Raw genomic sequence first — 274,695 nt, forward strand, 5'->3', positions numbered from 1 at the left:
GTTTGATGTAAGTCACACAGGGAATGATCTCATCAATCTACCTATTTGAACAGACTTGATATTGCACCCAGTTGAAATGCCTTGTTTGAATAAAAATGCCCACTTTGGGGGGCTGTGATCCCAGGGAATCACATAACCCTATTTGCCTGAGTTTCCTTATCTACAAGGAAGTGGCAAATTCCAAAACAAAGAGTCAGACAAAACTAAAACAAATGAACAATATAGCTGAGGAGGGTTTGAACTAAAATGGTATACGTGTGAGTGGGAAAAAGGGATGGATGTGAGCCATGTTGTAGATACAGAAGGGACAAGTCCCTATGAAGACAGATATGGAAAGTGAAAGAAAATTCAAGTTGTGAGCCTGGAGTGGGGAGTGGTGCCCTGAAGAATAATTGGGTGGACAATTTGGAGATAAGTTATAATTAAGTGGAAAGGTTATGAATTCTGTTTTGTACCTATGAAGTTTGAGATATTATTATCATTCCCACTTGATAGTTGAGGAAACTGAGACAAATAGAGGTTATTTGTCCAGAACATCTAGCGGCTGTATTGATGAGGTAACATGATGCGGTAACAGGGAACACAATTAATTGAGGTCTAGTGGCAGGATTGGGGTACAGGGAGTCACATGGAGCTCCCCTTTAACCCCTTAGGATTCGGAGCTAGGATACAAAGTTAAATCAGGTCTAGTGGTGGAGAGAGTTCCCTGTAAATGAATATACAGGCCCCAAAACCTAGATGGGTAAAAAGATGTTTATTGCCAGGTTTGGAAGCAAGGTTAAGGTCTGGTTAGTAAAAGGCATTAGATAGAGGTAGATACACACCAACAGCAGTGGCAGGGACAGAGAATCTCTGATGCAAAGCAACTTGGCTGGCATCTTTCAACTCTCTAACCAAAGATGATTCCACCTTGGCTCTTTTATCTGCTTCAAGAAGCCTATGGGCTGATTCCTGGAAGGCCAGATTTTTGGCGGTCTTTTCAGATAGTTGGGGGATGGGTTATCCAAGCCAGCTTAGATCCGGTGGGGGGGCTGGGTACAAGCCCAAACTCAATCAGATTCTGATCTCTCCCCTTGGGGTTTTGACCAGATCTTGTAAATCAAAGATACAAGGAATCTTAAAGGGGGCTAAGCCCACATCAGTATGAGGCTGAATTTGAATCCAGCACAAAGGAAGACAGGAAGTCTATGCAGCAAATGAAAAGATACATGGCAAGTAGGGGGTAAGGGAGGGGCAGCTGTAAAGACACAGACGGGAAATGGACTATCTTGTGTGAGCAGCGAGACAGCTAATATGATTGGACTATAGTGTGTGGGAAGGAGGCTAGGATATAATGAGGTTGAAAATACTGATTGGGTCCAAATTATTAAGGGCTTCAAAAACCAAGGAGAGCAGCTTATGGGAGCTGCAGGAGTTTATTGAGCAGAGAGTGACATGGTCAGGAAAATCACTTTGGTAGCAATGTGAAGGATAGCATGGAGAAGGATATGAGGCAGGAGATGAATTAAGAGGCCTCTGCAATAACTTCTTGCTTAATTGTTTCAGAGGTGTCCAACTTTTCATGACCTCAATTGGAGATGTTTTTTTTCAAAGATAGTTAAGTGACTTGCCATTCCCTTCAATTCACTGAGGCAAACAGGGCAAAGTGACTTGCCCAGTGTCACACAACAAGTGTCTGAGGCTGGATTTGAACTCATGAACATGAGGTTTCTTGATTTCATGTCCTGTGCTAGTCTATCCATAATGTCATATTGTTGCCTACTTCAATAACTAATGGGGTAGTTACTGAACTATAAGATGGTATTTGTGTGAATAAAGAGAAGGCATCTGATGAGAGAAACACAATGGAGGTAGAAACAGCAAAATTTCAATTTATTGAATATGGGCATCAATTAAAGAAACAAGTTTATGGTGTAATTAGAATCAATGGCTGGCCTTGTTTGAAGGGGTACATTAACATATACATTGAAATGAAGATAGAGGTTGGAGAAGATGGGAAAGTTTATCTTATATATCAGGGCTTCTTAACCCTTTTCACTCGACCACTTTTCACCAGAGAAATTTTTATGTGAATCCAGGTAAATAGGTATTTATTAATTATTTATTTAATCTATTTAATCTAATAAGTATACAAATCAAACATTTACTGAAAATAAATCATAAAGAAATTCATTTTAAAACAATTCTTTGCTGTGCATATAATTTTAGCATTTATTAAAGACAAAAGCAAATTTGCATACTAAGATATGGATATGCTTGTTTAATTTTACATAAAGAATTAAATCTTGGTGGAATATACCTTTTACTGTTGTCAAATTTTTTGCCACCCCCACATTCACTTGTACATGACCATATATGGTGGTCTTGGTCTATAATTTAAGCAGTTTTTTTATATATGATATGAAGACTATGTGGTGAACTTCCTAAGAAAGGATAAAGCTTCCAAAGAGAAACTGTTGAGTAATGACTGTGGAGTGAATTTTTGGAAGGGACAGCTAAATGGTGAGGTGGTTAGAGAGCTGGGCCTAGAATCTTCCTGGATTCAGATGGCCTCAGACTGTCTGTGTGGCCCTGGGCAAGTCACTTAACCCTGTTTACCTTAGTTTCCTCATATGTAAAATGAGCTGATAAGGAAATGGCAAACCACCCTAATAATATCTTTGCCAAGAAAACCCCAACAAAGTTATGAAGGGTCAGACATGACAAAAAGTGACTGAATGACAAATATAAATCTGTGAGATTCCTGTTTGTCCTTAGCCCAGTGTGTGTATGTGAAAAGTGAGGGACAATCTAGTTCTAGAGAAGGTGCCTTCAGCGCTACAACGTGACAATTGGAGGGTTGGGGAGGGACACAGCCTTCTGTGGGAAATTTGTTAGAGACAAACCAGGTACAGAGGGTGGAAGAGAAGGGTCAGGCCTTGCCCTGTGACCTTGGTCAAGTTAGTCTTTGGATCTCACTTAGCTTCCAGATATTTGAAGAACTCTTCTGTGGGAGAACTAGAATTACTAAATAGAATTTTGAAACCAAATTTGAGAAATGTATGGCCTCCATCTAGTGGCATAACCTGGTCATTGCATCAATTCAGTTTTCCATTTAGTGAATACTTTAAAAACTGCAACTATTGAAGGAATAATTTTTTTTTAAAGACAAGCAATAGTTAGTAACAACTATCCAAAATCATGTATTGATATTTGCATAGACTTTCCCTGCAATAATTCTGTGAGGTAGATCAGTCATTCTCTTGCGGCAAGTTCACTTGGCCTTAAGGTCCAAAAGATTTTAGTTCAAATTTTGCCTTAAACACCTCAGAGCTTTGTGATGATTTACAGGTCATGGAATTTCTCTGAGCCTTAGTTTCTTCCTATGCAAGTTATGGATAATAAAATAGTACTGACTTTATGGTATTACTGTGAAGAACAAAGTGAAATAAGGTATATAATTTGCAGCCTCCATAAAGTATATGTAAATAATGATTAATTTTTAAAGTGAATATTCATGTCTTTTTATATCATTAAAATTTCCATAAGTCCCTGAATCCTTTTCCCAAAGAATCACCCTATATAACAAATAATATTTAAAAGACGAAAAAGGAGAAAAAATCAGGAAATATGATCAATAAATCAAGTTTGAAATTATGTTCAATGTGCCTCGGACTTAATACTTTTGCAAAGAAAGGGGAGAGTGTTATGTCTGATGTCTTTTTTTTTTTTGAAGACATGCATCTGCTTTGTAATTTTGCCATTCAAATTTTTAAAAATATGGCTTACTTTAACATTCATTTTTTAAAGTTTTGAATTCCAAATTCTCTTCTTCCTGTCCCTTCCCCAACTGAGAAGGCAAGAAATCTCTCAATTATGTAGGTGGAATTATTTTTAAAATATATTTCCATTATTAGCCATTCTATGGCTATTTTTTGATATGTCTTTTTATTATTATAGCCATCAAATATATTATTTTCTTGGCCCTGTTTACTCCATTCTATATCAGTTCATATAGTTGCTCTTTCCATGCCTCTCTATATCATACTCATCATTTCTAATAGCACAGTAGTATTCCGTTATATTCATGTAGCATGATTTTACTTAGTCTTTCTTTAGTTTAGTTTTTTTATTTAGTTCTTAGCTCTACTTTGTTTTCCATTATTTACTCTCAGAAAAAGTGCTGCTACAAATATTTTGGGATCTATGGTGACACTCTTTATCAATTATCTTCTTGGGGTACAGATTAGGTAATGGATTTTCTGGGTCAATGAATATGGGAATTTAATAAGCTTTGTTTGCAAATAAATATGAGCTATTATTTATTTTCAGAATATTTTGTCAAAGAACTTAAACACTTAAGCTTCTACATAATTCAGCTACTCTAGCCCACAAAGAATGAATTTGTTTTCAGAAAATGAAGAATTTTCTGTACCTAAAATATAAATTGACTGCTGGAAACTTAGTGGGTAGAGCACTGAGCTCTGAAATGAATTCAAGGTAGCGTCATATCACAGACTTAAAACTGGAAGAAACTTTATCAGGTATTTCTCCTAACCCATTTTACAGAGCTTCAAAGTGCCTTAGTGATGGATTCCAGGAATCGAACCTACGCTTTTAGATCCCAAATTATCCCTTATCTGTAAAATGGTAATGGATAAATAGTCAGGAGGTACCTTGGAGATCATTTAATTCTAAAACTTCATTTTACTGATGAGAAAACTGATCAAGTGATTTTCCCAGGGATCACATAGCTAGCAAATATCCAAGTCCTTTCACTCTAAATCCACTGCTCTTCCTCCTAAGTTACTAAGCTATATGCAATGCATATAAATACTTATTGCAGGTGGAAAGGGTTTTTATACTTTCATATTTATTGTTCAGTGCCTCTATTTGGGGTTTTCTTGGCTAAGATACTGGAGCCCATTTGCTGTGTCCTTCTCTGTCAGAGTTAAGTAACTTGCCCAGAATCATAGAACTAGGAAGTATTTGAGGCTGAATTTAAACTCTGCACTTTGAAGTTCTGTAAAATGGAAGGATTAGGAGAGATCACTGATAAAGTTTCTTCCAATTTTAAGTATGTGATATAACACTATGGTGAGGCATGGAGGTTGAATGACTTAGCAAGATCACACAATTAGAAGTAATGATAGTAGGCCTTGAATTCATATCAGAGCCAATTAATAATTAGATAGAATAGACTTCTACAATCAGGTTGGTTTTGTCTGTTTGTTTGTTTCTTTTGGGGGGAGGTTAATACCCTGTAGTTTCATCTCTGTAGAGAGCTTGCAGTGAGGAAACTCATTTTCCTAAATCAGATTTCCAGTTTCTTCACAACTGGAGTTGCCTAAGGACACCAAAAGGTTAATCATAAGTGTCCCAGGCTGACTTAAGCTAGGGTGGATTTTAGTGCTCCATTTTTCTTTTAATTTTTTTTGAGTTAGAATTTTTCTTCAGACATTTTTAAAATTAATTTTATAATTATAACTTTTTTTGACAGTATATATGCATAGGTAATTTTTTTTACAACATTATCCCTTCTACTCCCTTCTGTTCCAAATTTTTCCCCTCCTTTCCTCTACCCGCTGCCCTAGATGGCAGGCATTCCCATACATATTAAATATCTTATAGTATATCCTAGATACAATATATATGTGCAGAACCGAATGTTGTTGTTGTTGTTGTTGCAAAGGAAGAATTGGATTCGGAAGGTAAAAATAACCTGGGGAGAAAAACAAAAAATGCTAACAGTTTACACTCATTTCCCAGTGTTGCTTCTCTGGGTGTAGATGATTCTGTCCATCATTGATCAATTGCAATTGGATTAGCTCTTCTCTATGTTGAAGATATCCACTTCCATCAGAATACATCTTCATATAGTATTGTTGTTGAATTGTATAATGATCTCCTAGTTCTGCTCATTTCACTCAGCATCAGTTGATGTAAGTCTCTCCAAGCCTCTCTGTATTCATCCTGTTGGTCATTTCTTACAGAAAAATAATGTTCCATAGCATTCATATACTATAATTTACTCAACCATTCTCCAATTGATGGGCATCCGTTCATTTTCCAGTTTCTAGCCACTACAAAAAGGGCTGCCACAAACATTTTGGCACATACAGGTCCCTTTCCCTTCTTTAGTATTTCCTTGGGATATAAGCCCAGTAGTAGTATGGCTGGGTCAAAGGGTATGCACATTTTGATAACTTGGGCATAATTTTGGGCATAATTCCAGATTGCTCTCCAGAATTGTTGGATTCTTTCACAACTCCACCAACAATGCATCAGTGTCCCAGTTTTCCCACAGCCCCTCCAACATTCATCGTTATTTGTTCCTGTCATCTTAGCCAATCTGACAGGTGTGTAGTGGTATCTCAGAGTTGTCTTAATTTGCATTTCTCTGATCAATAGTGATTTGGAACACTCTTTCATATGAGTGGAAATAGTTTTAATTTCATCATCTGAAAATTTTCTGTTCATATCCTTTGACCATTTATCGATTGGAGAATGGCTTGATTTCTTATAAATTAAAGTCAATTCTCTGCATATTTTGGAAATGAGGCCTTTATCAGAACCTTTAACTATAAAAATGTTTTCCCAATTTGTTACTTCCCTTCTAATCTTGTTTGCATTAGTTTTGTTGTGCAGAAACTTTTTAATTTGATATAATCAAAATTTTCTATTTTGTGATCAATAATGGTCTCTACTTCTCCCTTGGACACAAACTCCCTCCTCCTCCACAAGTCCGAGAGGTAAACCATCCCATGTTCCTCCAATTTATTTATGATCTCGTTCTTTATGCCTAAATCTTGGACCCATTTTGATCTTATCTTAGTATGTGGTGTTAAATGTGGGTCCATGCCTAGTTTCTGCCATACTAATTTCCAGTTTTCCCAGCAGTTTTTGTCAAATAATGAATTCTTATCTCAAAAGTTGGGATCTTTGGGTTTGTCAAACACTAGATTGCTATTTTTATTCACTATCTTGCCCTGTGAACCTAACCTATGCCACTGATCAAATAGTTTATTTCTTAGCCAATACCATATGGTTTTGGTGACTTTTGCTTTATAATATAGTTCTAGATCAGGTACAGCTAGACCACCTTCATTTAATTTTTTTTTCATTACTTCCCTGGAAATTCTTGACCTTTTGTTGTTCCATATGAATGCTGTTATTTTTTCTAGGTCATTAAAATAGTTTCTTGGGAGTCTGATGGGTATAGAACTAAATAAATAGATTAGTTTAAGGAGTATTGTCATCTTAATTATATTCGCTTGGCCTATCCAAGAGCACTGAATGTCTTTCCAATTATTTAAATCTGACTTTATTTTTGTGGCAAGTGTTTTGTAATTTTGCTCATATAATTCTTGACTTTCCTTTGGTAGATATATTCCCAGATATTTTATAATATCGACAATTATTTTGAATGAAATTTCTCTTTGTATCTCTTGCTGTTGGATATGTATAAAAATGCTGAGGATTTATGTGGATTTATTTTGTATCCTGCAACTTTGCTGAAGTTCTGAATTATTTCTAATAGCTTTTTAGCAGTCTCTTTAGGGTTCTCTAAGTATACCATCATGTCATCTGCTAAGAGTGATAGTTTGATTTCCTCATTACCTACTCTAGTTCCTCGAATCTCTTTCTCGGCTCTTATTACCAAGGCTAGCGTTTCTAGTAATGGTGATAGTGGGGAACCTTGTTTCAGTCCTGATCTTACAGAGAAAGGTTCCAGTTTATCGCCATTACATATGATGTTTACAGAGGGTTTTAAATATATGTTCCTTATTATTTTAAGAAATAGTCCATTTATTCCTGTACTCTCAAGTGTTTTTAGTAGGAATGGATGTTGGATTTTATCAAATGCTTTTTCTGCATCTATTGAGATGATTATGTGGTTTTTGTTAATTTGGTTATTGAAATGGTTGATTATGCTAATAGTTTTCCTAATTTTCAACCAGCCCTACATTCCTGATATAAATTCCACTTGGTCATAGTGTATTATCCTGGGGATGATTTTCTGTAGTCTTTTTGCTAATATTTTATTTAAGATTTTAGCATCAATATTCATTAGCGAGATTTGTCTACAATTTTCTTTCTCTGTTTGCAGCCTACGTGGTTTAGGTATCAGTACCATATCTGTGTCATAAAAGGAATTTGGTAGGACTCCTTCAATCCCTATTTTTTCAAATAGTTTATATAGCATTGGAGTTAGTTGTTCTTTAAATGTTTGGTAGAATTCACATGTAAATCCATCTGGTCCTGGGGATTTTTTCTTAGGGAGTTAGTTAATAGCTTGTTCTATTTCTTCTTCTGAAATGGGACTATTTAGACTATTTACTTTTTCCTCTGTTAATCTGGGCAAGCTATATTTTTGAAGGTCTTCTTCCATTTCATTTATGTTATCAAATTTATTGGCATAAAGTTGGGCAAAGTAACTCCTAACTCTTGTTCTAATTTCCTCTTCATTAGTGTTGAGTTCTCCCTTTTCATTTTCAAGACTATCAATTTGCTTTTCCTCTTTCCTTTTTTTAATCAGATTTATTAAGGGTTTGTCCATTTTGTTAGTTTTTTCATAGAACCAACTCTTAGTTTTTTTTAATTCAATAGTTGTTTTACCTTCAATTTTATTAATTTCACTTTTATTTTTAGAATTTCAAGTTTTGTGTTTGTCTGGGGGTTTTTAATTTGTTCCTTTTCTAGCAATTTTAGTTGTAAGCCCAATTCGTTGACCTTCTCTTTCCCTATTTTATGCAAGAATGCCTCTAGAGATATAAAACTTCCCCTTATTACTGCTTTGGCTGTATCCCACACATTTTGGTATGATGTCTCATTATTGTCATTTTCTTGGGTGAGTTTATCAATTATGTCTATGATTTGCTGTTTCATTCAATCATTCTTTAGTATAAGATAATTTAGTTTCCAATTATTTTTTGTTCTATTTTCCCCTGGCTTTTTATTAAATGTAATTTTGATTGCATTGTGGTCTGAAAAGGATGCATTTACTATTTCTGCCTTACTGCATTTGAATTTTTAGGTTTTTATGTCCTAGTATATGGTCAATTTTTGTATAGGTTCCATGAATTACTGGGAAGAAAGTGTACTCCTTTCTTTCTCTATTTAGCTTTCGCCAAAGATCTACCATATCAAACTTTTCTATTGTTCTATTTACCTCTTTGACTTCTTTCTTATTTATTTTGTGGTTTGATTTATCTAATTCTGAGAGTGCAAGGTTGAGATCTCCCACTATTAGTTTTGCTGTCTATTTCTTCTTGCAGCTCTCTTAATTTCTCTTTTAAGAATTTAGTTGCTGCACCACTTGGTGTGTATATGTTTAATATTGATACTGCTTCATTATCTATGCTACCCTTTAGCAAGATATAATGCCCTTCCTTATCTCTTTTAATTAGATCAATTTTTGTTTTTGCTTGATCTGAGATGAGGATGGCTACCCCTGCTTTTTTGGCTTCACCTGAAGCATAGTAGATTCTGCTCCACCCTTTTACTTTTATTCTGAATGTATTACCCTGTTTCAGGTGTGTTTCCTGTAAACAACATATTGTAGGATTCTGGCTTTGAATCCAGTCTGCTAATTGCTTCCTCTTTATGGGGGAGTTTACCCCATTCACATTTATGGTTAGAATGACTAATTCTATATTGTTTGCCATCCTGTTAACCCCTACTTATGCTTTTCTCCTTTCCTTCCCTCTTACCCCCCTCCCCAGTATTAAACTTGTGAGCACCACTTGCTTTTCACAGCCCTCCCTTTTTAGTATTGCTCCCTCACCTTAAAGTTCCTTCCCCTATTTTACCCTTTTTCCTCACAATTTCTGTATTCCCTTCCCCTTAGCTTATTCCTTCCCACCCACTTTTCAATGAAGTGGAAGAAGTTTCACCATAAATCGAATATGTCAATTGATACACACTGTTCGTCCCCCTCCTTTCTTTCTCTCAGATATAATAGGTTACTTTTGCCTCTTTATGAGATGTAGTATCACCACTTAACCTTTTTTATGATATAATTTCCTATCCACCTCTGATTTCTAGGGCAAATTATACATTGTTCTAGGGCAAATTATATATGTGTTCTTTACATATCTTTATGGCAGAAATATAGTTCTCAAGATTTCTTTTTACCTTTTTAGAAATCTCTTGAGTTCTGTATTTGAAGATCAAACATTTTGTGTAGATCTGGTTTTTTCATCGAGAATAGATGGAATTCATTTATTTCGTTAAATGTCCATCTTCTTCCCTGGAAAAGGATGCTCATTTTTGCTGGGTAAGGTATTCTTGGCTGCATATCAAGTTCCTTAACCTTTTGGAATATCATATTCCAGGCCCTTCGTTCCTTTAATGTGGACACTGCTAGATCTTGGGTTATCCTTATTGTGGCTCCTCCATATCTGAATTGCTTTTTTCTAGCAGCTTTCAATATTTTTTCCCTTTGTCTGATGGTTCTTGAACTTGGCCACTATATTTCTTGGCGTTTTGATTTTAGGGTCCCTTTCAGTAGGTGATTAATGAATTTTTTCAATGTCTATTTTACCCTCTGTTTCCAAAACGTGTGGGCAGTTCCCTTTAATAATTTCCTGGAAAATAGTTTCCATGCTATTTTTTTCCTCACATTTTTCAGGGTGTCCAGTTATTCTCAAATTGTCTCTCCTGGATCTGTTTTCTAGGTCAGTTGCCTTTCCAATAAGGTACTTGACATTCTTTTCAGTTGTTTTGTTTTTCTGGTTTTGCTTGACTACTTCTTGGTTTCTCTTGAGTCATTCATTTCTAAGTGTTCAATTCTAATTTTCAATGATGTATTTTCTTGACTCACTTTTTTATATCTTTTTGTAATTGTCCAATTGAGTTTTTATCTTCTATGGAATTTTTTTTCCATTTTATCCATTTTATTTTTTAGATAGCTGTTTTATTTTTCCACCTCACTAATTTTATTTCTCAATGATTTGATCTCTTCATCCTCTTTGGATGACTTTTCCACACTCTCTTGTCAAGCTTCCCTTTCCTTTTCCCATTTCTCTTCTATCTCTCTTGTGAGAGCCTTTTTGACTTCCTCTATGAGAGTTTTGTGTATTGAGGAGCAGATCATATCTTCCTTAGGGGATTCTTCTGGAGACAGTCTGCTTTTAGTCCCCTCAGGGTTTGAAATCTGCTCTCTATCCATACAGAAGCTGTCAATGGTTAGAGCCCTTTTATATTTTTTGTTCATTTTGTCAGAGCAGGAATCAAAGAAAACAAATTGACAAGAGAAACAATTAGTCTGTTTTTTTTTTTTTTTGGGGGGGGGCTGGATGGTGTTACCAGGCTTCCTCTGGAGACTGCAGGAGACAGCAGCGAGGCACTAACAGGATAGTGATGGCTGTGCTGGGTCTGCACTCTGAGGCTCTTAGAATGCGCTGAGTCACTCTGGGTGGGTGTGGGGGTAGCCAGCTCCAGAGAAAGGCTAGCTTTCCAGGGTTTTATTCTTTCTTTTTTTTTTTTTTAAAAAAATTAATTAATTAATTTGTTTTTTTCCCTAAGGCTAAGGTTAAGTTACTTGCCCAGGGTCACACAGCTAGGAAGTGTTAAGTGTCTGAGACCAAATTTGAACTCAGGTCCTCCTGAATTCAAGGCTGGTTCTCTATTCACTGTGCCACCTGGCTGCCCCCCAGGGTTTTATTCTTTACCTCTAGTGTTTACACCTTCTCTGCTGTTCCTGGCTTGCTGCCAAGATGGAATATTCACACTGGGTTAAAGGTCATTTCACAAAAAAAACAAACAAACAAACAAAAAAAACAACGGAAGAGATCGCACCCCTCCTCCCTCAGGTCTGAGCAGTGTGAGCTGCCTGCCTTGCTCTCCCTCCTGTCCTCCTGCCTTGCCCTCGCTCTTGTCCTCATCCTGCGCCCAGTCTGTTCGTCCCCTCCCCCGAGCAAACACAGACCTTCTCTGGCGAATTTCAAGGATGTCTTCTGTTGGTGATTATTTGTGGGGTTTTTTTCTGGTCAAGCATTAATTCCAAGGCTTGTCATGAAGTAAGTTCTGAGAGAAAACACGGAGCTCAAGCAGCTGTGTGCCTCCTCACCACCATCTTGGCCCAGAACGTGCTCCATTTTTCTATCTCATTTCACAAATGTACCTTAAGTTATGAGAGTGAATAGTCCTTTTAGATAACAGGAGAAACTGGGGATAAGATTAGGTTTCTGTGGGAAAGGGGCAAATACAAGCCAAGAAAATTAATAATTTTAATGGGGTTAAACTATGAACTATATAGAAATATTGAGGCACTTAGGGGGAAACTGGACTCCGTGCATGTTGCATTAGTAGTTAGCAAAAAATGAGCCCTACATGGCCAGTTCAGCCTTGAATATCCCATCTGGCAGTATGCACAGATATAGCCCTCTGATTAATCTTGAGTCATCACCTCTATGTAAGCAACTGCTCCTCTGAGCAAAGCATTTATTTTTTACTACTTTATGGCAGTCCTTTTTCCAGATCATATCTGTGACCATGATTAAAGGCAGATACAATGGTCCCTTGGTCTAGCTTACGTATATTTGTACTGAACTAGAGGGCCTTTTTACAAAGTCTCAAGTTTCAAATGGAACTGCCATCTTGTCAGTTTGGGATTTCTCTGCATCTATGAGGACTGCGATTCATCCATGCTGGGCCGTCTGGTGTCACTCACTGACTTTTGTCTCTGTTCTCCACAGGTATTCATTCACTGTTTGAGAGACTTTACTTGCTTTGTTATCACAAGAATCCCATCAAAACACTTTGCTTTCTTTCCGTCATTCCTCATTCCATCCATCATCCCAACTTTTTTTTTCCTGTCCAACAACGTCTTTATTATACCCTTTACTCATATTATTCTTTAGTGTCTTGTTAATTGCAGCCCATTGGTAGCCAGGTACTATTATTATATAGCAACATCAGTAAAGCCTGAATTCAAGTTCTGCCCCATACTTCCTTAATTGTATAATACTGGACAAGTCACTTAGCTTTTCTCAGACTGAGTATCCTCATCTGTAAAATAAGGAAAATAATAGTACCCACTTCACAGGATTGCTAGGACAATTAAATGAGATAGATATGTAAAATGTTTTAGAAACCACAAAATACAATATAAATGCTAATTATTTTTATAATGCCATATGTAAACATGAGTATCTGGGAGACTTCACCATCTACAAGGATTTACTTGTTCATCATCTTGAATTGGTGATGAACTGCGTCTCCTCTTTTACATTGATGATTACCTTTAACTAGCCTATTACTCTGTGCTCCTGGAATTATGGCCAGAAATTTTTGTGGTTAATTTTAATTAGTATTCACTAAGAACAGTTCCAGGGGAAAAAAAATCTCTACATAATCTAAAGCTAATACATTGTGCAATTTTTAGAATAGATGTCAAAGGTAAATTTGAATTTAATCTTAGATCTTAAATTTTTATCTAGCATAAGACCTCAAATTCAGAGGCTATCACCATTCCTTTCCATGGAGATGTAAAATATAATTTAGATATTGACTGAGACTTGAGAAAGAGGAGTAAATGGGTTAAGTTTTCTCTGTAAGATTAAGCTAATTTTTCAATGACTATACTTTTCCTGCTGTTTTGGGGGATTATATTTTATCTTATTTACTTTACTTAAGGATTTTTGAAAGTCATCTAAGTCTCATTTGTAACATTTTCTTTCAGTAGGTATCTATATTTTTGTATTTTGTCTGTAACAGACTTTTGGGGTACAAGTTCATTTCTGGAACTTTGACCACAAAGCAAATAATTTTCTTGTTGACTGCTATTATAATTGTAGGGACATACTTCTATATTTCCTGCTGTTCTTCCTTCTGTTGATTTCAGTTTAAGGCACGGAGATGGGAAAAGCAGAAATACTTATTAGCATTGTCAAATTTTCTTGAATGGGACTGAAGTCAGGCATATGATGATCCTATTTTTATTCATTAATTTATTATTTTATTAAAGTTTTTTTTATTTACAAAACATATGCATGGGTCATTTTTCAATATTGACCTTTGCAAAACCTTCTGTTCCAAATTTCCCCCTCCTCCTTTCTTCCCCCAGATGACAGCTAGTCCAATACATGTTAAATGTTTTAAATATATGTTAAATCCAATACATAGTTACACAGTTATCTTGCTGCATAAGAAAAATAGGATCAAGAAGGAAAAAAAAAACTGATAAAGAAAACTAAATGCAAGCAAATAACAACAAGAAAGAATGAAATGCTGTTGAGTTCCACACTCAGTTCCCATGGTCCTCTCTGGGTGTAGATGACTTTTTTCATCACTGAACAATTGGAACTGATTTGAATCATCTCATTGTAGAAAAGAGCCACATCCATCAGAATTGATCATCGTAGAGTCTTTTTGAAGAAGCTAGGTTGTTTTTTTTTTTTTAATGATACTGGGCAAAAAGCAAATGAAACAGGAGTTTGCAGCAATGAATGCCCATCACAGGCTGACAGTTTCTCCTGAATTCTTAGAAGCTGCTCTTGTGCTGGCAACCTCTCATTAATAGGGGATTTTGAGAATGTGAATTAATTTTATTCTCTACTTTTCTATTTCTTTTATGACATGAATTTCAAGTAAATGAACCACTATAAATTGAGGCACACATATATTCTATATGTGTCTTTTTTTAATAGTATGTATATGTCTTAATGATCTGCACATATTTGTCATCATGATTCCATACTGGAAGAGAATGGAAAAAAAGTGTCAGTACTATTCTGTTCAACAAGTGTTCACTGAGTGTTTACTATATTTTTAGAATGTTGCAGATGTAACAGAAAAGTAGAATTCATTCCTTGCCTTCAAGGAATTAATACGTCATTGGAAAGACAAATCTAAAACCCATGAAACAAATTATTCAAGAACAATATATGTTTGAAATGTAGGAATGTTATTCTGACAAAGCACAAGTCTAACTATGGCACTTCATTACATAGAAAACTCCATATTGCTTTTAGGATGGATAATGAAATTCTTTGTTTAGCAATTAAAGCCCTTTAAAATCTGGCCTCTACAAGCACACTGCCATCTAGCTACACCGGTTACTTGTTCAAGGCATTCTTTTTCTTGAGTCTTTTTCATTGACTATTGCTCATGCCTAAAATACTTTTTTCTCGCCTCATTTCCAGCTATTTATTTCATTTTCTTCAAAACTAAGCTTATATTCCACTTTCTGGAGGAAATCTTTCCTAGTCCCATAATACCACTGACCAAGTTCTTTTCCTCTGAGATTACCTTCCTTCCATTTACTTTATATACATATTCAGAAATTCTTTTTCTGGAATGGTGTGCATGAAATATAAAAAGTATAGAGGAAGACCTCTGGTAGTTTTGATAACATGAGAAAACATGGACAAGAATATTGAAGGATGAGAAAGTACAGTAGCAGTTGGACTTGTATTAGTGGAGGGAGTGCTCACAGCAGTGAACTTCAAAATGTCAGAAGAACGGAGGTCCTTGTGGTGGGAATAATTTCTATAGCTAGCATAGAAAGGGAAGAAATTACAAATGGTAATGATTACAGGGAGATGACATCATAAATGACATGAAACAAAGTTCTCTTAAATCTTAAAGAGTTACAGATAACCCCATGAAGAAGCTACCATGGTCTGTTAGTAACAACTTATGAAGAGTTTAGTGCTGTAATCAAATTAAACTTATTTTGACACATTTGTAATAACATTTAATCATTATTATGCTGCATGAAAATTATACATAACAGATAAAAGAAATGACTCAAAGGCAGCTTTCCTCTACTTCAGAATTTGTTATGGTGCCTAGTCAAGATGGGGTTAAGGCAACACATGGCTTTGCCATAATTCCATTTAGTCTCCATTTGGGGCAATAGTCTGAAAAGCAGAGATCTATTTAAGAACCTGAGTCTTACTGGATGATAAATGGGAGGGGTCTCTATGAAGAATGATATCTTTGGGAGGTAATTCAAGCACATTAGAACTTCTGGAACTACATCAAATAATAAGGAATGAGATAGCATCCTTACTTTATTCTCAAATTTACTGCGAAACCTTCTAGTATTTCCTTTGCACATAATGCTAGCTGCTGATTTTAGATATATATTTTAAAATCATACTTTAAAGTTTCTTCTATGCTTATGCTTTTTTTGCATAAGTATCATATTTTACCAATTTTTTTTCTGAATCTGCTGACATGATCATGTGATTTTCAATCCCCAAACCATTTTCCAAGATATTTTTTACTTTCCTCCATCTTCACATTGATGTCAATATTGCAATGTTTGTATTTCAATGTTTATTATATTGTATTTAAGACATTTTAAGGAATGTTATATTCTTCGTCGCATTTCTTTACTTAACCCTGCACAACAGACTTTGACACAAACCGTCGGGTCGCTTCTGCTGAGTCCTTGGGAAGACTTTCTTGTAGCTTTGGGGCAGACAGCGACATCAGCGCTGCCGCTGCTCTTACGCAAGGAGAGCTTGTGAGCTGCCCCGTTTAGTGGCGGCGACTCTGCCTTCTGGCTTCCTTTGGTGCGGTTGCCCTTTGCCTTTCATTTTGAAGAGCTCCAATGTCCTCGCAGGCTTACGTCTTGATTCGTGCGTGAATGGGAGAGGCAAGGTTGCAGTCATCGGCCTCCCTCTCGGGTCTGGAGTCCCTGAAGTCCAGGGGAAGACAAAAATCCCGGGGACCGCCAGTGGCCTGCAATACAGTGGATCATCTCAAGTCTGTGATGTTGAGCAGGCTCAGTGCTCCCAATAGCCGCTTCAGCCACCTTTATGACCATTGGAATAAATCCTTCTCATCTGCCTGTTCCACTGGGGGGGCTCTTCACATCCCCGAACTCACCTATAGGTTTGAAGCCCAACAGTTATCTGCAGAAGCCTATAGCTGAGAGTGTTTACCAGGGTGTGGCTGCTAAGTATATTACAGGTTCTTGGAGCCACAAGGGGCTCCAAGGTGGGCCAGAACAGGGCCCAGCATGGCTTCACCCGAGAGGTACCAATCATCACTGATCACCCCATAATGTCAGTGTGGATGTAGTTCAACTAATCTAGTTGTCTATCAGCTTGCTGACAATCAGAAATGTTTACATTATTAAAATCCCCAGTTAAAATAATGCTTGTAGGTAGTTCTAACAATTGTGTCATCTTAGCAACCTTTTCCTGACACTTTTAATATCACACATAAGAAAAGGGATACATGCTATGGAGGACAGTTTCTCCTCCATTCTTTGGTTTACTATGGCTAAAATACTCCTTCACTTCACTTCAACCTTTTGTGACTTTACGCATAAGCTATTTTGTCATATAGCAGACATTCTGTCCGTGGGCTTTAGATTTAATACTTTCTCTGAGTGATTATACTTGTTAGAACTTTTCCTAGCATCAGCCATAAAATCTTTAGCTAAGTTAAACTTCTCACCAAGAAGAGTTATTAAGAGTAACTTTTGTTGGGGTCACAATAATTGTTGCCATGAAAATCTAGGGAAGGGGATGAATGACAGATAATTTCAAAGTGTTAAGCACTTCAAGGGAGGGGAAACTGAAACTTTTGAGGATCAGAGAAAAATACAAGGGCACTAGGATATCAGGATATAGAAGAGGGCTAGAGTTGCCATGTTTATTGGATTGAAATTGAAAGTGTTCCTTTAATCAATCAATGAACCAGTATACATTTAGTGTCTGCTATGTTTCAGGAACAAACCTAGCAGCTGCTCCTTAGTGCCAGATGCAACTTAGGATAGTAAAGGAAGTGAGAGAACACTATAATTATTTTTTTAAGATAATAAATTCGGATAGTGCAGTAATAGTTAAAACTGTCATTTGAATAGACATATTAGGGAAAAGATAAGGAGTATTTTCTTTATACTCTTAGGATAGTCACATAATCCAATAGGAACAGGTTATAGAAATGAATAATTATATACTTTAACATTACATAGTTTTTCGAACTTCCATAGGAAGTTAGATTTGTGATACAATTGTTATAGGGAACTCACAATGAGGAAGACAACTAATATGAATAAACATTGTTCTGAAAAATAAAAGTCTTAGAGGGGTGCCTGGAAAGACTTGCCCACAATTCTTTAAAGTAAAGTCCATATTAAAAAAATCATGCTAAATCAAATCTACAAAAATTTATTTGATGCTTATTATGCACCAAGCACATTGCTATGATGTGGGGATATAGAGAAAGGCAAAAATAAATCACAGTCCCATGAATTATTGTTGTCACAGACTACTTATGTAACAAATAAACTAACTTAAATTTGTACAATGTATTACATGCTATATTGGGCATCATTATTCAGGAGAGGTTGCAATTTAAAAAATATTGTTTTTACACAGTTCCTGCTCTAAAGGAAGTAAAAAAATTAATTTTCATTTCAAACTGTCTCGGAAGTACAAATGTCCAGTATTTCACTTAAACCAATATTAAAACTCTGTTGAAAACTCATTCATCTCATGAGAAGTCACTCTGACAACAGTAATGATTTGTATAATCATGCTTCAATGGTATAAATAAGCAAATATTAAAAACCAACACTCTCTTTCTACTCTCCTTCCTCCCCAAAAAAGGACTAACAAGGTAATTTTATTTTAGAGCAGCATATTTTTAAAGGATTTAAAAAAAAAAAACCTGAAATATGATTCTCTCCTGAGTTCTTTACTCATGCTTCCTGTCCCTCACCCCCTGCAATGTAGCCAGTTCAAAACATGCTAGAAAGACTATTGACATCAAGATGTATGAATATATAAAAAAATAGCTATGAAATTTATATAGCCTATCACTTGAATTAAGAAAACTTTCTCTTTGCAAATCACAATGCAATAATGATTTATCAAAGGTTTAGTTCAATGCAAATATTTGGCTTTCCACCAAAATGACCATAATGTTACTGTCAAATCAGTTAAATTTCTGTTCCCAGCAGCAAGGATTGGCCATCTGCTATGGCTGGCAAAGAGATGTACGTATTTCAAGATGTTAACAAACTGCAGGATCATACTATAAAACTGGTAAAAAAAATGATTTTTCAGAACTAGATTCTCTTGATGTAAAGCAATGATCTCAAACACAGAATGTGATTTAGAGCTAATTAGAAATTGCTCTCAGCTAATACCTAGCAACTATAAAAAAGCAAAAACTATTAGCAAATTCCTTTATTTGTTTAAAATAAATTTCTATTGTAAGGGATAATTTATTAAGTAAGACCCTGGGAAATCCTCAATCTATATATAAATAATACATTGCTTAAGGATGGACCCCAACCTAGAGAATATGCAATAAATTACAAGGCCTTAGTTTAAACATATATTTTAGAGTGAAGGGAATTGCTAAGGAAAATATTCAAGCTCAATTTTGTCATGCCATTAAACAGTTTGATAAAACAGTTAACCTCTTAGAGAAAAAGTAAATATGATCCAAATATATACACACACACTCGTGTGTGTGTGGTAAAAGAAATGAGAACTATGGAAAAGTGGAAAAAAGGGATTAGTAGTTTAACAGAAGAGTTATAAAATCTTACTCTAGCAACAAACTCTAAAAGTCAGTATGGAATAGAAATTAACTCAGAAGACAGCCTCCTCACCTCCACCACACCCTCTCCCCAAAAGTCAAAGGAATGGAGTAAAATGAAAATAAAACTGACCTGGAAAACAGATGTAGAAATAACTTAAGAATCATAGAATCAGAACCTAGATATCATAGTTCAAGAAATCATTAGAGAAAACTGCCAGTCATAAAAAAGAGCAATGTGAAAATAGAATCTACTGATCATAAAAGAAACTCCCAATTAAAAATTCCCAGAGTACCACTGAAAAGACTGTTTGCAAAAACTGTTAGAAAAATTTGCCGATAGTATAAAATTAATTACATTTAGGCCAACACTCCTTAAATTAAGAAAAGATAAGCTCTGCATGAGTATGAAACCAAAATGTAAAAGGCTATATCATAAACAAATTAGAGAAACATGGCAAAAGTACCAAGCAGATCTATGGATAGGAGAAAAGTTCATGACCAAACAAGTAAGAGAGAGAATAAAATGTATTGTTTTAACTACATAAAATTAACACATTTTTCACAAATCGAATAAAGCAAATTAAAGCAAACAATTGGGAAAAATTGTTGCAAGTTTTTCTGATAAAGGTTTCATTTTTTAAAGATATGTGAGAAATGTATTCAAATTTTAAAAAAAGCATTCCCCAATTGATTAATAATCTATGGATAAAAGTCAGCAAGAAAAGCTATAGAAAAGAAGAAATTATCAATTAAGCACTTACTAAGTGCAATGTTAATTTCATTTAAACCTCACAACCACCTTGGGAATGGGCTGCATAGTCCTCCTATTTTAAAATGCTCCCCAAAATACTACTAAGTAGAGAAATTGAAAACTTTCTAGAGATTTCATCTCATACTCATCAAAATGGCAACATAAAAAGGAAAATGATAAATAAGGTGGGGGAAAAGTCACATTGATAAATTACTCCTGTACTTGTGAATGGGTACAACCCTTTTGAAAGCAATTTGGGATTATCCTGAAAAAGTTACTTAACAGTGTGTGCTCTTTGATCTACTTATACTACTGTTGGATTTCTAGCAAAAAATAGATCAAAGAAAGGAAATAAAAAACTTTATGTAAAAAAGAAACTTAAAACAGCTATTTGTGGTGGCAAAATCCTGAAAACTAAAAATTGTCCATTAATTGTGGAATGGCTGAATACATTCTAGTAAATGAATGAAATAACATGTCATTGTACTGTATACATTGAATGAAACATATATTTTTGTATTACTGTCATCAAAAGAATTTATTGTGCTTGACTATTGCAAATTTGTTTTGTTAAAAAAAAAAAAAACAACTTCCCACTGAGTGGAGAGTGGGAGAGAAATTCGGTTTCTGTGTTGTTTTTTTGTTTTGTTTTTTAAATATAGGTGAAAAAGTGCTACAGATACAAAATACTGCCTGCATTATCAAATGAAATCAGTGGGGAAGCATAGTAACTCCAGTCACTGATAGCCTTCTTTCTTTCTCTCTCTCTTTTTTGGCTGAGGAATTGGGGTTAAGTGACTTGCCCAGGGTCACAGGAAATTTTAAGTATCTGAGACCAGACACTTAACAGGTCCTCCTGACTTCAGAGCTGGTCTTCTATCCATTGAGTCACCTAGCTGCCCCACTGATACTCTTCTTGAAGATAAATATAGATTTCTTCTGCACATAGCTGTTTAGCTAGCTCTTCAGCCAAAATCTTTTAAAAAATATATTTCAATTAACAAGAATTTTTTTCCTCTCCCACTTATTTCTCTCCCTTAAAAAACTGTAACAAATATGATCAGGCAAAAACAAATTCATATTTTAGCAATATAGAAAAATATATGTCTAATTCTCCATCTTCATGTCAAGAATGGGCAGCATAGCACATTGCACTGATCAGAGTTAAGTCTTTCCAACTTGTTTATTTTTATAATGTAGATATTATACAAATTATTGTGATTCTGTTCATTTCATTCTATAAGCTTCATACTATTTTTTGAGAGGTAGCATTTGAAGACTTAATTTATTTAAATTCTCTAAGAATTCATCTCTTATTATATTATTCATATCTAAGCATATCAGTAACTTCCATTGCTGGATTCCTAATCTGTAAAATGAAGAGGGCTGACTCTTCTAGTTTCAGCATTTCTTGTTCCTTGGTTCTCTTAGCAATACTTACTATTCCTTTTTAGTTTTAAGATCACTTTCCTTCACAGAGAAATTTAAAGTGAGGGCCAATGAGAATCAATAAAGAAAAATAAATCATACTGACTTTTGTCATCTGATGGTAAAAAATTGGAAATTGAGGGGGAGCATGGACGATTCAGAAAAACTGGAGAGACTTACATGAATTGATGCAAGTGAAGTGAGGAGAAACAGATTATTGTATACAAAAGTACTACACAATGGAGAACAGCAAATGACATTCTCAGCATAACGATCCAAGACAATCCCAAAGTACTTATGAATATGGACTTTCTTTTTTTTTGGTTGCAATATTCTTACATAAAAAGAGTAACAGGGAAATGTTTTGCATAAAAACAGTAAAAAGGTGGACATCAGATATCTGGTTACCTGTTATTTTAAAATCTGTTGCTGCGTCTGTGGGGAAAATCAGATTTTACCTAAAAGTGCTTTTCCCCAGGATTCTAATTTACACAAAACACAAAGTCTACCTGTTGAAGTTGCTTAGATATCAAATATCCATATAGAATTTTACAAAGTGAATTAGTTAGATTTCCCTATTGGCAACTAATTTGAGGTAAGGCATATGTCAGTGCTCAATACAATTTGAGGAGTACAAATTTTTCAGCAAAGGCAAAAAGAATAGGTGAATTAGGGTATAATAGATAATTTTTAAAAAAAGATCATAGATTTAGAATTAGAAGTGAATTCAATGGTCATCTAGTCTGGCCTCCTTGTGTTAAAGAGGAAATTGAATCAAAGAAGGTGTTGAAAAGGTTAAATGCTAGAATTGAATTTAAAAAAAGGATTTACATGTGTGTGCATACACACACACACACACACACACACACACACACACTAATGGACAACCTGTAAATAACTTTCAAAATCCAATTATCTTAATATAAAATGTTTTTATTGTTTTTGAAAACATTTAAAAAACAATTCTTGAGCACTTTCAATAAAAAAAGAGAACTGAAATGCTACTGCAATAGTCAACTACTGTCGTTTCAGCAGGTACAACAGACAACAAAACACTGGGGGAATCTGACTTTTTGCACTAAATGAAAATGTGGAATAGGGATTATTTTTTTCCTTATGGTGCAGTAAAGCACAGTATAGTACAAGACTATTATATGAACCTCAGATGCACTGCACAAAAACACTTTCCTTCTTTTCAGTTCAAAAGTCAGTGCTTATTGCAATTATATGCAAAATTATTTACTTCATGAAGTAGTATCATGATAAGATGATGCAAAATGTTTTAAACACGAGAACAATGAAAATAATCTGAGAAAAGAACATATTCAACAATAACTAAGAAGAATTAGCCAACATAAAAGAGGAAATAACTTGTGAATAACTATGCTTACCTGGTTAACACTGAACCAGTTTCAATATAGCAAAAAAAAAAAAAAAAAAAAAAAAAAAAAAGTGGTTACAGGAATATACCTAGTACTGTACAAGATAAGTCAATAACACTCATGCACGCTTTGTGATCATGTATTAACATGGTGAAGCAAACTAAACTTAATTTTTTCCTGCTGTAATATTCTCATGTAAGAGAATAAGAAATAGAAATATCTCATTGAGATCAATGCACATTGCTACATAAGACAATTTTATCTGTCACTTGGATGACATTTGTCTTTTCATAATGAAACACATTTAAAAAGTTATCTGTGGACTGTATTGGTTGCATTTATCCTAAGAGATGTGCCTACCACAGGTTCAACAGAAATTTAGTGCAATATATGAACCCCAGAAAAGTTTGCTGGACTAATCAACCAAATTTAAAGTGTTTGCTGCAATACTATACATGGGGGTAAAAATTCACTAGTCTTAATATTTTATCAAAAAATGTTTTCATTATTTTTTTTTGTTAGTAGGAAGCTAATAATGTAAACAAGGGATCAGAATGGCCTCGAATTCTCCTTCTCCGAGTTTCTTACATAGAAAGGCTGCCATCATTTATTAGAGAAATCACATAGTTTTCCTTTGGGTATCGCATACTTTGGTGTGCAGTAGTGCTGTGTCTTAATGTACAGTAAAGAAATAACTAACTTTAAGAACAGGTATCTAACCAATTTTTAAATCATAACAGCAAACACACACAAATTCCAATAAATAGTATAATAAACAAGCTCTGAACCAACCCTAGCACCATTTATTGAAATGTATTGATCCCCCTACTTTGCAGTTTTACTGAACAATGAACCCTTATTAAATTAAACCCTTCATCACATTTCTTAAATATTCATTGATTGATTGTAATATTCTGACTGGCTTGCTAATTAAGTTAAAGGAAAACTTAGTTTTTTAAAACATAGCATTTGTATTTAAAATGGTTTTAATGTCACTTTAAAAACTTAATAGTAATGTCTTAATCAATTTTGCAGTAAACTTGAAAAGTTCACTTAAAAAAACCTGAACTCTCAAATGGATAGCAGATTGCATATATTGATGTGAAATTTATATATTCATTAAACAAAATAGGCATGCAGAAAAAAAGCAACTTTAAAATAAATCCTGAGTGTTTCTCTTGCAGTTTTGGTTATTATAATAAATAAGCAAGCAAGTAATAAGTTTCTTCTTTTGTTAAGTATTATATATATATGTACATATATATATTATATTAACACTTTTACAATAGAATTAATTAAGGATTTGTGAAGTCAGGCCTTAGTAATTTTAAGTTTAGTTTTTTGTATTTCTCTTGCTTGCTTGTATGTTTTTCAGAAGATTCTCATGATCAAACTGCATTTTTGTATTCAGGAGGATCAAAAAGTATTGGTTGACTAAATTGAGAGAAAGGGGAAAAATCCTTCCTGATTACTAGATTACTGATTATTAGAACATAGGGTTTAAAAATAAATCTCAAATAATAACATTGTAATATTTTCCATGTAGCCATTCTATTTAAAAACAAGGATTTTTATTTCTATTTCCCTATCCTAAATTATCAATAAAACATGAAACGTGTAACATGCTTAAAAGTTTCAGTGCCCAGAATTATTTGTTTCATGTTTTTAAAAAAATCAACATTTTAAAAATGATACTTAAAAGACTAAACATGAGGTCACAAATATAAATGGCTAACAAACACTAGGTTTATTTCTCAAAAAATTTAGTGCAGCTTACTTTCTTTAAACTAGTATTAAATTTTTCATCATTTTCTCCTATTTAAGCCCTTCATTTTAGTTGTAAATGCTACTGAAGCTAGAGAAAGCCCTGCAGAGACTTCATACTATACCATAGCTCTGTGCTTCAAAACTACACACTTGTAATTTATTACCTGAATGCTATCTTTAGTTCCCCAGCTTTCTCTATAGTTCATCATAGCTGTGATTTCTTCTCTAAAAGTGCCAAAAGGAAAACAAACAAACAAACAAAAAAACCTTATGCCAAAAGCCAATGGGATTCTGTGCATATCAACTAATGGAATAAAACTCATTTTTTAAAATAGTCATCTGGATCACTGTTGTGAAAGCTGGTTAACTGCTGACTAACAAAAAAAAAAAAAAAAAAAGCGATTAAATGGGCAACATCATAAAATTTAAATCCTAATACTGGTTTGTGGACAGACCCATTGTCTTCAGAAACTTATTTAGAATAGAAGCAATTCTCATCTATTCCCTAGTGAAGAATGAACCACTTAATGCAGCAAACCCTATTAAAATGTCACAATTAATAGCAAGTGTTTCTGCTGCGGGAGGCACTTCCATTAAGACAAATACAATACATCTGTCATTAGATACAGTGTGCTACATATTATAAAACACAATTTAACCCAACATTTCAACAGTAGGATGGTCCTTGCTTTCCATCCACTCAAAACCTGATGAAGTCATAGCATTCATGGATTCATTGCAGATTTGCTGAAATAATGGATCATTCTTTAATTCCTCCAGTGTAGCATCATCATCTTGTCCCTGCTGGCGACCTGGATCAAACAGTAGATTTGTGTCTAAAGTGTTCAAATCATTGATGCTGCCTGAGAGTTCAGAAGACAATCTGATATCACTAGAGAAATCAGATGTAACACTACTAAGATCTGATGCTACCTGACCCACCAGCTGCTGGTTGGCTTGCAGGTTATCCCCACCCAACAAGTCTTTAACAGTGCTACTGAAATCTAACTGCTGCTCTCCAATTTCTGATTGTGCTTGGTTATCTCCAGGAGAAAAATTAATCTGATCCGTGCTGTTGTTTTTTGTGAGGTAAGTTGGTGTCTGGAATTCATAAACCGAAGTGCTAGAATTGATCATACTCTGTGAATTGGCACTAGGAAAAGCTGTAGAAGTTTCCAATATCTGAGTGAGATTCATTCTTGCTGTGTAATTGGAGGGCAGGTTGTTTATTCCCAAACCTCTTACTGCATCGTCATTGTCAGAATCAAGTTTATTCAACAAAACATTGGTTATTTTTTTACTGTTTGCTTGTTTCTGAAGAGTGGGGAAGGCTGTCTGCATCATAACAGTCAATGGGACTGACTGACTTCTCTGAGCTATGTTGTTGGCACTGGTATCTGTCTGTGCATTTGTGAAAACATTATGGACTTCTGGAGTTATTGGGCTTCCAAAAGGTGTCAAATTCGATCGTGGTATATTAGAAACTGGATAGAGGGTACTTCCGCTAAGGTTACGTTGGCGATGAACTGCAGGGCTCACACTCCGGCATCTCAGGCTGTTGTTGAGGGAAGAATTATTCCCCTTATTATCAAGAGGAGCAGGGACTGCAAATCCTTCTTGTTTGTTCGCATTATTTACAGTGGCACCCTGATGCTGCACAGGTGAGACTGGAGTCAACCGACCAAAATGAGTCTCATGGTGCCTAGATTGAGACTGATAGGACTGGCCAGGCACAGCAAAAGCATGAGGCTTCCTGAAGCGGTCCTCCACTAGTTCTTGGTAGCTCGGGAGAATGCCGTGGCTTGCAACTGACGAATTACTGACTCCACTATACCCATTGTTCATCCACTCCAGTTTAGTTTTGTCAGGGTGAGTAGCCATAGGTCTCTGCATCGGTTTCACAGGACTACTTGAGACAATGCTTGCGTCATGGTAGGCCATGCTGGAGCTTATTGGTGTAAATGCAAAAGGGTTTCTGCATTCAACAGGACTAGGAGGGACACTGCTACTACAGTTCGAGTGTGGAGTACCAATGGGTGTGTGCCTACTACTTCCTAAAGCACTGTCTACTGGTGTAGTCTGGGCTAATCGAGAACAGGGGCTCTCTCTTGATAAACTCTGAGAACCAGCAATCATCTCAGAAGTTGGAGTGGGGGTGGGGGTGGGAGTGGGGGTGGGGGTTGGAGTTGGCGTAGGTGTATGAATTGGAGTGCCATTGCTATGGATTGAATGGTAAAAGTGAGCATTGTTGGGGTGAGATGACATTGGAGTTCCTGCAGCTACTGCTTGACTCTGAAGTGTCATTCCTAAACAGCCACCATAAGAATGTGAATTGTTCATTGACATTTGTTGTTCCATGAGTACTAGCTCTTCCACAATACTGTCCTGAGTAAGTTCATCATCAAATGGAAAATAATTTTCATTTGTCTGAGAAACAGTAGGCTCAAATTCCTTCAGGTCAGACTGCAGAGGTAACTGATTTGAAGACTGTGCTTGTATTTGATTGAGAGAAGATTCTTGCATCTGGCTGTGTAGCTGCTGGCTATATGATTCCTGTGGCATTCCTTCTAAATGCAATGGTTCCCAAACAGACTTCTCTAAGTCATTAATGTCAGAGTGACCAGTAATATTCATAACACTGATATGCTGTGATTCACAGCTGGCAGATGAAAATTCAGAATCCTGAGTGATCTGCTGCTGCCAGGCATTGGAATTAAAGCTGCTATCTGCTTTTGAGTCATTTTCTAAAAGAAACACATTTTCTTCTAATTTAACTTTTATATCTGGAGATGATGATGTTAATGGCTGTTCTAAAGCTGAATCACTGGCATTTACAACATTAGAATTTAGGGACTGATTTGCCACAACATGTGGATTTACATTTACTGTTACCTTGATAGGAACCTGAGCACCTACTGCTGAGCTCTCTGTTTTTGCTGCAGAGAGAACTTTCTGATCTTTTTTAGCACTACCACCTCCCTTCTGAGCTTCCATGTTACCTGCAGAGAGCTGTTCCACCAGGGGTTTCTTTACAGGAGGCATCTGAGACTCTTGCAATGTAGAAGAGAGTCTCTTCCTTGGACTTTTTGTGCATAACTTTGTGTCTTTATTAGCAGGGTCACCATTAGATGGTGAATTGGTGCTGGTGAAGGGTAAGTTTTGAGTGGCAACTGAGAGATTGAGAGTGCTGTGATTATTGCCCGAAGAAACTGGTGGCATTTCATTGTAGCGACTTTTAAATTTGGTCCTCTGGTCACAGGTCTTAGTTGCTTTTGTTTCCATTACACCTTCATTTGAGAGTTTTAGCCCTGAACCCTCTGAATTACTTCTCTGTCCCAATGTTCCACGATGGGTCACTTTAGCAGCTTTAGACACATCAGAGTTCTCTTGGCACTGGATAGAATTTTCATCTAATAATATCTCTGGTTCCATTTTTATTTCCACAGAGGAAGTTCCCACAGTACTAGTCTTGGATCCAGGAGACTGAAGTGAAACCACAGAACCATTTTTGATATGGGGAACAGCTCTTGATTCTTCTATTATTCCAGTCCCACTGTTCACAGAGGGAGAATGTTTAAGAGAAGCACTGCTGTTGCTGGGCGTGAGTGATATTGCTGTCATTTTCACCACATTTAGAGAACTCATATGTGGAGCTGGTACAACAGTTTTGATGGGACTGCTTGTAAAGAGGACAGTAGTTGGGGAGCGGATGGTGAGGGCACTGGTGTTAGCTGGCTTGGGCAAAATCTGAGGGTACCGGTGCCGAGAAGAGCGATCACCACCAGGACTGGCTGGGACGTTTTGAGGGGTCTTTGGTGCCTGTTTCACAGACTGCATGTGTTGGGTGACCACCTGTACATTGAGGGGAAGGACCTTGCCATCTGAAGAACCTATTGGACTTGGAGAAGTCACCAACTGCCTGGTTCTTGGTACCTATTGGAAAGTGGAAAACAAAATCAGATTTAAAGCGTTAAGGATAGAAAAAGTAATTCACAAATATAGAGCATTATTAAGGGATTTACTGGGTTTGGAAAGTTCCATATAATTAATGCAACACTGTTCTTGCCAATTAAGAACATTCAGGTAAGTAGTAAAATTTCATAAACTACACAAATTAAATTTTGGTTATGATTCTCAGTTATTGCCTTGATATTCCTGCCACATTGCAGTATGAAGATGAAATGTTGGTAGGGCAAATTAAGCAGGAAATGCTTCAAAAATATTAGATTCTATGAAAATGGATTCTATAGAAAAAAAAAAAAAGCCTCCTTACCAGACTGGCCATATTAACACAAACTCTTTTGGCCAAAACAACATAAAACCATTTACTAAGACATGGAGGAATTGTATTTTGCTTTAGGCATATGCTAAAATCACAGATCTTTTTTAAATACTGAAGGAAATAGAACAGGTAAAATGCCATATACTTAAAACAGTGTAATGCATCACATGATGTTTCTGTTTAACTGATACTGGATATTAATAATTAATTCTTTAGGTGGTTTGTATATTAAGCATTATCTGTTTTACATTTAGCTTATTTCTGACTTTCACAAGTTGACCACAAGTTCACAAGATGACCATGTTTTGGCAAATATTCTACACCAATTTTGTGTAGAGTACTGTTAGCCACTTGGTTGGGGATAAGAAAACAGAAAAGCTTTATAAAAGAAGAATCCAGTGGAGTTCTATATACATGTAAGAAGATTTTTTTTAAAAATTTTTGCTGAATAATTTAAAGAAGATTACAAGAAGGGAAGACATTATCTTTTAGATTCTCAATCAAAATGTGGATGTAAGATATACTGAAGTTCATTTCCAACAGGTTTTTGCTGTTATGAGGTCAGGAGAAGAGGGAATGTCATATGAAATTACAAGTTAGATGGGTCTGCCTTTCAGGTAAATCTTTCTGGAATTTATTTATCTTAATATCAAGTACTCACATAACACTTTAGTATTCAAAGTGCTTTTGGAAAAATATTTCAAAATAGGAAATACTCCTTTCAGAAAAAAAAAAAAGAAAATTAGACTTCAGAAAGCTTAAGTGACTTGTCCAAATTACATGTAACTAGAACTTATTCATTGTATGTCACTTTGAGTCTAAGTATGTTTAACAAATAGTTTAGTTCTAATACAAAATAAAAGAAATTATATCCATGTTAGGATGGAATGTCTTCCAGAAACTTCTTATTTAAGATATATGACTTCAGCTCCTACTTCTTACCTGTATGATCTTAAGCAAGAAATTTACCTTCTCTGGGCTCATTTCTTCATCTATAAATTAAGAGGTATTGAACTAGATGATCTCTAAGATTCCTTCCTATAATTTCAATTTCTATAATTTTATAATCATCTATATATGAATATAACTTATGTTGTTTCTGTTCTTTATATAGATATGTTAGTACTGTTTTTACCTTCCTATTATAAATATGAAGATAAGATTTTCATTTTTATTTTTCGTAAGATTACAAAATATTCTTGACATTAAGAACAGGACAGGCAGGTCTAAGTGCATGTTGTCATATGTTAGAGGGATTATATTAGTTTTGCTTTACTCTGAGGTTAGAAATGAGGAAAAAAAAAAGGTGGAAAATATTAAGAAGGAGACTAAGAGTTTATATAAAGGGAAACTTCTTAACAGGTATTGAAAAGTGGAATGGTGATGAGTTTAATTTGAATTTTTTAAGCAGAGCCTGGATAGGTTTTCCTTGGGGAGGATATCTAAGAGATTCTTGGTCAGATACAGTTTGAACTTGAGAGATCTTTCAACAATGAGATTCTACTGCAAAATATAAAAGTATTAATTAAGACTTCAAAATGGTTGCTTACTTTAAATGAGTTCATATGAAGTTATCCAAATAGGTTTCTGAAGTGAATATGTATAGCTGAAAAGTTAATAATTTTCCAAAACTTGCTATGTCTGCTTTCTGGGTAATCACCCCAGTTAAGTGTGGAAAAGTTCATTACCAATGGGCTGGGCTACTTAGTAATGAATTACTTGACTATTGTCATACATGAAACAATTGGAAAAAAACCTCCAAAAACCATGATTGTAGGTCCAATGAGTTTCTCTTTCTACAGTATAGGTAAAAAAAAAGTGGAGAGAAGAGCAGAAAGCACTAAAATTAGTATTTAAGGCTATAAACATTAATTTAGCTGTTGGTATTCTTAATGTAAGATTTTTTCTAATGATCAAAAAAAAAAAAAAAAAAAAAAAAGGAGCATTGTAGAGTAGTAAGAGATCTTAGCAATCTTGATTTCCCCTATGAACAAAACCAGAAGACAAAAGGAAGTTAAAGTTAAGTTATATGCTTCTTGGAGAGGTAAACAAGTTGGGAAAAAAAGTTTTTCATATGTGTTCAAAGGGAATATCATTTGATAGCATATTTGCCTCTTCTTATTTGACGGATGAATAACTTCAAGACAACCACTGAAAGTGATTATAGTTTATATAACATGAGCAAAGAAGAGAATTCAACAAAGTTCTCAGTTAAGATTCTCCAAATTAAATCAATAAATATTTTGTTGTTCAGTGACCTTACCACAAAAGTGGAAGAAAATCAAGACTTAAAATATGTTGGAGGACATAGTTCAAGCCTAATGAAATAGTAATGAAAGATGCCAAAGGCTTGTAGATTAAGACTACTTATATATCACATGCCTGTCATAAGTATTTTCATTAAGAAATAATTGGAAAATAATAAATACGGTGAGCACCAAAAACATCTCTGAATCAGAAACTTATATTTTAATACAGTAAATATTTCATTATTCATAAGTTATTCCATAATTATATGTGCACATATGAAATACTCAGATGTTTCTAAAGGAAGTTGAAATGACATTTAAGAAAACATGGATAAGAAAAGCATGTGGACAAGACCAGGTATACTGAAAGGAAACTAGTGCTAAAAGGCAGTGAGAAATCAATTCTCAAGGGATCTAAATGAGAAGAGACCAAAGACCAAAAGACATGGAAAAAAAAATCTTGAACTTTCTTAGCACTGTCCCCCAAAAAAAGAAAACTAAAAAAAATCAGAAATTGCTACAGCACCCACTTACTTTCCATCTGTACTAAAAACACACAGACATACACTCTCTCTCTTACACCTAGTCAAGATATTTTTCATTGTTATGGAGAAATTTCTACATATAATACAATTTGAAGAAGGATTCTTTAGAGATGATGAGCTCCACTAAATGGTCCTGTCTACATACAACAAATGTTTGTATTGATGGCACCAAACCATAGAATATTCAAAGCCTCCTAGATAATACCTATAATCACTTGAGAGAGGTTGTCCCAACTATCCACACAGGAAAAAGCAAGTGTATAAAGAACGTCTATTGTCTAGACTATAATTTTCAGTCTTCTCTATCAATGATTATATATTAACAGATATTATAAATGGACAATTAATCAGGTCTAGAATTGAATGTATGTACATTCAAATATATTGATATATTTCCTTTGTATAAGATGACATTACATCTCGCTCTCAGAAGGACAAGAACTTTGATGAATGGTAATTGGTTAATCACAGAAATATAATAACAGCTGACATTTCTATAACAATTTTTCATATACAAGGCACTTTAAATAATTATTCTATCTGAACCTCACAACATGTCTGTGAGATAGGTACTACCTTAAGTGACCTGACTAAGGTCACACAGCTTTATAATAAATATCAGTAGCAGATTTGGAACTTTAATATTCTAACCATTACATTATACAATTTTATTATTTTGAGAGCTATATTGTCTCACCTATTCTTCTTCTACCAATATACATTTCCCCCTAACAAATAAGCATAGTCAAAATGTATAAAAAATGCACACATGTTGTTGTAAGGTCTTACATTTTTGGCTTTGAAAGGGTTTTTTTCCCCCCTATGTAAAAAACTGTGGCCTTCAGGAATATCAAATTTTTTACCTTGGCCAATCCCTAGCCAAAAATAACTATTGTTAAATAAGCTACTAAATGAAAGGACTATTTAATAGGATATCCCACTGGAAAATTTAACATTTATTCTCTTACAAATTATATTTTTACAAAAAAAAAATACAGATTTTGTACTGAATAATGTGGTAATAAGAAATAGCCTGGCAGACTAGACAGAGAATGTATCACAGAGTCAGGAAGGTCTGTTTTAAAGTCTAAACTTTTATGCTTACTGGCAATGTGATGATGGGCAAGCCACTTAGCCTCTAAATGCTAAGACTTTGTAAGACTTAATGTAGAGAGAGTGATGAAAAAAGTTTGTCATAGGGAGGAAACGGAGGAAGAATCCAGAGATTAACTATATTATATGTCATTATAATGTATTAACAGTTGACAAAATAATTACAATATTGAATAATTAAAATGAAAAAAACTATTCAAGACAATATTACTGACATACTATACCATGTCAATTATAGGAAATATGATTATGTGTTATTTATTTAGATTTTGTAATTTCCTGAGATATCTTACTAAAAAAAGACTTGAAAAGTGGCTTAATAATATTACCGGAATAGGACTGGGAACAGCTGCCACCACAATACCAATAGGCTGTGGAGAAAGGATTGGAGGATTTCCATTAGAAATACTTGTTACTCCATTGGTTGTAGTTCCTTCTAGTTTCTTTCCTGGAGACTCTCCTGGTAAAGGAGATTGTAGCTTCTGTTCCTGTTGTTTCTTTTGGATTTTTCTTTGCAACTGCTGTTTAGCATCAATAGGAGATGGCAGAGTCTTTACTTGAGGCTGAAAGGAATTACTTTCAGCAGTTGGTATAAAAGCAGAGGGCTGGGTCATTCCTTTAATTCCTGAAAATTAAAAAAAAATAGAAATTAAGTGAAAACTCTTTTATTCTGAAAACAGTTGCAGCTGATAAATCTATAAATTGTATCTTAATACAAGGTAAATAAAGCAATTCAACAAATAAACTGCCTAATGTATTCAGAGAATTATTAATACAACCAAAGTATCACATGTAGAAATTATTCCAACTTAAAAGTACATATAGGAGCTATATCAAAGTTTAGTATCTATTAAAATAATGAGATATTAGTCTCTTAAGTAAAATTTTCTCTAAAGCAAATGGTAGCTTTTCATGGAAGACCAATTATATTCTCTATCAAATATATTTTACAAGCTCATCAGCATCTGAGAGAGGTCAATGATCTTTAATAATCATTGTAACAGCTCATCTTTCTATTGGCTTTTAGATTTTGCAAAGTGCTTTCTTCAAAGTAAGCAAGTACAGGAAGTGATAAAAATGTTTTACAGTAGAAAATTCAATGCATCCCTCCAATAAACATATGTAACATAAGAAAAATAAAATTCTTGATAACAATCCTCTTCTTAAAGCAATTTTATGTTAAACATGACTGCACATGTGTAACTAATATCATATTGCTTGCTTGTCTTGGGAAGAGAGGATAGTGGGTCAGAAAGAGGGAAAAAATTGGAACTAAAAAGTCTTATACAAATAAATACTGAAAACTATCTTTACATACATGTAATTGGAAAAAATAAAATACTATTTACCAAAAATACAGCAATTTTATGAAATATGCCTTTTGGTCTATGGTACATATGTCACATATCCCTTAAAATTATTGCTAGGCTTGCTGTTGCTAACTGTTGCCGAGCAGACTCTGTATATGAATGGAGAATAGACTGAATGAAACAAGAAGCAAAGCAGAATCTCTACACGAAAGATCACAGATCATCATATACTAAAGCACATTTAAAAAGTGTTAGTAGATGAGCAAAGGTCTTTTTCATTCAGCAATAATAAGAATAGTATTGAAAAGAAGAGGTTAGAATGAAGACAGAAAAAGTTCATTATAAACTACATTAATTAAAAAATTTTGAAAATATAGTCTTAAATGTTAATTTAAAATTTGGAATATGACTATAGTACTTGCAAAAAAACTTGAACTCATTTGGTTGCAAGAAAAACTAAAAGTCAGAGGTAATGGAGGAGTAGGTGTTAATAAATTATTTGAATTCATACCCGTTTGAATAAGAGTACCATTCTGAGAAACATATATACCTTAGACATTTATCTGTATATATTTGAACACAAAAAGGAAATTCCTTGATTAAAATGTCACATGTAAAAGATACTTTGACATGTAGGGCTGAGAATGAAATATGGTTTAGAAATAGGAAGTATGGCCACAAAATTTCAATAAATTTCACCTAGCGAAATTATTCATTTATTCAAACAATATTTGCAACTTCTACTCTGTGGCTTGAGAACCACCTGAAAACCAGTTTGATACCATTTTAATCACTTCTGATTTTGAACCAAAACATTTTATTACCTTATTTACCAGAAATGTGGCTGCTTTTTAGTTACAGGTTCCTAATTTAAGTATGTCTAAATTATTTAAGTTCCTTACATATAAGGAATTTCAGAGATATCCTTTCTCTACAAACTGTTCCTCATACTACTAATTTTATCAGGCCCCAATTCTAAGCATAACCCACCATCCCCTCCCCAAAGACAACTATGTTAAAGGAAAAAATAAAAGGCCCCCTTTGTGCTACAACTCTTGCTTTGCAAACTGCACATCCCTTTTATCTCCATTTCTTGCTGCCTTTGTATCAACTCTTTATTTCCCCTCCCTCCAGAGATTCTATTTAACTCTTCATTCCTTTAAAATTTGAAACTTTTGACCCTATTCTCATTAATACCCACTTATTTGTTACTCCTGTCTTGAGCCACAGGAAATACTATTAGAGGTTTGGAACTCAGGAAAGTCCTATTCACAATAACTGGCAAGTTGAAGAGGGATTAAAAAAAAAAAAAGTAGAAATGCATTTCTGTTTTCCCAGGATATAGTGCTGAATGCATTTTCTCATAAAATGGTGATTAGGGTTTATATTATAACTACTGATGCCATATTTAGATAAAAAATATTAAATAGACTTTTGTGGGAGGGTATGACAATTTAACTTCCATGTACAATACTGTTTCCATGAGGAAAATTGTAGTCTAAGTTTTAAATGACCAATATAGACTCACAAATGGTAAGAATTAAAATAAATTTTATGGATCCTCTTGTTCATTTAGAGATGAGGAAACTGGCCTAGAGTTTAAGTCAGTTGCCCCAATCAAATAAAAGGCAGTGGAAAATTTGCTCAAATCAAATACACACTCCAATAACAAAGACAATAGATATAAATTATAATTTTCCTGTTTTATGTTTCATTGAGCCCATGATTTCATCAGTAGAGGGATTCCTGGTTTGGAAGGTCTTCTAACAATATAGAGCAGCCTCTTTTCTGCTATTCAATCTAAGAAATACCAGAGGAGATGGGGAAGTGAAAGGATGTGCTCTGAGTCATGTGACCAACAGATGTCAGAGTGAGACCTGAACACAGATTTTCCTGACTCTGAAACTAGCTGGCTCTCTAATCACTCAATCACTGTCTTTTAATTATATTTGCTAGGGGGAAAAACACTCTATAATTATTAATGTAATCACATCTTCTGTGTGTATAATGTGGATATGTATGTATATGTACATGTTAGTTTATCTTATCTATCTCTCACATATATACAGTTATTAGCCAATTCTTAAAATCAAACTGCTTTCAGTAACTACAATGAAGAGCCTTCAAAATTGAGTCCTTTAAATCATTTATTTTGCATGTGTGTAAGATGTAATTCAGATTCAGGCTATTTGGTTCAAATCCAGACAAAGGATTCAAATTACAAACACAGAGTATCTTGCCAAAATATGGGTCCTAAAATAATCTTAAAATAAAAGCAATAAAAACAAAACAGAGACACTTAACATTTTTGATAGCTGTATTTTAACAGAGAAAGTGATTCCGAATTCTTAAGAAACCAGATAAGCCACCAGAAATGTATGAGTTGTTTCATAAGACTAGTCATATCAGTATAAGGTATGATATCACAATAATATGCTATAGAATTATGATGGACTTAGCTTTTACACAAATAAATTTTTCATGTAAACTGTATTTCTCAATTTTTTATTTCCAACAATAAATTGACTAATAATTGACCTACCTCTCCATAAGTAGGGCAAGATATAAACTATAAAGTAATGACTTAAATACATAAGAATTTAGATATATATAAATGGATGCTGTCCATTCAAAATAATGACATTGGCAGGCTAAATAACCATTCTAGTGATGACACCATTGTTCATGACATAACTGCCTTTATGTTCATCACATATTCTTCTGATTATCTTCAAAAGTAGTGAATCTTCATCTGCTAAGGGTGCAAATTTTTAAACTAGCTAAAACTCAGAGACAAGTCTAATATATAGGGTGAATGCTCAAATTGACTAATACACTTTCTGGATTAAAACAAGGTGCTGTCACAAAATAATTAGGCTATTTTTATCATATGGCTTGCAAAATAACTACGAAGGCAATTCTAAAAGAATTCCAAAAATATTTTGTATTTTTAGATATTTTTGTATTTTATTTTGCATTTTAGAGTATAGCCTCACAGATTCACTTAAAAGTGAAAATTAATGATTGCACCAGTTCTTGTACTAATAGGTTTAAAAATCTGTCTCATCATAGTTATCACATCATATATGCATTCTACTAAAAATAATAATCGCCTCAAGGAAAGTCAAAGATAATCATAATTAAAAACAATACTTTCTTAGGGAAAAATTTATTTGGAAAAAAAAATCCAAACTCCAACATTCTTTGAATCCTGAAACAGCAACACTAACAGGAATTAATAAAATTCTATCAAGTTTATCTTAAAAATTTTCCTAAAGCAGCACAGCAGCACACATACACAAGAGATAATTTTACATACTAAAAGCTACATTTTATCCGATTATCCATTTTTAAGGCTCACCAACTTCTTGAATACATTGGTTATTCATGATAAGAGAGATCTCAACAAATTATCTTAACATTAAGGAGATGAGCCAGCTCCTTCTGGCTAAAATCTTCTTTATATGAAGTCTAAACATAACAGCTATTTTTGAATAGTTGAGACCCTGGGTTAGTTTTAACTTTCTAATAGTAGTTAATTTAGTACCTGCTGGTGCTGCTGCCATTACAGTTAGAGCTGCCATCGATTTGGTGCCTATGTAGTGACTTTTTACAAGGAAGCGAGCTAATTCCAAGACTGAATCAAATGGCTGGCTTAATACTTTCTGGGCCCACTCACACACAAGGCGGCAGGCAGCAGAGATAACTTCCTCATCAACAGTTTGGAGTTGCCCGGAAGGTTCGGCTCCTTCCAACTAATCAAAGGAAAAAGGAAAAGTTAACTTTTAGAAAGCTCAAAGAAAAATTCTATTCAAGTACATTTAGAGAACATGCATCCTCAATATACAAGCAATAAATCAAAACCTAGGATTGTCATATAAAAAGAATGAAATTAGCTTAATACTATAACTATGAAAATCCTAAATACATGCTCACAGGCATCAGAAATATTATGACTGAGGCTACAAGCTATAAAAAGGGGTTTGTAAAAACATTTATATGGTGTACTAATATTGCCTAAAAACCATCAAAATGATTATATTTTGTTTTATTGTTAATTACAAATAAGTTGTTTTAATCTGTTTTGTCCCTGGTTTTTATGGAATGTTATTTTAGTTTCTTAAAGGCACAATTTTTGATGTTTGTCTTATTTAAATATAACTATGCTACATGAGTTTCAATGCTGATGTTAAATTGTCCATTTCTAGTAAAAAGTTAAAAAGAAAACAAAATGGATGTCTTACCCCATCTCCACTTTTATGAAAGTCAAGGTTGGGCAGTGTTGGCATATGAACAAAAGCTTTTTTCCTTAGTCCACTGTAGCAATATGTAATAAATAGTTAAGTGCTAAAATACTCTTCAATAAAAATGGATTACTTTCAATATTTTCCAGGTAATCATGTAGAAATCAAAACATTATCAGTACAAAGTAACGTCTACCTTACTAAGATCCTTAACATCAAACTTTCAATATAATGTTAATTTCTTAAATTGAAATGGACATGGCAAAAATTTTAGTCATCTGAAATGAAACTAAACAACTGTCACAAGCTATAAATTTGTGGATAAACTGCCCCAGTAAAAAGTGCTAATTTAGAGAAACAGAGAAATAACCAAATGGAAATCTGGCACAAAGAAAGGAAAACTCTCACTGAGGCAGTTGGCCAAAATCTCCCTTAAAGAGTGTTACAAGGCCTCTAACCTTTTCTCCCCTGATGCTTCTGCTACTAGAACACATAAAAAATTTAAGATAATAAAGATTCATCTGGGCACACTTGATTATGATGTTCAAGAGCCCAGGAGGTAAAATCCTTAATAGATACAGAAAACAATAAATGGTTAAGAAAATACTCAATTGGTTTTTAAAAACAGCACATAAGCAATCTCACCTTTCCTTCCTTTCCCTTTGTTCCATGACATTTTTTTTGCTATTATATTAAAGACAGCTATATATTTTTCAAGTGATGTTAAGACCTCTTTTTTTTACACTGTCCTTCATAAACCTTATCATATACTTTTAATGTTTCTCCAAGTTTTACTTATATTTGTTTTCCCTATATTTCCATATTTTGCTCCCAATTACAAAGTGAGGTTTTACTTTCTATTGATACTTTTTTTTTTTAAAAACTACCAGGCTGAACACTTTTTGATGCCAATCTTTAAGTTAGTACATTTTGCTACAAGTCACATTTTATGTTTATGTTTTAGTAGCAAGATGCTTTGTTTCTAAAACTATGAAAGAACAAAAGAGGATGGGAGTATAAAGACTAGCATTTCTCTTTAGTTTGTTAATATGCTAGATTATTTATATGTCTAACAATGATATCAGACCACTAAGTAATATAAATACTGTGTTAAGAAGTCAGGTAAAAAGTATCTTACTATCTTGATACATAGATGGACAAGTCTTTTTAAAAAACTGTTCTTCTTGAAATTTGATTATAGCTAGAAAACAAAATTTACTAACTTTTTAACTTGTTTGCATTTGTTGATTTAATTTTGTTTCTAAATTTAGTTAGTGGCTTAATTATAATAGATATTCTGTAAGCAAGTGTTGGAAGATATTATATTAACTGTTCTAATAAAGGATATTTTGATTTGCCTCTTGTGCCCAGGCGGCGTGCCTTCATGTTTGGAAAGACGTTTTTCATGATCTTTCCAAAATCAGCAGCACTTAATGGATGGTAACCAAGATTGTCGCAATAGCTTCTGCAAAAGAGGGAGGGATGGTTTAGATAACACCATAACTTAGTACTATATAGCATGGAGTTGCCTTGAATACCATTCTTATCCTTTTTTCTTTCTTTAAAGGGCTAAAGTGATTAGCAAAAGCCAATTATCTCTAATTTTAACTGACTTAGATTTTATTTATTATTACTATCTACAATAGGATAGGCAGCTGATCATCTCTACAGAGTTAAAATATGGTTTTCAAACAGTATTCATGGAACCTACAGAATTTAGTGAAAAGCAGTATTGTTACAGTTTTCCTTTCTTACTCCAATAAATCCTCTTCTCTAATAAATATGTAGAAAATATGACTTTATGATTTAAACACCGTTCTTTACCATGCTGACCAAAGCAATTATATCAAATCTCTACAAATTCACTTGTCAGTGTTATTACTAATCTTTATGGTTTAAACAACCCAAAAGAAAATATGAGCAAACTAATCAAAAAGAAAAAGGGAATTTAGTACATAAGAACCATGCCAAAAAAATTCAGAACCAAATGTAAATAAAACTAAACTAGATTTTAAAGAAACAAATACAAGATAAAAGTTACCCAAGCTAAGGAAAACAAAACAAAAACAACAAAATGAGGCTTCCAAGAAATCAAGGCAAAAGAAACAAGTATTAGACAATTATCCCAAATGAGAAGTTTAATATAGTTGTCTCTCTTCTTTTTATTCTCTGGATTTTGGTAAGACTCTCTGTGGTAACATGTCAAATATAATTTTCTTCAGGCAAAGAATTTCTAGTATATTTATATATACTTTTGGTATAGTTATATAGGAAGCAAAAGGAAGAAAGTTAGCGTGAGTGAGGTGAATGCAAATTTTGTTAGTAAGGTAGAATTTATGAAGCCTAGTGATTTTGAACAACTATAGCTCGACATGGTGGCAAATGCCTATAATCCTACCTACTAGAAAGTTTAATAGATTTCTTGAGCTTACAAGTTAGAAAATGCAGCAGGCTAAATTGATCAGATGTCTACACTAAGTTTGGCATTAATGTGATGAATTTCTAGAAGTAAGGAGGTCACTAGACTATCTGAGGGGAAAGCTAGTACAGGGCAGAAACAGGTCAAAGTTCTCATGCTGATTAAAGATAGATGATGCCCAGGAATAGCCCTTGCACTTTCAGGCTAGATGAAATATGGAGATCCAGTCTCAAAAAAAAAAAAAAATTCATTATAAAGAGCAGAATTCTGTCATTTTTTTTTAACTTTGACTCCTTACTACTAGAAAACTAAGTTAAAATCCAACATTATTTTGTTAAAGAAATGATTTTAAATTCTGAAGGAAAGCATCTTCTAGAAAGTAGGTGTTATATGTCATTTTGCAGGTATGTAAATATAAATTAAATAATGAAGATAAATCAAACAGTAGGGGCATAGTGCATTGAGTATCAGGCTTATTCAAGAAAACTTATCTTCTTGAGTTCAAATTGTGTCTCACTCACTCTTTGTGTGATCTTGAGCAAGTCATTTAACCCTGTTTGCCTCCGTTTCCTCATCTGTAAGATGAACTAGAGAAGGAAATGGCAAACTACCGCAATATCTCTGCCAAGAAAATCTCAAATGAGATCACAAAGAGTCAGAAATGACCAAAGAGAACTGGAAAAACAAGGTCAAATAGTACGCAATGTCAAGATGAAAACATCAATTATTACTCAAAATCCTATACTAATAAGTAAAACATACATCATTTTATATATATCCAGTATAAACAAACTGGGTAAAGAGATAACCACAGGGGCTTGATTTTTTAAAAATCAAAAAGATTTTCACTTCCTCTGCTAATCTCATGATTTTTACAGAATCTTAAAGGCTGAAAGTAGTCTTTAAGATGTTCTAAGTTCCCATCCAATAAAACAGTCTTTTCTATAAAGCCCACTAAATCTCTCTGGGCCTCAAGATCTTAAGTTTGGCATTAACATGATGAGTTCCCAGGAGTAAGAAGGTCATTAGACTGTCCAAGGTGAGAACTGGTACAGGGCAAAAGAGAACAAGTAAAAAGGTCCCATGCTGATCAAATAGAGATGATAAGTTTAAATTCTAACTGCGCCCCTAGTTACATGTGTGGCCACAAATTAGTCTGCTAACACCCCCTGGACTTCAGTATTGCTCATTTGTAAAATGAAGAGTTTGGAACACAAAATCTATAAGGTTCCTTTCAGCTTTAACAGTCTATGATCTCTGAGGTCTCTTTCAGCTTTAAAATTTCAAATATATGGTAGCTTTGGCTTGAATTATTTGCAAGGTCAATTTAAGAAGCATTCTTCTCTATTATTGAACCAAAATCTGTTCCACAGAAACTTTTTCCACTGGGTCCTCACTTCATATTTTGAAAAATTTAAGTCTAATTCAGCTAACTCAAAATGTCACTTATTATCATTTTCAAAGCAGTACTATAAAAGCACAGGGTCATTTCAGGATATCTAGAGATCTTTTATTTTCCTGTTTTACAACTTAGATTGCATGTTGATTGGACAAGAAATGGTGTCATAACACCTAACTCAGTGTTAACATATTTATGCAGTATATGTAGAGTGAGAAACAATATGTTCACAATATAACATACTGTTAATTCTTAAAATTAGATTGTTTGCTTTTTCAAAGATTACATTTCATGACCTAATTTTTAGACTAAGCCTAACAATTTCTTAACCTGGCTCATTTCACCCTATTAAAAATAATTTAATAAGTAATGTCCATTTCTACATATTTGAAGAGCCCAGTAACCAAAGTTACATTTTACAGATTATTTAAGGCAAAAAAAGAAGTGACAGAAAGTAAGAAGGACAATGTGATTGTGGGCTCCAGTGAGAATAAAGAATATGGTTAACAACTATAGAATAGAGCATCACATAATTGATAAGGAGACTATGAGTAGAGAGAGGAAGCACTAAGTCTGCTATCTCAGGATTGCTATGGTCTTAAGTGATCATTAAGACCACAGTATTGCCATGATAATCTGAAATAAGTAATCAAATTCATTATAGTGAAGAAGGAACTGTGGAAGGAGTGGACTATGAGTCCAATAAGTTGGATAGACCAACATAAGTTTGTAAAGATATAGGTGGAAAGAAAAACTTGAAGACAGGAATATATATATATATATATATATATATATATATATATATATATATACACATATATATAACAGGTATGTCCTGAATGATACGGAGAAGTAGTAAAATGGGAAATGAAGGAAACATATTCACTGTATCTGCTGGTATTTCACAGGAATGACCATGATATGTGAATGATACCTGGTTCTCTCAGATATCTTACAAGATTGGTAAAAATAAAATAAAAAATAAAAAAATAAAAAATAAAAAATAAAAAATAAAAAAATAAAAATAAAAAAAAAATAAAAATTAGACCACTGAAATGAGGAATTTACGCTGAGGAAGTAGATGCACAATAATTACTCATGATTTAACCATAAACAGACATTTGAAAGGAAGATGTGGGATGCGTGGACATATTTACATATTACATCTTATGGCACAATGAAAAAAAATATTGGACAAGGAATCAAGAAATCTGGGCTGTAGTCCTAACTGGAAGAGAACTTAGTTATTCAAACTGCTAGATCTGTTTCCTCATCTATAAAAAGGAAAAGGATGGACCATATTATCTCTAAGGACCCTTCAGCTCTCAAATTCCATTAAGTTACTCTTTTCCTCTAAGACAACCAAAGATGGATACAGAAAAATATGTGTAGAGAAAGAAGGTTAAAAAAAAAAAAACTCTCCTTCCTAACTCAGATCACATCTGCTATAGAATACTAGGTTATATTCATTTCTGAAGAATCACCAAAGTTGAAATCTTTACATAAAATAGAGGGAAAAAAGTAGATTCATTTCTAGTTTGGCAGGGAACAGGGGGGGGGGGGGAGAAAAAAAAGTTACTATAAGAAACTTTTCTTCCTCTAGGCGGCAGGAAGAAACTAGGAGACATATATCATAAGAGAATGTGACTAAAATGTTCCACCAGAGAATCACATCCTAGTCCACCTGGTAAAATATCATTGAATCTTTAGCTTCTGAGCAAAAAGGGATAAAAGGAAACACGTCATACATCAACATCTGCAGCATGATACTGTGCAAAGAATAGTATTTGGAGCAAAGGACCTGAACTTAAATCTGTACCCTACTTTTCACTGTCTTTGTGAGGAAGACTTTTAATTTCTAAGAGCCTTAGTTTCCTCATCTGTAAAGTGAAGGGTTGGATTTCTTCATACACTAAATCTATGATCTTATGATCTCTCTCATTCTACTTTTTGAGAATGTACAGTAGTGTTTAGGTAACAATAGAAAGAAAATATTTTTATCGTATAAATATAATATATATATAATATTTATAATATATATAATAATATTTATAATATAAATATCAATTTTCATATTAAAAGAAATAATTCTTAGGTCTATATATATTGCAATTACACCTAAAAGTCACAGTAAATACTTATACCTATCATTTGTGAACAAAAATTGATTTTTGATTGTATATTTCTAATTAAAGAAACTAAGTAATTTTTTAAATTATAGAAACTAAATTATTTCTTAAAATTGAAGTAAAAAAAATCTTGCAGATGCTCATACATTTTAAACATTCTATTTCTAGATATAGCAGTTTTGGGAAATAAATATTTGACACCATTCTGATATTTATATAAGTCTAAGCAACATTTACCTATTAATCACTCACTATATATTTGATATATTAATATTCCTAAGTAAAGAAGAGTACATTATTGGGATTAATTATATCATTAAACTTCTCAGGATTTATTTTACCTTGATAAATATACAGCTACTTGACTTGTGTGGTAAGTGAGGATAAGGTTGTTAATGAAAGTTACATGCACACATGAAAAAAATTCAAAGATTTCTTATTTCTTTGAGCAATTAAGAAATGATCAACAAATAAAATGATTATATTAAAAGGAATATATGAGTGTCATGTAGTAAAATATAGTTAAATTCCTAATAAGTAAATATAAGTTTTCAACTAAGCATTTGTAATTTTCTAGACTTCAGTAAAACTGATTTTTGAGTAACTAAATCAAGAAAAATGTTTTTAACAAGAAATTCATTTTTACAAATCATTTTTACATTTCTTATGTGATAACAAGAAAAAAAATTATTGATGCTCTTTTTTTATTGAGTATTTAGACACATCAGATATTTTGCATTGATTTATTCTACCAGCTTTCCCTATTTATTCATATTTGAAGATGACAAATAATCTTTAGTAAACATTAGAAATATAATCACAGATACTTAAAAATCACTACATTACAAATAAAAAGCATGTATTTAATGTCTACTAATGCGAGATACTAATGAAGTATAGGACATACAGGCAAAAAAAATAATAATAAAATAGGAAAATAGTGTCTATCCTTACAGAGTTTACTTTACACATGGAAACAAGTAACCAAACCAAGTAAATACAAGATTGGTTTGAGGAAGATTAAGTTGACAATAAGTATACGGCAAGAGGATAGAGGATAGCTGGAGGATATAGCAATTTTTTGCAATTAATTTATAAACTTAAAAAATATAGTTAAAACCAAATATCTTAATTATATACTGCATCTAGTAAAACAAATGTTTTAAGATTAAACTGATTAAGGATAATAAAATAGTCAAAGACAATATTAAAGGGTTAGCCAAAATAAAAAGTTAATGACAGAAGTTGTTCTATTATTTTTCAAAGGGAAATCAGTAGATTAACTTGACAGCTCTTATCGATCTGCAATGATGAACTGCCTACTAATGTCAGGTACCATATTAGATGCTAGAACTAGAGATACAAAGAATGAAACAATCCCCACTCTCAAAGAGTTTCTACAGTCTAACAACATGAACAGCTTCTATAAGGATATATTATAAAGGATACTAACAAAAAATTGCTTCTACTCAGTGAATTGCAGAAATGCTGATTTTGGGCTTCTGAATTTCTAATCTTATTTTAATAGGAGAAAGCCTGCTTTTTATTGAAATCTTTATTAATCTTATATAAACTTTAACTTAAAAAATAACTTTAGAAACCATCTTATATAAAAACCTAAACCTCCATAAGGAATAAACCTTATTGTCAAGAAGTTTTTTGCACATTTAATGTTCTTGCTGCATTTAAACCTCCTGATATTTTCTAAGAGTAATCCGAAAACCTTGTCGCCATACTATCCCACTTACAGACATGAAAATTTTTTTTTCCTTATCAGGTAGTTCCGTTGGTTTATTTTCTTTTTTTTTCCCCCTGAGGCTGAGGTTAAGTGACTTGCCCAGGGTCACACAGCTAGGAAGTGTTAAGTGTCTGAGACCAGATTTTAACTCGGATCCTCCTGAATTCAAGGCTGGTGCTCTATCCACTGCACCACCTAGCTGCCCCTGGTTTATTTTCTAACCCTTTAATTTATGTGTTGCTAGCTACCCAACTTAATCTCCCAAAACTTTCACATTTATTAAGCTAGATAGGTTTAAATATACAAAAAAGCTACAATTTCACTGATGGGGAATTCCCTCCATTTATAAAAACTGAAAATATGCCTTGCTACACTACTTTTCTGAGTTATGGCGATAGTAGAAATGCTTCATTTGGCAGCAAACCTTGGTGCTGGGCATCTCCAAAATGGTATGCTGATCCCAAATGAGATATTGGTTGTCAAAACCTTTCTGTACGGGGTGGGACCAAACAAAACTTGTATTCCATTGGCATAGCTTATTAAAAACCTTAGGGTTATCTCTACAATACAGTACTTGACTAGAGATTTAGCAGCCACATTCCCCTATCAGCAATTAAATAGCACATTTCTTACAATAAGAGTTACACCTTGCTTAATAAATGTCCTACTTTAGTCCACTAGGATTCACACATTTTAATATCTCATAGATCACTTAGCTTATATTTAGACAGTTTGATTTTCTACACTAAATGCACTATTACTTCATTAGTGCATATTGGACTTTGTTTTCAACCATTTCTCTGATTCATCTCTATTTTATGAGGATGTAAGCTATGCCATAAGCTATGCCATTCAAGTTTTATGTCAAACATTTTTAACAAAGATCCATTTTCATTTAAATCTCTAATAAAATGCAAAAATTAATGCTTTTCATGATATTTTTTAAAAATCAAGGTACTTTTGCAGAAACCCCTAAAATCCCTTGAAAGGTAATTTAGGACAAAGTATTTGGGATTAAATAAGGAGACCAGGTTCTAATTCTGGCTCTGATACTACCAGTGTGACAAAGTTCAGGTTCTCTGTAAGCCTCAGTTTCCTTTTCTGCAATATAAATTGGATAAATTAATCTTGAAAGGCCTTCCCATCACAAAATGCTATGATTCTGTTACAAACTACACCTATGTGTTAAATAAGTTTTCTTGGTCCCTTGTTCCTTTAAATGACATTGGAATAACTAGGTTATATATCTGACAAGGTATATATATATATATATATATATATATGTATGTATATGTATGTATGTATGTATGTATATGCAAGATAACAGACACAGCAGTGACTTGAATTAACTGAATCAATTTGCATTGCAACAGGCATTTAATTAAAATTTGCTAATTATTTATGGAACTATATAACTATTTTCCCTAAACCACAGCAATCCCACAGGCATTGGTTTTCTCTTTTCTTAGTTTCCACCAGCCACCTCATTTATTACTATCATGTTTCTTTGACTTGTTTCTTTTTAAAAATGTTTTTTTCTATTTATTTTTCCTGTGATCATATCTGCTACCTTCCTGTTTAGTAATACTTCCACTTTTTTGAATAAGACTTATGAAGATTTGTGTGTTCCTAAATAAGTTTGTGAACTTAAAAATCCCAAGAGTCATTACCTTTAGTGCTTATTACAGGTTGGTGCACAATGAAGAAATTCAATATAAAGTGTTATAAAAGGTCCAATATATGATTATGGGGAACAGCACAAAAGGATGTGATATAGGAAAGCAGAGTATTTCTCTGAAACATTACCTCCAGAACATTAGGGATGCACCTCCACACACATCAAAAACAAACATCCCCAAAAAAACTCAAACCCAACTGGTTTTGCTTCAGAATCTATTACAAATCTGTCATTTATTACTTTATTCAAACCTTTTTTGAAGTTTTTTTTTTCCAGTAACTAGATTCCTCAAGTTTACTACCTGCTGGGTACTTCCAATTTTTTGTCCCAAATTTCTCTCTTTAAAGCTTCAAAGGGTGCCCTCAAATTCTGGGAATTGCTGAATAAGTCCATGTTCATCCATACCATTCATGATTTTAAAGACTTCAGCTTGGTATTCACTGATAATGAAGCAGATAACAGTATGTGAGAACTGTATAATACTCAAATCCCTTTATGTACCAGTAGACCTGATACCTGTACATTGTACTTACTTATATTCATCATAGACTTCCTGCTTAGGTAGTGAAGTCTCAGGATGTTCTTCCAATGTATTTCGAATCCAGGAAAAGGCATGCATTTGCTGGGCACGACTTGATGACATGGAACTCTGATCACTGGTCACAAACAAATATACATTTTAGGTGAAATAGTGCCTTACTTTGTTATAAATCTAAACTTCCTATTATAGAACAGTATGAAAATAAGAAGTAAACACATCAAACTTATAACTGGTTAATTCGTGAAAACATGTAACAAGGAAAAATTCTTCAATTAAAGTAACAGTACTTCACCTCTCTTTGCTCCTTCTAGTAGTCACAGACAAATCTACAAAAATTTGGGGGTTTTTTCAATTAAAAATTCATATCAATGCTCCCCTAAATTGGTCAAGAAATTTAGAACAGACAGTATATACATATGATTTAGTAAAAATAACCAACTGGAAGCTTTAATGACAATTTGTTTTGCATGAATTTGCTGGACTATCAAATTTCTAATAAGCTGACACAAAAGCCAATTAGTTTTAGTTTATAAGCAATGGGAAAATACACAACATATAGAGAAACTGTACTAGAAATCTAGCTAAAACAGAATATATAATATGGAACAAAATTCAACATTAAGCAAATCTTTGCTATACAATAATTTCTTTAAAAGGTTATGAAATGGACAGTAGCAATAATTGTAAGAGACTTCAAAAATAATCTAGTTCAACCCTATACCTGAAGCATGAATTCCCTCTATAATTCTTAGCAAATGCTCATCTGGCAAAAGATTTTTTCTAAGTTATCTGCTTTTTTTTCCTAAAGATTTTGTAGAGCTGATGAATTCATTGCTTCTTTGAGATAGTGAGCAAATTTTAATTATCAGTAAATTTCTCATTTTGCTTAGAAATTTGCCATTATTATTTCTACCAATATATAATCTCAATGTCTTCTAGAACTAAAGAAAGTATAATCTTTCTTTTACATGATCAACCTCAAAATATCTGAAGACAGTAATTGTCATGTACTCCTCTTAAGTTTTCTTCCCACCCCTCCTACTAAAAGTCCTTTACCATCCCTATCATCTTTCTCTGTATAAATTTCCAATTGATAAATGTTTTAGGATTTTCTAATCCCAATTTCATATAATAGGCCAGAACTTCAACTGAGAAAGCCATAATGCCCGAAATCAATAATATCATTGTACTGAAATTCGGATAGATAAGAAAACTAACCAGTCAAGTAAACTACACCTTGCAAAGCAACCTATTTTAGTGCTAGGCAGTTATAGTTGTTATAATATTCTTTATATTAAAGCCTGCTCATATTTTTACTCACTGAAATGACATAAAACCACTTTAATTCTCTGAAATGACATATAACCACTTTAATTTTTTTTAATCACAAAACAGTCATTTAAATATCTGAAGGCTGTTATATCTCTCCTTAGTTGATTCTTATAGGCTAAACATTTCTTTTAATTTTTATCTATCTGACATTATTTTCAGTTTCCACATTTGCGTCACCATATACTGGACCCACTTTGAATTATATATACCTCTTAAAATATAGTGCGTGGCATTGAACAAAATATTCCAGAATGATTTGTGATAAATAGAGTTACAAAATGAAGACATTATTGTACTTCTTCCTAATGTAGCTCAACATTGTTAGCTTTTTAAAAGGACACAACTGACTCACATAGATACTATTTTAATAAATCAACTTCACAGGGACAAAACTGGGGTGGGGAGAGTGCAGTTTATGTGAAAAAAAAATCTGAAGGTTTTGGTCAACTTCGAGTTCAATATGTGCTAGGACAGCCAGCATCCAGAGAAATAATCTTTATAGAAGACACCTGGAAACTACTTCTAAGGTTGCTATAATTCTTCTTGCATCTTCAATAGCTATAGCTACTTGACTCAAAAAACAAACTTCTTGCCACCAAATTCCATGGCACTGTCAAAGTGTTCAACAATTGATATGATCTTATCAGTAGAAAATGACATTAAGGAAAATGAATTGCTACTCTATCCCCATAGAGTAAGAAACCATGTTCTGTCTCCCCCATGAAAATATAAGCTCCTTAAATCTCAGGACAGTCAAACTATCAATATCACCAACAATTAGAACAGAACTTTGCACAAAGTAAGCATTTATTAATAATTCTCATTCATTCATTTAATAAAGTTCATATTAGTATGAGCTGAGACACGTAGTTCCAAAGCAGTTTTTTGGTTCTCTTCACAGTGAGATAACAAGAGTAATGTGCTCTGTTTTGGACACCACATTTTAGAAAGGACTGATAAATTGGAGTACCCAGAGAAAAGCAACCAGAATGATGAAAGCACTCAAATTCATCTCCTCTACTGGAGGCAGGAAATAGGAATGTTTAACCAAGAGAAGTCTTAGGGGATTTAATAGATGTCTTCAAATTTCTTTGAAAAGCTGTCTTAAAAGAAATATTAGGTCTTTTCTGGTAAACTCCAATGGACAGATTTAGGCTTGATAAAGAGATAAACTGCTTAATAGTGGAAATGCTGCCTTTAAAATGAAAGATGGATTCCCCCTCACTAGAAGTCTTCCTATGAATGTTGGATGTCTTCTTCACTATGCTGCTGAGGAGTTCTTGCTCAAGTATGAATTGGACTAGACAATAATTCAGATTCTCTTCCAATTCTGAAATTATGAAATTTTGTAATTCAAAGATGAAGCCAGAACAGTAAGGTTCAAGTCAGATAAACACCAAGTCCAGCACAAAAATATTGAGTTCTGTTTTATTTGGCCAGAGATAATTTTGAGTAGAAATAAAACTAAGTCCTTCACCTATGTTATTATTGTGCATTGAAAGGTCAGACATGAGGGCATAAAATTTCATATTTGACAAGCTTAATGTTCTTTTTCACCTGATAATTACTAGAACCATTTGTGCTATGCTGTTTTTTTCATATATGTTGATCTTCATATTTACATTTGTTGTCTGATCTGGGCTTTTGTTTCTCTCACATCAAAAATTAAATTTAAAGCCCTCTGGCTCAGGCAGAAAATTTACCAAATGCATTCTTTCTAAGCTACCAAGTCCCTTCCAGAATCTCATCATTATAGGATTATAGAACATAAGGCGGACAATTAAGTCCTTCTCTTTGACATCAACTTCTTATATCTTCTCTTTCAAAGTTACCATCATCAATGGAAAGACATGAACTCCTAGTTCTTCAAACTCTTCAGATGCATTTCTTACATCTAACTAAATAATTGATACCCACAGAAGTCAGGAGAAAATGGTGATTTTTTTGACTCTCAGTAGGCTATTATAACTAAACTATATACTCCTAAAAGATAGCATAACTCCCAATTTACCCCAACAGCTCTGATATAGTCACCTTAATTCCTATAAAACACAGTCATCAACTATCCTGACTGACTGAAGTCTATGAATTCTTCTAAAGGTCTGTGGAACCCAGGATGGTATTGCTTCTTCAGAATTACTTCTCACAATAAACATATGATTCCAATGGTGAAGAGGAAGTTCATTATTTTGAGACAAAGCTTTTTTATAAAAGACCCCGTGGGGGTGGTGTATGAAGTAGCTGGATAAAGTGTTTTCTGAGAACTGAAAGAAGTGTAAGGGCATGGAGAGGTAGGTAGGGTGCTGAAAATATCATTTGAAATTATCTGAAAGTAGTAGAAGATCTATTGATTATGATGAGCCAACAGTCTAGATAGGTGAAAACAATGCAGAACATGATTTTTTTTTTGGGGGGGGGCTGAGGTAATTGTGGTTCAGTGACTTGCTTAGGATAACACAGATAGGAAGTGTTAAGTGTCTGAGACCAGATTTGAACTTAGATCCTCCTGACTTCAGAGTTGGTAATCCATCCATTTTGCCATCTAGCTGCCCCCAGAATATGATTTTTAAAAAAAAGACCATAACAATTAAGAGAATTTCATAAAAGCCTTAGTCTGACAAGGAAAGATCTATAGGAAGTGTTAGCTTTCTGTTCTGAAAAATATTATGTTATGTTTGCATGTATAGCTTTGTATTTTTTAAAAGCACTTTTTCATCATCATTTTAATTAGTTCACATACTCCTGTGATAATCAGTTGAGTAGATAGCAACATTTTTCTTTTATAGATGAGGAAATTAAGGCACAGAGACTAAAGTCACTCACTCAAGATTACACAGTTATTTAGCTTAGGAATAAGTACTGGAATACTGATCTCCTTGCTCATTATTTTACAACCTTTATTCCAAATGACACTTCCTCTAGAAGTCTGAAATGTAATATAATATAGATGCCTAGAGCTATAGGAATAAAATATGTAACTCTTCAGGAATCTTACAAATCAACCTCCTTTCTTCATTAGAAATTAGGTCTAATATGGCTCTCTTCAACAATGAGATGATTCAGGCCAATTCCAATAGATATGGAATGGAAAGAGCCATCTACAAACAGAGCACTGTGGGGACTGAGTGTGGATCACAGCATAGCATTTTCACTCTTTTTGTTATCATTTGCTTGCATTTTGTTTTCTTTCTTGTTTTTTTTTTCCTTTTTAATCTGATTTTCTTGTGTAGCATGATTATTGTGGAAATATATATAGAAGAACTGTACATGTTTAACATATATTGAATTACTTGTAGTCTCAGGGAGGGATAGTAGAAAGGGAGAAAAAATTTGGAACACAAGATGTTGCAAAGGTGAATGTTGAAAACTATCTATATCTATGTTTTGAAAATAAAAAGCAAAAAAAAAAGAAAGAAATTAGGTCTAAAATAAAATATCATTTTTTCAAATGTTTTCCTTTATACTTTAGGATATTTAGATTTTTAAAAGATCTGTCTGCCCTTATTCCTAGAGAGCTACAAATATTAATAGAAGCAAAAAACTAAGTCTCTTCAAATATAGGGTCTATGCTGGCTAGACATTTTGTTGACTTTGAAGAGATTTGGAATTTGAGTGATTAGAGGCATTACATTCCCAGGCCCCTTTGCTCACAGCTGCCTATTTCCAGTAATACAAGTTGAAGGGATATTTAGTTTCTCTTGAAAGACAACCCTTTCCAAAAGAACAATTGTAAGGTCAAACATTTGACCAGAGTGGCACTTTGAGGATCTGTACTCTAAAGATCTGTAATTCTATTGCTGTGGATATTTCATTTACCAATATATGTTGAAATTAAAATTCAGTGGAGATCTTTAAAGAGTGTGGTGGCAAAAATATCATAATTTTCCACCTAAACTGGAATACTCCTACAACTTAGCTAGGCTGCTGCTCAAATAAAAGACAGAAAGTGTTTTATTAATTCTATTCTCAAAAACTTTCTAACCTGGGAATATAGTCACCTACACATCAAAGTAAAGCATGAGAGAAGAACCTGAATAGAAAAGCACAGAAACAATTAGCTCCTTTTTGTCCTTTATGTTCTCAATTCCTTTGATCAATAAGTATCTTTTATAAAAGCAAATATCTATTTTTGGTCTAAGTATCCCGGTATAAGTCTATACTTAGGTGAAAACTGAATGTCATACAGCAATGGTATCAAATTTTAAAAAACACAAATTTTAACTTTATTTGCATTGTATTGTATTTTTATTTATTTATTTGAATATTTTCCAATTATATTTTAATCTGATTTAGTCCCACTTTTGTGGGCTATGCAAAACTCAACTTTGTCACCTTTGTCATAGTATCTATGTGTTTTAGCTACTAAAATCACATGGGCTCACAGCTCAAGTTCCCCACTCCTACCCTTTCTCCTTTTATTCATAGTAGTATCTTTAAGAGCCTTTTGCCTCAATTTCTGGGTTTCTGCAATAAGCACAAAATATTCTACCTAGTGCCTTTGGCAGCCATCTCTGTCTACTTAAAAAAAAAAAAAAAAGAATAGTCTAGCTAGATTGCACAATCAGATTAAGAAAAAAGCAAGGATTTTAGCAATGGTACTATGTTTATGAGGCTAGTCTAATGAACAGTAGTTGCTATAGGATTATATGAAGACAGTCTTGATCTAAAAGAAGCAGATTGAGGGTGGCTACAACTAAGATTCTTAACCCAAACATAAGGGATAGAAAATCCTTTTAATTTCTGATCCTTAGAATTTTTTTTGGCAAACTAAGGAACCACACAGAAGTTGCTAGCACACTCCCTCCAAAATTTTCTGGCCAAAACTTTGAAAGATAAAATAAAACAATATTTTAACATGCTATGTTAGGGGAGAATGAATGAGAGTTACCCAGCACTCTGAAGACATAGATGATCTAGCTAGCTGAAGGACATCAGCAAGACCTTAAGCCATTAAAGTATTTAAGGGAGTAGCTTCCAAACAGAAAATAAAAAAGAATCTGGAATTTATCACAAATCTATGGCAGTATTTATATTCTGTATCTTCTCATTTCAATGAGCAATCAAAACAAATGAACAAACTCCACTTCCAATATTTCATTTCTTATCATAGTAATCTGCTTATTTGTGGTTTCCAATTTTCAAAAATGATCAAATGTACAACATTCTATCCTTAGAATAAAGTCAAAGTAAACATTCACCTTTACCCATGTATACCATCATTTGGTAGAGAGAACTAAGTTCTTACTAAAGGAAAAAATGTATATATACTAAAAAAAGATCTTTTTTCCCCAAGTATTTTCTGAGACAGTTTTCAGAAATATATTGTAACAAAATTAGAGGACTATCTGTATGCTTTTTCACTAATGTCAGAGACCAAGAAAATATATATACCTTTTCTCTCCATTGCTGAGACCAGAAGGCAGCTGAAGGTAGAGGTAGAGTTTCTCTAGGTCTGTAAACTTCTCAACTTCTTGCTAGTTACAAAGGATTAAAGAGGAAAATATTTTTAAAAAAATACATTTCTAAACAAGCTAACCAATTCCCTAAAACAATTAGCAATCAAAATTACTCCAAACAAAAAATGCCTTGGAGTTTTTGTTTTTTTTTTTAATTCTTTAGCTAGTTCAATAGCAAAACTAATTTGCTTCACTGAGTAATTACAGAAAAGGTCATGTAAAGTAAAAACTATGTTATTACTGTTTATGTAGTTACCAGAATAAATACTACGACAGATCAAAGCTTTAGACACATTATTTCCTATAATTTATTGTTCACTGCATTCAAAAAGAGGCTCTACATATGACATAGTGGGGAAAAACCACTAGATTAGACTAAAGAGAATGAGATTGTAGTCCTGATTCTACCACTAAGTAATTATGTGAACCTGGACACATTTTATATGTAAAATGAGGTGAATTGAAGTAAATGTTTTATACTAACATCCCTTCTCACTTTAAAATTCCATAAGATAATTTACCATTTTCACAACAGTATAATACCTGTAATAGCTGAAAAGCTTTAAGAGAGACCAATAATTCTTTTGACTATGAACATTTAAAGATTGTTCTTCATTTCATAGTTGTAATGACTATTTATAGTGTCTGCTTGAGACTTGCAGTTGGCCTTAGAGCTATCCTATGCATGGCAATCTGATAGGCTGTTTGCTATTGCTTCCCAACAGCCTCCAGCTACACTTGAATGAAAATGAATTTGATAGCATTCTTCTAAGACACTTATTTTGTCCTCATTATTTAGACTTTGACTAGTTTATAATGTTAACAAAGCATCAATTACAATTCAATTTCTAATTAATAAACACCACACATAAGAATAATCATATATTAAAAATATGGTAACCCATTCCCAGCAATATTGAATATAACAGAACAATACAATTAACTAGTTTGAATAATTTATTGAAGTTCACAGATGTAATATTTTTTGTTGTTGTTAGGGAATGGAGAGCGCACAAAACTGTTTTTTATCAATGTGAGGAACTTCTAGAGAGGAAACTCCTTTCCCTGATGCTTTCCCAGATAATTAGTCACTCACCTGTAGCTTATAATATTAGCAATCAAGTGGAAATATGCACTGAAAGGTTAAACAATTTGCCTATGATAATACAGATAGTGTGTCAAAAGCGGAATTTGAATTCAGGTCTTCCTGATACCAAGACCAGTTCACTTATTCTCTAAGTAATACCACTTCTTATGCTTCCATAAAAAAGGACATCCTATAATGAGATATTCCCAATAGAGGAAAGTATCAAAGACTGAACTAATTCTCCTGAAGAGTATGCCCACCCAGGAGATTTTAAAATACTGTGGCTTTTGATTCTCAAAACATTTCCATTCTTTACTACTAATCTTTTTCCAGTCCTACACATTTAGTTATCCATGGGAAATTACAAAGGTTCTTATTGGTTCCTTGGTCTGACTTACTATATTCCAGTAATCCTTCTCCATTCAACATTCTTGTCAGATCATCCAGCTTCTCTTAAACACTCTGAGCAATAGAAAATTAGCTATCTCACACAACGGCCCATTCTAATTTCAGTTTATTGTAAGTATTCAGAATAATCTTTGATATTTGGCTAAAATCTGCTTCCATATAATTTCTACCTTTTAATCTTGCTTTGCATTCTAAAGATATATGAGATAAGTCTAAATTTCTTCCACATGACAGCCATCAAAACAAAGGTGGCTATATTGTATTGCCTCTCTATCTCTTCTACTATTTTAACTCTTTAACTATTTTTCACATGACATAGTTTAACTAAATCTTCCTATTAACCTGATCATTTTTTTTCTGGACATGCTCCAGTTAACAAATACTCATCTAAAAATATGGTACACATTGTTGGGCACATTTCAGGTGTGGTCTGATCAGCCCGTAAGACCACTAACAGTTCTAGTTCTAGACACATTAATTTAACCACTCAATTAAAATCTAAATTGAATTTGCTTTGGCAGTTGCCTCTCATTATTAACTAACATTAAGTTAAATTAAGTTGTAGTCAATTAAAACCTTATCCCTCTGCCCCCAATAAATACTGTAACAATATCTGATACTTGCTTGGTGATACCTAAACCTAAGCCTAATTTTAACTTTAAAATCTATCTCTATAGGATGGCTATTGGATGAATTTTCTGGATCCTGATCCTGTTGGGATAATTTCCAGCACTGTGGCATCTGCACATCTGATTAAATTATGGTTTCTATCATTCAAATTAATGATAAAAACTGTTGAATAGCATAGGGTCACAATAAGAAGCTTCTTTTCAGCTCCACAAGGAATTGTTAATTAAAAATCTTCAGTCCTCAGGAACATACATTTAGACCTGGAAATAATCTTAAGAGATCATCTAATTCAACTTCCTCCCTCTGCCCACCCCATTTTCAAGGTGTAGAAAATAAGAAATAATTTACCAGTGACAGAGATAGTCCTCTAGTTCCAAATCCAGTGCTACTTCCACTGCAATTCTTATTAATTAACCAGATTATGAGCGCCTTCCCCAATTATACTCTTATCCAACATACACCTTTCTACCATTTCTCTAATTATAGAAGAGACTGCCTAGTAACTTGCGAAACCCAGATAAGAGATTATTGTTCTACCTCAATCAATAAATTTAAAAAACATTTATTAAGTGCCTATTATATGCCAGCCATTGGACTAAGCATTAGGTATAGAAAAAGAAGCAAAGGACAGTTCCTGCCTTCAAGGAGCTTAAAATCAGTTTGCAATCTAAATGATCAATTATAACACTAAGAGAAAAGGGGGAAAATGTTATTTTTCCAAAAAAAATTATATCCTAGTAATTACAATTTTACTTTCTAGATGTTCACAAATGATCTAGTTAATAACTTATTTTGAAATTTTGCCAACCATCTTACTGGTCTATAGTTTCTAGTCAATCTTTAACTCCTTGGCACTCCCATAATTCACAATTCCTTAAAGAATGCTGACAGTTTTAGAGACTCTTCCCCATGTTCTGTCAGCAGTTTGGAATATAATTCCTTGGCCCAAAAGACTATGACTCATATAAAGAAATTAAGTGTTTTCTTACTAGCTCTGCATCTTTAAGACCTTCTTGATGAGTGTTTGTTTTACCCTCTCTGGTTCATATATTTTTTTCTCTGACAAACTATGGAAATAAAATAGAGAAAAAGTCAAGTTTTGAATGAATAACAGAGCATTGATGAAGCACTTATTACATGCTAACCACTAGGAATACACATACAAAAAACCAAGTGGTTCAGAAGTTAATATTTTAAGGAATGCTGGAGAGGAGGAGAAACATATTCCTAGAGGAAAAGTGGCTCAGAAAGGGCTTCTTGGTCAGGAAAATCACAGAGATGGTAAGTAGAACAAAAGAGTAGTACTGAATTCATTACAGTTATTATAATAAAGAAAATAGGTAGAAAGTAGTAGGCAGATGGGAGATCATCAGGCTTATTCCTTCTTCTCTTTCTCCAAAGTTTAATAAGGCCTTTTAAATTATCTGTAGTATTTTCCAAAAGCCTTAGTTCTTTTTTTTTTAAGCTATGATGATTTTGCAATTAAATCAAATTGTTTGCCTTTGTTTGTATATGATCTTCTTTCTATCTTTTAAACATATTCTTTTAAAATCTAATCTCAGTGGAGAAAACCTGGGGGCAGCTCCACTGATTTCCAGATACTCTACACATTTCTTTATCACTGGAATAATCTGTACTTGTTTTTTGTAAGCTGTAATTTCCTTTTTTAGAGTCCCTCAGATCCATAGTCTTCTCTTCTAGAGTTTCTAGTCAAGAGGAATATAGTTTGACGTCTAAAATACTTTTTAAACTATGTCCCATTTCTCACAGATTGCCATTTCAATGTTATATCAATATTTCAAAGTTAACAGATTGAAACCATATTGTTTGCATCTCCTTTCAAAAATTAAAAAGTAATTATCCCTTCCCAATTCTCTCATTATAATACAAGCACAGATAATAGCTAGAATTTACACACTATTTTAAGATTAGCAAAGCACTTGATAAATATTATCTCATTTTATATTCAAAACAACCCTGGAAGCAGGTACTATTATTATCTCCACTCTACAGATAAGGAAATTGAGATTTACAGAAAAATGTCTTGCCCAGAGTCACAGAACTAGCAAACACCTGAGGCTGGATTTGAATTTAGGTCTTCCTGATTCCAGAACCAGTAAGCTATTTATTTAGACAATTAGCTGTACATATGTCCTAAACAAGTCCTTTCCTTTTCTTGTCGTCCTTTCGAAAATACATTACCAAATCACAATGACACTTTTCCTGTTTTGTCTATTGGATGTTTCTCTTCCTCAACAAGAGCATTTATAGTTCTTACTTTTGATAGTTATGCCAGGATAGTTCTTTGGAAAAGTGAGTCAAATGCCAGATCAACATCAATCAACATTGTGCCACAAAAACCTAAATAGCCTAATGGACTTTTTAAGGCTACATAACAAGAAGGTGGTAAGTCTACTGTACTGTACTCCACCCTGGATATACAATATCAGGAATATCAAGTATAATTCTGAGGAGTACATTTTAGGAAAACCACTTAAAAGTTGAAGAGGATCTCTAGGGTTACCGGGATAATGAAAGTCCTCAATAATAATAAAATCAATAACTTATTTATGTATTTTGAGAATTGCAAAGTACATTATGTAATGTTCTGATTGTCCCTCAATTATAATCCTTCTCTGGGAATTGTAGTGTCCTGTCGTCGCTCAGTTGTAATTCTTCTCTGGGAGGAGGTTTCTTTTCTGTATAATCTTTTCCTCTGTGAGCAGATTTCTTGGGAGGCTTCTGGAGCCTCCAGCCAGAGCGAAGGTAAAATCTCAAATCCTTTTCTTCTTCCTGAATCCTGGCTCTGAATCTCCTCCAGCTCTTGTCCTTACCCCAATCCCAACTGACTCCTTCTCGACCGTCCTCCTCTTTTATCCTCCCAGAGAATGGGCTTGTGGGTATTCCAAAGGTGTAAACTCCTTTAAAGGTATAAACTCCTTTCAGAAGACTAAAGGTGTAAACTCCTTTTAAAGATGTGAACTAAAGGTGTGAATTCTGAGCTAGAGAATTGCCAAGTACCAACTTACCACCTAGTAAGAATCTAACATTACATTACATATATTATCCTTATTTGAGCCTCATAACAGTCTAGTAAAACTAAGTACAAGTGAGGAAGGTTAGGTTAGATGCATTTAATTCATCTTAGCAAGCACATTTAGGAATTCTGGTAGAAGTTGAAAAGAGACAGATACATGTCTAATATAAGGAAAAATTACTTAGCAATGAGAGTGGCAATATGGGACAATGAACAGAAGAGTGGATTGAAAATTAGAAGATCTTAATTATAATCATAGGGCTGCCACTTACTATTCACATAACCTTGGGCAAATCACTTAACCACTCTAGGTCCCAGTTTCTCTCTCTGTAAAATTAGAAGTTATATTAGATGGAAGGAAACTTCTTGTCTTAATTTTAGGATTCTAAATGTTTGATCCCAGCAATTCAGCACTTAATGTAATTAACACAATAACAAAAAGTTTAATGTGTAAGCTTGGGATGCAGTGGGGTCCTCTTCAATAGAGAAAAGCTACAGAATGGATTCTTGTTCATGCATGGTTTGGACTGTGTGGCCTTTAAAATCCTTTTCTACTCTAATTCTGTGAAAGTATCTAGAAGTATCAGGCTAGCTCACCTTTTCAAAATTTTCAATCTGTTCACATGGCTAGTATAAGAATATTTTTTCAAATCTAAGCTCTCATTAAGAAACAGTCAGTGGCTTCTAGTGTCTACTGTAGAAATTCCAAACTCCCAGAATGCAAGATCAGAGATTAGATTCCATTTTTCCCTTTTATTCCCAGAGCCTAGCATATTGACTAGCATACAGTAGTCATTTAAAAACTGTTCTGGTGAACCAAACTGCTATTTAGCATTCAAGATCTTCTACTTGAATATGTCTTGTGTATCCTCTTGATTTCTGCACTCTGACCAAATTAACATTTTTGTGGTTCTTACCTCCCTGAGAAGTCAGGGATGGCGTGACCACTTGTGTTCTAAAACAAAAGAAAGCAGGAGATGTAAAGGGCTGAAACTCTGAGCAAATGCACTTGGACAACTGAGCACTGTTTGGAGGATGATCCTGCTCAACTATTCTGTGCTGGCTTGATCTGTGGGTGTGGACAGAAAAGGGTGAGAGAGATCAGAGGGTAGAATAGGACAAGCAGGATCATTCTTTGGCAGTGGAGAGAGCGAAAGGAGGTGTGGCAATTCCTATATCTAATCCCCTGAAGGTGACCCCAAAAGACCAAGAATAAAGACTTTTGCTTATCCTGACTCCGGCTGATTCTAAGGTATCCAGGGTACTAATGCACATTTTAATGAATTTTACACAATTTTCTCAATTCTTACTTTGAGTTTCTACTTAATATAGAATATTGTCCTTTAAAAAAAATTCCCTCCCCCTCCCACTATTCTTATCAGCATTATTTACTTTTTTCAAAGACAACTCAAATCTCAAGCCCAGAAAATATACCATCATTCATATAATTCTGTTTTCTCTTTATGAGTAGCCTTTGATAAGGACGAAAATGAGGCTCTAAGGCAGAGATGGGTCAGTCCTTCTTGGCTGTCTGATTACCTCTGTCCCTCTGTCCCTCCTCCTTCCCAAAGTACCAAGGCCTGGTTTATGAATGAATTTGCTATTCAATGCTGTGTTAAAACAAAATTTTTATTGGTTAGGAAAAGAATAGACAGGCAATTGGCCTCCAGAGAGAAAAGCCAAACTGCCTGAAAGGGATGCCACACCAAAGATGGCGGGCACAAGGCAGAGAAAAGCCTAGTGCAAGGAATAGAATTTTGGAAGTTCATTTTATACACGAATAGGATCATAAAACAAAGTTTGTATTTGAAAAGGACTTTTCTGCTTCCTTCAGATATAGAGATGTTTGTATAACAAAGAGGTTCCTGAGAGACTTGTAAATAAAACAGGAATTTCTCTATTAATCATTTGTGTCTTAGGGTATCTCTTTTGACCTCTTCATCCTTTACCTCCAACTAGTTTCTAAAAATATTTTATATAAATTTGTATTTATTCCATCTATACTTATGCTATATATGTTTACACATGTATCTGGCTTCTCTGACAAAACAGGGCTTCTCAAACTTTTTCCACTTGTGACTCTTTTTTCACTCAAGAAATTCTTCATGGTATTTATGTATATACAGTAGGTATACAAATCAAACATTTACTGATAATAAATCATAATGCTCCCACATTGTTATGAGATTCCACCTAAGATTGTGACTCACACAGTTTAAGAAGTTTTGCAATAGAACATAAACCCCCTTTGTTGAGCAAAGACTATTTCATTTTTTGTGCTTGGAACTTCATGACAATGCCTGGAATACAATAGATGTTCAATAAATATTTGGTAACTTAGATACTGAGTTTGCAACTGTATTCTTCAGTTGTTTCACATCTAGTGAATATAGCTTTCTGGACTAAACTGTAAGCTCCTTATGGAAAGGCTATAAATTACATTTCATTTGTATAGTGGCTAGAATAGTCATGTGCATGCAGCAGGCTTGTGAATATTCTTCATTGAATACAACTTTTTAGTAACATTTTATTACTCATTACTTTTGCAATAGCACCCATCTCTAAAATATCAACAAAATTAAATTTCAGCAATTGATGCTCAAAAGGAAATGTTTATGATTACAGTTAAACTTCTTTCAGTACGAAGGAAACTCTAATTACTTGACAGTTGTTTTTTTTTCTTTACAAAGTATTAATCCTATTAGTGATATTAAAGATTCTTACGCTGCTCATACTATTGAAAGGCTATCTGTTCTCTATCCTGATTGTCTCGAGTGATATGATCTTTTGGATCATATGCCTACTATATTAAGAATGCTCCTCTAAGACCTTTCTGGTTTTGTGTTTGTTTTTTTTTTTTTTTCAGTTCCACCCTTGGAGACAGGAAAATAAAATCTCAAGATCACAAGACACAAAGCTAAAGGGAGTCTTAGAGAACATTTAATCCATCTCTTTATTTTATATCTGAGACTTGAGGCCCAGAGAGGTCAAGTTGACAAGATGGTAAGCAGAAGAGCCTAGATTCAAAGTGAAGTCTTGTGTAATAACATATGTAGAATGCTTAAAATACCACATACACGCCTGGGTATTATTTACTAGTATTTTTATAATAATAATTAGCTACTTCAAAAATCAATAATAAAATAATAACAAAAATATTATTTTATCATCCAAGTCTAATCTACTCTAGAAGAGATTCTAGGTTTTACAAGTGTGGAACAACTTATAATAGCTACCAGAAACAATATATTCTCTAGAGAAACAATATTTAACGTTAAATAACTTGGGTTAAAAAAGATTGCCACTATTGGCTGTTATGATAAGTGGTCAATTAGGAAAAGTAAACTAAAAAAAAGGCATTTTAAGGCCAACATGATAGTAACTCTTAGGAGGCTATCTCTTGTATAGAGGACCAAGTACATGGAATGCATAATCCACACTGAGCAGGTTCTTAAAAACTAAATCTTATAATGGGATAATTTTAAGAATTAGAAAGTACTTCAAAGATTATACCACTTGGAACTATAATGGATCATCATTGAATTCCAGAAATGTCAAATAATTTATCCCATTTAAGACCCTGAACAGATGGAAGGTCCAGTTAGGACTCTACTCTCTTGTTATTTATACTAAATAATTGTTGTCTTTTCCTGAATGATTATAAAATTTTAAGATTAATAGCAGCCCCAATTATCATAACTCAGATATCTTCTGCCAGTATCTCCTTTTTCACCTGTTTTATGTGAAGAGGCCTTTTCCTTACAATAAATCATTACCCATGCACATGTGATCCCATTCCATTCTATCTTCTCAAGGTTAACTCCTCTATCATCCAAGTCTTCTCATTTATCTTCAGTCTCTGCTTGTCTAATGTTTGCTTTCTATTTGCCCCTTTCTCTCTCCTCTGATACTGCCAGAACCCTAGTCCATATTCTCATATTCCTCACATTTGGATTCTGGCAATAGTCTTCTCTTTGGTCTCTCTGCCTCAAATCTCTCTTCACTCCAGTTCATTTTCCAATCAGCTGTCAATTTGTTCTTCCTAAAGCACAGATCTGACCATGTCACATATCTAAACTCCAGTGGTTCCTTTTTCCTCCACAATCATACATGAAGTCCTTTGTTTAGTATTCAAAGTCTCTCACAACTTCACCCCCTCCTATTTTCTGGAGATAACAGGGGGTGTCTCTTAGGACCTTACTCTTTGCTACTTCCTTGGCAGATCAGTGATACTTTATCAATCTTCACACTCCAAGCATTTTCACTTACTTCCTGTCTCCAAAACTTATCATGCTTCCTCCACTACTTGCTAAATACTTAAGACTTCTAGTAGGCACCTCACATGCAAGTTAAAGAAAACAGAACTTTCTTTTCCTACTAGATTTACTTCTCCCCTCCAATCTTCCCTATTAGGCTCTGTTAAGGGCACCAGTCACCTAGGTTCATAACTTTGGAGTCATCTTTGACTCTTCCTTCTCCTCTCACAAATGCAATAAGGTGCCTGGTATCATGAATTTTATTCCTTTCGTTATGATTATATAGTCCTTGCTACAGTTCAGGCCTTTATCTACGTGTTGGAATTTAATAGCTTCCTTCCAGCTGCTAATCTTTTCTTCCAATTCATACTCCATATAGCTGCCCAAATACTTAGTGAGGTCTGTCCAGTTTAGTCCTGTGCTCAGAATTTAGGGTCCCCCACAAATTGACTCCCACCTACATTTTCTTTGTGAATTCTCTACATAAATAAATCTAACTAGCATACTAGCTGTTCCTTGAACACAATATTCTATCTTTGGCTTCCATGAATTTGTACAAGCCAATTTCTATACTACTTTCTTTTTACCTCTCAAAAAATCTTGTCTCCTTTTAAGTTTCAATTCAAGTGCTTCTTATTCCTTCTGGTTTTCTCTTTCTTCTCTCACCTATAGCCTCTCAGTTGTAACAACTTTTCTCTACCTTAATTTTCCTTTAACTAAAGTATTTGCAAACCACTCTTTTAATTTGAAGTTGTATCTCTAGCATTTAGCATGATGCCATTTAAATAGTAGGAATTTTATTTTCTTATTCATTACCTCTCTTCTCTCCTTTCCCACTAATTAATGACCTTGCTTCATCACTGCTCTTCTGGAAGTATGTCCTGATCAGAATTCTTAAGTCTTTTAAAGTTTGTCTTTACAATATCATCTTTGCATCAATTCATACAAATCTCCCAAGATTTCTCTGAAACTCTTCCTCTAATTATTTCTTACAGTACAATATACATTATTTGTTTTTATTTTAATAGTTTTTATTTACCAGATATATGCATGGGTAATTTTACAATATTGACAATTGCCAAACCTTTTGTTCTAATTTTTCCCTCCTTCCCCCCCCATGGCAGGTTGATCAATACATGCTAAATATGTTAAAGTATAAATTAAATACAGTATATGTATACATGTCCAAACAGTTGTTGTGTTGTACAAAAAGAATCGGACTTTGAAATAGTGTACAATTAGCCTGTGAAGGAAATCCATAATGTAGGTGGACATAAATAGAGGGATTGGGAATTCTATGTAGTGGTTCATAGTCATCTCCCAAAGTTCTTTCTCTGGGTGTAGCTGGTTCAGTTCATTACTGCTCTATAATATACATTATAATTCAAATACCATAATTTGTTGTCATTCCTCAATTGACAAGCACCTCCCAATATAGCTTCTAGTTCTTTGCTACTACAAAAGTAAGTGCTGTAAATACTTTTGAACCTGTAAGTTTTACTTCCTTTTTTGATTTTTTTGTGACATAAGCTGATAGGGATACTACCACAAAGGGTAAGCATAACTGAACAACTTTTGGGGCACTGTTCCAAAATCTTTTTCAGAATGGCTGGACCAATTCATAGCTCTATCAACAGTGCCTACTACATGCCACACACTTTGTTAGACACCTTTAAGGATACAAAGAAATTTATATTCTATCAAGGGAAATGTGTATGTATAAAAAGTAGATGTCAAACTTGCAAATGGTTTAAAAAACTGTGTTCAACTATGCCCAAAGGGCTGTCAAACTGTGCATACCCTTTGATCCAGCAGTGTTTTTACTGGGCTTTATCCTAAAGAAATCTTAAAGGAAAGAAAGGGACCCATATGTGCCAAAATGTTTGTGGCAGCCCTTTTTGAAGTGGCTACAAACTGGAAACTGAGTGGATGTCCATCAATTGAGAATGGCTGAATAAGTTACGGTATATGAATGTCATGGAATATTATTATTCTATAAGAAATGAACAGGAGGATGATTTTAGAGAGGCCTGGAGAGACGTACATGAATTGATGCTAAGTGAAGTGAGCAGAGCCAGAAGATCATTATACATGAGAACAGCAAGATTATACGATGATCAATTCTGATGGATATGGCTCTTTTCAACAATGACATGATACAGATCAGTTCCAATGATCTTGTGATGAAGAGAGACATCTGCACCCAGAGAGAGGACTGTGAGAACTAAGTGTGGATCACCACAGCATTTTCACTCTTTTTGTTATTGTTTGCTTATGTTTTGTTTCCTTTCTCATTTTTTAATGTAATTTTTCTTGTGTAGCATGATAATTGTAGAAATATGTATAGAAGAATTGTACATGTTTAACATATGGATTACTTGCTGTCTAGGGAAGGGGGTGAGGGAAGGAAGGGAGAAGAAAATTTAGAATACAAGGTTTTATAAGGGTGAATGTTGAAAACTACCCATGTATATATATTTTGAAAATAAAAAGCTTTAATAAAAAAAATTGTATTCAAATTTTTTCCCCTATGCTTTGCCTGTGATACATTTTCTGATGCAATTTGTAAAGAAACAAGAGCTATTCAAAGGGTTAAAAATGGCCAGAATGTGGAAAAGAAGTTCTTGAAATGTAGTTTTGTCTTCTTTATTTTGATATTTGATGCATCTCATGACTATTCTCCAAAGACCTGGATAGAGAAGGAAGAGAAGACAGTAAAGCTCTGAGAGACTATTTTTCTGTGGGGGTTGCCTGGTACTGTGATTCTAATACCTCGAGATAATAAGCCTGTAAGTAATAGTATGAAGCACTGGAAGCATAAAGAATCACATCCTTGAATTAAGTGTATGTTGTGAATGTTCTTAAAAAAAAAAAAAAAAAAAAAAAAAAAAAAAAAAAGTAGTGTTATATTACCTGCTGGAAATCAGTAAGGATAAAATTATCTAACACTTTTGGAGGGGAATTCTTTAGAGGGTTGTTATGATTATCATGAAATCTCAGCTTTTTACTTCTTTTATAAATTGATGAGTAAGACATACAGAAACCTATGTAAATCTTCCTTTAAAATAGGTAAAGGATAAAATAAGCGTCTTTGCAACATTAAAAAAAAAAAAGTTGGTAGGGATGTTATAAGTTAATTTAAGTTAAATTATTACAGAATCAATAGCAACTCCTTAGAAAACAATGAGATAGAAGACAAGTCTATAAAAACTGAAGGAATCAAATGTAATGTAGAAGATTTTTAAGCATCTTAGTTAAAAGTCATAATCACATTTCTCATTATTCTCTCTTTTGAAGGAGGAGAGCCTAAAATCTGAAAGAAGAGAATGTAAGAAAGCTACAAAACTGTTGACTAAGAAACTCTATCATAAGAACAGAGAAGAGTCTTACTAATGAAGACATAATCATAGCCAATGGAGATACATAAACTTTGAAATGCTAAAAAGCTAAGTACACACAAGCCTGGGAGGATTTTGACTCCAAATTAAGAAGACTGAGATACAAAAATTAGTGTTTCTAATTATAAACTTTGTATATCATTAGCACTGGAATAAGTTGCTAAATGAATGGTAGGAGAGCACAAAGAAAGGTACCTTACACAATGGATACTTCACAAGTAAAATGATTACACTCTTGAAGTAAGTGTATAATATTTGCTTTAGTTGTTTAAAAAAGACAGTATTGTAGAGATAATTTTTATAGTATAACAAATAGAAAAAAAGTGAAAATTAACAAATGTATGGAAGGCTTGGACAAAGAGTTTAATAAAATTTAGGAAAGACACTATCTTTACAATTTACAAACTTGATGCTCAAACTTTATCTATAATTACTATCGCTTATAAATCTATACTTTATTGACAAGTTGTGTTTCATTGGGGTGTTTGGTGGAAATGGGGGAGGCAGGATTAATTAAGGAGGAACAAAAATATGAATTAAAAGTCATGACATGACTGTATAATGTACATTTCTTGTTGTTATTGTTGTCATTTTTTGTCATGTCCCAACTCTCTTTGACCCATTAAGGTTTTTCTTGGCAAAAATACTGAAGTGGTTTATAATGTCCTTCTTCAGCTCATTTTACAGATGAGGAACCTGAGACAAATAGGATTACATGACTTGTCCAACAACTTCACTCAACTCATAAATGACTGAGGTCTGATTTGAGTTCAGGAAGATCAATCTTTCTGTCCAGTATTCTATTTATTATGCCACCTAGATGACTTCAATATATATATAGATGAATCCTAATAGCCAAATTACTTACCTTTAAATATAATGACTTATACATTGGGATCATTTTTTAAAGAATCCAGAAGGGCTCAGACTGAGGGGGTAAACCAGTACCTACAAGCAAGAAGACTTGAAAAAAGCTACAAATAGTAGGGTCATAAGAAACAGGAAACCACTTGGGGCTGACAAAGCTGAGTTAGTGATTGCTTAAGACCGACTCTATACATTTAACTATTAGTTCTTCTACCAAAGGTAATAGAGAAGTTACTGTCATCAAGATTGCAGGTGCAGTTGCATGTCATGATTTCAGAAGTGCACAAATCAAAAACAAAAACTACACTTTGCTTTCTCCAATTTTTATAAGTATTTGAAAAAGGAAAGAAGATTGTACTTAAGAAAATTCTCCTCATCTATATGAAAACTGAACTAGAATAAATCAATTGAAAATATTCTTTGCAGCAAATGAGGGAATTTATGTATCTTGAATTGGTTTGCAGATTGCTTAAGATATATGACAGGCCAGGTTCCAGTGACAAAGTTAGAGTTAAAAAAAAATTAGTTTGACATCAGAAATTATCAAGAATTTAATCATGGGAGCATGTCATCTGTAGGAGCAGCAGATTTCACTTTCAAGGGAGGAATAAAAAGGAAAGAAGAATAAAGCATGCTCTTTATTATGGTAAGTCTCTGTGCAACTCCTCAGATTTGTATACTACTTGTATTATTTACTTTATGAATATGAATTATGAATAGAAGTCAAACAAAATATGTACTTGCTCTCAAAAAACTATAAATTTGATGAGCTTTTTCTTAAATATTAAACAAAATAGACCTGGCTAGAAGATGCCATATAAAATATAGGAACCACTACCCAAGATCTAGAAAATGGGTAAGGACGTCTTCTAACCTCCTTAAACTTACCTGCATACCCTGATTATGCTAGATAATTTTTTTCTAACCTTCCTTTCCCTTTTGGTAATTACTCTATTGCCATTCAACTCCTAGGATCATCAAAACATGACAGAACCATTCCTAGACATCATTTAAATAGATTCCCTTTATTCCCATTGATGATGTTAGTACTCAGAAGGTAACATGCATCATATGTCACTATATGCAAACAGTTTATTGTTGATTAGTGATTTACGACTGTTTACTCAAGTTTACCTTTTGTTTCCTCTTAATTCCTATGATTAAACTGTAAAATTTCTACATAGGATTAATCTTTTTTACCAATTCTGAAAGTCCCCTATTTTATTAGAGATCGATTTTCCACTTCTAATTATACTTATTTATGATAGTCAGTTTTACTGGTTAATTTTGGCTGCAAGCCTCTGTTGTTTGACTTCTGGAATTGCGTATTCCAAAATTTCTGTTCCATTAGGGTAACAGCTGTTGATCATATATAATTCTATGGCTTTTTGGTACTTGAATTCATTCTGGTTGCTTGAAGTATCCATGTAATTTGGAAGTTCTTAAATTTGATTATGATGACTAATGGATTCTTTTTATTTCTACTTTGCCTTCTGGTTCTATGTGATCTGGGCAAGTTTTTTTTTAAAGCTTTGAAATATGATGTGCAATAGGCTCTTGTTTCAATCGTAGCACTTGAGTAGTGGATGAATTAAATTTTTGGTGAGTCAGTTGTTTTTGCTATAAAATAAAATCTTTCTCTTTTCATTCTTTTGAGTTTGTTTCAATATTTCTTGTTATTTCATAGAATCACTAGCTTCTTATTAGTCTATTCTAGTGTTCAGAATGTCAACCCAGACCTGCAAAATGGATCTCCTCTTGTGAGAGGATGATACAAGGAGACTGAGAGAAGATCCAATAGGCAGGTCAAACAACGCAACAGCCTCTGTCTCCTTATATCATCCTCTCATAAGAAGAGATCCATTCTGGGTTGGATGTCCAGTAGCCACTGTCAGGTAGCTCCTGTGTATTCCAAAACTTTTCCATTTTTTTTTCTTGAGCTCTCTCATTTCATTAATAAAAAGTATTTTAAACTTTTAAAAATCTCTTTATTACCCATGCATATGTACTGTCAAAAAATTATAATTATAAAATTAATAAATTAAAATTTAAAAAATATCTTTATTCATTTCTTCCAGGAATTCCATTTGAATATTTGCTCAAGAGGTGTGTGTGTGTGTGTGTGTTTAAGGCTTGACTTGTAAAAGTTCAGAGTTATTCTCTTCTTCTGGGTTTGTGCTTTGAATATCAATGTTATCATGATAAAGTTTTTTGTGGTAAAATTCTTTTGTTTAGTCACTTTTCCAGCTTTCTTCCTGACTTTTCACAATGTTAGAACCAGGCTATGTGAAATTCTGAACAGACGGTATGAGCTGGTCCTGTTGCTGGTTGGGGGTGGGGGGAGGAGGTAATTAAGTTGTGTTATTCCAGGGCGTGTGCAGGGAAGACTAGCTCCTCTGGTTGAGGGCTGCCAAACTCTTTTTTAGAGCTGCTTTCTATCTTTGGTATACACCTGTTCCACCTAAATTTTCACCTGTGAGTCCAAGAAGCTGTTATATGCACAGCAGTCAGCTGTTTCAGCAGATGGTCCAAACTAGTTTGAGGGTAACTGAGGGGTTTCAAATCTGTTAGTGAATTGGGGGGGAAGGAAGGGTGTGACCCCAAGCATATGAAGATTTCCCTTGGTAGAATGAGAATAACTTGTTCCAACAACTATCAAGGTAGTTGTGGAATGCTTGAAGCTTGGTTGAACATTAAAAATGCCAAGGTCATCCACTGCATCTTGAGCCATCACCAGTAGTCTTGATTTGGTCCTGACACTGGATTATGATGACTTTGGAAGAAAGAGTAGGCTAATGACTTTGTAGAACTCTACCTCACTTAAATCCAGTTTACACATGAGTCAAAAAACATCTGCACCATTTCACCATTTTTTACTCATCTCAAAGTCCTGTGGAGACAGTCAAGTGACAAAAGGTACACTGGGAGCTGTAGTCATAGCCTTGCACACAGGGGCCCAGGTCATAGAGTCATCTTCTTCTTGGAAGCAGCAGTGAGATTCAACAGACCCCTGGGTGTCTGAGCAGCCTTTTAAAGTTTCCACTGTTCACACATCATGGGGTGAGGAAAGGACTTGAAAAGGTGCCCTTTCAAAATTGCTTACCCAACCATAACCTGATCACTGAGGCAGATGGGGATGCCATTCAGCAGTTGAAACCCAAAACATGTACAAAGTCTTCTGCAAAGATGATTCCACTCTCCACTGTTATATGGAATGTGCATATACTCATAGACAATACAAAATCCAGCAGACCCGAAAGACAAAAAGTTCTTGTGAGAAAACACAGCAGGTATCACATACAAATAGCAGCCATGAGTGAAACAAGTCTGACAAATGAAGGTCAGCTTAATGAAGTGAGAGCTGAAGACACATTTTTCTAAAGTAACTTCAACAAAGGGGAGTACTAGAAAAGCAGTGCGGATCTTGCAATCAAAACTAATTTAGTGAACAAGCTTGTATGCCTATCAAAAGGAGTAAATGACAGGCTCATGACAATGTGTTTGCTACTTGAAAGAAAATATCGCCACCATCATCAGTGCTCATTCTCTCCACCAGGACAAACCCTAATGAGAAAAATCTCATGAAGACCCTTATTGCCGATGTGCCAGAAGAGGACAAAATTATACTTCTGAATAACTACAATACCAGAATAGGCTCAAGATATCAGACAAAGGCAGGAAATCCTTGGGAGGAATAGAATGACATCAATGATCATTTACTATGACCTTCTAATGAACAACACTGTCTTCTATTTACTGAAATGCAATAAAACTTCATAGATGCATCCTCATAACAAACACTGATATTTAACAATGTGATGAGAAGAAGAGACAGACAGTATGTGAGAGTGGCAAAAGCAATGTGTATCAGAATGCTGGACTGATCATACTTATTCTTTCCAATGTGAAATATTTACGTTCAATAAAAGCAGCAGCCCAAGGCAAAATTACTACCAGAAAAATTAATATCAACAGAATAGAGTGCTTCTCTGAAAGGGAACTGTTTGTTGTTGACTTGGAGGAAAAGTTGAGCCAACACAAAATTGGCAACAAAGAAAAAAAAAAAAGAGTGGGGAGTTTTCAGAGATTTAGTGCACACCACTATACTTGGCTCAACTGGGTGAGAATACTCACAAACAGCAAGACTGGCTTGATGAAAGTTATGAGGAAATTCAGAAACTACAAAGTGAAAAAACAAGAACTCTACAGGGTTTACCAATGGGATAGTTCCTCCATCTCTAAGACGACACCATATAATTCCATCAAAATAAAGTACAAGTGAAGCACAGAGAGTTGCAGGATTCTTGACTGATGAAATTCAGATTCAGACTGATAGTTAACAACCCAAAGTGCTTTTATGATGTCTTGATGGCTATTTATGGGCCAAAGACTTGTGGTGAGTCTCAACTACTCAGTGCTGATGAAACCACATTAGTAAAAGGAGATAATCCTAGAGAAACATTTCCATAATGTTCTCAACAGACGTTCATAGATCAATGCTGAAGCTACTGACCATTTACCTCAAATTGAAGTCAATCCTTCCCTAGCTGAAAAAGTTTTAAATAGGTTCTTTTTGAATGACAAAACATCTAATACTAATTCTATTCCAGCTGAGATCTACAAGGTGGGAGGGTTCAGCTGACTGAATTTTTCTAGGTTATATGGCAAGAGGTGACTACCCCCAGTAGTTCAAGGATGCCTCTATTGTCCATCTCTATAAAGTTAAAGGGAATAGACTGTCCTATAACAATCACAGGGGGGTCTCTCTCTTAATGCTGGTAAAATTCTTGCCAGAATTCTCTTTAATAGGCTGACTCTTCACTTGGAAGATGGTTATCTACCTGAGAGCCAGTATAGCTTGATATAGTATTTACTGCAGGACAACACCAGAAAAAATGCCAGAAAGAGAGCAGAAATCTATCCACATTTACAGATCTGACCAATGACTCTGATACTATTGGTCATGAGGGCTTATAGAAAATTATGACAAAATTTGGTTACCCAGGGAAATTCATCAGTATTTTACGTCTATTTTATAGTATCACGTTTGCCAGGTTCTAGATAATGGAGGATGCTTTTTCACTTTTTCTGTCAGCAATAGATTGAAGAAGCATGGCTGTGTGCTCCTCTCATCTTTTTAGCATGATGTTATTAGCAATGCTGTTAAAAGGTTTCAATAAGGAAGAACACAGCATCAAAATCAATTACCCCCCTGATAGTATTCTTCAATTTGAAAAGGTTACAAGCAGGACTAAAATGCATGAGTTTTTGTTTGCAGATTGTGTACTTAATGCAACCTCTGAACCTGCAATATAACAAAGTTTGAATCCATTCTCTGCTGTTTATGCTAATTTTGGCCCAATAATTAACACCAAGAAAACACAGGTGGTTCCATCAGCCAATACCAAACCTTCCATATGTGGAACATCAGTTATAACAAAGGAAGAAGTTTTGAATGAATACTGTGGATAAGTTCACTTACCTTGGCAGTATACTTTCTAGGAATGAATACACTGATAATGAGGCTGAAGCAATGCCAGAGCTAGCTTAGGCTCCAAAGAAAAGTGTGAGAGAAAAGAAGTATTAGAGTGATTACCAAACTGAAGATCTACAGAGCTGCTGTGCTGATCTCATTGTTGTACATCTGTGATACCTGGACAGTATGCCAGCACTATGCTAGGAAACTGAATCACTTCCATTTGAATTGTCTTAGGGAGATTCTGAAGATCACCTGGCAGAATTAGATACCAGACACTAAGACCTTTCTCAAACTAAACTGCCAAGCATTCCAACTCTGCTGCACTGAGTACAACTTTGATGGACTGGCAATATATCATTTGAATGCCAAACATATCCTTGCCATAAAGACTATTTTATGGAAAATTCATTCAGAAAAAGCACTCTTATGGTGATTAGAAAAAAAGCAATACAAAAACATCCTCAAGGTCTCTCTTAAGAACTCTGAATTGATTGTATGACATGGAGGGCACCAGCACAGGATTATCCAAATGGCATGCCCTCATCAGAGAAAGTGCTCTGCTTTATGAGCACAGCAGAATTGATACAGTGCAAAAGAAATACAAGATGCACAAAGTTAGAGAATTCACCCAAAGGTTCACAAAGACTATTTGTGCTTGACCAGCCTCATTATTTTGCCTTATTATGCCAATAAAATATTGATTTTATTTTCCTTTGCCTTATTTATTCATAGATATCTGGATTCATTTAGTTGATCTGTAAATTGTTACATTTTGGCTTGTAAGAATTTCCCTAAGCTCTTTAACTGAGTTTTTTCTTCCTACTAAGACCTTTGCTAATTTCATCCTTTTTCTTTTTTATATTCTTCTATTGCTTACTTCATGACTTTCACTTTTTATAACTTTCCTTGAGGTTTATACTTCATAGCTATCTCAGCCTTCTCTCAGGCTGAGGACTTCACATATCTTGCTCTCTACCTCAAACGCCTTCTGGAAGAAATTGACCTCACTTGGACGCCATTCCCCTTTGTTTCAGGCTTAGTGGATCCACATATATGGTAGCATCCTGCTCTAGTTCCTTTTGTTGTTCAGTTCTCTGGCTGAGTATTGTTTGCTTATTTTTTCTCCTCAATTGCATTTTATTTTTCCAAGTACATGTAAAGATAGTTTTCAACATTAATTTTTTAATATTTTGTGTTCAAATTTTTCCTCCCTCCCTTACCTTGCCCTTCCTCAAGACAGCAAGCAAAGTTATAAATATACAATTCTTTTAAATATATTTCCATATTGGTCATGTAGTGCAAGAAAAGTCAGACTAAAAGGGAAAAAAACTACAAGAAACAAAAAGCAAACAAACAAAAAGGTGAAAATACTATGCTTCAATCCATATACAGTCTCCAAAGCGCGCGCGCTCTCCCTCTCTCTCTCTCTCTCTCTCTCTCTCTCTCTCTCTCTCTCTCTCTCTCTCTCTCTCTCTCTCTCTCTCTCTCTGGATGTGAATGGCATTTTCCATCCCAAGTCTATTGGAATTATCTTGGATCACTGTATTGCTGAAAAGAGCAAAGTCTATCATAATTGATCATCACATAATCTTATTGTTACTATATACAATGTTCTCCTGTATCTTCTCACTTTATTCAGCATAAATTCATTTTTAAGTCTTTCCAGGCTTTTCTGAAATCATCTTGCTAAGCATTTCTTATATTTCATTACATTCATATACCATAACTTATTCAACATTCCCTAATTGATGAGCATCCATTCAATTTCCAATTTCTTGCCACAAAAAAACAAAACAAAACAAAACAAAAAAAAGAGCTTACAACTGGTCATTTTAAGAAAAAAGTTATGTTTTTCTTTAATCCCTTCTAAACAAAAAGTATTACATACAAAATATATTTTTGTTTGGGGAATGATAATTGATAATTTATTGATATGATTTGCCTGTAATAATCTATATCTTGCTATATCTGTCCTATAAAAGTAGAATAAGCCTTATCTTTCTCTAGGTCATGACAAGAATAAAAAATTCCCTACCCCACCAACTCAACAATCATTAAGTTATTTTCTTTCGTTAAACTGCCAGTTTACATATGTCTTGCAACAAATGGGAGTTGGGGAACTGAAACAAGTTAGTTTTTCTGATTCTTTTGAGTCTATAGGGTAATAATGACCCTTTATTCTCTTCTTTCCCACTTTAAACACCGTTTAAACTACATCCAATAATCTTACCTGTCAAACAAACAAAAAAAAAAATCTCCATTGGATCTCTATCATTCACTAAAGCATCCTTAATAAATAAATCTCCAGAAAGGCAAAAGAACAAAAGTATGTTTGGGGAAATAGAAACCAAGGAGGGAAATAAGTTTTTAATTTTCTCCCACTGGGAAGCCCATAAGAATTTAATATACATAAGCAATAACTGAAATCTTTTCACTTCCTAATTTTCCCGATAATAGGGATTGATTTTTATCTTTATTATGCTTATTCTTCCATGCTATTAACTAGGCATTTTCAAGATAACTGACCAGTTAGGATAACTTCAGTAAAATTTAAATAATTCAGTTTAAAAATGTATTAAGCTGCTGCTCTGCGAAAAGCCCATTGCAAAGGAAAGCTACCTGTTTTAAATAGCAAATCAGAACTGTTCTAACCATTTAAAGCAACTGTCTGTCCTCATTTCAGTCAATTTTAGCTCCCAACCTATAAAAATAAATTTTTATACAAAATGGTCTACCTTTCTCAAATCTGCCATCCAGTCTATTAATTGATCAATAAGCATTTATTAATTTACTATATGTTAAGCACTGTGGAAGTCATTGAAACAACCCAGAGAATAGGAAAATATATGAAAATTCAGGACACCTAAAAAGTAAAAAAAGAACCTTACATGAACTGATGCTAAGTGAAATGGACAAAGCCAAGAGAGCATTGTACAAGGCAACAATTATATGGTGATCAATTCTGATAGATGTGGCTCTTTTTAACAATGAGATAACAGATGCCAGTTACAATGACCTTATGAAGAAGAGAGGCATCTGTACCCAGAGAGAGGACTGGGGGAATTTGGTGTGGATCACAATATAGCATTTTCCCTCTTTTTATTGTTTGCTTGCATTTTGTTTTCTTTCTCATTTTTTCCCTTTTTGATCTTATTTTTTTTTGAGCAGCACCATAATTGTATAAATATGTATACATATATTAGATTTAATACATATTTTAACATATTTAGCATGTATTGGATTACTTGCCATCTAGAGCCTGGGGGGAAGAGGGGGAAAAATTTGGAACGCAAGGTTTTGCAAGGGTCAATATTGGAAAATCATCCATGCATATTAGTGCTGGCAAAATAAAAAAAAAGCTTTAATAAAAAAGAACATATCAGATAAAATGTATATAGCATGTTGCTTTTTATAAATTAGATATTTTACAACCAGAACCAGTTATCTGAATATGGTCCTTAGTCAAAGAGGCTTAAAAAAAAAAAAAAAAAAAAAAAAAAAAAGGTAAATTCTGTACACACACAGATTTTTATTCTTGAGAGACTATGTAGCCCTTTTCCCACTACCACCAAACCAAACTGAAGAAAAGGAAAACAGTTAGATTTTTATGTTTGTTACATAGTCAAGTCAGCTGAGTGTCTACCCAATTTTAAAAGGTATCACATTATTGTAAGATCATTGACTTAGAACTCGAAGGCCCTTAGGGGTTATCTAATCCAAACCCTTTTATGGTCTTCTCACAATGAGTGTTTTTGAAGACACAACTCATTTTAATTGGCTGTCTCCTGGGAAAAAATTGTCTGTTAACAAGATGACCCTCTGCCATCACTTGGGATTCTCAGCGGAAACATTCAGAGTGAATAATCTCAGTTCAATTCCTAGAAAGGAGGAATCTTTTCTGTAAGTTGTGTATACAAACTCTTCTTTCTTTCTGACACATAGAAAATCTTCTTTTTCTTTGATTCAAAAATTCCTAGCCTGTGAGCTCAGTTCACCAGCAACTACAGGAATACAGAAACACAGGATCTAAGAGTTGCAAGTTACCTCTAAGGACATAGGGTTTAATCCAAATATTATTTTTCTATAATGTTCTTAACAAGTGGTTGCCCCAAATGTGGCTTAGATGCTCTAGAAAGAATTCACTGCTTGCTGATACACCTTCCAATCTATTATGGAAAATTCTTATTGTTAGGAAGATTTCCTCACGTTAAGCATAAATCTGGCAGTTTGCAAAATCCTAGATCTATGTTCTACTGCAAAGTGGGAAAAAGTATATATTAATCATTTTTAATGTGTAGTCCTTCAAATACTCGAAGACTATTATTATGGCTCCTGGTAAATCCATCTTCAATTCTCTCAATTATATGGTATGTTTACAAGTGCTCTCATCACTTTATTTTAACTGCTACCGCTTGTTTTTTGTTGCTCAAATCTATCACTGGCTTTTAAGGTCAAACAAAAGTCATGTGCCTGAATGGGTAATTGCCAATAAAGTATAAAAATATATTAAGTATGGGTAGAGAATAGACCTGTAATTTCATCGATAGAGGGAAGCTTTCTTCTCTCTCTCTCTCTCTTTTTTTTTTCCTGAGGCAATTGGGGTTAAGTGACTTGCCCAGGGTCACACAGCTAGGTGTTAAGTATCTGAGGCCATGTTTGAACTCAGGTCCTCCTGACTTCAAGGTTGGTGCTCTATTCACTGTACCACCTAGCTGCCTCGGGAAGCTTCCTTAACCAACACAATTTATAGTTTAAAGAGATGCCTAGAACATTAAGTAAATTTGCCCTCAGATAACTTATCCTTTATAACATGCTGTCTTCTCACAGATATTAATATAATCTAAAAGATGTATCCACTAGTTAATTCCATTATGATCTTTTAAATTAAAAACTAATTTATTTTATTGTTAAAATTTAGATCTACAAATAAGATACAATAGCATCTACAAATAAAGCTCATTATTTTTCTAAGAACAAATTTTTCCTTTGCTTAAAAATATTTATTTTATGGAATAATGTTACCCATAAAAGACTTCAGAGCATATTTCCTATCCTGGAATCTATCTATTTATCTCTCCTTCCCTTCTTTCCTTCCTTCCCTGCTGAGGCAATTAGGATTAAGGAACTTGCCCAGGGTCACACATCGAGGAAGTTTTGTGTCTGAGGCCACATTTGAACTCATGTCCTCCTGACTTCAGGGCTGCTACTCCATCCACTGTGCCATCTAGCCGCCCCTATCCTGGAATTTTCAATCTTGGTCATAGAAGTAATTCTATAAGGAAGGAAACCATTATATTTCATGTCAAGGATTGTTATTATTACAAAAGTAAATGGATAGCTCTCTGCCTAGCCTCTCTAAATTTCTTACATTGTAACAAAGAATTGTGATGAAGGTGGGGGAATTTAAAAACAAACCGACAAATCTAGCATGACTTTAGTCATGCTTTTTACATAGCTTTTCAATGTCTCTGAGAAAATAAGCTACTATTTCTTTACTGAACTGGCATTGAATTCACTTGCCATTGAATTGCCAAAGACTTTTTTTAAAGACTCCCCAAGCTTAACAGTTGAGATCCAAACATTTAATCTTGCAATACTTACTAGCCTAAAATAGGTTTTTAAATTTACTAAGAATGAAAAATGTAGCTTTTTTTTTTTAACCCAGGTAAACAATAATTGAGCTAATTTCACCACCACCATCTCCCAAAAAATACAAGCATTAGGAGACTACTGTAGTCCAATATTTTTAACCACTACTATAGTACAGCATGTTAGGTTTGGAGCAAAACCCAAAAATAATATATAGTCCCTATCTTCTTGAAGCTTATCAATCAGCATTCATCATTATAGTCCATGTCACATTTTTGAAGTATTTTCACCTGACCCACAAAAATCTTATGAAACAGCAAAGGCATTACAATCTCCATTTAACAGATGAAGAAACTTTAATTCAGAAAGATTAAGTGAGATGACCACAGTTGCAGAACAGGGAAGAATTCCATATTCTGCCATTTTTCTCTATTGCCTCTCTCAAGTTAAAAAGTGAAGGTCATTCTGCTCACTTTCTTCAGTTTTAAAAGGCTTATTAAAAGACAGCCATTCTCAATAGCTCACAGTACAAATCACCCAAGAGACATAAGCCACAATTGTACAATAGCTGAAAGAATAAAAAGTGATGTAATAAAAAGAATCATTACAAATAGAAAACCCTTCCCCAATACTCACACCTACCCTTCTCTCCAATCTTTTCCTCCTCACCAGACAAGTGTAACCTCTTACAATTGCTTATTTTTTTCTCCCACAGGCAACATATTTTTTTGTTATCCTGCCCCAGCTCCAACTACAGGGATTATATATGGACTTGATTCCACAAATCACTAATAGCACAGGAGCTTCAACCTCAGCAAGTTTAAACTATCCCCAACCCCCTACACTTAGAGAACTTGAAGCCTCCTGTTTCTGGAAGATCACCAAACTGCTGAACTTATTGCAAACACCCAATCCCTGACCCTAAGCCTAACCCTAAATGTGCAGCTCAAAATTCCTTAGCTGAAGAGACGAGTCAACCTCTCTGACTAGTTTATATAGATGTATGCCACCGCATCTAGAAACATATTAATTGTTAAAACAAAGTAATTCCTCTATCTTATCTCTAAGAGATAGCCATTATTATTACTATCTCATTTGTGTATCTTTTATTTTAGGATTCAGATAGTAATCTTATATATTTAATGTTTTTGGAATGTTAAACAGCTTCTAAAAATGTTTTTATTAATTGGATAAGAATACTAAGATTTAAAGTCACATCACAACAAAATCGAAATGAAAATATCTTCAGGACATATCTAATAGCAGATAGATTGACAGTGGTAATACATACCTTGTCGTATTCCTACATCATTTTAATTGTTTCTGCTCAGTTTCTGATTTTGAAAAGCTTTTCTTCTAGTAGGTTTCTACATTTAAAATGTTTAATGTTGTTTGGAGGAGCATTTTGTTGAGAAATATGTACTTAACCATTCTTAAATTTTTATGAATGTTATATAACAATCAATAAATATTTAAATATTTATTAAGGAGTTGCTATGTGTCAGGCACAGTGAAAACAAAAGGCATAGACTGTCTGTTATGTCTCCCTTTAAGGAGCTCATAGTCTAATGCGGAGACAAAAATTATATACACACAAGCCATATACAGGATAAACAGGATGTAATTAACCAAGAGAAAGCCCCAGAACTAGGAATTGTCAGGAAAAACGTACTATAGAAGGTGGGATTTTAGATGGAACAAAAAGAAAGCTGAAGAAGAAATGAAGAAAAGAATTCCAAGGGTATGGGACAACCAATAGAGAGTGCGTAGAGCTAAGGACTGTGCCTCGGGATCAAAGAGAACACGGCCAGGAAGATGTTGTTGGGGGAATACAATCACCAAGGAAGATGAAGTGTAAAAAGACGTTGGACAACTGAAACCCTTCAGAAGGACTGATTCTTCTATATGATCCTGGAGACGACTGGGTGCTACTAGAACTTAATGAGGAGAGCAAAAGGGGGCTGATCTGGTCAGATTTAAGCTTTAGGAAAACTACCAAGTGACTGAATGGAGGATGACTGAATAACAAAAGACTGGAGGCAAGCCAATCCACTATCAGTCCCAGCGTTCCTTGATGTGGGCCTGCCCAGAGTAGTGTTGGTATCAGAGAATACAGCAAAGAAGACAGGATGTGGGAGGTGAGAGAGTTAGAGAGAAGTTAAGGATGACTCCTAGCTTGTAAGCCCAAGTATTGTCATTGACAATAAAGGGAAGGGGGGCAGGGAATCGTTTGGGGAGCAGATGAGTTTGTGAGAATAATATAAAAAAATTATGTTCTTATAGCAGAGAAAAACCAGGCATCTGGAACTGGAAGTAGTCCAGAGGTGGGGACCAGGGGAGTGGTAAACTCTGTGGTAAAACTGGACAGAACTAATAGTAAAAACAACATCAACAAAAGTCATACCTTAACTAGAGTATGTATGGTTAATTGCTTCATAAATATTAATTTTTCTTCAGGAGAAGATAAGACTCATTTTAGTGGTCATAAAATATATATAGTGGGAGGTGGAACATATTAAAGGGTGTAAGTTGTAGGAAGATAGGGAAAGAAAGTTAACTTCATCACCTCAACCATTGGGGAGATATGGGAGGGACTTTGAGGTTGGGAGAAGAGATAAAAGGCTATATTCCCGCTTCTGAAAAGTGTGTGAGCTCATTCTGAGTCTCATACCCATTTCCTGCAGGAATGTATTAAAAGTTTAAGCTGTTTTAATCATCCTGAATTTTTTTCATTTACGGTGCCTTTATCTGGGGTTCAGATATTTATTTCTAACAAGTTCCATTTTGGACATGTTGAATTTAGGATGTCTATTAGATACCCAGTTCAAGATGTAAGACAGTATGAGATGGGAGACTGGAGGTCAGGAAAGAGATTAGGACAAAATAGGCAAATTCAGATTAGTCATCATCGTACTATGAACTATTGATTAGATAAACAAAATAACTACTACTTTTTGTAGTTAAATAAGAAGTATTAAAATGTAAACCAATCTGATCATATCCTTTGTATAGCTTCAGTAGCAGTACTTCATCCCAATCCCATACGATTTTGATCTCCATTATCCTTCTTTATTTTCATTCATGGAACTTGGAATTTGGAAATTATGAAAGTTTTGGATGGTGACATCTATTTAAAAATGTCATTTTAAGCAGCTAGGGGGAGCAGTGGATACAGCCCTAGCCCTGAAATCAGGAGGACCTGAGTTCAAATTTGACCTCAGACACTTAACAAGACCAAACTGTGTGACCCTGGGCAAGTCACTTAAACCCAATTGCTTCAGCCCCCCCCCCCAAAAAAAAAGTCACTTAAGTTTTTATGAATTAACATTACTGCTGGGTGACTATGGGCAAAAATTTGGTTGGTGATAATGGTCTGGTTCCAGTAAAGTTTACTGGCCAAGTTCTCTAGAATATTTCATTAATTGTAGCATCTACATGTCATCTATTAGTTGTAAATTCTAGTTACTAAACTATTTTTCTTTGTATTTATATTTCTTTGTATTTCTATCATAAGTCCTTAGCACAGTGTCTGGCAGACATGCATTAAATAAAAATGTTAAATGAGTATTTATTTGACTATTGGATGGCTTCTGACATCTCTTCCAACTCTGTATCTATGACCCTATGATCTGGCACCCATTTTCTTCTTACAATTCACATGGCTACCATCTTCGTTCAAAACTTTATCACTTCCACAAAGACAACAATCTCCAACTTGGTCTCTATTTCTCAAGTTTTCCCTCTTTAATCTTTCTCCTATATAACTGTCAGAATGATTTTCCTTAAGTGCCAGTCTATGCCACTCTTCTAGTCAACAAACTCCAATGCCTTCCTATTCCCTCTAGGATAAAATATAAACTCCTCTGTTTAACCTCTCAAGTCCTCTACAACCTAGCCTCACTCAACAGTTTCAATTTCATTATACACTACTTTTTGTATTTTACTGTCCAGTCGAACTGAACTGTTTACTGTAACTCCATGTCTTTATAGCCTTTGCAATGGCTTTTCTTCAGCTATGGAAAACTATTCCTCTTCATCTATACTACAAGTTTCCTTCAAAACATCCTTTTAAATGAAGCTTTTCTTGACCCCCCCAGTTGTTAATGCTCTCCAATTATTTTGAACTAATGTTGCATTCTATTTATACATATACATACTACCTTCTCTAAGAGAATGTAAATTCCTTGAAAGCAAAATCTCTTTGATTTGTTTATCCATAATGCTAACACAGTGACTGGCACTAAGTAAACACAATTAATTGTTGTTGATTTATATATAAATATATAATAGCTAACATTTATATAAATTATAATAACAGCAGTAAGCTAACATTTATACAGTGCTTCTGAGATGCCAGGTACTGTGCTAAGCACTTTACAAATATTAGTTCTTTTAATCGTCATAACAACCCTTATAGGTAGATGCTACTATAATCTCCATTTTACAGTAAAGAAATGGAGGCAAATAGATTAAGTGACTTGCTCAAGGTTACACAGCTAGCAAGTGTTTGAGGATCCATATGAACACAAATCTTCTAGGCCCAGCACTCTATTCCCTGACAACACCACCTAACTGTCCACACACCCTCTGGAAAGTGATCTATTCTAGACATTTTAAAATACGTTATGGAGTTGGTTTAAAATAGTGTTTACAGATATTCCTATAGATAAAATAAAAAATAAAAAAGGCTGAATATGCAGCTTTTGTTAAGAAATATAATTTCCTACAATACCACTCTTTCAGAGAAACAATCAGATCTAATTTATATAGTTCAATGGACAATAACTAGTAAAGGCTGTCTGTGTACTATCATTTTTAGGTATAGGTAGACAGGGATTAGAGGTAAAAGAAGTATACATTTCTGTCCTATAAAGCCAATCCACACAGAAAGCAAAGTCAGAAAGGGAAGTGTTGATTAGGTGGTGCTTTATGTTACATGATCATAAGCTCTCAAATAAGAAGAGAAAAAAGAAATCAATAACTCTCTTATTCTCATTTTACATTTAAGGAAATTGGGGCCCCACGAAGTTAAGTGTCTATTTTGACTGGGCATTATGTCCAACTACACAACAGAATAGGAAACACAAAGCAATTGAACTGAGGAGGTTAGAAAAAGGAATTTGAAAAGCTTTCACATTTTCCTAAATGCAAACTTCAAAATAGGATTTCAATATTTTGAAGTAACAGAAATTTAAAAAGAAAAATTAAATTGTTTTGGAATTACCTCCAGTTTATTATTTTGTGGCTATTAACACAAAAATGCTACTAAAAATGTTACTTTAAAAGTTTATAGTTAGAAAGAGTAAGAATTTTTTTGGGGGGGCTTTTATTGATAATCACACTTTCAAAAAATTATGACATATGGTTAAATGTACCACATTGGTATGAGCAGTTCCCTTGTGTTTCTCAAACAATATATTTCTTCTCTTCATTATTCTTATTTGCCAAAGTCAGGTCAACAAACATTTATTAAGTTATTTTTAAGTTCCTATTATATGCCAGGAACTGTATTAACAACTAAAAATAAAAATAGAAAACAAATAAATAATGACAACAAAAACCCAGTCATGATCCTCAACAAATTTATTACAATCTAATGAGAGAGACACAACATGCAAACAACATATAAGATCTATACAAGAGAAACTAGAGGAAACACTGAAGGGTACCAGGAAAAAGCCTCTTGCAGACAATGGGATCTAAGCTGAGACATAGAAGAAGTCAGAAAGCAAGGATGGGGACTGGCAGGATTCTAAGTATGAGACAACCAGTGAAAAAGCTGGTTGTTTTTTGTTTGTCCTTTATTCTGTAAGAAGACCATGACATCAGGGAGGTGATACCACGACATGAAAATTAACTGGATTTAAGTGAGGAAGGACTCACTCTCTCCTTCAAAGCCATTGGGGTCCAATGACAAGATAGATCAGGATGACTGAAGATGGTCCTGGATTGGAGACTTTTTAAATGAGTCAAAGTGATATTATACCCAGACAGTGATTAAGACTAGTGTAAGAAAGGAGGCGGAGAATGGGCTTTTACCCAGTCTAAAAAAAGTGTGTGTGCGTGTGCGCGTGCGCACACGCACATACATATATACACACATAAATATACATACAATATATATTGAAAGATACACACACAAGTATGTGTACACACACAAATATACATACAATATATATCGAAAGAGATGCACACACACACACCCCTGGGAGAGGAAGATCCTCAGGATTTCTGGACAAAACAAAAATGATTTCTATTTACTTTCACTCTGAACCAATCAGTGCTTAAACTATAAGAATGCCTTGAGTAAAGAATAGCCAGAGAGGCTAATATCCCTTGGATTACAGAATATATGAAGAGAAGTGATATATAGAAGAAAACTAGAAAAATAGGTGAGGGTTGAGTTATAAGAGCTTTAATAAAACCAAGGACTGTATAAATATGTGATTCTAGAAGGAATGTGGAAATCTTAGCAAAACTATACTATGGCAGGCAAGTAGACTATATACTAGAGTAGGGAGAGACTTAAGGCTGGAAAACTAACTTGTAAGCTACACAATTTGTAAGGTAATAAGGGTCTGCATTAAGATGGTGGCTATATAAGAGCAGAGAAAGGAAAGTATCCAAAGAATATTAGAGACCAATTTAAATAAAACTCAATGATTAGATATGAGGGGTTGAGTGATCAATTGAAGAGAACACGCAGGTTGTAACTCTGAGTAACTGGGAAGATAGTGGTATGCCCAATAATAACAGGAAAATTTAGAAAAGGGCAGGATTTAAAGGAGAAAATAATTCCATTTTAGATATGTTTAGTTTATGATGCTGACAAGTTTTAGATATATTTAGTTTATGATGCTCACTTTTTATCTCTGCAAATTGAAAGGGGAATAAAAAGCAAAAACAAAAACAAATTCATGTAAAAAGTATATACAATCAAGCAAAATAAATTCCCACAATTGGGTATTTCCAAAAATGTATGTTTCAGTCTTAAAATTGAGTCTGTAGGAAATGTGTTGGAAGTATTGCTTCTGGGGGGAAGAGGGAACACACACATAACAACCTACTTGTAAATGCTTATGTGACAGAGAACATGCAACTGATTATGACCAAATAAGATGAATGTGAATAACTAATGGGAATTAGGTGTAAGCATTTACATGGGGGAATGAGATGCTCCGGATAAGGCTGTAAGCTCTGCAGTATCTAGCCAGTGGGGCATCAGGGGTATAGGACAGGGTACCAAAAGTAATGGCTTTGGCACTTTAATTAATGTCTATCTGGAATGCCCATTCTTGCAAAATCATGAATAAAAATCTTTTCCTGGCTTCATCAGACTTTGCAAAGTTCTTGGCAAGACATTTGTCTTTTACAAATTGGGGTCTCATCCGACATCCAGACGTCCTGAGTGAGGGGCAACCACTGCCAAAGGATGGGAAGACAGATCCTGCTGATTGGCTATGGGAGTCACTTTTCATGGATCACTTGTGATCCCAGAATCATGTTAGTGATTAAAACTACTGTGAATCCAGGAAATTTGAAAGGAAAGAAAAGGTACTATGGGTGACCAGGCAATTCTGTACACAGACCAAGGGTGAGAAAAAAAAGGCTATTGAGTAATTTCATTGGTGATTAGCATCTTACAAGAGTATGAGATGAAGCTTGTGTGCAGTAGTACAAAAAGCCGTACTCAAGTAAGAAAGATAGGGAATAGGAATTCAAAGGCATTGGAGAAACTACCGGCAAATTGGGAAACTCCTGTGGACATTCTTCCATATAGTCCTGAAGGGAGGATGTTGAAAAAAAAGGGGAGGTACAATCTGTGTTAGAAAGATAAAAACCGGGGCAAGATGGCACAGTGTATAGAGCCCCAGCCCTGAAGTCAGGAGAACCTGAGTTCAAATCTGATTTCAAACACCTAATACTTCCTAGCTGTGTGACCCTGGGCAAGGTCACTTAACCCCAATTGCCCCAGGGAGAAAAATTTAAAAAAATTAAATGCATACTTTTTTTCTCTCAATTTTTTTTTTATCTTATCTCTTCTTTGTGCCCCTTTGTGCCTTGTCAGTTAGATTACAGGTGAGAGGGTTTGGCTCTCCATGCTTCAAGCTAATCTGCATTTTCTTTAAAGTTAAGTTTTCCAGAAATAGATAAAAACTTAAGTCTCCAGTCTACTGGCTTGAAAAGGGTAACATGCTATCTTGAATAAGCATCTCCCCTTTCTGATCCAGCCATCATCCCTGGTTCTCAGCACCCCAATATCTTAGAACCCTCATTTCTGGCATCTCTCTGATAAAGAGTAGACTAACCCCTACTACAGCACTTTCTTGGAAGCCCCAATCAGTCCCGCCCCCCAACTAATGCCCTGGCATCAGCATGGTTTTCTCACTCTGATTCTGGGCACCAATATCCAAAATCCTCAGACACTACAACCCTGGAAAGCCCAAGGTCCTGAAGTCTGCCGTATTCCCAAGCCCAGATTCTGGGTTCCTGCACCAACCCACAATTTCTCTCTAGATGAGAATTCCCTGTGTCCTCTATCCCCTAGGGTCCTAAAATCTTCCTCATGAGACTCTGTGAATGTAGAAAGGTTCTTTCCCCTCTCTTACCCAGGGGCTGACCTCCACATTGCTTGGGGAGATCTAGGTGGCTGACTAAGCAGGAGCAGCCATTTTAAGAACTTTTATTGTTTTCCTTTTCCCTCCATCCCAAACTACAGGAGGGGTGAACTGATGGTGGAACAGAGAAAAGAGAAACTTAAATTAAAAACAGATTCTTGGGGAGATCCAAGTGGCTGCCATTTTGCCCCAGTTCACAAGGCTGTCTCTCTCAGCTTTCAAGTGCCATCTCTTATCTCAAATAGTTTACTGCCACCTTAAAAATTTGGGGGAACGGGCTTGAATGTCAAAGTTTCAAGGGGTGAAGACTTGTACCTTTTGAACTAAAACTGGCATATTTAATATTTCTTCTGACTCACAAAAGAGAAAAATTTTCTCCCAAAAATGTAACTTCAAATTTGTGTACATTTAAATTAGAGATCTGATTCTAAACTGTATGAGACTAGAATCACTTTTAATTGGTGTATGCTAAAAGTGTGAACTTGATTGTTAATCTGGGCATAAGATTTTAGAAATATGTATAGATTAATCTTTAATATTTAAATATTACTACTGGAAATTTAAAACTGTGTTTAAACAAAGTTCACTTCTAGTAACATATGAGGGTCCTCATAAGTTTGTATCTCCTTTTAACAAGATGTAATTTATTTAAGGTATTATTTTGCTTTCTAAATTAAAATTGTAAAATTTGTAAAATAAAAATGAACGCATGCTATAAGGAAATTTTGTAAAGTGTCATGTAAATCACTTAGCTATTGCCAATGTTCTAAATTTTAAAGTTTGTCTTGCTTTCTTCCTTAAACAAAGAAATTTGCTGAAAGAGATAGAAGGGAAAAATCTGACTCTTCCTGTAGATCCAGCATTGGCCATATTGGGTCTACAGAAATAAATCATAAAGTTGTGAAACTGCTAAAAATATTTTAGCAGATTATTGAGGTTTTAATCATTAAGAAGTTTGGAAATTAGTCTAAGGTACCATTATGTAGAATTTATTCTAAAGAAAAACGACTGACAAAGGTTCTGATAAAGGCCTCATTTCCAAAATATATAGAGAATTGATTCTAATTTATAAGAAATCAAGCCATTCTCCAATTGATAAATGGTCAAAAGATAGGAACAGACAATTCTCAGATGAAGAAATTGAAACTATTTCTAGCCATATGAAATGATGTTCCAAATCATTATTAATTAGACAAATGCAAATTAAAACAACTCTGAAATACCACTACACACCTGTCAGATTGGCTAGAATGACAGGGAAAGATAATGCAGAATGTTGGAGGGGATGTGGGAAAACAGGGACACTGATACATTATTGGTGGAATTGTGAATACATCCAGCCATTCTGGAGAATGATTTGGAACTATGCTCAAAAAGTTATCAAACTGTGCATACCCTTTGATCTAGAAGTATTAGTACTGGGCTTATATCCCAAAGAGATCTTAAAGAAGGGAAAGGGACCTATATGTGCAAGAATGTTTGTGGCAGCCCTCTCTATAGTGGCCAAAAACTGGAAACTGAGTGGATGCCCATCAATTGGAGAATGGCTGAATAAATTATGGTATATGAATATTGTGGAATATGATTGTTCTGTAAGAAATGAAGAGCAGGATGAATACAGAGAAACTTGGAGAGACTTATATGAACTGATGCTAAGTGAAATGAGCAGAACTAGGAGATCAATATATATTTCAACAACAATACTATATGAAGATGTATTCTGATGGAAGAGGATATCTTCAACAAAGAGAGGATCTAATTCAGTTCCAATTGATCAATGATAGACAGAATCAGCTACATCCAGAGAAGGAACACAGGGAAATGAGTGTAAACTGTTTGCATTTTTGTTTTTCTTCCCAGGTTATTTTTACCTTTTCAATCCAATTCTTCCTGTGCAACAAGAAATTCGGCTCTGCACACATATATTTTATCTAGGATATACTATAACATATTTAACATGTATGGGACTGCCTGCCATCTAGAGGAGAGAGTGGAGGGAAGAAGGGGAAAATTTGGAACAGAAGTGAGTGCAAGGGATAATGTTGTAAAAAATTACCCATGCATATGTAACTGTCAAAAAAAGTTATAATTATAAAATTAATAAAAATAAATTAAAAAAAAAAAAGAAATTACCAACAGGATGATTTCAGAAAGGCCTGGAGAGACTTACATGAACTGATGCTGAGTGAAATGAGCAGGACCAGGACCATTATATACTTCAACAACAATACTATATGATGATCAATTCTGATGGATGTGACTCTCTTCAACAATGAGATGAACCAAATCAGTTCCAATAGAGCAGTAATGAACTGAACCAGTTAAACTCAGCGAAAGAACTCTGGGAGATGACTATGAACCACTACACAGAATTCCCTATTTTTGTCCACCTGCATTTTTTATTTCCTTCACAGGCTAATTGTACACTATTTCAAAGTCTGATTCTTTTTGTACAGCAAAATAACTGTTTGGACATGTATACATATATTGTATTTAATTTATACTCTAACATATGTAGCATGTATTGGTCAACTGACCATCTGGGGAAAGGGGTGGGGGAAAGAGTGGAAAAATTGGAAAAAAAGCTTTTGCACAATTGTCAATGCTATAAAATTACTCATGCATATATCTTGTAAATAAAAAAAACTATAATTAAAAAAAGAAAAAAGAAAAAGAAAAAGAACTGAATCTTATAAAAAGTTTAAAAAGGTTTTAAAAGCAACTCAAAAAGGAAACTTATTTAAGGGGCAGGAATTCTTAAGAATGTCTGGAATTGCAATAGCTTAGAAAAAGAATATCCTATCAGTTTTATCTCTGAAATCCAGTAAAAAGTAATTGATAATGGGTTCTTTCTGAAATTGAGAACTAAAATTTGGTTTGTCATCTAGTAACCTGAATATAAACTGAATAACTAAAAGCTTATAGGAAATATACTTAAAAACCAGTTGTTTTGTGAAAGAATCCAGCCATTCTGGAGAGCAATTTGGAACTATGCCCAAAAAGTTATCAAACTGTGCATACCCTTTGACTCAGCCGTACTACTACTGGGCTTATATCCCAAAGAAATACTAAAGAGCGGAAAGGGACCTGTATGTGCCAAAATGTTTGTGGCAGCTCTTTTTGTTGTAGCTAGAAACTGGAAGATGAATGGATGTCCATCAGTTGGAGAATGGTTGGGTAAATTATGGTATATGAAGGTTATGGAATATTATTGCTCTGTAAGAAATGACCAGCAGGAGGAATACAGAGAGGCTTGTAGAGACTTACATCAACTGATGCTGAGTGAAATGAGCAGAACCAGAAGATCACTATACACTTCAACAACAATACTGTATGAGGATGTATTCTGATGGAAGTGGAAATCTTCAACATAAAGAAGATCCAACTCACTTCCAGTTGATCAATGATGGACAGAGGTAGCTACACCCAGAGAAGGAACACTGGGAAGTGAATGTAAATTGTTAGCACTAATGTCTGTCTGCCCAGGTTACATGTACCTTCGGAATCTAATGCTTATTGTGCAACAAGAAAATGGTATTTACACACATGTATTGTATCTAGGTTATATTGTAACACATGTAAAATGTATGGGATTGCCTGTCATCGGGGGGAGGTGGTGGAGGGAGGGGGGGATAATTTGGAAAAATGAATACAAGGGATAATATTATAAAAAAAACAAAACCAGTTGTTTCATACAATGTTTTATAACTGTCTTTTAGAAAACAGAATATTTCTATTCTTGTAAGTTGAGAAGTTATACCTAAAAAAATTTGGTTATCACTTAGAAAATATGTAAGACAATTACTAACATGTGGAAAGATGGGAATGAGGTGAAAACCTTATCTGAATTGGTTTTTCATGTTACAGCTGTTCTTCTAGAGATCTGAGGGTATGCAGCTCCCTTCCTTTCTTCACAGAATGTGGTATGAAGTGTCTATGGCAGAGTCCATAAGGATAGCTGCGAGAACAGGCAGGAACAGTGAGCTCACCTCCTTTCTCCTTCCTATAGACTTCTCTTAATTTATAAACTTTACAAGTTTCTTAAAACCATCTTGTGAGAAAGTCCATCAGCCCTGGGATAAGAGCTTGTTTGGATTATATAGTTCTCAAACAAGGAATAAGTTTACTGGGAATCTGTTAGGTTCTTACTAAGTGCTAAGTGGGTACTTAACAATTCTCTAGTTCACACCTTTGGTTCCCACCTTTAAGGGGAGTTTACCCCTTTGAACTTCTGAGGAGGAGTTTACATATGAAAAGGAGTTTACACAACCTTTAAAAAGCAAGTTCATTGGCTGAAGTAATTTTCCTATAAGCCCTTGAGTTCTCACACGCCCCTTCTCTGGGAGGATAAAAGAGACAACATTGGGCTGGGACAAGGGAGTCTACTCTACATCAGAGTTGGGAAGGAAGAAGAGTCTGGCCGGGAGATTGAGTTGAGACAGCAGATCTCCTCCCAGAGAGGGATCAGCAGTTTCTGGAGAGGACAGAACATTACAGGAATCTGTCACATAGTAATGATTTCTAATCATTGGTTTTTACACCAAGACAGGTTTAAACTCAAGAAGGAGAAGAAAACAAAACAATCAAAAGATGTTAAGTGAAATTTCTTATTTCTGTTAAACTTTGTTATTGTGATAAGGCTAATTTAAATTGATTGTATTAAAGTCACCTAAAAGAACATACATGTTTTACTATAGACAATGTTTCTAACATTTGTTATATTTCTACATCTTACGTTTTTGGTTGTTGGTTATTGATAATCTTAAAGCAAGGTCATTCTTGCAATGTACTTAAAACCATTTCCTTAGATATCAAGTTAAGTTGTGAATTTTCTTTGATGAATCTCTTATAATAACCAAGGCATACTTAATATTTACGATATGTGATTCTTGAGAGCTAAGGTTGTGATTACTTGCTATTTATGAAACTTGCTATTTGAGATGAAATCTCTTGAGATTGTAACTGTTATTGTTTTGAGTTTAGATTCAGGTGTATACAATAGACTATTAAGTCAGTAAACCCACTTTCCAGACAAATGCCACAGAGCTCCTCAGAAGATATAGTTGTATCATTTATGAAGTCAAACAGAATTAAAGATGTTTTCTGTCATAATCACATCCCTTTTCTTTCCTCTTATAGCAAATTTCCATATTCAAAGGAAGTGGTCAGTAGAAGTCATGAATACCATGCCAAGTATATAAAATCTTTCTGTTTTCAATCTCAAAATGAGTAATCATTGGATAAATGAATATTTGGCCTAATCATCTGCCTACAACTAAATATATCTTATTAGAAAGATATACTTGCATGAAATAAGGTCCTTAAGGTTGTTAAGAACAATTAGTATTCCTCCCCTGCTACAATAGTATCTGAAACTAAAGATGTGGGACATCTGGAAGATCTAGGTAAATATTACTGAAAAAGCTACCCCACAAACAATTTAGTTTGATGCCTTTCAAATTAGAATGTGGAGGCTTCACTAGTCAAAGACTATTAAGTAGTTATAATAAGTATTTGTGTCCTGATAAAAAAAGAGGATTTTATGGTTCTACCTGTCTAACTTGGAATAATATTTTGTTTAATTCAGTTTTTTAAAATGGATATCTAGTTATAAAAAACTAAAATTGATGTCAAAATTGGATTATGTTGAAAGGAAAGGCCAACCCCAAATGTCAATAGTTAAAAGTGCAAACCTATAATTCTGACTATCCAGAATGCAGATGAAAGAGTAAGTCAAACATATGGTTTGGGAATAGATGTAACAAGTATAAATCCCTTAGGAAAATTTGGAATCATGGTGAAAGAGAATCTTAATGTAGTCATAACACCTCCAGTGGAGGAACAAAAACTCCCAAATGATCCTAAGATTGTGAAAATTATTAAAGTCAAAGACTTGAGACAAACAATAGATCCAGAAACAGGATATGAAGACACCAATGTCTGGATAGAATGAGAAAAGTATTCTCAAGAGTCTGAATAGAAGCGTTTGCTATGTTTGTGCCACTGGTTGCCCCACCACCTAGACAGTACCTTTCTCCTTAGGCACGGAAAGACACGGAATTAAGTGCATGATTCTCCAGTTCCAAAACAATACCCCTGGGAAGAATTGCAGTCCTTTGTCCTTTCTATTCCCTGCTGTAAAGAAAAGGAACACTAGGCTATTACCAGCCTCTCCTCCAGACTTGGGAAATCCCTCAGCTTGTCTTTCATAGCGGGGTCAAAGATTCCAAAACCTAGGGACTTTGTCATCAGGCATTCAAAGTTGTAACATAATTGAAGAATAGCTCTCAAGGATGAATATACTTCCACAGCTCTTTTGTGGTTGGAGACAGTCTGCAATTTACTTTGCCTGGGAATTGGGCAGGCCACCTGTGCAATGGTTCAATTGGCTATTCCTTTTACCCTGGCACTTGAAAAAGAAATTGAGGATCAAACAACCAATTTCCAAAGAGGAGGTTGTCACACGGGTCATTTGATGAAATGTTATCAAGATTAGAATCTTCTTATGTCATAATGAAATAAGATGAAGATACAACAAAGGCTAAATTTTTAAAAGGGGGCAAGGTAGAAAATGTGGTTGGAAATGTTGCTTCTGCACGAGGCAAGGAGGAGGGCGATGTGTACAAAACAGACCATTTTAAATGCCTATATGATAGAGAACGTGCAACATAGGAAGGTATGACCAAATAAGGTGAATGCCAACAGAAGATATAATTGGGCATGAGGACTCACTTGGGGGATTTATGTCCTCAGAATAGGCTTTAACCTCCAAAGTACCCAGGCTATGGGGAATCAGGGGATGTACTTGCATTTTGGGACAAGATACAAAAAATTGTGCTTTGGCTGCTTAAGGATATGTCTATTTCAGACACCCATTCTTTTAAGATTGTGAATAAAAATCCTTTCCTGGTTTCATCAGCAAGTCTGCAGACTTCTTGGGAAGAGGTTTGTCTCTTACTTGTCCATTATCTTAGGAGGTAGATAGCATGCATGTTTCTTCTTTTGTCCTTTATAATCATAGCTGCTCATTGTAATAATAGACATTCTTATCTTTCAAAGTTATTTGTGAATTCTGACTTTCTAGAAAAACATTCTATTTCAAATAACTTAAAAGTTATTTTATTAAAATTAAAATTATTAAAAGTTATTTATTAAACTTATGAAGTCTTCCTTGACAAAGCAGCCCATAATGGACTCCAAATACAAACATGATCAAATAGTCTAGTATTTAGTTGCTTATTCTAATTGGGAATTGTGTTCATTATGGCTTCCCAATTAGACTATAAGTTCCTTGAAGATATGATCATGTTTTACTTTATATCTTACATATAAAACAAAGACTGTGATAGGCATTCAATAGATAATAACATTGCTAATTGATTGCTAATTGATTAAAAATTTGCTAGTACTTCTGAGTAGTCATTTAAGGTTGTAAAAATGACATTTATATAGTACTTTAAAGTTTGAAAGGCTATCACCAATTCTCAGATTAAATAGGATGACATTCCTACAGCTAAAGATATTTTTTAGCTGAGTATAGGATACACAATAGTTATAACAGTTCATAAATGTTTACTAAACTGATTATTCATAGTTTTGTAGAACCTATCATCAAAAACATACATTTTGATTTCTATAAGCTCTTGAGCTTATGACAAAATCTCAAGTAAGTGACACTGTCTCTTTCAATTCTGATGAGTGTGATGGTCTCTATATCATGTTTCATCATTCATCATGTAGAAACAACACACTGCTCTAAATTATGCATTTTAAGACTCATTCTTACATGTAAAATGGCTGTGTGGGATTCTCTCCATGAATGTTCAACTTTTTTGGTCATCAGAAAAATTATTATAGTCAACAGTACCATCTGAATATTCCAGTTCACAGGAATTGCTTAAACACCTGGAAACATTAATTTTTGATTTTCACTCTCATTTAGCAAATGATCAAATAAATAACCCTTCTCTAAAACATGTTCAAGTTGATATACATATCATTACGCCCATTTTACAGATATAAAATTTGAAGCTCAGAGAGATTAAATAATTTGCCAAAAAATCATAAAACTGGTAGGGTCGGAGATCTTATTTAAACCTCTGAATTACTGATTTAAAATAGAATACTCTATCCATGATATTAATCATGCTATCTCCAAACAAAATACAACTTGGGGGAAAAAAAAGATCTTTAGCAACAATATGTTAAATAACACAAGATATAAAAAAAGATATTAATCTTAAAAATAATTAATCTAATATTCAAATGAATTATAACATTCTCAATCTTCCAAGGCAAGAAATTATTTTAAAAGTATTTTTACTATTTTAGAAAGGGAGATATAAAAGGATTCTCTATTATAACTTTCTGAATATATATTAAGGTTCAACTTTAGAGTCCTTTTATAACTGGAACTAGCATAGTTAAAGACTTGCAAAATGATATACAACCCAACAACACTCACAGGATTATTAGTTACTTTCCTATTCAATTTATCATTGTTCTCAATAGGGACAAGTATAGTTGCTGTTTACACAATCTCTATAGCCAGATGTTCTTCTCCTATTGGGGATGTTGAAGAGGATTCTTGCCAGAAAAGGGATGAATTAGATCACTTTTAAAGTCCCTTTCAATTCTTCGTCTTTTGTCTTTCTGTTGGTTCAAGAGAACACACATGTTCTATGATGTTAGTGCTAATAACTTTTGTTCTTAAAAATCTTCAGATGGCAAAGTGGGAATCTTAGCTAAGTAGCAATCCAGTTATCAAGTGGGGTAAAACCTTGTTATGGCAGAAATTGACTTAACTTTTTAAAAATTCTGAATTTAAACATAAAAATAAAATGAACTTTTTACATGATAGAATATAAAAAGCATTATGCATGAATCCATGAATTTTGTACTGCTTGTTTAAAAAAAGGCATATACAAACATGTCTATCATTTTCATTCTATATGTTAGTTTCAAAACTGTCTTGCTTGTCTGTTTCCTTCTGAACTTCTCGTCTGTGCAATTTTTAAAATGTTTCAATGGCATTCTGTTATTTAGTATCAGTTGCTAAACCTCTCCTCTAAAAACCATCATTCCAAGTTAAAATCAAAGAGGAGGTGAAAACCCCCCAATAAACAACCCTCATAAGAAATAAAAGTAATAAAGCAAAATAAATCTATGTGACCATGTTCAAATATGTATGTTTCTTCTTCCTGTATGTTGAATCAATTACCTCTATCAGGGATGGATTCTGGAGACAGTTGCCCATTGCTTTTTTTGATCACAACTCATCTTTCAAAGTTTTTTTTTTCTTTCTAGTGTTATTATCCTGATATAAGGTAAGCTCCTACTTCTACTTATTTTGCATCAGTTCACTGTAGCCAGAATTATCCTAATTTATCCATTTCACATTTACACATTCCATAATTTGTTCAGTCAATTCCCAATTAAGATAACTCTTTAGACTTGCAGTGGTCCTCAAACTTTTTAAATAGGGGCCAGTTCACTGTCCCTCAGACTGTTGAAGGGCCTGACTATAGTAAAAACAAAAACTCACACTCTGTCTCCGCCCCTCAGCCCATTTGCCATAACCCTGAGGGCCGCATAAAAGGCTGCATGTGGCCAGAGGGCCATAGTTTGAGATCCCCTGCTTTAGAGTCCAGTACTTTTCCTTTTAATTTCCTCTTCAGGAATAGGAAGTTTATTTGTTTGTGACTTTTCATTACTAAGTATTATAATCTCTTTTAATCCCTTCTTCTCCAATCCTGCTTCTCTATTTATTTTCTCTGAAGTATTTCTACACAAAACTATTTGAGTGTATGTGAATGTGTGTATTGAAGCCTCCTTTTTGCTTCAGACAAAAGTGATGCTCACTCTCCAAACACTTCCTTCAAGTTTACTTTATATTCTCATTAATCCCATTATAAAATTCTTATGAAGTTCCATTCCCATTTTCTTCTATTCTATATTACAGCATTGCTTTTACCTTCCTATCTCTTTCTCTTCTTAAAACATGAGAACCAAATTTCTCCTCCCACAAACACCTCTTTCCTGACTATTTTTCTTATTTAGCTTAACCTTTGAAAACATTAAGGTTGATACATTTCTTCTACTATTACACATCCATCATGCAAACCACTTGAGCTCATATTCCAAAGTTTCTATTCATTCATCATCAGAAAAGTATAAGAATTGTCTTTTCTTAAAAACAATCCAGTTTTATTCTTCTGCAGTATTATACTTAGATTTGTAGGGTAAAGTATTCTTGAATGTAAGTCTGCTTTTAAAATACTATTGTTGGGGGGTTATAGCCCCCTTTGATATTCCTTGTTTAATCTCCAACTTCCTTTGGGCTAGTTCAGTTTTCAGCTGCATGACCGCCCCAACACTATATTCCAAGATTTCCTCTCATTTAAAGCAGAAGTTGTCAAGCTTTGTGTGATCCTAATTGTGGTTCCTGATATTTGAATTCCTTGTTTCTAGAGTGTACTTAAAGTATTTTTAATTTGACATGAAAGCTCTGGATTTTGACTTTGACATTCTTGGAACTTTCCCTTTGGGAAAGTATTCAGTGGATTATTAGAAAGTGATCAGTAGATTCTTTCTATCTTCCCTTTCCTTCTAATTTCTAATAAATTTGAATAGTTTATGATGTTTTGAAATAGAGTGGCCATTTTTTATGTTTTTAATCATGGTTTTAATGGGGTCCATGATTCTTGAATTAGTTCCTGATCTATTTTGCAAGTCAGCTGTTTTTATTAGCAGCTATTCTATTTTTTTTCCATCTTTGGATTTTTTTCTGATTTTTTTTTTTGGTCTTATTCATTTATTTGGTATATTCTAGTTTTCAGGGATTTTGTTTCTAAGTTAAAATTTATTATTTTGTTTATAATATAGTTATTCTCCTTCCAATTGTTTTTTTCCAGAGGTTTTCTTTCACTTTTAACTTCTTGCTTCATTTCTATGTTTATAGTCCTTATGGAAAATCTATTTAATTTTTTTTGGTGGGGGTTTTTTTCCCCATGAGTCACTGCTGACAGCAACTATTTTGGGGGATTTCTAGAGTGACAATAAGTTTTTATACTAATTGATATTTTCGTTGGGTTAGCAGAACTTTATGTCAGGGTCAGCCTCTCCACCATATTGGGTAGGGTGGTTAATTCTGCTTATTCCTGTTCTAGGCTGACCTCCACTTTCTTAGATTAGGCCTCCCACCTGAATCTTTGAGGTGCATAGTACACAATCAGAAAGGTAAAGAGGCCTATAGCTCCTGGCTTTTTAGATCTAATCATTGCAACATTGCTCTGATTACTGCTACTCCTTGAACTTTTAAAGATAAAATCCTGGGGCTTTCTGACCACCTCAAGACTTTCTTGAGGGAAGCCTCTACTTTTCCTGCCTCACATATGGTTTTGCAAGAACAAGGACAATATGGGCATATTTTCTGGACATTTCCTTTCCTACTGCCTGTGAACTTATGGCTGGAAGATAACAAATATCAGAAAATATTAAATTTTAGGTGGAAGAAGTAATTTACTTTAAGTTATTTGATCATTATTCACTCTGGCATCAATTTGTTGTAGTGAGTATGTAGAAATGGAAGATGTGCTTCCTGTTCTGGCAGGAATCTTAGAGATAAGTTGTATTTCCAAAGAATTAATAAATGTATTACTACAATTGAAAATTCTTTCTCAAATAAGATCATTCTAAAAAACAGCATGCCTGCTTTTTTAAAGGTATTATTTTAAAACTTACTTTAAAAGGAATTATAAAAGAGGATAAAAAGTTGAACAATTTTATTTCCCACTGGAGTAAATAAAGCAATCTTACAATCAAGTTAAATGAGAAGGCTATAAGCATGTACAGGGTTTTTCAAAAGTCTTAATGAATTTTAAGTTACTAAGATTTTAAAATGCACTTAAGATTTTAGCAGCATCCTCGTTCCCCCATGTTTCTGTCTCTTGTCTTCTCATGTATGTGTGTATAAATACATGTATGTACGTATGAATGAAATTTGCATCATTATGTAAGGAGTTGCATCATTACATAAGAAGTTATGTCTCTGGAGAGCAGGGTTCAAAGCTTTTCAAATCATTAATGTGACCATTCTAATTCTAACTGCATTTTAACTACAGATTTAGTAAGCAACAAAAGCAACAATTTAGTCATATTTTTCTTTTTCTATTACATTTTAGACTTATATTAGACCATCACTGAATCAATAAAAATTTATTAAGCCAAGCATTATGCTAAACTTGGAAAAAGGCAAAAAACAAGGCAATAACATGAAAACATCTAAATACAAACAAGATTATACAGTTTAAATTGAAAATAATCAATAGAGGGAAGATCCTAGCATTAAGGGGAAATCAGGGAAGCCATCTTGTAGGAAATGCAATTTTTAACTCCAACTTGAAGGAAACCAAGTAAGTCAAGAAGCAGAGATGAGGAGGGAGAGCCTTTTTAGGAACAAGAAAATTCTTGGAATATAAAGATGGATAAAACATCAATGGACTTCAGAGGAGGTGGCAAAGAGTAAGGTGCTAAGAGACATTCCCTGTTATCTCCAGAAAATAGGAGGGAGTGAAGTTGTGAAAGACTCTGAAAGAGCTAAACAAAGGACTTCATATATGATTGTGGAGGAAAGGGGAACTACTGGAGTTAGATGTGTGACACAGCCAGATCTGTGCTTTAGGAAGAACAAATTGACAGCTGAATGGGAAAATGAACTGGAGTGAAGAGAGATTTGAGGCAGAGAGACCAAAGAGAAGACTATTGCCAGAATCCAAATGTGAAGAATATGAGAATATGGACTAGGGTTCTGGCAGCATCACAGGAGAAAGAAAGGGGCAAATAGTAGATATATTAGAAAAATAAAACTGACCGAAGTTAGCAAAGACTGGATATGGACAGACAGTGAGGAATGAGGATGGCAGTGAGGTTATGAGTCACAGGGGCCTGGGAAGATAGTGGTCCCTTTGACAATAATAAGAAAATTCAGAAGGGGGAGAATTTGGAGAAAATAATGAGACTCAATTTTGGAAATGCAGAGTTTAATAAGTCAAGTCCAATAATCGGCTGGATAAACAAATCTAGAGGTTAGGAGAAAGATTAGATCTGGATAAGAAGATAAAAATCATCAGCATAGAAATGAGTGAAACCACTGGAGCCGATTAGAAAGCCAAATGAAATAGCATAAAAGGAGAAGAAGAGAAGGCCCAAGACAGCCCTGTGGAACACTCACCTTTAGTGGGCCTGACCTGGATGAAGATCTAGCAAAGAAGATTGAGAAAGTAGGGTGGTCAGGAAAGTCAGATAAGGAGGAGCATAGCCAGGATAGAGAAGAGTCAAAGAAAATGGAAAGAAAATCTCAAGTTGACCAATGCCAAAGACAGCAAAGAAGTCAAGAATGATGATGGTTGGGGGAAGAAAAGGCCATTAGATTTGACAATTAAAGAATTAGTGGCAACTCTGCAAAATATAATTTCAAATGAAAGAAGTAGGAAACAAAACTAGAATTAAGAAAAAGAGTGAGGTTAAAGGAGAGAAGTGAAAGGAGTTTGGGGAAGAACAAAAAGGTTTGGAAAAGTTGCTATGGTAAGGAAAAAGTGAATAAATTAGACATTTGTAAAAAGATACCTTGATGCAGTGAGGGACCAATTGGGATTATACACATATCTGTAGTAGTCAGCATAGTTTTATTATTTTCTCAAACATTATTCAGCAGCATGTGAGTAGAAGTGAAGCAACAGGCAATGGGAATATTGAGTTGAAACTTTGCAGGAACAAGACTGGTGGGTAAGGAGAAAAGGGACTTGGGAGAGTATGTCAGTGTAGAGTTAAATTTATTCACTAAGAAATTTTAAAAAGGAAGGAAAAAGAAGGTGGAAAAATATGGTGTGATGGCATGGGAAAGAATTCTAATTTGAGATATCTAATAGATCATTGGTGATATTTAGTCTACAAGAAAATATGTTGGCTCGTTTATTTGAGAGATAGATAGACAAACATTGTCAATAATGCTATGGTTATAGTTCTGAAACTAAAACATGACAATGCTTGGTAGACATATGAATTCAGTGACCCCTTGTAATAACTCTACTTCTTCCCATCAGCAGATTGTCTGAGGCCTACAAGATGGGAAACAATGTATTAGTTGATGAGCTATTCCTATCAATAAATTTTAAATCAGATTAACTTACTATCCTAAGATAAAATATTCCTATAGGGAGGATACCTCAAAGCATTGATATTTAATACATAATAGAAGAAGACCATTGAGAAATGACCCTGTCAACTTTATTTATTTATTTATTTATTTTTGATCAGGAAGCTATACCATTTGAGTTTATTGCCCATAGTTTACCATTATTTCCTATTACACTTCTATTCATACATTTTATATAAATTAGATTATCCATGTTCACTAATATCAAACAACTTTTTAATTTATTCTACAGAGTTCCTTGATATCTCTAGTTGTTATCACAGTCTCCTTAAATTGCTTTATGTTATATTTACATTTATATTTTCTTAGAAGAATGTAAATTCACCACAGGAAGGGGAAGGTTTCATTTCTGTCTTAGTGTACCCACAAAGTAATTCAGGACCACAGTACATAAATGTATATCAAATGTTTGGAATTTAATCTGAATTGAATTGAATGTTCTGATCATAACAAATGCATATTTAACTGTTACTAAAATAAAATAATAAATGGCATTCATAGGCTGTTTTTGCAAAGATTATTGAAAATTTTAATCTTAATTATGTCTTATATTTTAAATAATAAAATTCTGAGTTATAAGAACCTTAAGATCATCTAGCTCAACCTTGTCCTTATACAGAAAGGGAAACTGAAGCTTAGAAAGGGTAACTTGCCTAAGGTTATAAAGGTAATAAGGAGCAATGCTAGGATTTGACCTCCCATCCTCTTATTCCAAATCCAGTGCACTGTAGCAAAGATGTCTCATGATATACTAATTAAAAATACAACCAATGTACACTTGAATTAGAAAGGAGTTCATATATTCATATAGCTTTAAAATTTCTCTCCAAAAACTTTGGACTCTAACAAAGATAAAGAACAAAGATTATACTTATTTCTATAATTATTAGAATAAACAGAAAAGGTGAAAACAGTTGATTCTAATTAGATATTTATAATTTGCATGCACATATCATAACTAATAATTACAAAAGGCTCTAACCTCCCAATTTCTCAGTAAACAGACAAGCTAGATAATCACCTGATGCTATCAAAAAAGAACAAATTTCTCCAGAAACTACATTGAAATCAACATAGAAATACTGTAGTTCTTCCCTACTTATTTTATTTCTCACTATGACTTCTGGCCAATAAGATATAGTCAAGCACCCACTTAATATCTTTCTGTTAGGCTTGGTAGGGGAGACTCACAAGTCTAGAAATGAGGGGAAAGATTGGTTTACTGAAGTGACACTACTGAGAAGCTGATGATTCTAAGAGACCCAGAAAAGAGAGCTATCCAAGTCAGCACTATTCCAGTAGCAAGAACAGCTGCATGCTCCTTCCCCCACTGAAGCATCATATTCCACTCAACTATATGTGTAGCAAGAGCTAAGAACTACTAAAATAATCTAAAATTAAACCATTAAATTAATCATATTTAAGTCTAAAAAAATCTAACCCAAATCAGAAAAACCATATGCAGGCAAACAAAACAACAAAACCAACATGTTAATATTTGCTCTTAAAAAAAAAAAAATACTAACCTCCCACCCATCCCCTCAAAAACACCAAACTTATATAGTTAGTAGAAGAAAAAAATCCAGTTTAGTTAACATATTTACTTCCAGTAATATTTTTAGCAAAATATAGTAAGTTTTAAATAACTAAGCATTGTCTTCTGGTAATGGTTTTGTTGTTTTGTTGAAGTAATTATATAAGAAAACATTGTGGCCCTGAACCCTGAGGCTATTTTTAAGACTATAACTGTTGTTGTTAAAATCAGTATATATTTTGAAACAGTAATTAACAAAGATTAACATATTTCAAATGTAAGTAAGCTAGCCTAATTAAGGGAGCTTAAATAATGTTTTTACTTACCAAAATGCAGTCCACTTTAGATTGTACAGTTTTGCTAAAAAAAAAAAAAAAGAAAGAAAAAAAAAGAGGGGGGAAATCAAATTAATCATTGTGATATATTTATTGGCTTTTAACTATAATATTTCAAAGCACACATGCTAATTTGTCTGTCTTTTGCTTGTTGCTCCTGAGAATAAAAGTATCTATCTTCTTCCTAATAAAAAATCCTAATGTAGAAATCTCTTACAATTTGTCCCACACACAAAGAGGAGGAAAACCAATTTATTACTTATGTATTTCCCAACTTTAAAACAAAGTAATATAATTTCACAATTTATCAGAATTACCCACATATTTTCTAAGTACACCATTATTTAACACATACATGCACATACACACCCTCTACTCACTTAGCAAATGAAACTACTTCTAAGTATTAATATCTAACCATGTTCTGAAAAGTCATTCATATCCTATTAAAGGGAAAGTAAGTGTTGAAGTTATATATTTAGAACTCAGAACATAAGACATATAATATCAAATTATTATTATAATTCTACTACCTGTGTATAACTTCAGATGATGCCTTCCTTTGCATTTAAAAACAAAAGGAAACAATATAATTTTGAATCTGGAAACTTCTCACAAAATACATTAGAAAAATAAAAAAGAACCATTAAAGATGTTTAAAAATAAAAAAACAGTAATAAATATTAAGAAAATGAGATAATTTAATAACTTTAATAGGGGAATAAGGCAATTTATAGAAGTTTTATTACATAAGTAATTTCCCATATATTTCTATGTAGAAAACATTAAAGAGATAAATTATGTACAAAATTCTGTTTGTTCAATTGCTTATTTTTTATAAAAATCATTTAATATATAGTTGGATAGACAATGTGTATTGAACCTATATATTAGCACACACATATATAGAATCACAGAATTAGATTTGAAAGGGATCTCAGAGGCCATCTAGTATAACCTATATTTTTTACATATAAATAAACTGAGGCCTAATAAGGATAAGTACCTTTCCCAAGATCTGATACTAAGTATCAAAGAAAGGAAATATTTAAATCCACATTCACTGTCTCTAGTCATTATCCTTTTTACATGACTATACTAACGTACAAAAGTTTACTGAGTTGAGCCTAAAAATGAAAACAAAAAATAAAAAAACAGAACCAGCAAGATTATCTTTGAAAAACTACACAATCCTTTTAATGAAACCAGGTTTTAGGGCTCATCTCTTAATACCAACAATTTTCCAATGAAATTAAGTAATAACTATCACAGTGGCTGAATTTAAATATCATCTAAAAGGCTTCAATACATAATACCCAGGAAGACTGCAGAAGTGATTAAAAGAACATTATTAAAGAAATACACAACCAGTAAAAAAAACAAAAAACAAAAGCAAAAACAAAAAACACGATGACGAACTAATCACCTAGAAGTGGATTGTCTAACCTCCTTGGATAGACACTAGCAAGAGAAGTGAAAGAAAAATATGCATGAACCCCTCTTGTAAATTTCTAGGTCAAGTAGCACAGGATAGGTGGAGATGAATGAATCATAATTTGAATTAGCAGAGGTAATGCATATGAAATCAGTTCTATTGAAATTTTGGACTAAGTGTTTCATTAGAGGAAAATACTACCTTGATAATTCTCCTACAAGATATTTTTCATTCATGTGTGAAAATCATACAATATTTCTTGGCAAGATGTAATAACAAATAATTTTGTGACAAATTACTACCAAGATACAAAACTGATATGTAGAATGTAGAATTGTTTTTATATAAGTTTCACTTCTTTTTAAATTTAGCACAGAGTAAACTCCATGTGACTTTCAAAACTGTTCTACTTAATCTATGCTTGTTTTTGTTCTTTTATGTGGATTTTTTAAAATGTTTCAATTACTCTTTGTTAGGCATGCCTTGCTAACACTCTTCCAAAATCACCATCCCAGTTAAAAATCAAAGGGCTGGGGGCAAAGTTCCCACATTCAAAGACTCCAAGAAAAATATGACACAGTCTCAGGTCATGGAACATCTCAAAAAGGATTTTGGAAATCAAGTAATGAGAAGTAGAGAAAAAATTAGGAAGAGAAATGACAGTGATGCAAAGAAAATCATGAAAAAGTCAACAGTTTGGTAAAGGAAACACGCATGTGCACACATAAGTGGGCGCACACACACACACACACACACACCACACACACACTGAGGAAAACAAATAAACAGTAAGAGTTAATTTCTTGATTTATTTGATCTCTGCTATTCAAGGAACTCTCAAAAAGACTTCTCCAGATATCACAATTCAAAAGTATCTATTCTGCACCACTCAGCTTTCCTAAGAGTACACTCTCACAGACATACTTTACTAATAAAACCCATATGATTGACAAAATGGACATTTGTCTATTTTTCTTTTCAGTATGCTATTCAGATTTGTCATAGCTTTCCTTCCAAGGAGCAAATATCTTAATTTCATGGCTACAGTCATGAGCTACAGTGATTTTTTGATCCCTAAAATATAAAACCTGACATTTTCATTTCTTCTCCCTGTACTTGCCAAGAGGTAATAGAATCAGATTCCATGACCTTAGGTTTTTGTTGTTGTTTTTAAAAGCAAGCTTTAAAGACAACTTTTACAATCTCTTCTTTTATTGTCGTTGAGACTTCTTAATTGTTCTTTACTTTCTGCCAAAGTGGTATCATCTACATATCTGAGATTGTTGATTTTTCTCCCAGTATTCTTAATTCCACTTTTTTGATTCATCCAGCCTCGCATTCTACATAATGTGCCCTGAATAGAAATTAAATAGGTAACAGTAAACAGCCTTACTGCACTCCTTTTTGCAATCCTGAACCAAATAGTCATTCCATGTTTGAATCTAATTTGTGCTTCTTGACTTACATACTAATTCTAGAAGAAACAGGTAAGATTATCTCTTATTCCTATCTCTTTGAAGACTTGCCACAATTTGTTGAGATCCAAACAGTCAAAGGCTTTAGTGTAGACAACAAAGCAAAAGTAGATATTTTTTAGGGAACTTCCTTGCTTTTTTTTCATAATCTGTTGAATGTTGGCAATTTGGTCTCTAGTTCCTCTGCCTCTTCAAGACTGCACTTCTCAAGTCACATACTTTAAAGTCTAGCTTGCAAATCTTAAGCATAACCTCACTGGCCTATGAAACAAACACAACTGTTCTATAGTTTGAACATTCTTTGTTATTCCTTTCTTTATGACTGGAACATAAATGAATCTTTTTCAATACAGTGGCCGTTGTTGAGTTTTCCAAATATGCTGTACTGAGTGCACACTTTAACTGCATCATCTCTTAGGATTTTAAATATTTCAGCTGGAATGCTGATGCTTCCACTAGCTGTAATGTTAGCAATGCTTCCTAAGGCCCACTTGACTTCACTTTCCAAGATGTATGGCCCTAGCCATATCTATAGCCACACCTTTATGTTTATCAAGAATATCAAGATCTTTATTTTATATAGTTTTCATACACATAAGTATATTTTTTGTATATTCTTGTCACCTCTTCTTAGATTCCTCTACTTTTGTTAAGCCCACTTTTATTATGCCCATTTTTTACATGATACGTACCCTTGATATTTCCAATTTTCCTGAAGAGATCTCTTTTCTTTCCCATTCTATTATTTCTTCTATTTCTTTGCACTGTCATTTAAAAAAAAAACTTATTTCTCCGAGCTATTCTCTGGAATTCTTTATTCAGCTACATAATCTTTACTTTTTTCCTTTAACTTTTGCTTTCCTTCTTTCTTCAGCAATTTATAAAGCCTTATCAGAAACCCATTTTGTTTTCTTGCTGTTCTTTTTCTTTGGGATATTTTTTTGTTGCTGCTGTTGTATGAGTCTTTGCTCATGGTTTTTCAGATATTCTATACACTATATATAATCCCTTAAATATTTTCATCAGTTCCCCAAACATTCATAAAATATGTTCCTTAAATCATACCCATGTGATCTGATGACATATTCATTAGGCATTATAAAATATAATATATTAGTTACATTAAAACACTACTTTTATGTATAAATAACAAATACTTCATCTAAAGCAACACATATAATACCTCAAGCACATACTGGGTAAATCAGTCCCAAATTTAATTATTATATACAAATTTTAGGGGCTAATCAACTACTCATACTAGCTCTTACTCTGGGCAAATCATTTAAATGTTATCTGTCAGTGTAAAATTGTAATAAATAAATTACAATAAATAAATAAAAATTGTAAAAAATAAATGTGTAAATAAAATCTCAAATGTAAAATTGGATAACAACACATAACTCAGAAGACTGCTGTGAAGATTAAATTGATGTTTGTAAAGCACTTGACACTGTGTCTGGTACATAGTAGGTACTTAATAAATGCTTGTTCTCTCTTCTCATTCCCTTCATTTTATTCTTTCCTAATTGATTCTTTATTGCACTTCCTTTTTCTTCATTCACAATCACTTGGTACAAGCCCTCAAACCTCTTACCTGGATTATTGCAAGAATTTTCTAATTTGTTTCCTTCTTCAATTCTCTTCCTTTTCCAATTTATTCTCTATATGCCTGCCAGATTTTTTCTATTCTTTTTTTTTTTCCCCCCTGAGGCTGGGGTTAAGTGACTTGCTCAGGGTCACACAGCTAGGAAGTGTTAAGTGTCTGAGACCAGATTTGAACTCAGGTCCTCCTGAATTTAGGGCTGGTGCTCTATCCACTACGCCACCTAGCTGCCCCCCTGCCAGATTTTTTCTAAAGAACAACTCTAAGTCACCACCCTACTTATTAAACTCTAGTAGTTCCCAATTGCCTCTAGAATTAAAATCAAACTCCTGTGTTGGGAAAAGCCTTTCCTCTCTAGGTTCCAAGCTACTTTTTCTGCCTTATGGTAATTACTCTCCTCCATAATCTCCATAGTTCAGCCAAACTGATTTTTTTTGCTGTTCAAAGGCTTAAAGGTGAAATTCACATCCAACTCTCCATCTTCATGTCTTTGAATGGGCTATCCTCCATACCTTAAATGCACTTCTTCCTCACCTCCACCTTCCATTAGAAGCTCTACTTTCCTTCAAAGATCATCTCAAGTGTCTACATGAGATCTCTCTTTTATAGTGCCTTATCATCCCAAATTGCTTCCTAAATTATTTCCTTGGTTTCTTGTATATTATTATATATGTCTCTCTGTAAATAAGCCAAGACTGCATTAATGTTTTTGATTGTCATAACATATTCAACCTGTAATGAGATTGTAAAAATTGAACTTCTTTCTAACTATTCCTCTCCTTTTACTTGTGAGCTTGACATTTAGAATCCAAAGATAATACTTTTTATCTATTCATTTTCAGTATCGTTTTATTAGATCCCAATAAGTCCTATCTGTCAGGACATTTTTGGATCCTAGACCTTGTCATCCAGTATATGGACTATTTCATCCAGGTTTTGTGTTTGTTTGTGTTTTCATTTGTAAAGGCATGGCATCTATGCCTTTATCCAAGTCAATATTAGAAATGTTTTAAAAGTATGATAACAAACACTGATTGTTGAGACGGTCCTCTGAATACCTCCTGTCAAAATGATATCAAATCAGTAATATCTATTTGAAGTACCATCATTTAACCAGGTCTGAATATATTACTTTGGTCAAGTTTACACTTTTCCTTAGTTTTTTTCACAAGAACACCATGAAAGACTTTTAAAATGTTTTGTTAAAATAAAGCTAACTATAACAGTCTCCTTATCTAGCAGTTTAGTAACCTTGTCAAAAATGGAAATTGGATAAAGCTGCTATGTCTTATGTTTTGGCAACACAAAATAGTAGAGTTAAGAAAATATATTTCCAAGGTATATAATATGTTAAATGTCTTCAATTTGCTTAAGAATAATCACATTTTTGGTCTCCATACAAATATAGCTGAAAGCCAATATTTTATTTGGAAATACATTTTAGGGGCAGCAAGGTGGCACAGTGGATAGAGCACGAGCCTTGAAATCAGAAGGCCTGAGTTTAAATCTGATTTCAGACACATGATATTTTCAGGCTGTGTGACTCTGGGCAAGCCATTTAACCCCAAATGTCTCAGCAAAAAACAACTACAACAATACATTTTATTAAAAAGATTCCATTAAGAATTAAATAGGATTGTCACTTTATTATGTTTACAAATTCATAAAACCCGTAAAAAATTCATAAAAGCATTATGACAATATTAACAAATAAGCAAATACCTAGATACTTGCCAAACCAAAGTTACTATTTCCCAAGTAATGTAACATATATAATGGAAAGACAGTTTGATTTGGAATAAAGGAATTGATTTTGAAACCTGCTCTGCTATTTACTTATAGAAATTAAATAATTCATTTTTGTCATTGTATCCCTCAAGTCAAGAACAGGATTAGGCACAGAAAAAGTACTCAATTAATGCTTACTGATACATTGACTGACTATTACCTGTGAGAGTTTGAGCAAGTCATTTCCCCTCTCTGAGTCTCAGTTTCCTCATCTATAAAATAAAAAATTAGCCTACATGACCTCTAAGATTTCTTATAGCTCTAAATTAATAATATAAAGCTTTATAATCTGTCAAATATACCTCAACAGATTCATGATTTTAGTGTTAGCACTGCTCTAATAACACAAATTGCAACAAATTCACAACTTCCTATCCTGTGTTATCCTTATCCATGTCCTCTTAAAATTTTACTAAACATACCTAATATTTTTTGAAACATTACAATATGTCTTTTAATATTCTATGGATATCAAACTAAAAGTAAAAGGGTGGAGCAGAATCTACTATGCTTCAGGCAAAGCCAAAAAAGCAGGGGTAGCCATCCTCATCTCAGATCAAACAAAAACAAAAATTGATCTAATTAAAAGAGATAAGGAAGGGCATTATATCCTGGTAAAGGGTAGCATCAATAATGAAGCAGGATCAATATTAAACATATATGCACCAAGTGGTGCAGCATCTAAATTCTTAAAAGAGAAATTAAGAGAGCTGCAAGAAGAAATAGACAGCAAAACTATAATAGTGGGAGATCTCAACCTTGCACTCTCAGAATTAGATAAATCAAACCACAAAATAAATAAGAAAGAAGTCAAAGAGGTAAATAGAATACTAGAAAAGTTTGATATGATAGATCTTTGGCGAAAGCTAAATGGAGACAGAAAGGAGTATACTTTCTTCTCAGCAGTTCATGGAATCTATACAAAAATTGACCATATACTAGGACATAAAAACCTCAAAATCAAATGCAGTAAGGCAGAAATAGTAAATGCATCCTTTTCAGACCACAGTGCAATCAAAATTACATTTAATAAAAAGCCAGGGGAAAATAGACCAAAAAAAATTGGAAACTAAATAATTTTATATTAAAGAATGATTGGGTAAAACAGCACATCATAGACATAATTAATAACTTCACCCAAGAAAATGACAACAATGAGATATCATACCAAAATGTGTGGGACACAGCCAAAGCAGTAATAAGGAGAAGTTTTATATCTCTACAAGCCTACTTGCATAAAATAGAGAAAGAGAGGGCCAACGAATTGGGCTTACAACTAAAATTGCTAGAAAAGGAACAAATTAAAACCCCCCAGACAAACACAAAACTTGAAATTCAAAAAATAAAAGGTAGATTAATAAAATTGAAAGTAAAAAAACTATTGAATTAATTAATAAAACTAAGAGTTGGTTCTATGAAAAAACCAACAAAATAGACAAACCTTATTAAACCTGATTAAAAAAAGGAAAGAGAAAAAGCAAATTGTTAGTCTTGAAAATGAAAAGGGAGAACTCACCACTAATGAAGAGGAAATTAGAACAATAGTTAGGAGCTACTTTGCTCAACTTTATGCCAATAAATTCGATAACTTAAATGAAATGGAAGAAGACCTTCAAAAATATAGCTTGCCCAGATTAACAGAGGAAGAAGTAAGTAGTCTAAATAGTACCATCTCAGAAAAAGAAATAGAACAAGCTATTAACCAACTCCCTAAGAAAAAATCCCCAGGACCAGATGGATTTACATGTGAATTCTACCAAACGTTTAAAGAACAACTAACTTCAATGCTATATAAACTATTTGAAAAAATAGGGATTGAAGGGATTGAAAATTCCTTTTATGACACAGACATGGTACTGATACCTAAACCAGGTAGATCGAAAACTGAGAAAGAAAACTATAGACCAATTTCCTTAATGAATATTGATGCTAAAATCTTAAATAAGATATTAATAAAGAGACTTCAGAAAATCATCCCCAGGATAATACACTATGAGCAAGTGGGATTTATACCAGGAATGCAGGGCTGGTTTAATATTTGGAAAACTATTAGTATAATTGACCATATTAATAATCAAATTAATAAAAACCATATGATCATCTCAATAGATGCAGAAAAAGCATTTGATAAAATCCAACATCCATTCCTACTAAAAACGCTTGAGAGTATAGGAATAAATGGACTATTCCTTAAAATAATAACAAGCATATATTTAAAACCTTCAGTAAACATCATATGTAATGGCGATAAACTAGAACCTTTCCCTGTAAGATTAGGGGTGAAACAAGGTTGCCCATTATCACCATTACTATTCAATATAGTACTAGAAACTCTAGCCTCGGCAATAAGAGCCGAGAAAGAGATTCATGGAATTAGAATAGGAAATGAAGAAATCAAACTTTCACTCTTTGCAGATGACATGATGGTATACTTAGAGAACCCCAAAGACTCTGCTAAAAAGCTATTAGAAATAATTCAGAATTTTAGCAAAGTTGCAGGATACAAAATAAATCCACATAAATCCTCAGCATTTTTATACATTACCAACACAATCCAACAGCAAGAGATACAAAGAGAAATTCCATTCAAAATAACTGTTGATAGTATAAAATATTTGGGAATACATCTACCAAAGGAAAGTCAAAAATTATATGAGCAAAATCATAAAACACTTGCCACAAAAATAAAGTCAGATTTAAATAATTGGAAAGACATTCAGTGTTCTTGGATAGGCTGAGCAAATATAATTAAGATGACAATACTCCCTAAACTAATCTATTTATTTAGTGCTATATCAATCAGATTCCCAAGAAACTATTTTAATGACCTAGAAAAAATAACAACAGAATTCATATGGAACAACAAAAGGTCGACAATTTCAAGGGAAGTAATGAAAAAAAAAATTAAATGAAGGTGGTCTAGCTGTACCTGATCTAGAACTGTATTACAAAGCAACAGTCACCAAAACCATTTGGTATTGGCTAAGAAATAGACTAGTTGATCAGTGGCATAGGTTAGGTTCACAGGGCAAGATAGTGAATAAAAATAGCAATCTAGTGTTTGACAAACCCAAAGATCCCAACTTTTGGGATAAGAATTCATTATTTGACAAAAACTGCTGGGAAAACTGGAAATTAGTATGGCAGAAACTAGGCATGGACCCACATTTAACACCACATACTAAGATAAGATCAAAATGGGTCCAAGATTTAGGCATAAAGAACAAATTCATAAATAAATTGGAGGAACATGGGATGGTTTACCTCTCAGACTTGTGGAAGAGGAAGGAGTTTGTGTCCAAGGGAGAACTAGAGACCATTATTGATCACAAAAATAGAACATTTTGATTACACCAAATTAAAAGTTTCTGCACAAACAAAACTAATGCAAACAAGATTAGAAGGGAAGTAACAAATTGGGAAAACATTTTTACAGTTAAAGGTTCTGATAAAGGCCTCATCTCCAAAATATACAGAGAATTGACTTTAATTTATAAGAAATCAAGCCATTCTCCAATTGATAAATGGTCAAAGGATATGAACAATTTTCAGATGATGAAATTGAAACTATTTCCACTCATATGGAAAGAATGTTCCCAATCACTATTGATCAGAGAAATGCAAATTAAGACAACTCTGAGATATCATTGCATACCTGTCAGATTGGCTAAGATGACAGGAACAAATAAGGATAAATGTTGGAGGGGCTGTGGGAAAACTGGGACACTGATGCATTGTTGGTGGAGTTGTGAAAGAATCCAACCATTCTGGAGATCAATCTGGAATTATGCCCAAAAAGTTATCAAAATGTGCATACCCTTTGATCCAGCAGTGCTACTCCTGGGCTTAGGAAATATAAAGAAGGGAAAGGGACCTGTATGTGCCAAAATGTTTGTGGTAGCCCTTTTCATAGTGGCTAGAAACTGGAAGATGAATGGATGTCCATCAATTGGAGAATGGTTGGATAAATTATGGTATATGAAGATCATGGAATATTATTGCTCTTTAAGAAATGACCAGCAGGAGGAATACAGAGAGGGTTGGAGAGACTTACATCAACTGATGCTAAGTGAAATGAGCAGAACTAGGAGATCATTATACACTTCAACAACAATACTATATGAGGATGTATTCTGAAGGAAGTGGATATCTTCAACATAGAGAAGAGCTAATCCAATTCCAATTGATCAATGATGGACAGAATCAGCTACATCCAGAAAAGGAACACTGGGAAATGAGTATAAACTGTGAGCACTGTTTTGTTTTGTTTTGTTTTTCTTCCCAGATTATTTTTACCTTGCCAATACAATCCTTCCTTTGCAACAACAACAACAACAAAATTCAGTTGTGCACATATATATTATACCTAGGATATACTATAAGATATTTAATATGTATGGGAATGCCTGCCATCTAGGGGAGGGAGTGGAGGGAAGGAGGGGAAAAATTCGGAACAGAAGGGAGTACAAGGGATAATGTTGTAAAAAAAAAAAAAAAAATTACCTATGAATATGTACTGTCAAAGAAAATGTTATAATTATAAAAATTAATAAAAAAATTTTTTAAAAAGACCTGATTTCAAATTCCAAAAAAAAAATTCTAGGGATATTATTGTAATACTTATTAAATAAATATTAATCTAGAACAAAAATTGAGATGACATAACTTAAGTCATAGTTTATAATTCTTTAATTGCTCTTATGAAAATAACCAAGAATCTGATTTGAATGTGACAGAGCAATCTACCTTAACAGTCCAAAGTGAAATTTGTCTTTGAGGTCCAGAACTGTAGCAAGGGTAGTAATCATATCAAATGGTCCTTGTAGGCATAGGTCGCCCCTTCCTAACTAGATCATAGAGATCAAATAACTTGTTCAGGATTACACAGCTAGTGTAGGAGAATGTGATAAAATATTCAAGGAGAATTTCAGTCACAAATCCTAAGATCTTAAGACTTCTTTCTCAGAGAAGAAAAGCATAAACTACTAGAGAGCTAATTAACCTTTCAGAGGGAAGTAATAACACATCATTAAATGCAAATAACAAGGTATATGAATTTACTTTCTACTAACAAATTACCCTCACAGCCTGCCAGGCCTTCCTCACTCTCCTATATTTCTCTCCCTGTTTTCCATAAATGAAACTACTGTGTTTATTGAATATCTCCTCATAATAAGTGAGCAAATTAAATGTTTCATATTTCTCTTTTTAAAGATCTAACAAGTCAAATAGTGGGGGGTGAGGGGGAGAATGCTGCAGTTTAACTCAGAGCACCTAAATTTGTACCAGGTTCTTATTAAATGTCTCAGGGGCTCAAAGATGTCCTTGAAGTTTCCTTCTAACTTCTACTGCTTTTTATTTCTTTAGAGTCTTCTATTAATTTTTTCTCTGGGACAGTAAGAACAGAAAGGGTTTTCAGGAAAAAATCTCTTATCCTAACTTAAACTGTGATATTCATTAAAGAGAAGTGTCAATGAAAAGCAAAGTCCACAAAGGCAAAAGGAACTCAGAGGACCCCTCTTGTTAATGAATAACAATGCAACTACAAATGTCAGGACCTTTTAAAAAGAGATGCATTAAAGTACTCTAAAATTCACACAATCTCAATATAGTACAGTATAGAACTCTAAAGTTCACACAGTAATTTCAAGACTATGCAGCCCCCTGCTGTTGATTTTAAGTAAGAAAAAATCAATCTTGATAACAAGGGAACACTATTGCCACTTATAAATATAAAATGAAGAAAACTGGTTACAGAAATGCGAAGTACTAAAAACTATAGATTCATCCACTATCATCATTTAGCCTTCACCCAGATGCCACTGGATAAACTATAAAAGCATGGTAAGCTCTTGCTTCATATTTTAGAACATGTTATTTCATTCTGACTTTATGCTTAATTATTTTTCTTTTCAGCTTAGCTCCTGCAATTGTTCTTCATTGTGTAATGCCTCAATATTCAGAAATGCACCACGGAATTATAGATCAATAAAGAAACTTTATATCATTTATTAAATTTATTTTATAGAACTTAAAATCTTTGTAATTATATTTTCTGAAGAATGAGGTACAAAATATTTATTACTCTAAAGTTGGTACTGAGAGGAAAGGGAAATCTGCAAGAGACAAGAAAAGTATTAAGTTTGGAGAAATCACAAGAGGATTTACTTATAGAAAAGCTAGAGCAACACTTCACCAGTAATATGATGTCATATTATTATGCTAGTAAGTAATCCTTGGCAAGTCACCTAACCTGTCTGCCTCAGTTTCTTCAACTACAGAATGGGGATAATAATACCTATATTCCTGGATTATTGTGAAGATCAAATAAGTTAATATTTTTAAAGCACTTAGCATAGTGCCTGGCACAATAGATGCTAATTATTCATCTTTCTTCTCTCCCATTCTACTTTCCTCCCCCCTTACTCTCTTCCTTTTCTCTAGTAAGGCATAAAACAGGGAGACAGTATAATTAGAAATATGTTCCATTACAGAGATCTAGAGTAAGATCCATGTTAAAGAGAGATTCTCTAGAGACAATAAAGTTTTCAAGATTCTCCTGATTGCAGATGACATTGTGCTGAATGTATCAAGTCTTGCAACATTGCAAAGACTACTAAATGAGACTGCATAGAGTTTATAACTTAAGAGTTTAAATAACTACCTGAGAAAAGTCAAGTAGATGATGATGATGATGATGATGATGATGATGATGATATGTGTATGTGTGAAAGAGAGAGACAGAGAGAGAGGGAGAGACAGAGAGAGTGAGGGGATGTACAAAGAGAAGGGGGAGGGAAGAAAGAAGGGGAATAAAAAGGGAAAGAGGGAGAGGGAAAGAGTTTTAGATATAAAAAATGTAAAATAATGTGTTAGATCCATTTGCACAGAATGAAATTAATGTGCTTTAAGAAAAAGAAAGTTCTTTAAATGGTTTTCTCTGAAATAAAAGGTCCATCTTTTAATAACAAGAGTGTTCCAGTACTGCTGAATGGTTGAAAGTACTCTCGGAAGAACTAAAGTTAAAGATCCCCTTAAGGTCAATAGAGAGATGGACATGATGGGTATGTAATATATAATATGTTTACAATATATTACAAACTAGGAATCACAAAGAGAAAGTAATATAAAGGATGTAATACCGAAACATAAGGCCAAGAAAAAGATAAACCAGTGATTAGGGGAAGAGTAAAAGCTACTAATAAAAAAATCTGCTTGCCATATTGGTGTCTAGAGGAAATCAACACAAAGTAAAAGAAGCCTCAAATAATGATTTATGAATGGATATGGAAAATAATCGCACAGAATGGACATTCTGGGATGAATTGCAATTTCTGTCTCTGGGAGTGCCCATGTAGATGAGATCACAGATCCATTGGTGCACTTAAGTAATTCTCATTTATATAGCACTTGACAGAAGTACATAGGTTCATCATCGGGAGGCAAATAAAGTTGTTCTTATTCTTTACCCCAACACAAGAAGAATCATCATTGTATCTTTTTTTCTGGCAATACATTCTAATTATAACATTCTTTATATGACTTTTCCTTTGATTCCTTGTTTGTCATGTGTTATATAAGCATATTATCCTTGTTTAGTCCCTTAACATTTGCTTGCTCATGTTTATCCTTTAATATTCCTCTTAATGCCTGTATTTGTACTTTAGAATTTCTACTTAACTCTCATTTTTTTCCATCAGGAATGCTGGCAAGTCCTTTATCTCAAAAAAAATTATATATTTCCCCCTCTAAACAATTATTCTCTCAGCTTTGTTAGATAACTTTTGTTTTCTAGAATATAGTATTTCAAATTCTTCACTCTTTAATAGTGATAGCTACTAAGTTGCATGCTACTCTGACTATATTTTCTTTTTCTTTTTTTTTTCTCTGAACCTTTTATTTTTTTATTTTTTTTTAGAATTTTTTCCCATAGTATATATGCATGAGAAATTTTTTTAAATAATATTATCCCTTGTATTCATTTTTCCAAATTATCCCCCCCTCCCTCCACCACCTCCCCCCCATGACAGGCAATCCCATACATTTTACATATGTTACAATATAACCTAGATACAACATATGTGTGCAAATACCATTTTCTTGTTGCACATTAAGTATTAGATTCCGAAGGTGTAAGTAACCTGGGTAGATAGATAGTAGTGCTAACAATTTACATTCACTTCCCAGTGTTCCTTCTCTGGGTGTAGTTATTTCTGTCCATCATTGATCAACTGGAAGTGAGTTGGCTCTTCTTTATGTTGAAGATATCCACTTCCATCAGAATACATCCTCATACAACATTGAAGTGTACAGAGATCTTCTGGTTCTATTCATTTCACTCAGCATCAGTTGATGTTAAGTCTCTCCAAGCTTCTCTGTATTCCTCCTGCTGGTCATTTCTTACAGAGCAATAATATTCCATAATCTTCATATGCCATAATTTACCCAACCATTCTCCAATTGATGGACATCCATTCATCTTCCAGTTTCTAGCTACAACAAAAAGAGCTGCCACAAACATTTTGGCACATACAGGTCCCTTTCTGCTCTTTAGTGTTTCTTTGGGATATAAGCCCAATAAGAGCAATGCTGGGTCAAAGGGTATGCACAGTTTGATAATTTTTTGGGCATAGTTCCAAATTGCTCTCCAGAATGGCCAGATCCTTTCACAACTCCACCAATAATGTATCAGTGTCCCAGTTTTCCCACATCCCCTCCAACATTCATCATTATTTGTTCCTGTCATCTTAGTTAATCTGACAGGTGTGTAGTGGTATCTCAGAGTTCTGACTATATTTTCTTAATACTTTAATTCTTTATGGTTGCTTTCAGTACTTTCGTTTGGATTGAAGTGCTGTGGATTTTGACTATAATGTTTCTGGGAGCTTTCAAATTGAAGTTTCCTGAGGAAATAACAGGTCAATTCTTTCTATTTCCACTTTCCCTGATTCAGTTTGCTGATTTTCTTGAAATATAATGTCTAGACCACTTTGTTTAATTATGAATGATTTCAGATAGTCCAGTGATTATTATATCCTTTCTTATCTATTTTCCTGGATCTCTTGTTTTTCCAATAAGATACCTTGCATATTCTCCTATTTTTCCAGTATTATGGTTTTGATTTAATATTTCTTTCTATATGTTGGAGACTTTAGCTTCTATTTGGTTCACTTTTATTTTCAGGGACCCTGTTATTTGGGTAAGGCTTTGTACCACTTGTTTGAAGCTGTCAATTCCCTTTCCAATTCCTTCTTCCATAGCTCATTTCTTTTCTTATTTCATAGTTCGTTTCTTTTTCATTTTCTCCCTTGGCACACCTTCATTTCATTTATACATATTTTTACATCTTTTGATCTTTTTTAAAAATTCTTGTTTTCTTTATTCTAGAAACTATTGTTAAACTTGTTCCCATGCTGTAATTTTCTTTGTTGGCTTGTTTGTAGATCTTTTGGGGATAATTCTCTTCTTCTACATTTGATGCTAAGAAACAAATTGTTATCATAATAATTTTTATGATAGGATTCTTTGTTCACTTTTTCAGCTTAGAACCAACCTCATATGAAGTTCTAGAGAGAATCTTGTGTTCTCTGGTTTCTTGTTGCTGTTTCCTTGAAGTAGTAAGAGCTGTACTATTCTAGGATCTTTTAGATTGCTCAGACCTATAAGTTTTCAGAGCTTCCAAAATCATCTGATCCAGGGTTAAATCTGATAGCTGCCTTTCTCATCTGAGCCTTGCATTTAGGTCTAAACAACACAGCTATAGGTTTTCTCTTGTTAGAATTCCAGTAGATACCTGCTGGAGTCAAACATTATTAGGCAGCTAGAAAGCTTAGTTGATTCAGAATGAAAGAACCACAGGCTCCCCTTTGTCTGGGATTCCTACTCTGGTTTTTCCCCTTCAGGCTTCAGAATGGGCTGGGAGATAGAACTGAATAGTGAGCAACAAAGCTACTTGTTGACACCTGTTCCTGTACTCAGATAGATTTGGGCATGTCTATGCTTGATTTATGTTGTTTTCGTAACTTGGTGCCTAAATTCTCCCTGCATTGGAAAACTCTATGTGGCTGTTACTGTAGATGTGTCCTTAATGTCTACAGCCTTCTCTGTTTTCCTCTACTGACAAAGGTGGTAAATATGGCACTGACTTTTTCTTCCTTGGAATTTCCCATTAGATGACTGGTACATTTTTTTAGATTTGTTCAAAGGGGCTGTAGCACTGAATTCAAATGTACGTCTTTCTGCTACTCCATCATGTTGGTTCCATCCTTCTTCCAGTTCTTTTTAATCTTGAAATGTCTTTTTGATTATCATTCGCAATGAAAAACAGAATTTGAAAAAAAATAAACCCTGAGTTAGAGAAGAAAGGATAAAGATAAGAAGATGCTCAAGAATCTTGAACCCAAACTATTTAAATATCCTGATGACTTGGAAAATGGAGAGATCACAGAAAGAATTAATATGATATAGTGAAAAAGAGTATAGTAGATTTAGTTTTTATTTAAGATCTAGGTTCAAAATCCCACTTCTGACACTTACTAATTGTGTAGGCATTAGATAAATAATCTCATTGTTCTCATATGTATAGGGGAATATAAAAAAGAAATTGTGGCATCAGTCTCAAATGAGATAATCATTTTGGTTTTATTTTTTAAATTGTCAATAGTATTTTATTTTTCCAAATACATATTAAGACAGTTTTCGGCATTCATTTTTTTTAATATAGCTTTTTATTGACAAAACATATGCATGGGTAATTTTTCAACATTGACACTTGCAAAAACTTCTGTTCCAACTTTTCCCCTTCTTCCCTCCACCCTCTCCCCTAAATGGCAGGTAGTTCCATACATGTTAAAAAATTTTAAAGAATATGTTAAATACAATATATGTATATATATTTATACAGTTATCTTGCTGCACAAGAAAAATAGGATTTAGAAAGAAGGTAAAAATAACCTGAGAAGAAAAATAAAAATGCGAGCAAACAATAACAGAAAGAGTAGAAATGCTATGTTGTGGTCCTCATTCATTTCCCAATGTTGGGTGTAGCTGGTTCTGTTCATTACTGATCAACTGGAACTGATTTGGATCTTCTCACTGTTAGAGAGCCATGTCCATCAGAACTGATTCTCATATGAGTATTGTTGAAGTGTATAATGATCTCATGGTTCTGCTCATTTTACTCAGCATCAGTTCATCTAAGTCTCTCCAGGTTTTTCTGAAATCATCCTGGTGGTCATTTCTTACAGAACAATAATATTCCATAATATTCATATACCACAATTTATTCAGCCATTCTCCAATTGATGGGCATCCATTCAATTTCCAGTTTCTAGCCACTACGTAAAGGGCTGCCACAAACTTTTTTTCAGCATTCATTTTTGTAAAATTTTTTGTTCCAAATTTTTTTCCTTCCTCCCTCCCTCCCCAAGACAGCAAGTAATACTATATAGGTTAAATATTTTTATCCTTTTAAATATATTTCCATATTTGTCATGTTATGCAAGATAAATCAGACCGAAAGTGGGGGAAAAAAAAAGAAACATGAGAAAAAAAACAAACAAATGGTGAAAATACTATGCTTCAATCCATAGTTAGTCTTCATAGTTTTGTCTCTGTATGTGTTTGGCAATTTCCATTCCAAGTCTATTGGAATTATCTTTAATCACCACATTGTTGAGAGGAGCCAAGTCTATCACAGTTGATTATCACATACTCTTGTTGTAACTGTGTACAGCGTACAGTGTTTCTCTTGGTTCTGCTCACTTCACTTAGTATCAGTTCATGTAAGTTTTTTCAGACCTTTCTGAAATCAGCCTACTCATCACTTCTTATATAATAATAATATTCAATTATCTTCATATACTATAATTTATTCAGCCATTCCCCAACTGATTGTTATCCAATAAGATAATGTTTTAAAGCATTTTGTGAGCTTTAAAATCAGCTAGTTATCATTAACAGTATTTTTATTATAAGTATTAAGCAAGGCAGGAAAAAAACGAAAGGAAATATGAAAACAAGTAGACATGCTCTTTACCAATGTTAGGGCTGGCATCTATGGCAAAATACAAATGAAAAATGAATTTACTACATATAAGGTTTTCCAGATGTTTCTGTTTGTGGATTTCATTATATTGATTGCATCAAGCCTTGTAATATCATGGGGCCCCCTAAATGAGATCCCTGGTCCTCCAAGAAACTGACTTGACTAATTCATACAAAAAACCTTATGAGGAGGAAAAAGTATATTTTTATGACTTGCAATAGGAAAGGCAGCCCACTGAATTAGCCTATAATATATCATAAAAGATATATTATAAAATATACATATAATATATATAAAAGATATCATCAAGAACATGTTTGAACCTGAAAAATTAGTGAGCTGGTTAATATTGTTTCCAGTTCTAGGCACCAGAGTCTGGAAAGATTACAGAATTGGAATGTCTAGGAGAATATCAGGACAATGAGGGGACAAAAGACTATAATAATTAAGGATACAATGAACAAACACAAAACTGTTTATCCTGGCAATGACATGATAAAGTGACAAGATAGTTGTCAAAGTATTTGAAGAACTCAAATATAGAAGAATGAAAATACTTGTTTGTTATGGACCTAAATGGTAGAACTAACAGCTTGATGCAGAAGTTCAAAAAAGGGGGAAATGTCCCCAAAACTTAAGTTATCCAAAAATGAAAGGACTGCGGTGGAAGTTAATGGTTTCTCTCACACTTGAGTTCTCTAAGCAAAGGTTAGAAGAATATTTATTTGCTAGGGATATTACAAGAGAGGCAATGCCTGTTCACAAATTAGAACATATTCTTGTGATATGTATCAAGAATAAGACATAGAAGACAGACAGTAAGATCTAACAGATGGTATTACACAGGCACCTATAATAATAAAATATATAGATTAGAGGAACATGCCCATTATGATGGGGAAGTCATCTAATACTTGATAGATACAGGCAAGAATCATATAAACTTAAATGTTTATAGGTTAGAATCTATAGGCATGCCCATGTTGATGTGATTATATATCCTTTGAAATATAAATGAACTAATTTTTTCAAAAATGTAGCAAGTACCAACTATGTGCTGAGCACTGTGCTAATGATAGACACTAAAGGCTTGTCTGTCTGTCCTCAAGGGACTCAAATTAGGAAAGACAACACATAAGATGTAAGGCAGAAAGATTCAAAAGTCTTAAGGGGACAGTAGTAGTAATTCAGATGGCAAGATTCAGATGCCATCAGGTTATGCTAATAGGTCAGAGAAAAAGCTGTGGGATCTTCAGGCCTTAAAGGCAGTGCAGATAGTAAGACCTGAAGGAAAGTTACACTTTTATAAGGCACTTTCCTCACAGCAATGCTGAGGTATATAAAGCAAGTAATCATTTCTCGGATTTTTAAAAAACAGGGCCACATAACTTTTAGGAAAGTAAAGACTTGAACCCAGGTTTATGACTATTCTTTTTATTATTTCATTTAAATATAATAATCCAGAACTAAGAAGGTAAGAACCCAAAGACTAGCCCTTTCAATAAATCCTAGAAAAAAATTCCATAGTTCTGTAGCTTTCCATCTTTTATCTTTACCTTAATTAATTAACGACTAAAGTAGCATAGAAGCACAACTAAAAAGTAATACTAATGTTCACATAAAGGAATCATGAAATCTCAAAGAAAATGTAATCAACTGCATCCCTAAAATGATTTCCTTTTATAACTTTTCTGCTTATTATGTGATCAGCCAGGACAAATATATGAAAGCAAGAAAACATAAGACAAAATCAAGGAATAGATTTAGTTTGACTGGCATCTGGATCATAAGAAAAGGAGCAATAGAAAATAAATCTCAGAAGGTTAAAATCTGATTAAATAAGATCTCAAATGAATATATGATTTGAATTTATTCCATAAAAGTAAGAGAAAACTACTAAAGATTTTTAACCATAAGAATGAGGAAAACGACAGATCTGTCTCCAAATAAATTAATTTGTCAGGGATCTGAAGAATACATTGGAAAGGAGAAATACAGTAGAAGGCAGTAAAAATCATTTAGGATATTACAATAATTTAGGTGAAAGGTAACTAGAGAGAAGTAAGAGTAGTTGGTATTATGAGTTGAAAGAAGAGCATAGGTGTCAAAGACTGTGGTAGTAAAATTAAGACTAACAATGAAATGGATATATGATGAAACTGAGGGATAGAGGGGAGACTCCAAGATTTTAAGCTTAATTGCTTGAAAAGATAGTGGTATCAGTGATAATATTTAAATGTAAATTGGAAGAAACAGTAGTCAAATTTGGGGTAAGAGGTGATTAATTTTGTTTTAGATACTAAGAGGACTTAGTAGAGAGCAGACATAGCAGACAGCCTTCTAGTAAAGACTGAGATTAGATAAATAGATCTAAAATGTTCTGCACAAAAGTGATAAATGAAGTAAGAAGAGAGGAACATACCAAATATTCAAAAGGGAAGGAAGACAGTTATGGGAAAGTGAAATGAGTGAATCAGACCAAAGAATATTCATTAAGCAGGTAAGGAAATCAGAAGAAACAAATGTAGAACTAGAAAATAGTAGCTGAGGGAGGTTTAAGAGTTCATCAACAATGCCAATACTGCTGTAGTATCAAAGACAACATAGACTTAAGAAAAAAGGCACTGAATTTGGCAAGTAAGAGACCTATGGCAATAGCAATTTCATTTCAGTGAAAGATGGGGACAGAAGTAAAAACAGGAAAGGATAGCTTCAACAGAAAGCAACTGCTATCTATTTCCTGGTGTCACAGATAGATGACCTGTTCTATCTCTGGGCATATGTCTCAAAAGAAAACTGATTTTGTTTGTAACAACTCATGATATCAGAAATAAGTAAATTCAATAAACTAAAAATTCAAAAAATGAACATAAATTACTTGAAGAAGAACCGTTTGTTTTTTTTTTTAAACAAAAAGTGCTAGGAAAGTTTTGGGGGAACAGTTTGCCAGAGATTATATTTAGTCTAACATCTTGAAATACAATCATTTTAAAAAAAACACACCTCAAAGTGGATGTTATTTGAATAATAAAAGTCATACTTTTTTAAATATTAGGAGAATCAGGTCAGATATCTTAGATAAATATGGGAAGAGGAGAGAATTCCTAATTAAGGGATAGAAATACTCACAAAGGATAAAATACACCATTTTAATGATGTGACAACTGAAACCTTTTTTGAGTGAATAAAATTGATACAAAAATGATAAGAAGTAATAACACTTTATGGAGGAAGAGTAGAGATAAATTCTGTGGATATCCTTAGTTGTCTCATTTGATTTGGCTTAAAGAAACTTTATCTTTTGGATAACTAAGTAGAATAGTTGATAGAGTACTGGAACGAAATCAGAAAGTCTTGAATTTGAATCCTACCTTAAGTATTTACTTACTATGTAACACTAAACAAATCAAATCATTGAGTTTTTCTCAGCTTTGATTTCATAAAATTAAGGGACTAAATTAGACTATAGTCTGTAAAGTCTCTTCTATCTTATGAGCTATATGGGAAAAAATCGTGGTATAAAATATTTTTAAGTTACAAAAATCTCTTTTCCTTCTACTTCTTTGCTCCCATGGAAAAAAAAAGCAAAATAAAACCCTTGTTAATGAAATATGCACTATCAAAAAAAATTACATTGCATACGTCCAAGAAACATATGTTTTGTTCTGTTCTCTGACTCCATCATCACTTCTTTGAAGTGAACAGTAATTCAATGACTATGTGATCAATTCTCTAGATATGGATCATTTTAATATCCCAATTGATAGCCTAGATTTCTTCTTCATCAAATATTTTCAGATATTTGGATATTAAAGATATGTAAGATAGATACACACAGACAAAACACACACACACACACACAACACACACACGAATTATTATCCAACAGATAACCAGTCTAAGGAATCAAAAACATTTCCAAAATATTAACAGCTGTATGAAAGATTTCTTTAAATCGTTATTAAGAGATATGTAAATCAAAACACCTCAGAGGTTTCAGGTCACATCAATAAAACCGAGAAAGATGACAATAATGTTGGAGGGGTTATAGAAATACAGATACACCATTACACTATTGGTAGAGCTATGGAATAGTTTAAGAATTCTGCAAAACTACTAGAATTATACCTTTTTTAAAAGGTACTAAAATATCCATATTCTCTAACCTAAAGATTTTTTTTGGTAGTCACATACCCTAAAGAGGTCAAAGACAGAAAGATCCCACATATTACCATAATATTTATTGTAGCAAAGAACCAGAAATAGAGCACATTATGCTAAAACAAACAACACAACATAAATATAATGGAATATTAATGTGCTATAAGAAATGAAGAATATGAAGAATTCAGAGAAGCATGGAAAGACACATGAACTGAGGCAGTGACAAGCAAACAAAACAAAACAAAAAAATCCAAACTGAACCCTAATTCTTTATATTCCTGAAAAGAGATAAGAAAATGAACCTCTCTCTTTCCTTCACAGGAGGGGATTACAGGTGTGGAACTGTCAGACTCTGTGATCTGGTTGGGTAATTTTGCTATCTCCTTTTATTTTCCCCTTCTCTCTCTCTCTCTATTCTTTTGACAATGGACAGCCCACTAGGAAGACAAAGTGGAAATTTGGAAATGAAAAGTGAAATGAAACAAAATACAATACAATACAAGCAATAATTTTTAAAAATACATAATAAAAACAATCTATGAGAAGACCCATGCTGAGTATACTTTCATCAAAAAAAAAAAAAAAACTATCAGAAATTAATGTGTAATGTGTATCATTTTATTGCCATACATGTCAAAATTATATATATATATAAAGGCACTCTAGGAGCAGTATGTTGTAATGGAAAGAACATTTAAGTATGCCTCAGGAACTCTGAGTCACAGTGTTAACTTTGCCATTCATAAGTTAAATGAACGTGGGCAAGTCTTCACATCACTGGGCCTCAGTTCCTGTCCTTCAAGTTCTAATATTCTCTGAACCTTGACTGTACCTTTGAGAATCTATACAATTGAAAATCTATCACTAGGCCTAAGGCTCATTCACTTTTATGGCCTTGATTATGGAAGTAAACTTTACAGATCAAAAACAAAACAAAACAAAACAAAAAAACTTGGCTTTGGTCACCTAAGGACTAGAAGTAGCATAAAAATAACTGAACATCATAATTTTCCCAGAGAGAAGTTTCACAGGGAGACTAAAACTGACTAAATCCTCTGAAAGCAAGATGAAGGAATGGAATATAAATTAGCTTCCTCACCTATTGAAAACAAACTGAAAAGCTGCACCAGCTGTATATTAAATGAGTCCAGATAGACCCAACAGAATCCAAAATAGCAAGAAATTTTTTGGCATAGATATATCCTGTTTTAAGACAACCCTCAATAAACTCCAATGGTCTCCTACCTTCCTCCTAGGTAACAAGTGAATTGCTTTGCTTGACATTTAAAGCCTTTTTACTAACTTGATCCTTCATATTTTTCCAGTCTCCTTATAGTTTACTCCTATTCATGTGTTTACAATCCAGCAATATTTGCTTTCTTCATATTTCTACCACACAATTCATCTGCTGACTTTATACTTTTTCAATTGCTATCTTCTATGCCTAAAATTTTCTCCTTCCTTACTTTTACCTCCTGTCTTTTCCCAGGATTTTTTAAGAATCAACTCAAATCCAATTTGGAACTGTGGCCCAAAGGGCTATCAAGTTGTACATACTTTTTGATCTAGCAATCTCATTACTGAGTCTGTATTCCAAAGAAAATATAAAATAGGGGAAAGGATAAATATGTGCAAAAATGTTTCCAACAGCTCTTTTTGTAATGGCAAGGAACTAGAAAATGAGTAGATACTTTTCAGCTGGGGAATGGCTGAATAATTTATGGTATATGAATGTAATGAAATATTATTATTCTATAATAAATGATGAGCAGGCTAATTTCAGAAAAGCCTGGAAAGATTTATATGAATTGATGCTAAATGAGCAGAACCAAGAGAACATTGAACTCAATAACAAGATTATGTGATTAACAAATGTAATAAACTTGACTCTTCTCAACAATGTGATGATTCAAGAGAATTCCAGTAAGACTTATGATGGAAAGTGCCATCCACATCCAGAGATAAAACTATGAAGACTAAATAGATTAAAGCACAGAATTTTCACCTTTTTGTTGTTGTTTCTTTGCTTGTTTTTTTCTTTTCTTTCTCATGTTTTCCTTTTGATCTGAGTTTTTGTGTGCAGAATGACAAATATGGAACTATGCTTAGAACTGCACATGTTTAAAATATATCAAATTGCTTGCTGTCTTGGAAAAGGGGAAGGGGAGGGGGAAGAGAGGGAGAAAAAAATTGGAACACAAGAATTTGCAAAGGTGAATGCTCAAAACTATCTTTGCATGTATTTTTTAAAAAACATGAATCAGGGGCAACTAGGTGGGGCAGTGGATAGAGCACCAGCCCTGAATTCAGAAGGATCTGAGTTCAAATTTGATCTCAGACACTTAATACTTCCGAGCTGTGTGACCTGGGCAAGTCACTTAACACCAATTACCTCGGTGGGAGGGAAATCATGAAATCATGAATCAGCTTAAATCTCACTTTTTTCCAGGAGGTCTCAACTACAACCTCCCAGCTCTTCAGCTACTATCTTCCCTCTGAGATTATTTTCCATAAATTCTCTATCTTGGAAAAACATTCCTCAGAGATATTGCAGGTTTGGTTCCAGATCATTGCAATAAAGCAAATTATACAAATATAACAAAAAGTTACTGGTTAGTTTTCTTCACCTATAAAATAGATGGAATAAAATAATGAATAAAAATAAAATAGATGGAATAAAATAGTTGGAATAGATGACCTCTGAGGTAATTTCTAGCTCAAAATCTATTATGGAGTACAATTTCTTTCTCTACCATATCAAGCACAAAGAGGTAAGACAGGCAGTCCTTCCCCACCCTACTCCTTTCCTTTTTCTGATATGAGAACCAAAGTAAAACCTGTAGATAAGAACCACTCACCTAACTCAAATCATGGGAGCTGCCAATAAATACTGTTTAGGGAGCCAACTTTCCCATATATCCTGCCAAAGAACTCAATGCTATCCCTACTGCCATTGCCCCTCCCCCCAAAAAGAGATTACATACAGGCTTTCACACCCTTTCCTCTTATCCCCAAAATTCTGTGGGAGAGAGTACCTCGCCTATCTTTCAAATGCCTTGAGAACTGCCCTCTCTACAATTTTTGTCCCTTTTTCCTTATACACACCCCACTATTCTCCTTGTTATCTATATTTAATGCCAGCTGGTAAAAATATAAAAGTAAATAGGATAAAAGGAGGTCAACTTACACTAATAACAATACAAATAATGCTTACATAATGCTCAAGACACATTATTTAGGGATTGGTACAGGAACCTACTTGTTAGGATTACTAAGTGAGAACTGAGGTTGTCTGGACAGTGACAAGGTGAGAATTCAGGTTTTCTGGACAATTACAAGGTGAGAACTCAGGTTGACTTGATAGAAGGAGCAAGCCCATTGGCTGAAGTGGTTCTTCCCAGAAGCCCTTGCATTATTCCACGCCCATTCTCTGGGAGGATAAAAAGAGACAGCACTGGGCGCAGAGAGCAGATCGGCCTGGAGAAGGATAGGAGCTGGAGGAGATTCAGAGCCAGGATTCAAGAAGAAGACTCTCTGCATTACATCAGGCCTGACGGGGCTCTCTGCAGGAAGGGAAGTCACTTCTAAGGACAAGAGTTAACAGCAACTGCCTGGAGACAACGGTTCGTTACAGGAAGAAGAATCTGTCTGAGAGATTTGAGTAGACACAGCAGATCTCTTCCCAGAGAGCGATCCGGCAGCTTCTAGAGACGACAGCTCGCTACAATTGGCGCCCAACGTGGGGCAAGGACATTTGCTTATCCTGACAAGAAGAGCTAGACCAGACCTTCGCATTTTGGCGCCCGAACAGGGACAGACACGGTCCTGATTCCAGTGGAAAAGCCTCCCATCCAGATCTCAGTCTCTCTGACCCAGAACCGTGAGTAACAAGGAAACTTTGTTAAAGATTAAGTGAGCGTGCTAATAGATAAATAAGGAACTTAACTTGTTAAGGGCTAAACCAGGAATCTCTTATAGCTGAAATGGGGCAGATGTTAGCTATATTCAATCCCTGGACCTCAGCCGACTCAACCTCAGCCCCAGACGCAACCTCAGCTCCATTCAGGAGTGGTACTATAGAGAGTATAATCAACATAATTGAGGAGCAGAGTTTACTTGTAACCTGGGTACAGATTGCTAAACTCTTGGCTGCATTAAGACGCACATCCCCTTGGTTCTTAGAGGAAGAAAAGATAGATGTAGATAAATGGAAGCTAGTGGGATATGAAATGAAAGAATTTCAAGCAAAAAATGGGCCTCGTTCAATTTCTGCAGAAGTATTTTATATCTACAACATAGTTCAATTAGCCTTAAACTATCAAGCAAGTTGTAGGAGAAGGAAAAGTTCTAAAAATGAACAGAGGAGGAAGTGTGAGGAAAAAAGGAAAGATCAAGATCTTTCCCTAGAGCAAGAGGATTTAAATGAGGAATTATGGTATGATTCTCTTGAAGAAGCTTCAACCCTGCCTAGAGAACAGATTATTGACAGGCCCACATCAACCCCACCTTCAGAGATGGAGGAAGAAAGAGGGGAAGAGGCAGAAACACAAACAGAATTGTCTGCGAAGCAGTCTAAGCCTATGACAAGATTAGAAAAAGCATTGGTTAAAGCTAAGAAAGAAGGACAGGATATAAGTGATTTTATACATGCATATCCTGTGATTGAAGAGATTGACTCTGTAGGTAAAAAAAGGAGAAGATATGCACCTTTAGATTTGAATAAAATTAAGGATTTGAAAAAAGGTTGTACCCTTTATGGGACTACATCAGCTTATGTCAAAATGTTACTAGATGGTTTGTCTTATGAAGTCCTAACCCCGAATGATTGGAAATCCATAGCAAGGATATGCCTGGAACCTGGAGAAAATTTATTATGGCTTTCGGAATTTCATGAATTATGTAAAATTCAAGTCAGATGCAATTTGGAAATAGGAGTTAACACACAATTCACTTTTGAGCACTTGGCTGGTGAAGGTCGGTATGGAGAGAATTCGGAACAGATTCATTATACCATGACAATATATGAACAAATTGCCAAGGCTGCAATAAAAGCTTGGGGTGTCCTCCCTGGACAGAAAGATCGTGGAGAGGCTTTCACTAAAATAGAGCAAGGTCCCAATGAACCTTTTGCAGATTTTGTGGGACGTTTGCAAACTGCTGTCAAAAGAACTATTGGAGAAAATGCAGCTACAGAAATAATGACCAGACATCTGGCTAAGGAAAATGCCAATGAGATTTGCAAAAGAATTATATGGGGATTAGACAAAGATGCTCCTTTAGAGGAGATCATAAGACGCTGTGCTACAGTGGGAACAAATGCTTTTTACACCCAGACAATGATGAATGTGGAAAGGCAGGGTCCCTCCTGGCAAGGGACTTCTAGAGAAACTCGGCGATGTTTTCAATGTGGAAAAATTGGGCATCTAAGAGCTCAGTGTAGATATGGAGATACAGTGAGAAGACAGGGTGAGAGAAGACCTAAAACTCCATGTCCAAAATGTCACAAGGGCCTCCACTGGGCCTCCGAATGTAGATTGACCCAGGGAAATGACAGGTGGGGCCCAGCTTCAGCCCCCCAAGTGGGGCATGATGGCAGCCGAGGTTACATCCAGAGAATTTTAAGACACGATCAATCAGCCAAAAGGCAATCAGATGGAAGAAAGGGATTGAAATTAGGAAAAATAGAGTTGTGTGCAGTAGAGACTACCGAGATACTCCCTGGAGAAGTGAAATCTGTTCCTGTTGAGCCTATGGATCCTTTGCCTCCAGGCACAGTAGGCTTGACCATTTCACCTTCTGAGAGTGCCTACAAAACAGTGTCCATCCATACACTGATGTGGGAGACTGGAGAATGTGTATCTAATATCCCAGTCACTAACACAGGCAGACAACGTGTGATTTATCAACCAGGAGAAGTAGTAGCATCAGGCTTATTGTTACGGACCCCTAATAAGCAACCTAGTGATAGTCGCCTAGATTTTGACTCCAATGAACAAAATCTAGGAATATATTGGACAGCAGCTGTGACAGCTGACCGACCTATGCTTACTATTTATATAAACGGAATACCATTTGAAGGATTGGTAGACACGGGTGCAGATCGTACAGTTATTAGAGGTGCCAATTGGCCCGGTCACTGGCCAAAGATTAAAGCAGACACCTATATGTCTGGGGTGGGAGGATCAATAGCAGCAGAAGTTAGTGCTAGGCCTTTGAGATGGGTATTTGAAGGAGAAACAGGAGCTTTTACTCCTTTTGTGGTTGAAAAAATCCCCATCAATCTGTGGGGAAGAGACATTTTACAGCAGATAGGATTACAAATAAGCACTTCGGCTTTTTAGGCAGGGCTGCTGTTGAAGGCCTACCTGCACTTTCACCAGTTCCTATTCAGTGGAAGACTGATTCACCAGTGTGGGTAGAACAGTGGCCCTTAAGAAGTGATAAAATTCAGGCCTTATTAGACATAGTGCAAGAACAACTTGACCAAGGACACTTGCGGCCTTCTCTAAGTCCTTGGAATTCCCCAGTATTTGTGGTGAAAAAGAAATCTGGAAAATGGAGGATGATAACTGATCTAAGAAGAGTAAATGAACAGATGGAAACTATGGGAACTCTTCAGCCTGGACTTCCATCTCCTACTCAGTTGCCAAGAGAATGGCCTCTATGGGTTATAGACATTAAGGATTGTTTCTATTCTATTCCTCTAGATAAGGAGGATATGAAAAGATTTGCTTTTTCAGTGCCTAGTGTTAATTTGGCTGAGCCTTATAAAAGATATGAATGGACAGTTTTGCCACAGGGAATGAAAAACAGCCCTACTATGTGCCAAATGTATGTTGCAGCTGCTCTTGCTCCAGTTAGCATGTGTTACGTTACTATGTTACTATGTACTTATGTAATTTATGTAATTATCTGTAATACTTCCCATATTGATGGATTTATGTTTCAAGGTCATTTATGTAATTATGTGTAATACCTTCCATATTGATGGATTTATGTTTCAAGGTCATGACTGTCCTATGTTCTAAATCAAAAGAAAGGGGGAGATGTTAGGATTACTAAGTGAGAACTGAGGTTGTCTGGACAGTGACAAGGTGAGAATTCAGGTTTTCTGGACAATTACAAGGTGAGAACTCAGGTTGACTTGATAGAAGGAGCAAGCCCATTGGCTGAAGTGGTTCTTCCCAGAAGCCCTTGCATTATTCCACGCCCATTCTCTGGGAGGATAAAAAGAGACAGCACTGGGCGCAGAGAGCAGATCGGCCTGGAGAAGGATAGGAGCTGGAGGAGATTCAGAGCCAGGATTCAAGAAGAAGACTCTCTGCATTACATCAGGCCTGACGGGGCTCTCTGCAGGAAGGGAAGTCACTTCTAAGGACAAGAGTTAACAGCAACTGCCTGGAGACAACGGTTCGTTACAGGAAGAAGAATCTGTCTGAGAGATTTGAGTAGACACAGCAGATCTCTTCCCAGAGAGCGATCCGGCAGCTTCTAGAGACGACAGCTCGCTACACCTACTCACCTTCACAAAATCATTTTCAAGGGAAAATGATTTGCCGGTTTTGTACAATTTACATACATGCTCTTATTATTAAACATCTGAAGATTTCATATAATTTATAAAATAATATTCTTTACCTCAGAACAGCATGAATAAGAAGAAAAAATATTAGACTTTAAAAATCTTTTAATTTGGTTGAATTTTTTAAAAATCTATTCACTTGAAAATATTACATTAATTTCAGGACTCAATTACATCCGTAAAAATTCCATCCTTAATTTCACTAACCTCTAATTTAAATTAAGCATTTCCTTCAATTATGAATGCAAGTAACAAACTATTACAGTATGAGCATTCATGTCACTGCTAAAGGGACCCACAACAAAGTTGTGAAAAAGGTTAAGAATTCCTGATTGAGATGAGCCGACAAACATGACAATAAAAAGCATTTCTCTGATTTTGCATCTTGCACCCAAGGTTTATGTTCATTGAAAATAGATATGACAAAATAACTGCCTCCATATAATTGAAATCCAAAGCATCATTTGGCTTACTCTTCTCTATCTGGCTTACTCTTCTCTATCTGGTATCAGCTAAACTGTTTACTGGGCAGAAAGTAAATAGTTTTCTTTGCTCCACACCCAGATTCTTCTTTTCACTCAGATTTCCACCTAAGTCAAGAGGAAAATAAGATGGCTAACTCCAGGTACCAAGAAAAAAATGGATTTAGAGAAGGAAAAATTATTAGAGACCATAGAGTCCAAACACCTCATTTTACATATAAAGGAACAAAAGCCACGTTAAAATTAACTGTCTTGTCCATGACCACACAGTATATGTGTACATACACATACATGCATGTGCACACATATGCACATAAAGTGAGCTAACTCCTACTTTCTTTTTTTTTTTATTTTTCATTAATTTTTATAATTATAACATTTTCTTTGACAGTACATATGCATAGGTAAATTATTATTTTTTTTACAACATTATAACTTGTACTCCCTTCTGTTCCGAGTTTTTCCCCTCCTTCCCTCCACCCCCTCCCCTACATGGAAGGGATTCCCATACATATTAAAAATCTTATAGTATATCCTACGTACAATATATATGTGCAGAACCGAATTTTGTTGTTGCAAAGGAAGGATTGTATTGACAAGGTAAAAATAATCTGGGAAGAGAAACAAAACAAAACAAACAAACAAAAAACAAACAAACAAACAAACAAAAAAAAACAATGCTCACAGTTTACACTCATTTCCCAGTGTTCCTTTTCTGGATGTAGCTGATTCTGTCCATCACTGATCAATTGGAATTGGATTAGCTCTTCTCTAAGTTGAAGAAATCCACTTCCATCAGCATACATCCTCATACAGTATCATTGTTGAAGTGTATAATGATCTTCTGGTTCTGCTCGTTTCACTCAGCATCAGTTGATGTAAGTCTCTCCAAGCCTCTCTGTATTTCTCCTGTTGGTCATTTCTTATAGAACAATAATATTCCATAACATTCATATACCATAGTTTACCCAACCATTCTCCAATTGATGGACATCCATTCATCTTCCAGCTTCTAGCCACTATGAAAAGGGCTGCCACAAACATTTTGGCACATACAGGTCCCTTTCCCTTCTTTAGTAGTTCCTTGGGGTATAAGCCCAGTAGTAGTATGGCTGGGTCAAAGGGTATGCACATTTTGATAACTTTTTGGGCATAATTCAAGATTGTTCTCCAGAATGGTTGGATTCTTTCACAACTCCACCAACAATGCATCAGTGTCCCAGTTTTCCCACAGCCCCTCCAACATTCATCCTTATTTGTTCCTGTCATCTTAGCCAATCTGACAGGTATGCAAGGATATCTCAGAGTTATCTTAATTTGCATTTCTCTGATCAATAGTGATTTGGAACACTCTTGCCATATGAGTGGAAATAGTTTCAATTTCATCATCTGAAAATTGTTCATATCCTTTGACCATTTATCAATTGGAGAATGGCTTGATTTCTTATAAATTAAAGTCAATTCTCTGTATATTTTAAAGATGAGGCCTTTATCAGAACCTTTAACTGTAAAAATGTTTTCCCAATTTGTTACTTCCCTTCTAATCTTGTTTGCATTAGTTTTGTTTGTGCAGAAACTTTTTAATTTGGTGTAATCAAAATGTTCTGTTTTTGTGATCAATAATGGTCTCTAGTTCTCCCTTGGACACAAACTCCTTCCTCCTCCACAAGTCCGAGAGGTAAACTATCCTATGTTCCTCCAATTTATTTATGATTTTGTTCTTTATGCCTAAATCTTGGACCCATTTTGATCTTATCTTAGTATGTGGTGTTTAATGTGGGTCCATGCCTAGTTTCTGCCATACTAATTTCCAGTTTTCCCAGCAGTTTTTGTCAAATAATGAATTCTTATCCCAAAAGTTGGGATCTTTGGGTTTGTCAAACACTAGATTGCTATTTTTATTCACTATCTTGCCCTGTGAACCTAACCTATGCCACTGATCAACTAGTCTATTTCTTAGCCAATACCAAATGGTTTTGGTGACTGTTGCTTTGTAATACAGTTCTAGATCAGGTACAGCTAGACCACCTTCATTTAATTTTTTTTTTCATTACTTCCCTTGAAATTGTCGACCTTTTGTTGTTCCATATGAATTCTGTTGTTATTTTTTCTAGATCTTTAAAATAGTTTCTTGGGAATCTGATTGATATAGCACTAAATAAATAGATTAGTTTAGGGAGTATTGTCATCTTAATTATATTTGCTCGGCCTATCCAAGAACACTGAATGTCTTTCCAATTATTTAAATCTGACTTTATTTTTGTGGCAAGTGTTTTGTAATTTTGCTCATATAATTCCTAACTCTCCTTTGGTAGATATATTCCCAAATATTTTATACGATCGACCATTATTTTGAATGGAATTTCTCTTTGTATCTTATATTCCCAAATATTTTATACTATAGACCATTATTTTGAATGGAATTTCTCTTTGTATCTCTTGCTGTTGGATTGTGTTGGTAATGTATAAAAATGCTGAGGATTTATGTGGATTTATTTTGTATCCTGCAACTTTGCTAAAATTCTGAATTATTTCTAGTAGCTTTTTAGCAGAGTCTTTGGGGTTCTCTAAGTATACCATCATGTCATCTGCAAAGAGGGATAATTTGATTTCCTCATTTCCTACTCTAATTCCATGAATCTCTTTCTCGGCTCTTATTGCCGAGGCTAGAGTTTCTAGTACTATATTGAATAGTAATGGTGATAGTGGGCAACCTTGTTCACTCCTGATCTTACAGGGAAAGGTTCTAGTTTATCGCCATTACATATGATGTTTACTGAAGGTTTTAAATATATGCTTGTTATTATTTTAAGGAATAGTCCATTTATTCCTATACTCTCAAGCGTTTTTAGTAGGAATGGATGTTGGATTTTATCAAATGCTTTTTCTGCATCTATTGAGATGATCATATGGTTTTTATTAATTTGATTATTAATATGGTCAATTATACTAATAGTTTTCCAAATATTAAACCAGCCCTGCATTCCTGGTATAAATCCCACTTGCTCATAGTGTATTATCCTGGGGATGATTTTCTGAAGTCTCTTTATTAATATCTTATTTAAGATTTTAGCATCAATATTCATTAAGGAAATTGGTCTATAGTTTTCTTTCTCAGTTTTCGATCTACCTGGTTTAGGTATCAGTACCATGTCTGTGTCATAAAAGGAATTTTCAATTCCTTCAATCCCTATTTTTTCAAATAGTTTATATAGCATTGGAGTTAGTTGTTCTTTAAATGTTTGGTAGAATTCACATGTAAATCCATCTGGTCCTGGGGATTTTTTCTTAGGGAGTTGGTTAATAGCTTGTTCTATTTCTTTTTCTGAGATGGTACTATTTAGACTACTTACTTCTTCCTCTGTTAATCTGGGCAAGCTATATTTTTGAAGGTCTTCTTCCATTTCATTTAAGTTATCGAATTTATTGGCATAAAGTTGAGCAAAGTAGCTCCTAACTATTGTTCTAATTTCCTCTTCATTAGTGGTGAGTTCTCCCTTTTCATTTTCAAGACTAACAATTTGCTTTTTCTCTTTCCTTTTTTTAATCAGGTTTACTAAGGGTTTGTCTATTTTGTTGGTTTTTTCATAGAACCAACTCTTAGTTTTATTAATTAATTCAATAGTTTTTTTACTTTCAATTTTATTAATCTACCTTTTATTTTTTGAATTTCAAGTTTTGTATTTGTCTGGGGGTTTTTAATTTGTTCCTTTTCTAGCAATTTTAGTTGTAAGCCCAATTCGTTGGCCCTCTCTTTCTCTATTTTATGCAAGTAGGCTTGTAGAGATATAAAACTTCTCCTTATTACTGCTTTGGCTGTGTCCCACACATTTTGGTATGATATCTCATTGTTGTCATTTTCTTGGGTGAAGTTATTAATTATGTCTATGATGTGCTGTTTTACCCAATCATTCTTTAATATAAAATTATTTAGTTTCCAATTTTTTTTGGTCTATTTTCCCCTGGCTTTTTATTAAATGTAATTTTGATTGCACTGTGGTCTGAAAAGGATGCATTTACTATTTCTGCCTTACTGCATTTGATTTTGAGGTTTTTATGTCCTAGTATATGGTCAATTTTTGTATAGATTCCATGAACTGCTGAGAACAAAGTATACTCCTTTCTGTCTCCATTTAGCTTTCGCCAAAGATCTATCATATCAAACTTTTCTAGTATTCTATTTACCTCTTTGACTTCTTTCTTATTTATTTTGTGGTTTGATTTATCTAATTCTGAGAGTGCAAGGTTGAGATCTCCCACTATTATAGTTTTGCTGTCTATTTCTTCTTGCAGCTCTCTTAATTTCTCTTTTAAGAATTTAGATGCTGCACCACTTGGTGCATATATGTTTAATATTGATCCTGCTTCATTACTGATGCTACCCTTTAGCAGGATATAATGCCCTTCCTTATCTCTTTTAATTAGATCAATTTTTGTTTTTGTTTGATCTGAGATGAGGATGGCTACCCCTGCTTTTTTGGCTTCGACTGAAGCATAGTAGATTCTGCTCCACCCTTTTATTTTTATTCTGAATGTATCATCCTATTTCAGGTGTGTTTCCTGTAAACAACATATTGTAGGATTCTGGCTTTTAATCCAGTCTGCTAATTGCTTCCTCTTTATGGGGGAGTTTACCCCATTCACATTTATGGTTAGAATGACTAATTCTATATTGCTTGCTATCCTGTTAACCCCTGCTTATGCTTTTCTCCTTTCCTTCCTTCTTACCCCCTTCCCCAGTATTAAACTTGTGAACACCACTTGCTTTTCACAGCCCTCCGTTTTTAGTATCGCTCCCCCACCTTAAAGTTCCTTCCCCTATTTTACCCTTTTTCCTCACAATTTCTGTATTCCCTTCCCCTTGGTTTACTCCTTCCCTCTCACTTTTCAATGAAGTGGAAGAAGTTTCACCATAAATCGAATATGTCTATTGATACACACTATGTTCATCCTCCTCCTTTCTTTCTCTCAGATATAATAGGTTACCTTTGCCTCTTCATGAGATGTCGTACCACCATTTTACACATTTTTATGATATAATTTCCTTTGCACCTCTAGTTTCTAGGACAAATTATATATACCTTCTTTACATATTTTATGGCAGAAGTATAGTTCTCAAGATTTCTTTTTACCTTTTAAAAATCTCTTCGAGTTCTGTTTTTGAAGATCAAACATTTTATGTAGGTCTGGTTTTTTCATCAAAAATAGATGGAATTCATTTATTTCGTTAAATGTCCATCTTCTTCCCTGGAAAATGATGCTCATTTTTGCTGGGTAAGTTATTCTTGGCTGCATACCAAGTTCCTTAGCCTTTCAGAATATCATGTTTCAGGCCCTTCGTTCTTTTAATGTGTACGCTGCTAGATCCTGGGTTATCCTTATTGTGGCTCCTCCATATCGGAATTGCTTTTTTCTAGCAGCTTCCAATATTTTTTCCTTTGTCTGATGGTTCTTGAACTTGGCCACTCTATTTCTTGGCATTTTGATTTTAGGGTCCCTTTCAGTAGGTGATCGATGAATTTTTTCAATGTCTATTTTACCCTCTGTTTCCAAAACGTCTGGGCAGTTCTCTTTGATAATTTTCTCGAAAATAGTGTCCAAACCCCCAACCAAAAATTAAACTTGAAATACAAAAATTAAAAGGAGAAATCAATAAAATTGAAAGTAAAAAAACTATTGAATTAATAAATAAAACCAAGAGTTGGTTTTATGAAAAAGCCAATAAAATAGATAAACCTTTGGTAAATTTGATCAAAAAAAAGAAAGAGGAAAATCAAATTGATAGTCTTACAAATGAAAAGGGGGATCTTTCCACCAATGAAGAGGAAATTAGAGAAATAATAAGGAGTTACTTTGCCCAACTTTATGCCAATAAATTTGATAACTTAAGTGAAATGGATGACTTCCTCCAAAAATATAGGCTCCCTAGATTAACAGAGGAGGAGATAAATTGCTTAAATAGTCCCATTTCAGAAAAAGAAATAGAACAAGCTATTAATCAACTCCCCAGGAAAAAATCCCCAGGACCAGATGGATTTACATGTGAATTCTACCAAACATTTAAAGAACAATTAGCCCCGATGTTATATAAATTATTTGAAAAAATAGGGGATGAAGGAGTCCTACCAAACTCCTTTTATGACACAGACATGGTACTGATACCTAAACCAGGTAGATCGAAAACTGAGAAAGAAAATTATAGACCAATCTCCTTAATGAATATTGATGCTAAAATCTTAAATAAGATATTAGCAAAAAGACTTCAGAAAATCATCTCCAAGATAATACACTATGATCAAGTAGGATTTATTCCAGGAATGCAGGGCTGGTTTAATATTAGGAAAACTATTAATATAATTGACCATATTAATAATCAAATTAATAAGAACCATATGATCATCTCAATAGATGCAGAAAAAGCATTTGACAAAATCCAACATCCATTCCTACTAAAAACGCTTGAGAGTATAGGAATAAATGGACTATTCCTTAGAATAATCAGGAGCATATATTTAAGACCTTCAGTAAGCATAATATGCAATAGAAATAAACTGCAACCTTTCCCAGTAAGATCAGGAGTGAAACAAGGTTGCCCACTATCACCATTACTATTCAATATAGTACTAGAAACGCTAGCCTCGGCAATAAGAGCCGAGAAAGAGATTCAAGGAATTAGAGTAGGAAAAGAGGAAATTAAACTTTCACTTTTTGCAGATGACATGATGGTATACTTAGAGAACCCCAAAGACTCTGCTAAAAAGCTACTAGAAATAATTCAAAATTTCAGCAAAGTGGCAGGATACAAAATAAATCCACATAAATCCTCGGCATTTTTATATATCACTAACAAAATGCAACAGCAAGAGATACAAAGAGAAATTCCATTCCAAACAAATGTTGAGAGTATAAAATATTTGGGAATCCATCTACCAAAGAAAAGTCAGGAATTATATGAGAAAAATTACAAAACACTTGCCACAAAAATAAAATCAGATTTAAATAATTGGAAAGACATTCAATGCTCTTGGATAGGCCGAGCGAATATAATAAAGATGACAATACTCCCCAAACTAATCTATTTATTTAGTGCTATACCAATCAGACTCCCAAGAAACTATTTCAATGACCTAGAAAAAATAACAACAAAATTCATATGGAAGAATAAAAGGTCGAGAATTGCAAGGGAACTAATGAAAAAAAACTCAGAGGAAGGTGGTCTAAGTGTACCTGATCTAAAGCTATATTATATAGCAGCAGTCACCAAAACCATTTGGTATTGGCTAAGAAATAGACCGGTAGATCAGTGGAACAGATTAGATACAAAGGACAAAAAAGGGTACATCTATAGCAATCTAATCTTTGACAAACCCAAAGATTCCAACATTAGGGATAAAAATTCATTATTCGGAAAAAACTTTTGGGAAAACTGGAAATTAGTATGGCAGAAATTAGATATGGATCCACACTTAACACCATATACCAAGATAAGATCAAAATGGATCCATGATTTAGGCATAAAGAGGGAGATAATAAATAGATTAGAGGAACAGAGGATAATCTACCTCTCAGACTTGTGGAGGAGGAAGGAATTTATGACCAGAGGAGAACTAGAGATCATTATTGATCACAAAATAGAAGATTTTGATTACATCAAACTAAAAAGTTTCTGTACAAATAATACTAATGCAAACAAGATTAGAAGGGAAGTAACAAATTGGGAAAATATTTTTAAAAACAAAGGTTCTGACAAAGGTCTCATTTCCAAAATATATAGAGAACTGACCATAATTTATAAGAAACCGAACCATTCTCCAATTGATAAATGGTCAAAGGATATGAACAGACAATTCTCAGAGGAAGAAATTGAAACTATATCCACTCACATGAAAGAGTGTTCCAAATCACTACTGATCAGAGAAATGCAAATTAAGACCACTCTGAGATACCACTACACACCTGTCAGATTGGCTAAGATGACAGGAACAAATAATGATAAATGTTGGAGGGGATGTGGGGAAATTGGGACACTAATACATTGCTGGTGGAGTTGCGAAAGAATCCAGCCATTCTGGAGAGCAATCTGGAATTATGCCCAAAAAGTTATCAAACTGTGCATACCCTTTGACCCAGCAGCGCTACTACTGGGATTATATCCCAAAGAAATACTAAAGAGCGGAAAGACATATATGTGCCAAAATGTTTGTGGCAGCTCTTTTTGTTGTAGCTAGAAACTGGAAGATGAATGGATGTCCATCAGTTGGAGAATGGTTGGGTAAATTGTGGTATATGAAGGTTATGGAATATTATTGCTCTGTAAGAAATGACCAGCAGGAGGAATACAGAGAGGCCTGGAGAGACTTAAATCAACTGATGCTGAGTGAAATGAGCAGAACCAGAAGATCACTGTATACTTCAACAACAATACTGTATGAGGATGTATTCTGATGGAAGTGGAGATCTTCAACATAAAGAAGATCCAACTCACTTCCAGTTGATCAATGATGGACAGAGGTAGCTACACCCAGAGAAGAAACACTGGGAAGTGAATGTAAATTGTTAGCACTAATATCTGTCTGCCCAGGTTGCATGTACCTTCGGATTCTAATGTTTATTGTGCAACAAGAAAATGATATTCACACACATGTATTGTACCTAGACTATATTGTAACACATGTAAAAATGTATGGGATTGCCTGTCATTGGGGGGAGGGAATAGAGGGAGGGGGGGTAATTTGGAAAAATGAATACAAGGGATAATATTATAAATATATATATATATATAATAAAAAAAATTAAAAAAAAAAAAAAAAAAAAAAAAGAAAATAGTGTCCAAGCTCTTTTTTTCCTCACATTTTTCAGGGAGTCCGATTATTCTCCAATTGTCTCTCCTGGATCTGTTTTCCAGGTCTGTTGTCTTTCTAATAAGGTACTTGACATTCTTTTCAATTGTTTCATTTCTCTGGTTTTGCTTGACTACCTCTTGGTTTCTCCTTGAGTCATTCATTTCTACTTGTTCAAGTCTAATTTTCAATGATGTATTTTCTTCACTCATTTTTTTTATATCTTTTTGTAATTGTGCAATTGTGTTTTTATCTTCTATGGAATTTTTTCCCATTTTATCTATTTTATTTTTTAGAGAGCTGATTTCTTTATCCAGCTCACTAATCCTGTTTTCCTTGGAGTTGTTTGCCTTTTCTAATTCACTAATTTTATTCCTCAATGATTTGATCTCTTTATCCACTCTGGATGACTTCTCCAGGCTCTCTTTCCAAGTTTCCCTTTCCTTTTCCCATTTTCCTTCTAGCTCTCTTGTGAGAGCCTTTTTGATTTCTTCTATGAGATTCTTTTGTATTGAGGAGATCATATCCCCCTTAGGGGATTCCTCTGGGGATAGTCTGTTTTTAGTCTCGTCAGTATCTGAAGTCTGCTCTCTCTCCATACAGAAGCTGTCAATGGTTAGAGCCCTTTTGAATTTTTTGTTCATTTTGTCAGAGCCAGAAGAAAACAAATTGACAAGAGAAACAATAGGTCTGTTTTGGGGGGATGGGGCTGGATGGTGTTAATCAGCTTCCTCTACAGACTGGGGATAGGGCAGCAGCGAGCCACTAACAGGACAAAGATGGCTGCACTGCGTCTGCGCTCTGAGAACTTGGAGTCACTCCAGGTGGGGGTTGGGGGTGGCTGGTTCCAAGAGACACTAGCTTTCCGGGGTTTTAATCTTCACCTCTGGTGTTTACACCCTCTCTGCTGCTCCTGGCTTGCTGCCAAGACAGAATATCCACATTGAGGTAAAAGTCTTTTTGCAGATCGTACCCCTCCCCCCTCTGTCTCACTCTGGCTGCCTGCCCTCAGTCTGGGCCTAGTCTGTTCGACCCTCCCTCCAGCAAACACAGATCTTCTCTGGTGAATTTCAAGGATGTCGTCTGTTGGATTTCTTGTCACTGGAATTTCTTTTGGATTTCTTGTGGATTTCTTTTCTGGTCAAGCATTAACTCTGAGGCTTGTCATGAAGTCTAACTCCTACTTTCTTGTAAAACTGCATAAAAATTAGATTATTAAAAAGTACTAATTTTCATAGACCCTGTGGACATAAAATAAACAAATGCATAAATAAATGAATCAACAAATCCTATGTACAATATAAATCTTCAATCTTCAATAATCTTTATTTAATTGGATCAAGAGACTGTAATATATATATATATATATATATATATATTTCATGTTTTGTGTGTATAGATACATATGCATACATAATATTATTAAAATAACTATATATGACAAATGGTAGATATTCTAAATACAGTAGAGAGGCACTATAGTATTTTAGTAGTTAGTGCTGATGTTAAAGTCAGGACAAGCTGAGCTCAAATCCCACACTTGCCAGATACTAGCCATATAATTCTTTATAAACCATGCAACCTTTTAGCTCCAGAGGCAACTCTTTCAAATAGCAAATTACAGAGACAATAATGGTCTGCAATGGTAAAGGATACTTCTCTCACCTGAAGCAATGATGAAAAAACAGGTCTTACCAAAAGCAAATAATTACATAATTTACAAGTAATCAATTCCAGATTAATATATTAAAGAGAAAAGTAATGGATAATTCTCAATGGCATATTTATTTGCTTTGTACAAACATGTCATGGTTTAAGACAATCTTTAAGACAAACAAATAAAGTAATTAAAATATAAATTAGGAAATAATTCTTTACATTATAAAGTTTCTAGTTCATATAAACGTGTGTGTATGTGTGTTTTTAATTTTATGAACAGCAATCAAGCCATACAACTGGAAGATAAAACTAGAAAACTATGAATCTGTCTTATGGTTTTTGAGATGCTTAAAAAAAGTTTTCATTCAGATAAAAAAGGGCTGATTTTATCTATGAATGAATACTTGCATTGGTGGCCACATAAAGTAGGAGGATACATCTGACCAGTTACTGGGCTATATCAAGTGATACTGAGTCTGTAGGAATCAGCTGCTAATGCAAAGAGAAAACCTGGTATTCTTACTGACGATTGCTGAAAAATCACATTCTTTTACATTGAAAAGTGAGGCTTGCCTTTTTTGTAGTGACAAGAAACTGGAAACTGAGTGGATGCCCCTCAATTGGAGAATGGCTGAATAAGTTATGGTATATGAATGTTATGGAATATTATTTTTCTGTAAGAAATGACCGGCAGGATAAGTTCAGAGAGACCTGGAGAGACTTACATGAAGTGATGCTGAGTGAAAAGAGGAGGACCAGGAGATCATTGTATACTTCAACAACAATACTATATGATGATCAATTCTGATGGACTGGCCCTCTTCAACAATGAGATGATTCAGACCAGTTCCAGTGATCTTGTCATGAAGAGAGTCACTTATACCCAGAAAGAGGATTGTGGGGACTGAGTGTGGATCACAACATAGCATTCTCACTTTTTGTTGTTGTTTGCTTGCATTTCATTTTTTTCATCAATTTCTTTTCTGGTTTGATTTTAATTTTCTTGTACAGCAAGATAACTGTATAAAAATGTATGCATATATTGGATTTAACATATATTTAACACATTAACATATGTTTAACATATATTGGACTACTTGCTATTTAGGGGAGAGAGTTGCAAAAAGGGGAGAAAACTGGAACGCAAAGTTTTACAAGGGCTAATGTTGCAGAATTATTTATCTATATGTTTTGAACCAACAAAAAGCTTTAATAAAAAGAAAAGTGAGGTTTATCATGATGAATGTGGAAATACGTTTAGAAGAATTGCACATGTTTAACCTATATTAGGACTCCTTGCTATTTAGAAGAGGGGGGAGGTGAAAAGGAGAGAGAAAAATTTGGAATCCAAAGTCTTACAAAAATGAATGTTGAAAACTATCCTTGCATGTATTTGGAAAAATAAAAAATATAAAAAAAGAAAAATGAAGCTTGTTTGAAAATACTCAGAGTCAAGGCAAATAAACTAAGATTCCCAGAAACCTTTTTAAGTTATTTCACACCATTGTTTTAATAGTGATAACAGTCAAATGAACAATGGAAAATTACCATTTTTCCACTAATAATGAACTTTTAAAATTGCTGCAATCTTAAATCATTTCATTACCTAAAATTTTTAGTAATAACTATTATTAAAATAATAATAAAAACTGATTAATAATAAGCATTTGTCTTAAGTCTGATTTTCAGACAATTTCAACCTAATTAAGGTATAGCTATAATTACAGCTGAAGAATATGAGTTTATCTGAAATTCTGAGATGCTCTTAGGGTTAGAAAAATTCACTACCCTCATTAATTGGATTAAGCAAATGAGGACCAGAAACTCATGAATTTCATTCTCATCTGAAGAAGTTCATAGAAGAACATACAGTTGGGTATAGAAAATTCATCTTACTGGTCATGGCTCTCTTCAACAATGAGTTGATTCAGACCAGTTCCAATTGTTCAGTAATGAAGAGAGCCATCTACACCCAGGGAAAGGACTGTGGGAACTGAGTGTGGACCACAACACAACATTTTCACTCTTTCTGTTGTTGTTTGCTTGCATTTTTGTTTTCCTTCTCAGGTTTTTTTTTTTCTTTCTAGATCTGATTTTTCTGGTGTAGCAAGATGACTGTATGGATATGTATACATATATTGGATTTAACATATATTTTAACATGCATTAGAATACTTGCCATATAGGGCAGAGGGTGGGGGGAAGAAAAGGAAATTTTGGAACAGAAGGTTTCCCAAGGGTCAATGTTAAAAAATTACCCATGCATATGTTTTGTCAATAAAAAGCTATAATAAAAAAAGAAGAAAAGAAAATTCATCTTACCCAACAAAACTGGAGGGGGAGAAGCTAAGAGAAAAGCAGAGGGGTGAGGAGGAAGATAAGAGAAAGGCCAATTAAGAGGAGCAATGGTCAGAAACAAAGCAGACTTTTGAGGATAGATACTACGGTTATGATGTTAAAATAATGGGTAGATTAAACAATGGGTAGGAAACATTTTTTTCAAAGGACACATAAATACAAGCAATTACAATAACTAACCAATACTTTTTATACTCTCCAACAGTTCCTATCAAATTTCAAGCTCAGAATGTGATAGCCACAGCACCTCAAGAATAGTTGTGAAGGGAGACAGAAAGATTGGACTCTGTAGCTTTAGCAATATAATTTCGTAGGATACTTCCTAGGCCAACAGGAACAAAGATCTGAAGTCTTCATTCATTCTAAAGCTCTGATCCTAGATCTCAAGGCATCAAAACATAACAAATAGTCCAACATATGTTTTTCATCACTGAATTTGATATTAAAGATCAAATATGAATAAATTATATTAAACAAAAAGAATAAATATGTGCTAAAAATAACTTTACTAATATTTTTAAGTTTTCTTAAATTTGTTGTAAATTGTACTGTTTTACTAAAGACCTAAAGATAATTTCATAGGTATATATAAATGTTAATTTTTTAAATACTTCAAGATGATAGAGGAAATGGACCCAAGTTCTACCAACATTTTCCCATAAACAGCTTTCAAAAAAGTACATCAAATCAAATTCTTAGAGGCCTAAGCAACAAAAAGTCAAAGTGACATTTTTTTCAGCACAGGTAGTTTGAAAAGAGAGAATCAAAGGTCTGTGGACACTGGGATAGAAAACATTAACAGTACCTGGGAGGTTCACTGCCCAGAAATAAAAAGGAGACTGAATAACTAATCAAAAGATGAGCAAAACAACAACAAATGAAACTGGCCATTAAAAAGTACTATGAAGACAGAGAAGAAGACAAAAACTCAAAAGAAGATAATAAATTAAAATATGTAAAAGCAAAATATCAAAAGATAAATGAACATTAAGACACGAACCCAACAAAAAGTCCTAAAAGCTAAAAGAAAGATTAAGAAAAAAGCAAAAAATAAAAGTAACTCTAAAAATCAAATAAGAGTGGTAGAAGAAAAATCAGGAAAAGAATTGAGAACAATGCAAGAAAATTATAAAAAGAAAATTAAAATTGGTGAAAAGACAATAAATACTGAAGAAAATAGTGCCTTAAAAAACCAAATTGGCCAAATGGGGAGGGGGAGGAGGTACAAAGCATCACCGAAAAAACTAACACCTTAAAAACAGGAATTGGCATAATGGTCAAAGAAGTAGAAAACCACAATAAAAATAAATAAATAAATAAAAGTCAAAAGTACAAAAAATATTTTTAATGAGAACTTTCTAATTAGAAAAACAACTCACATTAAAAAGAGGGATAAATTACTAATTACTGTACTGTCTGAAAGCCATGGTGTTTTTTTTTAAGAGATTAAATTTCATATTTCAAGAAATTACAAATGAAGGAAAGGAAAAGGGGGAGGGAAAGAGAGAAGGAAGGAAGGGGGCAAAGAGGAGGAAAAAAAGGAAAAACGAAAACTGCCCAGATATCTTCAGAGCGAAAAATAGAAATTGAAAGAATTCACTGAAAGCATTATTTCAAAATAAAAGGCTTCAACAGTATTATTGCTGAATTCCAGAGCTCTTATGTCAAGGAGAAAATACTGAAAGCAGCCAGAAAGAAATTATTAAAATACTATGGAGCAATAGAATCACACAAGATTTAGCAGTTACCATAATAAAAAAAAGGAAAGGATTCACAATATAATAATTCGGAAGGCAAAGGAGCTAGGATTATAACTAAAAACAACCAATCCAACAAAACTGAGTATAATCCTTCAAGGGAAAAAAATAAGTATTTAATGAAGGAGAGAAATTCTAAACATTCCTGATGAAAAGACCAGAACTAAATAGAAAATCTGACATTCAAACTCAAGTCTCAAGAAAGGGATAAAAAGGTAGGTAAGCATGGTGAGAAATTATAAGAATTGAAGACAATCACACCATTTACATTCTCAAACTGAAAGATAATACATGTAACCACTAAAAATTTTATCATCATCACAGCAGTAAAGCAGACTACTTAAGAGAGCATAGATGTGAATGTTTTATACTGAAATCATCTCAAAAGAAAAATGGAAGTATAAGAAAGAGGGAGAGTCTGAAAGGATAAAGGAAATTATCTCATAAGACATTTACAATGGAAGGGGAAATGGAGAAGAATCAGGAACTCATGAATTTCTCTCTTATCTGAAGAAGTTCAAAGAAGAACACACACAGTTGGGTATAGAAATTCACTTTACCCAACAGAAAAGTAGGAGGGGAAGGGGCTAACAGAAAATTGGGGGAGAGAGGATGGAGATAAAAAGGCAAGCCAATTAAAGGAGATAGTCAAAAACAAAGCACACTTCTGAGGATGGTTAATAGTTGAGAAAGAGAAACAGAGACAGAGAGAAGAAGAAAAAAAAGAAGAAAATAAGACGCAGGGATATATTATATATTGTAGTCCTAATTAAATGTAAATGAGATGAATTAACCCATAAAAAAGAAGCAGATAGCAGAATGGACTAGAAACCAGAATCCCATAATATGTTGTTTATTCTGTTTTACTTGAAACAGAAAGTCAAACAGAGTTAAAATAAGAAGCTTAAGCAGAATCTCTTATGCTTTTGCTGATATTAAAAAAAAAAAAAAAAAAAAAAAAAAAAAAAAGGCATGGTAGCAATAATGATTTCAGACAAACAAAAGCAAAATTATACCTAATTAAAAGAGAATCAGAAAAACTATATTCACTAAATGGTACCACAGTGTAGAGTAGGGGTTCTCAAACTGCAGCCGCTGAGGACGTTTATTCAGCCCGTCAGGTTATGGCAAATGGGCTGAGGGTTGGAGACAGTGTGAGTTGTTTTTTTTTTTGTTGTTGTTGTTTGTTTTTTACTATACTCTGGCCCTCCACCAATCTGAGGGACAGTGAACTGGCCCCTATTTAAAAACTTTGAGGACCACTGGTGTAGAGTATAGGCTAACTCCCTGGAGAGCTTCGGGGTCAGCCAAAGTCAGAATAAATCAAAGTCCTTGGTCTTTAGGGGGAGAAGTAAAGGAGGCAGGCAAGCTGCCATGAGACTTGCCAAAGATGTATCCTGAATCCTGGAGTGCAGAGTCACCAACCTCTCTCCTCCTAGGCCTGCTTGCCAAGTCACTCTGGTCTCTCTTCCTTTCCCCCTCCAATCCTTGCCTATGATTATCTTAACACCAAACATTCAACAAGCACCAAGGGTGAGAAGAGCCATTTATCCAAATATATGCTAATAGAGTCACTATCTCACATCAATAGGTAATTAGCCTTAAGTGCTCGGTTGTCTGATTCAAGCATACCTTTTTGGTATACTTCCTACATATACCAGAGAAAATAAATTGATATCAATTATACACACACAAAGCATCCAGATTCTAGATGGAAAAGTTAAATGAATTACAGGAGTAAATAGGTACCAAAACTATACTGCTGGGGATCTCACTTTATCCCTCTCAGAAGTAAATAAGTCTTATCATAAAATAAATAAGTAAAGAGATAAGTACAATTTTTAAAAAGTTAAATATAATAGACCTTTAAGACTACTAAATGAAAATAGAAAGGAATATATACTTTTTTCTCAGTTGTGTTCGGTACCTTCATGAAAACTGACCATGTTAGTGCATAATCATCTCACAAACAAATGTAGAAAAGTAGAAATGTTAAATATATCCTTTTCACACCACAATACAATAAAAATTAGATTTAACAAAATTCACAAAGGAAAAATTAGCTAAACTACAGTGAGGCATTCGTAGTCCAATAAATAATAGAACAATTTAACATCCTTGATTCCATTTTGAGCAAATCTAACAGAAAGCTAGGAAAGAAAATATGAAAATGAGTAACTTGCTAGAGAAACTAGAGGTAAAAGACACATGGCACATTCTAAGTTAGATGCTAAAGAATATATGTATTGCTTAGAATCGAACAGAACTTTTACCAAAATCAACCATCTATTAGGACACAGAGATATTTTGCAACATTTAAAAATGCTTATTGATCTTTATAAATGTTTATTATGTGAGCGTACCACAATGTGACAAATTTAGTAACTGGCTTATAGAGCATAAATTAAAAACATAAACCCAAAGATTTTAAAATGAAATCCTTTTAAAAAAAAGTAGATTGAAAAACAAATAACAGAAAACCTTAATAATTCTGTAAAAGAGAATTATAAGTATAAAACAACAAAGAAAAAATTTCTGGGATGCAGCTAAAGAAGTCCTCAGTAGCAAAACTATCCCTAAAAATATACATAAACAAAATAGACAAGGAAAAGGTTAGTAAACTCAATGTGCATTTTTTAAAATTTAAAGGCCAAAAACTAAAAAGAAAAAAGAGAACAAGAGATTAAAAATTAGAGAAACAGGCAAACTAGAAACCAAAAAGTTTATAAAAATGATCAGCAAAACTTACCAAACTCTTTTGTTTTTTTTGAAAAATTTCACAAATCTGATAAACTTTTAGCCAACCTGATTATCTACAAAACAGCAAATAAATACAGAAATAATAACAAGACAAAAGAAAAACCAGCCTTCTAGATGGACTAGAAGAAAAAAAAAAAAATACCTATGCTTTCCCTTATACCTATTCCATAAAGATACAGAAAACAGATCAAGTCACAGGGAATCTCCAGGAAAAAAAAAAAAAATCAAAGTGATTTTTTCCAGAATAAGTCTATACAGATTTTTTTAAAAAGAGAGTTCTGTAGATTTAGGATCTAGCTGGAAGTGAGCTGCCTGAAGTTTTCCATTTCAAGGACTTAATTAGGGCCTACCCATCACAATGATTCAAGATAAGACGCCCCACATTAGACAAAAAAACAAAACAAAACAAAACAAACAAACAAAAAAAACAGCCTAACTTGATTAAAGTAATAGGTAGAGGTACCTGTCAGTAGGCCCGTTCATTGCTATACCTTGAAGAATCACAGACCCTATGTGTGTCCTATGGAGGAAATACCTGCCCAGAAGTAGTCCTTAGAATTAGGACCTAGACAGTGTATTGAATGAGGAACAAGCACACAAGTAAGCCTCAGGTGTGGCTCTTCAAAACAGAGCAGTGTCTCCGATTTAATTTTTTGCCCAACACTGTTAAAAAATTAGAAGATAAGCACATCATAAACTTTGAATGGCAATAGGATTTTTTAAATCTATCTCCTTTTCTTTAAAATATTTTATTATTTATTTTTCACATTCTTTTCTTTTTTTAAAATTTTGAGTTCCAAATTCTCTCCCTCTTTTCTATCCACTGAGAGGACAAGCAATACATCAATTACAAATGAAAAATCAAGCAAAATACATTTCCATATTTCCCCAAAAAGCAAATAAAGTGAGAAAATTCAGATTTTATCAGTTCTCTCTGTTTTTTTTTTTCTTTCTGAAATCATCCTCTAATCATTTCTCACAATAGTACTCCATCACAATGATATGCCACAGCTTATTCAGCCATTCCCCAATGGATGAGCATCTCCTCAATTTCTATTTCTTTATCACCCCCCCCAAAAAAAAGCTGCCAAAAAAATTTTTGTACATACAGGTCCTTTTCCTTTTTCTTTTATTCTAGTTGGGATACAGACCTAGTGGGTGGAAGGTGTTAAGTATAGGTTTATAGCTCTTTGGACCTACTTCCAAATTGTTTTCTAAAATGGTTAGATCAATTATATACTTCAACAACAATACTATATGATGATCAATTCTGATGGACATAGCCCTCTTCAACAATGAGATGAACCAAATCAGCTCCAATAGAGAAGTAATGAGTTGAACCAGCTACACTCAGGGAAAGAACTCTGGGAAATGAGTATGAACCACTACATAGAATTTCCAATCCCTCTATTTTTGTCTGCTTGCATTTATTTCCTTTACAGGTTAACTGTACACTATTTCAAAGTCCAATTCTTTTTGTACAGCAAAATAATTGTATGGACATGTATACATATATTGTATTTAACTTATACTTTAATATATTTAACATGTATTGGTCAACCTGCCATCGGGGAAGGAGGTGCAGGAAGGAGGGGAAAAACTGGAACAAAAGGTTTTGCAATTGTCAATGCTGAAAAATTACCCATGCATATATCTTGTAAATAAAAAGCTATAATGATAATAAAAAATAATAATAAAAGCTAAATACACAACTAAAAAAATTGATTGGATCAGTTCACTTCTCTACTTCATTAGAGTACCTATTTTTCCCTCATTACTTCCAGAATTTGTCATTTCTGATAAATGTGAGTTGGTACCTAAGAACTGTTTTAATTTGTACTTCTCCAATGAATAGGGATTTAGATACTATTTTCATATATGTTTAGATAGTTTTGATTTCTTCTAAAAACTGCTTATCTCCTTTGACCACTTATGAATTGGGGAGTATTTTTTTTTTTTGCTTTTACAAGTTTGACTCCATTCTATATTTAGTATATATTTTAAGTCTTTATCAGAGATAGATGCTGTAAAATGTTTTGATATTACTCTATTGCCTATAGAACCTTTTAGCAAAATGAAGTTTCCCTGATTGTCCCTTTAATTAGGCCTGTTTTTGCCTTTGCTTTGTCTGAGAATGATTACTACCCCTGATTTTTTTAGTTTAAGTGAAAGCATATTAAATTCTGCTCCCTTTATTTTAACTTTCTGTGTATTCAAGTGGGTCTCTTGTAAATAACACATTGTTGGATTCTGGTTTCTAAGCCATTTTCCTATCTACTTCCATTTTATGGGTGCACACATCCCTTTCTAATTCAGTTGTGATTACTGTATATTTCCCTCTGTCCCATTCACATTTCATAGATATGACTATTGTATATTTTCGTCTCTTTTTCTTTCAGTCATTTCCATGCCCTTCTATCTATATAAACTCCTTTTAACTTTCCTAATAATGATAAATTTTTTTTAAGAATTACATGTTATCACCCTCCTAAATAGTAATGTAAAAATAGTTTAACTTTATTGCGTACCATACATTTTATGATTCTCTTGAGTTTTATGTCTAGATGTCAAGTTTTCTGTTCAACTCTAATCTTTTCATCAGGAATGCTTAAAAATATTCTATTTCATTAAATATCTATTTTTTCCCCTGAAGGATAATATTCAGTTTTGCTGGGTTGTAATCTCGGCTCCTTTACCTGCTAGAATATCATATTATAAGCCCTCTGCTTCTTACTCATGGAAGCTATTAAATCTTGTATGATTCTCACTATTGTTCCACAGTATTTTAATGATTTCTTTCTGGCTGTTTCAGTATTTTCCCCTTGACTTAAAAGCTCTGTAATACAACTATAATATTGTGGGGAATTTTCATTTTGGGGATCTCTTTCACAAAGTGATCAATGAATTCTTTTAATTTCTAGTTCATCCTCTAGTTCTAAAATATCTGAGTGGTTAGTTTTCCTTTATAATTTCTTGAAATATGAAATATATGTTGTTTTTTATCATAGCTTTCAGGTATGAAAAGGTGCTCCAAATCACTATTGATCAGAGAAATGCAAATTAACATAACTCTGAGGTACCTCTACACACCTCTCAGATTGGCTAAGATGACAGGAAAAGATAATGCTGAATGTTAGAGGGGATGTGGGAAAACTGAGACGCTAATATCATGTTGGTGGAACTATGAACAAATCCAACCATTCTGGAGAGCAATTTGGAACTATGTCCAGAGAGTTATCAAACTGTGCATACTTTTTGACCCAGTAGTGTTTCTATTGGGCCAATATCCCAAAGAGATCCTAAAGGAGGAAAAGGGACCTGTATGTGCAAAAATGTTTGTGGCAGCCCTTTTTGTAGTGGCAAGAAACTGAAAATTGAGTGGATGACTATCAATTGGGGAATGGATGATGTTATGGAATTGTATTGTTCTATGAGAAATAATCAGCAAGATGATTTCAGAGAGGCCTGAAGAGACTTACTGATGATAAGTAAAATGAGCGAGATCATTGTACATGGCAACAACAAGACTGTAGATGATCAATTTGGATGGACATGGCTCTTTTCAACAATGAGATGATTCAGACCAGTTCTAATTTGTTCAGTAATGAATATAGCCATCTACAATGGCCAAAGACAAAAGACTATGGGAACTGAATGTGGACCACAACATAGCATATTGGATTTAACATATATTTTAACATGTATTTGGAGGGAAGGAAAAGGAAGAAGGGGAAAAGTTGTAACAGAAGGTTTTGCAAAGGGCAGTGTTGAAAAATTATCCATGTATATTTTTTGTAAATAAAAAGCTATAATAAAAAAATTGAAAAAAAAACCATTTATTTGTGCAATGCTTTTCTTTTATTGGAAGCCAAAAAGTAAAAGAAAAAATATATACCTATCAACTGAGGAATCACTAAATAAATTGTGGATATGAATGAAACACATTACTGTGCTATAAGAAATGATAGATATGAAGATCAAAGTATAAAAAGTTACATGATCCAATGTAAAGTGAAATAAGCAGAATAAAATAACAATGATTTTACAAAAATCAAAGTTGCAAACTTATAAAGAAGTATTTTGATTGCAAAATTATATATACACATGTATGTTTGCGTGTGTGTATGTGTGTATATGCATGTATATGTATAAAGTGATCCACCCCCATGTCACTCCTTTGAAGAAGTGACTATTCACAGATATGGTATATAGTATATACTTTCAGACTTCTTCAATTTACTGATCAGTTTTGCTGAATTTATCTTTTCTTCTTTTTCTTTATTGTTCTTTTAAAAGCATTATTTGTTATGTAGAATAGCTACACGGGAAAGTAACAGGGAGGGATACTTGGAGAAATTCTTGATATAAAAAGCAAAGACAGTTAAAAAAATTTTTTTAAATAAAAGACAAACTTAAAAATACAACTAAAAATTTTTTTGAAAAGAGCATTTTCAGTCAAATAATATGGTTAGGAAGCCTAACTGCAGAAAATTTAAAAAACAAAATAGGAAAGGAAATGGAAGCCCCAATTGTAAATGGCTTTCCCAAGGAGGTTAGCCATCAAAGGGAAGCAAGAGATAGAGAGCTATATAGTAGTGAGAAATGATAAAATTAGGGGTATTTTTTTCAAGAATAAGAGGAAAAATTCAGATAAAGTAAGCTATTTGATACTCTGATCAGAAAAAGCTATTGATACTTTCCAAGGCACTGTGGCACCTAAGAGAATTAAAAATGGTACTATTATTTTGTTAGAAACAAAAACAATAGTTGCAAAAAGCTGCGTACTACTAAGCTAATTTCTTTTCTATCAAAATTGTGTTGAAAAACTAAATCATTGAGAGGATATGTTGAACACACATAATGCAAGTTTCAAAAAAATAAAATCTGGATCTAAAAGTTAGCCCCCATCATTCAGAATAAATTTTCAGCCTTGTAAGTAAATGGGGGGAGGGGCATTTTAATGCACAGGGCAATGATTCCTAACTTTAGTAGAAAACAAAATTAGGATCTATAGATCTCAGAGAGAACTCTGGAAAGGCTCAAAGACAGAATCAGACACATTTAGCCAGACTACTCCTGGGTGAGTAGAAGCCCTCATAATCCAATGAATTAGTGCCCTGGGTTGAAGCATGGTAGACATTACCAAATAAACCCAAGAAGTCCAGAGGCAATTTTCCACTGCTGACTACTCTTAGTAATGTTACTTAACACTAGGCACTCTTTTTTCAAATTTTCATAACAGAAAAACATGAATGATCAGGGGAAAATGTTATTTCTCTAAATTTGGGATTAGACTATGACAAAAATACCAGCCTAAAATTTCTGGATGTCAGGGTTACCTGGTACATGGAATTTGTTAAACTTTGACATCTTCACAAATTATATTTTATGGACAAATACTATATTATTATTTATGAGTTTCTATGAAACATTTATTTAAGGAGTTCATTAAAACGCTGTTTTTCAGCTAAATTATTTTAAAGCAGCACTGGAGGCATCAAGATGCACACCAATCCTCCAAATAAAGGGAACAAGCAAATGGGACCACAGCTGACCAAGCCTTCTACATTATCTACACAGTCATTACTATAATATAGCACTTAGCACAGTGCCTGGCAAATAACAGGCACTTAATAAATGTTTACTGACAACTATATAGATCATGGAATTGGCTTTTATTTTATTTGAACTCAAATAGACCATTCTGCCTTCTCATGGGTCTTGAGAAAAATCAAATAATTCTAGAGCCAGAGAAAGATAAGAAATATCTTGCTCATTTTATATACCTAGTATCAATCACTTATGTAGACAAATGATGGATAGGCATTTCATAGAACCTTAGATTAGTACTAGAAGGAAGTTGAGAAGCCATCTCGCTGCAAAGGAAAAAACTGAGACCCAAAAATGAAATGGATGGCTCCAGATCATACAGATAATAAATGTAGATGAAGCATTTATTTAGTACCTACTAAGAGACAGACACTGTATTAAGCAGAATACAAATACAAACTAGTAAGGTGATTTTACCCCAAAAATTCTTACATTTTAATGGGGGGAAGACAAAACACTTAAGATGAGGACACAACAAGAAGCAGGTTGGAGGCCACATCTCAGGGAAAATAAGGTAAAAGTTCACCTATTACAGCCAGGAGATCTAGAGTTTGAGTCCAAAGTTCCAATGGGAGGGGTATGAGGATGATGGCCAAAGAACAGGCAACATGGTAGGGAGCCAAGATTCTAAATTAGGTCGTATGACTAAAAGTTCAGACCTCTTTCTATGATCATGAAAACAGCTTTCATAACTGTACTGACTAAATGAATCTCACCAATTTTGATTATTAATTTGAATAAAATCTAAGTAAAATTTAACTATTATGACCATGAAAATTTAAGAGAATTTGCTAAGCAAATAATATAAAACAAAAGTACAAAATCTGGCCACAAGAATAAATCCACAATGTAATAACTGAAATTTATGTAGTAGTTTGTTTACCAAATACTTTTGGAAAACAAGTACTTTTTAATTCATCTGAGACACTTACTAGTTGTGTGACCATGGACCATTAGTTATCTTTTTCAATAACTAGAATATATGATTTTGTCAATGGAGGTAGTATTCCACTAACTCAGATGACAATTCCGCTACAATCCTTTAAGAATTGTTTCCACAGTCAACACCCTGAAATTGATGCTTTTCATACCTCGGTAGGTGTTTCTCAGAACTATCCTTAAAGACAAAAACTGTCATTTTTATCTTTACATCCCCAGCTCTTATCATGTAGTAGAAAAATTAATACATGAGCTAATACACCAATGATAAAACTTCCCAAAAGGCCAAAAGGCACCTCCATCCAACCATGAAGCATTATGTTAGTGTTTATTTTATTTTAGCTTTGATAAATTATTTCATGTTTATGGACATATTCATAGTACTCTGTTAATTCTGTCAACATTTAACTCTATTAAAGACAACTTTTTAATAATATTTTGTTGATGTCTGAGTTCTTTTATTCTTATAAAAGTCAGATTGCCTCTCAGAAGGACTTCTGAAAATGAACCATTTAACTATCATTCCTATTTTAAGAAAGCTTTGAGAGGAGACAATTCTGCTTTAATATGAATCTTTGCAAGAGTCTGAGAAAGATTTTTATAGGAAGTAATTCAAAACATAATTATCAAACAATGCTAAGCATTGTGCTAAGCATTAAGAATAGAAATTTTTAAAATGAAAGACCAGAAATCTACACTCTAGGAGCTTACAATCTAATTGGAAAGACCACACACACACACACACACACACACACACACACACACAAAAGCAAATCAAAAAGTGGAGAATAGAGTAAGAGAGGGTCACATGAAAACATGATGTTCCATAGTGAAAACCAAATAAAGCTGCTGATGAAAAATGGAATTACCTGAAAAGATCAGAGATATTTATAAAGGAAGGCTTTAAAAAGAATTTGTCTCTCTACTTCCCAATCATCTAATTAGAGGGGAAAGGCAATTGAGGGAGTTAAGAAAGTGTTGAGTAGCAAAAACTAGGTTAAACAACATGGTAATGAAATTCTGATGATCAACTTCTGTTGGGGTGGAGGTAGGGATTGGGAGAGGCATAATGTTCCATAAAGTTAAAACCAAGCACAGATACTGTTGGTAAATGGAGAATAAACCAGTAGCAGATATTGAGGAGTGCTAGGAATAGTGGACACAAACAACTTTCCTAAGAGTTAGAATCAGTCTTTTTGGACTTCTGGCCAAGATGGTGGCAAGGAGGCACACAGCTAGTTGACCTCTGCGTTTTCTCTCAGAATTTACTTCATGTCAAGCCTTGGAATTAATGCTTCATCAGAAAAAAAAAAAAAAAAAAAGAAAAGAAAAAAGAAAAAAAAACACAAATAATCACCAACAGAAGACATCCTTGAAATTCGCCAGAAAAGGTCTGTTTTCTTGGGGGAGGGCACAAACAGACTGGACACAGACTGAGGACAGGAGCGAGAGAGAAGCAGGCAGCTCACACTGCTCAGACCGGAGCGGGGAGGGGTGTGATCTCTTCTGTTTCTGCAAAAACACCTTTACCCCAGTGTGGATATTCTGTCTTGGAAGCAAGCCAGGAGCAACTGAGAAGGTATAAACACTGGAGGTAAAGAATAAAACCCCGGAAAGCTAGCGTGTCTCGGGACCCAGCCACCCCCATCCCCACCAAAGAGTTACTCAGCCCATTCTTAGAGCCTGGGAGTGCAGACACAGCGCAGCCATCATAGCTATCCTCCTAGTGCCTCGATGTTCTCTCCCGCAGTCTGTATAGAAAGCTCAGTAACACCATCCAGCCCCATCCCCACCAAAACAGACCAATTGTTTCTCTTGTCAATTTGTTTTCTTCCGGCTCTGACAAAATGAACAAAAAATTCAAAAGGGCTCTAACCATTGACAGATTCAGTATAAAGAGAGAGCAGACTTCAAACACTGAGGAGACTAAAAACAGACTGTCCCCAGAGGAATCCCCTAAGGGGGATATGAGCTGCTTCTCAATACAAAAGAATGTCACAGAGGAAATCAAAAAGGCACAAGAGAGCTAGAAGAGAAATGGGAAAAGGAAAAGGAAGCTTGACAAGAGAGTCTGGAGAAGTCATCCAGAGGGGATAAAGAGATCAAATCATTGAGAAATAAAATTAGTGAGTTGGAAAAAGAAAACAGCTCTCTAAAAAATAAAATTTATTAAATGGAAAAAAATTCCATAGGAGATAAAAACTCACTTAAAAATTCAATTGGACAATTACAAAAAGATATAAAAAAATGAGTGAAGAAAATACATCATTGAAAATTAGACTTGAACAAGTAGAAATGAATGACTCAAGGAGAAAACAAGAAATAGTCAAGCAAAACCAGAAAATGAAACAATTGATAAGAATGTCAAGTACCTTATTAGAAAGACAACAGACCTGGAAAACAGATCCAGGAGAGACAATTGGAGAATAATCGTACTCCCTGAAAAATGTGAGGAAAAAAAGAGCCTGGACACTATTTTCCAGGAAATTATCAAAGAGAACTGCCCAGACGTTTTGGAAACAGAGGGTAAAATAGACATTGAAAAAATTCATCGATCACCTACTGAAAGGGACCCTAAAATCAAAACGCCAAGAAATAGAGTGGCTAAGTTCAAGAACCATCAGACAAAGGAAAAAAATATTGGAAGCTGCTAGAAAAAAACAATTCAGATATGGAGGAGCCACAATAAGGATAACCCAGGATCAAGCAGTGTCCACATTAAAAGAACGAAGGGCCTGAAACATAATATTCTGAAAGGCTAAGGAACTTGGTATGCAACCAAGAATAACTTACCCAGCAAAAATGAGCATCGTTTTCCAGGAAAGAAGATGGACATTTAACGAAATAAATGAATTCCATCTATTCTTGATGAAAAAACCAGATCTATACAAAATGTTTGATCTTCAAATATAGAAAGCAAGAGAATTCTAAAAAGGTGTAAAAAGAAATCTTGAGAACTATATTTCTGCCATAAAGATATGTAAAGAACACATGTATAATTTGTCCTAGAAACTAGAGGTGGAAAGGAAATTATATCATAAAAAAGGGTAAAGTAGTGGTACTACATCTCATGAAGAGGCAAAGGTAACCTATTATATTTGAGAGAAAGAAAGGAGGGGGATGAACATAGTGTGTATCAATAGTCATATTCGATTTATGGTGAAACTTCTTCCACTTCATTGAAAAGTGAGAGGGAAGGAGTAAGCTAAGGGGAAGGAGTAAGCTAAGGGGAAGGGAATACAGAAATTGTGAGAAAAGGGGGTAAAATAGGAAGAGGAATTTTAAGGTGGGGGAGGGATACTAAGAAGGGAGAGCTGTGAAAAGCAAGTGGTGTTCACAAGTTTAATACTGGGGAGGGAGGTAAGAAGGAAGGAAAGGAGAAAAGCATAAGCAGGGGTTAACAGGATGGCAAGCAATATAGAATTAGTCATTCTAACTATAAATGTGAATGGGGTAAACTCCCCCATAAGGAGGAAGCAATTAGCAGATTGGATTAAAAGCCAGAATCCTACAATATGTTGTTTACAGGAAACACACCTGAAACAGGGTGATACATTCAAACTAAAAGTAAAAGGGTGGAGCAGAACCTACTATGCTTCAGTCCAAGCCAAAAAAGCATGGGTAGCCATCCTCATCTCAGATCAAACAAAAACAAAAATTGATCTAATTAAAAGAAATGAGGAAGGGCATTATATCCTGCTAAAGGGTAGCATCAATAATGAAGCAGGATCAATATTAAACATATATGCACCAAGTGGTGCAGCATCTAAATTCTTAAAAGAGAAATTAAGAGAGCTGCAAGAAGAAATAGACAGAAAAACTATAATGGTGGGAGATCTCAACCTTACACTCTCAGAATTAGATAAATCAAACCATACAGACACACACACACACACAAAAAAAAAAAAAAAAAAAAAAAAAAGAAGTCAAAGAGGTAAATAGAATACTGGAAAAGTTTGATATGATAGATCTTTGGTGAAAGCTAAATGGAGACAGAGAGGAGTACACTTTCTTCTCAGCAGTTCATGGAACCTATACAAAAATTGATCATATACTAGGACATAAAAACCTCAAAATCAAATGCAGTAAGGCAGAAATAGTAAATGCATCCTTTTCAGATCACAATGAAATGAAAATTACATTTAATAAAAAAGCCAGGGGTAAATAGACCAAAAAAAAATTGGAAACTAAATAATTTTATACTAAAGAGTGATTGGGTAAAACAGCAAATCATAGACATAATTAATAACTTCACCCTAGAAAATGACAATAATGAGACATCATACCAAAATGTGTGGGACACAGCCAAAGCAGTAATAAGGAGAAGTTTTATATTTCTAGAGGCCTACTTGCATAAAACAGAGAAAGAGAAGGTCAACGAATTGGGCTTACAACTAAAATTGCTAGCAAAGAAATAAAGTAAAAACCCCTAGACAAACCCGAAACTTGAAATTCTAAAAATAAAAGGTGAGATTAATAAAATTGAAAGTAAAAAAACTATTGAATTAATTAATAAAACTAAGAGTTGGTTCTATGAAAAAACCAACAAAATAGACAAACCTGATTAAACCTGATTAAAAAAAGGAAAGAGAAAAAGCAAATTGTTAGTCTTGAAAATGAAAAGGGAGAACTCACCACTAATGAAGAGGAAATTAGAACAATAGTTAGGAGCTACTTTGCTCAACTTTATGCCAATAAATTCGATAACTTAAATGAAATGGAAGAAGACCTTCAAAAATATAGCTTGCCCAGATTAACAGAGGAAGAAGTAAGTAGTCTAAATAGTACCATCTCAGAAAAAGAAATAGAACAAGCTATTAACCAACTCCCTAAGAAAAAATCCCCAGGACCAGATGGATTTACATGTGAATTCTACCAAACATTTAAAGAACAACTAACTCCAATGCTATATAAACTATTTGAAAAAATAGGGATTGAAGGAGTCCTACCAAATTCCTTTTATGACACAGATATATACATTACCAACACAATCCAACAGCAAGAGATACAAAGAGAAATTCCATTCAAAATAATGGTCAATAGTATAAAGTATTTGGGAATATATCTACCAAAGGAAAGTCAGGAATTATATGAGCAAAATTATAAAATACTTGCCACAAATATAAAGTCGGATTTAAATAACTGGAAAGACATTAAGTGCTCTTGGATAGGGCGAACGAATATAATTAAGATGACAATACTCCCTAGACTAATCTATTTGTTTCATGCTATACCAATCAGACTCCCAAGAAACTATTTTAATGACCTAGAAAAAATAACAACAAAATTCATATGGAAGAACAAAAGATCGAGAATTTCAAGGGAAGTGATAAAAAAAAAAAAAAAAAAATCAAATGAAGGTGGCCTAACTGTACCTGATCTAGAACTATATTATAAAAAAGCAGTCACCAAAACCATTTGGTATTGGCTAAGAAATAGACTAGTTGATCACTGAAATAGGTTAGGTTCACAGGGCAAGAAAGTGAATAAAAATAGCAATCTAGTGTTTGACAAACCCAAAGATCCCAACTTTTGGGATAAGAATTCATTATTTGACAAAAACTGCTGGGAAAACTGGAAATTAGTATGTCAGAAACTAGGCATGGACCCACATTTAACACCACATGCTCAGACAAGATCAAAATGGGTCCATGATTTAGGCATAAAGAACGAGATCATAAATACATTAGAGGAACATAGGATAGTTTACCTCTCAGACTTGTGGAGGAGGAAGGAATTTGTGACCAAAAGAGGAACTAGAAATCATTATTGATCAGAAAATAAAAAATTTTGATTACATCAAATTAAAAAGCTTTTGTACAAACAAAACTAATGCAAAAAAGATTAGAAGGGAAGTAACAAATTGGGAAAACATTTTTACAGTTAAAGGTTCTGATAAAGGCCTCATCTCCAAAATATACAGAGAATTGACTTTAATTTATAAGAAATCAAGCCATTCTTCAATTGATAAATGATCAAAGGATATAAACAGACAATTTTCAGATGATGAAATTGAAACTATTTCCACTCATATGAAAGAATGTTCCAAATCACTATTGATCAGAGAAATGCAAATTAAGACAACTCTGAGATACCACTACACACCTGTCAGATTGGCTAAGATGACAGGAACAAATAATGATGAATGTGGGAGGGGATGTGGGAAAGCTGGGACATTGATGCATTGTTGGTAGAGTTGTGAAAGAATTCAACCATTCTGGAGAGCAATCTGGAATTATGCTCAAAAAGTTATCAAACTGTGCATACCCTTTGATCCAGCAGTGCTACTACTGGGCTTATATCCCAAGGAAATACTAAAGAAGGGAAAGGGACCTGTATGTGCCAAAATGTTTGTGGCAGCCCTTTTCATAGTGGCTAGAAACTGGAAAATGAATGGATGCCCATCAATTGGAGAATGGTTGGGTAAATTATGGTATATGAATGTTATGGAATATTATTGTTCCGTAAGAAATGACCAACTGGAGGAATACAGAGAGGCTTGGAGAGACTTATATCAACTGATGCTGAGTGAAACGAGTAGAACCAGGGGATCATTATACACTTCAACAATGATACTGTATGGGGATGTAGTCTGATGGAAGTGGATATCTTCAACATAGAGAAGAGCTAATCCAATTCCAATTGATCAATGATGGACAGAATCAGCTACACCCAGAAAAGGAACACTGGGAAATGAGTATAAACTGTTAGCATTTTTTGTTTTTCTCCCCAGGTTATTTTTACTTTCCGAATCCAATTCTTCCTTTGAAAAAACAACAACAACAACAAAATTCGGTTCTGCACATATATATTGTACCTAAGATATATTGTAACATATTTAATATGTATGGGAATACCTGCCATCTAAGGGAAGGGGTGGAGGGAAGGAGGGGAAAAATTTGGAACAGAAGGGAGTACAAGGGATAATGTAAAAAATTACCTATGCATATGTACTGTCAAAAAATATTATAATTATAAAATTTAAAAAAAAAGAATGAAGAAATTGTCTGAAAAATAAATAAATAGAAACCTTTCATATTTAAAAAAAAGTTAATATACATGTATATCCAGAAAAAAAAACAATTAAAAAAAATCAGGACACTTTTCCTTCATAATTTCTTGAAAGATGATGTCCAATAACAGCATTTCCAATCCCTCTGTTTTTGTCCACTTGCTTTTTTTTTTATTTCCTTCTCAAGTTAATTTTACCTTATTTCCAAGTCCAATTTTTCTTGTGCAGCAAAATAACTATATGGATATATATACATATATTGTACTTAACTTATATTTTAACATATTTAACATGTATTTTTCAATCTGCCATCTGGGGCAGAGGGGAGGGGAAGGAGGGGAAAATTTGGAACAGAAGGTTTTGCAAGGGTCAATGCAGAAAAATTACCCATTCATATATTTTGTAAATAAAAAGTTATAATAATAATAATAAAAGAAAAATTATGTCCAGGAACAATAAATAAATAAATGAATGATTGAATAAATAAATAAATACAATCAACCCAGTGATTTAATTTGTGACCACTTTTGAATCGAGTCATCTGAAAATTTGATGATAATTTTATTTATACCTTTATTTAAGTATAATATTTATGAGGGATGCCATGGAGGGAAGAATTGGTCAGTCAACTTCTGCCTGTGTTATCTGGCTCCTTCTTTCCCCATTCTCTCTGGACATTTATTCTAGCATACCTTTTTCAAATAATTAGCTCACTTTTAAAAGCTATGACAGAAATAATGACTTTATGAATTTAGTGCAAGTTATTGCAAAAAAAACTTTTTTTGCTTTCCACGTTGAAAATCTAAGACTTATTATCATTATTTTTAAAAAATTCTTAATCACATTATTAAGACCTATATAGCCTTTTTACCATCTTTTAACTTGACAATCATTCCATATTTCCATTTCTCTTATTAATCTCTTATAGATTTACCAACTTATTACTTTTCCTTTTCAGTTACTTTCTCCTTACAGCTTTCTCATCATGTCCTTATTTTTCTATCCTTTTCTTCAGATTAGGCTCTTATATTTGTCATTTTTATTTTCATGCTCTCCCCTTCCAGACTTGATCTCTCTCCTTTTTAATAAGCCCAAACCTCTCAAAATCACATCATAATTTTTCTGCTTGTGATTTCTTCTAAACATTTTTGATACCTCATTTGGAAGCTTTAGTGGAATCTAAAATTAGATTTATATTTAATTTTTTAGCATTTCTTTTTCTCAGACGTTATATTAACACCTTTTTTTTTATATATTCATTTCTAAATATATCTTCTCCTTCTCCTACATATCTTTACTTGTGTAGCATTTGAGATCTCTTTTTTCTAGGCTCTTTCTTTATGGTGTGGGACTCACTCATATACCATACCTGCACCTATCCTGCCAAGTTGAAATGATTCCCTGAATGGAGACCAAACTACTATAATTTGTCCTTAAGCGGGGGGGAGGGGGAGGGAGGTCTCAGGGCTTACCCTGGTATGTTGGAATTACTTTTCTACTGTTCATAGCTCTGGCTCCTCAGTCTTTATTGGTGTTCTTCCTATTTAAATATATCAATAAAAGTAATACCATCATTGAAGAAACATGAAACATTTACTTAAAGAAGGTAAAACAATAATAATCATAGTTTATAATCCACTCAAAACTTGAGTCAGTCTTGCACTTGTGCATACTATATACAAAAGTGAGAGGGGGCATAAGCACCCCGACAGTACAGGGCATGAGTAGAGAATTCTATGTACTAGGGCAACTCACAACTCTGACATGTAGGGCTTGATACTCTTGGTTTGTCTCTATGTGTCACTAACTAGTCAGGACCACTCTTTTGAGCTTTCATATTGGATGAATCCTCTTCTCTGTTGTTATTTGAGTAGATAGAACAGCGTTAAGCGCTTTTAGCAAGGGATAATTTTAATCCTGAAATCTATAATTTTTTCAGGTTTATTTCCTTGACTATATGACCAATTTTGGAGGGATACATATCAATACCTGCTTGTTTGAATTATTTACTTCTTAAAATTTTTTTTGTTCATTCATTTTCAATTGTGTCTGATTATTTATAACTCAATTTCTGGTTTTCTTGACAAAGATACTTAAGTAGTATCCAACTTATTTTATAGATCAGGAACTGATACAAGCAGTAACTTGCCCATGGTCACATAAAGCTAGTAACTGTCTGAGACTAGATTTGAGCTTATAAAAATGAGTCTTCCTGTCTCGTGGCCTGATGCTGTATCTACTTCACCACCTAGATGCCTTCTTCATTGAAAATAAAAACTTTTTGGAGTTACAAATTCTCCCCTGTTTCAATATGTCTCATACATACATACATACATACATACACACACATATATGAAATCATATAAAATGTATTTCTGCAATTCCCATATTTCCCCCCAAAGCAAGGAAAATAAAAGAAAAAATAGTACAACAATTTTTACTCAGGTCATCTGTTCTTTCTGGAGGTGGGTAGCATTTTTCATCATCACCACCATCCAGGCAATTTGGAAATTGCCTTAGATCATCATATTAATCAGAGTACCTAATTCTTTAACAGTTGACCATTGTTAAAATATTGCTGTGACTTGAACAGTGATCTTCTGATTTTGCTTGCTTCACTCTACATCAATTCATATAGGTCTTTCCAGGTTTTTCTTAAACCATCCAGCTCATCATTTCTTATAGCACAATAGTATTCTACCACCGTCATATATTATAGCTTGTTTAGCCATTTTCCAATTGATGGACATCTCCTCCGTTTCTAGTTCTTGTTATCATAAAAAGGAGCTTATATAGATCCTACATATAGGCCCTTTACCCTTTTCTTTGATCTTTTTTGGGATATACTTCTAATAGTAGAATTTTTGCATTAAAGGGTACACAAAGTTTTTATAGCTCCCTGGGCATAATTCTAAATTGCTCTTTAGAAAGGTTGTACTAGTTCACAACTTCACCAGTCATGATGTAGTTACCTGTTTTCTCATATACTCTTTAGCATTTGTCATTTTAGTCTTATAGATATCCAGTGGTATCCCAGAATTGTTTTAATATGTGTTTCTCTAATTAAACTTCAAGATTTAGAGCATTTTTTCAATTACAAAAAATTCTAATTTTTATAAATTTGAATCAAGTCCATATATGTTTGAGAAATTTGGCCTTTATCATAAAAACTTGCAAAAATTCTTTCCCAGTTTTCTGCTTTCCTTCTAATTTTGGTTGCATTGGTTTTGTTTGTGCATTTTTAAAAAAAATTTTATGTAATCAAAATTATCCATTATACTTTCTGTTGTCTTCTTTATCTGAATGTTTGGTTATAAACTCTTCTCTTATCCACAGATTTGACAGGTAAAAATTGCCATCGTCTTCTAATTTGCTTATTATATCATTCTTTCTTTCTAAATCATGTACCCATTTTGACCTTATTTTGGTAGATGGTACAAGTTGATGGTGTGTATCTAGTTTCTGCCAAACTGCTTTCCAGTTTTCCCAGCATATTTTGTAGAAAAGTGAATTCTTATCCCCAAAGCTTGATTTTGAGGCTTATCAAACCACTAGATTAAATTACTAGGGTCATTTACCGCCATGCATTGTGTACCTAAACTATTCCTGTCACTTTTTTTTAGCCAGTACAAAATTGTTTTGATAGTTAATACTTTGTTTTATCATTTGAAATCTGGTGCTATTAAGCTGCTTTCTTTTCCTTTTTTCCCCCCATTGATTCTTTTGATATTCTTAACCTTTTGTTCTTTTGAATATATTTTATTATTTTTTCTAGAATTACAAAGTAATTCTTTGGTGGATTGGTTGATATGACACTGAATAAGTAAATTAATTTAGATAGAATTTTCATTTTTATTATATTGACTCAGTCTATCTGTGAATAATTAATATTTCTCCAGTTGTTAAGATCTGTCTCTGTGTGAAAAGTGGTCTTTAATTGTTCATATATTTTCTGTGTTTATCTTGGTAGGTAGACTCCTAAGTATTTTATCTTGTCTACAGTTGTTTTAAGTGGAATTTCTCTTTCAATTTCTTCCTGCTGTGACTGATTTTTTTGTACTCTTTCAGTGAAAAACATTTTTCATAAAGTGTGGATCTACAAAGTTATTCAGGTCTCCTCTGTGGGACTTGAGAGCGTATTCAATCTTCAGACCCCTACAATGTGGGAAAGAGCAGTATAGACAGACTTCTGAAAGGTTTCCCCTATTTCGAGACATAAATATAGATTTTAGGTAAGTACCAATTTTAATAGCAGACAAACCCATCCAACTCTTTAATACACAGAGGAATTTTTCCTTTAAGTCAGCTTTCTCAAATAACAACATTTCCGTCAATTCCAGAACATCAACTACAAGGTCTTTTTCTTTCTGATCAGTTAATTTCATCTTAAAGAAACTGTAATTGTCTTCTCCCTACTTTGCTTACTTGCTTCCCTGCTGTAATCTAATCACTCTGTTAGAGTGATTTCCCTAAAGTGCAACTCTGACCATGTCATTCCCTTACTTTAAAAAACTTTAGTGATTTTCTATTATCTCTAGGATTAAGTATCTAGTCTTCTGTTAAGCTTTTAAAATCTTTGACAGAGTTATTTAGATTATTAGGTACAGGTTGTAGGGAGCCAGAACTATCTGAGTTCAAATCTTACCTCAAACACTAAATGTGTGACCCTGGACAAGTCACTTAAAGCCAATTGCTTCAACCCTGCTCCCCCCTCCCAAATAAATTTTTAAAAAATCCTTTCACAATTTGGTCAATTCCTATTTTCAAGGCTTTCATACTTTGCTCTCTTCCATGTATTCTGTGATCCAGAGAAAAATGCTAGTCCATGACTGATTTCTTGCTTTTTCTTACATATAGCACTGTATCCTAATCTTCCTTACATACAGTGCAACTCCCAAATAGGTCCCAACTTTTCACTGAAAATCCCTGGATTAGGATCCCCTGTCCCTGGAATGTTCTTGGAGATCTTTTGGCCTCTGTCTTCTGATTTCTTTCATTTCTTCACGTCTCAACTCAGACCTCATGTTTTACAAGAGGCTTTTTCATAGTTTGTTTTGCTCTCCTTCCTCCTCTGACTTTTCCTTATCCCTTGCTAGTGCCTTCCCTTTAAGATTATCTCTCATTTACACTGTATTTCATGTACTATGCAGTTGTTAACATGTTGTCTCGCCTATTAGAAGGTGAATTTCTTGAGAATAGAGGCAATCTTTTTGTCTTTGGTGAATTGACTGGAACATATGTGCTTTTAATAAATTTTCATTGATGGAGTTATGATTTCTGTTGGCTTCTCTCTTCTAGCTTTAGTCTTCTGGTGCCTCATTTTTGAATCCTGCTGCTTCAAGTTTATCTTTTCACTTAATTTTTTAAAATCCTGAACTAAAACATATTTAGTGTCATATAACATAAGCATTTGCTACATACATAGTAGAAATGAAAAGACTTGTGAAGAGCTTGTTTTTCTTTTTATAATAAATAAAAAATGTAATTTTCAAAGTTTTCCTACTTGCCTGATTCCTATTGACTTCTGTGCTATAAAAGCTGCTTCAATGACATTTTTTTCCTTCTTCTTGGAAGCCTTAGCCCTCCTAGTCATATTCTAACCCTTTGTTTAAAACAAAGAAAATAAAAATCTTAGAACAATAAGCATAATCAAGCAAATGAAGTTCTCACATTAGTCATATCCCCCCAAATGTATATTTGACCTACCTGCATTTTGATTGTCATTATCTTTATTTTCATAAAGAAGTGAGTAAAAGGGATATATATAATATTTAAGGCAACTCATTGTGGTAGCAATGAATTGGAAACAGGAGTTTCTCATTAATTGGGCAATGATTGAACAAGGTATGTTATATAAAGTGATGAAATATTGTTATGCTGTACGAAATGATGAAGGGGATGGTTTTAGAAAAACTTTGAAAGATTTATACGAGTTGATTCAAAGTGAAGTGAGCAGAACTAGGAGAAAAATTTATACAATTAAAGTATAAGTATCCTTATTTCCTTGATTACTATGGATCCTCTGGATTCCTGATTGATCACTGAAATTATCAGAGTTCTTAAATATTTCAGAGTTATTTGTCTTGAATAATTTTGTTATAGTGTAAGAGTTTTTTTTCCTAGTTTGCCTCACTTAACTCTATATTATTTCTTATACATCTCCTAAGATTTTCTTCTAAATAATTTCTTTTGTTACATTTTATAGTGCAATAATATTCCACTATATTTGTATACCATAATTTCTTCAGTGATTCCAGATTTTATTATCATCTCCTTGGTTTTCAGTTATTACTGTTATAAATAATTTTTTTACATATAAATTCTCTCTCTCTGACATATTGGTGTTGTGATGATATTACCAGGTTAGGGATGCACAATTTAGAGACTTGGAGTATGACTCCAAATTGCTTTTCAGAAGAATGGGACTACTTTACAATTCTATCAGTAATACATTAACGTGCCTATTTTTCCTTAGCACTTCCATTTATTTTCCTTTTTCTATTATCTTCATTAATCTGATGGTTGTAAAGCAGAACTTTAAAAAATTTTATTATAGCTTTTTATTTACAAAACATACGCATGGGTAATTTTTCAACATTGACCCTTGTAAAACCTTCTGTTCAAAATTTTCCCCTCGTTCCCGCCACCCCCTTCCCTAGATGGCAGGTAGTTCAATGCGTGTTAAAAATGTTAAATCCAGCATATGGATACATATTTATACAGTTATCTTGCTACACAAGACAAATTGGATCAAGAAGGAAAGAAATCTGAGAGAAAACAAAATTCAAGCAAACAACAACAAAAAGTAAAAATGCTATGCTGTATTCCACACTCATTTTCTATAGTACTCTCTCTGAGTGTAGATGGCTCTTTTCATTACCGAACCATTGGAGCTAGTTTGAATCATCTTAATGTTCAAGAGAGCCACATCCATCAGAATTGATCATAGTATAATATTGTTGTTGCCGTGTATAATGATCTCCTGGTAGTGGTCATTTCATTTAGCATCAGTTCATGCAAGTCTCTCCAGGCCTCTCTGAAATCCTCCTGCTGGTCATTTCTTAAAGAACAATAACATTCCATAACATTCACATACCAGAATTTATTCAGCCATTCTCCAATTGATGGGCATCCATTCAGTTTCTAGTTTCTAGCCATAAAGTAGAACTTTTATTATTGCCTTCTAGTCTGACTTCTCATCAGGACCCTCTTGTGTGTACTGTCCTAGTTTTATCCAAATTGTCAATATCAAATTATTTGAAAGTCTCCAAACAGTTTTTGATTCAAGGTTGTCCAGTTATCAGCCTAAAAACTGTAAAAATGTCACACATAAATTTGCTCTTGGGAAACAATGCATATTAGCCATTATTAAGTACTCATCTCTGAGGGACTGCTTTCCTTCAGATCTTCTCAAAACTGTCTGTTTCCTCACAAGATGCCTTTCTCTGTCTTACTTATAAAAATGGCCTTTTTTTTGCTTCTTGCAGTAAATATAATGTCCACATAATAAGAAAGAAAATTAAAGAAAAATTTTTGTGGAAAGTAACCAAGATGGTGAAGGGCCTTTATAATATATGAAAATAGGTTGAAAAAACTGGGTATAATTACCCTGAACTAACTTCACATATGTGAAGAGCTGTTAAATGAAAGACTATTAGCCTCTCTATCTGGCTCTCTTTCTATAGTGAGCAACACCATTCTACCAATCCCTCAAGGTAGCAACCTAGTTGTCATCCTCAATCTCTCACTATCTTTCATTTCCATTTCCAAGACCTACAGATTTCATCTTGACAGCATCTCTCAAATCCACCATGTTTCTCTTCTAATATTGCCATCACTTTGGTACAAGCCTTCATCACTTCATGCCCGGCCTATTTCAATAAACCTGCTATTAAGTCAAGACTGTGCTTTAGGAAAATATCTTTTGTAGCATCAAGTTACTACAATCATCCTCGATTCAGTCACAAAAGATATTTTCCTAAAGCACAGTCTTGACCATATCACATCTGTTCCTTTAACTCAAGAAACTCTAGTAGTTCCCTATAATTTCTATGATCAAAACCAAAATCCTCTATTTGGCATTCAAAGTCCTTCATAACCTAGCCCCCTTCCTATCAGTCTTCTTATACCTTACTCCTTGCTACATACATATTCTTTAAATCAATGAATGACACTGACCTCCTTTCTGTTCCACAAATAAGATACTCAACCTCTTGACTGTAGGTATTTCTTCTAGCTATCTTGAAATGCTTGAAATACTTGAAATGCTCTCTGCCTCCTGGCTTCCTTTAAATCCTAACTCTTTCTAAATTCTCTTAATTCTAGTGTCTTCTCTTTTAATTATTTCCTATTTTTCCTGTTTATGCTTGGTTGTAGTAAATATTTGTTTTTCCTCTATTAGTTTGAAAGTTTGTTGAGGATAGGGACTGCCTTTTGCCTCTTTCTGAATCCTAGCACTTAGCAAAGTGCCAGGCACACAGCAGGTACTTAATAAATGCTTAAATGGCCCCTAATAAGGTTTCAAGTTACACAAAGGCAAATTTATGTTAGGGGGAAAATTTTTTACTAATTAAAAGAGTATAAAAGTACAATGTGCTGCCTCATGAAGTAGTTGGTTGGGTTCTCCCCCATTAGAGTTATTAGTAAAGAATTAATAATCACTCATTGGTTATGTTGAATAGGGATTGTTTTCAAGTATGAGTAGTGCTAGATGTCCTCAAAAGTCATCTTTTACATCTTATAATTCAAATTACGTGATTCTAAGAAAAATTACATGCACAAATAATACCTACTGTTCAAACCATGACTTTGAAGAAATTGTAAAGCACTTTTAATTATTCCAAGCTTCCTGCTTAAAAAGAGATCTCTCTTTTTAATATCAAGTGCTATTGTATCACTATGAGTCATAGAACATCACAGCCTCAAAAAAAAAATAAAGCTAGAGATCACACAAGGACAATGGAAAATACAATAGTGAGCACAAGGAGATTGTATGTAGCACATTACAAACAAGAAATTATGAAGCCAAGACTCAGACATAGATTACTCTCAACATCTACTGCCTTCAGTCCTATGTGCTGCTATAAGAAGCTGCAGAAAATCATGTTATTGTACTGCAACTTTGTCACAAAATTCAATAGGTCCTTACTGTGACAATGCAATTCTTTTAGACATCCCTAATCAATTAACTATCCAATTCACCCCGCAGCTTTTCCAAACCTTTTCATCCCTCCTCACACCTCTTCATGTCTCCTTCTCCTCTAAACTTCTCAGCTGAGAATGTAGCCTCATAAAAAAAAAAAAAAAAAAAAAAAAAAAGAGGCATTTGCTGAGGGCTTTCTTCTTCTCTCCTCATCTCACATCACTCAAACATTTTCTGCTATTTCCTCCCCTACCCTTGTTTCACTGTCAAAGAAAACTCTGCGTCCATACACAGGTCTATTCCATCCCTTCTTCTCCAGCACATTGCCTCCATGTAACTGCCACTTATTTATCTTCGATCTCTCCTTGTCTACAAAGAGATCCATGTCTTCCGAGCTCAAGAAACTGTCCTTTGATATAGCCATCCCACTTTCATCTTAGTCTCTTTCATTGCTAAACTCTTGAGAAGGCTGACGGTCATCTACAGTCATTGCTTACACTTCCCTCCTCTCACTCTCTTCTTCACTCTGTAGTCTGGCTTTCAACTGCCCTCTCCAAAGTCACCAGAGCTATCACTCACCCTCTTCTTCTTAATACCTTTTTCTCTCTGGATTTTATGACACAGCTCTCTCCCCTAGTTTTCTTAACATTTGTCTTTAACTGCTCCTCTTCAGTATCCTTTGCAGGAAATATACAAGTTGTATCCACTAACCTTGAGTATCTCCAGAATCCTGGGTCCTCTTAGTATCTTTCTCTATACTATTTTGCTTAGAGAAATTGTATAGCCAACAGCCTCTTAAAAATCTTGAATTGCAATGTTCCACAGACATCTTAAACTCAACATGTTAAACTGAACTTATTACCTCTCCCTTCCCCCCCCCCAAAAAAAACCTGTTCCTTCTTCCTGACATTCTTAATACAATCAAAAAGTATAATGTCTCAGCTAGCTTTCTGGAGGTCCTCCGGTTGGGCCTTGGTCTAGTCACCACAAAGATAGTCAGAAATAGAGTCTAAAGTCTTTATTCTCACAGTCTGTCTCCTTCACAGTCTGAGTGACTGGCTCTGTCCCCTCTGTCTCTCAGCCTTTAAATACCCTATTACAATTACATCATTACAGCATACTGAGTATGTGTGAACTAAAGAACCATTACATCACCATACTAAGTACACCTTGTTATACATATTCTTGTTTCAAGTATGCTTCTCCAGAGTTCCAGCCCTCTACACAAGAGGACCATGATTCATCTAATCAACAAAGCCCACTACCTAGGCATCCTCCTTGACTTTCTACTCACTCATTCCCCCATCCAATCAGCTTTCAGGACCTGTCAATCCTTCACAAGTTCTCTTGTCTCCATCTTCTCTTCTCTGACATTGCCATCACCCTGACACAACCCCCCATCAATTTATACCTGCACTATTGCAATTGTCTTCTGATAGGTCTTTGCTTCAAGTCTCTATACTCTAGTCCATTTTCCACTCCCCTATCAAAATGATTTTCCCATAATGAATTTTGGCCTATGAATTGGCTGCTAAGTAGCACAGTATGTAACAATGCTATACTTCAGAAGTTAGGAAAACTTTAGTCTGAATCCTGTCTCAATCACTTAACTATGTGACTGTGGGAAAACCATTTAAATTCTCTTAGCATCTACCTCACAGGGTTATTTTGAAGATAAAATAAGTTAACAAATGTAGAGTACTTTGCTTTACAAACCTTAAAAAGCCATATAAACAATATTATGTCACTCCTCTAAGATTCAATGAATTCCAATGGCTTGCTATTACCTTCAGAATCAAAAGGAAAATCCTAATTAAGATCATTGTTCTCCTGATGTTCAGCAAAACAAGCAGGACCAGTAATATATTGTACAAAGTAACAGCAAGATTGTATGATGATCAATCGTGAAAGACTTGGTTCTTCTCAACTGTTCAGTGATCCAAGGCACCCTTAATAAACTTTCATTAGAAAATGCCATCTGCTGAAATCATGGTATACTCAAAGAACCCTAGAGAATCAATTAAAAAACTACTAGAAACAATCCACAATTTTAGCAAAGTTGCAGGATACAAAATAAATCGATAGAAAACATTAGCATTTTTATATATTACCAACAAAGTCCAGCATCAAGAGATACCAAGGAAAAGTCAGGTACTATATGAACACAACTACAAAATACTTTCTAACACAAATAAAGTCAGATCTAAACAATTGGAAAAATAGCAAGTGCTCTTGGGTAAGCCGAATAAATGTAATAAAATGACAATACTACCTAAATTAATCTACTTATTTAGCACTATACCAATCAAATTCCCAAGAAATTATTTTACAGATTTAGAAAAAATAATAACAAAGTTCATTTGGAAGAACAAAAGGTCAAGAATTTCAAGGGAATGAAAAAAAAAAAAGCCAATGAAGGTGGCCTCTCTATGCCAGACCTAAAACTGTATTATAAAGCAGTGGTCATCAGAACCATTTGGTACTAAGAAATAGAGTAGTCAATCAATGGAATAGGTCAGGTTCACAGACAAAATAAATCAATGACTAGAGCTATCTAATGTTTACAAACCCAAAGGCCCAGCTTCTGGGATAAGAATTCACTATTTGACAAAAACTGCTGGGGGAAACTGGAAACTGATATGGCAGAAACTAGGCATTGACCCCACACTAAAACCATATACCAAAATAAGGTCAAAATGGGTCTATGATTTAGACATAAAGAGTGACATTATAACCAAATTACAAGACCATAGGATAGTTTACCTCTCAGATCTTAGAGAAGAAAGGAATTTGTGACCAAAAAAGAAATGGAACTTATTAAATACAAAATAGATAATTTTGATTATATTAAGTTGAAAAGTTTTTATACCAACAAAAGTAACGTAGACAAGATTAGAAGGGAAGCAATAAATTGGGAAAACATTTTTACATTTAAGGGTTCTAATAAAGGCCTCATTTCTAAAATAGACAATTGACTCAAATTTCTACAGAAGTATTTTGAAAAATATAAAACCTTTCTTTCTAACTCTGACCTTTCTTTCTAACTCTGACCTCTTTACAATGTGTGCCTACGAGTAGCTTATGGGTTAAAGAGAATGAAAACATTTTAGTTATTGGATTTGTATAATTTCAAGCTAATTTTGAAAAGTGTTGTATCAATCCATGTAATGTTTTATGACTATCTTTCCATTTTCTCTCTAATAATGGCTATTCTTTTGTCATCTTTAGTAACTTGCTCTGTGTGAGCTGAAACTTTAACAGTGTTAATGATTTATGGCAATCTCTCATATAGTAGTTAGTATTTTACAATTTTTCTTTTGAGAAATGGTTGTTTTTATACTCTATGACTACAAGTGTCCATTGGAGACATATCTCTTGGTATATTCAATTCTCTTTATCTTAGATATTCAGTGCATTAATTTCTTTCCCAATCTGTTCCTTTCTTGTCTTCGTTTCAGTGATTTTGTCTGCACAATTGCTTTTCAACTTCACGTCACAAAAATTATTCATTTTATTTTTTGTGATCATGTCTATACATGCTTTATACACCTATTCCTTGTAATCCACATTGGTCTCTTCATTCTTGAGTGTCTTCCATCCTTGCTGGGCTGTCACTATAGACTTATACTCCATGAGATTCTACCTATCCTTTCTTTATCTAGTTTTTTCTTTAGGATGCATAGACCTTACTTCTCTCAGTGCAAAATTTGTGATAACACAAGTACAAAAGTAGTCTCTCCTGAAAGGGCTCTCCATAATTTCTACTCCAGGTACCAATTCCTCCCTATTAATGAGAATCTGATCCAGAAAATAATTCCCAATTTTGATTCCTTCACCTTTTTTTTTTTTCTGAGGCAATTGAAGAGTAAGAACATGTTAAGTGTCTGAGACCAAATTTGAACTCATGTCCTCCTGACTTCAGGGGTGGTGCTCTATCCACTGCACCACTAGCTGTCCCTCCTTCACCTTTTGAAGGATGAAATTGTCATTAAAGGAAATAAAAAAGATATTACTTCTTGATAGTTATTATCATTTTGGCAGAGAGATAATTCCAGCAAATGTCTGAATAACTGAAGTTCTTCACTTTCATCACTATTTATTATCTGTTTCTTAAAACTCCTCATCTTTCTAACAAGGTGCTCTATGTTATATTCTCATAACAGAATTTCTTGTTTCTCTCTTCAGTGATCTCCACCTAATTTCTCTCCACCATGTTCTCTCCCAGGGCTTCCTGAATCAGAAAATATACATATGTCCTCAAATGTATTAATGCACAGAGAATAGTTAACAAAATGAGCTTAAAATTGTCACAAAAGAAAAAATACAATCTCAAGCATATAACTGAGAACTGATAGATTGGAACATATGACCAGGGTTTAGTAATTGAAAAGACTATCTTGTTAAAAAAAAAAAAATCTACTAAGATAGAATAAGTATACTTTATGTTATTCCATTCCATTCCCAAACTCATAAAATTAAAGCCACGATACTCAGTGAAGAATATCTGAAGGAAAAGAATAAAATAAAAATTATATTCCTGTAGAATATTACTATCTACCAAGGAACTAAAAGTATAAATACAATATTTGCCCTATGAGGGGAACTTCATATAGTCAAAATATCTTTTGAAATTCTACTTCTGCTTTAAAAAAAGGGGAGGGCACTGGATTGTTTTTCTGATATTTTATCTCTAATGTAGCTGAACTGTTACTGTGGATTTAATTTTTTCCAACAAACAAAAATGGGATGATGTAAAAATGATAGGAATCTCAGAAAGAAAGTACCTCAAAATTCCTAATAGTGAAGGAAAGCAAATCTGGACATTGTCAGATATATATAAGGAAAATGTCCCCTCAAAAAAGTAAGTAAATAAATTTAGATAAAATGCCCTCCCAAATAAGTAAGTTTAGAGTCAAATTTAGGAAATTTTGAGCAAAGAGAAAAGAGTTTACAAAACTAAAGTATTAATATAAACTGAAAGATCCCAATAAAAAGAAAAAAAGAGGTATGTAAAAGCAATTTGAAGTCACAATTTCTCAAATAAAATACAGTCTAATTTCTTCCTTGTTTTTAATCCTGGATCCAGCTTATTTTCCATCTGTAGTAGCTGTTCAAAATACAGATCTATCTATAGATACATAAATATACATACATATACATATATCTATCTATATGTGTGTAGAGGGAGAGATAACAAGATCACTATAGATATAGATACATACATATATCTATCTATCTACATGGAAAGAGAGAGAGAGAGAGAGAGAGAGAGAGAGAGAGAGAGAGAGAGAGAGAACAAGATCACTATATAGATATGGACTATTTTAATGGGCTGCTCTTCCAGTCATTTTGTCAAAATTTAAGCAATCTGCTTTTCAACAATTTTGTTTCCATGTGGCAGTCTAATGTAACCTAATTCATATTACCACAAATTTCATTGAACCCTCTAATGTATTTGGATTCTGTGCATTGAGTATAGTCTTATAGGTAACTGTAAAGATTTGGAAAAAACTCACAATTGATAAACAATTTTTTTTGTTTGGCCTGTATATAGCACATCTAAAACATTCACAGTTGCCTCAGGTATATATAATCTACTGGATTAGTACTGTGCTTATAGTCAATACACAGCAAATTAACAAAATTACTTTCCAAGTTCCATTCATCAAAAGTTTGGTATAATCCTATTGTTTGTGAGGAAGAAATCTTGTCTGAAAAAAGCTTCATGATTATGTTTTATTCTAGTGCAACCCCAATTTCAACAATCTATATCACAAATATTTAGGTATTATATTGTTGCTATTGTATTTTTAAGAGAGAGAATAAAATCTTAGAAAGCTATAGCTAATTGTCATCAATAAATAAGTACATATCTAGTGCCTACTATTATCAGGCGGTATAGCAAGTTCTAGAGATAGGAATATAAAGAACGAAACATTTATTATTTCCAAATAGTTTATATTTCAATAATATATTCCAATGTTATATTTCAACAATACAAAATATATTTCAACTACTACAAGGATGACCCAAAAGTCTTAATGAGTTTTCAATCATAATTTTACAAACAAAAATAAAAACAACATAGAGTTAATCAATACCAATCTATACAAAGGTGCTAAAGACAAGAGAAGAAGGATATCCCAGGTATGTGGGATGGCAAATACTAAGGTACAAAGCAAGAAATCAGTTTGGCTATATACCAAAACAAGAGTGGTGAGTGTTAGCCAAAAAGGCTGGAAAGATAGGTTGGAGACATGCTCCCAGGGTTTTTATATTTTATCCTAGAGGCACTAGGAAACCACTAGATTGACAAAATAGGAAATGACAGAATTGACAAAAATAGGAACATGATCAGTTGTGTGCTTAAGGAAAATTACTTTAGAAGCAATGTGTAAATTGATCTGGAGTGATAGGAGACGAAGTAAAGAGATCAATTAAGCTGTTGCAATAATCTAGAGAGAATTAATTAAGCATCATGGCTAAGAAAGACTGTGAGGTAGAAATTAAGAGCTTAACAGAACTTATTTTCTAAAAGACAGAATTAACTGTCCCAGAGACAGAGTCTGGAGAGAAACTTGAAGAAAACTGAGTTTTTAACTCATTCTATGGAAAAGACATCTTAAGAAAAGAAATTAAGAAAACCGATTACCTGCTGAACTACAATTCCATTGTTTATTAAAGAGTTAGTCACTTATTAGAAGCGAAACTGCTTCTGACTTTTCTCACAGATGATACACTGTTGAAATATATGTATAATTTGCATTATCTGTTACTGTTCATAAAGTATATAGCTAGTAACACTGATATTTCTCTAAGCCTATGAAACCAGGATTTGATACTGAAAAAAAGAAATAAAGCATATGGGAGAAAAAGTTTACTCTGGTTTTTATAAATAGGCTAGAAACTCAGAATTCATTAAGGTTGTGACTTCTCAAACCCTTCCAAAATAGGAATTATACTCCTGAGAAAAGGAATTTCAGCTGTCACTATGATCTAGAATACTAAAAACTCAAGAAAGGTATAAAACTCAATGAACTAACAGAAAGCCAATAATCCTTAATCCCTAATTCCTGTGCTCCCTCCTCTCCCCATAACCCTGGCAGCAGAGCTGCACAAACCAACCCACTCCCTCTCTTGCAAAAGAATTCTGCACCAGATCTCACTCCCTTCCTCTCAATCTCATTGAGATCCAAAAGGTAAAAGTGTGCACAGACTGTGAAAACAGCATGGCCGTGGTCCCTGTTGCTGAAGCAGAAAAATGACAAAAGAGAGAACAAAGAGCAGAGCATATGTGTCTGAAATTGTGTGGCACTGCCCTAAGCTTGAGGCAAAAAGTCGAACATCTGGCTGGAAGCAGTTTGGTCCTCAGAAGTAAATTGGGGCAGAGACTAAGGTTGATGAACTGTGAACTGCTAGTGCAGAAGAGCCTGACAGGCCCAAGGGAAACCACCATCAAAGGGAAGGGAGTCAATAAGAAAGTAAGCAACAGGAAAATAAGGAAATAAGACTGAAAAAGTAGTACCCAAGAGGTAGAAAAGCCACAGACCTTGAGTATAAAGCAAATAAACCAATAGAGAAGATATTAATAACAAAAGATAAAATGGCCTCCTCAAAAAGGTTCAAGGAATAAGTATTGCAAGACAGGAAAATGAATGAAATAACTGATGAGGAAAAGGACCCAGTAGATTCTTTAAAGTTGGAAACTACCCATAGCAGGATATTCAGGAATGGTTTAAAAAGAGAAATAAGAATTGTGAAAGCAGAAGTTATGGCCTACAAAGCAGAAATAATTGGCAGAATAGGAAAACTTGAATCTATGGACAGAAATTATCATCAAACAAACAAAATAGAGAATGACTGGGAATTTAAATACACCAAAGTGAAGGTCAATCTAGATGAAGAAAAGAAAAATTAGTAACATTAAAAGAAAATATGATCTCTGTGGAGGGTAGGAATGCTGAAAAGATATACTTATGGCTCAGTATGAGTGATTTAATCCTACAACAAGGTATTAACTCAGTGGAATTGATGAGGCAATGATTATCTAGTTTACATATACTTGGTACTTAGCATGGTGATGTAATAGTTCTACAATTGATGTAATTATAATAGGTTATTTAAACTCAGGATAAAGTCAATCACAGAGATTCCATCTTTGATCAGCCAAAAAGATGGCTCTCCTGCTTCCTGCACTTTGGGAGAGACTGGATCAGACTGGGAGACTGAAGGAAACAGAAGAATCACCAAGAGGCTGATCAAAGATGGAATCTCTTCTTCCAGTCCTTGTTGGTCCTTATATACTCTATTACAAGTACATCATTATAGGTGTCAATCTTGTAGAATAGGTGTCAACTTGTAGAATTATACTAAGTACTAAGTACAAGTAAACTAGAGAGTCATAATCTTAATTCCACTGAGTTAACACTTTGTTTTAGGATTAAATAAATTATACTGAACTAGAGAACTATTAATCACCATGTTAAACTAGATAACCACTCTCCTATCAATTCCACTAAATTAACACCTTTCTCCAGAGTTCTGGCCCATTAGATCTCCACACAAATAAAACACATTGCTCTCAAAGACAGAAGGTGTAATGACAATATAAAGATTATAGAACCCCCAAAGAAAAATCCTGTCAAAAAAACTTCAATACCACAATGGAAGAAATGCTGCAAAAGAATTACCCAGAAAGTTGTACATATAGAAAACAAAATGTCCATCAAAAGAATACAAAGATCACCTAAAAAGGGGGAAAAAAACCCCACAAGGCTATAAACTTTAAGACCTCTATTAGTTAAATTTAATACTCCCATTGAAGAACAACAAAGACTTCTGCACACTCAAATTCTTCTATTGCACAAAAATTTCAAAGGGGAATGAAACAGTGTGTTCTGAAGAGTCCATGGTGACCTACACTACAAATCTCTTAACTATAAATGAAAAAAAGACATCCAATAAAAAGAAGAATTTTAAACATTCCAAGGAAGAAAAGTAGACATAGAGACTGCTTCTCAAAAACCCCAAGGACAATGGCAAAATTAAGAATAACAACAACAGAGAGACCATTAAGAGAATTCTTTCTAAGTCTACACAAGGAAATAAGGATGAAAGCAGATCACACAAAAGTGAAAGTTAGAGAAACAGGTCTTAAAATATCATGGATCAAACATAACAGCATCCCAACTACAAGTAAATCAATATTTTGGGGAGACTAAATTATAAGAAAAGAATAATTCCCCCAGGAAAGAACATAAAAGGGATGTGGGATGAAGAAGAAAAGGAAATATGTGATGTACCCTAATTAATTCAAAGGCCAACAGTGAAAAGTGATAGTTTCTCAGAAAGAAGCTACCATACCAACAGGAGAATGGACAAGGAGACAAGAAGAGAAAGGGGAAACTGATTTAATAATAGGAAGAAGTACTAGGAATAATAGGAAGAGTATTACTTTAAAACCACCCTAGATATGAAAAGAGATATTCTAAAATGGGATAAAAGAACCTTACAATGATAATGGTCCACAATCAGTGACATAAAATCCCACCATAGAGCTATATCCTCTTTATAACTTGAAAAAAATTGCTATTTTTAAGAATAAGACACAATAAGAGGTAAAAAGGAGCTCGGGCACACCAAGATCTACAAGGCAACAAAAAAACTTATATAAAGTTAGAAGGGCATCCAAAATTAATATCACAAAAATTTTAATTTCATGAACATTACAGAAAATAAAGAAGGCCTACTTAAGTATAAGGGACATGAATCAAAGAATTAAAAAAAAACACAATAAATAGAAGGAAACATAAACAATGAAGAGAATGAGGTAAAGATTTTTTTTAAAGGCAAAGAAAATGAAATTTTAAAAACTAAGCACACAGGTTGAAGGGGAGAACAAAATTTACCCTTGACTACATAAGTGAAATGAAAAGAGGAAAAGAATTAAATAATTATATAAAAGTAAGATAGAAAATGGAACCAATAAGCAAAACTCTAAAACCAAGCAAAGAGATTTTAAAAAATGAGAAGGAGAAGAGTAGAGGGTAGAAAGAAGAGAGTCATTAGGAACGGAGTTTGTCTTAAAATAGATTTAGCTAAAATAACTAAAAAAGGCACAGTACTTTATTTAGGTGGGGGGGGAGTGGGAAGGGAAAGAAGAGCAGGAATCCCATTTTAGGAGGAAAAAAATCTCAATATTAGAAGTAAACAGGAAAATATTACTCCAACTCTCATAACTTTTAATGTGAATGGACTAAACAATCCAATAAAATTTCAAAAAGTAAAACTGAATAAGAATGCAAAATTCTGCAATATGTTGTTTACTTAGAAAAATACCTACAAAAACAAATATGTACACAGAATAAAATGAGAAACTTGAAAAAAAATTTACAATGCAACAAGTGAATCTAAAAAATCAGGAGTTGTAATCATGCCAACAGACAAAGCAAAAGCAAATATTCAAAACCTAAAAATGGAATAAACCACAAAACTACATTATGCTGAAAGGAACTATGAAAAATTAACAAATACTGACATTAAATGTATGTTACAAATGCCTTAGCATCCAAATTCAAAAAAGGAATGTTAACTAAACTATAAGAAAACAGAGACAATAACAAAATAATGATAGGAGACTTCAATGTCCCTCTCAGTTTGGGATAAATCAAATAGAAAGATAAATAAAGAAGAAAATAAAGAATTGAATAAGTTGCTGGAGAAACCAGAGCAATAAAACTAATACTGTCTTCTAAATAGAACTATAAAGTATTACATGTAATTTTCACAAAAAATGGCTGGATATTAGTGGATAGAGAAACCAATGTAAAAAAAGCAGACAAAGATTATAGATTCCAACATGATAAAAACAGTAAACAGTTCAAAGACCACAAACAAAAGACAGAAACTGAAATGAAGATTTAACAATGAAATACTAAATAATGAGTGGGTTAAAAAATATGGAAATAATAATTGTGAAACCAAGGTGAGAAAATAAATAATGAATCACATAGTGAACTAGGCTGAGACTGGGGGAGAGATTAATGTATTTGTCTCTAAGAACAAGAAAAAGATATTATTGAGTTCTTAAAGACTATTATTATAAATATTTTATAGATATGGGAAAACAAATATAAGTAACTGTTAATGTCTTTATGTTTGCTCTTTGTTTTTAATAAAATAATAACATGATATTTTCCATTCTTTTAGAATCTTCCTAAGATAATATGAGGCTTGGTCTTCAATTGCTTTTCAAATTACATTGCCTTAAGCATAGATGACTTATTTATATAGATGAGGGGTTGTAGATTGTTTAATAACCACTGATTCTTACCATCAGGCCCCCTTTATATGATTAGAAAAGCACAAGGAGGTCAAAAATGACTGTGGATCATTTTGGTTTTGTCTATTTCCTACGATTCCTGGAACTTCCTAGAAATAAAATGTCATTAGGCCCATTCTAAAACCTTTTGTAGCTAAGTAAAATGTCCTATGGTTCCAAATTCTTCAATCAATCAATAAATATATATTAAGTGCTAATGTGCCAAGAAGTGTGCGAAGTGCTGGGCATATAAAAATGGGCAAAGATAGGCTTTATTCTCAAGGACCTTGAATTTATTGAAGGATACAAGAAGCAAACAAAATCTATAAAGCTATAAACAAGATAAATAAGAAGTAATTAAGAGAGAAGGCATTAAAATTAAAAGAGGAAAGACTTCCTGAGGAAGATGAAATTTTATTTAGGACTTAAAGGAAGCCAAGGAAGGTAACTGGCAGAGATAAGAAGAAAGAGCATTCTAGGCATGGGGGACTATAGTGTTCTCATTGGTTTTCTGGAGGTCTTGGGGCAGCCTTCGTTTCAGTAGAGTCATCACTACAAGAATAGCAAGATGTTAAAGTCCAAATTCTTTATTATCTCCTTCAAAGTCTTGTCTCCTAGCCTAGGGCCCAGAATGAGGTCCTCCGGAATGTGTCTTGGTTTCTCTGTGGGGAAGGCAGGAGGACCAATACCACGGTCTCTGTCTTGAAGTCTGTCTTAGTCTGAGAGCCTGTGCTCCAGCCTCCAGTCTTCTGTCTTCTCCGAGTCTGTCTCTGAGCCCTTCTGAGTCTCTCTCTAAGCCTGGAGCCATGGAATGTCTGACTGTCTGTCTGTATGTCTCTCTGTGTCCTTGTTGGCTTCTTATATACTCTTATTATAATTACATCATCGTGTTAATCTTGTAGAACTATATTAAATACTAAGTTCATGTACTAAACTAGAGAACTATTAATCATCATGCTAAACTAGATAACCATTGTCTCATCATTTCTACTTAGTACCTTGTAAGGATGCTTGTTTCAAGTTCAGAGTTCTGGCCCATAACAATCAGAGAGACTAAGGCAGGAAAGGTAGATTTGAGAACAGTCAGCACGAAGATGGTAATTGAATCCATGGGAGCTAATGAGATCACCAAGTGAAGTATTACAGAAAAAGAAGTAAAGAAGGCCCAGAATAGAGCTCTGGGGGGACATCTATAATTGGAAGGCATGATCTGGATAAGGACCCAGCAAAGAAGACTGAGAAGAAATAGTCAGAAGGTGGGAGGAGAAGCAAGATAGAGTGGTACCCTAAAAAATTTAACAGGAAGAAAGTATCAAGGAGGGGAAGAGAAATCGAGGAAAAAAGGGACTGATAGCCACTGGAGTTGGCACATGGGAAACCAATGTGAACTTTGAAGACAGGACATCTGGCCAAATGATGAACTTCAAAGTCAGACTGTAAGGATTAAGAAGTGAATAAGAGAAGAGAGAGCACTGACACTATTGCAGAAGCCTTTTCAAGGAGGTTAGCCATGAGGCAGAAGAGATGCAGAACAGTAGCATAGATGGAAGAAGCAGGTGAGGGATTTCTCAGGATGGAAGAAATATGGGCATATGTATAGACAGGTATAGAAAAACTGCCTAACAACAGTGAGGGTCGAATTGAGGTTGTCTAGTATAAATTTATAATGGACTTAGAACACTTGTAGGATTGTTTTCCATCTTAATTCATCAGGATGTATGTAGGAGTGAAGGTGAAGAAGGGGAGTATCCAAGCTAAAGATTGTAGGGCTAACTGGGCAAAATGAGCGGTATAGAACTTAAATGGTATTAGGTATGATTCTGGTCAAGTCACTTAAACTTTCAGTGCCTCAATTGCCTTCCTTACCAGTAAAATCAGACTGAATTTGATATCCTCCAAAATCTCTTTCAGTTCCAAATTGGGAGAACTAAATCTAGTATTCAAGATTATAGATTTATGATTCCACGTAGTTCTTTGGTGGAAGTTTATCAGTTACATTAGAAAAACAGGTAGAACAAGGAAGAGATGGACCTGCTTCTGCTTCTTCTTCTTTTTTTAATGGTTTTTATTTACCAGATATATGCATGAGTAATTTTACAACACTGACAATTGCCAAACCTTTTGTTCTAATTTTTCCCCTCCTTCCTCCCCCCCAGATAGCAGGTTGACCAATACACGTTAAATATGTTAAAGTATAAATTAAATACAATATATGTATATATGATGGACATGCTTCTTAAGGAAGGTAATAAAATACCTTCCTTAAGATGACAGAAAAAAAGAGAAATATTCAATTCCCATTTGGGGTTATCTTTTTTATTAAAAGGAGAACAATTTTCAATTTAAATTAGAATAATAATAGAACAAATATTGACAAGAGGGAAGACAAAAAGAGATTAGGCAGTAATCTTTAAAGAAGCTGTAGAAAGTATTTAATTACTGGCAATAGAAAAATGTTACCTTCATTTTGAAAAACAGAAAAACTTATTTTTTGAAAGAACAGTACACTATTGCTTAGAGGTAATGCCAGCAAAATTCAAGAACATAATCTTAAACAAATGGTCTGTGAACACTTTCTTAAAAGCAGTGAAGAAAAGGTAGGTGTCTATGGGTGTAGAATATTGTCCATACTGTTGGTTAACTAATTTTGTTAAACTGCTTTTTTTTTCTTTTCCCTTTTTTAAATGTTCATTACAAAGAATGGCCCATTTGACATGGAAGTTTAAATATAGAGATAAATGTGATATTTAAAAGGTACCTATAAAAATGGTATTTTTGAAATATTTAAAGCAATGATCATTAGAGCTATTATAGGTTCACTAATAAAATCTCATTGATCTAAGCACACTCCCCCTTGGGAATGCAATAAACATAATTTATATTGCGTTTATAAAACATTTGACAAAAACTCTTGTGATATACCTGTGATAAAGATGGAAAATCATAGGCTACTAAGATGGATGAACTAGAGTAGCCAAATGGTTTAATGTATCTTCATAAATTTAAAGAGAAATTGAACAGTTTGCTCTGAGGCTTTATTCTTGGCGCTATCTAATTCAGCATTGTAGAATCAATAACTTGAAGACACAGAAGGCATAATCAAGTTTTCAGATGGTAAAATTTTGAGAGGGATTGTTAAGATGAGTTAAGAATCCAGAACATAACATGTATAGCAAAATAATGTGATATTCAGATAAGAATCCTCTCTAAATCAATCCAATCATCAGAAGTTTGGTTCTACTTATGCAATAAAAAAATCATATTTATAAAATTATATAATTTCAATGAAGTCAATTTAGTGACAATATATTATGTTTCTAAGACCACTAATGATAGAATTAAGTATCAAATATTGCCCCTGCTCTCATAAAACTCAGACTAATAAAATGGGGGGAAGGGGGGAAATAACAGACACAAAAAGAAAAACTAAGAACTAAACTATTTATTAATAATTTTAAGTATAAAGGAAACTGATGAAAGGAAGAGCTCAATTTGAACTAGACAACTCAGATGAGCTCATGGAGAAAAGGTTCCCTATGACAGGTACAATTTGGATAAGTAGGAAAAAAGAGGGAAGGGCATTCCAGAAGGAATGATTAGTCCACAGGTATGGAAGCAGCTAAGTCAGTCAGTCAATAAACATCTATTAAATACCTACTATGTGCAGGTACTAGGCAAAGCACAAGAACAGTAAAAGGGGCAAAAGATGTCCTGTATCATGGGATTGGGGAATTGAATGATAGGGAGTCATGAGAAATAAGATTAGACAGTCAAGAATAGATAAGACTATAAAGAGCTTTGAATTCCAGATTGAGCAACTTTTTAATAGTTAATAAAAAACTGCTGTAGGTTCTTGAGCTGAAGCATAAAGTTGATCATTTAATTGTGTTAGTCTTGGGTATATGTACACAAAATGGATCAAAGTTAAAAAGAACCTACTGGCAGGAAAGGCAATTGGGCTAATAGAATAATAATATCTCACCTTTATATTGTGCTATTTTTTCTTCACATAAACCCCATAGGTTAAATACTATAGGGCAAGTATTCTCCCCATTTTATACAAGAGGAAACAAAATCAAGAAGGTGAAATAGTTTGCTTAAGTTCACATTTGTTATTTAGTGAAGGAATAAGAATTTTTAACTCAGGTCTTCTGACTCTGAACCCAGCACTTACAACAAAAAGTTTTGGCAGGTGAAAAGAGGAAAGGAAGAAACAAATCTAGAAGATACTGTCAGAGAGAAAAGGCAGAACTTGGTAAAAGACTGGATATAGGAAATGAAGGAAAAGGAAAAGGATGAGGCAGTGTTAAGTAAGGTTTCTAGAGTGGTAAACTGGAACAGCATCATGCTGATATTCCACTTCATAAATTGAGTGGTTGGAAAAGACCAGTTTTGAGGTTTAAAAAAAAAAAAAAACTATTTTGAACATTCTGAGTTTTAAATGATACTATAACATTCAAAGTAGATGAATTCTCTTGGCATTTAAGTCAGGCTACCTGGAGAAATCCATCCATATAGAAGTGATGTTTGAAGTCATGAGAATAAACATGACTGAGGACATGAACAGAAAGAAAAATAACAGAAAACTGCACAATATCTTTAATGGGTTCAGAGTTGTATGAAGGAATGAGAAGAGAAAAAGGGGAGATAAAGAAGAAAAGGAATGAGATTAGTAGGGGAATAATTAAAGGAAAAAAAAAAAAAAAAACCCAGGGGAAGCAAATGGAATAACATTCTGTGAATGGAGGAAAATTCTTATCTAAACAAAAGATAAAATTGGTTACAGAAGATAAAATTTCAATTACATAAAAATTGAAAAGCATTTCCAAGAGCAAAGTTAATGCAGCTCAAATTATGAGGAAAACAGTTAATCAGGAAAAAAATCGTTGTAACAAATTTCTCTAATAGATAGTTGACATCTAAGAAATGTAAGGCATTAATACAAACATGTAAGAATAAGAGCCATTTCCCAAGAGGTAAGTGCTCAAAGCATATGAACAGTTTTCAAATGAAGAGATGAAATTTATTAAAGAATGGAACAACATAATGACTACAATAATTAAAGGAAAACAAACTTTGAAAGATTACCCAAATAACTAATGATATGACCAATTATGACTTCATGGAGCACTTTATCTACATCTTGGTAAAGAAGTGATGAGCTGAAGGGTCGGAAAGAGACAAATTTTCAGACATCCCCAATTAATTATTCTTTCTTTATACTTTTTGTTTAAAAGGAGAGCTTCTGAGGACGTGACTTTGGGAGTTAAAATGTAGTGATAGTGAAACATGGCAAAAAAAAAAAAAGAATGAAAAAAAAAAGAACATTATTAAAATACTGAAAAAAATGCACAAAAGCAAACAAAAAATTTCAGAAGGGGACATACATATAGGACAATTGCTGTATTAAATTCAATAAACATTTTACTTAAGTTCAGTTTTATCTACAATATTCCTTGTTCTTCTTTGTATACTTAAGTGTTCAAATTTTTAAATGACTAAGTTCACAATAAAAAATATTTTTAAAAAACTGTCAGAGAAGCCCAAAAAAAAAAAAAAAAAGAATTTCAGGAAGCAAGTAATCAACACATATGTTACAGAAGAGTCCAGCCACTAGTTTTTATTAGAATTAAATCACTAGTAATCTTTAAGAAACCAGTTTCAAACAACATAAATTAAAATATCATTAAATGAAATCCAAATTTTGAGAAACAAAAATGAATAAAAGTCCCAGAGAACATACCTTCCTTATCTTAGCAGAAAAGGAGGGTACATTAGAGCAAAATATTATATGTGTGTATGTGTGTGTGTGTGTGTGTGTGTGTGTGTAGTCAGTCATGATCACCATATGAAGTATTTTGCTTAAAAATATATTTAACTATTTTTCTTTGTAACAAAAAGGAAGCAGAGGGAGAAAAAGAGAGGTGTTTTTTAAAATATATTTATTGATGCTCTTTTTTTTGGTATATCACTATCTCTTCCCAATGATGCTTCCAATCTTCCATAGAATCCTCCCTTGTAAATAATCACAGTATAACAAAACAAATCAATGAATTGATTATTTCTGAAAATGTATGCCTCATTCTAAACCTACAATCTACAACTACCTGTCTTCTCAGAGGCAAGAGGAATATGTCACATAGTAGAGCAGATAGGATAATAGTACCAGAAATTATAATAATGAACAAAAATCACTAATAAAGCTTTTTTTTAAAGAGTGGTATTTTCAATAGAGTAATAAGAATAGAACCTGGCTAGTGAATAAGGCAGAAACTAGAAAGAGCAAGGAGTATAGTTACAGAAAGTCTGACATCAATATACATTTAGAAAAAAGGCTAGATGATGGCCAGAAAAACACTGGTTTCTTAAAGGTTAGATGATGGCTAGCAAAAAGTTTTGGATCTTCTAGCAAGTCAGAAGACAGAACTATGGCAAGGGAAAGACAGGAATTACTAGTGAAGGAAAGAAAAAATTTGGAAACAAGTTCTCTAAAGAGATCAATGAACAAATCCAAAGATCAGGGGAAAAGATTATCTTTAGAGAAAATTAGGCATTCTCTTTTGTGGCTGAAGGAAAGGAAAATTGGTTAAATGTATGAAACGGATGATTTGTGAACAATTAGTAATGGAGCTCACAAAGATGATCTTAATTTTCATACAGTAGTAAAGTCATCTAAAGTCATCCACTAAGAATTAAAAACTTTTCTACCAATACAAATGCTTCTATCCATGTTTGTCCTCCAATCCATTTATACTCCTCCTTCTACTCTACTAAATCAAAGTCCATCTAAGAATTGTCTGTCTTCTAATATGAACATTCCCATACATATTGTGCAGCTACTGTTGCTAATCTTTTTTATGTTCCATTTTTCATCATCTGAATCAAATATTTTCATTTCAAAGACCTATGCTACTCCCCCCCCACACCTTATCTATATTAACTCTTATCCTTGCTCACCATCAACATTTATTGCTGTAACACCAACGTCCACCAGTGAACGTCAAGGACCCTTGACTGAAAAATGTACTGTGACAAATGTAGAAACTTACAAATACGATTATTATGCTGCTCTCAGAACTATTCACCTATTTATCTGGTAATACATGTTAAGAGTTATAAAACTCATATTTTTGATCCTCTAATAAAGCTAAGATATTCGTAAATGTTTATCTATACAAAAATTTTCATAGTGTATTTATTATTTGCAATAGTTGAAAAACAACAAACAACACCTATCAATTGGGGAATGGCAACACAAATTGTGATCAATGTATTATTGTTTCATGAAATGACAAATAAAAGTAAATTTATAGAAAGATTTATATAAAATGATATAAGAGCAAGGCAAATCCTATCAGAACAATGACTATGGCAAAGGAAAAAAAAAAGCAAAAGTCATGTACATACACAATGATCAATTCAGAAGGGAGTACAGAACAAGTAAAACGAAATCTTTACTTCTTTGTTGGAGTTTGGGCTTCCTTCCCCTTTTATTGAACCATATGTAGTTTGGACTGTAATTGTACCTCATTTCAATGAATCACAAACCACAACTCCAGTGGAACAATAAATGAAAAATGATAGCTGAATTACCCTTGAAAGAAGGGTGACAGACTCAAAGAACAGAATGAAACCTATATTTTCAATCACAGTCAATATATTTATTTGGCTTGATTGTGTACTTGTTAAAAGGACTTTATTTTTTTTTTCCTTTTTTCTGGGATGGGGTATTTAAGGAAAGGTGGGGTAACAACAGTATTATTTGATGTGGGGAGGGACAAAGGGAAGAAGGAGAAAGGGAAAAAAAGGGAGGAAAAAAGAGGGAAGGAAGAAGGAAGGGAGAGAGGGAGGAAGGGAGGGAGGAAGGAAGGGAGGAAGGGAGGAAGAGAGGGAGGAAGGGAGGAAGGGAGGAAGGGAGGAAGGGAGGAAGGGAGGAAGGGAGGAAGGGAGGAAAGGAGGAAGGGAAGGAGGGAAGGAGGGAGGGAGGGAGGAAGGGAGGAAGGGAGGAAGGAAGGAAGGAAAGAAGGGAGGGAGGGAGGAAGGGAGGAAGGGAGGAAGGAAAGAAGGGAGGAAGGAAGGAAGGAAGGAAGGAAGGGAGGAAGGGCTGAATATAATATAGAGTCATTACTTCATGTAAAATCTTCATCTGTTCTGCTTTAGATATAGTTTTCTATATCTACTGCCAGTTTAGTGGTCACCACAACTTCCAAGAATTTTCCATTTCTGAATTATTATCATTTATTTATAAATAAGCATTCATAAAATGCAAACTACATGCCAGACATTTTTATTGGGTACTGTGGAAAACACTTGCAACTAGAGGGATCAGGAAAGGATTCACATCCAAATGGTAGCACTACAGCCAACACAGAATGAAAGAACTAGGAGATTAAAGTAAGGAGAGAGGACATTTCAAGTATACAATAGTCTGGGCAAAGGCAAGGAAGGAGTCAGGAGATGGGAGTGTTATGTTTAAGGAAAAACAAGAGGGGCTGGCTTAACTGGATTATGAAGTATATGAAGAGGGGTAACATATATAAGACTGGGGATAGGTCAGAATCATATTGCAAAGGGCTTTGAATGCCAAAGAGTAGAGAAATTTATATTTTATTCTAATGGCAACAGAGAAGCCCTGAAGTTTATGAAGCATGGCAGTCATGTGGCCAGACCTGTGCTTTAGAAAAATAACTCTGGCAGCTGTGCAGATGGTAGACTGGAGTGGAGAGAGATGTGGCACCTAGAGGCCAATTAATAGGAGACTATTTCAACAACTAAGGTGAGAGGTCATTAAGGTCTGAACTAGAGTGCTAGTCATGTGGAAGGAAAAAAAAAAAAAAAAAAAAAAAAGGACAGACGTGGGAAATGTTGGAAGTAACAGAAGTGGCAAAATTTAGGAAAAGATTTGATATGTGGAAGGGGGGAAAGTGAGGAATCAAAACTGAGCCCATTCTTGATGTGTAGCGGTATCCTGAACAGAAAGAGAAAATTTCAAAGCAGGGGTTAGTTAGGGACAGAGGGACAGAGAATCAATCTCTGTAACATTTAGTTTGAATTATCCTGGAATATCTTGATATCTGTGGAATAATTTAAAACGTACAATTAGTAGTGATATGGGCTTGTATCTCAGGAAAGAGGATAGGGCTGAATATACAAATCTTAGCATAATATGCAAAGAGATCATAAGTGAATTCATAGGACTTTTATTATGTGAATTAATAAGAAAGTATATTATAATAATAATAATAATAATAAAGAAAATAGAACAGAAGCTTAGGTACATCCACATTTAGAAAGCACTATAGGGATAAAAAGTCAACAAAGAAGACTGACAAAGAACAATCAAAAAAGTTGAAGAAGAACCAGAAAAAAGAAACTTAATAAAAAAACCAAAGAGGAGAGAATATGCAGGAGAGAGTCATCAGCACTGTCAAATGCTGTAGAGCAGTCAAAAAGGATGAAAACTGGAAAAAAAGACCATTACATCTAGCCAATAAGATATGATATAACTTTGCAGATAGCAGTTTCAACTAAGTGATGAGATTGGAAAACAAAGTGTAAAGGGTTTAAAAGAGAGAAATAGGAGAGAAAAAATGCAATGAATATAGAAAGTGTTTTCTTAGAAAATTTGGCTGTGAAAAAAAGGAGAGATACAAGACAATACCTTGAGAAGATGATAAGGTCAAATGATGATTGAGATTTATTTTTAGTATCAAATAATGCTTTACTGCAAAATAGTAAAAATTCACTTATGTAGTTTATGTAGGCTATTAATAAAAAGTCAATGCTGCTATTATGTAAAGCATCCTGTTGCATGTAAGGAATATAAAAAAGATATTATCTCTGCTCAAGAAACCAACAAAGCATGCACATAACTTCTTTGAACCTCAGTTTCCTCATCTATAAATATGGAGATAATTAATACTTGAACTATCTAACACATTATTATGGGGAAAAAACTACAGAGATATGCTTTAACAAATGCTTATTGATTCATTAGTTGAAAAGTGGGTTATACTGTTTCAAAGTCCGATTCTTTTTGTACAGCAAAATAACTGTTTGGACATGTATACATATATTGTATTTAACTTATACTTTAACATAGTTAAAATGTATTGGTCAACCTGCCATCTTGGGGAAGGGGTGGGGAGAAGGAGGGGAAAAGTTGAAATAAAAGGTTCTGCAATTGTCAATGCTGGAAATTACCTATGCATAAAATTTTTGTAAAAGTTAATTAGCTAATTAATAAAAAAGAAAATAATAAATAAATAAATTTAATTTAAAAAAAAAGAAAAGTGGATTATTATACAGACAAGCAATAAAGGATGGCAGCACATTATATACCAGATGAACCCATCCTTTCTTGTGACTTTTCCACTTTTGTGCTTCTAAATGCAGATGTCATCCCTCTAATACTAACATACTACACCTCCTTCTCTTTGCACGTATACTTTCTGCAATGACCAACTCAAGTCTCACTTCCTCTGAAAATTCTTCCCTGAGAGTAACATGGAGAACAAATTAATGATAAGAGCACATGGATAACCTGAATTCAAATCCTAGCTCCAATATTTATTTTGTCACCAAGGAAAAATAAATTAGCCTCTCTATGCCTCAGAATCTATTTTTAAATGAGTGCAATAATAAATATATGCATTGCCTACACCACAAGGTTATTGTAAGGAAAAGACTTTAAATCTTAAAGTGTTATGAGTGTAAGGTATTACTATAAGGCAATGGATGCTTACAGGAATTCAGAGAAAGGAATTATCACTAAGATAACAAAGTTGGGCTCTGAAGAAAGGAGGGTCAATAAGCAATATGCAAAGAAAAGAAAGCTGGAAATTAGTAGCACAGGAATAATATTTACGGCAGAGGTTTCAAAGATTGCAAAGCATAAAAAAGTGGAGTGGTAGCCACAAACCAAGGTCAGATACACAAAATGGGGTCAGTGGAAGCTCTACTAAAAAAAAGAGAAACCAGCAGGCAATTTGAGAGACCATTACTATTAAAAGAGGTCCCCTTTTACTTTCCTCTTTGAGCCCTTGTGCCCACATACTCATCACTTCTCTATTTTACCCATTGTTTGGTACATCTGTTTCAAGATATGAATGGAAATAAGAGAATGGTAGTGGGGAAACTATTGGCCTTCATTGAAACGAACATTACTTTCCAATTTAACAACTTTAAAGTACTATAAACATTACCTTATCTTTATATTTTCTAAGTCTAAAAATCAAAACAATGGTACAAGTATCACAAATTAAAATATACAAGTTACTCTACCAAGAAAAGACATGAATTTTGAGTTTATTAATGTTCTTAGTATGAAAGCCTGTAAGTAATTGTCTTTTAAATGTAATCAACTCCTGATTACTATAAGTCTTCACTTTTCATTATCAACATTATTCTTCATTTCATAGTCTTTCCTAAGGCAATGTGACTGTTCTTTCATCAATTCATTAGGCCCCAATACTGCAGCCTCTTGGTTGAATAAATGGTTGTACCTCTTTTACACTGAGATCCTCCAACAGGGAGAAGATAACTACTCAGAAATTAAAAACAGATTTCTTCGAAAGGGACATAGGTCAGGGATTGGGGGAAAGAGGGAAATAAAGGACTGTGATTAGCAAGATCGTTCCCAAATTTATAAATTCATTGAGATTTCCTGCAAGGTGGTCATGTAACCCTCATGAAGGTTTCCACAATAAATAATTTACCATACTTGCATTAGAGGAGACAAATCTCTTTGTGACAATCCAAATAAATACTCTAATAATATAATATATATATGTTATTTTACACAGAAAATTTAAATAACAAAAACAAACTTTCCTTTAATTTCCTTTTTCTTCTCTTCCAAATTTTCTATTTCAAATTTAAAGAGTACCTATGACACCTTTTTTTTTAACCAACACATGATTCTCCTACTTAATACCTTGAGAAATTGCTACTAGATAGATACCTAATGTTACATTAAGATGTCTTAATAATCTATCCCTTGCGAAGGCTCTGCTAGTTGGCTAGCAAGAGTTAAATTCATAATAACTACATTAATCTGTTCTCACAGTATGCTATATTACTGTTGCTGCTATTAAATTTATTTATTGACAAAATCAAGCAAGTTTAGAGCAAGAAGAGATCTTGGATGTCATCTAATCTAACTCTCATTTTATACATAAAGGAAGTAAAGACTATATCTTTCTTATATTTGCAACAATTTCCTTCAGCTCCTTGATAAGATAGGAAAGGGTATTATGGTTTATTAGGTTAATATAAAAATGTACTGACATTCTTCAAACATATATCATCTGAGATTACCTTGTGTCACCTACTTATTGGTCTTATAAGAAGAGTTCATTTTTACACCAATGGCAGGTGTATTTTATGATGCTCATTCAATTTATTGCAATTATTTGCATTGGGGAAATTCTAAGAAATAGTATTTCTCTTGTGTAAAAATTTTACATGAATCTTCATTCACAAAGAATGACTCAGGTTATTTTTAATAGAGTACATACAATAACAATTAAGGAATAAATTAGTTAATATTCAAATACTTAAGTAATAAGAAAAAAAAATTAACCAAATTCCCTCTAATCTAGTATTTTTTCTAGCTTCTCTTATCAAATCTATTAATAGGGGTACAAGTTTACTTTTAAATATAAAATGTATCCCTAACCTAACTTGAAAAAAAATCCATCAAAAGGAGGACTTTAAATTAATTAAATACCCTCCTTCTGGAGAGGGCAGTTTTATTCAAAATAGAGAAGATGAGTTCTACCTCCTTCATTTCCATTTTGACAGGAATAATCAAGTCACTACTCATGTATTCCAAGACAAGTAAGGGGATTCCTTAAGGTGAAACATTTAACTGACTGATGCTCTAAACAACACCAAAGGTCAATGTTAATGGAAAAAAATACTGACTCAAGGGCTGGAGGTCCTAGGTTCCAGTTCTGCTTCTGACACGCATTACTAGTATAACTTTGAGCAACTCTCTGGCCCTTAAATCTCTGAAGGTTCCTTTCAATTATCAGTTTTTGATTCTATGAGCTGTGACCTTGCCATTTAACTGTAGGGTTCTAAAACTCGCTGCTCATAGTAATCCACAGCTACTAACCTGCCATAACAGAGAAGGAAATAAAACAAAGCTATTTGATTTGGGTTAAAATTGGAATGCATACTGTCATTAAGTAAAATCAAAATTCAAAATATACAAAAGTCAACAGAAGAGTTCTCATTTCACCTTTACTTCTAAAGACAAATAAGTTCAACAAGTCTTAATCTTAGTCCTGTTCCGTCCCTCTCCTCTCAATCTCGTTCAAAAAATGGAGGTAATGGAGACCTATCTTCCAAGACTATTTTAAGCACGTTTGCAAGTGACTTAAATTCACATTAAAGTATCTTAAAAAGATGAAAACCTAATTAATACAGCTGTTGTGTAAATATTAAAAGCCATATTTTTACTATAATAAATTGGATTATTTTATAAAATGATCCTTATTAGTTAAAATTTTATATGTAACAGTTTATTTGCAAATATACATTCTTATTCCAAGTAGGAATATTATTGCTATCTAAGCAGACAAGATCCTTTCATAACCCGAGGATACCTAATTATAATAGGAGGACCAAAAAAAAAAAAAAAAAAAAAAAAAGCATTGGGTTTAGGACCCTTGGGTTTGAACCTGATCTCTGCTTCTTATATACAAGTGTAACTTCAAATAAATCAAACATTTAACCTCAGCAGGATTCAGGAGTTCTTAATCTTTTTTGTATCTAGTGAAACATTTGAATAATTTCTCAGAATGTTTTTGAATGCATAAAATAAAACATATAAGATTAAAAAGGAATTATGCTGAACTCCAGTTGTTAAAAATGTTTAGAAAACAAGATCATGAACTGCAGGTTAAGAACTCCTGGCCTAAAAAAAAAATCATGTCTGAGGCCTTTCATTTCCAGTTCAAAAGCCTATGACCTTCTTAAATCAAAACTAGCTCCTCCTACTTTTCCCCTTCTATTTGACCCCAGAAGCCTTCCACCACAAGGAACTTAGAGAGGTCATCCAACCCTATCTCTCATTCCAGGCAATAAACTTCTATATGATACACCTATTATTGTTGAAGTAGAACTGCTTAGAAAAACATAATGAACTTATAAAATGTTGGCTTTTGTAAATTTCTTTAAATTGCTATCCAAATCTTAATACAAATTGAGTAACTATGTTTTTCCTTTATTAGGAAATTAAAGGGAAAGAGTTGGCAATAGGTAAGTTTGCTAAGTACCTAGCAACATGGAGGTGAAGTAAAAGTTGCAGAAATTTGAAACAGTTCAGAAGACAAACTCCAGTTGAATCCTCACTTAGGAAAGAGGCTAAGACTCCTCCATAGCCACTCCAACTACAGAAAATTTTAGATAAACCTGTAACTGCAGCATTTAAAAAAATTTATCCTTAGAACAATATTTAGAAAGATATCTGCTTATGAAGATCATTTAGAGGAGAGCCCTTAGAAAGTATATAGAAAATGACAAAGGAGGAAGGCATTAGTACTTGAATTATGGAGATATACAAATTGATTATACAAACTTATTTTGTTATGATGTTTTGAACAAGTTTGAATGCTTAAGAATTATCAAAAACAAAAAGAATCTTGGCTGCTACTAATTTTATTTTCTACATTGTTGTACATGATATGCTCTATTTTAAAGCTAAGACTCAGGCAGACTCAGTTCTACAATTCCTGCCTCAGACACTTGCTAGCTCTGTGATCCTGGGCAAGTCAACTTAATTTTTCTCAGCATCAGTTTTCTCAATCTGTAAAATGAAGGTGATTATAGTGGCTACATCTCAGGACTGAGAGGATCAAATGAGATAACCTATAAAGCGCTCAGTAAACTTTAAAGCATTCTATAAATGTTAGTTAAATTTAATCTTTCATTTCTTTCAGAGACAGAGTCATATAATTAAGGCTGAAGAAACCTTTAGTAATTATTTACTAAGACCCTAATTTTATAGTTAAAGATAAAGCAGTAAAATGACTTGTCTAGGGTCATAGAGGCAGTAAACAGTAAAACCTAGTTTTCTGATTCTAAATCCCATACTTTTATTTGCTATTATTTAGTTATAATGCATTTTAACTTAATAAACAGACTAAATTAACTATGAGTTGAGACAATGAATAACTCATTGTCCAACTAGAGGCCTATATCACATACTATATTTACATGTATATAGAAGGACAAGTTCAGACTTGTTTATGATCTAAGAGGCTGCTTTGAAGTAAAATTTAAAATTAACAGTATTAACTAACTAAAATCTAAGAACTAAATCGTTCATCTTTCAAAAAATTATCTGGGATTAAAAATTACCATTTTAAGAAATATTGTGGTCTTAAAAACGTCCAGTGAGAGAGCTGTAAATTTGCTGACCAAAAGGTATTTTTTAAATTAAGTTACATATTATACCTATACATTGATACTATTTCTTAGGGGGAGCCAGGGACAAGGAACTTCCTCTTTTTAACATAAATATCTTCTCTTATAGAACCAATGGAAATATAATCCTTAGGGAAAAACAGGCAGTCAATATTAAATGTAACCATTACTACTATTTAGTCTATAATTAATTAATATGAAAAGTAAAGTAATCTACAACTATACATATAATATGAAAAAGGAAGTAATTTTGCAAATAGGTTTTTTAAGACACAAAATTATGTGTTAATATGATTAAGAAATAGATAAAATTAAGTATATTAAGTATAAGATGTTTATTTCCTAAGTTTTCAGTACAGATGCTAAGAACTGATCTGTACTGCCTGTAGGTAAGAGAAATTTCACACATGTTAAAGTCAAAAGAGTTAAGTTATAAAGGTCATATGAATATGAAGCATCAAGAGAGAAGGGTTAATAACTCATATTAAAAAAGTAACACCACTATTCAAATAATTTTCATTGCTCTTAAAAATTCCATGTTGATTATTTTAATGATTATTTAATAGAAAAAGTGAAGATTCATTTATTGTACTCTCTTCCTAACTAAAAAGTATACATAATTTCACTTTTTAAAATACTCTATCTTAAAGGATCTTAGTAGCCATTTTGTCAACTTGGACATGATACCTCATCTAAATGTAATGAAAACATGGAAGCTTAATTCAATTGGATGGTGACTTCAGGGAAGCTAACTTATGCTATGCTGATAGAAGAAACATTAATTTTGTTAAAATCTTAACAGTAAAAACCATAAAGGCTAAGTATCTTCTTCAGCTATCTATTTGTGAATCCTACATTCTGAAAGTGTAAAGAAAAAAAAAAAAAAAATCTGTTTCTCTGACCCATTCCAGGTGAGTTGCAATATGACATCATGTGCAGATCCAAAAAAAATTTGGCATTAATTTACATTTCAATTTTTAAAAAATTTGTACTGCAAACAAAATACTAAACTGCCAACTACAGTATAATGTGAAACTATTAATTGACCTATTTCATATTATCAAGACAACCTGGATACATGTACCCTTCAGGAAAATAATGCAAATTACTACATAACAAATGTCAATTCTACTCTTCAAACTTAAGAACATGAAATTTCATTACCATTTTACAACAAATTTTATGCAAAGACCTAACTCTCTTCAGAAAAGTCTTTATAAAAGTTTCAAAATAAAATCTGAGGCTTTTTGGATAGTAAAATGATGGATCTGAAAAGATTTCTATCTTGATCTCAAGGATTTATTTAACAAAAACATCAGAATTCTATTTTTTTATGTTCTTAAAAAAGGGGACTCAAACAAAATTCTAAAGAATATTTTTCTGCTTTCCTTAAAAAGTGCTACATCAAAAAAAAAAAAAAAAAAAAAACCATAATGTGCAACCTCCACACGAATTCATTAAGACCAATGTCTAATCTCTCTGAAATAGGGATTTGCAACCAAAAGAGAGATTTTGGTATTATAGTAAGCACGCCTTATTTACACTTAAAAAGAAATAGGTTACCTACCTCAGCCATTCTACTTTATAATGAAAAGACCAACCTCAAAGAAAAGCTCATCTTAATACTAAATTATCGGACGTCATACACTAACCAAAAAATAACAACAAAAGGACATTGGATTTGACTTGATCTTGGTTTTGTATAGTAAAAGAAATACTAGTAAGCCTTTACTGGAAAGCAGGTTTCCATTCTCAAAAAAAAAAAAAAAAAAAAAAAAAAAAATCCCAGTCTGTCAGAATACACACAAATTAAAATGTCATGCTTTGGAGTAGTATTTTTTTTTTTTTTCAAAGGAAATGCAGAGAAATAATTCCTCTAGGAAGGCTTGGAATAAACAAGACAAAAACATCTAGAAGGAGTAGCTAAGTCAAGAGAGACAGACCCATACACAATCAGGTTTTACGCTGCATATTAATATTCTTACGCACAATGGTCTGTTTGGCGAAAATTCACAATACACTTCTTCCCCTCTCGCTGTGTGACTGCAAAAAGCAGTAAACACGCTTCCTACCCCCCCACACACATGCTAGCATCATGCAATCCACTTATTTTCTATCCTTGCGTTCCTCATACAACGTGAATATCACATAACTCGTTAATCTGCAGTCACAATGGGGGGTGAGGGGAGTTGTTTAGAGAGGCGAGCCAGGTTTACATGTTTCACGAGCACACGCCTCCAAAGGTCCTATAAATGTGCACCAGACTCAGGAAACCCACATGCAACGAATGCATCAGCAGCTCCTCCGCTCGCTCGCTCTGTCCCCTCCCCTCCAGCCCTTTGCAGCAGAAATGTGCCCGGACTTCTCCAGCCCTGCCATGGAGGATCCGCTTACCAGATGGAGTTCTTGATCTTGTGCTGCAGCGCGCGGGCCTCCGTCCCCGGCAGCCCGGGCACCAGGGCTGGCAGGGCCACCCCCGGGCTCGGAGAGCTGGGGGGCAGCTGCTGATGGGCATCGGGCTGCGGTGGTGGTGGTTGTTGTTGTTCCTCTGCCATAGCTGCTGGAGGGGTGGGAGGGAGGATGGGGGCGGGGGAAAGGGGAGGGGGAGAGAAGGGGAGGGGAAGGAGGAAGAGGAGGAGGGAGAAGGAGGAGGAGGAGGAAGAGGAAGGAAGGAAGCTGGATAAACTAGGCCTTTACCCCAGGGCTCGAGTGAATCGCTTTCTCCTGCTGCCCGGGGAACATCACCGGGGAGACCCAGAGGCTCCTCGCGGTGGGGGAGCCTCAGCGGGGTAGGGGCATCCCGGCTGCCTCAGCCCGCCGCCGCCGCCGCCGCCTCCCTTCAGGGGCCGGCCGGGGAGGGGGCGCTCGACGACGACGACGACTGGGGGAGGAGGGGGAGGGCAGAGGGGGTTGGGGCGGAGAAGAGAGCTCCCCAAGCCCGGGAAGAACGGCTCCGCGGGGACTTGGCCGCCTCGCTTTCCTTTGCCCTCACGTCTCCGGACTGCCCGGTTGCTGCAGCCCCTGGGTCGGCTGGGCGCCACTCTCCGCCCGCCCGCCTCCTTTTCTGACTAGCTCCCTGCCCTCCTGCCTCCAGCCTCCAGCCTCCAGCCTCCAGCCTCCTGCCTCCTGCCTCCTGCCTCCTGCCTCCTGCCTCCTGCCTCCTGCCCGCCGCTGCTGCTGCTGCCGCCGCCGCCGCCGCCGCGGCCGCCGCTGCCCTGCCAGCCCCGGAGGCAGCCCGAGTGCGCGCAGCCGCACTGCGGCCCGCCCGGCGCAGACAGCAAAACACCTACCGCTCAGACGGCGGCCACGGCGGGAGGGGAGGGGAGGAGTGCGCGCGTGTGTGCGTGTGTGTGTATGTGTGTGTGTGTGTGGTGTGTGTGTGTGAGCGCGCGTGCATCTGTGTGCATGGGCATGTGCCCCAGGGGGGGGGGGCTTGGCCAGGAGGGAGGCCTGGTCAAAGAGGGAGGGACGGGGGGGGGGAGGGGGGGGACGGTGGGCCAAGAGAGAGACTGAGGGCAGAACAGGTGGAGGAGGCGCAGGGGAAAGCCAGCACCCAAACTACATCAAAGACATCGGTTGTCTAATGAGACTTCTGCTCCTTGGGAGCCTCCACCGGCCCGGGTACAACAGGTAACGAGCACTCTATGCTCAGGAGCACCGAACCGGTGGAGAAGGGAAGAGTTCAGGCCTTTGACTTTGCAGAGGTTCCCAAAGAGGAGGAGCTACACTGTTACTCCCCGTCTGCTCTGAAAGTTGGCCTCCCGGAAACCTCGTGACAGAAAATCCTGCTAATCAATCAATAAGCATCTATTAATCCACTACTATGTTGCTAAGAACTGTGATGGAAGTTGGGGAGACAAATACAAGGGAGAAAGCCCCTTCCCCCCAATAGCTTGTGTTCCACTGCGGGATGAAACATGTTCACACAGGACAAGTAGATACAGCATGTCTGAATAAAATGCCTCTAAAATGGACATAGTATCAAAGTCCTCCACAATCCGGCCTCCTCCTGTACCTGTGCCTCCTTACATCCAGACCCTTCCAGAAACCTGCAGTGCCAAAAAGGCAGGTCTCGACATAGTGCCCCGCCGTGTTCTTGCTGCGACTTGGCTCACACTATTCTCTATATTTAAAATGTCCTTCTTCCTTCTCCCTTGCTGTTAAAGTTCAACTTAAGCAACCAGGAACCTTCCCAAATCTTGGAGACAGATTATTTCAACAACCATAACCACTGATGATAAGGATACATTTCCCCAAATTCCCCCCCTGTCTTTTCCTTATTAAGTGAGCCCAGGACCTGAAATAGACACTTTTTGTGCACCCATTTCTGTCTGCTAAAATCCTATACTTTTCTTAAAACTGCCACCAAATCAATTTGATAAACATACCAAGTGCATTTTATGTGTAGGATTCGTTGGGCCACGCCTGTGGATGCAGAAATAAAAATGACACAGTGCTTGCCTTAATCAGGGCTTATTATATGTGTGTGTGAAAATGTTACATGTATGCAATGTATGTACCTATTATACATGTTTATACACATGCACACAAAGTAATTTCAAGAAGGGGACTTTTCAATAGGGAGAAAAGAGTAACAGTCAAGGATATCCTGAAAGACCTCGGGTGTTACCTGAATAGTGTTCTATAGAAGCACTTTCTGTGTGCTGAAAGTACAAAGAAACCAATCCTTGTCTTCAAGGAGTTCCCTTTCTTTTCTTTTATATCTATCTATCATCTATCTATCTATATATATATATAAATATACATATATATACATATTTTAATAGTTTTTATTTACCAGATATTTGCATGGGTAATTTTATAACATTGACAATTGCCAAATCTTTTTTTCTAATTTTTCCCCTCCTTCTACACCCCCCAGATGGCAGGTTGACATGTTAAACATGTTAAAGTATAAATTAAATACAATATATGTATACATGTCCAAACAGTTGTTTTGCTGTACACAAAGAATTGGACTTTGAAATAGTGTACCATTAGCCTGTGAAGGAAATAAAAAATGCAGGCGGACAAAAATAGAGGGATTGGGAATTCTATGTAGTGGTTCATAGTCATCTCCCAGAGTTCTTTCGCTGAGTGTAGCTGGTTCAGTTCATTACTCTGCTCTATTGGAACTGATTTGGTTCATCTCATTGTTGAAAATGGCCACATCCATCAGACTTGATCATCATATAGTATTGTTGTAGAAGTATATAATGATCTCCTGGTCCTGTTCATTTCACTCAGCATCAGTTGATGTAAGTCTCTCCAAGCCTCTCTGTGTTCCTCTTGTTGGTCATTTCTTACAGAACAATAATATTCCATAATATTCATATACCATGATTTATTCAGCTAATAGGAGTTCCCTTTCTAATGGTGGAGCCAAGATGCAACACAATTATGTACCTACAAGACTTATGTAGATTCAACTGGAGGCAATCTCAGAGGAAAAACATCAGCAATGTGGGGGAAGGGGTGTGTCTACAAAGCCGTTTTACAGAAGATGGAAATTTAACTGTGATTTTAAGGAATCAGGCAGAGCTGAGATGGGAAAGCTTTCTAGACAGAGTGGACAGTCAATAAAATTGCAAAGTTCTAGGTACAGTGGTCCTCAAACTTTTTAAATAGGGGCCAGTTCACTGTCCCTCAGACTGTGGGAGAGCCGGACTATAGTAAAAACAAAAACTCACACTCTGTCTCCGCCCCTCAGCCCATTTGCCATAGCCTGGGTCCGCATAAACATCCTCAGTGGCTGCATCTGGCTTGCAGGCCGTATTTTGAGAACCCCTGTTAGGAGGTGAACTGATATGCCGGAGTCACCTTCATATTCTATAATATATAAAGGAAAGTATAATGTAGGAAGACTGGGAAAGTAGAGAGGAGCCAGACTGTGAAGGGCTTCAAAAGCCAAAAGGTTTTATATTTGTACTGGGAAGTAACTGGGCGTCATCAAAATTGAATAGGAAAGTGTCATGATTAGACCTACTCTTTAGGAAGATCCTAAAGCTAAGTGAAGTGTACCTTACAGTGAAGAGAGACTTAAAGCAGGGAGACCAAAGAAAAGATATTGCAATAGTGCAGGTATGAAGAAATGAAGGCCTGTATCAGAATGGTAAACATGTCAATAGAGAAAATGGATGAATATAGGACATGTTGTAAAGGTAGAATGGGTAGAACTTGACATCAAGTTGGGTAGGGAAGAAGAAACTGGTGAGCCAAAAAATAATTGAAGCTGTGTGACTAAAGATTGTAGAACATTCAAGAGTATTGGGGGGAAAGGAGGATTTGGGGAGAAATATAATTCAACTTTGAACAAATCAAGTTTAAGACGTCCACAGAATATCCAGGTCATGATGTCTAAATAGGCAGGTGGAGATATATGACTGGAGGTAAGGTGAAACATCAGAGCTGGATAAGTAACTGTTCTGTTGTTCATCCCTTGTTTTTGAAGAGGACCAGTGATATCACAGGGATTGACTTCCTCACGAATTGAATTTAAGTGAGGCAGAGTTGTACCAAGTTATTTACCTCACTGTCTCTTCCAGACTCATAGAAAGCCAATAGCAAGACACGAGGCGTCCTTGATGTCTGAACAAGCTCTAAATGTTCCGCAGCACCTGCTTCGACCACCTTCATGGCCACTGGAACAAGTGGTTCTCATCCATCCATTCCTCTGGAAGTCTTCACATTCCTTAGAAATGCCCCTCCCTCAGTGATAGGGTTGGAGGCTGGTCAGATCCCCTCAGCCTGGTTTAGCCCATCTGCCGAGATGGTGTATCAGGGGCTCGGCCACAATGCATACTCCAGCTTCTTGGAACCTCAGGTGAAACTCTGGTGATGGTGAACCCCAAAAGTGGGTGGGCAGCCTGGAAAGAGCCTCGCAAGCCGTCCCACCAGAGGTACTAGTTGTCAGGAACATGGGATAAGCACAAAAAATAGCGTTAAGAAGGGGAAGGGGATGTGGAAGAGAAGAAAGCTGTAGTTCTGGATTGTGGACTTAGTCTGACAATCCCTGTCTGAAGCTGAGGTGTGCTGGAGGTATGGGTTAAGTTATTATAGATTTAAAGGTGAAATGGACTGGAGAGGATATCTAGAATGACCCACTCACTGCAGCTAGAAAGGGTGAGAGGTAGGATTTGAACTTCTGGCTTCCTCTCTACTGGTTCAATACTTTTTCTCTAGTAGGCCACAACCTAAAAAATTTATAAATCATCATCATCGAGATGATAATTGAACCTCCTGGAGTTGCTGAGGTCACCAAGTGAAACTGTATCGAGAAGGGAAAAAAAGAGGAGCCAGAAGAGAACGGGAACCCCTATGGTTAGTGAGCACTAATTAGATAAAGATCCAGCAAGGAAACTGAGAAAGACAGTCATACATACATATGGAAAGAAAGAACAAAAAAGAGCAATATCACAAAAGACAAAAGCAAAAAATAAACAAACCTAGAGGGGGAAAAAGTATCAAGGAAAAGAAGGTGGCTGACATTTAGTCAGTCAGATATTTACTAAGTTCCTGCTTTACGTAAGTGCTGAGAATCAAAAGACAAACCTTGCCCTGAGGAACCTCAAAGTCTAATGGCAGAGACAACACACAGAATAAATCTACACTGGAACTACATAAAGGATGAATAGGAAGTAATGTAGAGAGGGAGGCACTAGAAATAAAAGAGGAAAGGCTTCCTGTAGAAGATGGAATTTTATTTGGGACATGAAGCTACAGAAGGTAACTGGCAGATATAAGGGAAAAGAGCATTTCAGGTATGGAAGAGAATGCTCATTAAAAGATGAACGATAGAGTGTCTTATTTGTTGAACAACCAGGATTGAAGAGTTGGAGAATAAGATATAAGAAGACGGGAAGCGCAAGAAGCTATGAAGGGCTTTGGAATACCAAATAGAGAAGTCTGTATTTGATCGTGGAAGGGATAGGGAGATTTTTGAGTAGTTGAAACTGTGCTTTTGGAAATTCAATGGAGGATGGTTTAGATTGGCCAGAGAGCAAGCTGTTGCAATATTTCCGACATGGGATGATAAGGACAGACACTGTAGTGGAGTGTGTGCAAGAGTTGTTATAAGGGGGCAGCTAGGTGGCGCAGTAGATAGAGCACTAGCCTTGAATTCAGGAGAATGGGAGTTCAAATCTGATCTTAGACACTTAACACTTCCTAGCTGTGTGACCCTGGGCAAGTCACTTAACCCCAGCCTCAGAAAAATGAAAAAAAAAAAAAAAGAGTTGTTATAAGGTAAAATGTATAGCCCTTAGCAAAGATTGGATATAGGATTAAAGGAGAATGAAAAGCTTAGGATGACATCTACGTTTCAAGCCTGAGGAACAGGAAGGATTGTATTCCCTTCAATAGTAATAAGTAAGATGGTGGGAGGAGGTTAGGGAGAAAGATAAGATAATAAGTTCAGTTTTGGATATGTTAAGTTCAAGATGTCTACTGGACGTCCAGTTTGAGATAACACAGTTGGAGATGTAAAATTAGAGGACAGCAGAATGATTAGGGCAGAAAAGGTAGATTTGAGAGTGTTCAGCATAAAGATGGTAATTTGATCCATGAGAGCTGATGAAATCATTATTATTATATAGAGGGAGAAAAGAAGGCCCAAAACAGAACCCTATCTACGCATAGTTTCAAAGGCTGAAGAAAGGTCAAAAAAGATATGGAGTAAGAAATTTGCCCAGAGCCACACAGCTAGTATGTATCACAGGCAAGCCTTGAACTTAGGTCTTCCTGACTCTAAAACAATTCTCTATATACTACAATTTTCCCTCTTTTTAAATGTTTTTTATTTAAATATTTTACTTTTTCCAATTTTACTTAGAAACAATCTTTAACATTTTGTTTTGAAAAATTTGGAGTTACAAATTTTCTCCCTTCTCCTCCCCCCTCCCTAACATTGCAGACAATTTGATGTAGGCTATACATGTGCAGTCATGCAAAACATTTCCATATTAGTCATATTGTGAAAGAGACAAAAAGAAACACAAAAAATAAAGTAAAAATTAGTATGTTTCAATCTGCATTTAGACTGTCTCTGGAAATGGATAGCATTTTTCATCATAAGTAATTCAGAGTTTTCTAAGTCATTCACAGCTAATCATCATACAATATTGCTGTTAACATGTACAATGTTTTAGTTCTATTCACATCCCTTTGCATCAGTTCATGTCAGTCTTTCCAGATTTTTCTGAAAGCATCCTGCTCATCATTACTTATATCATAAAAAGAATTTCATCACAATCATATACTACAACTTGTTCAAGTATTCCCCAATTGATGGACAACTCAATTTCCAATTCTTCGCCATCACACAAAGAACTGCAATAAATCATTTTGTACATATAGGCCCTCTTCCATTTTTAAAAACTCTTTGGTATACAGACCTATTAATGATATTGCTGAGGCAAGGTTATAGGCAGTTTTGTAGTCCTTTGGGCATAGTTCCAAGTTGTTCTCCAGAATAATTGAAACAGTTCAAAACTCCTCCAACAATGCATTGTTATCCCAACTTTTCCACATCCCCTCCAAAATTTGTCATTTTCCTTTCCTATCATATTAGCCAATATGAAAAGTATGAGGTGGTACCTTAGAGTTGTTTTCGTTTGCATTTCTCTAAGCAATAATAATTTAAAACATTCTTATATGACTATAGATTGCTTTTAGTTCTCATCTGAAAACTGCCCATTCATATCCTTTGATCACTTATCAATTGAAAATGACTCAAATTCTTTTTTGTTGTTCTTTCTCCCACTCCATCCCCAGGTAATTAGAGTTCAATGGCTTACCCAGGCTTACATAGCTAGTAAGTGTTAAGTGTCTGCAGTGGAATTTGAACAGGTCCTTCTGATTTCAAAGCCAGTGCTCTATCCATTGTGCCATCTAGCTGCCCCTTATGTCTCATATAATTATAAATTTGCCTCAGCTCTCTATATATTTGAGAAATTAGTCCTTATATACTATAATTTTTAAATCATATTACACTTTGAATTATGATACTTTCTCTGATACCCTCATTTTAAGAAGGAGACTCTGGGTCGTCATAGAGCACAAGTTCCACAACACTGGAAAGCCTGTGTTTGCTTTCCTACTGCTTCCTTGTCTGACCCCGGACATGTGAGGGTGGAGCAGCCAGGTATTCCCATAGATTCAGAGTATAATTCTTCCATAAAGCCTTCTTTATGAACTCTAATCTGCACTGATCTCTCTTTTTTCTGAATGTCTATTGCACGGTATTTAATGCTTTGTCTTATTTGCTAATCTCAAACAAAACTGTAATAAGCTTCTTGAAGATTGGGGTGTTAATTTATACTTCTTGTATATAGCTACCATAGCAGGTGCTAAAACCCATGATCAAAGAAACTTTTTAAAAATACCTTTTTCCAAAATGTTGCCTAATAAAGATTTCAAATGGGTATGGTGGTCATTCTGACAGTTTCTAGCACCTTTCTCCTTCAAAATTTCCATGTATCTATTTGGCATATTCATGCATATATGTGTATATTGAACTATCTATACACATATACATAGATATACACTTATATGCAAATATATGTATTTATATTTGTGTGTGTATACACACACACACACACACACACACACACACACACACACCAATAGAATATATTCTCTTTAAGAGTAAGGACTATTCATTTTGTCTTTATATCTCCAGCACTTAGTACAGTGACTAGTAAATAGTAAGCATTTAAGACATGCTTGTTGATAAAATAGAAATCACTATCAATGCAATCAGCAAATGCATGGTATTATTATAATGAGAACTTATTAAATGTAGAGATAGTAAGGGCCCTATCTTAGTTCCTTTCTTCTTTTCTCCTTTAAATCAATAAGTTTTCTTTTCTTTTTAAGTGGCAGAGAAAATAAAATGCCAGCCCTGGAATCAAGGCCACCTGAGTCCAAGTCCACTTGCAAGCGCTGTGTGACTCTGGGCAAATCATTTAACCCTGTGTGCCTCAGTTTCCTCATACATAAAATGATCTGGAGAAAGAAATGGCAAACCACTCAATCTCTCTACCAAGAATACCCAAATGGGGTCACAGGAGAGTCAAATCAACAGCCTCTCTAATCTGTTGCTTCCTATACCTTCTACTTTCCTTGTCTTTGCAAGCTAACAATCAGAAGATATAACCAAATCTGTTATTATGTTTAGGTAAAATAAATGGTCACTTTTATGCTTTGATTCAAGGTATATTACTAAGTATCTCTCCTACTAACACCATGCGTTTCCATGCCTTAAATTCTTTCCCTCCTCATCTTGTTTCCTGACTTTCTTCTAGTAGCAGTTAAAATCCCAGCTTCTACAAGAAGCCTTTTCTGATTCCCTCTTAATGCTAGTGCCTTCATTCTGTTGATTATCTCCAGTTAATTATATACATAATTCCTTTGTACATAATTGTTTCCCCCATTTGAATGTGAGATTCTTGAGAGCAGGAACTGTCTTGCCTTTTTTTTTAATCCCCAGTGCTGAACAGAATGTCTGAAACAATAAGTGTTTAATAAAATAATTGTTGAATGACAGCCAGATATTTTATCATTAATAACCCATTTTTTTGGATTAAGTACTGACCTATTTAGGTATCTTTTTTAAAAGTGCAAATTCATCTGAGAAGGGTTAATACCTTACTGTGAATGGGTTACCAGGTTTTCTTTAAGCAATGTGAGTACTCTACATAGTTGGTTCAATAAGGCCACACAAGAAAAAAGGTACCAATGAGGAAACTTGAAGTGCCAAAGTCAAAAATTGGCCAACTTCTCAGTTTTGCCTTGGGCTAGGGGCCTGGTATGACAATCACACATTGGCAAATTTACATAGTCTTTTTCATGTGGAAAAACAATGCTCTATGACCCAGAAATGGGAATTATGACAAAACAAACACATTCCCCATCCTATTAAAACAAAATTTTAGGTAAGGAAAAAAACAGATTGCATAGTTGTTCATATCCTGACCAAAGCAGTTGTTGTGTGGTTGTATACAAATCACTTTTTGGATATTCTTAAGCAGATAAAAATGTATTTAATATTCTGAGTTTTTCAAGTAAAAGCTACAATTAATATGTACTACTTTTAGAAAGGGATTTCAATCATATTAATATTTCTTATAGCTTCCCCCCCCAAAAAAAAAACCCAAAAACAAACAAACAAACAAAAAAAAAACAACTTCCTGTTTGTCCTATCCACACAGGAGCATAGATTTAGAGGTAAAGGAACCTCAGGAGCCATCTAAGTCAACCCTCTCATGTTATAGTTGAACAAACTGAGGGCAAGGAAACCTAAAAGACAAGAGTTACATGGGTGTGAAGCATCAGAGGAGGAATTTGAGTGCAGGTCCTTTGATTCTGAAGTCTGATCTTTCCCCTAATTCCCTCTTTCTGCTTGGTATTCCCTTTCCTCCTACCCTGACTCTTTTCTGAAAGCTGCTTCATCTGGAATCTTGTTTCTAATGCACCTCTAATGTTACTGAGTTTTCACCACACTGACAGATCAGGTTCTGAGAGGTTCTAAGGGTAACTTACCTACTAATGTGAATCCTCTTCCAATATGTCCTCCAGTATAAATCAGCCAGTTAAATTCTAATAGTTTCTAGGAAAATGGGTATTTACTAAGAAAATATAGTAAGATGGTCAGCTAGGTGTTGCAGTAGATAGAGCACTAGCCCTGAAGTCAGGAGACCTGAGTTCAAATCTGATCTCAGACACTTAACACTTTCTGGTTATATGACCCTGGGCAAGTCACTTAACCCCAATTACCTTACCAAAAAGCAAAAAAAAAAAAAAAAAGAAAAAAGAAAGAAAATATAGCAAGAATAATAATTGCAAAATATTTCTACCACTAGCCTCACAGTCCTGGAAATTTAATCTCTGCTTATACACATCGAAGGTCCCTAGGAGCAGTGAGCTTTAACAAAGTATAGTGGGAGAGAACATGTCTAACCAATGGTTACCTGATGGCTTTTTTTTTTTTTTTTTTTGCTTTTGTGGAGTAGGATCCTTTTTAGATGCCGCTCTTTGCTGGGCTTGGTATATGTTTTTATTCATATAATAAATTTTTTTATTTTTATTTTTAATATTTCTTTTTTTAAATTCATAAGCAGAATTTCTCACTATCACGAGGAGTCACAGATTCTTGCATTTTTTTCATGTGCTGTCTATCCACCTCCATCCTTTGTTGTTAGCTATTACTATTCTGGTAGACTCTGGCTATTAGCAAACTTCCTACCTCCAGCTTCTGATAAATTTCTCTGCTGGTTCTAATGGTCTGAAATCCCTGGTTACCTGAGTTCTCCCCTAATATAAAGCCCATTCACCTAAAAAAAAGAAAGAAAAAAATTTTTTAAAAATACCATTTTCTAGATCTTAGTTGGATGATTCCAAGTTCTCCTACCTGTGCAATCTGGAAGTGAAAAGCAATCCTCTTCACTTGAAAATCTCCAAAAAAGGGACCAAGAAATCCTCAATCTCTTGTATACACAATTTTTTCCTGTTCAGCCTCTCCTGAATCATCCAACCTTTTGGCTTTGAATTCCGTTTCATCACTGGGTCATTCTGAGTCATCATAGTTTAAAACTGGCTCCCTGGAGTTCCATATTTTGGATTGGAACCAGGTATGGTATATCTGCTAATACTCCGTTAAACCTCCCAAAAAGGGCAAATCTGGACATGTTCTTAGGGGATCTCATTGGTCAGTCCCCCTACTAAACTAGGTAATAGATATCACTGTGCTCCAATTAGAGGAAAATCAATCAATTGAGCAGGACCACAATCCTCCCTATGAAAAACTCTGAGAAAGGAGATTGAATGTCATATGCAAAGAATAATGAGTAGACCAGTTTGGCTGGAATGTGGAGTGGGTGAAGTTAAGTGATGTGTAAATAAACTTGGAAGCCATAGGCTAGTGCCAAATTGAGGTGGATGGAGAACTTTAAATACCAAACAGAAAAAGTTTTAATTTTATTCTAGAGGTAATAGGAAGTCCACTCCCCAAAATAGGCAGTTTATAATTTTAAAAAATATGTCAGGAAGAACTGGGTTCAAATCTCACCTTTAGGATCATATAAACCATTTAACTTCTCTAAGACTCTGTTTCTTGATCTAGAAAATGGAAATAATATTTCCTCATTTAATCATTTTGTGGGTCAAATGATATAATGTAAATCTCATAGAACATAAATTATATATATATATATATATATATATATGTATATATATACAAACAACTGATGATATGTAAGCAAGCAAACATAGTAGTGGATAGAATACTGGATTTGAAGTGAGAGAGATCTGACTTTGATTTCTACCTCAGACACAACCTGGCTGTGGGAGCCTGGGCAAGTCATAAAACTTAAAGCACCAATGTTCCTTTTTTTCTTTTTTTTTTTAATAAAAGCATTTTATTTTGCAAAACACACATAGATCAAACCTTGCAAAACCTTATGTTCCAAATTTTTTGCCTCCCTTCTCCCTATTTCCTCCCCTACATAGCATGTAATCCAATACATGTTAAACATGTGTAATTCTTTCCACATTTATGCTACACTAGAAAAATCAGATCAAAAAAAGAAAAAAATGAGAAAGAAAACAAAATGCAAACAACAACAAAAACAGTGAAAATACTATGTTGTGATCCACACTCAGTCCCCATAGTCCTCTCTCCATCACAAGACCATTGAACTGGCCTGAATCACCTTACTGCTGAAAAGAGCCAAGTCCATCAGAATTAATCTTCATATAGTCTTGTTGTTGCCATGTTTTCTTGGTTCTGCACATCAGTTCATTTAAGTCTCTCCAGGCCTCTCTGCAATCATCCCGTTGGTTTTGTATAGAACAATAATATTCCATAACATTTGTGTACCATAATTTATTTAGCCATTCTCCAATTGATGGGCGTCCACTCAGTTTCCAGTTTCTTGCTACTACAAAGAGGGCTGCCACAAACATTTTTGCACATGTAGGTCCCTTTCCCTCCTTCATGTATCTTTGAGATACAAACCTAGTGGAGACACTGCTAGGTCAAAGAGTATGCACAGTTTGATAGCCCTTTGGGTATAATTTCAAATTGCTCTCCAGGTTGGTTGAATTGGATCAAAACTCCACCAACAATATATTAGTGTCCCAGTTCCCTACACCCTCTCCAAAATGTGTCATTATCTTTTCCTGTCATCTTAGCCAGTCTGAGAGGTGTATAGTGGTATCTCAGAGTTGTCTTAATTTGCATTTCTCTGAACAATAGTGATTTAGAGCTCCTTTATATATAATTAGAAATGGTTTCAATTTCTTCATCTGAAAATTTTTTGTTCATATTCTTTGACCATTTATCAGTTGGAAAATGGCTTGAATTCTTATAAATTTGAGTCAGTTCTCTGTATATTTTGGAAAAAAGGCCTTGAATGTAAAAACTTTTTTTTCCAATTTATTGCTTCCCTTCTAATCTTGTCTGCATTTATTTTGCTTGTACAAAAACTTTTTTACTTACTATAATAAAAATTATATTTTTTGTATTTAATAATGTACTCCAGTTCTTTGACCACAAATTCCTTCCTCTCCACAGATCTGAGATAACTATCCTTTGTTCTTCTAATATCACTCTTTATGTTTAAATCATGAACCCATTTCAACCTTGTCTTGGTAGAGGGGTGTGTTAGGTGTGGGTCAATGCCTAGTTTCTGCATACTAATTTCCAATTTTCCCAGTAATTTTTGAGTGAGTTCTTATCCCAAAATCTAGGGTCTTTGGGTTTGTCAAACACTAGGTTACTATAGTCAATGACTTGTGTCTTGTGAACCTAACCTATTCCACTGATCAACTATTCTATTCCACTCATTGTCTATCCTATTGACATAGTTTTCATGACGTCTGCTTTATAATATAGTTTTAAGTTTGCTACAGCAAGGCCACCTTCATTTGCTTTTTTTTCCCCATTAATTCACTTGAAATTCTTGACCTTTTTGTTCTTCCAGATGAACTTTGTTATTATTTTTTCTATTTCTGTAAAACAATTTCTTGGAAATTTGATGGGTATGTCACTGAATAAGTAGAATAATTTAAATAGTATTGTGATTTTATTAGCTTAGTCTGACCATGAGAACTTGATATTTTTCCAATATATAATTTTCCAATTAGATCTGACTTTATTTTATGGAAAGTGTTTTATAATTGTGTTCATATAGTTCCTGACTTTGCCTTGGCATATAGATTCCCAAATATTTTACATTATCTACAGTTATTTTAAATGGAATTTCTCTTTGTATCTATTGTTGCTGGATTTTGTTGGTAATATATAAATATGATGATGATTTATGTGGAGTTATTTTGTATTTTACAACTTTGCTAAAGTTGGAAATTATTTTTAGTAGTTTTTTTAGTTGATTCTCTTGGATTCTTTAAATATACCATCATATCATCTGCAAAAGAGTGATAATTTGATTTCTTCATTAGCTACTTTAATTTCTTTTTCTTTTCTTATTGCTAAAGCTAACATTTCTAATACAACATTGAATAACAATGGTGATAGTGGACAACCTTGTTTTACCCCTCATTGTTGGGAATGGTTTTAGTTTATCCCTATTACATCTGATGTTTGCTGATGGTTTTAAATAGATGCCACTGATCATTTTAAGGAAAACTCCATTTATTCCTGTACTCTTTAGTGTTTTGAATAGGAATGGGGGTTAGGTTTTATCAAATGCTTTTTCTGCATCTATTGATAGGACCATATGATTTCTGTTTAGTTTAGTTATTGATGTAGTCAGTTATGCTAATAGTTTTCCTAATATAGAACCAGCCCTTCATTCCTGGTATAAATTCTTTTTTTTTTTTTTCCCTGAGGCTGGGGTTAAGTGATTTGCCCAGGGTCACACAGCTAGGAAGTGTTAAGTGTCTGAGACCAGATTTGAACTGGGGTCCTCCTGAATTCAAGGCTGATGCTCTATCCACTGTGCCACCTAGCTGCCCCCCCTGGTATAAATTCTACTTGAATAGTTAAAGGATGATTCTAAAATGCAATCCCGAGGGGAAGGATGATGGTGGCTTCAACAGAAAAAGGGAAGTTAGTAGGAGAGGTGGAATTAGGGGAAAGGATAATGAGTTGGACTTTGTACAGAAACAGCTTGGTTTAGAACTATAATAAATCTGAGTGGCAATAACAATTATAGCTAACTCTTATATTCAGGAGGACAAAGAGACCTGGGATGTTTTTTCAAATGTGCCAATCTAGGATCTTTAAATACTGAAGTATGTACTTCTTTACTAATACTGAGAAAATGTCAAAACAGAGGTGGACCATTTATATTGCAAAAAACATCTGGATAATGCATTGGCCATAGAATATGTGACAAATACTTAACAACTTTGCTCCCACCCTACTTCATCAATACTTTAACACAGTTTTTATCCTTTGGGATATCAGATAGTTATGAAAGTAAGCACTATCTTAAATATCTTACACAAAGGTTTACTTAGTGCCTCTGATTGTCCACTAATAATACTGGCAGTAAAATGAAAGTGATGTAAATAGAAATAATTATTTTTTCTATAAAATTATGAATACTACTATTCATAAACTTCTATATTACAAGGATTACAAGGAACTAAAGGGAAAGAATTAAATTGGAGTAGATTATTTAAAATGACATTTCTTTAATCAGAATTATTTATAAAGTAGACAGAGACAAAAAATATTTTCATCTTTCCTTTCCGGAGATCTAGAAGTTCATGCTTGATTTTAAATGACATGAAAACAATCATCCAGTGCCAAAATTAGAAAAAGAAGAAGAAGAAGAAGAAGAAGAAGAAGAAGAAGAAGAAGAAGAAGAAGAAGAAGAAGAAGAAGAAGAAGAAGAAGAAGAAGAAGAAGAAGAAGAAGAAGCTGAAAGAGGAAGAATTATTCATATTGTCACAACAATGGAAGAAATGGTTGCAAGCATCATTTCCCCCCCCCCAAAAAAAGAATGTGTGTTAAGTACATAGACTTAAGTAATGAATAAACACTATGAAAGTACTAGTTGGAACAAACACAGCATTGAAATTCAAGAAACTTCCTCTAAAAGACCAAGATTAAAAAGCAGTGACAACCAATAGCTAACTAGGGGCAAGTAATTCAATTTTATCATTTCAATGACTACTTGCCACCAACTGGTTATTTTTGTCACTGTGTTCCAATCAATAAGTGATGAATATCTTACTAATCACTATGTTATATCATATATAACATATATATCTTACATCTTATTATTCACTAAATTTAATTGTTCTTCCATTCTGCTCAAAAATTTAAAATGCATTAAGTTCTCTCTAATGAAACATGATTCTGGCTAGAATAAAATTTAGAAAAGGAAGGTAGGATTATGGACTTTTAAATAAAAGTTTGTTGGTTTGCCAATAGACTTTTCAGTGAAAAATACTTAAATCTAAATCAGTTTAAACATTTTTGGAAATTGAATAAGATTTTATTTTGTTTTACTTGTATTCTCTTTGGTAAACATGTCATTACTATTCATTTCCAAAATATTCTGACTGAGAACTCTGAGAAAAAGTTGTCTACATTATTGATATCTTTTTTTACTCTATTTTCTAACTTCTACATCAGATTTCTGATCCTACCACCTAAAAAGACTTTTTTCTTTAAGATTACCAATGAATTAATTATTAAATACAGTAGCTCATTCTCCATCCTCAAAATTGTTGCGCTATTGCAGATTTTTGACACTGTTAACTGTCTCATTTTCCTGGATACTCTTTCTTCCATTGGCTTCTGTGACTCCTGTTTCCTAGTTCTTCCACCTGTCTTATTGCAACATTCTGATGTTGTGCTTGTTCAATTATCCATCTGCGACGTACCTTAGAGTGTGTGTTCCGTATGACTTCTGATGGGGCCCCTTATGCTATCGCGGTTTCTGGTCGTCTCTGTCTCTCTCTCTTTTTTCCCTTCCTTCTCTCTCTCTCTCTCTCTCTCTCTCTCTCTCTCTCTCTCTCTCTCTCTCTCTCTCTCTCTCCCTCTTTTTCTCAGTAAATTTCATTTCTATCATCAACTTCCATGGGTTCAATCATTTGTATGTAGATGATTCCCAAATCTTTATAATCAACTGACTAATAATGACTATAACACTAACTAAATGAGTTCCAGACACAGGAATTTCAAACTCAACATTTTTTTTATCTTTTCCCCAAATCTATCATCCATCTACCATTCTTTTTAGTTTCTATCAAGTATACTACCATTTGTTACCTCATAATCATCCTTGACTATCCCCTAACAATCACATTCAAACTATCAAATCTTCTTAGTTCTACCTCCATACAATGTCTTATATTACTGTTCACTCACATAATCAACAGCTTAATTCAAGACTTAATTACTTATAATCTGAACTATTATAATAGCCTCCTAACTGGTCACTTTGCTTTTAGGTTCTTCACTCTTCAGTCCTTCTTCCACACATCAAATATTGTACTAATAATAACAATAGTAATAACAACAGCTAACATTAATATAGTATTTTAAGGTTTGCAAAATGCTTTACAAATAATATCTTATTGGGAGATCTCTTCTACATTGTGCAAAAATTTTGGCCCTCCCTTCCTTTATGGGTGTTGGCCATACTTTATTGTAAAATGTGAGTTAAGTATTTTGTCATCACTTCTGTGACATCTCTTGGCCTTCGCATATCATCTATGATTTCTGCAAAACTCTCCCAAAATTCCCGTTAAATTTCTTATGTTGAGCTATGATACATCAAAACCACAATGGGCAAAGTCACAAAGTGGAGGGGATAATTATCATTATCTTCATTTTACAAATAAGAAAACTAAAGTACAGAAGTTGAATGACTTTTTCAGGGTCACACAGCTAGTAAGTATCTAAGGCTGGATTTGGACTAAAAAATTTCTTGACTCCAAGACTAATAATCTATCCTACTGAACTACCGAGCTGCTTCAAGACACAAGTCTGACAATATTATTCCCCTGTTCAAAAAATTGTAGCGATTCTACAAATTTCTTAAATTGGCATTTAAGTCAATCCATCTCTAATTTACTTTTATAGTTTTATTTCACCAGATATTATGTATTATGGCCAAATCAGACTACCAATAGTCCAAACTCTATACTGAATCTCTCATCTCCAGGCATTTGTACATGTTGGTTCTCATATCTAAAATGTATTTCTTCCCTACTTTTCAGATTCTTTATTTTCCTCTAAGGCTTATTTCAGGTACCACTTCCATGAAAAAGCCTTTCTTAATTCCTCCCAGTTGATAATCCTCTCTCCATAAATTATTTTGTATTTACTTGTGTATATATTATATCCCTGAAGTAGAATGTAAGCTTCTTGAGGGAAGACACTGAATTTTTTTGGCTTTGTATCACTTATACCTAACATAGTAGGATATTAATAAATGCCTAATGAAATTTGGAAACATTTATGCATTCATGGGGAATCATGAGAATTTACTAGGTCATCATACCAATTGTTTGAAATGGAAATCAGTGAAAAAAGAAAGAATGCTTTATTGATGATAAAGTTCAACAGTCAACCAAAATAGAAAGGCAAAAACGGCAGGAATATCTTTAATGTATTTTAAAACTCATGATGTCTAGTGCAAAATATAATATAATATTATAATATAATATTAGATGCTTGATAAAATTAGAACTGGAACCTTTCTTGATAGCATGGAGTTAATTAGTAACCATAACAGCATAGAAGGAGATGGTTTCAAAGCACAACATTGATTCTATATACTATTTGACTAATGAAATACAAAATTAATTTATGGGTTTATTGAACAGCAAATTCCAAAGTGAAATCATTGCTGAAATTAACTTTAATGGATCCATGTAGTTATTCCATCTCCTTGTGCCTCTCCAACCTATCCTTTGAATTCAGTAAAATTGAATTTAAATTTAATATAATTCTTATATCTGTCTTTACTTAATGTCTTTCTGGAACACCCATACTGGTTAAAGATATGAGACCTTAGGGGTCATCTAGTCCATCCCTCCTCATTTTATAACTGAGAGAATTGAAACATAAGGAGATTTTATGATTTGCCCAAAGTCATACCAATAGTAAATGTCAGGGGAAGAATTTGAACCTATATCCTTTAACTCTAGAATCTGTATTCTCACCATTGTCTCAATGAGATCTGTTACCACTCTTGTGACCACTCATTGTCTTTTCTGATCATAAATGTTCTTAATGGGGGCAGCTAGGTGGTGCAGTGAATAGAGCACCAGCCCTGAATTCAGGTCTGGTCTCAGACACTTAACACTTCCTAGCTGTGTGACGCTGGGCAAGTCACTTAACCCCAGCCTCAGGGAAAATAAATAAATATTCTTAATGATATTTTTATGGTTGTAATATGAAACTAAAATAGAAAAAAAAAGAATCTACTAATGGTACATATGGATCCCTGAAAGTTACATTTTAGCAGTTTTACTTTATTTTACTTTATTTTTTTATTAAAGCTTTTTGTTGTCAAAGTATTAGTGTCCCAGTTTTTTCATATCCCCTCCAATATTTGTCATTATCTTTTCCTGTCTTAGCCACATATTAGCAGTTTTAAAATGTGATGTTATCTATGCTTTATTTATTTTGCTAAATATTTTCAAAATACATTTTAATCTGTTTTAGCAATAAGCAGATCATATATTTGACAGCTCTGTTTTTAAGCCACTTCTTATGTTCTACTTTCAGGGGTAATATACTACAGATTCCTTACGTATACGATGCGTCATTCTAGTCTTTCTTCTGGTCACTTCCCACTGTTGTTCTTTTGGGGGTCAATTTATTCCATGATTTATAACTATCATTATTTTTCGAAATTAATTATAGCTATTATTTCATTAGAATGAAGGAAATCATGATGTGAAATTTTCTTTTACCTCTACAACAGATCTGCTATTTGTAATTTATAGCCCTGAGATTTCCTGAGGTATTGAACGTATGACTTACCCATAGTCACCTAGCTAATATGCTTTAGAAGTACTTTCTGACTTTGAGTGATTATCTATTATTCTTTATCATTTAAAGAGAATATTAGTTTGAAAGAGATGACCTATTGCAACAAAGAGCAGCTTGAGTCCACTGAAAGCATCACAGAGTTTTCCAAATGCAATCTGTCTTGCTTTTCTTTTTCTCAGCAATTTTGGGCCTGGCTATTGTCAGTAAATATATTGATGGACTTTCATAGTGAGTTGCCCTGAAAATAATATATTCTCCCTTCTGCATTCTTTTTTTTTTTTTGAATAAGTATATAACTCTGTCATATTGCAGGACCTGATACAATAAATCCAAAGTCATCTGTAAGTGGAAGCAATTGTGTAACCTCTTCACTGATAGGGGATCCAAATTCTATTTGCATTTTATGTAGGATATTGTCTATTGTTATAAAAATCAAATAAGATAATATTTGTAAAGGTCTTATAATAGTGACTGCCACAAAGTAAGTGCTTAATAAATGCTTGTTCCCTGGCTGTGGGAAAACTGGGACACTGATGCATTGTTGGTGGAATTGTGAAAGAATCCAACCATTCTGGAGAGCAATCTGGAATTATGCCCAAAATGTTATCAAAATGTGCATACCCTTTGACCCAGCCATACTACTACTGGGCTTATATCCCAAGGAAATACTAAAGAAGGGAAAGGGACCTGTATGTGCCAAAATGTGGCAGCTCTTTTCATAGTAGCTAGAAGCTGGAAGATGAATGGATGTCCATCAATTGGAGAATGGTTGGGTAAATTATGGTATATGAATGTTATGGAATATTATTGTTCTGTAAGAAATGACCAACAGGAGAAATACAGAGAGGCTTGGAGAGAGATTTACATCAACTGATGCTGAGTGAAACGAGCAGAACCAGAAGATCATTATACACTTCAACAATGATACTGTACGAGGATGTATTCTGATGGAAGTGGATATCTTCAACATAGAGAAGAGCTAATACAGTTCCAATTGATCAATGATGGACAGAATCAGCTACACCCAGAAAAAGAACACTGGGAAATGAGTGTAAACTGTTATTTTTACTTTCTGAATCCAATTCTTCCTGTGCAACAAGAAATTCAGTTCTACACACATATATTGTATCTAGAATATATTATAATATATTTAACATGTATAAGACTGCCTGCCATCTGGGGGAGGGGGTTGGGAGAGGAAGGGAAAAAATCTGAACAGAAGTAAGTTCAAGGGATAATGTTGTAAAAAATTACCCATGCATATGTACTGTCAAAAAAAGTTATAATTATAAAATAAAATTTAAAAAAATAAAAAAATAAATGCTTGTTCCCTTCCCCCCCTTATACAAACAAATGTCATTAGTGAGCATAGGTCTCCTTGCTTTATGCCTTTTATTTATAATCAGTAGATTATTGTACAAAATTTCACCTTCAGTCACATTTGCCATCACATTCTGCATGGCTTTAACCTATATATGAGACATCATTTGAGAAGATTATTTAAGACTATATTTTGCTGAACTGAATTAAATCTCTTTTTTTTTCTTTTTGTTCATCAACAAACAATAGATCTAACAGTATCTTATCAATCATTTTTGTGGCTATGAAGATGAGTCTGCTATATAAAATTAACTGTGAAAGTCGATCTGTTGTTCATTTCTTATGTTGTCATAAAAGTGTAAAAGGACAATGGGCTGACCAGGATCATCCATGAAAACTTCTCCCACCCCCACCCTTGGACCACTTATAGGAACCTGAGCTTCCTAAGAAGGCACAAGAATGAGGAAGCAATAACCTCATTGGTTCCTTGGTTTCCATGTGTCTCTTCCTCCCACCACAACATGATGGAGTGTTGAAGTGAAAAAGGATTCGACATCAGCCAGGAAGAGCGGCCCTATCAGCAGGAGACTATGAACAGAGTGACTTTTCCCTCAGGTTGCCTCTATAGTACTCTTTCACTTGTCAGCTATCAGTTTTGAAGGATCATATTTCCATCCTCCCAACTCTGAAGTAAAAGAGAGATTCTTGGTTGAGTTCCCACACACTGGGCAGCAGAGTAGAGAAGAAGCATCCAAAATCACCCCATTTAAAGTCTACAGAGTGAGCTTTCCTTTTGGTTGTCTGACCTCTCCTCTTAGATGTAGCTTTATTATGGGACAAGGGAGAGACACATAGGGAATAAGGGACCAATAAAGGGATTGCTTCAAGGACCCCAAAGTCAAATCCTTCAGTGATGAATAAATATGTCCTCTTATGTGGCCAAAATGTGAAGGGACAAGCTTAGTGTATCCTCCATAGAATATTCACTACCTCTTACAAAGGGCATCCTTAAAATGTGCACAGATACATCTCATAAATATTTAATAGAAATGTGATAGTAGGAATATTTGTTGGTAGTTATTGATGTCTTCTTAGTCAACTTTTAAAACTAATTATGATCTCCTTTTTAGGATCCTCCATTCTAAGATACCTTGAAAATCATTCCCCATCTGCCTTTAAATTTTTGTCATATCCAATATAGATTAATTTAACTTCTATCTGGCTTCTATTCCTTACGTCTTGTGCCACTTTCTTGCATAGAACTGAAGTTGTGGAGTTCAAATATGGGTCTACTACTATTAATCAATCAGTTAGCAAGTATTTACTAAGTGCTATGTAAAGAGTATTATATTCTCTTATGTAATGTGATAGGGAAGGTACCTTCCTCATGTAGAAGGGCCTCACAGATAGAGTAAGGGGCTTGATATTGCATCTTCTGTGAATAATAAAGAACTGCTGCTACAGCTGCTCATAATTTAGAAATTTTCCTAGCTGCAGAAGCACCTTCTCTTCCCTTTCTTTGGTCCAGGTTTCTCCAGGCTCAGCATAGGGTATAAATGTGAAATCTTTTGTGTATAATATTTCATAAATTTCTCATAAATTTGACTTGTTATGCTGCCACCTGGAACTCTGGGAAATTTTCCAATAATACAGCTTGGACCTTACTTCCCAAAATGATTCTTATCTCCTTCTTTGCTTCATGTGACCAAAAGGAAACACATTACATTACAGTTTAAAATACCTTTATTATAAGAAATCAGAATTTTGAAAAGCATGGTAATCCAAACTGTGATGTGCTGCTCAGGTCAGCTGGCTCCATGCCCAGCAGCTGTACAACTTTACTTTTCCCAAATAGATAAACTCTCCCTAAAGCCAAGGAGGCCTGTCCTTCATAATTTCCCATATCATAGAATAATGGAATATATATTTTTAGGGCACAATGAATAGCTCGTTGAATAGTTCGTTAGAGGATTCTAACTTAGCAGACATTTTCTCCCCAGTACTTGTTCTGCCTTTGAAATCTCTGCTCAGTACCTGGTTGCATTGTTCCCACCTTCTCTCCAAATATACTCTACAGGTCACACTATCATAAGACCACAGATTTAGAGTGATAAGAGAACGGAGAAATCATCTAGCCCAACTGATGCATTTTATAGATAAGAAAACTGAAGATCAGATTGGTGGAGTGATTTGCCCAAGATTCATACTCAAGTTCTCTGACTTCAAATCCAACACTCTTTTACATTGCCTCAAACAGGGATCTCTGGTGTCTGTAAACTCCCAACATGTGTGATGTCTCACCTGCAGGTTATTCAAGAAAAAAAAAAAGGGAGTTCTTTACCTGGTGGGATGACAAAATGGCACACTGAAGACATGACAAGTCCACACTGCTCTTCCTCTCGGTCAAGCCTCCCAGCTACCTCTCTTACATGCCATGTGGTATAGTCAAAATAAGAGTAACAGTCCCACTCAGCACAACAATTAGCAAATGCTTGGCTACTGCCCCATTCTAGTTACTTCCTCTCAACCCCAACTCCAGGACCCAAAGTTCACAGATCTGGGTGGAAATCAGTGGAATGTGAAGGAATGATCGACCCCACATTAGAAGCTACATTAGTAAGAATAGATCTCCACTAAAACACTGACAGATTTGTTCACTTCGTGCCTATTTGTTGCTCTCCCTCTAGATTAATATGAAAGAGCTTTTGATATGATTTGGCTTGTGAGTCTCCAGTCAAATTCTCTGTCACCTTATTTTTTTCCTTGTCTGCTTTTCATTGTTATATAAGGCACAAAAAAATTGCCCATAACTTCTATTGAAGTCTCTATATTGTAGAATTGATTCTAGGTTCTTGAAGGCTATAAGAGTACAAGCTCTGGCAGGTTCACATAATATGAAAAATCTTAAACACTGGGGCGCCTAACTCAAAAGGCAGATAGAATGGGATATAAGATGAAGACTTCTCCCAGTTGTCCATCTTAGTGATTGACATGCCCAGGCTTTAAGAAAGTCAGCACATTCTCCTGATGGTGATGAAGTAAGTGTGACTAAAAGTTGACTCATTGAAACTCATGCATGTGCAAGTTCTCCTCAGTAGATGTTTCAATGGGTTATATGTTAGTGTGTATATAAGAAGGGTAAGGGATTATCTATTTTGTGTGTGTGGATTTCTGGGCAATTCAAACATGCATTAAAAGTCAACGGGGAGAGATGTCTAGAGGTTTGGGGGTACCTCCTTGGGCAAACTTTCATTTTAGAAATATGGATATGATTTAAGAATAAAGGCTTAGAGGAAGGTCCCTCAAGTCTGTATCTAATCAAAGACTGAGGTCCCTGGGGTTTCTGTACTAATCCCCATGGAGTAGTATTAGCACTTGCAGTTCTATGACAAAGCCTATCAGGGATAAATATCTTGCCTAATCCTGAGCCCCAGGAATGTCTGCATGGGAAAACAGGGTTCCTATGGATGCACAAAGGGACTAAGACCTTTGTGAATGTATGAGATTAAGAGTGTGTATATATGTGTCCCATGTTAGAAAAGAAACAGGAATAGTCCTGGTGACAGACTCCATTGGTCATCTGAAAATCTGTAAGTCTACAGAAATACTTACTGTAAGAAATTTGACTTCTAAGTCATTCATTTTTTGGTCACAGTTAAAAATACAAACTTATCTTTATTTCTATGTGGCTTCTTTCTTTCATAGTTGATAGTGATAGTGATATAAGAGGAGACTGAGGCTTTTAAGAGTTTTTAAACTTCACAATTCAGTTTTAAGATAATCTGCAAGCATTAATTTAATTGCTAATAAACTAGCATTTAACCAAGTGTGTGGTTTTTTGTCCAACAACCAGTAAATGCAAAAGTGCACATAGCATTGGATTGACTGAACCACTTGCAAATTGATGCTCTGGCATACATGAAACTAGATGTTGCTACTTAAAAAAAGGCAGATAAAGGAGTTATCTCCTATATCTCTACTTGGAGAGGTAGATGAAAGAATTGGAAGAGTTTCATTATGCATCTAAAGAAATTAGGTCAGCTAGGTGGCATAGTGGTTAGGTCTGTAGTCAAAAAGATTCTTCTTCCTGGGCATGCCACTTAACCCTATTTGCCTCAATTTCCTCATCTGTAAAAGGGAACTGAAGAAGGAAATGGGAAACCATTCCAGTATCTTTGCCAAGAAAACCTCAGAAGGAGTCAGAAAGAGTCAGATATGACTGAAAAATGACTGAAGAACAAAATAATTTCTTTTTTTTAAATTTGCTCAAATTTTTTTATTATAGGTTTTTATTTACCAGATATATTCATGGGTGATTTTTCAGCATTGACAACTGCAAAACCTTTTGTTTCAACTTTTCCCCTCCTTCCCCCCACCCCTTCCCCCAGATGGCAGGTTGACCAATACATGTTAAATATATTAAAGTATAAGTTAAATACAATATATGTATACATGTCCAAACAGTTATTTTGCTGTACAAAAAGAATTAGACTTTGAAATAGTGTACAATTCCTGTGAAAGAAATCAAAAATGCAAGCGGACAAAAATAGAGGGATTGGAAATTCTATGTAGTGGTTCATAGTCATCTCCCAGAGTTCTTTCACTGGGTGTAACTGGTTCAGTTCATTACTGCTCTATGGGAATTGATTTGAGAACAAAATAATTTCATAGGCTTCCTGGTCATCTTACTATGTTTTGTTCATGATGTAAATAAATTTTTAAAAAATTATCACAGAGAATAGTTGAGTAATTTAATAGCATAAAATGGTTTGGGCTTCTATATGGCTCCTCTCTATAATCATAGTGATGGTGGTAAAGTGGTAGAAAAGGAGACAGAGATTATGTACCAACATCTTTTGCAGAGAATGAACAAGAAATGTTATGAACAACTTGGTAAGATTTTTAATTCAGATCAATATATAACATGTATAAACACATCCACATTCATCCTCCTAACTCCCACAGCTCTTAATACTTAATGACTTCAATGAGGTAGTGGGCACAGGGAAGGACAGGGAGAAACATGAGGTAAATGATACAGTGGTTATAAATAAAAGAGACCAAATACTACTCATAAATCTCATGCTTTCATATGATGAATTCCTTTTTAACAAAGAAAACTGGAAGCCATTGGATGTGGCAAAAATAACATTACAAAAAATTAAATTGACTATATCTTAACAGATAGGAAATGATTGGCTTGTCCTTGTGGGAGTCATTCCAGATTCAGCTCTCTGTGTACAGTCACATCATCAACCACTTAGAGCATAGATCAAAACAGATGCCAAATCAGAAAAGGGATGAAATTGGAAAGATGTGTGGACCTTCAGCAGTCTACTCTATAAAGGGAGAAGTGGACAAAAGTAAAGCTATTGACTTTATCATCATTTCTTACAAAAAGTGTATGCAGAACAATTACTATTATAATAAGGAGGCAAAGATTGATTCAGCATTCTCTTCCAAGAGCAAATCTTAAAATCCCCCTGCTAAACAAAAAAACCATGACATTTAAAAACAATTTGAACCACCTGCAAAATATGGTGGAAGAGAATACTAGATAATTTTGATTTGTGAAATTGAGAAAAACATTTTTTCATTGTTTGTACCTCTAAGTTTGCCAGACAAAAACAATTATATTAAGTTATCAAAAGGGTTTTTATATGAGAAAATTTATAGATTTCATCCATGTTTCTCAAAAATCTGAAATTACATTGGCATCCCAATATTTCATACAATTTTATTTCACAAATTGATTGGTAGCCCGTATAGAATGGGTTGGCTAGATGCTGCAATGGATAAAGTCCTGGGCCTGGAGACAGGAAGACTCATTTTCTTCAATTCAAAAATGGCCTCAGATACTTACTAGCAATGTGGCCCTGTTTGTTTTAATGTTTTATGTGTAAAAATGAGATGAACCTCTCAACTATGTTTGCAAAGAAAATGCTAAATGGGGTCACAAAGAGTCAAACAAATTGGAAAAAACTCAACCACATCGGGATAAAAAAAAAAAAAGGAAAGCAAACAAGAAAAATATATTTTCTAGAATTGCAATGTATAATGCACAGTCTTAATTCAAACAATTATGATTTAAGTTTTCTTGTTTGCACTGTTTATTAGTTTATATCAAGGATTCTTAATCATTTTTGTGTCTTCAATCACTCTGGCAAATCTGGTAAAGCATTTGGACTCTTCCTCAGAATAACATTTACATAAGATTATAAAGGAAACCAAAAGATAATAAGGGTTAAAAAGTAATTTTTTTTCCTTATCCAAGTTCACAAAACCTCTGAAATCTATCCACAGATCCTACAGAGAGGGGGAGAATTTACAGACTTTTAAGTATCTCTAAACAAAAAAGCCCAATGTTGGCAATATTTTATATTCCATCTAGCCTTCAACCCTGCCTACCCATTTTCTCAATATCTGCCCTGCTGCAGAGCATGCCTTTAACCTTCACTAGCTTTCTATCTCCTGTTCTTAGAACCATAATCAAAACACAATTACCATTGCTTCCCTAAAAAACATTTTGTCATCAATTGCCCCAATGACTGCCACTCACCATCTTTGTGTCTTCCCAGACCAATTCACCCTTCTCTGGATACCACTCTCAGAATGGATTGCCTCCTTGTACTGAAATGTAAATTTCTCGAGTGTGGGACTATTTTACTTTTGAGGGTGTATTACCTGTTCTTATAATAGAGTTTAGTACATAATAAACATATAATAAATGCTTTCCATCTATCCATTTATGCTCTTCTTTTATGAAATTTGCATAGTTCTGGGATTAGATGAAAACACAAACTTGCATCAGTTTAATAAAGTATTGGGAAACAAGTGCTAGAGTTAGATTCAGAGAACTAATTTGGATAAAATTTTCCCCCTTTGGCATTTTATTTTTCTGTTTTGTAAAAATGTCATGATATTCAACAGTTCTTATAAAATATCTTCTACCTTGGTCCATACCCACCATTATCTTGTTTGCACTTATTTTCAAGTCATAAAACCCGAGAGTATAGGAAGTTGTAAGACTAGATTGGGTCCACAATTAATTTATGTTTAAAATATACTGGAAAAATTGCACCACAGAAGAATTGTACCATAAACCCTGGATCTAAAGTAAATGGATTTGTATTTGAATTCCAGCTCTAATAATTGCTATTGCTGGTGACATTTTGGGAAAATCACATTTCCTCTCTGGGCTTTAGTTTCCTAATCATAAAATGAGGGGTTGGTCTAGATGAACTCTAAGGCCCTTTCTAGTGTTAGATCCTGTGATCTCTTTGCCACTGGAATATGAGGGCTGACTAACATTTTGGTAATCATATTTCTGAATGATAAGCATTCCTCTCTCCCCTTCATAACAGTATTATGGGATAAGTATGTAAAAGAATTCCAGAACAAAGAACTTTGAGAACAAGATCTGACTTGGGAAAGAGGAGATCAAAAAATACTTTGAAAATTGACTGGATTTAGCAGAAAAAGGAAGAGAGGACATCATAAGCATAGGACATAGCATGAGCAAAGATAAAGGAGGAAAAGGTGTGTTTGGACATTCAAGCACACTTTAATTTATAGGAAAAAAAATTGTAGGAAATATATATATATATATATATATATATATATATATATATATATAGAGAGAGAGAGAGAGAGAGAGAGAGAGACAGACAGACAGACAGACAGACAGACAGACAGACAGAAAATATAACATAGTAAATCAACAAGCCAACAAGCTTTTTAAAAAATAATATTTTTTATTTTTCAAAATATAGTTTTCAACATTCACCTTTGCAAAACCTTGCGTTTAAAATTTTTCTCTCTCCCACTCCTTCTCTCCCCTTACCTAGATAGCAAATAATCTAATATAGGTTAAACATGTTCAATTCTTCTAAACATTATTAAAAGGAAAAAATAAGAAAGAAAAAAAATTAGTAAGCAAACAACAACGAAGGTCAAAAATACTATGTTGTGATCCACATTCAGTCTCCATAGTCCTCTCTCTGGAGGCAGATGGCTTTTTCTATCACAAGTGTATTGGAATTGCCTTGACTCATCTCATTGTCAACAAGCTTTTATTAAGTATTTTGTGCCAGGAACTGTGGGGGGATACTAATACATGCAGAAAGACAGTTCCTCTCCTCATGGAGTTTACATTCTAATAGGGAAGGCAATACACAAAAGGAAAAGTGAAAAGAAGAGAGGGAGAGGCAAAGATAGAAGAATGAAGGATAGACAGATTCATCAAAGTGGAGGATCTAGAAGAAACTCACCAATGAGATTTTATAATGTCAGATTAGGCTAAAAATGTAGGGGAGAGTTAGATTACGAAGGGCTTTTAATTTTAGACTACTTAGTATGAACTATATTCAGTAGGCAATAGGGAGCTATTGATGATTTTTTAAACAGAAAACTGAAAAGAATAAATTAATAAATTAATGTAGCAGTGGTATGGAGGATAGATAGGAAAAGAAGAGAATTAGAGGAGAGTGGGTGGTGGGAAAGAGTGGAAGGAGTGGAATAATGAAGCTCTTGCATTTTTTCCAGAACAGTACAAAGAGTTTTCACATGATTTTCCAAGTTCCATTAGCCTCTGGGAAATGTTAATGAACACATTACAAAATCTCTTAAATGTTACTCAGAAAAACTGATATCCCCAAACAAGTTAAAGCATTGAATTCACAAATAAGAGAAGTATTTAAGTTGTTGAATCATAGTATGGCAAATATGTTGACCAATAAAGAAATAATTTCCATGAATCCACTAAAAAAGTTTTCAATTTTGCTCTTGGTATTGAACTTTGAACAGTCTGGATAAAGTTAACCCTTGTGGAGGGTTCTATTATTCTAACCAGAGAATTATAATACAAGAATGTTACAGTTTTACAATTCTCAAAAATATTAGCAGGTCAGGTTCAAAACATTATGTAAAGGTGTAGCTGAAGGATCACTCATTTACACCTGAATATTTGCTGAATTAAAAATTCTGACAACTTTTCTTTTAGAGAAAGACAGTGAAAGAGATATATAACCAAGCAGTGGAAAATCAATTTTGTCTCCAAAAAAAAGTAGTTTCACATGGAAAGATAAATATTTTTTACTTTTATCATAGCCAATATACGTCAAAAAATGAAGTTTTATAAGAATCCTGATTGGATTTTGAATTCCTTTATAGTTTTCCTCTGAAAAAATTTGGGATTCCCTGAATGAAAAAGAACTTCTAACAATTTATCTGTGAAACATAACAATGATCTTGATTTAGCATTTGGTTTTGAGGTGGAGAGCTTCAAGCATCAAGCTCAGAATTTACTGCCTCACGTGGAATCAGTAACATCTCTTGATCTGTTCCAGCTGACATAGGACTACACCCTTGGGAGCTGTTATCTAAACATAGAAAGAGCATTACACATTTATTTGACTTTGCAAGTTATTCCTGCATCATGTGAAAGAAGCTTTGGCAAACTAAAAATAATGAAGAATTATTTTGGCTCTATGACATGAGATTGCCTGTCAAACTTAAGCATGTTGTTCTTTGACTAGGATATTGCAAAGGATATTTATCTTGATAATGTAATCAATGGCTTTGCAATAAGCATGGGAAATGTTGGAGTGTAGAGACAGAAGAGGGATCAGTGTAGAATATTCTCCTGGGATGCTCCCAATGCATAAGAGCTCTCTGGAACAACTGAAGCAAGCGACAGATGATTTCTCTAGTACTTTTGCTAGTGTATCAAAGGAATCTGAATAATGAAAATGAAACATACATTTAATGACTTAAATATGAAAATGAAAAAAGTGACTAAAACATGGTGGTGAGACTGAAGGCAAGTTAAGCAGAGGTATAACTAGGAAGGGACAAGTGAACCTTTACAGAGGGCACTGACATGAGACTAGTGATCCACTATCAGTGATTTTTTAAATATCCAGAAAAGTGGGAGAAATGCCACAAGATTGGAGAAAGGCAAATGTTCCAATTGCCATAAAAAAGGAAAAGATAATCAATCTGCAGATGATGGGCCAGTGAACGTGTCTTTGATTGTTGGGATGATTCTAAAGATGCTCCTGTTTGCAAATTCCTTTGTGCTGATTATACCAAGTCTAGTAACTTTACAGAGCCTCACAAATAAGATTATAACTTCTCACAAGACTTTTGCCTAACAATGCTCATGAGAAAAACTAAGTGGACAAAAAAATCATCATTTATTAAGTACCTACTATGGGTACTGTACTATGCTGGGATACAAAAAAAAAAAAAAAGCAAAAGACAATGATTGCTATATAAGAAGCTTGTAATCTATTGGGGAAGACAATGTGAAAACAAATACATACAAAGCAATTATATAGAATAAATAGGAAATAATTGATAAAGAGAGAACACAAGAATTAAGAGGGGTTGGAGGATGACTCATACAGATTATATGCAATTAGGTCAACTACCTATAGAACTGGTCTATCAATATAAATATCTTGGGCAGGAGTTGCAGTTGAATAATGAACTATGCTTAGAATTGGATAGGAGAAAAAAGAGAAAGCTGGTTAGGTACCCTCCACTAGGGTTAAATTTATCCAGACAGTTCAAAGTTCAATACCATCGTATCAGAGCAGAGAAAAATTGAAAACTCTATTAGTGAAACATGGATTCATGGAAATTATCTTTATTTCAACATATTTGCCATACTATGATTCAACAACTTAAATACTTCTCTTATTTGTGAATTCAATGTTTTAACTTGTTTGGGAATATCGAAGTTTTTCCTGACTTTAGGAAAATGGATAATGCTTTCAGTGAACACAATTTTTTTTCCTGAAAAAAAAAACCAGCTCATTTTTTCAAACCATAAATATTCTTCTAATGATACTACATGGCTATGAATCATAGAACATCACAGTCTCTAAAGAATCAAAATTTCATGTGACTCAAAGAAACAAGAAACATAGGGTTGGCAAGAGAGGTAGTAAAAAGTCTTCAGTCTATTATCAGTAATATTATATTTAAGAAGTAGAGTAAAAGATAATGTCAGCGTATATGGCCAGAAAAGAAAGTGTACCACTTAATGTGGTTGTTGCTTTTCATCCTTCAGTCTCAAAAAGAATGGGATATGTTGGTGCCCTAGTATTATAAAAAGTAAAAATAAAATAAAACAAGAGAAAGGTTTTTAATATATTGGGTGGATTTCTTATTAAGGATTTAATCTAGGACAGAGACAAGAGTTACATATACTGCGAATATATTAATGATTTGTGATAGATACCTTTAGAGTCTTCAGACTGACAAAAATAGCAGAGCTGTTGTATTAAAACTAAAAGGTACTATCTTCAGTTTACTTTGTGTATTCATTCACTGATAATAGATTTAAAAAAAAATACTCTATGGAAACTCTTCAAATACAGTCAAGCAATTCCATTAGTCTTAAGATGGAAAATGCCATCTGCATCCAGAGAGAGAACTATGAAAACTGAATGTGGATTTGAAACATAGTATTTTCACCTTTTTTTGTTTGCTTGTTTTTTCTTTCTTGTAGTTTTCCCCTTTTTGGTCTGATTGTTCTTGTATAACATGACAAATATGGAAATATGTTTAAAAGGATTACACATAGATAACCTGTATCAGATTGCTTGCTGTCTTGGGGAGGGAAGAGAGAAAGAAGGGAGGGAGAAAAAAAATTGGACATGAACATATTAACAATTTATGATATCTTCCATTTTGTACCTACAGTTTTTTCACTTCTCTCCTGGGTGGAGGAATGGTTGTAGATATCATCATCAGACCTTTGCCTCCTACATTCCCTGACTTCTTTTAATTCCTAGCTAATACTCCACCTTTTGCAAGAAACCTTCCCCAAACTCTTTTAATTCTAATGATTTCCTTCTGATAATGATTTCCAGTCAATTCTGTATGTAATTTTTTCTTATATAGTTATTTATGTATTTCCTCATTAGGTTGTGAGCAACTTCCTGGAAAGAACTGTCTTTTACCTTTCTATGTAATCCTAGTGCTTAGCAGTGCTTTGCACGTAGTAATGCTTAATAAATGTTTACTTACTGATTGACTAACTGGAGTCAAGATTGATCATTACATTAACTTAATTCTGATTCATAGCTGCGTATTCTTAGATAAAGTTCAGACTCAGTTCACCTGAACCATTAAATAATTTCTGTCCTTCCTTGTCATTGTTTTCTGTAGATTTGTGAGCCCCCAATTGTTATTTTTTTATGTCATATGTTCTGTACTATAAGATATTTAGTAGTTCTATTCGGACACTTTACTTCCTGTGAGCAGATAGCCTTAAATTACATTATTTTTGTTGTTTTGTTTTTGCAGTTGCCTCAAACTAAAATTCATCATTTACTTTTGTTAAATTTTATCTTGTTTCTTTAAGCCTAGTGTTCCAACCTATTGAGATAGACTGGAATCTTGACTTTTTTTGTCTGCTCATTAAGTTGTTCCACTTAGCTTTGTAGCAGAAAACAGAAGATGCTCCCTTGTTTCCGGTAGAACAGGTGCCAAAGAACTCAATCTTGTCATTGTTTTTAAAAATGTCTTGCTATTATCTGGTTTGTGGGGTAATATAATTATATATGTAGAACCAGTTTTTTATTTGGATTACAGATCATAACAAGGAATTCTGGTCCCCATAACTAGGAATTCTGGTTATTGAAAAAAATATAGGAGCAGAGACCATAAACTAGGGATGGCTTTGGTAGGTGAGGGCAGGACAGGAATAGGGAGATCACTGGGATGAAACTCTGTATATGCATGTATGTAGTTATATAAATACACACATACTCCCATATATATATATATACATATATATACATAGGCAGAGACATATACATACATAGGTGCATATGTATATAAAGAATATATTCTATAAATGTTATACATATAACACAAACCCCTTATATATAATGTGAATTATTATATAAGTAAATTAACATGTCAATATGATGATCATTCTATAGTGTTCTTCATTGGGCAAACAAGGAACATTTTATTAGACTCTGGATACTCCCATGGCAAACTGGATCATCTATAGCAGAGGGAGGATAAGATAATAAGGAAGTCATTAAACTTTGAGTTTGACATAGACTTTGAGGCCACATTGATACTACACTGTTTGATAGTAGCTACTAACATATGTTTATTATAATTTTGTTTTTATTTCTTCATTGAGAATTATGTTACTTTGGTATCAGAAGTCACCTTCACATAAGAAGCTATAAAGCTACAAAATTATTTAGATAATTTATTACAAGCTTCATAAAAGCCCTATTCTAATGCCTCATTGTAGCAAGGATTCTGGATTCTCAGAGGCTATGTCTGCACACTTAAATTCAGGGAGAAGTTACCAAGTTAGAAGGGCCTAGCACAGTCAATGACAGACTAAGCGTACTGTCTGAGGGCCAAACTAAGCTAAATATTCAGAGGCTTAAAAACAGGCAGTAGACCATTAAGTAATTGGTTTTTTGGTTATAGTTATCCATGAAATAGATAAAAATATTATATGCTCTTCTTCAACAATAATGGTGATGGTATGATAGGAGAGAGGGCAAAGGATACTAAGAATTACCCAAGAAGGTCTTGATTTATCTTATTAACTTATTTGTTGCTGCTCTTAAGGAGGAATACTTTGCTCACTGTTCAATGAATCTACATATTCCTGAAGGAACTAAAACAACATTCACACTGGCTTTTTTGCTGTAAATGAAACCAAAAGACATAAAGAAATGAATCTAAGTGGAAGGACAGCTCATTTACAGAGGTAAATAAGGTAGTTGGCAGAATTGGATTTTTTATATACATAAAGGCTACAAGAAATATTATTTTTTAAGATAGTTGGTTGTACAAAGTGCCCATGAACATAATGCAACAGATTACCATCAGGTTAGATATGAATATTTACTATACAAGAGAAGAAAAAAGAGAAATTCTATGACTATGTGGCAAGATCTGCACCAAATTAAGGCAATATATTTTTATATTTGGTAACTTCAGTGAAAAGGAGGGCCTAGAGGAAGACAGCAGAAAATTATATTGTAAAATATGATATACACAGTTGTAATTTCTAAGTAGTTCAAGCTGGTACATCTGGGTACTTTCTTTAAATGGAGCATTAGAAGGAACACTAAAAAAATGTAAATGTAATTATACCCAACAGTCATAAAATGACTTTTTACCCAAATCAAGTAATTTAAGAATCACCTGTTTGTGTACAGTCAGATAAATGTACTGTTTATAGCAAAGCTTAAAGTCAATACCAAATTAAGAGGTTGTTTAAATGAGAGAAAGATATAATGTGAAATGATAGCAACTCCAACTTGACCTGTTTAAACAAGCTATCAATGCCAAATAACGAGAAATAGATATGTAGGGTGACCTGAATCTTTGCCATTTTGGCAGCATTGACCCTTCTATGCTGAGTCACAGATGCTGGCATTGTTAGCCGTCACTGATTCCTTGTCTTTCCCTTTCCTTTTGGAATCTCAGAAAAGCAGCCTGGGAAAATTCACAAGGTCTAGGTTAGTCTCCATATAGAAAAATGGGAGGTAGAAAGGGAGAACATATGATCACTCATGACTTTGGAAGACTGATAATAAAGCACGCTGTACAACTCTTGGTAGAAAGATAAACTAGAGATTTAAAGTGAGATATGCATTTTCAGACATCGTCAACATGTTGATTTTTTTTTTGCTTGATTATAATTATTTATTACAAAGGAGGACTTTTCTTGGTGGGAGTAGTGATGAAGTTGGTGGGCAATATTAATAATACAAAAAAGAAAGGAAATAACATTAATAAAGCATTTTTAAAATTACACAGAAGAAAGCAGAGAAAAATATAGAAGAGGATATGGGCAAGCAACAAAGCTTTGTTGTTTTCTTTTAGAAACTAGAAATATAGGTAGACAAAATTTAGTAGAGATAAATATACAATCTTACATTTGGATTTAAAAATCCAAGTACTTCACAAGTACTAGATAGAATATATGTGACTAGACATGTATATGTCTGAAAAAGATCCAGGATTTTAGTAACTCAAACCTCAGATGAGGAAACTAGTACCCAAAGAACCAAAAGAAATTGTGCAAGATAGAGGACTCATTTAGTTGCAGAGCTAAGACTATAAATCAGATCTCCTGACTTCCAGCACAAAACTTTTTTCAGATGTACTACAGGATGAAAATATCATATTTATTCATCTATTTTACTTCACATATTCTTCCTCATATAAATTCTGAAGGAGAAAAAGTTTAAAATATTTTTCCCTATCATTTTTAATCCCCCCCCTTTCTGAACTGAAATGACAGCTGTGATTCCACAAAAGCATGTCCTTTCCTTTTGTCAATACAGCATCTTTCTCAAGATGTTTGTCCCTGCCCCCACTGCATGGGAGTTGTGATATTTGGCTACAGGAGAGTAAGTAGTAGAGGAAGTGGTTACAGGAAATGAGAAGACCCAGCTGCAGCAGATAGGTTCAAAGAAGCAAAAGTCTCAAGGTCAGAGGCATGCCAGGGTAGCATGGGTAGAGGGAACCTTTCCTTTCAGTCCTATTCAGTAAAAAATCTGAACATAAGTTTTACAGTGTGTTGTAACATGCCTTAACTCCCTTGCCTACTCGCAGAGAGAGCTAAACAAATTCAAATTTTACTTTCCCTAGAACTCAAGGCTCTATTGTTCATTCATGTTGGGCTTTACAACCCCATTAGAGATTTTCTGGGAAGAGATACTGGAATAGTCTGCCATTTTCTTTTCCAGCTCATTTTATAGATGAGGAAACTGAGGCAGAATCACACTGTCCAATGTCACCAACGAAGGAGAAACAACAATTTTGCCATTATTATATATTGTTTTCATTGATTATGTGCCAGGAATAAAACCAGTGTATACAATTAAGCGTGTTTGTCTGCTTTTGAAGGGAGTGACTTCATTATGTCAAGTTCACATAACTAGGGTTTTCTGAAGTATCCAAGAAAAAAAAATATGGATTGATCAAAATGGGTTGATTTGATTGAAGAAATCCATATTACTTCATGGCCCTTTAGATAATGAGTTGGTTTTTCTTTCAGAAAGTGATAGAGCTGAAGGATAGAAAGTTGCCTATTGTCTCAGAACTCAGAGAAGTTAAGAACCAGAATAAAATTTTATAAAAGGTAGATATGATATATCTCTGTAAATTATTGAATAATGGAAAGAAACCGTAATAGTACTTTTACCAAAAATTGCCCATGTGCTTTGTTATTCAGTCATTCAGTTGTATCCAAGTCTTTAAAACTATACTGTCCATGAACAATACTGACCTCTTGAAAAGGCTTTTGGAGTGGTTTGCCATTTTTTTCTCTAATAAATTAAAGCAAACAGAGAGGTTACACAGCTAGTAAATGTCTGAGGTCAGAATAGAGCTCAGTTTTTTCTGACTTTAGGCCCAATTCTCTATGCACCTCCTTAAATGATGTTCAGTTGTTCGGTCATATCTGATTCGTTATGACACCATAAATTGGCAAAAATATTAGAATTTAACTGCTAAAGATATTAGAGTGAATTATTATTTCCTTTTTTAGTGATTAAGGCAAAATGAGGTTAAGTGACTTGTCCCCCAGGTGACACAGCTATTACGTGTCTGAGTCTGGATTTGAATTCAGGTCTTTCTGATTCCAGTTTAGCACTCTATCCACTGAGCTATTTAGCTAATCTAATTAACAAATTCAGAAAAATAAATAATATATACATTGTTTACTTATCATAATGGGACAAAAATTATAATCACAAAGGACATTTTGTGAAAGGATTTAAACAAGAGGAAACTTGATTAAATCATGAGAATTGGAAGAACAAAGATTTCATAAAAATGATAGATCATTTCAGTAAAGAAAAGAAAAACAATGAGACAATCTATAAAAATTGTAGCCAAAGCAGTCCTTAGGGGGAATTTCTGACTAAATGTTTTTTTGGTTTTTTTTTAATCAATGTTCTTTGTCAACAAGTATTTTATCAAACCCAAAACATTACCTTAGTGATAAAGGAGCTTATAGTCAAAGCTATGGTTTCTCCAGTAATAATATATACCTGTGAGAGGTGGACTCTAGGCAAATCACAAAATAAACACTTTCATATTGTGAAAGGAATTTAGAGAATCCCTTGAACAGAAAAGAGATCAAATCAGTCCCTACTTAAAGAAATTAATTCAGGCTATTCATTGGAAGGTCAAATACTAAAGCTAAAGTTTAAATACTTTGGCACTATCTTGAAAAGATGAGAGTCATTGGAAAAGACCTTGATGTTGGAAAAGATAAAAGGCAAAAGTAAAAAGGGATAGCAGAGGATGAGAGCTTTAGATAGTGTCATGGAAACAATGAACATGAACTCCAACAGACTTCAAGAAGTAGTGGAGAATAGCAAAGTCTGGCATGCCATGGTCCGTGGGGTCACAAAGAGTCAGACACAACTGAATGACTAGACAACAATAAGCTTTTTATCAACAAACATAAAGAATAGATCAACCCATGCATGCAGAGTAGGCAACTAAAAAAAGACCTAAAAAAAAAAATGAAAACTCCAACTAAACACAAAAATAGATATTTTGAAAATAAAGTAAAAATAAGATTGAAAAAAAAACTGAATTAGTAAATGAAACCAGGGATTAGTTCCTTCCTTTAAAAAAAAATCTAATAAAATAGGCAACCTTTAGCTAATGTGACTTTTTAAACAAAGAGGAAAACAAATTCCAATAGAAAAAAATAGAAAAGGAGAGATTTATTTGATAATAAATTAAAATGAAATAAAAGAAATTATTATAAATTACTTTAACCAATTATATGGCAACAAGCTTCAAAAATCAAATAGCTAAATTGTTTCAGAAATATGCACCCTGCTTAAACATAACAAAAAGAAATAGAAAATATAAGTAACCCAAACTCAGAAAAAAAATTTAATAATCCATGAAAGAACTCCCAGAGAAAGCAACTCCCAAATCCTTTGATTAATTCAAATGAACATTCAAAGAACAATTAATTACAATATTACATAAAATGCAAAAATAGGTAAAGAAGGAGTTCTACAAAACTACTTCTGTGAAACAAATATGGTCCTGACATTCAGGATGAAAAGAATTAAAGCAGAGAAATAAAATCCAAAAATATTAAGGAAAACATTAGCAAAGAGGCTATAACAACATGTTTAAAAGATTATATATGATTACCCCGCTATATTTATTCTATATTTTAAAAGTGAGTGGGACCTAATAAAATTAATTACATACAACCAATTTTTTGTTTTTCTTTAAATAAGGAAATGTTTGTGTTTGTTGATGCTTGTCAAAATCAAAATAAATAAAAACATTTACAACAAAAATGGTTAAGTGAAAATAAAAACCAACCAAACAATGAATGAACAGAGCAACTTTTCAGCAGAAATTGATTACCAAATTATAGATATTCATAAGACACTATGAAACAAAAAGACTCAAGGAAAAGTGAATTTTCTCTGATTTTAACTCAACAGAAAGTTGTCTTTAAGTGAAGAAAACAAAGACAGAGGCCCTTTCATGGGCCACAGGACTTCAGAGGAGAAAAAAATCTTCAAAGCTTCTCAATTTTGAGTATTGTCTCTCACCAGACATAGAAACACTTGAGAACTTATAAGAGTATTGAGACAAAATGAGTTGGTGGATGTCAATTAAAGTCTTTTGAATTTCATTATAGTAAGTCAAAGAGTCTCCCAGTACATGTATACATATATTGTATTTAACATATACTTTAACATATTTAACATATATTGGTCTACCTGCCATCTGGGGGAAGGAGTGGAAAAATCGGAACAAAAGGTTTTGCAATTGTCAATGCTGAAAAATTACCCATGCATATATCTTGTAAATGAAAAGCTCTAATAAAAAAAAGAGTCTCCCAGAACATCTCCCCATCCTATACTAAGTATTTTGTACATATACCAGATCTTGTTATACAAATAATGAGGACCTAAACTGAGGGGATAACTATGTTGAATGAAGAGAAGGGAATGGCTAAGAGTGATGTGAAAGAGATAGAAATAGTAAGATTTGGCAACTTCTTGGATATGAGGTGAGTGAAAATGAGCAGAAATGTTGTATACCTTAGTGAGTTAGGATAGTAGTACTCTTGACAGAAATTTGAGAATATGGAAGAGAGGATCATCTGGGGTGAAAGATCATACAATAAGATGTAGAACACAAATCATGTATATCTGCTTATTCTGTGGGTCTTATTCCTTTACACACAGCACCAAAAAAAAGTCAGAGCTGTTACTCATTGATCTCTGCCTTGGGGGTGCAAAATATGTCCTCTGTGCCAAAGTGTACCTACTAAAGCCATTCAGTGTTTTAAACACAGAAATATATATTATAGAGAGGAAAAACATAATTTTCCCGATGGTACCTGAGCAGCTTTTTGCTTTGGTAGTCTAGTTATATTTTAACAGCCATGAAGGGAGGATGTCCACGAGGAATGGGGGCACTCAAGAACTTTCAAATAGTAGGCAAGTTTGGATGGGGGCAGTGTGCTTGTTGAGAATGAGCGAAGAGTGATTATGCTTTTTTTGGAACTGAGACTCATGCCTGGTTACTTCCGCTGAAATTGGATGTAACCTTTCTTCCCATCTTCACTAGGTTAATTAAGTATCATTTGTGATCAAGCCACAGCTCTCATTTTGGCAATTATTGCCTTAGACAGTCTTCATTTGTAAGTACTTGGGATGAGATTCCAAACTTTCTAGGTTGGTCTTTTGACAAAAGCTATTTAGCCTATCACTAGACTGGACTCGAAGCCTTTCCATTTTAGTAGAAACGGGAAGAGCTTTAGCTCTACAGAATAATTTTCCTAGAACCATGATTACCACCACAATAAGTCATCAGAGTAAGATTCCACTGGAGGAATTTAAGGAAATTAAAGAAAAAACCCAGTAAAATAAGGAAAACAAAAAAACCCTTTAAATTCTTAAAATGTTGAGTGAACAAGTTAAAAACAGATTTAGGGTACTAAACATTATTTTAAGAAAATAGAAAAAGTCCTTTATGTGTCAAATCAGGGCCTATAATTATCTGATAGTTTTGAGTTAAGCTACTGTCTGGTTACCCTAGGCTAACAATCAGAGGCTGTTCCTGTTTTTTAGCTCATATCTCTGACATAATGTCTTAACTTCTACATTTTCAGAAGCAGAGAAGAAAAATCAATTATTCATATATTCTATGATGACTACAAGGACCATATCCCATCATATTCTGTAGCACTTATTACCTATAATTTTGATTTATAAGTTAATCACATGCCACTTTGGAGATTTTCTGATGTTACTATATTGAATCATTTCTTTCTTATATTATCATTTGACCTTCGAAACATCTTATGTTCTTATGATCATCATTTGTTGACCATCTAAGTCACAATAATATAAATTGAGTTTATTGGAGAAGAGAAGTGAATACAAAGAAATATTCTTAATTATTTGATACTTTTGAGTTTAACTCAAACATTTTAAAATGAAGTCAAAGCTCAAGTCAAAGTAAAAAAAAAGTAAGTCTAATATGGCAAAAATTACTTCAGATAGCAGTAAATGCAACACATTTGTATGTATCCATGTGATGAAATTTGAGTTGGGAAATGTTAAACCATGACATGGGCAAAATAGACCATGATCATTATAAGGTAAATGAAGGTTCTAACATAGATAAGTTGTTTTCTTGTGCTGTTTGCTGTATTTGAATGTGAAGTATATAAATTTAAAGTTAAATAACATTTGTGTGGAAGTTAAAAATACCATAATATATGTTGTTTCAATATTTTGGTAACTACAAATAATGACAAATTGGTTTTCTCCCAACATTGTAACTTTAAAATTTGAATTACTTCAAGAAGTTATAATGATTTGAAGTTTTAACAATTAAAGTAAAGCTTGTCTTCAATGTTTTAATATGTCAAATTTTAAAAAGTGAAATAATACAGTTATCCTTTCCATTTAAGACTTTCTTCATCACTGTTTTGTTATATTGTGAGTTGGTACAAGAAATTGAATGGGAATTTTTTAGTAATTTTGCAGAAGGCTTACATGACACAGAACAAGTTTAGGAACTCACAAATGTGTAAAATATATGACTAGTAGTGTATAATATCAACATATTTTATCTTTTAATACTATAACAATTTAGACTTCTCTGAGGGAAGGCCAAAAATTATACATTGATTTTTCAGGGGGAGGCCCCTAACCCCCAAGATGTGGAAATAATAACTATTTCTTTATCATGGGTAGTTAGGTGATGTAGGGGACAGAATGTTGGACCTGAAGACCAGATGAATTATCTTTTTTTAATAGTATTTTATTTTTCCAAATTCATGTAAAGATAGTTTTCAATATTTATTTTTGTAAAACTTTGTGCTCGTAATGAACTGAACCAGCTACACCCAGAGAAAGAACTCTGGGAGTTGACTATGAACCACTACATAGCATTCCCAGTCCCTCTATTTTTGTCTGTCTACATTTTTTATTTCCTTCACAGGCTAATTCTACACTGTTTCAAAGTCCAATTCTTTTTGTACAGCAAAATAACTGTTTGGACATGTATACATATATTGTATTTAACTTATACTTTAACATATTTAACATGTATTGGTCAACCTGCCATCTTGGAGAAGGAGTGGGGGGAAGGAGGGGAAAAGTTGAAACAAAAGGTTTTGCAATTGTCAATGCTAGAAAATTACCTATGCATAAAATTTTTGTAAAAATTAATTTAATTAATTAATTTAAAAAAAAAAAACTGTGCTCTAAATTTTTCTCCTTCCCTGTCTCACTTTCTCCATCCTCTAGACAGCAAGCAATCCACTATATATTAAACATGTGTAATTCTTCTAAACATATTTGCATATTCATTATTCTGCACAAGAAAAATCAGATCAAAAGGGAAAGAAAACAGGAGAAAGAAAGAAACAAACAAACAAACAAAAAACAACAACAAAAGTGAAAATACTATGCTTTGATCCACTTTTAGTCTCCATAGTTCTCTCTCTGGATGCAGATGGTACTTTTCATCACAAGTCTATTGGAACTGCCTTGAATCACTGCATTATTGAGAAGAGCCAAATCCATCACAATTGATCATCACATAATCTTATTATTATTGTGCACAATGTTCTCCTGGTTCTGCTCACTTTACTCAGCTTCAGTTCATATAAGTCTTCCAGGCTTTTCTGAAATCAGCCTGCTAACTGATCATTTCTTACAGAACAATAATATTCCATTACATTCATATACCATAATTTATTCAGCCATTCTCCAGATGATAGCTATCCATTCAATTGTCAGGAAGAATTATCTTATCGTTGCTATTGTTTGGTTGATTAATTGTGTCTGACTTCATCTCCTGTTCTTCTTCAGCTCAGTTTAAGATGAGGAAACTGGGCAAACAGGGTTAACCGACCTGTCCAGGATCATCCCTCTAGTAAATTTCTGATACGGGACTTGAATTCAGATTTTCCTGGCTCCAGAACCAGCACTATTCATTGAGCCATCTAGCTGCCCATAAGGAAGATTCCTCTTCCTGATTTCTAAAACCGAGGGACAAGGACTCTATTTTCAAGTAATTATAATTTCAATTTGAACAAGACGGGCTATCCAGGATCTCCACTAGAAACCCACATTTAATGGAGATAAATGGGTTCCTTGCCAAAGGGGACTACAGTTGGGTAATGGGCAGAGAGTTCTGCTTGCTTTACTGAAGCCTGCTTCTAGAAATGTGTGGTGATATGTAGTTGAGTCCATAGGAGAGTCGTTGTGTTGTACAAGGAATGAGATAAACCATTTTCCAGATAGCTTTGGCTCATTCAGAAGTGAGCTTAGTGGGGAAAATATTGATTATCAGCCACTTTAAGTTTGAGCCTATTCTCCCTAGGAACTGAGGTGGTAGAGGAGGAAGAGTTCTCCAGTGTGAGGGATTTAAAGGAATATTTGTTTTGGTACCTAGTACCTTACCATATTTTCTAAGCAAATATAAGTATATAAGTAAGTATCTAAGCAAATATAAGTAAAAATTAACTAAAGTTAATTTCTTCTTGGTAATGTTGAGTTGATGTAACAAACTGTTATCAATTATATTTGAGAGATTATAGTGGGCACAAACTGGAATATACTGGAATATAAGCACAAATTGATAGCATTTACCTATAGCCCCTGGGAAAGCCTCTATAACATTGAAGGAAGATAAAACAGAAGTCCTCTTCTGGGAATTTGATTTATCAGTGGAATCAGGGATGGTAGAATGAATCTATAGCCTCATTATACCATTTTTATGTTAGCAGAAAGCATGACAATGGACTGCACTAAAAGGTCACACAAGAAATTTTCAAACTTATTTCCTAAGGATATTACACATGGCTGTTTGCTGTTCTCTAGGATTTTGTACGGAAAGTGATATTAGAGATCATTAAATACAGTCCCCTTTATCTTATATTTTGTGTTTGTACAATGATAGAAATAGAGCTTAAAAGCAGGGACAGTGAAATTAATTCAAAAATTTTGGTAGCAAAAGTGTCATAAGTAGTTATACTGGGAATTTTGGATAGGGCAGATAAATTGAAGTAAACAAGTATGTAGTTGAGCAGACTTTATGTGTGCATCCTTGTGTATTAATATTTTAGGGACTTTGTGGCATTTGCTATACTTATGCAACTCCCATCTTTTCTTTCCATGAAATTTTCTCTATATGAAAGTTTTGTCACCTCCTAACAATGTCTTAAGTTGACACTTCTTTTGGTCTTTGATTCTCTCCCGCAAATCAATGACTAATGAGAAGAGAAACAACCTTTATTTTATTTTTTATAGTTGTCTCTGAAACAGTAATATAATTTTCTTTTTGGATCTTTAAAAGGTTTTACTACTTAGAAATTGCTGAAATAAATAAAGGAGAAAACCCTTGCCACACATATACCATCTTCCCCATTCCCCCAATAGTTCTTTCCCTGGACTTCAGTCTTATAAGGACATTGGAGAATATTGTAGAATTAGCTCCAGACCAAGAATTATTACAGTTTTCAACCCTACAGGGTTTTGTATATCACTCAAATCTGGGAACATGCCCAGTACTTGAACTCAAAGTAGCTAAATGAGCCAAAATTCCTTTGCATATGAGTCCTGTTTAAGCAACAGTTGCCCATAAAAGAGTAAGTTAATTCACTTCTTATAGGAGTCCTGATTTGTATGCATTAATGTCCACTGATGCTCTTCTAACATCTGGGGCACTTCCAGTGATGGCCATGCAAAGGGACCTTTACTGCTAAGGGTCATCTAGTGACTATTAGCATCTCTTAAATGGGAGCTTTATAAGAAGACCAGTTTGAATGCACTTTATTGTGGAATCTTTTGAACATTATAGATCAGGCTCATACAATTGATGTCAGATTTCTGGTCACTTACCAACACAGAGAAGCAGTGTGGCCTAATGCCAAGAGCACTGGGTTTTGTACTAGAATTGGGTTCAATCTATGGCTCCAAATCTTTTGGGCTATATAATTGTGGGCTTCACTTTATATCTATGATCCTCAATTTTCTAATTTATAAAATTGAGATGATGATCATGCTTCACTTAACTCAGATTTTTTTATTAAAGGAAAAATGTTTTTAAATATACATTTGTCATAAAAATGTGAACTATTATTGCTGTATCCTGAATTGTTTGTTTTGTACCTTCTTTTTTCCATTAAATTCTTGTCATTATCTTCTAGCTCCTTCAATGGAAATTCTCTTCCTTTTCCACTATTTAAAGAATTTTGTCCTACATGATGGGCTTCCTACTCTATTTCCTACTCTAATTCCTATACCTCCTTAGAAATTATCATCATATTATGTTCTAAATATTTTTGTCAGCTTAATTTTCCTTAAAAAATAACTTTTTCTGTGCCCTCTATCTGCACAAAGACATTTACTAATTGCCTAATATCAATCTCAGTTTCTTGATCTGCATTATAAGGGAATTTCTCAAGATTATTTCTAATCTTTACCTCCTACATATAAAATCATATGTAGCATCTATATAATGTCTCATTGTTTTTGAGAATCTTTTTTTCATCCATGACCTCCATTCTGATTAGTTTTTATGAAGCAAATGCATTAGCCAGATAAAATGGCTAGTTGTGCCCTTGAGTATCATAACTTTTCACCCAGTACAATATTATCTCTCTTTCTCTAGAAAGCAAATGGTCTTAGATCCAACAGTTTTGTTTTCCTTAAGGAAAAAACTTTCCTAAGTTTTTGGTTTACTCATTATACCAAGAAGGCAACCCAGGAAAACATCTTTTCCTACTCAAAACTTAAATCTACTTAAGCTACCAAGCTCTTTGAATGATATTTTTTCTTAAATATTGATTGTGGTTCATGCATGTAATTTTGATTGTTGAAAAACATGAACTTGAATTATTAGTCCATTGGATTAGTCTAGAAGCAGATCTATCTTGGCTAGGTAATAAAGAAGTCGGTCAATTTGAACTATTCAACTGGTTCAAGAAATTAATAAGAGAAGAATGAGATAGCTTACATATGAGATATCATGTAGTACAACTTTTACCCTTATACACAAGCTTGAAAAAAAAGTACTCTAAATTCAGTGATCATGGCTGAAACAATAATTTCTGATTAAATTTTGGTGACCACAAAAGTAATTGAACAAGGTATATCGTACTCAAGGAAGCTAAAAGGTATTTAAAAATAATGACTTCTACTCAAGAATGAACCTATAATATATAATTCAGAAAATACAAAATCAGAGGAGATGGGCCGATTGTATATTTACCAAAAAAGGACCACCAATTTATAGCCTAAGTGCTAGTACATGCAGTTCAAAAAATACTTGGAAGCTTTTGGTGCATTGGATAGATCCCATACAGACAGTTTATGAGGAAAAAAATGGAAAAGAATCCCTATCTGAAAGGTGATGTGGGGATTACAATCAATTTTGGTGGAAAGACTATTCAAATTAATTATTAGATCATGGATCCATTGAAATATTGAATAGTAGTTCCCTAAATAATATCAGTTTTGTAATTCTTAGAAATTTGAGGCAAAAGGAACATAATAAACTTCCTATGTAAAATAAAAATGTTTTAGCTAAAGACAACATGAAAGCTAACAAACTTAAATGACATCTTGAAAGTGTACATGCAGAATAAGATGATTAAGAGAATTTTTCTGAAAAAAATTAGATGTTTAAAATAAGCAAAAAACATTATATTCCCCCAAAGCCTGTTAGCGTATTTGACACATAAGTGTTAAATTAATCCTTGCTTGCTGCTTTATTGATTGATTGATTGAGATAAAAAAAATTGTATATATAAAGTGGCTCAGAAAATTAAGTGTAAAAAAAAATTTACTTGATGGAATAAACGTTGTTACTTATAACTACTGACATAGTCAAAACAATCATTGGGAAATCACAAAATCCCTTTCAATCTTTTCACTTAAAAATAACTTGGTAAACATTGTCCATATGTTTTAAGGCTTTTGTGATAAATATATTGAGATATTAAAATTTTTCTATTTTGTCTTCCAAGTAGACAAAACAACAGATGTAGTTAAGGAGGCTTATTTAATTACCAATGTTATGTTGTAATGTTGACACTGATATTAAGAAAGATGCATTATTTACAAATCTATTTTTAAATGCCACATCAAGAAAAATTTTAAATATTATTGATGTATTTTTAAAATGAAAATATTATTAGGGAAATATTTGATGTTAAAAAATAAACATAGGCTTAAAATCATGGATTAAAAATGGGACCTCATCAATGTGGACACATTTCATGTTTCATATATAATCATTTACATCAACAAATATGAGTGAGTATAGTATATGAATGTAACGAAATATTATTGTTCTATAAGAAATGATAAACAAACTGATTTCAGAAAGGCCTGGAAAGATTTACATGAACTTATACTAGGTGAAGTGAATAGAACCAACAGAATATTGTACATAGCAACAAGATTATGTGATCATCAACTGTGATGGACTTGGTTCTTTTCATCAATAAGATGATTCAGGGCAATTCTAATACATATTGTGATAGAGAGATCCAGGGGGACCAAATATGGATCACAACATAGTATTTTCACTTTTTTGTTATTTGCTTTCTTTTTTTTTTCCTTTTTCATTTTTTCCCCTTTTGATCTCATTTTTCTTGTGCAGCATGATAAATGTGGAAATTTGTTTAGAAGAATAGTACATGTTTAACCTATACTGGATTGCTTGTTATCTATGGGAGGGGAAAAAGGGAAGGAAGGAGAAAAGTTTAGAACACAAGGTTTTACAAAGGTGAATGTTGAAAACTATTTTGCATGTATTTGGAAAAACAAAAAGCTATTTTTTTTAAAAAAAAGAAATATGAGTGAGAACCAGATTAAGATCAATCAGTACTGCTAAAAATAAGTTTTCCAAGTTGTTACAAAAATAAGCAATTTTGGGGAAAAAATCAAGTTATCAAAAGGAAGAATATTTGCAAAATTGTATAATAATAATGGGACAAGGAAAAAGTACTCCTAAATTATTGTAGGAAATTATGGCATTCTCTTGTCAAAGTATTTTGTAGAATTATTGAGTGAAAAGAAGAAATTGACCTTTTTTGGTATATTAATGATAATGAAGCAAGTTTTTTTTTTTTAAATCCTCTTGACATTTTTTTAAAAAACTGAATTCTTAAAATCTTCATATTCTGATTTAATAAAGTGACCACATTTATGAAAAAAGTTTAAACCTCTGAAAATAAATTTATAAAAATTTTGTTTCACATTATAAATTTTTTGACTGTTAAATGAATTAGAAGAGAGTAAAAACCTTGCTTGTCTACAAAAGTAATTCACAATGGTGGTTTTTTAAAAGATTAAGGAACATATAAACATGAATAGAAAAAAAAACAATTTGTCATGAACAAATATGATACATCTGAACAAGAATGCTTAATATTCTGATTCTGTGATGCTTCATTGAAATAAATATTAGAATCTAAAAATATCATGGCTTGGCTTTTGGCAAATAAAGATTTAGGGTTTATTAGCAAAGTGATACAAATTATATAGTCATTTTTCTTTCATTGTAACATCTTACTTGTATGAAATGGAGTTTTCTGCTGTAGCTATCATAATGATACTAATCTTAATTATTGGCTGAAAAACAATTACAGGAATAGCCGTGTAGTGCCATAGATTGAGAACTGGCCCTGGAGTCAAGAAAATCTAAGTTCAAATCTGGCCTCAGACACTTGACACTTACTAGCTATGTAACCCTGGGAAAGTCACTTACCTGGCTTAAAAAAAAAAAAAAAAAGAAAAGAAAAGAAAAGAAAAGAAAAACCTGAAAAAGAATTACAAATAACAATACCACAAACTATCTTATTCTGAGAATTTTCTGATAAGAATCAATCTATTACACTATTTTAGTGTGACAATTATAAAGAATTTTCTTAATCAATAAATATTTATGCATGTTATGTTATTGTATTCTTAAAGTTTTTATTAAAATTATCATAGATTTTAAATTTTCATTTGAATAAAATATGAGCTAAGAAAATTATTCACATAGATTTCTTTGATGAAAATGCAAATTAAGTATGATAAAAATAAGGGATATTGCTACCCCTCATTTAAAAAATTTTTTTTAAATTTTAAAACAGTGGTCCTCAAACTTTTTACATAGGGGGCCAGTTCACTGTCCCTCAGACTGTTGGAGGGCCTGACTATAGTAAAAACAAAAACTCACACTCTGTCTCCACCCCTCAGCCCATTTGCCATAACCCGGTGGGCCGCATAAAAGTCCTCAGTGGCTGCATCTGGCCTGTGGGCCGTAGTTTGCTCTATAAATAACTTCTAAGGTACTATTGTTTTTTATTGTCATCTATTTATTAACTGACTTGGTATTACTCTTTGCATTACTTGCTAATATTCAGCTGGAGTGTGACTCTTTACCCATAATGGGAAGCATTTCTTTCATTTATAACCTAAAGTGCTATATCAATCTCTTTTGTGAAGCAGACCCCAGCCAACTGTACCAGCCAGTTAGGTAAAGAAGCTTTTAGACATTTTAAGTCCATTTAAATTTCTTTTCTCCTGTTTTCAGGTCTTTCAGCCTAAATAACCTGATTTATAATGAAAAATTCCTTTGAAAGTCTTCCCACTATTCTGATGTCAACCATGATTCATGCATGTTGTAGAGATAAAGTGAAGAAGACTCAAATAAGTTTGTCTTACTTCTCTTTTGTTTTTTATTCCTGCTGGCAATAAAATCACTTTTTATTCCCACTAGTAACAAAATCACTATCCTCCTTTCAAGCACTATTTTTTCTCACACACACACACACACATATATATATATATATATATATATATATATATATGTGTGTGCATTTGTATGTATACACTTACAAAAAATTCAAATACACATGGGAAATTGTGTCATATAAAAAACTGCCTTTGTACATTTAGATAATATATTATAAGGTAGGATATATACTACAAAATTTTCTCACATATATTATAAGACTTAAATTTTTATAAACATGCAAGAGGGCAACAACCACAAGTAATAGAATTAGTGCAAAAGTATGGCATGGTTCTATAAAAACAATGTCTAGAAGGCAAAGCTTTGATGAGATTGACAAGGAAAGCTAAAGACAACAACCACAGCAAAAGATTTGTTTGTTTTAAACTATATTGGGAGGGAAAATAGATTAAAGAAATGAAAGGAATACTGTTTAAACAAAATAATGATAATAGGGAAATAAGGAATAACAATTCGGTTTTTTGTTTTTTTGTTTCTTCATTTTTTTCCCTACAAAGAAAAATGATCTTTTGATTGGAAAGGACAAAACAAAAATAGCTAAATAGGGAGCTGGAATCCATGATAAATAAGAAAATTATATAGAGAGTACAGTCTGCTATTGCTAGGATTTCCAGAATTATATCATAGTAGGGAAAATAGACTTTCTTGTTTTATTTCTATATTTATAGGAATAATACTTGCTTTTCATCCTAAATAGATACTTTTTATTATATTAAAAAGGTCCCTCTCTGCTTCTATTTTGTAGGGTTTTTACCATAGATGAATTTTGTAGTTTGTCAAATTTTTTTCTGCATCTAATGGGATAATAATGTGCTATTAGATGTTTTTGTTTTAAATCTAATAAATTATGTTAATATTTTCCTAATGATAAAAAACCTGAATCTTCTTAACTCCAGGGCCAATCTTTTATTAATTACACTACCCTGCCTTTTAACCTCATTTTAAAAACAGGCAAAATGTAAGGCAAGATAAAATATAGGAAAACAGATTCTCTTTGGTTACCCAGAGTCCCTTCAAATATTCAGAAATGAATGTTTGGTATTTTTGTTTTATCCAGAAGAATAACCTATGAATAAGAGGGAATTTTTTTTATAATTGTTATTCTTTCTTGTGATTGTATTTGAAATGAATATTCTTATGAAGTTTAGAGAGTTTTAAATGTGAATTTTAAAAACATAGCAGGCTATAGTAATTATCTTAATATATATGATGAAAATATCACACTGGGCAAGGTGACTTTTACCTCTAATCCTTGTTACTTGGGGAGGCTCAAGCTGGTAGGTCACTGGAGCTTGGAAGTTTTGAGTTGCAGTAGGATTAAAGTCTGTCAGATGTTCACACTAAGCCTGGCACCAATAGGGTGAATCACAACACTGCCTAAGCAAGGATAAAATGGCCTAGATCAAAAACACAGAGTAGGTCAAGCTTCTGTCTACTAGGCCCATGAGTGGCTACTATATTTCCAGCCAGGATAAGGTGGGATGATTCACTCTTTAAAAAGAAAAATATGACCTCAGACACTAATTGTATGATTTCAACGAGTTACTTAATCCTATTTGTCTCAGTTTCCTCATATATAAAATAAACTGGAAAAGGAGATGGCAAACTTCAAATGGGGTCTTCTAAAAAATCTGACGTAACTGAACTGAAAAGCCACCTTATTTTTATGATTCCCACCTTCATTTCATTCTCCTTTTTTCTCAGTTCTCATATTGACTTATTTTTTCTCCAAAGAAAAAATTGTTCCAAAAACAATTATATGATGTGCTCTAGATAATTCAAGTAGCCTCTTAACTTTTCCACCTGTCTATAGAATCTCCTCTCTCTGAAACTCTTCACACCTTGATAAAATAAACATTTTAATATTCAACTCTGAGCAAATTATTTCTCTCCTCAAACATTTTTAGTGGCTCCTCATTAATTTTAGGATTGTAAGGGTCAGATAGCAATATCTGTATCAGAAACTGAGAGACAAACCAAAGACAAACTCTGAAGACAGCTTCAGTATTTTGTGAGGGCACTGACTTACAAAGACCAGCAGAAAACAGTACTTAAGGGGTAATTTCATGAAGACTCCTTAAGGAGGGAAAGTTTTTTTAGCAACTGGACTTATGAGTTTGACAACTGGGCATGACTGGGCCCACTCTCCCACAAAAAGATCTTGTATATACAAGGAATGAGTAGGACACTAGTTAGAAGGTGCTTCTATAATAATAACTCTTGCTACATAATTTCTGCTTAATAAATACCCTTTCCAAAAGCTAATTTACTCTATTAATTAGTGAGAAATCCTAGTATCTGATTATCAAATGAAATGATATTTGAAAAGCATTTAGCATCAGGTCATTTATAAAAATATTAAATAGCATAGGATTAAATATTGATGCACAAAAAAATCCACTACCATGATGATATTAATAACTATTATGAGTATGGCCATTCAACCAGGTCTGAATTCATTTAATTAAATTGTCATCCAATTCACATCTTTCCACAAAAATAATGTGAGATACTTTACCAAAGGCATTGGTAAGTTCTAGATAAACTATAAATACATTTCTTTCATCGACCAATTTTAATAACACTAAGAAAAGTAAGATTAATTTGGAATGATCTGTTCTTGAAGAAGTTGTACTGCATTTATAATCATTGTTTGCTTCACTTTCTAGGTTTTCACAAACTATCTCCTTCTTGGGGCATAAATTGGGTTAAATATAGAAGGTAGGTGGTACAGTAGATAAATCACTGGAATTAGAATCAAGAAGAGCAAATCCAACCTCAGACACTTCTTTCCTAGTTGGGCAAGTCTCTTAGCCTTTGTTTGCATTGCTAATTCTAGATAAACTAAATAATCTAGATTGTGAGAATCAAGAGAGATAATCATCTTGCTCAGCATAATGCTTGGCATAAAAATAAGTGTTAAAAACAAATTAGTTATTGATCCATGTTAGAATTTTTCCAGAAACTGAAGTCTAGTTAAAGATTCTGCTTTCCTTCTTTTAAAAAAAACCAAGACTTAATCCCTCTTGAATTCTGTCATAAATCTCTTGTTCCCTACAATACTTGAAAAATCATTAATAATGGCTCAGAAATCACCTCATTTACTTCTTTTTGTACCTGAAGATATAGCTGGTCTGAGCCAGATAACTTACATGGAGAATAATTAGAAACTCTTCTTACTTATCTTTGCTATTGTGAGAATTAATTCTTGATCCTGTATTTTACATTTGAATTTATTCGGTAACAAACCTAAGCTTCTAAGAGAAGAAACTTATGAACTCAAAGACTCAGTCTGCTTTTCTCTGAAGTTAGGTACCAAAGACTTAAGCTTTCCCACAATCACTGTTAAAAAAAAACTCTATTTTCAAGACTTTCATAAAACATTATCCCTGCATCATACTTGAGAAGCTGGACTACCTGATCTTGACCATCTTTAGCAATAAAAAAATGTGATTTTATCTACTCCCCGGGTATCAATAAGTTTCTAAAAGTGACTTCAGGATTCTGGCATCCAAAATTTCACAAAAATATTCCTTAAATATAGAAGTGGTCTTCATCCCATGTGTGAGTTATGTCCACTTTCTTTGATGTGACCAATCATTATTCTTCAACCTCATGATGTTGTCAATCCCATCATAACCAGTTATGATGTCTACTTTGTTTTTTGTCCTATGTTTATAAAAGTGATTTGCATATAGTTTTGAGTCTCTGGCTAGTGACAATACCATTACTTATCCCTTATTAATAGGTACAGTTTTCTATTAATAAACTGCTTGGAGAATTTCCTCATTTCATTTCACCTTTTTGTTAAATTTCACACATGATACTATCAACTGTATATGCCATTTTTTCTAAGGCAACAATTATTTTCTTTAGCATAGAAAACTAAAGCTGTGTGTGTGCATGTGTGTGAGAGAGTTCTGCTTTCTTTCACCAGTTATCACTGTTTCTTCCATCCCAATCTGTGAACTTATCTTTTTTTTTTTTTTTTGATACTCCTGTTTCACTCAACATACCTTTAAATATGTTTTTTGTCATTAGCTTCCTTCACCAGCCTCGATTAATTCAAAAAAATTTTGCTATCCTTTTCAGGAAGTATCTGAATTTCAAAGAATAGGGAGAAGACAAACATAAAGGAAATAATGGTAAAAATTCAAATATCAATCAGGAGCTGATTACTATCTGCCTGATCACAGACAGTTCATGTCACTTAGCTTGATCTCAGTTTCCTTTTCTGTAAAATAAGAGGTTGGGCTACATGACCTATAAGATCCCTTTTAGATCCAAATAGATGATAAGAATTTGGTAGGGAAAGTCCTATTCATTATTTGAATGTTGACAATCCAAATACTATTACTTAAACCTTAGGTTCTTAGATAACTTATAATGGAGATTTATCCTTGTATAAAGTAGCGAAGGCCAGTGAGACATTTAATTGTTGTTCCAAATACTTTGGCTCACTAAATGCCTTTTTCTTCTAAATCATACAAAGAATATACTGGATAGATCTCTCTGTTGTTCCCTATACAAAACCTGGCAGGAGAGCTCCTATTATCCTTTTCTTCTAAAAATACTTTATGCTCTCAATTCTGCCTCCATCCCATACTTATTGATTTTTCTCTTCTTTTCTTATATTGTTATGGTCCTGGACATAGAAAATTGCTTGTTTTAGAGATTGTGAGACATCTCTCTCCAATTCTGGACCCTTTTAAAATATAGAAGCGAAGAGGAATACAGGTGTTTTCCAGTCATGTAATAAATAGTTCCTGTATTTTAGACTCATACAATAAACTTTCCTATTGCTTACTGTGTTTTATCACCTTTTGGCAGCCCCTGGTTTCCGTTAAGACTCACTCTAGCTATTTTTAATGATAGGGCAATGATGACTCATAGAATTCTAAAGCTGGAAGAGACCTCAGATTTCATTTTGGTTCAATCCTCTCATTTTACATATGAGTAAACTGATGCTTAGAGATATTAAATAATTTACCTGAAGTCAACAAATCAATAGTGCTAGATTTTAGAATTAATTGAGTCTGGTGAAGGAAGCTGATGACCAAAAAAACAAAAAACAAAAAACACCACACTTTTAAAGGTATGTTGAGTGAAATAGGAATATTGAAGAAAAAGACAAGACTACAGATTGGGGTGGAAGAAAGTGATAACTGATGAGAGGAAGCAGAGTTGAAGACACACTGCTAAGAGAATAACTATTGCCTTGGGGAAAATAACATATATAATTAATCTTGTCATGTGTAAAATTTAACAAAAAAATAAAATATACAGCATTGAAGACAAGAGACTTGGGCTCATGTTAGCTCTGATACTTACTATATGGTTATGGGCAACTCACTTTCCTTCTCAAAGAGCATCTATAAAGTGGGAGTAATATGGTGCTTCCTATATAGCAGGATATAATCAAAAGAGTACTGTACACAAAGTGCTTTGTAAGTCCCAACCAAATATAAAAGATTGTTGGTAGAGCCAAGACTAAGAGCCTCTATCATTCTATCTGGTGTGGTGCTACTGGTAGTGAAAAGTGGCAAGAATTGGAGTGGGGAATGCCCTCTGGTTGGCGAAAACCCAAAAAGTCTGAGTGGCAGAAAAGGGAAGTTTATTGTTCACTAAGAAGGAGCTCTCTTAGGGGGCAAACTCTTAATGAGGAATTTGGCAAAGGTGTGTTTACATACCCCTGGTTATATGGGAAAATATTGGCCTGGGGCTAGGAGCTGGTGTGAGCTAATCAATAAAGGACCATCAGACAGAGATCTCCAATTGAATAAAATCACTTAACTGGGAGTCTGAAGGATTTTCCCAGAGTCTGGAAACTCCCTGAAGGGGATCTGGGCTACCCCCAAAAAATCTCAGTTTCAGTGGAGAGTGATTTGACCAAGATCTCTGATTGAATGAAACCACTTAACCTGGGAAGGTATGCTTTCCCAGGGGAAAAGCCTGAGACCCCAAATCTCCCTTCTTTTACAGATTAAAGGGAGGGAAGTTTCAGGGTTCACCCCCATCATACAAGAGAGTCCCATACTTACTCTGCCTAAGTCAATCAATCAATTAGTAAATATTAAGTGTCTCTTAAGTACCAAGCACTGTGCTATGTGATAGAAATACAAACATGAAAAAGAGAGTTGCTGCCTTCAAGGAGCTTCTACTCTAATGAGGGAGACAACAAGCAAACAACCAAAACAAAGTCATGTGTAAGCAGGAAGTTTAGAGCTAAGTTCTTATTGGTAGATCTATAAATCCACATACTCCTAGATAATAAGTGATGCTGCACCATAGCAACAAAGGAAGCTGAGGAATAAGTAGTCTAGAATTTTTTGATAATCTTAGAAAGAATAACACTTACTCCCCAGGCCCTCTTAATTCTAATGTCTTCCCAGCATTAATTATTTCAGGGAATTGTAAATGGATGACCTTGCCATAAAGACCAACATTTCCCATGGAATGAAAACATTGAAGAAGGGATCCCAAAACTCTCTAAAACTCCTTGAAGGAGAGATTCTCCTTGAATCCTGTATTTGTGGGAATCTGCCCGAGGGAAACAAGATTGTAAAGGGCTGAAACTCTGAGTAGGTGCACTGAAATTAGACAACTGAGCACTTGAGGTTAATTACCTATTAGCTTATGCTTGGAAAAATGGCCCTTCCCACTATTTTGTGCTGGTTCCATCTTTTGGTGTATACAGATAATTGTAGGAGGGATTAGGGGGTAGAGTAAGTCAAGCCAGAGTCACTTTGGTGGTGGATGAAGAGAAGGGAGGTTGGGAGAGCTTGTGTTCATCCCCTTCACTTCTCCCCCTGAAGACCAAGAAAAAAGACCAAGGACTTTTTGCTTATCCTGACTTTGGCTGATCCTGAGGTCAACAGGGAGCTAACTTGGTCTTCACACAAGATAAACAGCTTCATTCTGTATCTTGGTGAGACCAGTTGAAACATTCAATTTCAAGATTTTCTACCCCTATTGTTGGCTCAACCACTTCCAGTAAGTGGTTTCATCTAGGCCTGGGGACAGTGACAGCATTAAAGAAATCTCATTCAATTGAAATTTCTGTCTCAAATTTCCTTATAAATACTATAACTTGGAACAATTCTTTGCAGAGGACCTAATATGCCATGCTATGCCAAGGAAACCTCTATCTACTGGAATATATTCTCTTCCAATGCTATCCTCTCTCTACCCTCACCTATTTCCCTAACAAGACTTTATGCCTCTCTGTCAGGATTTCCAACCTTATTTCCCAATCCCTATGATAAACCTTTTTTATAAATCTAGGTTTTCGAGTTTGCAAATTCCTTTACAGAGAATCTCTGCACCGCCAGAAGGGAGTCCCCAAAACTCCCTACTCATGTGCCAAATCCCAAGGGGGTGCTGGAGAGCCTAACCTCTCCATTTGGTTTCCTGAACCCCAAACCTTCCACTAGACCTCATCATTTAACTTCCTGACCATCAGGAACCCTAATCTCATTTCAGTACCCTAAATCTAGATCTCATCACTTGGTTCCTTGACAAAAGGGAACCTCAAAACCTAAACCTCATCAACATGATCTCTAACAAGAAATACATATTGATCTTAAAGACAGAATACAAAGAAAAAAATGAGAATTATAACTCTTCTAGGAAAAACAGGACAGTCAAAAAACCTGAAAACTATAATTCAATAAATAATACAACAAAATTGCCTAGAACTTTGAACACAGAAAATAAAGTATCAAATGAAAGAATCCCACAAATTGCCTCAGGAGAAAAAAACTTATACAAACTTCAAGATACTGAGTGGTTAAATTTAACAAATTACAATAATAAACAAAAAATTCTGCATGTGACCAGGAGAAAAATCTTCAAATAAAAAGGAAAGAAAATTCAAATAATGGAAGATTTTTCTTCACTCATCAGAAACCATAAGAGGAAATGGAATAAAGTACTCAAAAGACCAAAGAAACTCAAGGTGACATACCCTACAGTCATGAGCTATTAATGAAAAAAAGAAAGACATTCATTAAAAATGAAATGTTAGGAGAATTTCTAGAAAGAAAGTCAGACCTGAACAAATTGTTTGCTTTTCAAACACCTCAGGAAACTGATATGTAAAAAATGTAATCAAATAAAGCAACCAAGGAAACAACAACAAAATTTCAATAGAGAGACCATTAAGGGATTTCTTTGTAAAAGCACACAAGGAGAAAAAGAGTGAAAGCGGATTTCAAATAGAAGTGATTATGAAGATTTGAAAGATTATGAAACTTTACAACACTCTCCTAAATGTGAATCAATGTTTTTCTGGGACTAAATTACAGAATGGGAAGGCACATAAAAAAGGAAGGATTAAGAAGATAGAGGGGGATATGTGGATATTAATCAAATCATAGGTTAACTATAAAGGGAAAATAACTCCTGTAGCTTCTCAGGAAGAAGGCCTATATGAGAACTATTAAGGAAGCAAAGGTAGGAATTAGCATGGGGGGAATAGAAAAGCAAATCTTTGTTTCAATGACAGGAGGGGTTGCTAATTGCTCCAATGGGGGAAAAGAGATATTCTATAAAGGGAGATGGGTCCTTACAATGGGTATAATCTGCAGGAATTTGTGTGTTTATACATATTAGTTATTTGGCCTCAGGAAATGGGGAATTTAGGCTTCAGGGGTCAACTAACACCCATAAAAATAATAAGGTATGAGCCCAAGGATGAGAGTTCTTGACAAATAGAAAGAAAATGACCTTGAGAAAACAAAGATTAGTAATTAATCACATAATTAGAGACATAGGAAAATCACTACTATTAGACAATATTCTCTTTTTTACCTGCAGGTGGTACACAACAGATAAAAGGGAAAAGAGATTAAGGTCTATAAGATAATAGTATAGAAACTATCTAGAAGAGAAAACCCAAATGGGTACCTAAGAAGTTTTCATTCCATGAGGAATATAGAGGCTAAAAAAGGACTAAATAAGTGTTAGGGCTGTGAATCAAAGAACAAAACAAACAGAAAGGGAAAATTGTAAATGCCAATGATGAAAGAATGAAATAATTTTTTAAGAAAAAGCACAAAAGTTGAAATAATTAAAAAAAAAACTAAGTTAAAAGAGGGCAAGGAGAAATTAGGTATTGACCCACACTTAACACCGTACACCAAGATAAAGTCAAAATGGGTTCATAATCTAGACATAAAGAATGAGATTATAAATAAATTAGAAGAACATAGAATAGTTTACCTTCCAGACTTGTTGAAGAGGAAGGAATTTATGACCAAAGAAGAACTAGATCATTATTGATCAAAAATAGAAAATTTTGATTATATCAAATTGAAAAGGTTTTGTACAAACAAAACTAATGCAGACAAGATTAAAAGGGAAGCAATAAACTGGGAAAACAAAGGTTCTGATAAAGGCCTCATTTCCAAAATATATAGAGAATTGACTCTGATTTATAAGAAATCAAGCCATTCTCCAACTGATAAATGGTCAAAGGATATGAACAGACCATTCTCAGATGAAGAAATTGAAACTATTTCTAGCCATATGAAAAGATGCTCCAAGTCATTATTAACCAGAGAAATGCAAATTAAGACAACTCTGAGATACCATTACACACCTGTCAGATTGGCTAGAATGACAGGGAAGGATAATGCAGAATGTTGCAGGGGATGTGGGAAAACTGGAACACTGATACATTGTTGGTGGAATTGTGAATATATCCAGCCATTCTGGAGAGCAATAGGAACTATGTTCAAAAAGTTATCAAACGGTGCATATCCTTTGATCCAGCAGTGTTACTATTCGGCTTATATCCCAAAGAGATTTTAAAGAAGAGAAAGGGACCTGTATTGCAATAATGTTTGTGGCAGCTCTTTTTGTAGTGACCAGAAACAGGAAACTGAGTGGATGCTCATCAATTGGAGAATGGCTGAATAAATTGTGGTATATGAATGTTATGGAATATTATTGTTCTGTAAGAAATGACCAGCAGGATGATTTCAGAAAGGCTTGAAGAGACTTACATGAACTGATGCTGAGTGAAATGAGAAGGATCTGAATATCATTACATATTTCAACAACAATACTATATGATAATCAATTCTGATGGACGTGGTCCTCTTCAACAATGAGATGAACCAAATCAGTTCCAATAGAGAAGTAATGAACTGAACCAGCTACACCAGTGAAAGAACTCTGGGAGATGACTATGGACCACTACATAGAATTCCCAATCCCTCTATTTTTATCCGCCTGCATTTTTTATTTCCTTCACAGGTTAATTGTACACTATCTCAAAGTCCGATTCTTTTTGTACAGCAAAATAACTTTGGACATGTATACATATATTGTATTTAATTTATACTTTAACATATTTAACATGTGCTGATCAACCTGCCATCTGGGGGAAGGGGCAGGGGGAAGGAGGGGAAAAGTTGGAACAAAAGGTTTCGCATTGTCAGTGCTGAAAAATTACCTATGCATATATCTTGTAAATAAAAAGCTATAATAAAAAATTAAAAAATAAAAGAGGGCAAAATGTATTTTACTTGACTATTCACTGAGAGATAAAAAGGCAAGGAAGAATTAAGTATTTAGATAAAAGGAAGAAAGAAAAAATAATAAATTGAACAAAACTCCAAAGCTAAGGAAAAAGAAGTAAAACAGTAGAGAATTGAGAGTGAGAGTATGGGAATAGGGCAATCTTAAAGAATATTAAACTAAAGTAACTAAAGAGAAAAAGTACTATGTTTACAAAGGAACAAGGGATAAATCGTAATTTGAAAAATATAGGCAAATAGAGGAAAATATAAGCTTAATTTTCATAACTTTAAATATGAATGGATTAAGCAATCCAATAAAATGAAAAAGAGAAATAAATTAGATTAAAAACACAAAACTCCACAATGTATTACTTATGAGAAACATATCCCAAATCCAAAGATATGTATCAAATGTGTCAGATAAAGTAAAAATAAGCATTCATAACATAAAAAGGATGAACCACAACACTATATTTCGTTGAAAGGAACCACAGATAGCAAACTAATATTAATATTAAATGTATGTGCTTTAAATGACTTATAAATCCGCAATGGAAAAATTGAACTTAACTACAAGAAGACATAGACAATAATATAATAATGACAAGAGATAGAGATTTCAATGTTCTTCTCTCAGTTTGGGACAAGTCTAACAGAAAGATAAATGAAAGGAAAAATATAGAATTGAAAAATGCATGGAAACAGATCCATGAATTGGGCATATAACTAAAAAATTTGAAAAAGAACAAATTAAAAATCCCCAATTGAGCACTAAATTGAAAAGCCTGAACATCAAAAGTGACATTAATAAGAATGAAAGTGAAAATGCTATTGAACTAATAAATAGATCCAGGATCTGGTTTTATTTAAAAAAAAAATAGCTGCAACTACAACAACAACAATTCAATGAGTCAAAGATCAATTTTATTTTAAAGAAAAGAAAAAAAATAGGCGATATAAAAAAATAAAAAGGGTAAAATCACCACCAATGAAGAGAAATTAGAGCAATCATTAGGAAATATTTAGCCCAATTATATAATAATAAACCTAAAATCTGAATAAAACCAATGAATATTAATGAAAATATGAATTAATTATGCTAATAATTCAGGAAAGCTTAAATAATCCCAACTTAGAAAAAAGAATTTGAACCAGAAATTAAGGTGTTACAAGAGAAAAAATCCCCAAGGTCACATTGCTTCATGACTTAATTCTACCAAACATTTAAAGAACAGTTAATTCCAATACCATATATTTGGGGAAATAGGTAAAGAAGGAATACTACCAAATTCCTTTTGTGACATAAATATGGTGCTGATATCCAACCAAGAAGAGCCAAAAAAAAAAAACAAGAGAGAGAGAGAGAGAAAGGAATTTTCCTAAGGAATATTATTAATGCAAAAATTTTGAACAGAATACTACTAGCAAGATAATTATAGCAAAATATGAAAAGTATTATATACTACAACTAGGTGGGATTTTTACCAGGAAAGCAGGGTTGGTTCAATATTAGGAAAACCCTCAACATAATTGACCACATCAATAACTAAAACAACAGAAATCATATGATTATCTAAACATATGCTGAAAAAGCTTTTGACAAAATCCATTCCTATTTAAAATACTAGAAAAAAATAGAAATAAAGGGAACATTCCTTAAAATGATAAGCAATATCTATCTAAAACCATCAGCAAGTATAGTCTTGCTAGATTAGTTAGAAGCCGTCCCAATAAAATCAGGGATTAAGCAAGGATGTCCAGTAACACCACAATTATTCAGTATTGTTCTAGAAATGTTAGCTATAACTATGAGAAAAAAAAGAATTAAAAATGCAACAAAGAAATAAAACTATCACTTTTTACAGATGACATGATTATAAATTTAGAGAATTCTAGAACATTAACTAAAAAATTATTTGAAATAATTAACAATTTTAACAAAGTTGCTGGATATAAAATAAGCCCACATAAATCACTAGCATTTCTTTATATCAGGGCTTCTTAAACTTTTTCTGCTTGTAATCTCTTTTCACTCAAGAAATATTTGTATGATCCTATCTCAAATCTGAATTGAGGTGTTTCTGGCAGCATTTATGCATTCTCAGTACAAAGTGTGCATGCTGTGTATTCAGAACCAAGGTTATAGTGAAGTTACATGATCAATATGGGCAAGTATTGCCAGAAATACCTCAAATTCATCAAATGTTTAATTTTGTATTAATTTTTGGTCATTGAGTTCAGAAACCTTTACTGTTGCCAATTTTTTTATAATACTTATATTCAGTTATGTAACTCCATATGAAGTTGCAATCCACAGTTTAACAAGCTTTGCTTTATATGACCAACAAAGCCCAGCAGAAAGAGAAGAAAAAAAAAAAAGAAATGCCATTTAAAATAAGCAATATAAAATACTTAGGAATCAAACTATCAAGACAACATAGGAATTATATGAAACATAGAAAACATTTTTCACACAAATAAAATCACATCTAAATAATTGGAAAAATATTAATTGCTCATGGGCAGGACAATAAATCTGACATAATTCTTCCTAAATTAATTTATTCAGTGCCATACAATCAAACTACCAAAAACTAAGGGGAATAACTGGGAGGGGAGGAAGATGCATAAGATTTGAGCAAGTAAAGTGGGAGTCAAAAAAACATTTAAGACAAAAGGAATTGAATGAGCAAAATCATGGTGGTGGTAAATCACAGGGTATGCTCAAGATGCACAAAAAATTTTAATTGGGATAGAGTATATATATAATTCATAGAAGGAAATAATATTAGATGAAGCACTAAGATATTGATGAATAATAAGAGTTTCAAAATAGGAGAAAGATTAAATCATATGGTACATATGTAAAAAAAAAAGTTTTCATCAGATTTTTTTGAATTACCAAATTTATCAGCCATATTTTCTATTTACCCTATTTCTCATACCATTCCTCTTCATTTCAACTTGGAGAGATGTAGCTATCAAGAAAGAAAACTGTTTACAAGCCAAAAGCCTTAGTCATTTTTCAGTTGTGTCTAACACTTCATGACCCCATTTGAGGTTTGGTTTTGGTTTTGTTTTAGTTGTTTTTTTTTTTTTTTTTTTTTTTTTTTTTTTTTTTGACAAAAATAGTGAAGTGGTTTACTATTTCCTTCTCCAGCTCATTTTATGGTTAAGGAACCGAGACAAACAAGGTCAAGTGACTAGGGTCACACAGCTAGTCACTGGATTAGAATCCAGACTCAGTGCTCTATCTATTGTGCCTCCCAGATGTCTTCACTTTATTATAACACTTCATCAGTCTGGGTGCTCTTTTATCCTAAGATTTTAGAATCTTTTTTCATGAATGTGCTTAGTAGGAAACTTAACAAATTTGTGAATAAAAATAAGGAAATTATAAATATACCTGATGTTCCCCCAAATCAATAGGGTTTGAAGTAATACTTACAAGAGCTGTTTGTGTCCTCAAAAAAAAAAAAAAAAAAAAAAAAAAAAGTAAAAGTCCTGGCTGTGTGAACCTGGGCAAGTCACTTAACCCCAATTGTTGCAGAAGAAAGAAAGAAAGAAAGAAAAAAGAAAGAAAGAAAGAAAGAAAGAAAGAGAAAGAAAGAAAGAAAGAAAGAAGAGAAAGAGAAGAAAGAAAGAAAGAAAGAAAGAAAGAAAGAGGAAGGAAGGAAGGAAGGAAGGAAGGAAGAAGGGAAGGAAGGAAGGAAGGAAGAAGGAAAGGAAAGAAAGAAAGAAGAAAGAAAAGAAGAAGAAAGAAAGAAAGAAAAGAAAGAAAGAAAGAAAGAAAGAAAGAAAGAAAGAAAGAAAGAAAGAAAGGAAAGGAAGAGGAAGGAAGGAAGGAAGGAAGGATAGGAAGGAAGGAAGGAAGGAAGGAAGGAAGGTGTAGGAAAATTGGGATGTAGGAAGAATAAAAAAAATGAAAGCTGAAAAGGAAAAAAGAAAGAATCAAAGACCAAAAAAAAAAAAAAAAAAAAAAAAAAAAAAGGAAATGTTATGACTTGAAATGGCCTCTCAGTGACAGAAGTCCTAGACTGCCCTCCCTCATCCCAAAATAATATGTTTATTTTGCTCTGCTTAGATGTTTCCTTTAATTACAAATAAGGCTTGTGTTATGACCAAAAACTGCAATATAATCAGAGTTGATAATGATTGCCACTTATCAACAATGACCTAAATCCAAAGATTTAGTTAGAGTTGTGAATCTCTGCCTGGCTCATTGCCTGGTCAAAATTTGCCCATGCTTATTATTGCAAGGTGCCATAATGGATAAAAACTACACTGCTATTCAGAAATCAGATTAGCCATTTAATTAATCCATGGTTTCCAATCTGAATGATTAAAGTTTCAGAATAGGAGACAGAAAGATATTAAATCACATGACACATAGAGCACAGCCAAAAAATAAAGGGCTCCAGTATTCTGATTAAACTCCATATCTTTCTCCTAATGTAGGTAACTGAATCTATTAGGGCAAGATAAATCCACATCATAAACATCAATCTTAGCTTTTCTGAAATGATTCACAAATGATTTTGCCATAAAATCAAGTAGAAATCAGAAGATGCTCAGCACAGAGGATATATTCTGGGCAAACAATTGAAATGTCTCACTCTTTACAAGAATTTTAGAATCCATCCAATTCATTCAGGTTGGCTAATGTTGGGAACAATGTCACTAGACAATGTCTTAACTAAGAATAACATTGCAAGTATTCATATTCTTTAGACAGTATCTCTGCAGCAAATTTAGAGATATGCATGGGGTTGGAGTTGATGACAAGATTTGGTGCACTCTTACCCAAGGAAGAATTCATAGAATTATATTTCTACAACTAAAAGGGACCTCAGAAGTTGTCCAAGTAAATTCCTTCATTTTACGAAGGCTTAATGTGATTAAGTGGCCATAGGTAATAAGTATCAGAGATGCAAATAAAACAAGCTCTGATTTCTGTAGAAATTCTGTAAAATTTCTGATTCTAACTAGCATTCTTTCCACTGTTTTCTACTGACAAGCCAATAGTTTGGTATTATCTTTGGAGACCTGGACTTTGAACATTGACTTAATCTACTCAACCTGGACAGCACATGTTGCTCCCTACCTGATTTAGTCTCTACCTCTGGTCCTTCACCTGGCTTACCAGTTCTTATCCTGGGCTGTTATTTGTCCCTTGGACTTTTAATTGGTGAATATTTACTGTATCTCCCTCAATTTATCTGCCTCATACATAACCCTTCTGTGTTCCATTATCACTTTCCATCTTGACCTTTGAGAACATTATCAAATCAACACCATCATTGTTGAAAAAGCCATTTCACTCACTATCTTTATGACATTCCTGACCAAAATACCTTTGCCTGGCATTAATCTCCTGTATGTGTTGTTCTTTATTAAATTCTTTATTAGAATATCAATTCAATGAGGACAAAGATTAGCTTTTTTTTTTTTTTGTATTTGCATCCCTAGCATTTAGCACAACACTTGAAACATAGTTAAGTGTTTAACAAATGAATTTTTATTCATTCATCCATTGGACAAAGGGGGAAATGGTGAATGTCAAATCATCAATTCTGTTGTTTAAAGAATGTGTGATAAGTGATAAATTCAATTATAAAACAAATTACCTACATATCAAACCGATATTATGGCTATATCTTATTGGAGCTAGAAGGGATCATAGAAACCTTTCAAGCTAACATCTTCATTTAAATAATGAGAAAACTAAGGTCTAGAGAGGTAAAAGTGATCAGTATGAGAATTTCACCTTGAAATAACAGCAAAATGACCAGAATTTGTCTGTAATGTAATATATACATGATATACAAATATTCATTAGGTTCTTGCACAAAATTAATAATTATAATTCACATTTATGTAGCACTTTAAGCTTTTCTGTATGTAAAAAGGAAATGCTAATAGTTGCTATTAAAATAGAAAGCTATGTTGAAAAATCACCAGAAATTGGTTCTAATAGAAGTAATAGAGCTATGCTTTTAACCACAAACTTAAATTTTACCAGTGGCATTAGGATACTTTAAAGTGATAATTTAGAGAGATGGTAAATCATGCAAGTAAATTATAAATTTCATTTCTCTCCAAGGATATGTAAAGAGAAACTCAATTGCATTCCCTCAGTCTTTAGACTATTATTTTCTATATAACTCAGGTCCCTGTAGAGTCAGGATTGTATGCTATTAGAGAAAAATAAAGGATTTCTTAATTCATAAGCCATGAGATTTGGATTCAGGCCTTAGAATTAGAAACATGTATTGTAGATGATGCCTTGGTTCAGTTCACCTCTTGTCCCATGAAGCACAATATATTTTTACTTAATTATAAAAGAAAGAACAATAAATAAATGAATAAGTGCAGCAGATCAGAACTATAGCTAGGGAAGTGCTGTATCAAACACACTCAAAAACCAGTTCGTTGCAATTTGTTCCTGAACAGACAATAAATGTTCTCTTTTAAACCTTCCTCAAAGTGAAAACAAACAAGAGGTTACATTAGCTGATCTCTATTCCAGAGGGACAAATAGGGCTTTCTTTAGGAAAGTATTCGCATAGAAGCATATGAGCAACTTCCTGCAGAGTCTTCCAAACAGGAAGAGGTCAGAATAACTACTGGCAAAAACTGGACAGACTGAATGGTCTCTCTCAAACAGACAAGTCAGGTGTCATTAAACCAGTGCATTCCTGTCTAAAGCAAGTCCCTAGGGTTCTTAAATACATTTAAAAGAATTTTTCCTGAACTACATGTAAACAAATTTTTTTAACATCCTCTCTTTTCTTTTCCCTTCTTGAGAAGACATATGCAGTCATGTAAAATAAATATATTTTAATATTGTTCACTTCATGGGAAAAGAAAAAAAGTTGGATGTAATTCACTGGTGTTGAGAGTGTAGATGGCAAGAGACACTTTAATATTGATGTTATACCCAAATCCCTGGTTACTACATAATGTTTCAGTCCTGCAATTTTGGCATCATATAAAGAAAAAGGAAAAACAGAAAATGAATTAACAATAGAACAAAGGAAAGAGTATGACAAAGAGTCAAATCAGGAAAAAATCTAAGGTGTCCAGTTTTTAGGTACAAGCTAAACTTTTGAACATGGTTCATTAATGAAGAAAGTTTTGTAATAATATCTAACATAGCTGTTAATAACTATATAACCCAAGCCTTATTATAATAATAGTTAGCATTTATATAACATTTATTATGTGAGAAACACTGTGCAAAATGCTTTACAATTATTATCTTATTATATCCAAGGCTTAACTTTTTTCTAATAAAAACCAGTTTTACAAGGAACACACATAGCCAGAAGTAGGGACCCATTTATCCAAGTCAAGTAGAGGAGGAATATAAAGAAATCTTTTCTCATTCTTTTTTTCTCATTTAAATAAATAAATAAACATAAAGCATCTATGGATATACATAGCATCGTGATGAATGCTGAGAAAGACATAAAGTTTATATGAAAATCTACTCTTTGTTGATATAAAGTCTGTATTTGTGAATACAAATAATGTATATAATACATTTACCCCCCCCATATATGTGTGTGTATCTGTCTGTCTGTCTCTTTTCTCTCTCTGAATATATATTACAAATATAGTATTACAATTGCAACCTGAGTCCCAGAGTTTATTGTTATGGGATTCTGGCTTTAATGATAGAGATCAATGTCTTATACCTGGATGAGGGTCAGGGCAGAGTTAACAAAAGCAGAAGGAAAATGTTTTACTTTTTCCTTGTCTTTTCAGTGCCTTCAGGTATTTTCATTTTCTTAAAGTCTTCTGTACTTGCTTTACACACTTTTGGCTTTAGGCTTTTACAAAGAAAATGGACAACCTCAACTCAATTTTAGTTTGCTGAAACAAGAATAAGACTGGAAAGAAGCTGAAATGAGAGGAGCTAGCAATCTCCATCATATCCCTATCCTCAGCTTGTTACACTAGAGACTTTGAAGACTTTCCACTTGAGTAAGATCCAAAAATCTCTTGGTTGAACTGCTTTAATTTGCTCCTAACTGGAGAGTCCCTTCATTCTGTACCGTCTGGTATATATTCTCCTATACATACCTTCTATTATTTCAGTTTTGCTATTGACTTGGATTAACACGTTTCTTTGCTACTGACTATTCATTGTGAAACTGGTATTTGTTAAGAAGTAAGACAAGTCTTGGATATAACATAATAGTAATTATCGAGTACTTAGCACAGTACCTGGCCCATAGTAATCATTATCCAAATATTAACTATTATTATTATAAAGCTTAAGTACTCCTTTCCTCATTAATAGTGATCAGAAGTTTAGCTTGAATCTGAAAACTATATACCCTAGACTAACAATATTAAAGAAAGAAAATATGATTCTACCCTCATGACTCATTCTCTCAGAAGAGCAGAGTGGCCAGGTTTCCGCCTTCCATTTCTCACTTTCCCTCCCAATAGAAATCAAAGTCTCTCTTGGAAAAGGGTTGAGGAAGAAAAGTCTATTCTCCCTCCCTTTGAGTCACACAAGACCTCCATATTACCTGTCAGAAATAGCTTTTGCTACAAAACAATACAAAGTACATATAGAGATGCAAACAAAACACTGCATGAGAATTGTTGGAGAATGACCATTAGTGACTTGAAGAATTAGAGAAAGGTTACAAAAGAAAATGTCATTAAAGATCATAGTATTTCATCATGAAAATAGAAAGTACTCAGAAGGTAAGTATTGGTGAAAAGACTCTAGATGAAATAGGTAAGCACAGAACTAATATAAACTTTAAGCTTTCTCTTGATATTTATATTTTATCAAGATCCTACAATTATGGCATAGATGCACCAAAAGGAACAGGAAAGTTACTCAGAAAGTGTTGCCAAGGACACAGTTGTCATTAACTGTATGATGCATCACCACTATTACCCTCTATTCTATGTAGCACCTTAGGACTGCTATTCAATACAACTTACTTCATGAGATTTTCCCCAGAGACACATATAACGTGGAAAATTCAAATAAAGTTCCAACAAAACCACTTAGCCACTTTTCTAGACCTGCTGTATCCAGGAAAGAATTCCTCTCTGGCTTTTCTGAAGATAGTCTTATCAACCCAGTCAGTTCTGCAGTACAAAGACCAGCTTAAGAGACCATCCCAGAAGATAGGCTTGAATAAATTGGCTATAGGCGGCCTCAGAATAAGACTGATGTCCTTATTTGAGTTACTGGAAGTAGTTGCTGCATTTCTGTCCCATAGATCAATTGCCTTGCCTTAAAATTAATTGCACTCATTTGGGGCATATGTCTTAATGCTAATTTTTTAAAAGTTGTAGGTGAAGTTTCTATTCTTGGCATTTATTAGGAATTAGTTCATAGTGGTTTGTAAATTTTGAGCTGAACAGTACCT

The 274,695-nt window shown here is 34.0% G+C and overlaps 1 protein-coding gene across 3 annotated transcripts; it reads right to left on the minus strand.

Moving 5' to 3' along the window:
- Positions 1-22,501: 22,501 nt before the first annotated feature.
- Positions 22,502-205,192, minus strand: RFX7 (regulatory factor X7). Of its 3 annotated transcripts, XM_074294596.1 has the most exons (9): positions 204,521-205,192; positions 104,708-104,741; positions 55,199-55,281; positions 48,468-48,590; positions 39,916-40,036; positions 38,572-38,652; positions 37,875-38,082; positions 33,347-33,642; positions 22,502-28,761 (listed from the first exon to the last, which is right to left on the minus strand). In XM_074294596.1, the coding sequence occupies exons 1-9, from the start codon at positions 204,679-204,681 to the stop codon at positions 25,483-25,485; spliced, it is 4,386 nt and encodes a 1,461-aa protein (XP_074150697.1). In that variant the 5' UTR covers positions 204,682-205,192; the 3' UTR covers positions 22,502-25,482. The 3 variants fall into 3 exon arrangements, with proteins under 3 accessions (XP_074150697.1, XP_074150698.1, XP_074150699.1); XM_074294597.1 differs by lacking the exon at positions 55,199-55,281 and having other exon boundaries at positions 22,503-28,761; XM_074294598.1 differs by lacking the exons at positions 37,875-38,082; positions 38,572-38,652; positions 39,916-40,036 and having other exon boundaries at positions 22,503-28,761; positions 204,521-204,615.
- Positions 205,193-274,695: the final 69,503 nt, after the last annotated feature.

The sequence above is a fragment of the Sminthopsis crassicaudata genome, chromosome 2 (assembly GCF_048593235.1).
Source record: "Sminthopsis crassicaudata isolate SCR6 chromosome 2, ASM4859323v1, whole genome shotgun sequence".
Taxonomy (NCBI): Eukaryota; Metazoa; Chordata; class Mammalia; order Dasyuromorphia; family Dasyuridae; genus Sminthopsis; species Sminthopsis crassicaudata.

Bases quoted from the DNA above. Each gene is read 5' to 3' on its own strand.
- RFX7 (XM_074294596.1), bottom strand. From the start codon at position 204,681: ATGGCAGAGGAACAACAACAACCACCACCACCGCAGCCCGATGCCCAT. The intron at 48,591-55,198 runs GTATATATATTT...GTTTGTGACCAG, and splicing joins CTCAGCAATGGAGAGAAAAG to TGATCAGAGTTCCATGTCAT. The intron at 28,762-33,346 runs GTAATATTATTA...ACTTTCCAATAG, and splicing joins CTGTTCCCAGTCCTATTCCG to GTACCAAGAACCAGGCAGTT.